The sequence below is a fragment of the Acanthochromis polyacanthus genome, chromosome 13 (genome assembly GCF_021347895.1).
Source record: "Acanthochromis polyacanthus isolate Apoly-LR-REF ecotype Palm Island chromosome 13, KAUST_Apoly_ChrSc, whole genome shotgun sequence".
Lineage (NCBI taxonomy): Eukaryota > Metazoa > Chordata > Actinopteri > Pomacentridae > Acanthochromis > Acanthochromis polyacanthus.
The window spans coordinates 12,566,757-12,807,603 of record NC_067125.1 but is presented as its reverse complement, the minus strand read 5'-3'; the positions used below and the strand labels follow the sequence as shown (position 1 = coordinate 12,807,603).

Genomic DNA, 240,847 nt, shown 5'->3' with positions numbered 1-240,847 from the left:
AAAAAAAAAAATTGGAATGCACTTTTTCCACTTTGTATTTAAATCCCGATGCAAAATATTTGCATCAGTTCTAGAGGCCTTTATGTTTATATCAATAAGTAATGCACTAAATCTAAATAGCTGTTCCTTTGAGATATCAAACAGTTTTGTTTGATATCTTTTAGCTAATGTTTGAAAGGCTTGCTAATAGAATATCTTCATTTAAAGTCAAAACTGTTTATAGTTTTGTGTATAGTATTGATGTCATGATTTATCTTAGGTCCTCACTTGTCTTTCTTATCTCCAGGTATGTTATCGGTATTGGCCTTTGTAAGCAGAAAGTTATTGGTTATCAGTATCGGTTTAAAACAAAATTATTGTGCATCCCTTGCAGTTTTAACTGAAACAAGCAGCAGCCAGTGCTATTATCAAATAGGATGTGTTATTACATGTGAGACTATAATCAGGTTGAGGCTAACATCAGTCATGTATGTTTCATGCTTGTAGATGTGTTTGAGAGTATCGAGGAGGCTGGAGAGAGAGAAAAGGAAGGGCCAAGTGAGGGAAATGCAGATGAGTTGTTGTCAGAGGACCCAGGACTATGGCCAGAGAAGCTAACTGCTCAGCAGAGAGAGACCATAGTTTGCAGACTGGCTGGTGAAAGTGTAGACCTGACCAAAGTGGCACCCAAAGACAAGGAAGGCAAAGCATTCCCTAACTATCTTCAATATGTTAAGTCAGCCAATGGGCGTGAGAAGATTAGGAGGGACTGGCTGATTCACAGTGACAGCACAAAGGCTCTGTTCTGCATCCCATGCCTTCTGTTCTCACTACTGTACTATGGCAGGCTCTATTGATAAGATGACATTGGTTTCTGCTTTTTACAAAGGCCTGTCACAATTTTTTTTTATTCACATTGAAGCTTAATATTTTTCTGTACAGTATCTTATTTGATTCATGTTCAAGAATAAATGTTTTTAAATCAAAATTTGAGTGTAATGTAATGGATTAAAACATTAGTACACAAACCAGATGTAGCCTAATGTTTATAAGTATTTGAGCACAAGTAGGCCAAATGCATCAATTCAGGTGGTGAATTAAAGAACCATTCTCAATATAATCTGATCTGATTGTAGCTTAAAACCCTATTTATGCTTGTTTATTTATAAATCTTTTTTTTTTTTTTTTTTTTTTTTTTTTTGCTTGTGGGCTTCATGCACTGGCATGAATGGGGGCCTGCTGACATGAAGAGTGTACAGGGCCCAGAATCTGGTGCTACGCCACTTGACATATGTAGAGACATAGTACATAGAGACAGCCAACCAAGTGTGGCGTGGCGAGGGGGAGCTCTACGGGAAGGGGAATGGAGAATGGGGAGAAATGGCTAGGATTCACATAAATATTGCGACAACGCCACCCAGGGGAATTTCACCCCCGGGACATTCAATTCAACATGATCAACCAAGGACCATTTAAACACTGAAGGCACACAGGTTCATAATCACTTGGGCTGAGACGTGTTTCCAAAAATACAACAATTTCTTTATTAATTATGGCATTAAATATAAAAAGCAAGCCACCAGTTTAAAAGAGAGAATCAGGAGTACTAAACTTAAACAATAAAGGGAGCAGGCTGGCTTACCATGGCGGCAGGCAAACAAATAACCAAAAGGAAGAAAAAGGGGGTCCAAATAATCACACCTGTGACAACACACCAACGAAAAGGGATCCGTGAACCACCACCAGGGATTAAACTGCCGCCGAGGCTCACCAAACCTGCACAAAAGAAACAAATAATTAGTACTCCTGATTTAGCAGTGCTAGTGACCAGACCAATATACACAGTAAAAACACACACGCACACTCACTCATTCCACACAATAACCTTTAAAACACAGGTGACATATGAGGCATGATAATCCTCATAGCCTGAGGTTTTTTACAGAAAAAGTACAATGCAGTAACTCTACACACGTTGGCGGTAAACCTAATGGAAAATACACACCAACACAGTCAAACACAGCAAGTTGTCGGCACCAATCACAGAGCCGGCAAACAGACCGAGAACAAGAGCCGCAACCAAGAGCCGGCGAAAAGAAAGAAAAAAACCGAAACAGCCGAGACAGCCGAGACAGCCGAAACAGCCGAGACAGCCGAGACAGCCGAAACAGCAGCCAGTCCAGGGAACGATGACGTCCAATGAACCACACGTCTAGCTGCAACCCGGTTAGCTGTGGCGCAGCGTAGAAGCAATGCAGGAGGAGGAGATCCAACGACAGCAGCAAATAAACTGCAGCAACCACACAAAATCAGGGACCAGTTGACACATCAGATCACATAATGTGGACCGCATAGCTTACCCTGTCGTCACAGAAGCACCCACGGCACGCTGAACGGAGCGACCCGTCTCCCAGCGTCACTAAACAAAGTAAAGCAGGCTGTCACTAAATGCGCTGCACATCACAAAAGGGAAGGGGGAAAAGCCCATTACCTGTACCGATGATATGATGTGCGTCCCGATTGATCACGCCAGATCCAGCCCGCTTGGCTGCAGTTACCACCACGGGGAGAGCTCAAGAGAAAGCATGAGACTGAGGTGAAACCACACGTCTAGCTGCAACCCGGTTAGCTGTGGCGCAGCGTAGAAGCAATGCAGGAGGAGGAGATCCAACGACAGCAGCAAATAAACCTGTCGTTACAGAAGCACCCACGGCACGCTGAACGGAGCGACCCGTCTCCCAGCGTCACTGTACCGATGATATGATGTGCGTCCCGATTGATCACGCCAGATCCAGCCCGCTTGGCTGCAGTTACCACCACGGGGAGAGCTCAAGAGAAAGCATGAGACTGAGGTGAAACCACCCACCTGTGTATATATATATGCAGCGGCGCCGGATACCACCCCGCTGTCACAGCGATGATTGAAATAGCACAGTGCCACACAGTGGCTAGGAGGGAGAAACCATCCGGCCAACCAAGCACACTCATATTCACATCTATGGACAATGTACAATCACCAATTAACCTCAACACGTGTTTGGACTCTGGGAGGAAGCACCCAGTGGCTGCCTAGCAGTTAATCAGTTTAGTGGAAATGTAAATTATCTCCAGGCTGACAATGAATTTCAAATGAACAACAAATAAGGAAATGCATTCATTGATTCCAGTGATAGCACTGATTCAACATAAGTATTGATCTCACTCTCTAAAGCAAAATTCAAAAGCATTTCATAAATTTCTTTTAATATCAATGTGTTCTTTGAGATGCATCAGAGCTATCTAAAGGATTAGTTAGAAGTTTGTAGTTGTTAGAAGTGTGGATTTTAAGGCGAATGAATGCAGCAGTTTAAACCAACATAACCATCTTGCTTCAAATGTACTTGAACAAAAAATGTCCCAACGCGCTTTCCTGACTCGCACATGTGCAGTACTTACAAGGTTACAAGGACCGCAGGAGGGAAAGACGCCATTTTCATTTCACCTGCTGGGATGTGTGCGTATGCAAATTTCTCCTCATCCCTTTCCATCCATCGCCATTCATCTGTTTGATAAGTATGAAGCTTCATATAGCAATATATATTATAAAATGTTACATATGACAGCTGTGTATGATATTTTTAGCTCTTAGTGCTCAGCCATGTACTTTGATAGCATTGTAGCGCTAGCTTAGGTTTTCATCAACTAAAACTAATCCTAATACTAATTAAACTAAACTTGATGAAATCAGAATAATCCATGTGGTTTATGCTTTTATTATCGTTAGAATAGAAATAGTAACTTAAAACATGTTAAAAATTAATTAATGTAAACATATGAATACAATCAAAGATGCATGGAAATATACACATTTAATAAAAAACAAACAATAGGAGAAGTTAAACTAAATTATGTGGTCCTCGCATTCTTGCTGGTCAGCGAATCCAAGTATGTCCACCAGGTGGCACTGCAACTGAATTTCAGCTAATGGATGTGATGAGGGCCAAACTCTGATCACATATGTAAAGTTTCAGGCAGATTGGAGCATGTACAGGCTAATTTTGCAGCACTTCCTGTCCATCCACGACATCCCCAGCAACAGCCAGGAGATACTACCACCTTACTTCCAGAGTATCATCTCTCCTTCATCTCGCCTTGCATGTCTTTTTGAGCTCACTTTCTGTTCAATACACCTAAAAGTTCAGATTGAAACTGATGTTTCCCTGTCCTCTTATACGTAGCATACAAGTTTTGTGTGTCTTTATATTCACCAATTCTCACCCAAGCAGTTAATCCATTTAGTGGGAATGTAAATTATCTCCAGGCGGAGAATTTCAAATGAACAACTGATAAGGAAAGTTGTTCACAGATTCCAGAGCTGCTATTCATTACCAACTTGCACAAACAATTACTTCTTTTGAACAGAAGTAGACTGTACTCATCTGCTGTTTTACAATGCGGAATGGTTATTTTTATTGTGAGTCGAAAAATATCATGATGACAGGAAAACTATCACTACAGTTTTGACATTTAAATACAGTTAATAGTCTAATGGATCAATTTCATTCAGGGACAGGGAAAGGAAAAAGCTGCTTCAATAACGATTCCCACTTGCAGTGACGTTTTTTATGTACAAGTTCGGTATGATCAGTGTGACACAGCAAAAACAAACAGACAAGACTTTGGACTTCAAGAAATGTTTAATAAGCAGAGAAAGTTATCTTAAGGGCAGTAGCCAAATCAGTGTCAAATCTAAGTTGCTGGCCACACAAACACAATTGCTCAAGAGTTAAGTATCAGGTGATCATTCTGTTCTTCCATTTCAGCTGGTAAAGAACTCTTGGTCCCCTCTATCTTTTGGGTCAGTGAGTTTTCAATATCAGGCTGGCACAGGCGATGAAAACGCTGTGAAATAGAAGGAAATATTCACCAACAGTTCCCATCAAAAGGACACAGCAGTAGTTCTATGGCTGCTGAAAGAAAACTTGTCGTCTATCATCTCGAAATCACCATACTCTGGTGACATGGAGACTAACAATAATCCCAAAAGCTGCAACTAATCTAGTGGGAACATGAGTTTAGATTTGATTTTCATTTCATAAAGTAACAGTGGACATCATGTCTACTCATGTCAAAGTGTCCGAGGATCTATGAAGCCTTTTTATTTGAAAGTTTGTGTTTAAAATTACAAAGGCATTTACTTTTCATTGTAAAGACACCCACAGCTTGTCTTCCCCTTTCATTTGTTACCATTATAATCAGTTACACGGTTGTCCCACCTGTTTGAGAGTTCCAGTCCCAGTGATCAGCTTAAACAGTGCACATCCAGGCACAAGCAGGATTGAGGAGAGGGCCAGTAGCCAACCCAACACATGCGCCCAGTCTGGGTACATGTACCAGCGATTAAAGGTCAGAGGCTGGTACTCAACTAAAGAATATATGAAAGAGCCCTAAAATGAGGAAAAATAGATGGTTTAGTCGTTGGATTGTCAGTGTAAAGTAAGTATGGATATGTTGTCTACTACAGGTAATGTCTCGAGCTGTTTGGGATTCTGATCTAAAGATTCCATCCTGACACTAAAACACTGAAAGTCCAGCTCACCAGTGAGACTATTGGTGTGAGGTAGAGCCAGCAGATTTTGAAAAATGGGTTGGCCTTCACCCCTGTCATGTCCTTTATGATGTCATACAACCGATCTGCCCCTTGATAGGAGATATGAGATTAGTTAAACAATATGTTTGTGAATCATTTGATGGGAGTTAAAGGAGGACTTTGCTTTTTTCTTCACAATGACAGCTCGTTATTAGACAGACACCTCAGCCTGTGAAAACAGTTACAATGTGTGGCATGGTCACATCTGGGAAAATAACCAGGTAATGCCATGGCAATGATGCCATCAGATTTATGGGTAACCACTGGAGAATCTGCAAAACTTGTGATTGCTTACTCCTTGAAAAATGGCATACATACCGAATATCCATCCCAGTGCCAGTGTTTCAAACACACAGAGAAAGAGGATGCAGGCTCCATTGCAAGCGTAGTAGTCAAACATCTGGAACACATACATCCCTCCCTCGGGACAACAACAGGGACATTTATTTAATACACATTCATTTTCCCTCCTCAAATATATGGAGGTCTATTTGCTAAAATATTCTTTTAGATGTTGCAATAAAAAAGATATTATTATTATAAATGTTAATAAAACATTAAATACTGACTTCAGTGATCATGACAAGCTGAGAGAAGAAGCATATTAAGCAGAAGAGGATGAGGAACCTCTCCCGTCGGCCTGCCCTGCGCATAACTTTGGGAAACAGGTCAATGACAGACGTCATCACCACCTCCATGCCGACAAACTGCACAATGAACGGACAAAACAGAAGAAATCAGTTTTCATAATGTAAATGCATTTCCAAGTATAAATGCAATATTCCAAAAAAGAATGCTCTGACAAATGCATTTTACTTGTGTGTCCAAACCCAAGAGAAGGAGCATGACAAAGAAACAGATGGACCACAGTTGAGGCAGAGGCATCATGGCTACAGCCTGAGGATAAGCAATGAATGCCAAGCCTGGACCTGGAAAACAACATCAGAAGGATTCTAGATAGCACCATTTAAATATTGCAGACAAAAGAGAGGGAGCTGATTTTACCATTTTGAAATAGTGCCAAGTGGCTTCATTTGTTGTGTAACATTTCATTGTATTTTTAGATAAGATTCTGGGCAGAACTGGAGAGCCCAGAAAACTGTTTCCTAACTGCTCGTCTTCACTCTCCGTATGAGAGATTTTCAACAAAACACTGCCTCTTGAAAACAACCACAGTCCAACAAAATAAAGGGAGCTTCAACAGGTATGGAGACATACAAGCCCCTTTTTTGTCTAATCATTTAACATCTTGAGTGCAGCCATCCACTTAGCTGCTTTAAAACTGATGCAGCATTTATTCATCCTGTCTGCTCTGAGCACACCACACCAGCCTTTACAGCTCAGTAAATCAATTCCCCTTACTCCCCAGCCTCCTTCTTTCAAAGGTTCCTGATCATGCCTCTTTAACAGAATACCACCGACTGGTCAGTTACCATATTATGTGAGACTATCCACTCACAATGGACAAAGAATACATTCTAATATTCCTCTCTTCAGAGATCTCTCAACTAGGTTATGAAACTCAATGTTTTGGGACTTGTTTTTCCATTCTGACGCTGATTGTGTCTGAGCATCCTTGATACTACAGTGAGCCAGTTTTTTCTATTGCATTTCTAGTAAATGATTACATTATTAGGAGCTACAATACAAGTACCAGCTATAATAGGCCATTACTGCAAAATGAGGCCTGTGTAAACACAAAGGTCATACTCACCCAACACTAATACCATCAGTTTAGCTGAAGAGTTAATTATTGATGTTCAAAGGTCCACTAATCATCCAGTCGTCTCTGTTCATACTGTAACATTGTGTTGTATTCATAGTATTGCTCCACGAACTAGTCTCTATCCTACAAAACAACTTAAAACAAACACTTTATCTTTAACCACAAAACTTTGTCTGAATGAAATCTTTCTTTATTTCACAACTGTAACAGTCACCAACTATAACAAGTTACCAGATGTTCTATAACACAGTCCAGAAAGATAAGTTGGTATGTTTCTGAATATCTCTGAATCTATACCTGACTCTGCCACCTCTGCAATGGGAACACCCTGCTCATGAGCCATGAATCCAAGCACTGAGAAGACTGCAAACCCAGCTACGAAACTGGTCCCACTGTTCAGCAAACACAGCCACAGACAGTCCCTGTAAAATATGGAAACACAGAGAGTACTCTTTCATTTCATAGCATGTGGTTGGTGCCGTTTTAATATTTCTCAACTTTTCTGACAGAAAAGTTGATGTTTCATTTTAGAAAGCCCTGAAATTAAACATTACTAGCAATCACACAACTACTTACTTACTTGTAGCAATTGTTGTTGTACTTGTTGTAGCTTCCCAGTACAGTTAAGATCCCCACACCGACACTGTACGAGAAGAAGATCTGAGACCCAGCCTCCATCCACACCTGTTCCCACAGCAGCAGTCAGTACATTTGTCCACCTGCTCTCTGCACTGTTAAAACCATCAGACATTTACCTGAGGGTCTGTGAGTCGTGAGGGTTCAGGCAGAAGATAAAACTTCACTCCTTGTAGTGCACCAGGGAGAGTGAGTCCACGAATCAGGAGAATCAGCAGCATCACATAGGGGAAGGTAGCAGTGAAATACACCGCCTTGAAAAGAAAACAAAAAAAATTTAAATTACACTATGTAATCATTCAAACTAGTTTTTATTGTCTCTATAAATACCTTCCCTGTAGACTTGACACCTTTCCAGATACAAAAGTAACAGATGATCCACATAGCAATTACACACAACAGCACCTCCCACCTGATGCTGCCGATCTCCTCAATGCCCCCTGAGATAGCCAGCACACGTCGTCTGGAAGTAAAAAGATGAACAGCTTTGCTAGGGTTAGATTAAGGTTAAATATCAAATACCAACTTTGAATGTGTCCAGTAGTCTTGAGCTTTCATTTATTCATCTATGCAGACATACTCCCAGAATTCTGTGGCTGCAGAGGTTGAATTGGTCTGATTTGTCCACCGTACACTGGCATTTTTTGTTGAATAATCTACACAGTCATCTAGAAGGATGGAGGGAAGAAATCGGAAAAAATAACACTTGTCAGAGTTTTTATTGACATTTTTGCCATGTTGGTGACCGTGCTGTAAAACCTGTATGTTTTTATGCAGATATTTTGCAAGAATCAACCATTGGACTGGAGGCATTATGTTCTGTTAAGTTCTATACTCAACAAAAATATAAACACAGCACTTTTGTTTTTGCTCCCATTTTTTATGAGATGAACTCAAAGATCTAAAACTTTTTCCACATACACAACATCACCATTTCTCTCAAATATTTCTCCTTTGCTGAGATAATCCATCCCACCTCACAGGTGTGCCATATCAAGATGCTGATTAGACACCATGATTAGTGCACAGGTGTGCCTTAGACTGCCCACAAAAAAAGGCCACTCTGAGGCCCCATCCACACGAAGACAAAACGCTTAACAGTTTCAAAAACGATAGCCATAAAGACGAAGGCGTCTCAGAAAATGTGTGCGTCTACATGAATGCACTCGATATGCATGGAAACGCTGTAAAACACATGCCAGACCTCTCGGGGCGCTGTAACGATATGACGGAAACGCGCAAACAGAAGAAAAAACAGTGAGTCCTTTTCTGGGGTGTATCCATAAAGTGCCGTAATGTGTCCTCGATAATTGTCTGTGGTGATTGAGAAGAAGGAGATTTTGCTGCAACAGGGATGGTAGGGTCACTCGCTTCATCAGCACATTTGCTACACTGTACGCCGCCATTATCGTTGTCGTCGCTGCGTGTGGCGCATGCGTGTCAATGAAGTTATGAAACTGCGCATGCGTGTAAATGAAGATACGAAACTATGATGCAAGCGTATCTGAAAAGTAGCGGAGAGCCAGTAAACACGGAGCTGCGTATACGGCATTTCAAAATCTTTCCACTCTGGAACCTGGTTTCAAAAATGATCGTTTACAGACCCCCAAAACGCTGTCTTCGTGTGGATGATATGCAGATGCATTTTGACCTCAGTTTGTCTTCGTGTGGATGGGGCCTGAGATGTGCAGTTTTGTTTTATTGGGGGGGGACTCAGAAAACTAGTCAGTATCTGTTGTGACCACCATTTGCCTCATGCAGTGCAACACATCTCCTTCGCATAGAGTTGATCAGGTTGTCGATTGTGGAGTGGACCAACACAAGCCACAATCAACAACCTGATCAACTCTATGCGAAGGAGATGTGTTGCACTGCATGAGGCAAATGGTGGTCACACCAGATACTGACTGGTTTTCTAAGTCCCCAGACCCCCCCGCCCCGCCCCTCAATAAAACAAAACTGCACCTTTCAGAGTGTCCTTTTATTGTGGGCAGTCTAAGGCACACCTGTGCACTAATCATGGTGTCTAATCAGCATCTTGATATGGCACACCTGTGAGGTGGGATGGATTATCTCAGCAAAGGAGAAGTGCTCACTATCACAGATTTAGACAGATTTGTGAACAATATTTGAGAGAAATGGTGATATTGTGTATGTGGAAAAAGTTTTAGATCTTTGAGTTCATCTCATAAAAAGTGGGAGCAAAAACAAAAGGGTTGCATTTAGATTTTTGTTGAGTGTACATTTATTTTAACTTGAATTTAACCTCAATGCATCAGACAGTGAAACAATCTTTGCATTTACCTGTGTTCCAGTAGTTGTTGCAGCTGGCCCAGGGGAGCTGGGAGCTGAAGGAGAACACGAGGTAGAGCAACGCCCAGGCCAGAATAATAATGTAAGTCATACAGCTGTAGAGGATGATCAGCTGCCCTCCATAGCCAATACCTGTGGGGCCAGATTTGATATTTTCTGTTATAGAGAAACCTCCATTTATCCATTCCATGAACTGTTTGTTTTTTAGAACCACAGGAATCTGACTGACCAGATCGACTACTCGATCTGCTTTGTCGCTTTCATGAGTACAAGTCTAAAGTTTCAATTAAACGTACATGCAGTAAATCATATTGTTTTCTATATTATGCTATCGTAAAGTCCTGGACAGTGCACTGTACCTTCTGCCAGTGGACATAACTTCCTCCAGCAGGTGATGCCGCCCTCCTGAGTGTACTGGCCTATGGTCGTCTCCAGCAGGAACAGGGGTACCCCACAGGTCACCACAAATACCAGATATGGCACCAAGAATGCACCTGGATTCACAACAAACTCAGTAGCTCAGATACACTTATGTTTAAACAACAAACTAAACCAAGTTGGGGAAATTAGAAATGACAATCCAAGATATTTCAAATTTTGATATTTTCACATTTTTTTAATTGTCTGAAATTGTCCAGGCATGTAAAGATAGAGGACTTGAAAAGCTGAATTTAGATTGAAGGAAAATGTAATGATCAATCCAGTTTCATTAACTTACTTTGACTAGTATTTAATTTTAAATCAACGACACATCAACTGCTGAAATTTAAATTTAAATTACACACAATGATGACATTACGAATACTATTATGTCTACTGAAACCATCAAACTATTGTTGCAACTTAAAAGATCACTGAATTTGATCATTTATGTTGAACCATGCCTTTAATGTAACTGCACCTTGTAGTTACGTTGCACTTGTTAATTTAGCGGCACCATCTCAGTTTACAGAGAGAATTATCATTTTAGACTGAGTCTCAGAGACACTTGATTTAAATGAAGCTGATCAGTCTGTTATCTGAAAGTCTTAAGTTTCTTAAGCTCCCTCTTTTTTCCCAGACTCCTGTGCAAGAGCACAAAAGTGCACAGCACACACGACAATGGCACTGTATGACACAATCCAAGCTGCTTTTTTGGTTTTCCACTGCCAGAGCCAAACCTGTGAACGAACACTTTCTCAGCGAACAAAATGGACAGGGAGCTGACTTTGAGGAGACAATTACTGAATGTGCCGAGAAGTTATTGGATAAGAATTGCATACTACACTTTTAAGGAAAGAAAGTTTAAAGGAAGGAAGTTCAAAGCTTGACTGATTTTTATTTGTTCAATATAGAGACAGTTTGTGGCTGTTAAACTGAAACCTGCATTATGTAAATTCACCAAAACTTGAATTATTTAAACATAAGCATGTTGTGAGCATCTTTTATGCTTACCCCCTCCATTTTTGTAGCAGAGGTAAGGAAACCTCCACACATTGCCCAGGCCAACGACTTCCCTCCAACAGCCAGGAGAAACTCCACCTTATGTCCCCAGTGTCCTCTCTCCTCCACCTGCATATCTTTTTGTGCACACTTTCTGTTCAATATACCCAAAAGTTTAGACTGAAATGATGTTTCTCTGTCCTCTCAGGCTTTGCATAAATATTTTCTCTGCCCTATATTCTCTACTAATTCTGTGTCCTGTAATGAGTAACTGTTAGAGCAGTTATCCAGTTGGAAATGTTAATTATCTCTGGGCTGATGACAAATTTTAAATGAGCAAAGTTGAAAAGTTGTTCGCTGGTACTGATTAAAAATACACAAGATATAATGTACAAGATATTTTCTTAGAAAATTAAAGTGAAATATTTTCAGCTGTGGTTGCCAGTATTTAAACGGTATATATATATTTTTTTATTGTACCTGCTTTTTAAATATCGGTCTTATCTTTAGACATAGACCTCAAAGTTGATCATTGGTAAACCTGAACTCTGAGGAATCACAATATTCCACCAGCAACACTCACATATATCATTACTTCCAGGCTTGCTGAATCTAAACATCAGTAAACAGAACCTGTCTGGCATTGTGAAGTAGCTGAAGGTTTTCAAAAACCAGCACATGATGCCACGTTCTAAAGAGGTTCAAGAACGGTTGTGAAAAAAGTAATTGACATTTATTAGTCTGAAGGGCTCCAAAGCCATTGCTAAAGCTCTGGGACTCCAGAGAACCACCGTGAGAGACAATATCCACAAGTGGAGAAACATGGAACAGTGGTGAAGCTTCCCAGGAAGGATCGGTTCACCAAGAGTGCATCAGTATCTAATCCAAGCATCACATAAGAACCCAGATGAACATCAAAAGATCTGTAGGCCTCACTGGCCTCAGTTGAAGTCCATCTACATGATTCTACAATAAGGAAGACACTGGACAAAAATGGCTTCCATTGAAGAGTTGCAAGGTGCAATCCACTCCTGACCAAAAAGAACAATACTGTGATCCGCAAGACGAACCTGATACCAACAGTGAAACATGGTAGTGGTAGTGTGATGGTTTGAGGCTGCTTTGCTTGATGAAGCCATGAATTCTGCTCTCTAGCAGAAAATCCCCCTGGACAATATCCACCCATCAATTCATGACCTAAAGCTGTTGAAGTAGAAGTAAAATATTACACAGCAGTGACTCAGCAGTGCAGCTGTAATGATCAGCTTGATTATCTGAGTGGTGGACCACACAGTGACACGGCAGAATTCGGTGAGAATGATCAGTTTGATTATTTGGGTGTCAGAGGGCAGTCTGCCAATGCACCTGGTGTTTACTGACAAAAGTGGTTAAAAACTGGTTTGGGCTGGCTGAAGCTGTGTGGTACTTTGGTTGTTATCTGTGAAATGTAACAAAATGTATCTGCAGAGATGTCCTGAGGTAAATACAGGCTCTGATTGGTTGGGCATGGAACCAAGGAGGAGTGAATTGGCACCTCCTGGTGCAGCTGCCCAACTATTATTAGTTTTTGGGAAAAACAAGGGTGCAGACACCATGAGAATAAATGATCTAATGGTTTCAAGGTCAAGGTCATTGACACTAGTCACAAACAAAGAAGGATGAACCTGGGGCGTGGAACCCCAGAGTCAAAAGTATAAATGCCAGGGCATCGGAGGGCACAGACAGATTTACCCCGGGGTATCTCTCAGAGTGTTTTGACCTGTGCTGCAGGAAATAAACACTTTATCTTTGGATCTGAAGATTGCTCCAAGACTCTTCACTGTTTTTCTTTGGTGAGACTGCTGCAACTATTATTTTTGACTGAGTATATTTTTAACTAATTTGGAACCTAGAAGGGCTGCATAGTGGTGGAAGTGGTTAGCACTTTGCCTTGCAGCAAGAAGATCCCTGGTTCGAATCCCGGGGTGGGCCTGGGATCTTTCTGGATGGAGTTTGCATGTTCTCCCTGGGCATGCGTGGGTTTTCTCCGGGTACTCCGGCTTCTTCCCACAGTCAAAAATATGCTGAGGTTAACTGATAACTCTAAATTGCCCGTAGGTATGAATGTGAGTGTGATTGTTTGTCTGTGTATGTAGCCCTGTGACAGACTGGCGACCTGTCCAGGGTGTCCCCTGCCTTCGCCCAAGTCAGCTGGGATAGGCTCCAGCACCCCCCGCGACCCTAGTGAGGGTAAAGCGGTGTATAGAGGATGGATGGATGGAACCTAGAATTAAGAAAATAGACTTAATTTGTGAAGACATTGTATACACTACAAAGCTCAACACAAATGGTTTATGCAGCATGGCAATGACCCAACCACACAAGCAAGCCCAACTCTTGAGTGGCACAAGAAGAAAAACATTAAGGTTCTGGAATGGCTTGAATCCAATTCACATGCTGTGGCAAGACCTTAAAAGGCAAATTCAATGATCAAAAACCGTCTATTGTGGCCAAATTAAAAGAGAAGAGAAGGCCACGTACCCTCCATGGTGATGTAAACACTGGTCACAAAATATTGCAAACATTTAATTGCATTTGATGCTGCCAATGGTGGCCTAACCAGTTATTAGTTTAGGGGACAGTTACATTTTCACAGGGTGACATAGATATTCAGTAAATCTTCAACAAATAATGATTTTAAAAAATGCATTTTGTGTCGTGTGTGTTATCTCTGTATAATATATTTAAGTGTAAAGAATATGCAAAACAGAAGACATCAGGCAAATGCTTTTCCACAGCACTGTAGACAAAGCATAGAAGTTGCAAATGCAAAAAAAAAAAAAAAAAAAAAAAACACAAAAAAGATCACTAATTCCTTTATTCTGTGGACTTGAAGAATTACAGTAGCAAATGTAGGCATCGTCAGCATTAACTGCATTTCTTTTCATATAATGCAGTTAACAATTTAAACTTTTATCCTCCAAAACAGGACAAACTTTGCATTGTATTTGATTAATTCCTTGTCTGGAATCCAGTGTGGAATCCAAGCATTTTGACCAGCAAAACATTTGTAATCACATTGACCTAAAGCAGGGGAGACCACAGAAGACCTAACAACAAGAAAAAGACAACTGAAGGCATTATCCGTCCAGTTCCACTGGATTCTGTGTCTCTTAGCTGCTTCTGTTGACCCAGATGTAGATGGCAGCGTTTCATGTTTCCAGCTGTGTCCCACACCAGCATCTCTGCCTGAGCAGAACAGCAGCTGGATTGTACCTCGCCCACAATGGCTGAGATGAACTCAGAAACCATTCCAGAAACATTCAAAGGGGGTCTCCTCTCTCTAACGTGGCCTGTGGTGGTGATGATGTAGGCCTGTGCTGGTTGTCTTGTCCCCGTGTAACTGTTTCTGGTCAGGGCCAGACTGGGCCTCTCCAAGGGCGTCTTCTGTGGGTGGTGGCTGTGGAATAAAGTCAGAATAACCTTCACCCTTCTGCAGCTGGAGGGCAGCAAGGCCTGAGCGACCGTTGTCTGACACAACTAGAGACACGCTCCAGCTAGACTCATTGCAAATGGAAGGACAGTTAGACTGGACTCGTGCAGCAGAGCAGGACGGCGGCGATGTGTCAGAATCCTACAGGAAACAGAGACAAAGATACACTTTGATTAGGCACGAAATCAAAATTTGAAACACTTACGGTAAGAGCAAACAGTAAAGGTCGCTTCAAAAAGAGAACATCTTTGCAACATTTAATTTACTAACCAGGGGGACCACAGTCAAGTAGGCCACTGCATAATTGGAGTCTGGAGAGTCGAGAGCATGCACGGTAAGCGTAAGGGTGACAGTCGCTCCTGCCTGAGCTTTGGCAGGGGTATGGAGGTCCACCTGACCACGGAAAAACCCCCTTTCTGCAATAAGGAACCTAAAAGACAAGAACTCAAATTTTTAAAAATAAAAAAATCTCAAAAAATATTTACTTCTTTCGAGGTATTGTACATGACTGAAAGATGAAGGACACACACACACAAACACACAAATTTTGTTAAGTATTCAGGTTCTTATTTAGCTGTACTTGTGTGGTCCTCTTGTGTGAAGATAACCACAGCTGTCATCTGCAGTCAAACTAAAGAGCCGTCTGGACCGTGGTTCAGGATGTCAAAGTCCACTGCTGTGCTGTGACCAGGGACAAGGCGGGGGACGGAAACACCTGAGGAATCAAGACACACAAACTGTTCTTTGGACTGAAAACTGTGGAATTAGTCGTATTTGATATTTTGAGTACAAAGGTTTGTAATTTCTAGCTGACAATAGAAGGCAGACAGCAGTTTTCCAGTTTTGGTATTAAGGAGGCAGCAGCATTATTTAGGAAAAACAAGATTTAAACGCAACACTGACATTCGTGATGTATTTATACATCCAGCTGCTAACGAGCAACATTTTGTATCATTTTCAGGTTTTATCTATGGCTTCTCCTTCTTTATTTTCCATTTTTACCTGCACTTGGGTTGTCCTTTCTGAGTTTTTTTGTGCTCCACTGCATTAATTTTTCTGCCTGCCATTTGGAGCTGTACCGGTAGGGTGCAGTAGGTTTATCTGTATGTTTTTTTTTTCTGAAAACAGCTGCCTGCTGTGCATTTAAATAACTGAATGTAAACATACTGTGGGCCAAAATGTCAAAACAAAGAACTGAAAAAACATTAAAATTCTCCACGCGAGGAAGAGCACGGAATCGGGTGATAATTTTCTGTAATATTTTTTAAACACGAGACACCTTTGACATTTTCAAATGTTTTTTAAAATACTGATAAATGCAGCTTTAACCACCTAAGACCTGGTGTCCACATATGTGGACTTTTTTTTTTTTCAAAAGAGCGTATATTCATATAACAATAATAACAACAACAAAAACACTAATAATAATAATATACCATAAATGTAAATAAAATCTAATAAATATATAATCAGATATTAGATATATCTGATTGTTGTATTTATTGGTTACTCCTTATCCTAAAATAACTAGAAGAAACCAAAGCTCGGGTCTAAAGAGGCTATATTTATGTACAACCACCTAAGAGCACCAAATGTTGAGATAAAACATATTTCACAACTGAGTTCAGTTCTGTTACTCAGTAAGAAGAAGAATATGATGAAGGCATCTTGTTTAGCATTGCGATTACTGATTACCTGTATCTGAACATGAGTGGGATGTACCATCTCTGTGGAAACTCTCTCCAGCTGTTTCCTTTTCTGTCTTGGCCTGTAAGTCGAACACAGAAGGAACTCTGGAACAGGATCCACCAAGCCCACCAGCTCCTCCACAGAGTAGACTAATGATGCTGAGGAGGAGGAGTTCAGCTTCACATGCTGGAGATTCTCCCCTTCAGCTCCCAGCAGGGTGGCATGGACTGAAAAGATGCCTCCTCATCTGAAGCCAGGCCTGTTACAGCCAGCACCAGAAAGGCAGGGACACACCTGAAAAAAAGAAAAGAACAACAGTTTTGCTCAATGGCAGACATTTTACCAAGAGTGAAACTTGCTGCATGCTGTCACTGATTTATCATTATGATATGAATAGAAATCTTCATCCCTCACCTGCTACAGGACTTCCCTCCATTTCTGGCCAGACCCGGGTGTGTCTCATTGGTTACAGTGCAAAGTAGTACAAGAAATCTACACTGCTGTCACCTGGTGGTGCAGATCAAAAGACAAAATCACTCTTTGTCTCATTACACATGGAAGGAAAGTTATATTGAAGAGTGGTTTTCTACAGTATGTTACAGGTCAGAGCTTTGTGTGCATGCAGTCAGTTGAGCTTATGTCACTCTTGCTTGAAATTCCTTCTCTGAAGTTCAGGCGTTTTCTTACGAGACTTATTATGTCACCATGTAAAACATTTGCCCAGCATTGCTAGCAGAACACCTTCAGACTAAGAATGATCAACTGCCAGCAATCCTAGAGTTGCTGCTGTGAGAGCCAAATCCGTATTATTGACTGCATATGAATGGTGAACCCTCTATGAAGTCTTACATGTTTTCCTTAAGGGCAGTCATGAAGCTCAGTGTGGTGACTGTGCAGTGCTGTCAACATTCACCAGTGTCTTACTCGTCTTAATTCCCATCCATCCATCCATCCATTCTCTATACAACGCTTTATCCTCATTATGGGCGCGGGGGTGCTGGAGGCCTATCACCAGCTGACCTCGGCGAAGGCGGGGGACACCCTGGACAGGTCGCCAGTCTGTCGCAAGGGTACATATACAGACACACAATCACACCTACGGGCAATTTAGAGTTATCAATTAACCTCAGCATATTTTGGACAGCGGGAGGAAGCCGGAGTGCCCGGAGAGAACCCGCGCATGCACAGTAGAGAACATGCAAACTCCATCCAGAAAGATCCCAGGCTCACCCCAGGATTTGAACCGGGGATCTTCTTGCTGCTAGGTGAAAGTTTGCTAACTACTACTCCACTGTGCAGCCTTCTTAATTCCCAATTAATCCTAAATTGAGCAAAGAGGTGGAGCCTGAGTGCAGCTGAAGTGGGCCATTCAAGTGTCTGTGGGCCATGACAGTACCCACCCACCTGTCACTCAAAGCACTCATGTCTTCAATTATGCATAATGTCACAGTTCTGCCTTGGTTCCCTGTCTGCCTTCCCTTTTCCCCTCATGTCCTCTCTCTCCCTCCTTTTCTCCTCACTTCCTCTTCTTCATCTTCTTTCCTTGCTCTCTTCTCCCGTCTCCTGCCCTGTCTCTCGGCTCCGCCCCCTCTGTGCTGCACCTCTGGCTGTGCTGGTGATCCAGACTTATTGCACCAGCTGCAGTGGGTGCACAGCTGGGCCAGATAAATAATCAGGGACAGATAAAGCCTGACTTGCCCCGTCACTCTCCGCCAGTTCATTGTTGCTGCTGACTCCCATTCAGCCATCCTGCCTTGGCTCTGGCCTGCTTCTCCCCTCACTCGGACTCACGTTTGTAAGTCGAGTTGTCTTTTGTTTAATAAATTCTTGTTCGAACACCAGTCTGCTTCCTGTGGTGCCTGCATTTTGGATCAACCTTCCCCATTCCTGACACATAATTTAATCCTTAAGTACAATTTAAACAGGTGAATATAGAAACATTTCTTCACACTTGTCAATGAACTTAAAAGTTAGTATAGAGATGACAATATTTTTTGTATCAAGCTATAAACATGTTTACTTCTGCTGCAAAGTTGGACATTTTAGATTGGGGGACAATGGGGACTGACTGATGTTTGGAAGCAGCCTCAAGAGTCCCGTTGGAGTAGCTGCAGTTTTTTTTGACACTTCCATATGGGTTTAATTTTCAGCCCCAGCCCCTCTATACTCAGAAAGCTGTGGTTATCAGTTGACCAATTAACGAAGACTGAATTTTCAGCGTAGGCGTAAAAGAGGATGCAAAGTGGTGCTGCAGAGATATACAGTATGAGAAAAATGACTTTTTGAACAGAAAAGCTTTTACATATATTCTAGCAGATCCCAAAAAATAAAATTATTAAATGTTATATATTTTACCTATTACATTAAAAGTGAGGTGTCCGTCACCTCTTGGCCTGGAGTTTCCACTGTCCAGGCTGTATAGGAGGAAGAAGGCTGATGCGGTACAGACCCTGAAAGTGCTCCAGCTCGGCGAGAGGGCCTTGCTCGTTCAACAGAGACTGACTTTGATCTAAGAGGAAGAAGGAAAAAAAAAACAGCTGGGCTTTTCTCTTTATCATCAGATGCAGAAAAGAAAAGTGGTTACATAAGACTGTATGGGATCTTTAGAGAATACTGAATGCAAGCAAGCAACTGCAATTTTAAACGTACTCAGTGAAGTTCTCAAAAACTAGCTCTGAAAAGCAATGTTTCCTGGGTATAGCTACTATTAATAGTTGAACAACTTGCATTCGTTGTTGCATAAATGGAATTATCTGGAAACGCTTATTGTGCCTGATGTAGCAGTTACCTGACGGACTGGTAAGGACACACTCCATCATAGTGCCAGTGACATGTAGGGTGACGTTCTTTACGGAGTTGTCAACTCTAAAGGAATGGGCGGACATCATGTCGTGGTCACTTTCCACATGGAGGAGGGTCACCTGGCGAGGAAGGAGAGAAAAAACGTGCTTGGATTATCTGAACAATGAATACAAATGCTAGCCCTTCAAAGAGATTTAAAGCAAGGAGCACAGAGTTAAAAGATTTCTAGATATGCAACTTTAAGCCACAAAGAGGAGGTTTTTAGACAACCAGAGAGAGACTCTCAGGACTTGTTTGATGTGATTGTGTGTAACTTGTTGACAACCATGTTATACCTTGTCAGCAGTTGTGTTATCCTCCACTATGGAAGACACTCTGTGTATGTCGGAGTTGGTGGTGAATATCGTCAGTCCTCCTGACAGAGAGGACAGGGACGTGTAGAGAGAGAAACGATCAGGGGACAAAGGTTCCTTACTCCTCCTCTTCCTGCTCCGACTCCCTCTGCTTCCTGTCATATACTTGGGGTCTTCAGTCAGGAGAAATGTCACCTGTGGGAAATTAAGAAGTTAAGTTGATCTGAAAGACGCACGCCAATATGCAATTTGCTTGATTGCAACACCTTTGTCATCACAGTTTCTTTTGTGCAAGAGGTGCACAGACTGTAAGAAAAGGCACACAATAGTTATACTTCTGAAGGTTCATTTTCTTAAGAATGTCCAAGCATTTTTGTTAAGATTAAATATGTTTAATTTAGCCATCTAAGAAATTAAAAAACATATCAAAAGGAAGACCAAACTCAGTGAGTTCAGAGCGCTGACTGTATGTAGAGATAGATGAACCCCCCGTAACATCACCTATAGGTTTTCTGAAAAGCGTTTTGAAGTGTAGTGTGGTGGCTATGTAAATCGTCGGCCATAGACGCATGATATGTCCTTGAACTAGCCGACTGACAATCAGTTGTCATTCGAAGTAGCCATGCCCTTAATTATGCATATGTTTAAGGCTTATTACAATTGCAGTGGTTAAGCTATAAGAAAATTCTTCTCCTCTTGAGTTCTCAATAACAGAGAAATTAGCTGTAGAGACCAAAACTAGGCTGCAGCCATGTTTCTACTATAAAAGTGGGCATTTTAACAGGGGGTCTGTGAGGGTTGCCTTTCTTCTGGGGCCAGGCTCAAGTGGCCGTTTGATAAATTGCACTTTTTGGCATTGGCCACTGCTTGGTTCAGAGCAGTTCCTGACTTGCCTGTAGAACATCTTTATCACAGATTTTAAAATTAAATGATGACAATGCAGCTTTTATTGGAGAGGAAATCTCATTAAAGTTACCTTGCTCTGTTTCTCGAGGGCAAGAGCCTTTACTGCATCAAACAAATGGGCGTCTTTAGGGGAAGCATCAGTGAATACAAAGATCTCTGACAGCGGTGGACTGTGAGTGAGAGCCAGCTGAAAAACACAACAAGAAAGCAAGCTAGCAGTTGCAAATACATCCAACAATACTGTATATGAACAGACACAAACATCACTTATTTTTACTATATGATCAGCATTGCAATTTACCTGAATGGCAGAAAAGCACATTTCTGGTTCATCTCCTCCTCCCAGGGCCATCAGGCTCTGAATGTGGTACATAAACTGGTTTGGGTCCTCAGTCTCATACACTGGTCCTACTTCTGCAATATAGAAATTTTAGTCACTCTGTCGTCATTGACTGAACCCCTTAAAAATAATTTCTGTGTATCTTAGTGACAAATTTAGAAATTTGTTTTTCCTTTCCATGAAAATAATCACACTCCATATGGACATGATAACAAAGTAAATAAACTTGAGGGGACATTTTAGAGGATGAGCAATAGCTTTTTGAAACTTGAAATGTGTCATAATGTTTGGGACAAATTTCAAAAGGCCTTACAGCCTATTTAAAGGAATAGTTCCACATTCTGGGAAATAATCAGTCATTTTCCTGCAAAGTGTTACAAAAGACTGACTCTGCTCTTACTTCTCTAACCAAAATTTGAAGCATTCTCTACAATTATTATTTGACTCAGAATGATTTGACTCAGTAGTAAAATGCATGACAAAATAGAGAAAAAAATATTAGTGTTATTATAATTATCTCAAGTAAACAATAAAAAATGAGTTTTCTGAAAATGGAGTTACTTGTTTTTGCAAATGAACTCTTCATATCTCTGTTCATTGACTTTTAACTCAATCCTACAGTTGCTTTCATTTTTTATTCTTATTGTGGTCTTATTGTCTTTATTTATTTTAATATCTTTTAAACTGGTCCTGTCCATGTGTTTTTTAATGCGTTTTGCTATTTTGGTTGCACTTGATTGGTCAATTGTTATTGCTTTCAAAGGTGCTTTATGAGTAAGTTTTATATGAAATGCAACAATTCATCGATTAATCAGTTTGTCAGCTATTAAATTAATCACCAACTATTTTGAAATAATCAATAGGTGTGAATAATCTTTAGTATTTTAAAAAAAAGTCTGATTCTAATTTCTTAAATCTGAATATTTTCTGGTTTCTTTCCTCCTCTATGACAGTAAATATATTTAGGATGTGGACAAATCAAGACATTTGAGGATGCCATCTTGGGATTTGGGAAACACTGACATTTTATAAGAAAGTAATTGACATGCTAATCAACAATGCACATTATGTTTAGGTGCAGCGTTACATAATTTTTTAAAATAGCATGTATATGTTTATTTATAAACTGTTTCCATTTTTCCAATGGAACACTCTTCAGGAATGTCATGCTTGTAATAAGAACTGAAAAACCCTTTTCCACAGAATGAAAAGCTACTCCAGTCCAAAACTACATAAAAGTACAGTACACTGTGCTGTACACAACTTTTTTTTTGTTCCAGTTACATACATAACTAGTAGAGTAGAAAGTATAAATGGTGGTGGGTAAGTGGACAAGATCAGGACATGACAGCAAGTCAATAAAAGGGAGTTTTACTGCTTAGCTTCACATGACATTTTTTGTGATAAGCTCTCACCCGGGTCATGGAAGGGAACAAGCAGAAAGGTTCCAGGCTGCTCAGGGCTGTTGGCTCGGCTCTGGATGATGGAGTGAGCCCGGAGGCGAGCGGCTGTGATCTCCTCAAACATGCTGCCGGTGGTGTCCATGACGAATACTAATGCAGGAACCTGCTTCACACTGAAGAGCCTGTTCAGAAGGAAATGCAGTCAACACCTGAATTTATTAACATGAAGTTTTTCATTCTGGCTATTCCAGCAGTGGTTGAAACTTACCTGAGAAATGTTTTGTGGCCCACCGTGTCTCTGAGGTCTCTCAGGACATTTAGAGTGGCCTCAGTAGCCATAGTGGCAGCTTTCACATGGAGGTAATGGTGAGGGAGAAGAAAGGTGAGGTGCTGTCCTTGTTGATGCCCCCTTTGGCCCCCAGGTGGCGACTGCTGTCCATAATACCTCCATGACTACATTTGCCTGAAAAATAAATTTTTAAATGTTTGTGGACTGAATTTGAAAAGTAAAAGTCTTAAAAATAATAGATACAAAATGTTGTTTATTTGAATTCACATATTCCTTTTCTTTTTTGACAGCATCACAGTGTGACTGAAGTTGTACTGACATACCTCGAGGTTTTGGAGGGAAAGTGCTGAAGTAGCCAGTGGTGAGCAGCTGAGAGTCTTCCTGTGTGTTTGTCAGTCTTGGTAGAAGGTTATTTCGACAGGTATTACTGAAGCACTCCATACAGGTAGGAGTGTCCTCTGTGGAGAAGACGGATCAGCCTTAAACCTCCAGATCAGTGCTTTTTAAATGATTACCAAAAATAATTCTTTATTTGAAATTATATTTTTTTCCTCCGTGGAGTTTATTTTGTGAGATTTTGATACACATTACTATGCAGCTGATAATCGAACAAATCATAAATCACATGCCCACATTTTCAGATACTGAGATTAAGCGAAACTATGTGAAGACCAACAAAGTCAGCAACAGAGGTAGGATGTGGTGACTTTATGGGTTAAAGAGAGGGTTTTCATTCAGGAGAGTGGTGTTTGAATAAAGTGTGAAGCACCAAGTGAAGGTTGACTTTTGGCTTGAGAACCTTTGTATGTTGGAAATGTGAGTATTTGCCCGTGCTCAAGAGCAAGGCTGTATTTTCAATTCTGACAATTTGTTGTCATTGTTGATGTTCTTTTCCAGATTTCTCCATACTGATGCTTTAAACTCAGAGGCAGATCTGGATTAACTTAAGGATGCACTGTGCAGCTATAAATGCTAACAAACATCATCTGTGTTGATTCTGACAATTGTAACACGTCAATAGATTTAAAAAAAAACTGCACTACATCACAGTGTAATGGCCTCCCAAGAAAGAGAATCTACCAACCAAATGAAATGTACAACTCCAAATGTGACACCATAAAGCATTACTTTTTGGCACAAACTGATGTAAAATATGAAAAAAAAAAAACCCCACAAGACTAAAAGTTCAGTTCATTATTTTGTGAATAGATCCTATATAAAGATTGTTTTTCCAATGCAATACTACTGAATTATCTCCCAGCCTTTAGATCACTTATTCATGTATGTGACTGATAAGCCTATCATCACAGGTGTGATTTACCTTTAGCTACAGGGATGGCAGGCTCATCTGGATACAGCAGGTGAAGGTAAATGAAGCGCTGGCCCATCTCCACCCAGTTACTGTGGCTGTAGAAGTCCTGATGCACAGAAACAGATGTTAAAGTGACACATTATTAATGTTTCTGCCATCACAGTGATCTAATTATCATGTAAATATACACATTCATATCCATGCAAGCAGTGTGGCAGATGGTAAATGCCCACACATGATGATGTCTTTAAACATACTTTGGAAACCCAGGCTAAATTCCTGCATCAAAATGTTACCCCAGTTCAAATGAAAATCTCCTTGTGTACCTGCAGTGAATGAAATAGCTGACCCAAGCTGCGACGCGCACTTTGGTACTGTTTGGTTCGTACTGAGAGCACAGTCTGACTCCAGAACCGCCGTAACATCACAATGCTGCTGTCGACTTGCTCTGAATCAAAGTGGTAGACTGGGTCCGACATGGTGGAGCTGAGGAAGTCCATGGCTGCATTGGACTTCACCACCTCTCCCACGGCTCTCCAGAAGCCTCGGCCCAGTTTGGTCTGCGAGGGAATGAAAAGCACCAGAACTTTGCTCAAATATCTCAGAGTAATACAAACAGAAAAAAAAGAGCAATTCACTCAATGTTGCACACTATGAAAACTGTTCCACTTTCAGCATTTTAAGGTTGTCATTTAACCTTCGTGAGCCACTGATGCTGATTCACTTCTGCACTGACAGTAAGCATGTCCTGACTGCAAACATGAGCTCACCTCCTGGTCTGCATGGTTCCCCTGGTGTTTTCTGGCGGCCCTCAGAGTCTCCAGGGTGACATTGATGATGGCTCGCTCTGTAATATACTGGTGTGTGTGTGAATCCCAGGACAGAGTTAGCACTCGAGACCAAAAGTTAGGGAGGAAGCCCATGCATGGTAAAGCCAGGAGGAGGAGGTACGAGAGAATAAACCAGCGCACCAGCTTTATACCTCCTACCCAGAATCCTCTGCCCTGTGACATCATGCTCTGGAGAAAAAGTGAGGAGGTCACATCCTACCTGTATGAAATGAAAGCATGTCAGTTGAAGTACACTGAAGTGGTAAAGCTTTTAAGAGCAACAGGACAAGGTATCTACATAAATAGATGCAACAGTGCAGTGTAGAGCTCGGCAGTGTCACCATGAACAACATCTGTCACATATACAGTCAAATGCAAACACAGGACTTCTGGGAAAATTCCGTATCATCTGGCACCAGGACTTAGCCATAAAGCCTTTGTGTTCTGTGAGTTGAGTGGTGCTGCCGCCATTTTATCAGGCTTGTTCTGTGTCATCAGTAGATGGTCAACTAGAGTTTGGAGACCGTGCTTCTTGTAGTGTTTTCATTGTGTAACAGATCGTCCTACTGGGGGAGGCTGCTTGCACTGGAGAGTGCAGTTGCCAAACTGTTGTTGGTCTCGAAAAATGTTTAGTTGGGTGTCAAGATGACATCCACATGAATGCCAGGCCCACAGCTTCCCAGCAGAATACTGCATTGTAATAACATTGTACACTTCACCTGTCTGTGGTTTGAATGTTGTGGCTGATTGGTGCATATGAGCTGTGAAGCCTTGTTTTGTTCGAGGGCTATGTTGAAAATAAAGCCTGATCAAAAATTCAGATGTTTGGCTGAGCAGCTGAGCATTTATCACTGCCCAAATAGCTCAATGCTTCATGATTTTCTCCTGTAAAAAAAGAGCACTTTCCGTTTGCCAAATGAATAGATGTTAATTGACCCGACCCCTATTGTTCTGTAATGCTTTGTACTAATTCGATCATGTTGCACCAGCCATCCATGTGTCCTTTTCTGTCATCACCCACTCCTTGCCAGTACCCCCAATACCTCCTCTCACATTCTTCTCAGCCCTGTCTGTACAGAAGCTCCTATTGTTCTTTGTAATCTTTATTCAGATACAATACTTTGGGTCTGTTCTCAGTCTGTGCTTTCACAAGGGGCAGATTGAAACAAAGCATGAGGCCTTTAACTGTTGCCTTTCTTTTGCCAGAATTCATTCAGCAACTCAGTATCAAGTCCTCCTTTAACTCATTCTGAAGCAGGATGCAAAATCTAATAATCATTCATTGTTCCACTTGTTACTGATTGCATTTTAATTTTTAACATTTTCCATTATTGTTCACTTTAAGCAACTGTTCCTAATTCTTTGCTTACTTTGCCCATGAACTAATATGTTACCCCAAGCTTAGCCTCACACTCAGCTTCTTTCATCATCACTGTGCAAACACACATTTTGTTCACCCCAAATCATCATTGTACAAACAAGTCCCTGCCACATTAATACCTTCATTGTACTGCTTAACGGTTTGTATATTACAAAGCAAAGTTGTAGTTACAATTAAAGAATTTTAGAAAAATGTTCTCACCTCATTTCATCCTGTCTAGACAGCTCAGCCTCACTCGCAGACAAAACACCACAAATGCGTGCTTTCATATGACCACATACACTTTGTCTGCCACCTGTCAGCAGAGGAGCCGCTCCTCAGTGTCGCAACATTTTTCTGCCTGTGCAACAAAACTGTTGAGTCTTCACATCGGTGTGTCCTTGGGCTCTTGCCTCTGGCTGGCTCTGCAGTGAGAAAAAGAAGAACCAAAATATAAATGGGAGACGCACTTTGTTGAGCTTGGATGAGTCTGGTTGACAGTGCATGGTCTTGGTTGTGTTTCTTTGCTTGAGGGGCAACAGCATGAGGCAGAAGACATCTCGCTACGACTCCCCTAAAGCCTCCTGCCCCCCCTTACCCCCCATTAATGCACGGTGCATTGATTCACCACAATAGGGCCGCATATATTACCAGCCAGTGTGTTCAACTTAGGCCTGGCCCAACCCCCCTGCCCTCAATCCATCATTCTCTCTTTTCTTCATAAAGCCAAAAAAACCACACTGCTTTTTTACAACTTCAAACACCAAAACCTCTTCTTCCCTTGCAGAATTCTCATGGCATTGCAAGGAATCATCAGCTGAATCAGTTGAGAGCCAACTCCAGCTGTACTGCTGAACTTCTTCAGTTTGTGCTCTTTCAGGAATTTGGCTGTAACTTTGGCTGCAGTTCCAGGGGTTGTTTGATCAAATGGGTTTGATCCTGTTTTAGCTAAAAATTTAAAGGGAAAGAAACACAAAGTTCCTTGATGAACCAGAAAAACACCCACACAGAGGTTTCTGTAAAGATCAAGGCTTCAGAAAGTGAAAGTAGGTAAGTGAGTGGTTAAACAATCAGATAGGAATTGGTGAAAACATTTGGGTATTGTATGTGACTACATGCACGTTGAGAGAGGACTATTTTGTGAAAACCTCAGAGTTTACTGGAAGCCAGTTTCCTGTTTGACAGCGGTAGATTGTTTCGGTGCTGACACTTTTTCATCTGGCTTTGCACTCAACACAGTTTTAAACACAACTGCAATGTGTCTATCACATCAACCACATAAATACTGCAACAGACACTCTTGATACTGTACGACACGCTCAGACAGAAAGGAGTTCTGTTTGTTTGCATATGGGTGAAATCTACCTAATTTAGCCATAACAGGCGAAGGAAGAGAGAACACTCTGAATAGAACTAATAATGAAGACACTAATTTGCGTAGTTATGCATTGTAAATGGCTGTCTTTCCGCTGTGATGGATATAAACACCATAGACCTGTAAATTGCAGGATGATGAAGTTACATATTGTAATGTTCTGAGTTAACCTTGTTCAGTGCCTTTAAGACAGAGTGCATGCTGATTGGTGGGCTGTCAGTCACATGGGACTTCTAGGCAAGTTTAAGGAAGTTAAGGTGTTGTGTTCGGCCTCTTTTTTCGGCTGAGGGCTGAAGCTGGTAACGTTGTGCTGGCGTGGGTTACGGCCAGGACAGTAACCCGTTCTGCGATTGTGTTCAGCGAATAAACGTGAGAGCCAAGCTACTGAAGAGTGATTATTTCTCATCAGTAGAATATTACAATATTTTAACAGTTGTAGATGTGCCTCCTGTTTTCCTGCTAGTCCTTCTAGTTGATACCTTTCCTTTATGTTTTCTGTGCCTTTCTTTCCAGTCCCCGCCTCTCGCCATACCTGTCTCCAGTCTGACTGTCCACCTGTTCCTGGTTCCCCGTTAGCCACTGAGCCTGCTGCCACAAAGGCTGGTCGCCGAAGGTGCGGCTCAAGAAGACAACGTAGCTCCCCAATTCCTGTTCCTGAGGAGTGCTGCGCCACCTCACCTGCGGCGCTGGAGGGGCCCTGTGCCACTTCGCCCGCAACAGGGATAGACACTCTGAATCAATTTCCAATGATAAAGAACCTCTCTCTTAAACTTAATGCAGCCACTCCCTCCAGTGCCCCAGTAGAAGCCTGGGAAACCTGATCCTCTCTCCAAAGAGGAACAGGCTGTCAGACCACAAGTTTGAGAAACTTCTCCTCTTGAGGTACAATCACTGGTTTGAGGGCTACTGGGCTAGCAAAGTTGATGAGCACTGATATGATGATGGCAGGTGTTTCTCCCAAGAGTGCTCCACAAGGTCAAGCAGGTTAAAAGTTCAAGTGGAATTTCCAAGTGTGTAACTTAGACTACTATAGCACTTTATTGACCATTATTGATTTCATCAGTTGTTTTATTTATCTAAACAGCCAGACTGGAGGAAATATTATTTTTGTTAAACAGTAACTATGTTTGTGAGGCTGAAAATACTTTTAAGTTTGACCATCATTACTGAAGATGAGGTCGCCATTTGGTGGAGTTTAGCTGTTTTGGGTTAAGTTTACAAAGAATGTATAAACCTCACTGTGTTTATGTTGAAAAAAATCTATTGAATCAGTTTTGCACTATTATTGATTCCTACAGCTGCTAAATAGTCTCAGGCACAGTTTAATTTTTGCACTGCCAAAAGTATTCTTTCTATCTGTATCAATGGCTACAATAAATATGCCTATCAAAAGTTTCAACATATCGTATGTTGTGTTTTGTTGATCCACTGCTTCATTGTAGTGATACTGGGTACAATGATCAAATTTTACAGTTGTTTTATCGAGCACTATGCCACATCAACCCCAAATCCCAGTCTTTCTAAAGATCTAAGCGTTCCCTCTCTGAGAGGGGTGCATTACAAGGAGCATAAAATTAAAAAATGTCTCATATCCATTTGAGGCCGGAAAAATGGCAGGAAATGTTATTGTCTGAAATAAATCACCTGCAGTCTCAAAAAATGTATCATGATGCATTTCAATTTTGTAATCAATCTCTTCATGAGCACGGGACTGAAAGAAATGTTGATTGATGGGATAATGGAGACTGCAGAGTTTAGTGTTTGAAGGAGAACGTTCAGCTCAGGGTCATGCTGAAGTTAGGACAAGCGGAACAGATAAGCTAAGCTAAGGTAAGCTAAGATAATCTTTTATTGCTCCCCATGCCAGGGGAAATTCACATTGTTACAGCAGCAAGCATATTTACACCAGGAAATAAACATAATAATTACAATATGTACAAGGATGAAAAATAAAAACTAATAAATACTTGAAAATAAATTCAGAAGTGCAAAAATGCCACTGTGCAAGAATGCTGTGCAAATTTTATGGTTTGATATGATATCAGTCTGGTTTATGTTAACATCAGCCAATGATGCTGATGTTATAAAGTCTTACAGCACATTATCCAAAATACTATAATAGAAACCCTGCAGAATTTGTAGTATAGTTTTTTGTTTTTATCTCAGTGCAAATTAGTACATTCTGTTAATACTAATCATGCAGCATCTATGTATTTAGCAAATTTACTGTCTCGTGCATTTACTCCAAGTAATCACACAACCATCAGTATGTTCAAATGCTGTGCAGTTTTAAGATGGAGTCCAGGTGTTTGTGAGAAACCAGTGGTTTGAAACCATGTTTTTTAGATGAATGAAGTTTGCTAGCCATAAAACATGCTCTCCAATAATAAGTCTAAAAGGAAGAGTGCATTAGGTTACATTTTTAAACAAACATACAGTTCTATTGTGTTGTTTTGTTTTTATTTGAGGATCTCTCTTTTTGCAGTATGATCAGATCAAGCACATGGTACCAGTGTGGAGGAAAAAAAACTTCCTGTTGTTAGGAAGTTAAAAAAAAAAACTCCATTTGGGGTGAGGAAAAAAAAAACCTCTGGTTGTGTTGAGGGGTAGAGTGGAAGGTAAGAAGATGAATAGTTTGGAGGTTGCTGAGGCCGATAACAGCAGATCAGAAACATGCAGCTCCAGATCCAGACAAACCTGCAGAGGACAAAACACAAAGTCAGTGACATACAAAGGTGGCGTCTGACTGTATGAAGACACAAAGAGGAGAGGAGAGGAATACATCATGGGAAATCCTCCAGCAGCCTGGGTTGGAATATTAACATTTTGAGAAAAACTGAGTCTAACAATAAGCTGAATGCAGCTGAAGCTGTCATTCCCAGCATCTGCATGGACACTGAAGTCGCCTGTTATAATGACTCTGTCTGTACTGAGAGTAAATCAGTGAAGAACTCTGAAAATTCAGATAGAGTAGCATAACTGCATTTTGTCAGACTGTGATATGATACATACTCAATCCCTGTGTCACCATGCAGTGTCTGTTGGGTCGTTCTTTTTCAAGCACATTTCAATTACCAGTGCGTCCAGTAAAGTCTCGATAAAGTTGTTCTTTCTTCTCCTCACCGGCTGGTCGTCGTCTCTGGCTTCATCTCTGTTGGGGCTCGGTCACTCATCTTCAAGTCGTCTTTTGGGGTCGTCCTTGTCTTGGTCTTGGGTCCCGGGATCATCGGTCTGAAAGAAATTAAAAAGACAAACGTAGCAGAATCTTGTCGAGGTGCGTTATTGCTGAGATTTCAAAATATTAGATGGATGAATGCAAAATCAAAATCCCAAACTCACCTTTTCATGCAGCAGCATTCACAGGGATCCTTATGTGCCTGTTCTTCTGGAAACTTCCCTCTGGCAGCGAGGCCTTCACCCTCACACTACATTTACTATCTTAAATAACACATTTAACCACCCCCATTAATCCCGCTGTGACTCTCCTGAACTGTGATCTTGTCACTGTGGACTCCACTGTGGGTCCAGGGTGGGATACAGACACACACATGTCGCTTCTCTGTGACGTGCCGTCTGCATCCTGTTCACCTTCTGACAGAGCGGAGCTTCACTGTAAGAGGAGGGGGACCACAGGAGGTTTCCCACAATCCCCCCCAGATCCGCCCACACCTCTGACAGGCACCCTGACCAGAGTCCCACCGACAAGAACCGAGCTCAAAGAATCACACAAAATACAATGGAAGAAAATTCATTCAAGTAAAGTTGGAATAGATCTGATCAGACATAATCACAAGAAATCCAAATAAAATCTGACCAGATCACATCCAGAAAATCACACGTAGCTAAAATGTTTAAAATGAAACGGGGTAAATCTAATGGAATGGAAGGTTTGCGAACCTTCTTCCCTGGAGGTTGGCTGGCAGGAGGCTTCTGGGGAGAGAAACTCACACAATGATTAGTAAAAATTGTTAAGAGGGGACCTCCTGCATGATAGACTAGACTGAGCCTGTACGTTTGTCAGGAGGTCCTTCAACAGAAAAACTTGGATAGGAAGAAGAGTGGTGGCAGCCTCCGATATCCTGCAACTCCAGCGCCCGGTCAGAATAAGGAAGAGAGGAGGAGATAGGAGAGAGAGGTGGAGGGAAGGGAGAAAAAGAAGAGTGCGAAAGGGAGGTGGGGGAGGAGATAGGTGAGAATCATAGAGTCTAGTCTAGAGTGTATGGGTGAAGATAAGGGGGAGAGTCAGAGCGAGGGAGGAGAGAAAGAACAGTGTCAGGGAAAAAGAGAGAGAAGAATGTGAGGATGTGAGGAGGGGGAGAAGAAGAGCGAGAGGGGGAGGAGATAGAAGAGGAGGGGGGAAGAGGAGGAGGAGAAGGAGGAGGAGAGGGAGGAGGGGAGAAGGAGACAGGGATAGGGTTGGGACAGGTGTAGGAAGTGGAGAGGAAAGTGTGGGGGGGAGAGGGAGGGACAGGGAGAGTGTAAAAGGACCAAGGGCGGAAGGGAGGAGGGGGGGAAGAACAGCGACGACGCTTGAAAGGAGGGGGGGAGGAAGGAGGAGTGGAGGTCCTGTACCTAGAAGAGGAAGGGGAGGAGACAGGAGAGGAGGGGGGAAGAGGAGGGGGAGAAGGAGAGATGGAGGTAGGAGGAGGAGGAGAGACGGAAGGAAGAAGAGAGATGGAGTGAGGGAGGGGAGAAAAAGCAGAGCGAGAGGGGCAGGAGGAGATAGGAAAGGAGGGGGAGGGAGGGGAGCAAAAGGATAGTGAGAGAGGGAGGAGGCAGGAGGATGGAGAGGTAAGGGGTAAGGGAGGTACCTGGAGGAGTCCGGCCAGGAGATGAAGTCCAGCGTCCTCTGGAAGCAGAAACAAAAACAACATTTCAACACAGACTCTCAGGAAACTGGAGCAAAGAGTATTGAAATAAAAATAATACTAAAATAATCCTAATAATAATTATTGTATTGTGTTTTGTATTTTCTTTAATATTACTGTTACTACTGCTAGACAACAATTAACAATTAGTATTATTAGTGTTATTAATATTGCATTTCTAATTATTTTTAAAAATATAAATACAGATATTTGCTGTTATTATTCACTTGGACAATACACTATTCCACTATTTTTAACAATGCTAATAATACAGTAAACCACTGTGAATATGGATTAAAAATAATGGAAACGACAGGAAATATCTGTGATGTAATTAAATAAAAATAATATTCAAATAACCATAATAATAATTATTGTATTATGTTTTAGGTTTTCTGTAATACTACTACTAGATAGCAAAATAACAATTATTATTATTATTATTTAATGCTATGTTGTTGTATTTTATTTAATTTTTAAAAAATACAGATATTTAGTGTTATTTTCACTTGATCAATGCAGTATTCTACTATTTTTAAGCAACAATCTAGTAAAACACTGAAATAACAAGAAAAATACAGTCTGTTGATTTCGGCATTAGTTATTTTTTTCTTTTCTTTTACAGGCAATATGTACATGAACATTATTTTACTAGATGCTTTATGTATTTTACAGCAAATATTTGTAAACTAACTGTATTTTGCTGATTTAAATACAGTGAAAATAGCATACATTTAGTGCCAATTGTGGTAAAATATAAAGAACAATGATTGCTGTTTATAAATGCGTATTTTTGATGTGGATATGATTTACAGGTTTGTTTGTATTTTAAAGACAACCTCATCCCTTTACACCTGCACGTTCTGACGTCATGACGTCTCTCACCCCTGCGCTTCTTCTAATACTTCCATCGTCTCCAAAAAAAAAAAACTTCCATCGTCTCCATGGTTACCAAAGATACACATTTTATGAAAAACGTTCCAATCGCCAATATTGATTTTTAAGCTTTTGACGGCAAATTATGCAGAAATAATGAACATTTTATTTCACTCAACATACACTAAAAAAATGAAATATTTCTTGAAAGAAAAAGTCTAATTTTACAGTCAAACATTGTAAAAGAACACACAACCATTTATAAAATACAGATCTTTGACGTTTTTTCAATTAGCTAACACAAAAATCATTCATTTTGCTGCTCTCGGCACATGTAAATGAATATCCACAATAAAATAAACAGAATTTTGCTTTGGAAAGTTTAAAAAGAGGCTCTGAGGACCTTCAGTGATTCACATACGTGGGATAATATTTGGATAATTTTATAAAACTTGGCTCAGTTACCATCTTGTTTGTTAAACTTTTGACACCAATTTATTCAGAAATAATTTACCCATTTTAGCCCTTAATGTGCCCCAAAAATAGTCCAATTTTCGAACATTGTAAAATGACAAATAACAATGAATAAACAGTTTTATCAACACATTTCCCTGTACGGTTATACAGCAAAACGCAGCGCTCAGAGAAAATCAGCTGATGAGAAAAAGCAGGAACTGAATTTTCTTACCTTCATGCTGACGGTGAGCTTCTTCTTAACAAGGTCCTTGGGATGTCCAACGAAGTGTTCACAGTGTTTTCCAAAAGGCTTTCCAAAAATTGCTAGCTTTGCAGCAGGCTGGTCAATTTGCACCCGTTCAAGTAAATGTCCAAATGCAAAAGAGAACGTTTTTGAAAGTCAACCGGCCTTTTATAGGTGCGCGTCACCTTCTGTTGCCATGACACCAAATGATGCACGAACGCGCCTGTGCTCGACCAGTTCTGATCTGGAGCTAAATCAATCATCCATATTGTCCACTTGTGCGTTTCGTTTTTCCACGAGTTTCCATCACCTGTCAGAAATGTGCGGAGCCTCAAAGCTACCTGAACCTTTTCTGACAAGATCAGCCTCTGATTGAAGCATCTCAGTGAGAGCAAAGATCGCGAAAAGCCAATTATTGGACTAAAATCCTCTTATAGTCCTTCTAAAGTGCTGCGTAATTTTGTGCGTAGTGGTCGCTTACCGTCATAAAAGTCGCCTGGCAGCTCTGGTGGAACTCAGGATTCATCCACAGAAGATTTAATACATATAATTAAACCCTAAACCCAGAATCTGTGCGGAACAGGGGCTGAATATCTGAATATTATTGATATTCACATCTTAGCCCTACTCTAAATTACCCGTAAGTGTGAATGTGAGTGTGATTGTGTGTCTGTATATGTAGCCCTACGACAGACTGGCAACCTGTCCAGGGTGTCCCCTGCCTTCGCCCGAGTCAGCTGGGATTGGCTCCAGCACCCCCCGCAAGTGAGGATAAAGCGGTGTAGGGTCAAACAGGACGAATTTTGCCTTTTTGAAAGATCTAGTTTTGTATAGGACAGAAATATCAGTCAATGGAGTGCCAATAATTTTGCTGCACATTTTGACAATACCTTGGAGTCTGAATGTGCAGACTGAAACCTCAAACTGTCAGCAGACGTTTCTGGATGCCAATAAAAGCAAATTAAACAGTTTATAGCAATTTTTTTTGTCTTATCTTTTATCTCTTTTTGTTGGTTGATTTTGTTTTGCTTGTGTCATTAGTCCCTGCAAAATGTTCACCAAAGCCTTTTCCAAAGCAAATAACCCTCAGTGGAGCTAAAGTATAGTAAAAAAAATTTCATCACAATCATTCTGACAGGTATTATGATATGAGTCACAATTTTGGTTGAAACTGGAATTATATTTTTGTTTTCATAAATAATCAGTAAACGTAAAATAATGATGAGGTTTGAGGTCAGAGTTCATCTGTAGCACTTCAAAGCACAACACTTCATTTAAAATGGTGTTTTGTGACTCATCTTTATCAGAAAACTGCTGCTCCTACAGTATGGATTGTTCAATATAGCCCTCCATCTGAGCCAAATCTTAAGAATGTATTGCTACTTTGATGTTCTCCACAAAGTCTTCATTCCTTGTATTTCCCACGAGATAGTGATGATGTGCAGATTTGACAACAAATACTTGTATTTTATTTAAAAAAAAAAAATCATATTTACACTGTCAGTGAGGTGAACTTTTGTTTGGAAAATTAGATGTTGAGTCTCTAAAGGAAAAAAAAACTTAAATATGACCTGAATATTATTTTTTCTGGAATGTTTTTAGATTTCAAATGTATTTTTTGTTGCTGCAAAATGCATGACTTGTATGCTAAAGCAGTTTGAATGCTGTTTAATGGAACAAATGTGGGAAAACAAAAAAAAAATCCAAAATATGACAGAAAAAAAATAGTGTCAAACTGAGCAGTTGTTGGGACTCAAACTGCAACCTACAGCTCCGCCCACCCGGTGTTCCTTCATAAACACATCGAGCGCACCAAGTGGACGTGACTTTCACGTCTGCAGAAACCAACTCTTCCTGCTTTATAAACAGGACTGTCATACTTTAGAGCAGCAACTGCAGTGAAACTGTCCTGTTCACATAAACTTCTATCTTCAGAGGTAAGTTTCTTCTATTATGCGTTTATTTAAGATGACGCAGCAGTTAACACGTTACCGACATGAAAACATTAAAACATCTGGATACTGTTGTTGTCACACTGAGTCTGAATATTGTGCTCTACTGTGATGAGATTTCTGCTTCTGTGAGACATATGTGCTGTTTTTATTCCTTAAGTAAACAAGTCGTTTATGAAAAAACTCAACTACAAAACAGGATTAAAGACAATATGTTGAGAGATGAAATGCAGTAGAAGAGCTGATAAAATCTGATCATCAGTTAAATTTTGTTAAATTAACCAGAAGAGTTCGAACATTAATAAACAACATTCAGGAGGAAAATATTTCTGACAGCAATAAAGTGTTTTATTGAATCATGTCCATTGCTGCTCATTGTACAGTATCTGTCATTACTATTCATTACTACAAACTTGTTCCACAGGTGAACTGATGATGAACCGCTGTGGTCTGATAACTGTCCAGAAGGAACCAGGTACAGAGCTACTAGAAAACAAAGTGACAACAGTCTGTTTTATATTCCTGTGGTATTAATATGTAAAGCTGTTAAATGTGTTCCTCCATTAGTTCCTCTGAAGAGCATTGAGGTGGAGCTGGAGGTGAGGGACCATGTGGCCACAGTGGTCTCCACTCTCAACTACCAGAACAAAGAGGACAAAGCAGTAGAGGCTGTGTTTGTCTTCCCTCTGCCTGGAGATGCTGCTGTCTGTCATTTCAGTGCTGTGATTGGACAGAAAGAGATTGTAGCTGAGGTGAAGGAGAAACAGGAGGTGAGCTGGACGGTAAATATTCAAAGAGGAAGTAAAAACACTGTAAAGTGAACGTTAGTGACGTGTGTCACCTTCACTCCAGGCTCGTGAGGAGTATGATGATGCATTGAGCTCCGGTCAGCAGGCCTTCCTGTTGGAGGAGAGTGAGCAGAGTCCAGATATATTCTCTATGAAGGTGGGCGGTCTGGCTCCAGGAGAGAGCGCCTCCATCAGGCTGGAGTACGTGACTGAGCTGGCTGTGCAGGCTGATGACGGGCTGAGGTTCTGTCTGCCTGCTGTGCTCAACCCTCGCTACCAACCTCAGGGTAGGAACACCAGCCAACACCTTCTACCTGAATGCAAACCACACATGTTTGGCATTTGTTGTGACAGTATACTGGTGGAAGTCAAAGACTACTATTCAATAATTGTGGTAACATGTTTAAGTCCCCTCTGAAGCCATGAGCTTCACAAAGGGTCCAAAGTGAAAGAAAAGCAGGAGATTCCCAGTTGTCTGTCATGTTGTTTCCAGGTAGTGAAGGTGCCAGTGTCCAGGTGTTCTCTGTTCCAGCCTCTCTGGTTCCCTACACTCTGTGTTTTTGTGGCCGACTCTTCTCTCCTCGTCCAATATGTAAAGTGGAGTCCAGCTGCTCCCTGGACCCTCTGCAGTACCTCAACACTGATCAAACTCAGGCCACGGTAGGTAGAGTGCTGATGTGTGTGCTGTGTGTGGTTGGTCCTCTTGAGTGAGAAGAAAATGTGAATTTGTTGTTGAACTGCAGGTGAAGTTGGCTGCAGGACACAAGTTTGACAAAGATGTTGAAGTTGTGATTTATTACAAAGACGCCCACCAGCCCACTGCTGTGGTAGAGGCAGGACAGACCTCTGCAGAGACTGGTGAGTGAAAAATAACTTTGTAACATTACACCTGTGAATTAAAATTATTGAAGTTGCGTGTTCTGGAAATAATGTAAAAGTGATTTTTCTGTTCCTGTCATGCTTCAGGCACTCTGATGGGTGATCCAGTGGTGATGGTTAGTCTGTATCCTGAGTTCCCCCAGTCTGTGATGTCTTCAGTGGACTCATGTGGAGAGTTTGTGTTCTTGATGGATCGATCTGGAAGTATGGGAGCACCTTTGAACAACAAGGAGAGGCATCAGACCCGCATCAGCAGTGCCAGGGTATTCATGATATGTTGGTGTGTTTCTCATGATGGTGGCTCAGGTGGTAGAACGGATTGTTCACTGATCATTAGGTTGGCGTTTCAGTACCTGGCACCTCCACATACCAGATTGTCCTTGGGCAAGACCCTGAACTCTAAGTAATGTAGAAAAGTGCTCTATCAGTGTAGACTCTTTACCATTTCTCATGCACTGACGTTCATTATTTCTACGTTTTTCTCTTGAGGATACTCTGCTGCTCCTGTTGAAGAGTTTACCAATGGGCTGCTACTTCAACATCTACAGTTTTGGGTCCAGCTTTCAACACATTTTCCCGTAAGTCTCTTTGTGATATCTATCAGTCCAACAAATGTGTTCTCTTGGTATGAAGTATGTGCATGTGTGTATTGGTGCATGTGTTTGTGTGACGGCAGTCAGAGTGTGGAGTACAGCCAGAAGACCATGGAGGAGGCTCTGAAGAAAGTTGAGGAGATGAAGGCTAATCTGGGAGGAACAGAGATCCTGGAGCCTCTAAAACATATTTACAGCCACCGCTGTATTCCTAATCACCCTCGACAGGTAGTACACACACATACACACACACACACTCCCTCACACACACACACACACTCACTCACACACACACATAGGTTTAAACGGTTGACTCGGTTGTTACACACTTCACAAGTGGTGCTACATGTGTCTAGGTTTGGTGTTAGTCTACTTATGTGGTGCTGATGCTCATCTTTGCTTCTTCAAATAAGACTGCAAATCATCTCAATATGCACAAAACCAAGAAAATTGTCTCCTCTAAGAAAAAGTCTTTAAAACCTTTGTGTTTAGTCCGAGGGAACATTTTATTCAAGTTGTTTCAGTAGCTCCTATTGTTCTGCAAACAGCCTTCTTAGTAAGATGTTGAACAAACTGGTTTGATGACCTTTCATACTTTCCATACATTTCTGTGTCCAACACAAGCCTCTCATTGAGTTGTGTTTGTTAGAAATGACTTTCAGCACATGTGTGGGTGTGGTGTGTGACTTATGTGTAATCTCTCCTCAGCTGTTTGTCTTTACTGATGGAGAGGTGGGAAACACCAAACAAGTTCTAGATCTGGTGAAGAAGAATTCAGGTTCCCACAGGTGAAACCACAAAACCACAAACACATGATGTGTTCAGTGTTCTAGTGTTGTGTGTGTTTAAATGAAACTGCTGTATTGTAGGTGTTTCTCTTTTGGGATTGGGGAAGGAGCCAGCTCTGCTCTGATCAATGGGTTGGCCAAAGAAGGAGGAGGACACGCTCAGTTCATCACAGGGACTGACAGGATGCAACCAAAAGTAAGACATGAAACACTATGAAGCTGTAATGTTCAATAAAGTAGCAGCAAATATGTTTTTCAGTTTGTTGCTCCAGTAAATAAAAGTATGATTTTGTATGCTTTGTGCTATTTTTCAGGTGATGCAGTCACTGAGATTCGCTCTGCAGCCGGCTGTGGAAGACATCTCAGTCACATGGGATTTACCAACGGGAGTGTCTGTCACTGTCCTGTCTCCACCAATCACATCCATTTTCCAGGGTCAGAGGTCACTGATTTATGGCCAGCTCACTGGAAAGGTAGCAGCAGCATCTTCTCACAGTGAAATATGTCTCTGGTTGTATTTGTCAGATGTATAAACATGAGTAAGAGTGATCTTTATGTGAAGATGAGACTGTTTTCCAACACTGTGCTGCCTCCTCAGAGTTCAGAGGCCACAGAGGGCAGTGTGACGGTGAAGTACAGCCTGGCAGGTCGTCCCTCTCAGAGCCAGCTGCACTTTAGTCTGAAACCTGCAGAGGACACTGGGTAAAAGAGCTGTTGGTCCCACAGCAGAAATAGACACTGACTTTGTCATAATGACTGTGTTTTGGTTATATATGTGAAATAAAATTTCAGTTTGTCATTGTGAGCATGTTAGCATCCTTCTGTTAGCATGTAGCTCAAAGCTCCATGATGCTAAATTACTCATTGTCTTTTTGGTGCATAAACAATGTTCATTCACTTTTGATTTCATTAAATTAAATCATTTTCATGTCCTTATTGACCTTTCATAGGATTGAACAAACCAGATCTCTGTTTTCCATTGATAGAAATGTAAATGAAGCTCCTCCTGTTCTTCCTTCTCTCTCCTGTCTGCAGATTAACTGTCCACAGGTTGGCTGCTCGGACTCTGATTCGCTCCCTGGAGATGGAGGACAGAGAGCTCAGAGGACGGCAAGATGGAGGAATGAAGGAGAAGGTGGTGCAGCTCAGTGTCCAATCAGGAGTGAGCAGTTGTTTCACTGCCTTCATTGCTGTCAATAAAACTGATGGCAAAGTGATTCAGGGACCTCTTGTGCGCAGAAATGTTCCAAGACCTAGTGAGTATTTGTCTGAAAGCAAATTGAAACTAATTTTCTGTCACCTCCACTCTGAAGACAACACATCAGGGCACTCCTCAAAACCAAGTTAGTGAAATCAAAATCCAACACGTATGAGCAAGAAAAAATCATCAAACTAATATTTAGTAGTCCTGTCATTAGCACACAGTAGAGCTCTAATACTGGCTGACATGTTCCCCACAAGCCTTCCACACTGTTGAGGGGTAATCTTGTCCTATTCTTCTTAAATCACTGCCTTTAACTTTCCTAAATTCTTTGGTTTACATTTTGAAGCAGACCTTTTGACAATCCACCAAAGATTTTCAATGAGGCTCATGTCTGGCGATTTAGTTGACCTCTCTAAGACCTGGATACTGTTCTGCTGCAGCTAAGTTCTACTGGTCCTGGATGTGTTCAAGGGGCATTATCTTGTTGTGACATCCAGTTTTGACCTCAACGAAACAGTGCACGTGCAGAAGGGAGCATGTGGGTTAGGAGAATGGCACAATATTGCAGAGTTCAATGTGCTGTCACAGAGAGTGAGATGACCAACACCAGCAGCACTCATGGATCCCCAAACCATGATACTGCCTCCACCATGCTTGAAAGTATGTCCTGTATATGCTGGAGATAAAGCTTCGCCTGGCCTTCTGCGTACCCTCACATTGGCAGGAGGAAGATAATGCTGGAAACTGGACTCATCTGACCACAGAATCTTCTTCCTGTTCCTTGCTGTCCAGTTTTTGTGTTCTTGGGTCCAGCGATGCCGGACTAACCTCTGTCTCTCATTGATCAGGGGCTTCTTGACAGCCTTGTAGGACCTTAAGTGACCACGTGATCTCCTCCCAGGCAGATATGCTTGGAAAAAATCCCAGGATGCATCTGAACTAAATGTCCAAACCATCTCAACTGGCTGTCTGTTTCTCCCTTAGAGCCACCTGAACCAGGTCTTGTTTATCTATGGCATCATAATTGAGTCAAAAGTCGCACGCGCCTAACACTCTCTCTCGTGCGCGAAACACGTACCCCGCGCGAGCGGAAAAAAAGTCTCCACGGGCGCAAAAAACACTCTGCGCCCGCGTGGCAATGTCTCCGCGCGCGAGGAGCGTCTGGAGACATTGCTACGCGTCCGTGTATGGTGCCGCAATTATCCGTGGAGCTCTGATCTACGCGCGCGGGGAGAAGACTTTTGACCCTTTGTGAGCGGATACCAGTGCTCGCCACAACCTCCCTATGATTGGCTGTCTGCGACAGCAAGAACTCACCCCCCACGTGGGATGCCACTGTATACAAGAGAGGAAATGACACAGTCCACTGGAGCCCCTTTGATGCTGCTGCCGCTGTTCTGCAGCTCCGCCGAACACACACAGAACCGAGCCCGGATCTCCAACTGCCGGTGGGTGAGTGTCTCCACGTATTTCTGGCTCTAAACGGGAGGTCTCAGTGCTCCATTGCGGGACTGTCAGCCTTTAGTACAGCGATTAGACGTTAGTTAGCTCCATTGCTAACGGCAGTTACCCAGGTGGACTGACCGGAATCGGCCCAGAAGCCCAGCGTGTCTACTTCAGCGATTCCAGTGATTCTTAAACTCCCTGTCAGAACCCTGATAGGGTTGATGTTGTCTCTCCAGTTTCAGTCTCCACCAGCATCAAGTCCTGTGACCTACCAGAGTTGTCTGATATTTCCCAAGCTTCAGAGACTTGTAGAGGGGCGGTACTGTCAGGACCCCAGCCCCCTCTCCCCCTCTCCCTCTCCATCACCTCTTTCCCATCCTCTCGCTCTCCTTCTCACTTGGCTTCACTCGCTCTCTTTCTCCTTTAATTTTCGGTTGTGCGTGTGGTGTGTGAGTGATTATTGCAGGGACACTGGAGAATTAGAATGTCTTGACATCACCTCTTTTCTGATTTGGTTTAGAGCTTCGTGGTGGAGGAGGTATGTCAAGAATGGCCATGGTCTGTGCTGCTCCTGCAAGTTTTGGGAGTAAGTAAAAAGTCACATGACACAGGAACACACATCTGTGTTTCCTATTAAAACAGCAAATAGATTTGAATACTGAACAAACTTAACATTTTTAACCTATTTAACTTGTTTGCAGGATTAATGAGATACAAAATGTAAAGTTCTGTTTGTTCTGGTTCCCTTTGATTGTCATTAATAAAGGCTAAACCCAAAAGCAGTTAAGTGAAGAAGGTTCAGTTATGTTAGTTGTCTGATAATTTACTAATTTTATGTTTTGAGCTTGTGCTTTGTTTTTTTTCAGTGGACCTGAATCAAACTTGTGTCAGAAAGGCCGTGGCTCCAAATAAAAAGAAGAAGAGTCTGCCGTCCTGCAGTCCTTTTAAAGGAGGTAGGTATAACATTTACAGGCTGTGAATCAAACATCATCACAGTACCAATCAAAATATTGGACACACACTCTCACAATATTTATTATTTTCTACAGTATAGAAGAATACTGAAGACATCCATCAGCACCATGAGTCAATACAAGTGTTATTAGGTGGTGGAAAAAAAAACGCAAATCAAAACAATCCAGTTGGAGACATGCAAGTCCTGAGGACAAACTTAGATTATTGAGGGAAAACAAGGGTTTAACTATTTGTCTATAGTCGAACAGTGAATTCTGCTGCTGACTGAAATGCACTGATAAGTTACACAGTGATATTTTCTTGTGACTGAGGGTCAATACTGTGAAAAAACAGTCTGACAGAGACTTAAGTGGAGTTTTAAGAATTAAATATAAATACTTTTTAATGTGTCTTTTAAAATAGACAAGATTTAGTATAAAATCTATTTCATAGGTGGATTTCTTTGAGACAATTGTGCATAATCTTTATTATTATTTATAAGTAAGTGTAGATTTCCTGCATAGAATTGTGGAATTAACGTTAATTCAAACAATGAGTGAGAACACAGAGTGGCTCTATCAGGGCAGTCATACTTTAAATTAGGACTCAACACAAATGGTTTATGCAGCATGACAGTGATCCAAAGCACACAAGCAAGTTCAAATCTGAGTGACTCAAAATAACAAAGTTAAGGCTTTAGAGTGGCCGAGTCAAAGTCCGGACTTGAATCAAATTGAGATGCTGACCTTGAGTTCTTGCTGTAAAACCATTTCATATAACACAATTAAAACTGTTCTGCAGAGAAAAGTTGGTCCAAATTTCTCCATTTTAAAGATTGATCACAAGATACCACAAACATTTAACTGCAAAGAGACCCAGCAGTTATTAGGTTTAGGTGGCGATTACCTTTTGACAGGAGTGTGATATATGATCAGAGTCCTGCCCTGATCACATCCATATGATGAAATACACCCCCTGTCAAAAGTTGTAGGACAGGTTCTACTTTATTTGAATGAGACAGTGTCCTAAAACTTCTGACAGGGGGTGTAGGTTTCAATAAATCTTCTATACATTTATTTATTTCATTTTAAAAAACGGTATTTTGTGCTTTGTGGGTTCTCTTGATTCAATCTTAGAATTAGTTTGATGATCTGGATCATTTAATGTGAGAACTATGCAAAAAAAATTGAAGACATCTGTCAGAGGCAAATACTTTTTTACAGAACTGTAGTTACCTTAGAGGACAGGATCGGTGAAAAATCCCTCACGGTGAAAAGTGTATTTATGCAGGGTTTGTTGTGAGGTGCTGAATTTTGCATGTTGTAATGTATTTTACTGTCAAGTCTGTCAACAAGACTCAATATGTCAGTTATTCAGCATTTATTTTAATTATTCAGGTTCATTTCCTCTCAGAAGTTCTCCAAAGCAGCTCACCAGAGACCCTTTTATGCAGCTGGTCTCCCTCCAAAAGGCATCTGGCTGCTGGACTCTGGATCCACATCTGGCTGCTGCACTGGGAAAGACCAGAGAGGAGGTGGAAGAGTCAAAGCCTGCAACGGTGGGTTGTTGTGAAAAACAATCACAGAAATGATTAACTGCAGTTATTTGGAAACAGATTTGATAGCACAGTTTGCAGGAAGACACATGACACAGTACAGTCTGTTTGATTTGGTGAATTAGGTCAACAGTGAGGTGTGGGCCACCATCCTGGCTCTGATCTGGCTTCATGGTTTCAAGATGGATGCAAAGGAAGAGTGGGAGCTTCTGGCTAAGAAGGCTGCATCGTGGCTCCATTCTCAGAATGGTAGAAACCTCATTAGTAAGTGCTGAACTGCTGTTTTTAACATTGATTCTTACATTGTTTTGTGGTTTGTTTCTTCAGCTCCATGTGTTCCAGAGTGTGTGGATGCTGGAAATGCACTGCTGGGATGCAGCGTGCAGAAAGATGCTCTGATGCTCTGAGTCTTCACCTTCAGGATCACGACACAGAAGCAGATCTTCTCTACCCAGAGGTCTTTACTTCTTGAATATTCCACTACTATTGTTATAATCAAAGTATGCTGTTTTTTTTCAGTTGGTCTTAGAAATTTTTATCTTTTCAGGATTATCAGTCTAAAAGTCCAGAATTTTCAAACCTGTGCTAAAACGTTAACGGAAGAAAACTAAAGTAATTGTGCCTTTTCTGTCACTTTGTGCCTGTAACAACTGAATATTAGACTTATATTCTACTTGTTGATTTGAATAAAATGATCTTCCGTGGCTTTATCATGGACTTCACACCTGCTCTGTTCACTGTTCAGGACAAACTGTGTGACATCAGTTTATACATGCACACCTCAAGCTGTCAGCAGAAATTTCTGGATGCCAATAAAAGCAAATTAAACATTTTTAGCTGTTTTTTTTTCCTTGTCTGTTTATTTCTTTTGTTTGTTTTGCTTGTGACATTAGTCACTGCAAAATGTTCAGATTTTATTTTGATTTTCACAAATAAAAAAATCAATAAATGTAAAATAATGATGAGGTTATTGGCCAGAGTTCATCTGTAGCACTTCAATGCACAATGCTTCATTTAAAATGGTGTTTGGTGACTCATATTTATCAGAAAACTGCTGTTCCTACAGTATGGATCGTTCATTATAGCCCTCCATCTGAGCCAAATCTGACCATTATATTGTTGCTTCAATGTTCTTTATGAAAGATTTCCCAGAAAGTCTTCATTCCTTGTATTTCCCACTAGATGGTGATGATGTGCAGATTTGACAACAACTACTTGGATAAATATATATATATATATATATATTTCAAATATGCACTGCCAGTTAGTTAAACTTTTGTCTGGATAATGAGATGCCGAGTATCTAAAGAAAGAAACTTAACTATGACCTGAAGTGACCTGCATATTTAGAATGTTTCTATAGTTCCAATGTGTTTTCTGTTGCGGCAAAATGCATGACTTGTATGCTAAAGCAATTTGAATGCTGTTTGATGGAAGGAATATGGAAAAACAAAAAAAAATCCAAAATACGAGAGAAAAATAGAAATGAACGTAAAACAGCTGTTGGGACTCAAACTGCAACGTACAGCTCCGCCCACCTGGTGTTCCTTCATAACCAAATTGAGCGCACCAAGTAAACGGACTTTCCCGTCTCTTTCTGTAGAAATAAACTCTTCCTGCTTATAAACAGGACTGTCATACTTCCGAGCAGCACCTGCAGTGAAACTGTCCTGTTCACATAAACTTCTATCTTCAGAGGTGAGTTAAATTTATTTAAGATGACGCAGTAGTTAACACGTCACTGATATGAAAACATTAAAACATCTGGATACTGTTGTTGTCACACTGAGTCTGAATATTGTGCTCTACTGTGATGAGATTTCTGCTTATATGAGACATCTGTGCTGTTTTTATTCCCCAAGTAAACAAATCGTTAATTTAAAAACAACTACCAAACATGATTAAAGACAATATGTTGAGAGATAAAATAAATACATTTATTTATTTTTTAAATTGCACGTTTTTAGAACCAAACATAAAATACGAACAACTTCCTGTCTCCCATGGAGGTCACGTGTTTCCTGTCACCCGTGGAGGTTGGAGGTCTGCAGCCAGGTACTCTTGGCTGCAAGTCATAATTCATAACATATGGTGCGAAATATCTGCTATGCTTGGGCAGAAAATTGTAATAAACTCTTTAATCGTAAAAAATATATACTACCTTGATAGCAGTAAATAAGCATGGGGAAAAAAATTATTGTTTGCTATTTTGGTGCGGCCCTGTTCCTTCAGCTGCAGACAGACCTCAAGATCAGCTGTCAACTGTCAACGAATTTGCAGACAACTCCTAATCGTTTTTTTTTTTTTGGTGAAGATTAGAAGATGGCCTGTATTTTTGAAAGGGTTTATGGGAAAGACTGTGGTGGGCATACAGTTTCACTTTCTTCATGTGTTGCTGACACCTCCAGACACCTGTTCACTTTGAAGATCTGTTTGTTAGTGGATGTCTAACTCTCACTACTTGATATATACATATATATGTTTTGCACTGAATTCATCTTCCTTGGATATGGAAAACATAACCATGTTGTCATGTACACTTAGTGATTACAGAACATGCAGTATCTTTCTTCTCAATTTCTTTGTTCATGCTGCTATAGTACAGGACTACCATGACATAGATGGCATATGTATGTATACATGTGGATATATAATGATATATGATATATAATATATATAATAACTTCTATATATTTATATAGATATTGACAAAATTTGATAAATATAAGATTTTCATTGGAATTTATTCAAACGAGGCTGTTTCATTGGAATATCATTGACTTCAAAACTCAAGTTTTCAAACGTATGTGCCATGAAAATATTAAATTTAGAAAATCAAAAAAATTTTCTCTGTCCCAACATCCTTGGGAAAATACCCTTTTTCTGTGAACAATATCAGTACTGTTAGTGGTTTGAACTGAGATATTTGAAATAAAGGTGACCACATTGGAAATATATTGTCTCATATTTGTTGCTATTTTCCATGATTTGCAATATTGGGAGATATCATATTTTTGGCATGGTGCCAAGTATTCCATGTAGTAGTATATCCAAGCAAACTTTACCTTTTTTCAGTCGGGGAGGGACTAAATTTCCACAATATTGCCAGATATCATGCTTGCAAATACAACATACAGCTTTTCTAGGAGTTGGAAAAAAGTACAATTTTTGCCCCAGAAAGCATGTTTTTTTTGCTGATCTCAGCTCAAAATCACCCTATCTTCTAAAGTCTGTAAAAGAAAATATAAAAGAGATATGACATTTCTGATTGCAGCTGTGATGGTTTAGGGGTTGGACCTCTGCATGTGCCAAATTATTAAAAAAATCTGAGTTGGTCATGTGTACAGCCCTGCATGATTCTCTCTGAGACAGCTAGTTAAAACATCTGGATACTGTTGTTGTCACACTGAGTCTGAATATTGTGCTCTACTGTGATGAGATTTCTGCTTATATGAGAGGTCCGTGCTGTTTTTATGCCCCAAGTAAACAAATCGTTAATTTAAAAACAACTACCAAACATGATTAAAGACAATATGTTGAGAGATAAAATGCAGTAGAAGAGCTGATAAAATCTGATCATCAGTTATATTTGTCAAATTAACCAGAGGAATTAGAACATCATTAAATAACATTCAGGTGGAAAATATTTCTAAACTGACAGCAATAAATAAAGTGTTTTATTGAATCATGTCCATTGCTGCTCACTGTACAGTATCTGTCATTACTATTCATTACTACAAACTTGTTCCACAGGTGAACTGATGATGAACCGCTGTGGTCTGATAACTGTCCAGAAGGAACCAGGTACAGAGCTGCTAGAAAACAAAGTGACAGCAATCTCTGACTTCCTCTACAACTGTTTTACATTCCTGTTGTATTTAAATGTAAAGCTGTTAAATGTGTTCTTCCATCAGTTCCTTTGAAGAGCATTGAGGTGGAGCTGGAGGTGAGGGACCATGTGGCCACAGTGGTCTCTACTCTCAACTACCAGAACAAAGAGGACAAAGCAGTAGAGGCTGTGTTTGTCTTCCCTCTGCCTGGAGATGCTGCTGTCTGTCATTTCAGTGCTGTGATTGGACAGAAAGAGATTGTGGCTGAGGTGAAGGAGAAACAGGAGGTGAGCTGGACGGTAAATATTCAAAGAGGAAGTAAAAACACTGTAAAGTGAACGTTAGTGACGTGTGTCACCTTCACTCCAGGCTCGTGAGGAGTATGATGATGCACTGAGCTCCGGTCAGCAGGCCTTCCTGTTGGAGGAGAGTGAGCAGAGTCCAGATATATTCTCTATGAAGGTGGGCGGTCTGGCTCCAGGAGAGAGCGCCTCCATCAGGCTGGAGTACGTGACTGAGCTGGCTGTGCAGGGTGATGACGGGCTGAGGTTCTGTCTGCCTGCTGTTCTCAACCCTCGCTACCAATCTCAGGGTAGGAACACCAGCCAACACCTTCTACCTGAGTGCAAACCACACATGTTTGGCGTTTGTTGTGACAGTATGCTGGTGGAAGTCAAAGACTACTGTTGAATAATTGTGGTAACATGTTTAAGTCCCCTCTGAAGCCATGAGATTCACAAAGGGTCCAAAGTGAAAGAAAAGCAGGAGACTCCCAGTTGTCTGTCATGTTGTTTCCAGGTAGTGAAGGTGCCAGTGTCCAGGTGTTCTCTGTTCCAGCCTCTCTGGTTCCCTACACTCTGTGTTTTTGTGGCCGACTCTTCTCTCCTCGTCCAATATGTAAAGTGGAGTCCAGCTGCTCCCTGGACCCTCTGCAGTACCTCAACACTGATCAAACCCAGGCCACGGTAGGTAGAGTGCTGATGTGTGTGCTGTGTGTGGTTGGTCCTCTTGAGTGAGAAGAAAATGTGAGTTTGTTGTTGAACTGCAGGTGAAGTTGGCTGCAGGACACAAGTTTGACAGAGATGTTGAAGTTGTGATTTATTACAAAGACGCCCACCAGCCCACTGCTGTGGTAGAGGCAGGACAGACCTCTGCCAAGACTGGTGAGTACAAAATAGTGGGTTTCTTATTTGTGATTTGGGATCAAGAGCAAAACGTGATTTTTCTGTTCCTGTCATGTTTGAGGCACTCTGATGGGTGATCCAGTGGTGATGGTCAGTCTGTATCCTGAGTTCCCCCAGTCTGTGATGTCTTCAGTGGTTTCATGTGGAGAGTTTGTGTTCTTACTGGATCGATCTGGAAGTATGGACTGTTCTACCAGTAGCAGCAGGGAGCAAGAAACTCGCATCAGCAGTGCCAGGGTATTCAGCAAATGTTAACTTTATAATATAATCATTCATGTCTGTCTCAGACGGTGTTGACTCTCTTTTAATCCTTCCAACAAGGATACTCTGCTGCTCCTGTTGAAGAGCTTACCAATGGGCTGCTACTTCAACATCTACAGTTTTGGGTCCAGCTTTGAACACATTTTCCCGTAAGGCTCTTTGTGATATCTATTAGTCCAACAAAAGTCTTCTTTTGTATGAAGTATGTGCATGTCTGTATTGGTGCATGTGTTTGTGTGATTGCAGTCAGAGTGTGGAGTATAACCAGAAGACCATGAAACAGGCTCTGACGAAAGTTGAGAGGATGGAGGCTGATTTGGGAGGAACAGAGATCCTGGAGTCTCTTAAACATATTTACAGCCAGCACTGTATTCCTAATCAGCCTCGACAGGTAGTACACACACGCACACACAGGTTCAGCTGGTTGAATCAGTTGTTACACAGCTCACAGCTGATGCTACATGTGTCTAAGTTTAATGTTAGGCTGCTTATGTTGTGGTGATGCTCGTCTGTGCTTCTTCCAGTTAAACTGCAAATCATCTCAGTACGCTCAAAACCAAGCTGTCTCTGAAAAAACAGCCTTCAAATCATTTGTGTTTAGTCCCAGGGAATGTGTTATGCAGCTCATTTCAGTAGCTCCTACTGTTCTACTAACAGCTTATTTCGTAAAATGTTGAACAAACCGGTTTGATAACCTTTCATACTTTGCATACATTTCTTTGTCTTTTGTACCTGTTGAAACCACATATTGCCAAAACAACACAAACACAAGCCTCTCATTGAGTTGTGTTTGTTAGAAATGACTTTCAGCACGTGTGGGTGTGGTGTGTGACTTATGTGTAATCTCTTCTCCTCAGCTGTTTGTCTTTACTGATGGAGAGGTGGGAAACACCAAACAAGTTCTAGATCTGGTGAAGAAGAATTCAGGCTCCCACAGGTAAAACTACAAAACCACAAACACATGATGTGTTGTGTGTGTTTAAATGAAACTGCTGTATTGTAGGTGTTTCTCTTTTGGGATTGGGGAAGGAGCCAGCTCTGCTCTGATCAATGGGTTGGCCAAAGAAGGAGGAGGACACGCTCAGTTCATCACAGGGACTGACAGGATGCAACCAAAAGTAAGACATGAAACACTATGAAGCTGTAATGTTTAATAAAGTAGCAGCAAATATGTTTTTCAGTTTGTTGCTCCAGTACATAAAAGTATGATTTTGTATGCTTTGTGCTATTTTTCAGGTGATGCAGTCACTGAGATTCGCTCTACAGCCGGCTGTGGAAGATATCTCAGTCACATGGGATTTACCAAAGGGAGTGTCTGTCACTGTCCTGTCTCCACCAATCACATCCATTTTCCAGGGTCAGAGGTCACTGATTTATGGCCAGCTCACTGGACAGGTAGCAGCAGCATCTTGTCACAGTGAAATATGTCTCTGGTTGTATTTGTCAGATGTATAAACATGAGTAAGAGTGATCTTTATGTAAAAATGAGACTGTTTTCCAACACTGTGCTGCCTCCTCAGAGTTCAGAGGCCACAGAGGGCAGTGTGACGGTGAAGTACAGCCTGGCAGGTCGTCCCTCTCAGAACCAGCTGCACTTCAGTCTGAAACCTGCAGAGGACACTGGGTAAAAGAGCTGTTGGTCCCACAGCAAAAATAGACACTGACTTTGTCATAATGACTGTGTTTTGGTTATATATGTGAAATAAAATTTCAGTTTGTCATTTTGAGCATGTTAGCATCCTTCTATTAGCATGTAGCTCAAAGCTCCATGATGCTAAATTTCTCATTGTCTTTTTGGCACATAAACAATGTTCATTTCACTTCCGATTTCATTTAATGAAATCATTTTCATGTCTTTGTTGATGTTTAATTGGATGAAACAAACCAGATCTCTGTTTTCCATTGATAGAAATGTAAATGAAGCTCCTCCTGTTCTTCCTTCTCTCTCCTGTCTGCAGATTAACTGTCCACAGGTTGGCTGCTCGGACTCTGATTCGCTCCCTGGAGATGGAGGACAGAGATGAAATGGGAGAGAATGATGGAGGAATGAAGGAGAAGGTGGTGCAGCTCAGTGTCCAATCAGGAGTGAGCAGTTCTTTCACTGCCTTCATTGCTGTCAACAAAACTGATGGCAAAGTGATTCAGGGACCTCTTGTGCACAGAAATGTTCCAACAGCCAGTGAGTATTTGTCTGAAAGCAAATTGAAACTTATTTTCTGTCACCGTCAGTTTGGACAATTTAGCTGAGCTTAAGAGACATTAATATAAATATACTGTTCAAAGGCAGAGCGTCAGTCCACTGCTCAAAACACACATTCGTGAAATCAAAATCCAACATGTGCGAGCAACAAGATGTGACAATCTTACCAAGCAGATAAACAAACCAGAGGAAACGGGCAGAGACAGACAGAGAAACTCAGGTCAGGTGACTCGACTGGAAGAAAAAAGTGAATGTGGTCTCATTCTGAAATGACAGGATTCAGCTGTGATCACACTGCAAGCCTCAGTGTTTAACAATCCTTTATCAGACTGGTCCATATGTTGTCATTTCATATGTTGAACCTGCAGAATAATGGACTTCGGTGTGCTGATGAGTTTCAAAAACACAGATTCACATTTTCAGGCTTTCATACGCAACAGTGTCAACAAACTAATGCTGTCAATATTGACCAGAGATGGAGATGGGCTCGTGTGATTGAGCTGCAATGAATCAGAAGGTGGAGGTAAAAAAAAAAAAAAGAAAAAGATATAGAAGAGCTCACTGTAAAGGAAGTTTCAAAGACATTTTAAGGTGGGAAGACAATTTTGTTGAAAACAAAAACTTGAAGTATGTGGCTTTGATACACATAAATGAGTTTTGAGGGGTTTGTTCAATCACCTTTAGTGACTTTAATACATGGATAAACCATTCTTATGACAGAAAAACAGCCAAGACAGACCTTCTGAAAATATGTCAACATCAGCCTGGTCAAGATATCAGCAGTGCTAATGTCTGTTTAAATGTTTTCAACTCAACTTGATGCTTTTGGTTCCCATCCACAAGCTTCTGGTTGTGTCTTGGACTACTTTTCTTGACAGAGTTGGTACAGTTGAACTAAATTTATGTAAATTGTTGGCATTTTGACACAGACTTGTTTCTTCATTCCAGTCCAGAGGTTCTTGATTGGATTGAAGTCAAGATTTTTGGGATACCTGTCTAAAACCTTAATTCTAGCCTGATTTAGCAATTTCTTTACTTTGATCTCTGTTTGGGGTCATTTTCTAGTATGTCTTGAATGCATTTGGGGTGGAACACCCAAAAACATTTAGGACCCAAGCTTCATGCTACAATTTTAGGCTTTTCTGAAGAACATAGCAGTAATATCTAGCAGTAATATCTGGACATCAACCTCAGTCTGTGTCTCTCCCTCTGTCTCCCTATCACTTGGGTTCTCTTTCTGTCTTTCCTGTCACTCTGGTGTGTGCAGTATGTGGGTGACTAATTACAAAGATTGGAGACATCTTTCTAAGAATCAGCTCATCTGTTCCATCACCCAGACCCATAAAGACTTGGCTCATTCCTTCACTCCCTCTCAGATCATAGACACTGACTCCTCAGTTATTTCTCAGCTGGTCTTAGAACCACTGATGCCTGATTGCCCCGCATTGGCAACCCACATGCCATCTTGGGCCACCCCTGCCGTCACTTTTGTCATGAATGCGGGTGGTGTGAACCCATGCAGCAGGCGACAGACAGGCAGGATAAATTAATAAGAATTTATTAAACAAAGAAGCACTCTATAAGGGAGGCACAGGGGAATTAACAGGAAGAGGGAAAAACGAAACCAAGTTAAACTAAGGGTGACGGTGCAGGACCGTGATGTAGGGTTAACTGAACTAAAAACGGGGAGAGGCAACTCATGAATGTCCAGGGGGGTCTGGAGGCTGGGCGAAGGCAGAGCAGATGATCCAGTGGCGGGGATGTGGTGCGTACAACGTGGCAGACAGACTGAGAACAGATGCCGGAGGTTTCTGAACAGAGGAAGGGTGACGAACAGGTGAAGTAATCCGAAAACCAGTGAGCGGGGCGCTCGCGGCGGAGCGGCAGGTAGCGTGCAGGGTGTAGAGGGTACGAGGGATTCCGGGGTGAAGAGTGAGGATGGAACCGGCAAGGTGTTTCACTGAGAGCAGAGTCTATACAATGGAATGCGTATGACGAGGAGTAGTATGCAGTGGGGTGGCAGATGAGGCGATCCATTAATCCAGGGAGCAGAGTGCTCGCGGCAGGGTGTAGCATGTCTCTGGCAGGAACATGATGCAGGAGGTATGTGGTAATGATGCAGCAGGGAATTGAGGGAAGCGCCAGGCTTTATACTGAGCTGATTGTTCTTGATTATTCATCGCGCTCAGCTGTGCTTCTCCCCAGCTGCTCCTAATTAGCTGAGTCAGCGCACTGGCACAGGAGAGGGTGTGACAACTTTCAGCTCACCTTCTGCTCCGCTCTGTCACAGAGGACAACACATTATCCAGCTGCACTCCATCAACCTCACTCGCTGCCCTGAGCCTCCCTGCAGCCCACCTGTGCCGGCCCCTGGACCTGCTCTGGTGTTTCCCCAGCCAGCTCCGGCTCGTCTTGCCTCGTTGGCCCCTGATCCCCTAGAACTTATAGTTTACTTCATGTTGAGTTAGCGTTGGTTGGTTTGTTTGTGTTGTGTTAGGTTTCCACATTTCCCCATTCCCCCTTTCAGGTTTTTGTAGTTTCACCAAAATTAACCAAATTAACCAAATTAGGTTTTGCTTACCCACTTCCTTTTCCTTCCCCCACTTAGTTGTCTTGTCCAACTGGTTATTGTGATAGTTTTCTGTTAATCACTCTTTGTTTATTCACTGCCTGTCTCAGCCTGCTTTCATGTCTTCACCTGGGGTCCAATACCTGCCATGACAGTATGATCTGGCAATTATGAACCCAGCAGACATGGATCCCAGCTCAGGCTCGAAGCCAACCCCCCTGCAGATCCATCAGGCTGTAGTCAGCCAGTGGATGTTATTTGATTACTTGGCCACCATGACCAGGCCCTAAGAATTTTTTCTGATAAGAATCAAACCATTCATCCATCCATCTATTTTGTTCCGCTTCTCTGGGATCGGGTCACAGAGGCAGCAAACAAAGCAGTTCATTCCAGATGTCTCTCCTCCTAGCTGTGCTTTCCAGTTCTTCCTAAGGAATCCTGAGAGTTCAGATTAGACATATAATCCCTTCAGCAGGTTTTAGATGCACCACATGGTCTCCTCCCTGGCACCCTTTGCTACCAGTCTCCAGAGGGGTCCCGTATTGGATCGTTGGCCTCCTGCCTCGCTCTATCTCTGCGGTCCTGCCTGTGTAACCAGCCAGCAGGCCAACCTCCAGACTGTGTCTTCCTGTTTTTAACTCCTCATTTGGTTTTGACCCACCTCATGGCCGCCCTCCAGACTGTGTTTGAACTCCTTTGGTTGCTTTTTTTTTTTTTTTTTTTTTTTTTTTGTCTGCATTTATTCTCATTGTTTAACTCCATGAAAGGGGTGTCAACACTTTATGAGATTAATGCATATTTTAGTCTTGCAGCCAAATATCTTATTATTTGGTGCATGCGTGTGACCATCACCAGCCCTCCCTGAAAGCTAAGCTGACACTTTTTATTACATTACCCTGTTTAAGAGCCAGGGAGGGCAGTGCTACACCTCAGTGGTGATGTGAGGGGAAACAAAGGGGTGGACAGGACGAGAGGGGATGGACAGGGACAGGGTCTAGCAAGCAATGCTATTACATCTGAAGAATATCAGGTGTTGTGCTATTCCCAACTAATAATTACCCATCAATAAGACAAAAAAGCAAACACATACACAAGAGAACAGAAAACCAAACAAACAATAAATAAATAAATAAATGAAAGAATAATTAGCCAGACAGTACTAAACACCATAGTTGTGGGTGTCATGTTAGTATAGAGTGGAATAGGCCAGATGATACTAGAGGAAGATACTAGAGAAAAGGAGAGAGGGTTTAGTTTGAGATTAGACTCTGGAGAGAGTCTCAGCACATTCCGGCGGGTCCCATCACTGCTCAACAGCGGAACTCGACAGGAGCTGGTGGGACCTGAGCAAACATGCACATGCAAGTGTGAAAGACCCCGAAGCCCAGAACAGCCATCACAGCAGTGCAGTGCCAAGCCGACAGGGCACCCCCCCACAGGCCGAGGAGCCACGGGGCAGCGCCCCCAGAGAGCAACCGGGGCCACCATGTACCACACGGACCCCGAAGACAAGAGGGCGAAGCTACCAACACCCCCAGCACGCCGGAACCGGCCCAGGCAGCCCGGGGCAAGCGGACCCACCCGCCACCCTAACCCCAACCCCGCCCGCCCCAGCCCCCACCAAACCCCCACACCCCACCACCCCACCCACCCACACCCCACCCACCCCCCACCCCCAAGGGGGGCCGACGGCCCCAAGCAGCCGGGAAGCCAGACACAGGGGCAGAGCGCCCCGCCGAAGGGACGGCAACCAGCCCAACACCGGGGCAGGCCGCCACCGGAGGCCGGCCGGAGGGAACCGGAGCCGGGACCCAATGCGAGTCCAGAGGGCAAAAATGGACAGAGCAGTGGGGCCCGGCAACGCCAATGGGGGGGGCACCCCGCATACCCACCCGCACCAGCCCCCGGGCGAGCACAGCACACCCAAGGCCCCCACATCCCGCGACACGAACCAACCCCCCACCAGGATAGAGGCACCACACACAACCAGCCCGCGCCAAAGCCACAGCACCCACCAGGACAGCCAGTCCAGATCCCGCAGCCCAACAAGGGTCACCGCACCAGCCGGGACCAGCAGGACACGCAGGAGAACCCCCACAGGCCCCGGACCCCCGGCCCCGGGGACCCCCAGCCACAGCGACACGGATGATGGTGCACCCCGCCGCCCCATAGCCGTAAAGCCATATGGGGGCCAGATCCCACCAGAGAGGCCATAACGGTGAAACCCACCCGTTATTCTCCTATTAATATGTCTCCCGATCCCTAACGGGAAACATTATCCCAGCACCGTGGTAGTGTAACCCTGGGTGTCATGTGGTGCATTAAAAGTGGGAAGGCTGGGGGGGCGTTAGCCAACCCAGACCTAGCCCCAAGGTGAGTGTGTGTGGTGCATTAAAAAAAAAAGATTGGAGAGCAGGGGAGGCAGGCAAGAGGGTGATGAGGGGGAGACAGGGCCGTATAGCCCTGCCACCCGCCCCACCACAGTGCCCATCGATCCCACCCCCACCTGCCCTCGGGGCCCTAAATGTTGTGTCCCTATATGTGCCTAAAGGTTGCTATTTACAGTGAGGTGTGAAAAATGTGAGGTGCACAATCAGAGGCATTCTGGTGTGGATCTGGCCCAAGAGGACAAAGCAGTGGGGGAGGCAGGTAGCAAGACCACCGGTACTGACGCAGAGGGCCCCCAGAGCCAAGAGGCAAGGGACCGGGGAGGGCCCACACGAACCAACTGGCCCAGCCGGCACAAGAACCCCCCGGGAGCTGCAGATCAGAGCAGCGCCCCGGCAGGCACCGTAGCCCCAACACAGGTCAGCCACATGCGGCGCCCCACCCCGAAGGGGGGACCAGGCCGCGCCACAAGGAAGCGAGGGCCACAAGCCGCCACACCCACCCAGGAGCCGGCACGACAAGGACGCAGGGCGCCCACCCCGCAGCGCCCCCGAGACCCCACCCACCCCACCACACCCCAGGACAGCACCAGGCCCGGACGGAGGCCCCCAGCCAGCAGAAACTGGACTCCAGTGGGGGCACACAGGCCAGGATGAAGGCCTGTGCCCAGGTGGGCCAGAGCCACCCCCCCAGAGAGAACACCCAGCCCCCGCGCCAGACCACCCGCCCGCAGAGGGCCACCGGCCCCCCACGGGAGAGGGAGAGGGGCGAGGAGGGGCGGGCAGGCAGGAGAGGAGGGAGGAGGAGGGTAGCGGAGCAGGAAGGGACAGGGGAGCAACGGAGGGGCCGACTCACCCGAAGCCCCCCGGACCAGCCAGGCGCCCAGGAGAGATCAGCCGCCGACACCCCAAGGTCCAGGGAGAGCGTGCAGACCCAGCAGACCTAGAGCTCAATGGGGGAGACACCCGAGACATCCAACACCAGGGAGAGGGGCACAAGCCACCCCGACCCCGCAGAGCCAGAGAGCAACCCCGGGAACCCTAGAGGAAGGTCACCACCAGTGCATGCATACGGTCTTGAAGTCCATGGTGCTATCAATCTTTGAGAGTTGTAGTGTTAATAAACTGAAATAAAACAGAGGAAAGTTAGACCATATGCACAGACAGAACAGGTATTACAGATTTTTTTTTTTTTTTTTTAGCGTTGGTTGGTTTGTTTGTGTTGTGTTAGGTTTCCACATTTCCCCATTCCCCCTTTCAGGTTTTTGTAGTTTCACCAAAATTAACCAAATTAACCAAATTAGGTTTTGCTTACCCACTTCCTTTTCCTTCCCCCACTTAGTTGTCTTGTCCAACTGGTTATTGTGATAGTTTTCTGTTAATCACTCTTTGTTTATTCACTGCCTGTCTCAGCCTGCTTTCATGTCTTCACCTGGGGTCCAATACCTGCCATGACAGTATGATCTGGCAATTATGAACCCAGCAGACATGGATCCCAGCTCAGGCTCGAAGCCAACCCCCCTGCAGATCCATCAGGCTGTAGTCAGCCAGTGGATGTTATTTGATTACTTGGCCACCATGACCAGGCCCTAAGAATTTTTTCTGATAAGAATCAAACCATTCATCCATCCATCTATTTTGTTCCGCTTCTCTGGGATCGGGTCACAGAGGCAGCAAACAAAGCAGTTCATTCCAGATGTCTCTCCTCCTAGCTGTGCTTTCCAGTTCTTCCTAAGGAATCCTGAGAGTTCAGATTAGACATATAATCCCTTCAGCAGGTTTTAGATGCACCACATGGTCTCCTCCCTGGCACCCTTTGCTACCAGTCTCCAGAGGGGTCCCGTATTGGATCGTTGGCCTCCTGCCTCGCTCTATCTCTGCGGTCCTGCCTGTGTAACCAGCCAGCAGGCCAACCTCCAGACTGTGTCTTCCTGTTTTTAACTCCTCATTTGGTTTTGACCCACCTCATGGCCGCCCTCCAGACTGTGTTTGAACTCCTTTGGTTGCTTTTGACCTTCCTCCAGACCCCCTCAGTCCACTCGGCTTGTTTTGAACTTTCCTGTTGTGGTTTTTGAATCCATCCTTCATCAGAACTTCCACCACTGGCACCCTAACCAGCTTTGTCTGACACCAGGAGACACTTGTAGAGGGGCGGTACTGTCAGGACCCCAGCCTCCACCTCAGCCTCTTCCTAGCCCCCTCTCCCTCTCTCCCTCTCCATCACCCTCTTTCCCATCCTCTCACTCTCCTTCTCACTTGGCTTCACTTGCTCTCTTTCTCCTTTCATTTCTGGTTGTGTGTGTGGTGTGTGAGTGATTATTGCAGGGATTGGAAACACTGGAGAATTATAATGTCTTGACATCACCTCTTTTCTGATTTGGTTTAGTGCTTTATGGTAGAGCTATGTCAAGAATGGCCATGGCCTGTGCTGCTCCAGCAAGTTTTGGGAGTAAGTAAAAAGCCACATGACACATGAACACACATCTGTGTTTCCTGTTAAAACAGCAAATAGATTTGAATACTGAACAAACTTAACATTTTTAGACGTATTTAACTTGTTTGCAGGATTAATGAGATACAAAATGTAAAGTTCTGTTTGTTCTGGTTTACTTTGATAGTCATTAATAAAGGCTGTTGCCTAAAGCAGTTAAGTGAAGAAGGTTCAGTTATGTTAGTTGTCTGATAATTTAATAATTTTATGTTTTGAGCTCGTGCTTTGTTTTTTTTCAGTGGACCTGAATCAAACTTGTGTCAGAAAGGCCGTGGCTCCAAATAAAAAGAAGAAGGGTCTGCCATCCTACAGTCCTTTTAGAGGAGGTAGGTATAACATTTACAGGCTGTGAATCAAACATCATCACAGTACCAATCAAAATATTGCACTCAGCTACTCACACAACATTTATTATTTTCTACAAGACAAGACATCCATCAGCACCACGAGTCAATACAAGTGTTATTAGGTAGTGGAAAAAACGCAAATCAAAACAATCCAGTTGGAAACATGCAAATACTGAAGACAAACTTAGATTATTGGGGAAAAGAGTTTAACTATTTAATTTAAGTCTACAGTCGAACAGTGAATTCTGCTGCTGACTGAAACACACTGATAAGTTAAACAGTGATATTTTCTTGTGACTGAGGGTCAATAGTGTGAAAAAGAACAGACAGAGACTTAAATGGGGTTTTAAAAGTTTTCTGAAAAATGAAATCTAAATATTTTTGAAAATGTCTTTTAATATAGACAAGATTTAGTATAAAATCAATTTCGTAGGTGGATTTCTTTGAGACAATTGTGTATAATCTTTAATATCAGTAATAACTATATAGATATAGATAGATTTCCTGCATAGAATTATGGAATTAATGTTAATTCGAACAATGAGTGAGAACACAGAGTGGCTCTATCAGGGCATTCATACTTTAAATTGGGACTCCTTACTCTTCAGGAACTTTGTGAAGCCGTTTAATGAACGGTGTGGAAATGTTAGTCAAACAGTCATTTGAACTTCACGCCTTCATAACCATCTGTTAGTTGTATCAGTGATCATTACTGGTTGCCTGAACAATGTTCACTTCAGTAACTCAGAGCTAAACTCACATCAGCCAGTTTCCTTCAGTTCACTAGTCTTTTTACTAATACAACATGGTGCTGTGAAAAAGTATTTCCCCCCGACAGATAACTTCTATTTTGGCATATTTATTACCCCTCACATGAAACAAATTTTAACATCAGACAACGATAACCCAAGAAAACACAAATTGGAGCTTTTCAATGATGATTTTATAGATTTTTATTTATAGAAGGATAAACACGATCCAGTTCCATCTTTCCATATGTGAAAAAGTAATTACCCCCTTAGCTACCAATCTACCAAATGACCAAATTAATTTAGTAATTCACCAGCCACACTCACATATGATTACCTCCAGGCTTGTTGAATCTAAACCTCAGTAAACAGAACCTGTCTGGCATTGTGAAGTAGCTGAAGGTTCTCAAAAAGCAGCACATGATGCCACATTCTGCAGAGATTCAAGAACAGTTGTGAAATGAAGTCATTGATATTTGTTAGTCTGGAAGGCTCCAAAGCCATTGCTAAAGCTCTGGGACTCCAGAGAACCACAGTCAGAGACATTATCCACAAATGGAGAAACATGGAACAGAGGTGAACCTTCCCAGGAAGGATTGGCTCCCCAAAATTTCTACAAGAGTGCATCAGTATCTAATCCAAGAATTCACAAAAGAACCCAGATGAACATCAAATGATCTGCAGGCCTCACTGGCTTCAGTTAAAGTCCATCTACATGATTCTACAATAAGGAAGACACTGGACAAAAATGGCCTCCATGGTAGAGTTGTGAAGTGCTGACCAAGAAGAACATAAAGGTTCATCAGAACTTTGCAAAAAATATCTGGATGAGCGCCAAGAATTTTGGGATAAAATCCTGTGGACTGATGAGTCAAAGGTGGAACTTTTTAGAGGACATGGGTCCCATTACATGTGGAGTAAAGCTAATACTGCATTCCACAAGAAGAACATCATACCATCAGTGAAACATGGTGGTGATAGTTTGAAGCTTTGAGGCTGCTTTGCTTCCACAGGACCTGGACGACTTGTCATACACACGTGGACAAAATTGTTGGTACCCCTCAGTTAAAGAAGGAAAAACCCACAATTCTCACTGAAATCACTTGAAACTCACAAAAGTAACAATAAATAAAAATTTATTGAAAATTAAATAATCAAAATCAGCCATCACTTTTGAATTGTTGATTAACATAATTATATAAAAAAAAAAACTAATGAAATAGGGCTGGACAAAAATGATCGTACCCATAACTTAATATTTTGTTGCACAACCTTTTGAGGCAATCACTGCAATTAAACGATTTCTTTATTTGTCAATGAGCGTTCTGCAGCTGTCAACAGGTATTTTGGCCCACTCCTCATGAGCAAACGGCTCCAGTTGTCTCAGGTTTGATGGGTGTCTTCTCCAAATGGCATGTTTCAGCTCCTTCCACATATGTTCAATGGGATTCAGATCTGGGCTCATAGAAGGCCACTTTAGAATAGTCCAACGCTTTTCTCTCAGCCATTCTTGGGTGTTTTTGGCTGTGTGTTTTGGATCGTTGTCCTGTTGGAAGACCCATGACTTGCGACTGAGACCAAGCTTTCTGACACTAGGCAGCACATTTCTCTCCAGAATGCCTTGATAGTCTTCAGATTTCATCGTACCTTGCACACTTTCAAGACACCCTGTGCCAGATGCAGCAAAGCAGCCCCAAAACATTACTGAGCCTCCTCCATGTTTCACCGTAGGGACAGTGTTCTTTCTTCGTATGCTTGGTTTTTGAGTCTATGAACATAGAGTTGATGTGCCTTACCAAAAAGCTCCAGTTTGGTCTCATCTGTCCAAAGGACATTCTCCCAGAAGCTTTGTGGCTTGTCAACATGCATTTTTGCGAATTCCAGTCTCGCCTTTTTATGAGTTTTTTTCAGCAGTGGTGTCCTCCTTGGTCGTCTCCCATGAAGTCCACTTTGGCTCAAACAATGACGAATGGTGCGATCTGACACTGATGTACCTTGGCCTTGGAGTTCACCTTTAATTTCTTTGGAGGTTGCTCTGGGCTCTTTGGATACAATTCCAACGATCCGTCTCTTCAATTTGTCATCAATTTTCCTCTTGCGGCCACGTCCAGGGAGGTTGGCTACTGTCCCGTGGGTCTTGAACTTCTGAATAATATGAGCCACTGTTGTCACAGGAACTTCAAGCTGTTTAGAGATGGTCTTATAGCCTTTACCTTTAAGATGTTTGGCTATAATTTTTTTTCGGATGTCCTGGGACAATTCTCTCCTTCGCTTTCTGTTGTCCATGTTCAGTGTGGTACACACCTTTTCACCAAACAGCAGGGTGACGACTTGTCTCCCTTTAAATAGGCAGACTGACTGATTATGAGTTTGGAAACACCTGTGATGTCAATTAAATGACACACCTGAGTTAATCATGTCACTCTGGTCAAATAGTTTTCAATCTTTTATAGAAGTACCATCATTTTTGTCCAGGCCTGTTTCATTAGTTTTTTTTTTTAAATAATTATGTTAATCAACAATTCAAAAGTAATGGCTGTTTTTGATTATTTAATTTTCAATAAATTTTTATTTATTGTTACTTTTGTGAGTTTCAAGTGACTTCAGTGAGAATTGTGGGTTTTTCCTTCTTTAACTGAGGGGTACCAACAATTTTGTCCACGTGTGTAAGTGATGGAACCATGAATTCTGCTCTATCACAAAATCCTCCTGGACAATATCCACCATTAGTTCATGACCTAAAGCTCAGCACGAATGGTTTATGCAGCATGGCAATGACCCAAAGCACACAAGCAAGTTCAAAACTGAGTGGCACAAAAAGAATAAAATGAAAGTTTTGGAGTGGCCAAGTCAAAGTCCAGACTTGAATCGAATTCAGATGCTGTGGCAAGACCTTCAAAGGGCAGTTCATGATCACAAACTACCAATGTGACTGAATTAAAACTATTCTCTAGAGAAGGGTGGATCAAAATTCCTCCATTTTAAAGACTATTACAAAATATCACCAACGTTTAAGTGCAGTTGTTGCTGCAAAGGGACCAACCAGTTGTTGGACTTAGGGGGACAATTACCTTTTCACAGGTACATTTATTTGTTTCATTTAAAAATGGTATTTTGTGTTTTGTGGGTTATCTCGATTTAACCTTAAAATTAGTTGGATGATCTGGAACATTTAAGTGTGAGAACTATAGAAAAATTGAAGATTTTTGTAGGACGGTACTGGTTCACAGCACTGTAGTTACATTAGACTCTAAAATAACTACAGTGTCGTTGTTAGGTTCAAAAGTAGTGTAACACCCTTAGTTAGCCATAAATCTTTCTCACGTTTAGGAGCGTGATGTTGGTGATCATGGAGCAGAGTCATCGATGTCATCAGTCACCGTACAAACAGAGGCAGGTCGCAAGGCTGCTTTCTTAGCAGCCAGATCAGCAAAAGATAACTACAGTGTTGTGAAAAAGTACCGCCCTGTGGAAAATCACAAATGGTGAAAAGTGTATGTATGCAGGTTTTGTTGAGGTGCTGAATTTTGCATGTTGCAATGTGTTTTTACAGTGAAGTCTGTCAACATGACACAATATGTCAATTATTTATCATTTACTATAAATGTTCAGATTCATTTCCTCTACCAAGTTCTACTTGTACAGCCAATGTCCCCATCCTGCTTAAGAGATATGTGCTATTTTAAATGATCAGGTTGTGATTCTGAAAGTTTTAACTTCCTGCTGTGTGTTACGGGTATTGTAGAAATTATATGTGATTCAGCTGCGTTTTATATCAGAAACCACAGACAGGCAAAAATGGTAAAAACATCTAACTTTGCAGGGGCATTGTGTTGATCATTTTCATGTTATTATGTTGTTGTTTGCTTTCAGGTAACCTTTTGGGGATGTTTAGAAGCAAACAAGAGACCCAAAAAGAGGCTACAACACCAAAGCAGACCCCCAGAGACCCTTTTATGCAGCTGGTCTCCCTCCAAAAGGCATCTGGCTGCTGGACTCTGGATCCACATCTGGCTGCTGCACTGGGAAAGACCAGAGAGGAGGTGGAAGAGTCAAAGCCTGCAACGGTGGGTTGTTGTGAAAAACAATAACAGAAATGATTAACTGCAGTTATTTGGAAACAGATTTGATAGCACAGTTTGCAGGAAGACACATGACACAGTACAGTTTGTTTGATTTGGTGAATTAGGTCAACAGTGAGGTGTGGGCCACCATCCTGGCTCTGATCTGGCTTCATGGTTTCAAGATGGATGCAAAGGAAGAGTGGGAGCTTCTGGCTATGAAGGCTGCATCGTGGCTCCGTGCTCAGAATGGTAGAAACCTCATTAATAAGTGCTGAACTGCTGATTTCAATATTGATTCTTACATTGTTTTGTGGTTTGTTTCTTCAGCTCCATGTGTTCCAGAGTGTGTGGATGCTGGAAATGCACTGCTGGGATGCAGCGTGCAGAAAGATGCTCTGATGCTCTGAGTCTTCACCTTCAGGATCACGACACAGAAGCAGATCTTCTCTACCCAGAGGCCTTTACTTCTTGAATATTGCACTTTTATTGTAATAATTAAAGTCTGTTTTTTTTATTCTGTGTTTTTTTTAAATTAGTCTGACAAATTTTTATCTTTTCAGGATTATCAGTCTAGAAATACAGACTTTTCAGATCTGTGCTAAAACATTAACTAAAGATAACTAAATTAATTGTGCCTTTTATGTCACTTTATGCCTGGAACAACTGAATATTAGACTTGTATTCTACTTGTTGCTTTGAATAGAATGATCTTCAGTGGCTTTATCATGGACTTCACACCTGCTCTGTTCACTGTTCAGGACAAACTGTGTGATATAGCACACCTTAAGCTATCAGCAGAGGTTTCTGGATGCCAATAAAAGCAAATGAAACAGTTTTTAGCAGTTTTTTTGTCTTGTCTTTTATCTGTTTTTGTTTGTTGATTTTGTTTTGCTTGTGACATTAATCACTGTAAAATGTTCACCACAGACATTTCCAAAGCAAACAACCCTCAGTGGACCGAAAGCATAAAAAACAATTTATGTCACAATCATTCTGACATGAGTCATGACTTTAGTTGGAGCCGATTTTTTTCATTTTTGCAAATAAAAAAAAAATCAATAAATGTAAAATAATGATGAGGTTTTAGGCCAGGGTTCATCTGTAGCACTTCAATGCACAATACTTCATTTAAAATGGTGTTTGGTGACTCATATTTATCAGAAAACTGCTGTTCCTACAGTGTGGATCGTTCATTATAGCCCTCCATCTGAGCCAAATCTGACCAATATGTTGTTGCTTTGATGTTCTTTATGAAAGATTTCCCAGAAAGTCTTCATTCCTCATATTTCCCACTAGATGGTGATGATGTGCACATTTGACAACAAATGCTTGGATAAAAAAATATATATTTCAAATATACACTGCCAGTTCGTTAAACTTTTGTCTGGATAATGAGATGCGGAGTATCTAAAGAAAGAAACTTAACTATGACCTGAAGTGACCTGCATATTTAGAATGTTTCTGTAGTTCCAATGTGTTTTCTGTTGCAGCAAAATGCATGACTTGTATGCTGAAGCAGTTTGAATGCTGTTTGATGGAAGAAATATGGAAAAACAAAAAAAATCCAAAATATAAGAGAAAAATAGAAATGAATGTAAAACAGCTGTTGGGACTCAAACTGCAACGTACAGCTCCGCCCACCTGGTGTTCCTTCATAACCAAATCGAGCGCACCAAGCAGGCGTGACTTTCCCGTCTCTTTCTGTAGAAACAGGACTGTCATACTTTAGAGCAGCACCTGAGTGAAACTGTCCTGTCCACATAAACGTCTATCTTCAGAGGTAAGTTTCTTCTATTGTGCATTTATTTAAGATGGCGCAGCAGTTAACACGTTACTGACATGAAAACATTAAAGCATCTACTGTTGTCACACTGAGTCGGAATGTTGTGCTCTACTGTGATGAGATTTCTGCTTATATGAGACGTGTGTGCAGTTGGGTAAAGTTGGAAAGATATTCACAGATTCGGACTTGCGGCATCAATAACTCATGAGATATACGTTGTCAAAACATAAACGATGCCTCTTTCAAGTCGTTGTAAGCTAGACAACGTGCGACAAGGCCAATTTTATCAAAAGTCGCTGTCTTTCAAGCTGCAGAAATAACATTGACGTCGATGCGCAGCTGGCGGTGCGACGAGTGAACAGGGACCGTCTGCAAATAGCAAAACCGCTGCAACAGCGAAAAGAGACACGACACAAATATTCAATAACTTCACTCTTATACACTGTAGAGCCACCAAAATCACTGGAGCCATCAATGGGTTCCTGCTGGTCATACTACAACTCTTGCTTTGGTGCTAAATGAAAAATAAGAATTTTAAGGAATTTTTTATCATTAGTAATAAAATTCAATAACTTCACTATTACACACTGTACAATCACCAAAGTCTCTGGAGCCATCAATGGGCTCCTGCTGGTCATACTACAACTCTTGCTTTGGTGCTAAATGAAAAATAAGAATTTTAAGGAATTTTTATTATTATTTTATGAGTATTAAAATTCAATAACTTCACTCTTGTGCACTTGCTTGTCCAAACACATAATTCTGGATAGTAATGGAATTTACAATCCTTACCAAAGAGAGTATCAGATAACACCAATATACCAAACAAACTGTTTAGACTGTCACCTCAAGTACTGATGATTGAGAAGAAAGACGATAAGACACCTTCTTGCAAAGTTTCAGTGTTAATTGATTCATTCATACCATAATGTTAAACTGAGAGTAACCTTTTTCAAGTTAAGGACTGCACAGACAATACTTGGACGTAAAAAGCCTGACGGTCTGATCAGCATGGGTCCTGCTGATTGTAAATTCCATTACAATACAGAATTATGTGTTTGGACAAACAAGTGCCTGTGTGTTATATAAAATATACCACATACATCAAGAAAAGTGGCATCAAAGCTAGTTTACTCAATCCTTAAACTTCACATACTTCACACACACTAAATATTGTACACAACATCATATGGCAATAAACAACCCAAATGTAATAAATCTGAGTCCCAGTGGGAATCATTTTTATCTGTTAAAAAAAATCTGTCACAACAAAACAAATTCAAAACAATGGACAGTTTTTATGGAATTATTTTTGAAACAGTTTTGGATCCTTACCCCAGACCAAAACCGGAAGTCCGAATCTGTGAATACCTTTCCAACTTTACCCAACTCATGTGTGCTGTTTTTATTCCTCAAGTAAACTAGTTGTTTCTGAAAGAACACAACTACGAAACAACATTAAAGACAATATGTTGAGAGATGAAATGCAGCAGAAGAGCTGATAAAATCTGATCATCAGTTATATTTGTGATATTAACCAGAGGAATTAGAACATTATTAAAAAACATTCAGGTGGAAAATATTTCTGACAGCAATAAAGTGTTTTATTGAATCATGTCCATTGCTGCTCACTGTACAGTATCTGTCATTACTATTCATTACTACAAACTTGTTCCACAGGTGAACTGATGATGAACCGCTGTGGTCTGATAACTGTCCAGAAGGAACCAGGTACAGAGCTGCTAGAAAACAAAGTGACAACAGTCTGTTTTACATTCCTGTGGTATTAATATGTAAAGCTGTTAAATGTGTTCCTCCATCAGTTCCTCTGAAGAGCATTGAGGTGGAGCTGGAGGTGAGGGACCATGTGGCCACAGTGGTCTCCACTCTCAACTACCAGAACAAAGAGGACAAAGCAGTAGAGGCTGTGTTTGTCTTCCCTCTGCCTGGAGATGCTGCTGTCTGTCATTTCAGTGCTGTGGTTGGACAGAAAGAGATTGTAGCTGAGGTGAAGGAGAAACAGGAGGTGAGCTGGACGGTAAATATTCAAAGAGGAAGTAAAAACACTGTAAAGTGAACGTTAGTGACGTGTGTCACCTTCACTCCAGGCTCGTGAGGAGTATGATGATGCACTGAGCTCCGGTCAGCAGGCCTTCCTGTTGGAGGAGAGTGAGCAGAGTCCAGATATATTCTCTATGAAGGTGGGCAGTCTGGCTCCAGGAGAGAGCGCCTCCATCAGGCTGGAGTACGTGACTGAGCTGGCTGTGCAGGCTGATGACGGGCTGAGGTTCTGTCTGCCTGCTGTGCTCAACCCTCGCTACCAACCTCAGGGTAGGAACACCAGCCAACACCTTCTACCTGAATGCAAACCACACATGTTTGGCGTTTGTTGTGACAGTATGCTGGTGGAAGTCAAAGACTACTATTCAATAATTGTGGTAACATGTTTAAGTCCCCTCTGAAGCCACGAGCTTCACAAAGGGTCCAAAGTGAAAGAAGAGCAGGAGACTCCCAGTTGTCTGTCATGTTGTTTCCAGGTAGTGAAGGTGCCAGTGTCCAGGTGTTCTCTGTTCCAGCCTCTCTGGTTCCCTACACTCTGTGTTTTTGTGGCCGACTCTTCTCTCCTCGTCCAATATGTAAAGTGGAGTCCAGCTGCTCCCTGGACCCTCTGCAGTACCTCAACACTGATCAAACTCAGGCCACGGTAGGTAGAGTGCTGATGTGTGTGCTGTGTGTGGTTGGTCCTCTTGAGTGAGAAGAAAATGTGAGTTTGTTGTTGAACTGCAGGTGAAGTTGGCTGCAGGACACAAGTTTGACAGAGATGTTGAAGTTGTGATTTATTACAAAGACGCCCACCAGCCCACTGCTGTGGTGGAGGCAGGACAGACCTCTGCCAAGACTGGTGAGTGAAAAATACCTTTGTAACATTACACCTGTGAATGAAAATTATTGAAGTTATTTGTTGTGTGTTCTGGAAATAATGTAAAAGTGATTTTTCTGTTCCTGTCATGCTTCAGGCTCTCTGATGGGTGATCCAGTGGTGATGGTGAGTCTGTATCCTGAGTTCCCCCCGTCTGTGATGTCTTCAGTGGACTCGTGTGGAGAGTTTGTGTTCTTGATGGATCGATCTGGAAGTATGGGAGCACCTTTGAACAACAAGGAGAGGCATCAGACCCGCATCAGCAGTGCCAGGGTATTCATGATATGTTGGTGTGTTTCTCATGATGGTGGCTCAGGTGGTAGAACGGATTGTTCACTGATCATTAGGTTGGCGTTTCAGTACCTGGCACCTCCACATACCAGATTGTCTTTGGGCAAGACGCTGAACTCTAAGTAATGTAGAAAAGTGCTCTATCAGTGTAGACTCTTTACCATTTCTCATGCAGTGACATTCATTATCTCTACGTTTTTCTCTTGAGGATACTCTGCTGCTCCTGTTGAAGAGTTTACCAATGGGCTGCTACTTCAACATCTACAGTTTTGGGTCCAGCTTTCAACACATTTTCCCGTAAGTCTCTTTGTGATATCTATCAGTCCAACAGATGTGTTCTCTTGGTATGAAGTATGTGCATGTGTGTATTGGTGCATGTGTTTGTGTGACGGCAGTCAGAGTGTGGAGTACAGCCAGAAGACCATAGAGGAGGCTCTGAAGAAAGTTGAGGAAATGGAGGCTAATCTGGGAGGAACAGAGATCCTGGAGCCTCTAAAACATATTTACAGCCAGCGCTGTATTCCTAATCAGCCTCGACAGGTATACACACACACACACACACACACACACACACACACACACACACACACACATAGGTTTAACCGGTTGACTCAGTTGTTACACACTTCACAAGTGATGCTACATGTGTCTAGGTTTGATGTTAGGCTACTTATGTGGTGCTGATGCTCATCTTTGCTTCTTCAAATTAGACAGCAAATCATCTGGGCGGCATGGCTCAGTGGGTAGAGTGGCCGTCTTGTAGCTGGAAGGTTGCCGGTTCGATCCTCGGCCCGTCGTGCTCATGTCGAGGTGTCCCTGAGCAAGACACCTAACCCCTAATTGCTCCTGATGGGTTGTGGTTAGCACCTTGCATGGTAGCTCCCGCCATCAGTGTGTGAATGTGTGTGTGAATGGGTAAATGTGACATATTATCATGTAAAGCGCTTTGGATAAAAGCGCTATATAAATACAACCATTTACCATATCTCAATATGCACAAAACCAACAAGGTTGTCTCATCTAAGAAAAAGTCTTTAAAACCTTTGTGTTTAGTCCTAGGGAATGTTTTATTCAAGTTGTTTCAGTAGCTCCTACTGTTCTGCAAACAGCCTTCTTAGTAAGATGTTGAACAAACTGGTTTGATGACCTTTCATACATTCCATACATTTCTGTGTCCAACACAAGCCTCTCATTGAGTTGTGTTTGTTAGAAATGACTTTCAGCACGTGTGTGGGTGTGGTGTGTGACTTATGTGTAATCTCTCCTCCTCAGCTGTTTGTCTTTACTGATGGAGAGGTGGGAAACACCAAAGAAGTTCTAGATCTGGTGAAGAAGAATTCAGGTTCCCACAGGTAAAACTACAAAACCACAAACACACGATGTGTTCAGTGTTCTAGTGTTGTGTGTGTTTAAATGAAACTGCTGTATTGTAGGTGTTTCTCTTTTGGGATTGGGGAAGGAGCCAGCTCTGCTCTGATCAATGGGTTGGCCAAAGAAGGAGGAGGACACGCTCAGTTCATCACAGGGACTGACAGGATGCAACCAAAAGTAAGACATGAAACACTATGAAGCTGTAATGTTCAATAAAGTAGCAGCAAATATGTTTTTCATTTTGTTGCTCCAGTACATAAAAGTATGATTTTGTATGCTTTGTGCTATTTTTCAGGTGATGCAGTCACTGAGATTCGCTCTGCAGCCGGCTGTGGAAGACATCTCAGTCACATGGGATTTACCAAAGGGAGTGTCTGTCACTGTCCTGTCTCCACCAATCACATCCATTTTCCAGGGTCAGAGGTCACTGATTTATGGCCAGCTCACTGGACAGGTAGCAGCAGCATCTTGTCACAGTGAAATATGTCTCTGGTTGTATTTGTCAGATGTGTAAACATGAGTAAGAGTGATCTTTACGTAAAAATGAGATTGTTTTCCAATACTGTGCTGCCTCCTCAGACTTCAGAGGCCACAGAGGGCAGTGTGACGGTGAAGTACAGCCTGGCAGGTCGTCCCTCTCAGAACCAGCTGCACTTCAGTCTGAAACCTGCAGAGGACACTGGGTAAAGGAGCTGTTGGTCCCACAACAGAAATAGACACTGACTTTGTCATAATGACTGTGTTTTGGTTATATATGTTAAATTAATTTTCAATTTGTCATTGTGAGCATGTTAGCATCCTTCTATTAGCATGTAGCTCAAAGCTCCATGATGCTAAATTTCTCATTGTCTTTTTGGTGCATAAACAATGTTCATTTCACTTTTGATTTCATTAAATGAAATCATTTTCATGTCCTTATTGATGTTTCATAGGATTGAACAAACCAGATCTCTGTTTTCCATTGATAGAAATGTAAATGAAGCTCCTCCTGTTCTTCCTTCTCTCTCCTGTCTGCAGATTAACTGTCCACAGGTTGGCTGCTCGGACTCTGATTCGCTCCCTGGAGATGGAGGACAGAGAGCTCAGAGGACGGCAAGATGGAGGAATGAAGGAGAAGGTGGTGCAGCTCAGTGTCCAATCAGGAGTGAGCAGTTGTTTCACTGCCTTCATCGCTGTCAACAAAACTGATGGCAAAGTGATTCAGGGACCTCTTGTGCGCAGAAATGTTCCAAGACCTCGTGAGTATTTGTCTGAAAGCAAATTCCAACTAATTTTCTGTCACCTTCACTCTGAAGACAACACGTCAGGGCACTCCTCAAAACCAAGCTAGTGAAATCAAAATCCAACACGTATGAGCAAGAAAGAAATCATCAAACTAGAAAAGCACTCAGAGAGCGCAGACCTCCGCCAAGGATAAAGAGGAAAACAGGAAACCCATGCAGTAAAGAATCATGAGCTGGAATTGAACCTGCATCTCTGACACAGTTCTGTTTATGAATCACCTTCTTCACCAGTTGAGCTATCTGAACACTTTGTTCCAATTTTTGGACGATATACTAACCTATGATGTTTTTGTCATATTTTGGACCACATACTAAAAAATTCAAAGTGATCCAGAATCCAGGATCCTTTCTGGATTGCCACCAAAATTAAATCAGCTCTTCCTCTTAGCATAGTCTACATCCCCTCAAAATTTCATCTGAATCTGCCCAGGCGTTTTTTAGTTTGTTGTTTATCTTGCTGACAGACAGACAGACAGACACACAAACGCCAGGTGTCACATAACCTCCTTGGCGGAGGTAACTAATATTTAGTAGTCCTGTCATTAGCACACAGTAGAGCTCTAATACTGGCTGACATGTTCCCCACAAGCCTTCCACACTGTTGATGGGTAATCTTGTCCTATTCTTCTTAAATCACTGCCTTTAATTTTCCTAAATTCTTTGGTTTACATTTTGAAACAGACCTTTTGACAATCCACCAAAGATTTTCAATGAGGCTCATGTCTGGCGATTTAGTTGGCCTCTCTTAGACCCGAATACTGTTCACCTGCAGCTAAGTTCTACTGGTCCTGGATGTGTTCAAGGAACATTATCTTGTTGTAACATCCAGTTTTGACCTCAACTAAACAGTGCATGTGCAGAAGGGAGCATGTGGGTTTTGAGAATGGCACAATACTTGCAGAGTTCAATGTGCTATCACAGAGAGTGAGATGACCAACACCAGCAGCACTCATGGATCCCCTAACCATGATACTGCCTCCACCATGCTTGAAAGTATGTCCTGTACATGCTGGAGATAAAGCTTCGCCTGGCCTTCTGCGTACCCTCACATTGGCAGGAGGAAGATAAAGCTGGAAACTGGACTCATCTGACCACAGAATCTTCTTCCTGTTCCTTGCTGTCCAATTGTTGTGTTCTTGGGCCCAGCGATGCCGGACTAACCTCTGTCTCTCATTGATCAGGGGCTTCTTAACGACCTTGTAGGACCTTAAGTGACCACATGACCTCCTCCCAGGCAGATATGCTTGGAAAAAAATCCCAGGATGCATCTGAACTAAATGTCCAAACCATCTCAACTGGCTGTCTGTTTCTCCCTTGGAGCCACCTGATCCAGGTCATGTTTTTCCCCCTGTAGACATTTTATTTGAAGACAATGAGTGTGATTATTTGGATTCTTTGATTTGTCTGTCTAGTAACTAGAAACTCATTATGACTCATTATCAGAGCTTATTTTTGACTTCCTTGAAACACCTATTTCCTAGCATGTGCACCCCATGCCAGCTACAGTCAACCAGCCACCGGCCTGCAGATTCCTGTCAGCTTCAGAACCAACCAGCTTCCAGTTCCCCCATCAGCATGTCGTCTAGTGCTCTGTCATCCTTCTTGTTGGACAGAGCTCTTAGATTAGACAATCACCACACTGCCCCAACTAGTATTCTGCCTATTCCAGCTCCCCAAGATTCCAAGGAACCACCTTCTGGAAGACCTTCTTGAAGGAAGTGTGATGCCAGACCTCACCACTCCCCAGCTCCATGGAGCTCCTACTGCCGAGTGCTATGGAGGTCGCTCTGCTGAACGTCATAGAGATCCCAGTCAACCAGTCCTGCATCCTGGCCACCTCTAAGGACACTGACACCATCTCACCTGTATGTGTCCCTGATAGGGTTGATGTTGTCTCTCCAGTTTCAGTCTCCACCAGCATCAAGTCCTGGGACCGCCAGAGTCATCTGATATTTCCCAAGCTTCAGAGATTTTACCACAGCCTGTATTAGCTTCCCCTGCACCTGTGTCTCCATCTTTGCTGTTCCCCAGCCAGGCCTTCAGAGGGACTCCGCCTATGCGACCAGCCTCCAGGCTGCCCTCCAGACTGTGTCTTCCTGTTTTTGAACTCCTCGTTTGGTTTTGACCCACCTCATGACCGACCCCCAGACTTAGTTTGAACTCCTTTGGTTGCTTTTGACCTTCCTCCAGACCCCCTCAGTCCACCCGGCTTGTTTTGAACTTTCCCGTTGTGGTTTTTGGATCTATCCTTCATCAGAACTTCCACCACCGGCACCCTAACCAGCTTTGTCTGACAACAGGAGACACCTGTAGAGGGGCGATACTGTCAGGACCCCAGCCTCCACCTCAGCCTCTTCCTAGCCCCCTCTCCCTCTCTCCCTCTCCATCACCCTCTTTCCCATCCTCTCACTCTCCTTCTCACTTGGCTTCACTCGCTCTCTTTCTCCTGTCATTTCTGGTTGTGTGTGTGGTGTGTGAGTGATTAATGCAGAGACACTAGAGAATTAGAATGTCTTGACATCACCTCTTTTCTGATTTGGTTTAGGGCTTCGTGCTGGAGGAGGTATGTCAAGAATGGCCATGGTCGGTGCTGCTCCAGCAAGTTTTGGGAGTAAGTAAAAAGCCACATGACACATGAACAAATAGCAAATAGCTGTAAATACTGAACAAACTTAACATTTTTAACCTATTTAACTTGTTTGCAGAATTAATGAGATACAAAATGTGAAGTTCTGTTTGTTCTGGTTCACTTTGACTGTCAATAATAAAGGCTGTTGCCTAAAGCAGTAAGTGAAGAAGGTTCAGTTATGTTAGTTGTTTACTAATTTTATGTTTTGACCTTGTATTTCTTTTCTTTCTTTTTTAAGTGAAAAGAATGTTGAAGGGAAAGGGCAGGTCTCCGAAGACAAGGAGTCACTGCCTTCTGACTGATGGTCCCATCAGTCAGAAGGCAGTTCCACAAGGTGGGTGGTTTGAACTGAAAAGACCGTTCATCAAACATCATTAGAGTGTCAGTCAAAATATTGGACACACAATGTTTGCTATTTTCTACAGTATAGAACAGTACTGAAGGCATCAGCAAGTGAAGAAGGTTCAGTTATGTTAGTTGTTGGATAATTTACTAATTTTGATGTTTGTCTTTTGTGAGCAGTTGCAGTTCATGAAGGAGGTATGAAATTTGAAAACCGTACATCAAACATCATCACAGTTCCAGTCAAAATATTGGACACACACTCTCACAATATTTATTATTTTCTACAGTATAGAACATTACTGAAGACATCCATCAGCACCATGAGTCAATACAAGTGTTATTAGGTGGTGGGGAAAAAACCGCAAATCAAAACAATCCAGTTGGAGACATGCAAATACTGAGGGCTAACTTAGATTGTTGAGGGAAAACAAGGGTTTAACTAGTTAAGTCTACAGTCGAACAGTGAAATCTGCTGTTGACTGAAACACACTGATAAGTTAAACAGTGATATTTTCTTGTGACTGAGGGTCAATAGTGTGAAAAAACAGTCTGACAGAGACTTAAGTGGAGTTTTAAGAATTAAATATAAATACTTTTTAATATGTCTTTTAAAATAGACAAGATTTAGTATAAAATCTATTTCATAGGTGGATTTCTTTGAGACAATTGTGCATAAAGTTTCCTTCAGTTCACTAGTCTTTTTACTAATACAACATGGTGCTGTGAAAAAGTATTCCCCCCCTACAGATAACTTCTATTTTGGCATATTTATCACCTCTCACATCAAACAAATTTTTTATATAAGACAACCATAACCCAAGAAAACACAAATTGCAGCTTTTCATGTCAGGACTCTGTCCTATTGCTGCCTCTTTGTTCCTTTTTCCACCTTTAGTTTGAATTTAACCTTTTTGATTCTGTTGTTTGTTGCTTTAATCTACGTCTGTTGGTTCCCTCAGTGCTGTTGCCCTTTAGTGTGTGTTTTTGGCTTGTCTCTCTGTCTCCCTCTGGCTGTGTTTTCACCTTCTGTCTCTCTTCCACTCGCTCGTCCCCTGGCTCTGTCATCTCATTAGCTCATCACCCTCACCTGTTGCAATCAGTTCAATGCAATCCACCTGCTTTCCTTCCCTGTTATTTAAGCTCTGCCATTCCCCTCAGTCTTCACTGGTGCATAGTTGGATATCCATACAGTTCTAGCTTCACTTCCCACTTACCCTCCACCGCTGAATTATATCAGTTGTTGGACTTTGTCATTTTTCACCCTCTTCTGGACTCGACTTGTTTGGACCCTCGTTTGCTCTTGTGTTTGTCGTTCATTCTCCTTGTGTAAGTACCTTTTAGTCTAGCCGTTTTTGCCTTTGTCTAAGTTTAGTTTTTTGTCACCTTTTAGTTTTGCCGTTTAGCTGCTGTCAAGTTTTGTTTTGTCCACTTCAGTCTCGTTTTCTGTTGTAATAGGTTTTTGATTTTGTTAATAAATTCTTTTAATAATGCCTAGTGTTTTGTCAGTGACGTCTGGGTTCTCCACATCCACCATTCCTAACATTTCAGTGATGACTTTATTTATTGAAGGAAAAATGCATCCAGTTCCATCTCTTCATATGTGAAAAAATAATTGTCCCCTTAGCTACCAATCTACCAAATGACCACATTAATTTGGTAATTCACCAGCCACGCTCACATATGATTACCTCCAGGCTTGTTGAATCGAAACAGAACCTGTCTGGCATTGTGAAGTAGCTGAAGGTTCTCAAAAAGCAGCACATGATGCCATGTTCTAGAGAGATTCAAGAACAGTTGTGAAACAGAGTAATTGACACTTATTAATCTGGAGGGTTCCAAAGCCGTTGCAAAGGATTTGGGACTCCAGAGAACCACAGTCAGAGACATTATTCGCAAATTGAGAAACATGGAACAGAGGTGAACCTTCCCAGGACTGAGCAGCCGACCAACATTTCTACAGGAGTGTGTTGATATTTAATCCAGGTCACCAAAGAACCCAGACTAACATCAAAAGGTCTGTAGGCCTCACTGGCCTCAGTTGAAGTCCATCTACATGATTCTACAATAAGGAAGACACTGGACAAAAATGGCCTCCGTGGTAGAGTTGCGGGGCACAAACCACTCCAGATCAAAAAGAACATAAAGGCTCATCAAAGCTTTGCAAAAAATATCAGAATGAGCTCCAAGACTTTTGGGATAAAATCCTGTGGACTGATGAGTCAAAGGTGGAACTTTATAGAGGACGTAAGTTCCATTATATCTGGAGTAAAGCTAATGCTGCATTCCACATCAGTTCATGACATAAAGCTCAACACAAATGGTTTATGCAGCATGACAGTGATCCAAAGCACACAAGCAAGTTCAAATCTGAGTGACTCAAAATAACAAAGTTAAGGCTTTAGAGTGGCCGAGTCAAAGTCCGGACTTGAATCAAATTGAGATGCTGACCTTGAGTTCTTGCTGTAAAACCATTTCATATAACAGAATTAAAACTGTTCTGCAGAGAAGAGTTGGTCAAAATTCCTCCATTTTAAAGATTGATCACAAGATATCACAAACATTTAACTGCAAAGAGACCAACCAGTTATTAGGTTTAGGGGGCGATTAACTTTTGACAGGAGTGTGATATATGATCAGAGTCCTGCCCTGATCACATCCATATGATGAAATACACCCCCTGTCAAAAGTTGTAGGGCAGGTTCTACTTTATTTGAATGAGACAGTGTCCTAAAACTTCTGACAGGAGTGTGATATAGGTTTCAATAAATCTTCTATACATTTATTTATTTCATTTAAAAACGATATTTTGTGCTTTGTGGGTTCTCTTGATTCAATCTTAGAATTAGTTTGATGATCTGGATCATTTAAGTGTGATAAAAATACAAAAAAATTGAAGACATCTGTCAGAGGCAAATACTTTTTCACAGCACTGCAGTTACCTTAGAGGAAAGGATCGGTGAAAATCCCGAATGGTGAAAAATGTATTTATGCAGGGTTTGTTGTGAGGTGCTGAATTTTGCATGTTATAATGTGTTTTACTGTAAAGTCTGTCAACAGGACACAATATATCAGTTATTCAGCATTTATTTTAATTATCCAGGTTTATTTTCTCTCAGAAGTTCTACTTGTACAGCCAATGTCCCCATCCTGCTTAAGAGAGGTGTACTATTATAAATATTGTACAACTTGTAGAAATAATCGGTGCCATGTTGATAACGAGTGAATTAAATCATGTTTTGTTTGTAACCAACTGCAGTATTTTATGCAGCAGATTTATTTCATCTTCTCATCAAGCAACATAATCCATTCAAGTTAATTATTGCTCAGTTCCTGCCTTTATGACCCAGAACCTGCAGAACTACTGACATCATCTTGAGACTCAGCTGTGTTTTATATCATAAACCACAGACAGGCAAAAGTAGCAAACAAAAAGAATGATGAAAATGTATTTTTCTCCAAAACCAATGTGGTCATTTCAGCTTGCTCTTCAGACTTGATCAAGGGTGAAGTGGCCACTGCACCAAAGAGAGTCAATAGAGACCCTTTTATGCAGCTGGTCTCCCTCCAAAAGGCATCTGGCTGCTGGACTCTGGATCCAGATCTGGCTGCTGCACTGGGAAAGAGCAGAGAGGAGGTGGAAAAGTCAAAGCCTGCAACGGTGGGTTGTTGTGAAAAACAATAACAGAAATGATTAACTGCAGTTATTTGGAAACGGATTTGATAGCACAGTTTGCAGGAAGACACATGACACCGTACAGTCTGTTTGATTTGGTGAATTAGGTCAACAGTGAGGTGTGGGCCACCATCCTGGCTCTGATCTGGCTTCATGGTTTCAAGATGGATGCAAAGGAAGAGTGGGAGCTTCTGGCTATGAAGGCTGCATCGTGGCTCCGTGCTCAGAATGGTAGAAACCTCATTAATAAGTGCTGAACTGCTGTTTTTACCATTGATTCTTACATTGTTTTGTGGTTTGTTTCTTCAGCTCCATGTGTTCCAGAGTGTGTGGATGCTGGAAATGCACTGCTGGGATGCAGCGTGCAGAAAGATGCTCTGATGCTCTGAGTCTTCACCTTCAGGATCACGACACAGAAGCAGATCTTCTCTACCCAGAGGCCTTTACTTCTTGAATATTCCACTACTATTGTTATAATCAAAGTATGTTGTTTTTTTCAATTGGTCTTAGAAATGTTTCTTTTCAGGATTATCAGTCTGAAAGTACAGAATTTTCAAACTTGTGCTAAAGTAAATTACTAAAGTAATTGTACGTTTTCTGTCACTTTGTGCCTGTAACAACTGAATATTAGACTTATATTCTACTTGTTGATTTCAATAAAAATGATCTTCAGTGGCTTTATCATGGACTTCACACCTGCTCTGTTCACTGTTCAGGACAAACTGTGTGACATCAGTTTATACATGCACTCCTCAAGCTGTCAGCAGAAAATATTCTGGGATACCAGTAAAAGCAAATCAAGCAGTTCTTATTATTTTTCTTGTCGTTTTATTTCTTTTTGTTTTGTTTTGCTTGTGACATTAGCCACTGCAAAATGTTCAGATTTTATTTTGATTTTCACAAATGAAGAATCAATCAATAAATGTAAAATAATGATGAGGTTATTGGCCAGAGTTCATCTGTAGCACTTCTGTGCACAATGCTTCATTTATAATGGTGCTTAGTAAACTACGCAGCGGTTGAGAGAAAGCTACGTCTGTAGAGCCAGAGGCTGAACGGAGAGGGCTGCACCCTTCTGGTCGCACATTTGGAGCATTTTTTTTTAAAGTTACCACAATAGATGATCACTAAAGTGGACAGGTTAAGATTTCCCCTGGTGATCCACGTGACTCAGCGCTTTGTGAAGAGCAGGTGTGAACTAACCGTGACGTCACCCGTTGGTTTCAACGCCGAGAAAATGAAGCCCGGATTTTGCTACTTCCTGGTCGCCATTTTGGATTTTTTTGGAGCCAGTGACGTAAAAAGCATCATCAAACAGGCTGGACCGAAGAGCAACTAGAGGCAAGACCAGTCTATGGGCGGGCCAGACTGAGAGCTGAAGACTCTCTTATCCTGCCCACATTTTACCCTATGTGAAAGCCTCGCCCTAAAGGATCTGTCAATCATTCCAGACAAGACTGTCTATCAAGCATAGCCACGCCCCCTGGCTCCGCCAACTTTAACGATTTATTTAAAGTTCAGTATTGATTTATTTTAAGATCGGCCACCTGATCTCTCATTTAGACCATGAAAACTAACAGGAAAAAAATCCTGAGCTGTAGAAAATCAGTCGATCAAATTTTATTTTTTCCGGTCATGAATTGGGGTCCATGGAGAAAAGCTTTTTGGAGCCAACCCTAGCGGACGGCGTGATATTACAAGTTTTTGACACTTCCGGTGGGCTTCATTTTTGGAGCCAGATGCTACGTCCATCTTTATATACAGTCTATGGTGAAGAGTCACAAAGCGCACATAAGTTTATACAACATTAAATAAAAGTCAAATACACAAACACACAAAGTTAAATTAGCTCTATGACTCCTTGACATGAATAAATACAAATGTTTACAACGTTAAACAAATAAAACGTTGAAAACAAACAGCCCTCTCCGTGCAGCCTCCCGGCTCTACAGACACATACTGACTCAAACTGCAACATACAGCTCCGCCCACCCGGTGTTCCTTTACAACCAAATCAAGCGCACCAAGTAGGCGTGACTTTCCCGTCTCTCTCCAGAAATAAACTCTTCCTGCTTTATAAACAGGACTGTCATATTTCCGAGCAGCACCTGCAGTGAAACTGTCCTGTTCACATCAACTTCTATCTTCAGAGGTAAGTTGAATTTATTGTAGATGACGCAGCAGTTACCACGTCACTGATATGAAAACATTAAAACATCTGGATACTGTTGTTGTCAAACACTGAGTCTGAATATTGTGCTCTACTGTGATGAGATTTCTGCTTATATGAGACATCTATGCCGTTTCTATTCCTCAAGTAAACAAATCGTTAATTTAACCCATAAGAACTCAGACCCATCCATCCATCCATCCATTCTCTACACACCACTTTATCCTCATTAGGGTCGCGGGGGGTGCTGGAGTCTATCCCAGCTGACTCGGGCGAAGGCAGGGGACACCCTGGACAGGTCTCCAGTCTGTAGCAGGGCTACATATACAGACAAACAATCACACTCACATTCACACCTACGGGCAATTGAGAGTTATCAGTTAACCTCAGCATATGTTTGGACTGTGGGAGGAAGCCGGAGTACCCGGAGAAAACCCACGCATGCACAGGGAGAACATGCAAACTCCATGCAGAAAGATCCCGTGCCCAGGCTGGGATTTGAACCGGAGATCTTTTTGCTGCAAGGCGAAAGTGCTAACCACTACTCCACTGTGCAGCCCCGAACCCAGACCCATTTTTCCTTAAAGGACTTAATGAGTTAAGGTCAGACATAAAACTTTACAAGGAAGAGACTGGGGCACTCAAAGTGCTTGTTATACTGGTGTCACCATGAGTTCTTATGGGTTAAAAACAACTACAAAACATGATTAAAGACAATATATTGAGAGATAAAATACAATAGAAGAGCTGATAAAATCTGATCATCAATTTAGTTTGTTAAATTAACCAGAAGAATAATAGCCCTGGACACACCTCATAGAGGTTTAAAAGCTGAGGCAACATCAACCACCACCAGAACTGAAGAAGCCTCTTGGATGAGAGGTGAAACGTCTTCAAGGAACTTTCCAGTGGATTGATTTAAACAACTTTGGAAACATTATTAAATAACAACTGACAGCAATAAAGTGTTTTATTGAATCATGTCCATTGCTGCTCACTGTACAGTATCTGTCATTACTATTCATTACTACAAACTTGTTCCACAGGTGAACTGATGATGAACCGCTGTGGTCTGATAACTGTCCAGAAGGAACCAGGTACAGAGCTGCCAGAAAACAAAGTGACAACAGTCTGTTTTACATTCCTGTGGTATTAATATGTAAAGCTGTTAAATGTGTTCCTCCATCAGTTCCTCTGAAGAGCATTGAGGTGGAGCTGGAGGTGAGGGACCATGTGGCCACAGTGGTCTCTACTCTCAACTACCAGAACAAAGAGGACAAAGCAGTAGAGGCTGTGTTTGTCTTCCCTCTGCCTGGAGATGCTGCTGTCTGTCATTTCAGTGCTGTGGTTGGACAGAAAGAGATTGTAGCTGAGGTGAAGGAGAAACAGGAGGTGAGCTGGACGGTAAATATTCAAAGAGGAAGTAAAAACACTGTAAAGTGAATGTTAGTGACGTGTGTCACCTTCACTCCAGGCTCGTGAGGAGTATGATGATGCATTGAGCTCCGGTCAGCAGGCCTTCCTGTTGGAGGAGAGTGAGCAGAGTCCAGATATATTCTCTATGAAGGTGGGCGGTCTGGCTCCAGGAGAGAGCGCCTCCATCAGGCTGGAGTACGTGACTGAGCTGGCTGTGCAGGCTGATGACGGGCTGAGGTTCTGTCTGCCTGCTGTGCTCAACCCTCGCTACCAACCTCAGGGTAGGAACACCAGCCAACATCTTCTACCTGAGTGCAAACCACACATGTTTGGCGTTTGTTGTGACAGTATGCTGGTGGAAGTCAAAGACTACTATTCAATAATTGTGGTAACATGTTTAAGTCCCCTCTGAAGCCATGAGCTTCACAAAGGGTCCAAAGTGAAAGAAGAGCAGGAGACTCCCAGTTGTCTGTCATGTTTGTTCCAGGTAGTGAAGGTGCCAGTGTCCAGGTGTTCTCTGTTCCAGCCTCTCTGGTTCCCTACGCTCTGTGTTTTTGTGGCCGACTCTTCTCTCCTCGTCCAATATGTAAAGTGGAGTCCAGCTGCTCCCTGGACCCTCTGCAGTACCTCAACACTGATCAAACTCAGGCCACGGTAGGTAGAGTGCTGATGTGTGTGCTGTGTGTGGTTGGTCCTCTTGAGTGAGAAGAAAATGTGAGTTTGTTGTTGAACTGCAGGTGAAGTTGGCTGCAGGACACAAGTTTGACAGAGATGTTGAAGTTGTGATTTATTACAAAGACGCCCACCAGCCCACTGCTGTGGTGGAGGCAGGACAGACCTCTGCCAAGACTGGTGAGTACAAAATAGTGGGTTTCTTATATGTGATTTGGGATCAAGAGCAAAACGTGATTTTTCTGTTCCTGTCATGTTTGAGGCTCTCTGATGGGTGATCCAGTGGTGATGGTCAGTCTGTATCCTGAGTTCCCCCAGTCTGTGATGTCTTCAGTGGCCTCATGTGGAGAGTTTGTGTTCTTACTGGATCGATCTGGAAGTATGGACTGTTCTACCAGTAGCAGCAGGGAGCAAGAAACTCGCATCAGCAGTGCCAGGGTATTCAGCAAGTGTTAACTTTATAATATATCATTCATGTCTGTCTCAGACAGTGTTGACTCTCTTTTAATCCTTCCAACAAGGATACTCTGCTGCTCCTGTTGAAGAGTTTACCAATGGGCTGCTACTTCAACATCTACAGTTTCGGTTCCAGCTTTGAACACATTTTCCCGTGAGTGACACAGTGCACAATAGTGTTTTTCAGTCAGTGATGTTACTTGTGTGCATGTGCAATAGTACAGGGTGACCCAAAAGTTTGGAAACAAACTTTAACTGCAGTGTCTCTTTGAGTTGGGGATGCATGAATTCACTCTTATTTTACCCATTTTTGTTATAGCATAGTAAAATAACTTAAAAGCATGGTATTTGCCAAGTGCAATCACTCAGAAGAAAATTAATAGAACCATAATGTACAGGTATGCTGGAGCATAACTTCAAAATGCAGGCCATCAGTGTCAGATTTCAAAACTCTTGATGGTAAAGTATCTGACAGTTTTAATTTTTTTAAACATCCAAAAGTACTATGAGGCAACATTTACTGGCCAGTTTGAGGAACCTTCATAAGCATGAATGAAGATACATTCCAGAAGATACCAGTGTAACCAGGTGGTGGAAACGTTCACAACTTTGTATAAGAAACAAACATGAACAAGTCAAAATATGTTTGTTTTACAATAATCTGTTACTCTTCTGAATATATCTTTGGTACTGATTTATTGAAATAACATTATATTATTTGGATTATAGACTTTTCATTTGTTTCCAAACTTTTGGGTCACCCTGTAGATCAGCTAAAGCGTTGGACAGAAAGTTGTTGTTGGGTGATTCTGCAAAGCTGCAAATTATGCACGTCATTTGTAGTATTTTAAAGTGAATGATTCCTACAATGTTTTATGTTTAGGGAAGCTCTTGTTGTATTGTTAAATGTTTGTCTGATAGTGCATGTAAATTCTGCATCGCTGTTCTGAGTTACACTCCTCAGTTTTTGTGTTTCTGATGGCAGTCAGAGTGTGGAGTACAGTGAGAAGAGCATGGAGGAGGCTCTGAAGAAAGTGAAAGAGATGAAGGCCGATCTTGGAGGAACAGAGATTCTTGAACCCCTCAAACATATTTACAGCCAGCGCTGCCTTCCCAGTCAGCCTAGACAGGTAATACACACACAACAACCTCATCTTTTTGATCATTTCTCAAAGCTGCTGCTCATAGATGAGGGTAATGTAGATCAGCCACTTTAAAGAGAGCTTTGCCTTCAGACTGAGCTCCTCTCTCCCTCCCTGCTGATACAGAACCAGTCCACCTTTCAGTCTTAGGGTCGGGTTGTGAATCATTCCCTCCCTTGGGCAGGGACAGAGCTCCTCACCTTTCTGAGGAATGTGTTATCCATAAAGCTGAGCCTGACTGTATGTACAGCAGAAGGTTTAACATTACCTGGTACATTCCACCAGAAACCTCTCGGTTGGTCTGCTCAATAGCCTCCACTGTTGTGTTCACACCCGAGTGAGTAGATTCTTGAACAAACTGGTTTGTTTGACACTCACATTTAGCATGCCTTTTTCTGTTCTTTATGCCTGTTAAAACTACTATTGTAGCAGAAACGGCTCACTTACACACCTTTCATTGAGTTGTGTGGAAACCTTCAGCACATGTGTGGGTGTGGTGTGTAACTTATGTGTAATCTCTCCTCCTCAGCTGTTTGTCTTTACTGATGGAGAGGTGGAAAACACCAAAAAAGTTCTAGATCTGGTGAAGAAGAATTCAGGCTCCCACAGGTGAAACCACAAAACCACAAACACAGGATGTGTTCAGTGTTCTGGTGTTGTGTGTGTTTAAATGAAACTGCTGTATTGTAGGTGTTTCTCTTTTGGGATTGGGGAAGGAGCCAGCTCTGCTCTGATCAATGGGTTGGCCAAAGAAGGAGGAGGACACGCTCAGTTCATCACAGGGACTGACAGGATGCAACCAAAAGTAAGACATGAAACACTATGAAGCTGTAATGTTCAATAAAGTAGCAGCAAATATAGATTTAAAGGACAAGATAACATTTTACTTCATTGATCCCCGGAAGGATATACTGAAATTGACATAGCATCCATCCATCCTCTATAAACCACTTTATCCTCATTAGGGTCACGGGGGGTGCTGGAGCCTATCTCAGCTGACTCGGGAGAAGGCAGGGGACACCCTGGACAGGTCGCCAGTCTGTCACAGGGCTACATATACAGACAAACAATCACACTCGCATTCACACCTACGGGCAATTTAGAGTAATCAATTAACCTCAGCACATTTTTTGGACTGTGGGAGGAAACTGGAGTACCCGGAGAAAACCCACGCATGTACAGGGAGAACATGCAAACTCCATGCAGAAAGATCCCAGGCTTAGGCTGGGATTTGAACCGGGGAACTTCTTGCTGCAAGACAAAAGTGCTAACTACTACACCACTGTGCAGCCTTTACACAGCAGCATTAGCAAATTTACATATTTAAGTAAAAAAAATTGAATAAATAGGACTAGTAAAGGCAATAAAACAGATTTGTGTGGCAGGATGCAACGACTGACAGGATGCAACCAAAAGTAAGACATTACACACAATAATTCAACAATTCTGCAGCAAACAGATTTCACAGGTAACCTGAAGGGTAAGTTCAGATTGGCACAGCAGCACAAGCTTTTCTTTTGTGTGTAAATAACAAAATAGAACAAATATGAATAGTAAAGGCAGCAAAACAGATCTGTGTGAGGAGGGACTGACATGTTGCAACCAAAAGTAAGACATTGAACACTATGAAGCTGTCAATTTCAATAAAGTAGCAGCAAAAATGGATTCAAGAAATAAGATAAAAATGTACCTTCAGTGATCCCCCACTATAGAAACTATTATTTACACAGCAGCACAAGAAAACCTCTGTTTGTATAAAATAGTATAAATAGGAATAGTAAAGACAATCAGGTCTGTTTGATCATCTTTGTGTGAGGAGGACATGCTCAGGTCATCCAGTTCAGCAAAAAGACTGACAGGATGGAGGCCAAAGTTACACAACACATAAAGATTCTAATTTCAAAATCACAACAATATTTCTTTAGAATTTTGCCAGGAGATGTGATTACAAGTTTAAATAAATATGTCTGTTTTTTTTTCCAACTTATCAGGTGATGCAGTCACTGAGATTCGCTCTGCAGCCGGCTGTGGAAGACATCTCAGTCACATGGGATTTACCAAAGGGAGTGTCTGTCACTGTCCTGTCTCCACCAATCACATCCATTTTCCAGGGTCAGAGGTCACTGATTTATGGCCAGCTCACTGGACAGGTAGCAGCAGCATCTTGTCACAGAGAAATATGTCTCTGGTTGTATTTGTCAGATGTATAAACATGAGTAAGAGTGATCTTTATGTAAAAATGAGCTTGTTTTCCAACACTGTGCTGCCTCCTCAGAGTTTAGAGGCCACAGAGGGCAGTGTGACGGTGAAGTACAGCCTGGCAGGTCGTCCCTCTCAGAACCAGCTGCACTTCAGTCTGAAACCTGCAGAGGACACTGGGTAAAAGAGCTGTTGGTCCCACAGCAGAAATAGACACTGACTTAAAGTTTGTCATCCTGAGTGCGTTAAGTTCAGTTACTTCAAAGCACCGTGATGCCAGTTTTCTTGACGTCATTTTTAACACAAACAATTTTCATTTCACTTCTGATTTGATTTAGTTAAATCTGTTTTATAGAATTATTGACCTTTAACAGGATTAACTAAACCAGATCTCTGTTTTCCATTGATAGAAATGTAAATGAAGCTCCTCCTGTTCTTCCTTCTCTCTCCTGTCTGCAGATTAACTGTCCACAGGTTGGCTGCTCGGACTCTGATTCGCACCCTGGAGATGGAGGACAGAGATGAAATGGGAGAGAATGATGGAGGAATGAAGGAGAAGGTGGTGCAGCTCAGTGTCCAATCAGGAGTGAGCAGTTCTTTCACTGCCTTCATTGCTGTCAACAAAGACAACAATGAGACAATTCAAGGGCCTCTGGTGCGCAGAGATATTCCAGTACCCAGTGAGTGTCATTGTTCCAAGTTTCTACTAAAAATCTGAAAAGCACAATGTGATTGTTATATGTTATGAACACAGAAAATCTCCAGCTCTGTTCTGACCGGTGTGGAAGAGAGACACGGTGACAGAAGCTGGGCTGGTCTTTCTCTGTTTGATGTAATATTGTCTAATGACTTGGCAGTGTGCTTAATGTGTTTAGGAAGTGAGGAAATTAGTATTTGAGACAGAAACAGCCCAGTGTTCCCAGTTGAACTGTGTGGTCTGATTATTCACAATGTGCTTTGAGCTCAACGTGACATATTTAGAGGCATTTATTGAAGGCCACAAAAGCAAGTAATTACTGCTAATTATGCTAAGTACAGGAAAATACATGTGTTTTATTGTATTGCACATCGTCACATATGCTGTATTGTCATGTTGATCAGCTGGGAATGTGCCATGACACAAACAATATGTAAAATATGGCAATCTGATGTTTGATGAAGGCTTTTATGTGAACCAATTGCACTCTGTGACAGTAAATATTAATTATCAGTTTGTTTGATATTTTTGCTGCAACTAGTGACCTTTATTTATTAACCTGTTCTCTTTTCTCAGGGTATTGTATGATGATGCCTGCTGCTGCTTTTCTTTACCGTTGTGATGATGATTATGATTTCGGTGATCTGGGTGAGTATAAGGTTCAATGAATTTGGGCAAAAATATGTGAAATCATTTCTTGTTTCCTTTTCAGTCACCTGCTTAGTTTAAAACTACTTTAATGTGAATGGCAACAGTCTACTAAAAAAGACAGTTATTTTGCAAAACTTAGTTAAACCAGTTGTGTTTTTTAGCTCCTAAAGCTCATAGTACTTACAGAATAATGACACCTGAGAAACACTGGCTCTGCTAAACTTTTCAGTTGTTTCTTTTGATCCTAAAATATTGCATGAAGGTAGATGAGTATGTCTCTACCTGCTGTGGTTCTGCCTGATTTGAATCTTGCATGTGTGAGTGCAAATATGTTTCTCTCGGTATTATCCAACTTATACCAGACTAGAGCACGACCTAGACAGTGGTGGATTTACTGCTGCGGCCATTCGTGCCATTTTTCACACACTCAAGTATATCGGTGCGCCTTCTAGTGACTCTTACAAATAATAACGACGCCTTACAGCAGGCAGAGAATCGTGCTGTAACCCACAATACATAACAAAATAGTAGCAGCAAAATAACAACAAAAGAAAGCCAAGGATCTTACATTGCATTGCTTGTATTCTTTTCGGTGGTTCAGTTCAACAACAGACTGCACTGTAAATGTAACACTGAGGTCGAGGTCATTGAGCCGTGATCGATTTATTGTGGCATTCTTGACAAGAATTTGCAGAAAAATGCCCTTTCAAGTCAAAATCAAAACAAACAAAGTTATGTCAGGTAATTAAAACCATGAAATGTAAAATAAGTGATTGCATTCGTCTTCACCCCCTTTAAACTAAATTACCTAATTCAACACAGGTGCAACAAACTGCTGCTAAAAGTCACTCAGTTAATATAATGAAGATTATATGAGTCCAGAGAATGTGTCCAAAGTAAATGTAGTATCGAGACATCTGTTTCTGAAAGGTCCAGTTATTAGTGAATCAGTGCTCCTGCCCAGCGGGCATCTGATGTCAGTGCAACATCAAGTTGATGTCATTCATTGAATAATGACATCAACTTGATGTTGCATTGACATCAGATGCCCGCTGGGTGGTTTTAGCGACACAGTGAAGACAAAAAGACACTCCAAGCAATCCTGTGAACAGTTTACTGAAGAGCGTGAGTGAGGGGGTGAAAAGAAGAAAATGTCCAAGTCATTGAATATCTCACAGTTCAGTTCAATCCATCATTAGGGAATGGAAGGAATATGGCTTATGTGTAAATTTGCCGAGAGCAAAAAACTATGCGACCGGGAGAGACAGAGACTAGTGGCCAATTTAATATGCAATACATGTAAAGACACTGACTGATTTTGACTAGCATTATTTGATAATTTGGTATGCCTTTACTGTTGTAACAATGCAATTCATTTCATTAAGCAGAGTGTTCTGCCTGTTGTGAAGCAGAGGAATGTTGTGACGATCAGGAACTTGACAGCAGTGATGAAGGTATCTGTTCTGTATTACTGCTGCATAGACTTAATAGATGTGTACTGATTATTTTCAACAGTAATGTTACACTTGCTAGTTTGATCGTTGTTGTTTTAGTGTGTGTAAGTTATTTAACCTGATGCCACTGTTTGCATTTTGGTTGCTGTGCACCTCTTTAGCACTGGTTCTGTGATTGCAAGCATATCCAAATATAAATTAAAAAAATAACAAATCTAGCTGTACATGCTACTGTAAGCATTATCTTGAAACCGCTCATGTCAAGATTTCTTTTTTTAAATGATAAATGCTCTGTTAATTTTCTAAATCAGTTAATTAAAAGCAACATGTAATATATGCAATGTGTAACCACAGCTTTGATTTTGATAAATTCAGTGCGTCACACATGGATGCTCTCCATCAGGATCATGCAAAAATATTTGTTGAATTTCTTTACCTCAGAAATGTGTGCAGAAGAGGTTGAAGCGCCCCAGCAGGCCCCCATAGACCCTTTACTGCAGCTGGTCTCCCTCCAAAAGGCATGTGGCTACTGGACTCTGGATCCACATCTGGCTGCTGCACTGGGAAAGAGCAGAGAGGAGGTGGAAAAGTCAAAGCCTGCAACGGTGGGTGTTTGTCAAAGATAATGAGACAGATTACCAGTGACATGGTTTAGAATGATGGCCTCTATTCAAAAAATGATGAACTCCTTTGAAAGTATATGTCTTTGTTACTTTGCTTACTGTTTAATATTGCTACTGCTGATTTGGTGAATTAGGTCAACAGTGAGGTGTGGGCCACCATCCTGGCTCTGATCTGGCTTCATGGTTTCAAGATGGATGCAAAGGAAGAGTGGGAGCTTCTGGCTATGAAGGCTGCATCGTGGCTCCGTGCTCAGAATGGTAGAAACCTCATTAATAAGTGCTGAACTGCTGTTTTTAACATTGATTCTTACATTGTTTTGTGGTTTGTTTCTTCAGCTCCATGTGTTCCAGAGTGTGTGGATGCTGGAAATGCACTGCTGGGATGCAGCGTGCAGAAAGATGCTCTGATGCTCTGAATCTTCACCTTCAGGATCACGACACAGAAGCAGATCTTCTCTACCCAGAGGCCTTTACTTCTTGAATATTGCACTGTTACTGTAATAGTCCGTTATTTTTTGTCTTCTGTGTTTTTTTTTCAGTTGGTCTTAGAAATGTATACCTTTTAGAGATTATCAGTCTGAAAATACAGAATTATCAGATCTGTGCTAAAACATTAACAAAAGAAAACTAAAGTAATTGTGCCTTTTATGTCACTTTATGCCTGTAACAACTGAATATTAGACTTGTATTGTACTTGTTTGCTTTGAATAAAATGAGCTTCAGTATCTTTATCATGGACTTCACACCTGCTCTGTTCACTGTTCAGGACAAACTGTGTGACATCAGTTTATACATGCACACCTCAAGCTGTCAGAAGAGGTTTCTGGATGCCAATAAAAGCAAATAAAACTGTTTTTTGCTGTTCTTTTCTTGTCTTTTAATTTCTTTTTGTTTGTTTTGTTTTGCTTGTGACATTAGTCACTACAACATGTTCACCAGAGCCTTTTCTATAGCAAATAACCCTGAGTGGAGCTAAAGTATAGTAAACAAATAGTCTAGCAATTATTAACAGGCCACAACTTTAGTTGGAACAGATTTCTTTTTCATTTTCATAAAAGAAAAATCAATAAATCTAAATAATGATGAGGTTTTAGGCCAGAGTTAATCTAGCATGGAGCCATCAGGCAACTGAGAATTTGGTTCAGACAACAGAGTTTAGTGTTTTAGCAATTGAGAAAAACTGTAATGTCTTGCAGGGCCACCTTCACTGCATTCTGGGCTCAGTGTCGCCAAGACAATTCTGATTGGTTTAAAGAAATACCAACAAGTCAACACTTGGGTCCCTTTTCGTGATATGATAACGGGTGCCGACATTTAGCATTTTATACTTTTGATCAGAAACTCAACATTTGCAATCTCCCACTCAGTTTAACTGTTAACAGACTTTCTCCACTTCTACCGATGACTCTGGATGTCCCATCAATAACACCTTGGATGGGATCTTGACCATCGCTATGCGGCGTTTCTTGAGTCGTAAATGCCGATTATGTGGTGGTACACAGATGCTGCACTTATCAAGACAATTTTTATATGTTTTGTCAATTTGAATTTAGTAATGCAGAAATTTCACTTTAAATTACACACAATATTCAACTGGTGGAATGACCAAAATTATTCTATCAATCCCACCCATCAAAATATCATCTACATTTTGGCAACAAGAAAGCTCCTTTCATTTTAGACAGAAACTGATAGGATAAAAATATCCCTTAGAAATAGTTTCAGTTGTGAATGACTTTCTTGGAATTATGCAAAAAATGTATGAATTATGCAGTAAAATCATACAAGAAAGAATTTCTGTGCATGTTGACTGTAAAAAAGAAAAGAAAAAAGAAATTAAAAAAGCCAAAACTGTACATATTGTCTACATCAAAAATCAATCTTTTATTTCTTCAAATAAGGGAGATTAAGCATAAAATTATTTTGTTTTTTCAACAGAGCTTAATCCATTAATAATAATATTATTTTACAGATATTTGCTGTTATTTTCACTGTTACATTTTTTTTAAACTTAACATCGTTTTCATGGTATCTGTTTTATTATTTATTTTTACAGTGTTTCTTTGGTTTATTCTGTGCATTGCTGGGTACGTTGGTTTTATTATATGATGTCTGTAGTTGTCCAGAGCTGTAAAATTTACACTACTGCTCCAGGCCAATTTGCTTTACGTGGCAATAAAGTATATCTTATCTTATCCTTCTGTCTTCCAAGCAGAAACAAATAAATGAGGGACCAGAATAAATACAGAGAGAAAGCTAAAAACCCCGCCCACTCGGATGTGCCTGTGTACGAATCGAGCCTCTCCCAGCAGCTGTTGTGGCTGTGGATCAACAGCTGATTACGGTTCCTGCCTAGAGGTTTTCTCCTTTTATTTACAAAAAGGAACGAACTGAGAAACGTCTCCCCGTCAATTCACAAGTCTCTCTATCAAAGGTTGGTGTTTGATTCTGGTTCATTAAGGCGCAGTGTGAGTTTTTAAGACAAACATCTTTTCACCGTTAGCGTTTCTTTTCTTGTACGTGATGCTGATGGATGAAGGAGTGAGGAAGACTGTGGTCTCCTCCTTCCAGCAGTAATCTGTTGTTCCAGTTCAAAATGATGAGCTAGAGACAGCGAGATTACCTCTGCTTTATGCTTTATAGATGTTTGTGTTTTTAATTTAGAAATACATTTCTACTGCTGTAATTAACTTTTCTATTTTTATTTTTTATTTTTTTTTTGCCACTACAGCAGAAAAGCAGGAAGGATGTCAGACTGCTATGGTCTTCTCACTCCTGACAGGAAAGCAGGTATTTTGTAAATTCTTTTTTTTCTTTCCTTTTTAACATGCTGTCGTGTAAAGAGGAGTCGATGCTGATTTATCTATTTAATTTGCATTTCTATGAGCAACAGTAAACTGCGAATGTAGCTACTGGTGTGCGTTTGGACATGCAGTTTCTGTGCTTTCAAAGTTAAGGACCTTAATTCATTGTATAAAGTGCACCCCTCAGTCAAACAGTGAAGATTCTTCTTGGTACCATCAAGCATATTTTTTCAGTATTCTCTGCACTTTTGGTTCCTCTGTGCTGTGGATTTGTACTTAGTTTTTCTATTTCTCCATGTAATCCCAGAATCAGTATCAACATTTGGCATCTATTGAAGCTGTATTATCTGTAGGAGGTCTGCTTGTTCTTCTTGTGGATGGAGATAGTTCTTTGGTTCTCAGTATGTTTATTGTTGATTATTGGACTGATCACATGCCGCCCTGATGGTACTGTGTGATGAAAAAAAAATGTAAGTATAAAAAGTGCTTAAAGAGAAGTCCTGTATTTGACCATGTGACGTGTGTTTGATCATCAGTGAATCACAAATGAGCTATTCTAATCTAATAACCTGGCAGTAACAATCAGCTGTTCCTCCATCAGTTCCTCTGAAGAGCATTGAGGTGGAGCTGGAGGTGAGGGACCATGTGGCCACAGTGGTCTCTACTCTCAACTACCAGAACAAAGAGGACAAAGCAGTAGAGGCTGTGTTTGTCTTCACTCTGCCTGGAGATGCTGCTGTCTGTCATTTCAGTGCTGTGGTTGGACAGAAAGAGATTGTGGCTGAGGTGAAGGAGAAACAGGAGGTGAGCTGGACGGTAAATATTCAAAGAGGAAGTAAAAACACTGTAAAGTGAACGTTAGTGACGTGTGTCACCTTCACTCCAGGCTCGTGAGGAGTATGATGATGCACTGAGCTCCGGTCAGCAGGCCTTCCTGTTGGAGGAGAGTGAGCAGAGTCCAGATATATTCTCTATGAAGGTGGGCGGTCTGGCTCCAGGAGAGAGCGCCTCCATCAGGCTGGAGTACGTGACTGAGCTGGCTGTGCAGGGTGATGACGGGCTGAGGTTCTGTCTGCCTGCTGTGCTCAACCCTCGCTACCAACCTCAGGGTAGGAACACCAGCCAACATCTTCTACCTGAGTGCAAACCACACATGTTTGGCGTTTGTTGTGACAGTATGCTGGTGGAAGTCAAAGACTACTGTTGAATAATTGTGGTAACATGTTTAAGTCCCCTCTGAAGCCACGAGCTTCACAAAGGGTCCAAAGTGAAAGAAAAGCAGGAGACTCCCAGTTGTCTGTCATGTTGTTTCCAGGTAGTGAAGGTGCCAGTGTCCAGGTGTTCTCTGTTCCAGCCTCTCTGGTTCCCTACACTCTGTGTTTTTGTGGCCGACTCTTCTCTCCTCGTCCAATAAGTAAAGTGGAGTCCAGCTGCTCCCTGGACCCTCTGCAGTACCTCAACACTGATCAAACTCAGGCCACGGTAGGTAGAGTGCTGATGTGTGTGCTGTGTGTGGTTGGTCCTCTTGAGTGAGAAGAAAATGTGAGTTTGTTGTTGAACTGCAGGTGAAGTTGGCTGCAGGACACAAGTTTGACAGAGATGTTGAAGTTGTGATTTATTACAAAGACGCCCACCAGCCCACTGCTGTGGTAGAGGCAGGACAGACCTCTGCCAAGACTGGTGAGTGAAAAATAGCAGTTATTAGTCTGTGCATAATTTCAAACAAATGGCAAGAATAACTTTTCTGTTCCTGTCATGTTTGAGGCACTCTGATGGGTGATCCAGTGGTGATGGTCAGTCTGTATCCTGAGTTCTCCCAGTCTGTGATGTCTTCAGTGGCTTCATGTGGAGAGTTTGTGTTCTTGATGGATCGATCTGGAAGTATGAAGAGAAAAATAAACAACAAAGAGAGGAATAAAACTCGCATCAACAGTGCCAGGGTATTCATTATGCGTTAGTTTAGTAAATTATTTTATAATGTCCTACTCATGTAGTGACGTTCATTATCTCTACGTTTTTCTCTTGAGGATACTCTGCTGCTCCTGTTGAAGAGCTTACCAATGGGCTGCTTCTTCAACATCTACAGTTTCGGGTCCAAATATCAACACATTTTCCCGTAAGTCACTCTCTGATATTTATCAATCCAACAAATGTCTTCTCTTGGTCTGAAGTATGTGCATGTGTTTGTGTGACGGCAGTCAGAGTGTGGAGTACAACCAGAAGACCATGAAACAGGCTCTGAAGAAAATTGAGAGGATGGAGGCTGATTTGGGAGGAACAGAGATCCTGAAACCTCTTAAACATATTTACAGCCAGCGCTGTATTCCTAATCAGCCGAGACAGGTATACACACACAAACAGATGTTATTTCTGCTTTCAAATTTTCATAGTCTCTATTCTTCTTTCTGTTATTCTGTTATTGTGGGCAGTCTAAGGCACACCTGTGCACTAATCATGGTGTCTAATCAGCATCTTGATATGGCACACCTGTGAGGTGGGATGGATTATCTCAGCAAAGGAGAAGTGCTCACTGTCACAGATTTAGACAGATTTGTGAACAATATTTGAGAGAAATGCTGATATTGTGTATGTGGAAAAAGTTTTAGATCTTTGAGTTCATCTCATAAAAAATGGGAGCAAAAACAAAAGTGTTGCGTTTATATTTTTGCAGAGTGTAATAATTGTTTAAAGATGCCTACTCTGCATGCACTACACAAACTGAGATCCTCACTTAACTTAATAATAATAAATACAAACAAATAGTCTATTAAATGCAAGGGCGTCAGTTTGTTTTTAAAAGTGGGGGGGGGGGATGGAGACCACAGCCATTGTCAGATGGAAATGCACACCCTGAGTGGCGTGCTGGGTAATCGGGAACACCGGGGATATCCCAGTCATAAAATAATAATAATAATAATAATGCTTTAAATCATGGGTCTCAAACTCGCGGGTCAACTGCGGCCCATGGGACGATATTTTGTGGCCCTCTACTTGAGATCAAAGTTTAGCATTGGTGCGGCCCGCCTGCTTTTCTCATATGCTTCCGTGTCGTTGGTAAGACAGCACTTTGAGAAAATGTCGAAGAACGGCGGCAAAATGCCCCTAGCTGGATTCGAACTCACAACCACCGCACCAAGGGCGGAAGCCCAACCTGTTGAGCCATCAGTACATGCAGGTAAAAGGGTCTGTGGGCCGCTATAGTACCAATTCTCCCGGGCCGAAATTTTGCCCCTGCACGCTTCTGGTCGGAGCTTCAACTTGGCACATCCCCACCGTCCCCCCCTAAACTGACGCCTATGATTAAATGCCACAGGGATCAGTTTCCCTGCAAGTTTTGTGACCTCGTAATCTAAAGCTCATCTCCTCCACAGCTGTTTGTCTTTACTGATGGTCAAGTGACTAACACAAGAGAAATCCTCAGCGTGGTGAAGAAAAACTCTGGTTCACACAGGTGAGAACACAGCAACACAAAGCAGAACAAAACCTATACAGTTGTCAGTATTTGTTCCAATATGACCTTGATGTATGCATGAAAAACTGCTGTATTGTAGGTGTTTCTCTTTTGGGATTGGGGAAGGAGCCAGCTCTGCTCTGATCAATGGGTTGGCCAAAGAAGGAGGAGGACACGCTCAGTTCATCACAGGGACTGACAGGATGCAACCAAAAGTAAGACATGAAACACTATGAAGCTGTAATGTTCAATAAAGTAGCAGCAAATATAGATTTAAAGGACAAGATAAAATGTGACTGCATTGATCCCCGGAAGAGTATACTGAAATTGAGACAGCAGGATAAGCAAATGTATATATTTAAGTAATAAAATTGAATAAATAGGACTAGTAAAGGCAATAAAACAGATTTGTGCACTGACCTGTGTAAGGAGGACATGCTGAGGCCATCAACAGGAGTGGAAAGATGTAGGCCAAAGTAACAGTGCAGTTTTAAACATTTTAATAAAAATGCAACAACTTTTATTTTATCCCTCAGGTGATTCAATCGCTGAGATTTGCTCTGCAGCCGACTGTGAAAGACATCTCAGTCATATGGGATTTACCAAAGGGAGTGTCTGTCACTGTCCTGTCTCCACCAATCACATCCATTTTCCAGGGTCAGAGGTCACTGATTTATGGCCAGCTCAGTGGACAGGTAGCAGCAGCATCTTGTCACAGTGAAATATTTTTACCTACAATATATCTGAAGCTGGATTTTTGCCCCTAATCAAAGCAAAGGATTGACTTTATGTGTGTTTTTCATCACGTGTGTGCTTAAATGACAAAACATGGTTTGTACAACTTTATCAGAGTTCAGAAGCAGCAGAGGGCAGTGTGACACTGAAGTACATCCAGGCAGGTCGTCCCTCTCAGAACCAGCTGCACTTCAGTCTGAAACCTGCAGAGGACACTGGACTGGACGCAGGTTTCCATCAGACGGCAGAGATGCCATGCACTGGGTAGTGACTTCATGTTAAATTCTGTAATGAATTCTGTGTGTTGAATGAACAGAGAACAGCGAAGAGAGTCCATTTACATGTAATTATCATCTTATGAGCAAATGCATAAACAATCTCAGATGGTGTGCATGTTGTCCATTATCTATACACCGCTTAACCCTCACTGCAGGTGGCACCTCGAGTCTATCCCAGCTGATTTAGGGTGAAGGTAGAGGACGCCCTGGACAGGTCACCCCTCTATCCAGGGCTACATATACAGACAAACAATCTCTCTCACATTCACCAGTCAACCTCAGCATGTATTTGACTGTGGGAGGAAGCCGGAGTACCTGGAGAAAACCCACGCATGCACAGGGACTCATGAAAACTCCATGCAGAAAGATCCCAGGCCCAGGCTGGAACGTGAACCATGGATCTTCTAGTTGCAAGGCAACAGTGCTAACCACTGACCCATGCAGTCTTGTGCATGATCATGACTTTGTTAATTTAGTTGAAGTGAGCTGTTGGCAGACATGCAACCAAATTTGTGTCAACTTGCATAATCTTGCTGTATTATAAGTAACAAGACACCAGTGGTTCCTTCTTGTGTCTGTCTGCAGATTAACTGTCCACAGGTTGGCTGCTTGCGCTCTGATTCGCTCCCTGGAGATGGAAAACAGGGAGCTCAGAGAACGGCAAGATGGAGAAATGAAGGAGAAAGTGGTGCAGCTCAGTGTCCATTCAGGAGTGAGCAGTTCTTTCACTGCCTTCATTGCTGTCAACAAAGCTGATGGCAAAGTGATTCAACGACCGTTGATATACCGACCTATTCCAGGAGCCAGTGAGTGTTACACTTAATGTATGAATGATCCTGAAACAGCCAGTGTTCTGTGTTTTGCTTTAAGTACCACTACATGGAGCACTGTTTCAAACTGTTTCTGTTGCATTTTTCATTTGTGTTTCACAGTTTCTGTTTTCTAATTTTGTGCTCTGTTTTTCTCTTTGTATCTCAAAGTGTATCTGCGTCAATATAACTTTGATCTTGATGTTCCAAGTGTTACACCTAATGGTACGTAAAAAAAAAATTCTTTATTTAACATAGTTTTTTATCATTTTGAAACAGCAAAACATACAGTTGTGTAAGATAAGATAAGACAGCAAAACAATTTGCATGAGTTGCATGCAGCTGCAGGTCCAAACATGTAAAACAGGGGACTGAGGTTTTGAGAAAAACAACAATAACATCACAAAGAACAAAGTGATGATTAGACTGGAGTCATTTGAGATGATCCCCCTCAACAGTTTTCAGGTTTCCTTCCTCACGTTAAAGTCAGTGTAGCCAAATAAATAATTTACTTTATGATCTTGTGAGTGAGCCATTTTAGTGAGATTTGTTATTGTGTTTTGTTACACATTTCTTTTCTGAAGTTTGAAAAATGAATGAATATGAAGGCAGGGAAGAAATGATATCATGTTAATTTGTGTCCATCAGTTTCATTTATTCTCCTTAAGGCGCTGGTCTTACTGAAACAGGTCTTTAAAGTGATTTAGCTGCTGGAGACAAGTTTTCAACATTTATTTTTTGTAATGATATCTTGAATTCATTATTACACTTTATTATTTTACAAAGAGTCTCTTGTGATTGGAATCGCTGATCAATAATGCTCGTGTATCTGTGCACATCTGTGTATGTATCATTTTAACCTTCCAAGCTTTAATGATCAAGCAGAGTCAGCTCTTACTGCTCTGTGCACCACAAAGATGAATTCTTTTATCTCTTAATAAATATGCCAGATTGAGAAAGATGCAGTGTGTGTGGTCTGGACACACTCTTTTGGATACCAGCTAAGGACGTCTTACTAATCTTCCCACTGAGTCGTTTTGCTGATGCTGAATTAAACCTACAGAACGGCATGTTTTAACTTTATGCTCTATTTAGCAGCGACTGCCTCAGTGTACTCTTCAAGAAGCTCTTTCAGGGGGAGACTAATATCAGGTAAAGAATTTCCTGTTGTTGAGTATAAAAGTGTTGGGTTTTCACACATGTACAGCCCAAAATTATTAAAAATAATTATTAAGAACAGAAATATGTCTGTCCAGAAGCAACATGTTTTTTAGAGGAGTTTTCACTGACATTATTGTAAAAGTCACATACATAAACATATTCTTGCTTCTGTAAAGCAACAGTGGAAGAAACTGATGGGCCTGTATTTTGGTTTTATAACATACAAGCCACATGTAGGAATATTTGTTTTATTAAGTACATTGTCTTTGTATTTGCTGCTTTTGCTATCATCCTTTTATTATATTGTATGTATATTCGTTATTAAATGATCTTAGTTGTTTGGATAATTAAGCGTTTATTTAAACTATCAATTTTAACTAACAATGTATATGGCTGCACATAAAAATGCAGAGTGAGATCCTGATGATTTGCTTAAACTCTCCTCCTTATCAACAGCTTTAAGAAGAATTGGCTTTAACGTCGGTCAGAGTGGCTCAGCTCATGGCCAAGGTAAGCCAATAGGTGGCGTTTTTCTCACTCTCGCCGATGCTATTAAAGTATGTACATCAAAGAATCTATGCATTTAGCCATTTGACCTTGCAAAATGAATCCGTACCTGTCTGAACTCCATAACAGCAACCTACAGTATTCCAAGGCCATTTTCTTACTGTTGTCTATTTGTCCCTATAAGTGTGGAACCAGACAGCTTTTCTTGCGGTGCATATGTCCCCACATCTACAGCCATGGAAAAAAAATGATGAGACCACCCTTGTTTTCTTCAGTTTCTTGTTCATTGTAATGCTTGGTACTAGTCAAGGTATATTACCTAAAGAATACAGTGAACATGACAAAAAAATGCAGCTGATTCCATAATACTTCATGTACTATTTGACATGCTTAAGCTTCATTGTATTCCCAGGGTATATAAGAGCCCATTTCATGTCATCAGCAGCACTGCACATGCAAAGGCCTAGAGTGGTTTCCTGCTGACAATCAAGCCATAGCACAACTCAGAAGTTGTCAGCTCTCATATAATGCCAAAAAACAAACTATTTATGTGAAGCCACAAAGGCAGCCATCTTGGCACTGCTGGAAATTGTCAGGAGTGAGAGAAAGGTAGGGAAAAAACTGAAGATCTCCAAGACAGCGGTTCATTACACCAAGAAAAAGCAAGCCCAACATGGTACTACCAAACTGCTAGCTGCTCACGGCAGGAAACGTCTTTCGACCCCATGAGATGACCGTGCACTCATTTATTCCTGTCAGGAATCATCGTCAGACCTTCAGGGACCCTAAAAAATGAGTGGACACTGTGGAGAAATGTGACTTGTTGGGCAAGGACAATTTGAGGATTGTTTCAGTATGGGTGGATCAGGGCAAATGCAATTATGTGAAGGGTGAATGAACCAGGTCATGTACAGGGCTGCTCTTGAAAACCATCTTCTTCCATCAGCTGGAAAACTCTTTCCTGCCTCCAATGACTGGATTTTCCAACAAGACAATGCCTCTTGTTACACGGCAAGGTCAGTTAAAGCCTAGATGGAGAACCAGAACACTCAAACCATGCCTTGACCTGCTCAATCACCAGATCTAAATCCAATTAAAAACCTGTACAAAATCATCAAATGCAAAATGGAGAACCACAGCCATAAAAACAAAGGTAATTAATTTGAATTTGTGCAACAGGAATGAGCTGCTGTGACAGCAGAACAATGTTAGAAGCTGGTGGAGAACACGCCAAGACACATGGCTGCAGTCATCAAAAACAATGGCTATGCAATCAAGTACTAACTCCTGTGTGTATCATGCAACTAAAACAGAGAGAAAAGAAAACATGTAATGCTTAAAAGCTGTTTTTGGCAGTACATTGCCATAGCTATTGATGTAAGAACTGAAGTGAGTTTGGTTAATATCAAGAAAACCATGGAAAATGTCTAGATATCAGCTCTTAAATTAAACTCTTATGAGCTTTTTTCTGTTATCATTATATTTGTCCAAACAAATGTATCTTTAGTTGTACCAGGCATTAAAATGAACAAGAAATTGAAGAAAACAAGGGTGGTCTCATATCTTTTTCCGGTGACTGTATGCAGCTATATACAGGTTATTTTGTGTGCATACTTCTAATTTTGCCATCTTCACATCTTGTGTGAATGTGGGAATGCAGGCATGAAGCCCAAGCAGCCACTCAGAGAGCCTTGGCTTCAGCTGGTCTCCCTGCAGGATGCCTCTGGCTGCTGGGCCCTCGACCCAGCTCTGGCTGCTGCACTGGGGAAGACCAGCGAGGAGGTGGAAAGCCCAAAACCTGACTCGGTGGGAAACTGTCACATATAAGAATAGTTATTTAAGCTGTAGGAAGGATTTAATTAAGGGCTTCACACATGACTATGAACAGTTCCATCTTGTCAGCAGCTACTCAAATCTCAGTGGAAGATCAGTGTCTGATGAGCTGTGATCTAACGTGCATTTTTGTGATTTGGTGAACTAGGTCAGTCAGGAAGTGTGGGCCACCATCCTGGCTCTGATCTGGCTTCGTGGTTTTAAGATGGATGCAAAGGAAGAGTGGGAGCTTCTGGCAACAAAGGCTGTGTCATGGCTCCGTGCTCAGAATGGTAAGAAGAATTGTAGCAATGTTTTGCTGTTTAAACCAGCTGTTTGTCTGTCCTCAGCCCTGCTTGGTTTGTATGTGTGTTTTTGTTTTGTTTCAGCGCCGTGTGTGACCGAGTGTGTCGATGCTGGAAATACACTCCTGGGTTGCAGTGTGCAGAAAGATGCCCTGGGGCTCTGAGGGTTTTATTAAAGTGGCTTCACCTGCAGGATCGCTGCACAGAAGCTTTACTGCGTCCTACTGTGTGGATTGGACTTTGTCAGCGTTGCGCTTAAGTGTTTGCACTATATGTGTCATCACATGTTTTTGGCTGTCCGTAGAGAGGAACTGACATGCAAAAATGTTCAGTCAGCTCTGTTCTGTGCCTTATAATTCTTGTGGTTTGTGATTCACTTAATTCATCCACCATGTAATGGCACAACAAAAGAATTTGTTCTTTTGCTTTCAGCGTTTGATTCTTTAATGTTGATTTCTATTTGTAACCATTGTTGGAAATGATATAGCAGTGTATTACCATGGAGACCGTTTTAGCTGTGTGTTTATGTATTTTTGACAAATATGCTGAAATATATAATTATACAAGCTAAAATGTAGTGATTGGGTGGAGAAAGAGGCAGATCCTACAGATAGCAACATTGTAGAGTTGCATTTTATTTAAGGCGTGAAGGGGACCATTTCCATGGGGGAAAAAAACTTGATACACAGAGATGAATTACTTGACAAGCCCTAAATTAGAGGAAATAGGTACCTCTTTAGAACATAAAAATGGTCTAAAAAATTTCACGTTTTTATTACAGTAATTGTTGGACATTTTTGTTGGTAATTAAAGTGATCATGTGACTTGAATCCAGTAGTTTTCTTTGAAGCACATGATGTAACAACACTGGGGTAAAGAGAAAAAAGGGCAAAATTTTCCTTTATTTATTTTTTTACTTCATGCAACACATTCAGTTTATAACATTTCAGAAATGGATAAATGGCTTGTTAATTTCACTTTTTTTTACGCTAAAGATTGTGTATGTTCCTTTCTCATGGAGCCACTTGACTTAAACTGATCGTCCAACACTTCTCAGAGATGCAGTAGGAGCTGCAGTTACCACCTTGAATTTTGGCAAACACCATACATACCTCAGATGACTCCAGTGGGAATATCTGTATAGACCGTATATGAAGATGGACGTAGCACTTGGCTCCAAAAATGAACGTGGAAGTGTCAAAAACTTGCAATCTCACGCCGTCTGCCAAGGGCTGGCTCCTTAAAACTCTGGCTCCATAGACCCCAAGTCATCATGGGAAAAACTAAAATTTGATAGACTGCTTTTCTACAGCTTTGGATTTTATCAGTTTCAACTCATCTCCTGCTCCGCTCTGTCACAGAAGACAACACATTATCCAGCCGCACTCCATCAACCTCACTCACTGCCCTGAGCCTCCCTGCAGCCCACCTGTGCCGGTTCCTGGACCTGCTCTGGTGTTTCCCCAGTCAGCTCCGACTCGTCTCGCCATCCCCCGATCCCCTGGAGCTGTTTATAGTTTTCTCCATGTTTAGTTAGTGTTGGTTGGTTAATTTGTGTTGTTAGGTTTCCACATTTCCCCATTCCTGTGTGTTAGTTTTCTTCTAGGCTTTTGTAGTTTTGTGATTTTTCTGACTCATGTTTGGTTTACCCACTTCCTTTTCCTTCCTCCACTTAGTTATCTTGTCCAATTGGTTATAGTGATCGTTTTCTGTTCCTCAATCTTTATTTATTCGTCACCTGTCTCATCTTGCTTTCTCTTTTGCACCTTGGTCCTAGTATCTGCCATGACAGTATGATCTGGCCATTATGAACCCAGCAGACACAGATCCTGACTCAGACTTGGAGCCAACCCCCCTGCAGATCCATCAGGCTGTAGTCAGCCAGTGGATGTTACTTGGCCACCGTGATCAGCCCCTAAAAAGTTTTTTCTGATAAGAATTTAAAAAAAAGCTGTTTTAAACAGTTTGTGCTAGTTAAAATCAGCTAGTTTTGCACATTTCTGATTTTCCATTTTCTTTTCTCCAGCACCATATGGGGCAGAGTGTGTGGATGCTGGAACTGCAGTGCTGGGTTGCAGCTTGCAGAAAGATGCCCTGATGCTCTGAGCTGTTCATTAAAGAGACTTCACCTTCAGGATCGGTACACAGAAGCTTGTCTACAATGTTTATTATTCAACTCAGTCTTTGCACTACTCTCACTTAATTATGCAATTGTCTGATATAATAATGTCAGACTTCAGAATAAGTGGATTTGTGCTGTTAGCTATTTCAAAAATCTATTTATTTCCAAATTGTTTCCAATTTCTTTGCACTGTTTCATTTAAAAAAGGTGCTTTTCTAAACAGCAAGATATAGCATCCATCCAGGTTTACCCCTTGTGACAATTTCGTTTCCCTAAATTGTTATTTTCTGGTTTTCTGTTTGATAATCATACTTGACAATAAATCCTGGGGTTTCAATGGAAAAATGTAGAAATGTAATTCGAGAAATTAGAGTCCTTCTACTTTCTGTAGAAAGAGTGCTGAAGCAAAGCACTCTAAGTAAAGTTTAATTGTGTGGTACATTTCATATGCAAAAGCATTCCAAGAGTAAGTGTTTTAAAAAGTGCATTTAGAATGTTTAAGAAGGAATTCATTGTAAAAACATTAAAATTTAAAAAAAGACAATCTATAAATGGTATAAGAATGTGGAGAATGCACTACACACACACACACTCATGAACACAGGATTTAAATGGGAGTTGGCTATGTGGTGACCCATTATCAGTCCTAATTTTGTCTCTAAAGTGACATATTTAAACAACTGACTTAAAAATACCTTATTGTGAAGTGTTACTGATTATCTGTGCTAAATTTCCTGCTATCAAGGAAACGGTAATGTATACCAAATTTTTTAAGCCTTGTTGTTTACAGTTTTGCTTCTTCTGCTATTCCTATAATAACGTAAAATAAGGTAGAATTTAGTTCAGTCACCTAAACATACATTCATCTTCAAGTAATCACTATAATTATTCTATAGTATATTGCATTTTCAGTCATTTTAGTACTCATACCCATCTTATGCAGGTGTAAGCAATCCTTTGCTTCGTCTCACACACCTCTACATCTGATCTTTTACTACCACCTAGTGGCCACAGTGTGTTTGACTTTGGCCAGACAGGTTGTGATTTCTGAATGTTTAATGTATTCTTCTTGTTAAACTCCTTCAGGTAAAGCTGAAAGTTTACACTTGATCATTTAATTTCTTATTGATTGTGGTGGAGTAGAGAGGTATTCTTCCTGTTCAAATACTTGGGAACCATACTTTATTGTTTCTGTCTTGCATTCCTTTCCCATTCTTTGCATATATTGGTATTGTTTTTTTTTTCTTGTGGCTGCGTAACCCTGAACATTAAAGTGTACCTTTGGCACAGTGAGCAGCTGTCCTCTCCTGCCATGACACATGGTCATGACATCTGAATGACGCAGGCATCAATCTGTGTAGATGTTACACTGGAGATCTTGAAGAGGACTCATCAGGATTCAGAGTGCACAGGGTCATTAGATCACACCTTTCACTTGCTTTCACTGACAAGATATGATATAGGGTTTTGTGATATATAGTTTAGAATAATCTCTGTCAAAGAAAATCTGGGATAAATGATCTCTTTCTACCTGTCAGTATTAGTGCATCGCAGGCTGCAGTGGAAAAATCACAAAGTATTTATCAAAGTGAAATCACTGAGAACTACCCAGAGAGAATAGGACTCTGTGAAAGCCTTGTTTTGTAATAATCAATGTGAAACAAAGGCACAGGTTTAAGATTAGGTGCTGAGTGCAGTATGGCCATGCTATAATTCCCAAAGGCCCTGCATTGTTGGGGATTTTTCAAGCATCTGCAGTTTAAAAGGAAAGAAAAAGTCTTGAAAAGACTAAAGAAAACCCAACTCAAATCATTACTGAAGTGCAGTACTTTAATAAATGTATTTAGTCACGTTATATCACTACAACAAAAATGTACACATACTGTATAATGGTATTGCTTGCATATACACTACTGGTCAAAAGTTTTAGAACACCCCAATTTTTCCAGGTTTTATTGGAAATTCAGCATGTTAATGTCTCTTTGTGCTCTTCAATGAAAGCATAGAACAAATAAACACATAAAGTTAAAAAACATCTATTCAGAAACCAAAATGTATTCTGAACTTTTGACTCATCAAATTACCACCTTTGGCAGATATAACAGCTGAAGACACTCATGGCATTCTTTCCTAAGTGAAATCAAATATTCTTCAGAAAGTTCTTTCATCTCTGTAGCAGAAGTTCCCGTAAATGTGTGCTTCTTGTAGGTTGCTTTGCTTTCACTCTTCTGTCCAGTTCATCCTAAACCAGCTCCATGGGGTTTAAGTCTGGAAGCTGTGCTGACACTCCATGTTTTCAAGCTCACCATCTTGTTTATTTTTTTCCTAAGATAGTTCTGGCATAGCTTGGACTTTTGTTTTGGCTGTTTTGCTCTAGGATGAACCATTGGCCAACTAGGAACATACCACAGGGTACTGCATGGAGCTGCAGAATGCTGTGGTAGCTGTTATGGTTCAGGGTTCCTCTCACTCTGTACAAGTCACCATCCCTGGATCCAGTAAAACAGCCCCAGACCTTCACTCTTCCTCCTCCATGTTTGACAGTTGATGTCACACACTGAGGAACCATCCTTTCTCCTACTCAACGATGAACATATATCCTGCTTGATGAACCAAATACTTCAAATTTTGATTCATCAGTCCATCATACCTTCATCCAGGCGAGCCTCTTTTTCTCATTTTGACATCTTAACAATGGCTTTCTTGCTACAACTCAACCTGTCAAACCTGCAACTCCAAGTGTTCTCTTCACAGTTGAAACTGAGACTTCTTACTACGATCACTATTAAGCTGTGCTTGAAGTTGTTGTCCTGTGAGTCGCCTGTCACCAAGCTGTTGACTCTCAAAAACCTGTCTTCTGATTCTGTTGTGGCTTTGGGTCTTCCAAACCTCTTCCTGTCAAACCTACATTTTTAAGTGTTCTGATGGTCTGTCTCTCTCTTTATTGTTAATTGCCTTTTCCTCTTCATTTTTATAGCAACACACTACTTTCTGCAGTACAATGATGTTCAAATAATGCTCTTGAGAGTATGGTGCCATGGTGTGTTCCAGCACTACTTTAATGCAGACAGAGGGAATTGTACTTAATAAAGAAAAGTTAGGACACCTGTAGGATTTGGTAGCACCAACTTTCAAGGGTTGATCAACCTCCATTGCTATAGAACAGCTTTAAGTTGGTAACTCATATCTTCTTTCCTGAAAAGGCCTTTTTGTATAACTCTGAAATCAGTTTTGGGTAACCTTACCTTTTTTAACCCCTGACCTTTGTACCATTTCAAGCTATTCATTGGACTTGAACTACTTGATTTTTAATAAAAAATTGGGAAATCTACGGCGTTCTAAAACTATTGACCGGTAGTGCATATTTTGTACTTAACATGCCCTACATACTCAGTAACATCTAGCACTGGAAAAGAATTTACCAGATATCAAAGGCACCTTCTAAAGGTTATTCAGAGACATAAAAGATATGTTTTACAAAGACGCATAAATAAATATCCTTTATTGTATGGAACTGTTCCTGATTTAGTTACATACAGACACAAGTGAACATGTGTTGCTATGGCAGCCAGTGACTTTTTTCACAGCAGCACTTAACAAAAACAACTTGAATGATCCAAATTTGGCCATTTTATGTAGAAAAACACAGAGGAACTCAGGTGCAATGTTACTGTTAAACTGTATCAGAAACTGCTCTGATTCAAATATACAGAATAAATTTGCAGATTAAATGTTTTCCTTGATATAGTATGATATTCGAAGTTAGTTTTTTCTCTGCAGACAGTGTTGGTCATTGGAAGAGCAGGCAGACTAATCTCTTTTGTCGTCTGCCAGTTTGCCCAGCTTGGAGGAGGCATCGGAGCCTGCTGGAGTCTGTTCTCGCCAACAGAAGGTCAAAGCCACAGAGTCTAGAGCAGCAACCAGTACAGTCCCAACTGATGCTTGTTAATAAACAGAATTTTTTGACATCACGGCCTAACATGGATTACGATCTGCATTTCTTGAGAAAGACAGAATTTTTATGCAAAAATAACAGACTCATGCCATAGAACTCTTTATGCAGCATGTCTGCAGAGTTGGAACAATCTGTATGTAAACAGCTAAATTAAATTCAGTGTGCGAATCTAATGCTGAATCATTCAGTGTAGTTCTACTCATAATGAGAAGTACTAGTATATGAAAACAGCATAATGATTTCTACGATGATAATCATGGTTATTTTATCTTGGATGTGGAGACTATGAACATATAAAGTGATGGCGTTTGTTTTAAAAAAGGATTGGTTTGGATTATTACCACATACTGAGGGTGTAATTAAAAATGCTGTCAAATCTGTCCCTCTACATGTTGACTGCACTTCAGTATATTCATCAGACAGAACAAACAGATAAAAGACTAGAAAATGCAAAAAAGTCTAACAAGATACTGTTCTGAATGGATAATGGAACTTCCTGTTATTCCCTCTGATGGTTTACTTACAGTATGTGCACCTACCAATCAGTCATAACACTGTGACCATTGACAGGTGAAGTGGATACCACTCATTGTCATGGCTCCTTTTAGTGGGTTGGATGTATTAGACAGCAAGTGAACATTTTGTCACTTGAGCAAACGTAAGGATTCTGTCTGACAAGGTCCAAATTGCGATGGCGAGATGACTGTGTCAGAGCATCTCCAAAACTACAGCTCTTTTGAGGTGTTCCTGGTCCACAGTGATCAACATCTATCAAAAGTGGTCCAAGGAGAGAACAGTGGTGAACCACTGACAGGATCATGGTGGGGGAGTGAGGAGTGAAGGTTGACACGTGTGGTCCGATCCAACAGAGGAGCTACTGTTGCTCAAATTGATGAAGAGGTTGATGCTGGTTCTGATAGAAAGGTGTCAGAATACACAGAACATTGCAGTTGCAAAGCTGCTGACCAGTCAGGGTGCCCACGCTGACCCCTGTGCACAACCGAAAGCACCAACAGTGGACACATGAGCATCACAACTGGACCACGAAGCAATGGAAGAAGGTGGTCTGGTCTGATGAATCGTGTTATTTATTTATTTATTTTTTTACATCACATGGATGGCTGGGTGCGTCACTTACCTGGGGAACACATGGTACCAGGATGCACTATAGGAAGAAGGCAAGTTGATAGAGACAGTGTGATGCTTTGGGCAATGCTCTGCTGGGAAACCTTGTGTCCTGACATCCATGTGGATGTTACCTTGACATGTACCACCGACCTAAGTATTGTTGCAGGCTATGTCCACCCTTTCATGGAAACGGTATTCCCTCATGACTGTGGTCTCTTTCAGCAGGATGATGCGTCGTGCCACAAAGCAAAGATGGTTCAGGAATGGTTTGAGGAGCACAACAAGTTTGAGGTGGTGACTTGGCCTCCAGATTCCCCAGATCACAATCCAATCAATCATCTGTGGGACAAACTGGACAAACAGGTCCGATCCATAGAGGCCCCACGTCGCATCTTACAGGACTTAAAGCTGCTGTCCGGAGTTTCCGTTTGTTTTCAATTTATGTATCATTTTTTAACAAAGCTTAAATGTGTTAGTCTAGTTCGATACTATAATATAAAGTTAGTATAACGCGATATGAAAATTTATTCCTGAGCTCCGCCTTCCTCTCATAGACCCCCATGTTATTCCAAAAAGCGCCGGTTGCTGCCGACCAATCAAGTTCGAGCTTCAGCTTTGTCATGCTGTCAATCAACGGTTACGCGCACAGCAAGCAAGCCCATGCAGAGGTGGGCGAGCTACGCACTACGCAACCGCGCGCACATTTGTTTGCTTGTGGAGGAGAGAGTATCAGGGCTCAGCAACTTCCAGAAAAGTTACCAATCCCACGGCTTGTCAGGCCAAGAGACTGCAGGACATTTTTTGGCTCGGGGTGCTCGCGTCGCTCCCCGACCACGGCCTCCATAGCCCGCCTGACGGCTTCGTTTAGATGCCCGACCTCTGAAGGAAGATGTTGGGGCGTCTGGGACATACTCTTCGTCAGAGGAGTCATGCAATTCTGAACTCTAGATAGAAATAAATAAACAATCTAACACATATACACGCGTAAATGCACTAAGTTTGATAAACAACGTCATCGAGAGGGATACACGAGTGTAATCACATATTGAAACTTTACTCGTTAGTCCTAGCAGATTCGTGTTATTTTTTATTAGGACAAGTTAGACTCAATACAGCATTCTAACGTAATTCCTTTATTATTTACTAAATGTACTAAATGCAGAAGAGGGGAAAACAGCAAAACAGGCGAGATGCTGCAGCACTCCGGGCACTTCTCTCATGTACTGCGCGCGTGCACAAATAAAGGGGCGAAATCAGAGGGAGGGACAGTGGGACCAACAGCGTTTTGGGAGACGCTGCGATTCAAACTCCGGACAGCAGCTTTAAAGGATCTGCTGCTAACATCTTGCTGCCAGATAACACAGCACACCTTCAGAGATCTAGTGGAGTCCATGTTTCGATGGGTCAGGGCTGTTTTGGCAGTAAAAAGGAGACCAATGCAATATTAGGCAGGTGATCATAACATTATGCCTGATTGGTGTATATACTGTGTTTGTCAACAAGTCAGGGAAAAATTGTGGCTTATTGAAAGCATCCAAAGGTGGTTCATTTACAGAGAAGATTAAATTGAAATCCTCTGGATATAATAGGATGTCCAAGCTCTAGCATGTGCCATCAGCTCACCCTGAGAGAGTCAGACATGCTGCTCGTTAGTGCAGCTCACAGAGACAGATTTAGGCCTATGGGAGGACTTGTTACTATGGCAGGCAGCCTGCTACACTGATACTCACTGCCACAAACCAACACCAGTCAGCGCTCCTCACATCTTGATCTTATTATTTCTTCTCTTATTTACACAAGTAATGAATAATTCAGGTAAAGTGAAGAATGCACCAAAAAGTTTGACCTCATGCGCTTTGTTCAGTTCAGCAGGACTGCTCTTAAGTACATCCTGTTTCCCACTGAAATGAAACAAAAGACAACAAGCAGCTTTTCTGCTTTTATTGCTAACTGCTTTCTCTTTGCAGAAATTGCACAGTGTTGGTTACAGTAGGTCATTACCGCTAATCCTATCCAAACCTTTGGCAGACCTCCAACCAACACTTTCTAAACTGGTTTCCAAGGCAACCTCAACCAGCAGGACCAATTAGAACTGACAAAGGATCCCTGAGCATTAAACTGCCTGGAGATTAGAGGAGAAGAAGACACATCCTCGCACCAAACACAACAAATGAAAGAAGGGCCCTCTGATCTGTGGGTGTGTCTACATAGATATATATATATTTTTATATGTGTGTGTGTGTGTGTGTGTGTGTGTGTGTGGTGGGGGACAGAGAGGGACAACAACTTTGCATGAGCATTCACCTGTGGGCTCACTTGTCTGCTTCAGTCTGTCCATTAGGGAGGAAATATTTAATTAAACCTGCCATCTTTCTTCCCCTCCTCTAGTCCGTTTCTTTCTCTGTAGGACCGCTGCATGTCCGTGTGTGCTGTTACAGCCGCTGGCAAGAAACCAGATCAATAAGAAATAGTTTAGAGAGGCTGATGTTTCTTTTTTCTGTTTAGGGCCATCAGTGGAACACTGTGGCCTCCGAGCAGCACATCAATCGCATGCCGTGTGTGTGTGTGTGTGTGTGTGTGTGTGTGTGTGTGTGTGTGTGTGTGTGTGTGTGTGTGTGTGTGTGTGTGTGTGTGTGTGTGTGTGTGTGTGTGTGTGTGTGGGCGGGCGTGTGTATGTGTGACTGATTCGATAGCCTTTGTACTTCAGCGGGGGATCTACTTTATTGAATAACTGACACCCATGATCCGGTTGTGTTTGTTGGGTGTTGTGTGTCTGTGTCAGTGCCTGTGTCCCTGTGAGTTAAAATGTGTGCCAGATATCAAAATCACTGACCTTTACTGTAAACCCTTTTAGCACACTCATGTGGGTTGGGAGTGTTTTTATTCACTTTATCAGTTCCCCTTAAAGCCAAACCGCAGTGAAACATCGAAGCAAGACCAGAATGGGAGGTTTTCATGTCCACTTTCGTATTTTAAAATGATTACATCATGGACATGCTAATTATTTTGTTGTATTGTTCTGTATTTGTTTTGGTCAGCCCCTTGATTTGAATTCCAAATACATAAATAAAATACTTTTAAATCAGGCATTCATGAATATAAAGATGGACGTAATGTCACATTTCTGTTAAAATAGGTGCTTCTGTTCCATGCTACCGGCATCATTTGCAACCATCTATCCAGCAGCTACTCCTATTATCCTGGGAACACCCCGGACAGATCACCAACACTCTACAGACCCAACACAAAGGAGACAGACAATGCGGGCTCAACCTCACACCTACAGCCAATTTCAAATCAACATTTCACCTATCAGGCATGTCTTTGTGGATGGAAGCTGAAGCACCCATAGTAAACCCACATAGGCACAAGGAGAACAAGCAAACTGCTGAAAACGACGGGGAAAAAATGACAAATATGGATCCTTAGCTGGCTATCTAACCTCTTATCCAACCCAAAAGTGAACAGCATGAATGTCACACAACCCAACTACTGCAATTTTAAGTATCTGTATCAGTGTATGCTGCTGGCTGAGCAGACGTTTTGCTTTTAGATGTTTTTTTCAGGAGGTTTTATGACTTTATTTGATTGTCATGGTGGAGAGAGACAGAAAATGTTCGCAATGTGACATGAGATAAGTCTGACAAACTGGGAACTGAAACAGGGACTCACTGCTCACTCGTCTATGGAGGATGGACCCTGTCCTCTCAGTCGTAACGTCATCTTCCTAAACACAAACTTACCTTATCTGTTAGTGTGATTTACTGAACAACCACCTATTTTGTGGTTTGAAACAGACAAGATTAAATCACAACAAATAAGACCGTGGACGTTCCTGTGTGCAGTTCCTGATCAGCGGCGCCTAAATTCAGCCACAAAATAGATTCTGCTGAGGATCACCAATCAGCTTCATAGTGACTTTTTACTGAAAGCTTTTGCAAACAGAAACTGAAAGCGACTGAAAACAGCTGAAACAGAAGTGAGTGGAAATGATTGAAAATAGTTTAAATTCAACAGAAAACAGTGACTGAAAATGGCAGAAAACAGCCAATAAAAATGACTAGTGGAGTTCATTCGATTTGGTGTTGTCCACGACATGGTAGATCACATTTACACATACACCCAACAAAAATATAAATGCAACACTTTTGTTTTTGCTCCCATTTTTTATGAGATGAACTCAAAGATCTAAAACTTTTTCCACATACACAATATCACCATTTCTCTCAAATATTGTTCACAAATCTGTCTAAATCTGTGATAGTGAGCACTTCTCCTTTGCTGAGATAATCCATCCCACCTCACAGGTGTGCCATATCAAGATGCTGATTAGACACCATGATTAGTGCACAGGTGTGCCTTAGACTGCCCACAATAAAAGGCCACTCTGAAAGGTGCAGTTTTATCACACAGCACAATGCCACAGATGTGGCAAGATTTGAGGGAGCGTGCAATCGGCATGCTGACAGCAGGAATGTCAACCAGAGCTGTTGCTCGTGTATTGAATGTTCATTTCTCTACCATAAGCCGTCTCCAAAGGCGTTTCAGAGAATTTGGCAGTACATCCAACCAGCCTCACAACCGCAGAACACGTGTAACCACAACAGCCCAGGACCTCCACATCCAGCATGTTCACCTCCAAGATCGTCTGAGACCAGCCACTTGGACAGCTGCTGAAACAATGGGTTTGCATAACCAAAGAATTTCTGCACAAACTGTCAGAAACCGTCTCAGGGAAGCTCATCTGCATGCTCGTCATCCCCATTGGGGTCTCCTCCTGACTCCAGTTCGTCGTCGTAACCGACTTGAGTGTGCACATGCTCACATTCGATGGCGTCTGGCACGTTGGAGAGGTGTTCTCTTCACAGATGAATCCCGGTTTACACTGTTCAGGGCAGATGGCAGACAGCATGTGTGGCGTCATGTGGGTGAGCGGTTTTCTGATGTCAATGTTGTGGATGGAGTGGCCCATGGTGGCGGTGGGGTTATGGTTTGGGCAGGTGTCTGTTATTGACGAAGAACACAGGTGCATTTTATTGATGGCATTTTGAATGCACAGAGATACCGTTACGAGATCCTGAGGCCCGTTGTTGTGCCATACATCCAAGAACATCACCTCATGTTGCAGCAGGATAATGCACGGCTCCATGTTGCAAGGATCTGTACACAATTCTTGGAAGCTGAAAACGTCCCAGTTCTTGCATGTCCAGCATACTCACCGGACATGTCACCCATTGAGCATGTTTGGGATGCTCTGGATCGGCGTATACGACAGCGTGTACCAGTTCACGCCAATATCCAGCAACTTCGCACAGCCATTGAAGAGGAGTGGACCCCCCCCCCCCCCCACACACACACACACACACACACACACACACACACACACACACCCCACATAATAAAACAAAACTGCACCTTTAAGAGTGTCCTTTTATTATTTATTATTTTATTTTGGGTCTAAGGCACACCTGTGCACTAATCATGGTGTCTAATCAGCATCTTGATATGGCACACCTGTGAGGTGGGATGGATTATCTCAGCAAAGGAGAAGTGCTCACTATCACAGATTTAGACAGATTTGTGAACAATATTTGAGAGAAATGCTGATATTATGTATGTGGAAAAAGTTTTAGATCTTTGAGTTCATCTCATAAAAATGGGAGCAAAAACAAAAGTGTTGCATTTATAGTTTTGTTGAGTGTATTTAAGGTATTAAATCATGACTTAATTTATTTTTGTAATGTCAATATACTGTTCATAATGAAAACTGTTGGCAGGCTGAGCTATGGAATAAACTATATCAAATTTATATAACATTTATTCTCTTTGAGTAATTCAAATGGACACAAAAGGTGAAAAAAACGTAATTAATTAAACGTAATGTTATTGAAACTGTGTTTTTAGCGTGCTGCACAGGTTTATTCATCCAGATTTTTTCATTGCTGCTTTCTGCCTTGCAAGGAAAAATTCGATTTTAAAATGTTGTTTCTGTCTTTGTTTGCAGCGTATCAAGTCAGACCATGTATCTGCATATGACCTGCGTCAAGGCCAGAGCGATGCGGCTGCCACTACTACTGATGAGTCAACAGTTCACCTTGCCCCGGGTCACGGTCTTCTAACTTCTCGGTGATCTCACACCTCCCTCCCACTCCTTCCTTATTAATTTCCTTTTCTGTGGCCCATCTCCCTTTGATCCTTTATTCTGTCTCCTCTGCCCTTGCCAAAGCAAACCCTGCACTTTTCTCCCTTTTTGGTCTCTTTCTCAGCCTGACTTTGTCTTTTGTCTCTCTTTACTTGGTGTTAAATGCTTTAAAGGAGTTTAGGCGTAGCCCTCTCCATGGTAACACTGTCTGCTATTCTTACTCACATTCTCTCCCTGTCTCTCATCTCATAATTCTGCCCTACCCTGCGCTTTATCGCTGTACCCTCCCCCCTATATACACTCACTCTCCCCTTACCCTCTCTCTATCTCTCTCCCTCCTTGCCTCTCTTTCTCTCACACATACACTCACCCTCTCCTGCTCTGGCAGCTGGTCTACTGCTAATGCAACACCCTCCACTGACTGCGAGATGTTCACCCCAGCTTGTAAAGGATCTGCAGGGGAGCCGAGGTAAGGCTTTCACGTTCTCTGGAGCACAAACATAGCAGAGATGTTAGTGCTGCTGTTGCTGGCTGCTGGCAACAGCTAACTGGAATCTAAATGACTGATGGGAAGAGTGTGTGTGTGTGTGTGTGTGAGTGAGTGTGTGCGTGTGAGTGTGCTGATTTGGGTGAGAACTCTCCAGCTGGAGTAGAGGGGCTTGTGTTAGCTGTAGGTTTGATCTGACACTTGTGATCTCCACACTCCAGTGAAGTCAAAATCTATTTATAGGGTTTGTTTTCTGTCTTCTCTGCATTTTTTTTTCAACTTGAGTGAAATATATCTTTTTGTGTATTTGTATTTATTTACGTTGTGTGTATATGCATGCTGAAAGAGAGCCATTGGAAGCCTTGACAGCATGTAAATTGTCTTCTCCGTACTGCTGCAACAGTGCTGTCTTATTATGGTGCTACATTCCCTGATGGTTTATGACACTACGTTGTGTTTATGTGTGCATGTGTGTGTGTTTAGGGAGGATGGTGAGTAGGGGTATGAAGTTAGGTTCCTGCATGTGTGAGTGGGTGGATAAGAAGAGCGTTTCTTAATATTTTCATAAATTCATGTCACAAGACTGTGTTCATGCCACAGGAGGAAATTCCAGGCAAGCAAAAGACACAGTGCAGCTCATGCAACTGAAAGCCAGAAGGTTTTTTGTGTTAGTACTACGAGAAGAAGAAGAAGAAGAGTATTTGCATTTGACTAACATGGGAGATGTTAGTGGTGACACTGTGTATGTTTGTGCCCATGGGTGAATGTATTCATGCACGCATGTATTTTCCTGCCGTGTGTCACTGAGGACTCATTCATGTTCATGTGCATATATAGTACATCGTGTGTGTGTGTAATATGTTTAAGCAAAAGTCCGCCTACGGAGACATGGTCTCTATTGTATGCAGCGCCAATAGAGATACGCAGAGGGAGGTTACTTGAATCACGAGTCTCTTTTATCCTGGCGAAGCACTGCATGTGTGATAATGTCAGACATGAAGCAGCTTTCAGAGATGTGTGGTGAGAGCTGGTGGTTTTTATTAAAGGCATTAGAGGAGATTTAATTTCCTATGACTTTGAACGTAGCATGCGCATGCGCACATACAACCTCTCCCTCACCCCCCTCTAACCTCCCCCCTCTTAACATTTACGAAGAAACGCCCCCCTCCAGAAACTTGCGTAGGACTCGTGAAGTTGCCTACAGCCGCAGTATAATACATTAATACATTTTACCTGTCCAGAAGGAATTTAGCAACCAAGGCATCTGTATTTAGGTCCATTTGTTGCTTGAGCTGGCGCCATCGCCCAAATGACTCGCCAATAATCACTTTTGTTTTTGCATTCTCGTGATCCAGTTGTCTTTTATTTTCTCTGACCTCAAAAAATGACTTTCTTTTACGGCTGGGTCCCCTTGGATCTTTATCTGCCATTATGTCAAAAAAGATGAGCAAAACAAGTCGCCAGCTAACTACGAAGCTATACCAAAGCAACACATACAGAAAACACGTAAGTCCAAGGCGTACGTAATCTACGTAACTAGGCCTGAGCCGGAAGATTTTTGATTGACAGGAAAGGGAGCAAAGCAAACGCTTTGGTCCAAACGCGTTGATTGGCTGATGTTTTTCAGGTCCTGCCATGTCCACAGTTATTTATTTTTTATTTTTTATTTTTTTTTAGAAACCATACATACAAGTCCACTAAAGGTCAGTATATCCATTTTATGTGAATCAGACAAATTAAACAAACAAAAAAAACATCCTCCATAATGCCTTTAAGTCCTTTATAGTTACAGGAAGGTAAAGATTGACTAGCATCATCTGACAAAATGTGATGCACTTCAATTACTCCTGCACAGGAGGCTTTCTAAAGTGCAAGACATTGAATGCCGCTCCATTGTCTTCTGTTCTGAGCAGACTTTTTCTTCAGTTCTTCTGTGCACATTTTCAATTTGCATTAAATCCTGCATGAGAATACTGGAAATTGTAAATGAAATATAGCAAAAAACCTGAGGAAAGTCTTCAAAACATGACAAATGTAAGGAACTTGTGATTTGCATGAAGACAGAAAAATATATTAGCAGTCAAGCAGTGTAGTGACTGTAATGAGACTCAGATTAATAAGCCTATTTCCTTTATTTGAGATCTGACTGCTGCCTTTTTAATCATCCTGCTGCTCCTTCTTCCTCTTTAGCAGTGATTTATTGGCACCTGGGTAACAAAGTAGCGCCGCAAGCATTTTATCTCGACAAACCAACTCCTAATATTCATATTTTTTATATTCTTGAGAGAATTTATCAGCATGCAATTAAAATTTGCTTAACATTTTGATGGCAACCCCGCTTATTTAATATTAAAGGTAATATACACTACCAAATGTTTGGGGTCACTCAGACAATTTCATGTTTTCCATGAAAACTCAGACTTTCATTCGTGTGTTAACATAATTGCTCAAGGGTTTTGTAATCATCAATGAGCCTTTCAACACCATTAGCTAACACCATGTAGCATTAGAACACAGAAGTGATGGTTGCTGGAAATGTTCCTCTGTACCCCTATGGAGATATTCCATTAAAAATCATCTGTTTCCAGCTAGAATAGTCATTTACCACATTAACAATGTCTAGACAGTATTTCTGATTTAATTAGTGCTATCTTCACTGAAAAAAACTGCTTTTCTTTCAAAAATAAGGACATTTCTAAGTGACCTCAAACTTTTGAACGGTAGTCTAAATTTCTACCTCTGCCTTTGGTTCAGAACTGTCTTACAGCAAAAAGTTCTGTTTTTGTTGTGTAGTTGTACTACATTTTAATGTTTATGCTGTAATTGTCACTCGTGGCCATGTAGCCAGGCTCAGCAAAATCTATAGTAGCTCATTTTAAGTAAAACTACTCTCTGAAACAAATATGTACACTGCACTGCCATGTGCATCAAACATGATGCACTTTGAGAGAGAATTTTCTGCCTTAAGTATCCCATCATAAGTTGTAACTAAATGATTTTGCTTCATGTTTTTGCCCGTTAGCTGCTTGTTTCCTCAGTGCCCAATGAGTAACGCTGCCTCCTCCTGTAGAAACACATTTCTGTCCCGCTAAATGGCTTTTACAATTACACTGAAGTGCAACACATTCATTGGCAACAAATGCAATGTTTCCCAATTCACTTTGAATGTTTTCTGTGCTGTGGGCTCTTAAATAGAATAATTAAAAGTTTATTAATATTCAGTCTCTGCAAGTGGATATTGTGCTGTAATGTTGGATATTTTGGCAAAAAAAAAGTGGTTTGTGTGCATAGCATAGCTGCAAATGGCCTCAAATAGCGAGTCTCTGGTTCAATTCCCGGCCAGCACTAACATTCACTGCATTTCGTTTCCCTCTCTCCACTGAAATCATTCTGTAAATGATTTAAAATAATCTAAAATGCATCTATGCTTTGCCAAATATGTTAATAGAAAAGTTGTAGCTACATTTCCTTCAAAACACATTAGCTGTTTGCTGTTCGGTTTTGCAGAAATGTAATTTCCTGGAAACAGAGTTGCATTGAGCAGCGCACAGTGTTTTTCCTCACCACAAAGACAGTTTGTCAATATATTTGTGTCATTTTTTTTCAATGATGTCATGAGCTCTGCCCTCAGCATCGCCCCTCTGAGCTCGAATGGCCTGTGATTGCTGACTTTGGAGTATTAATTTAGTCTTTTGAGCTTCTAAATTGTCACATCAACTAAACAGGCAAAAAGAGACTCTTGACACGGCAGTCCCAGACTAAAAGGCTTGACAAATCGCAGCTCTGCAGCGTCGAGTGGATGGCCGGTCCTGTCGGCAGCCCTGTGTACTATCTGCTGCTGATTCCAGCTCAAAATAGAAGGTGGCTAATCTGCACCTCTCAGGTGGAGAGAATTCAGGATTTGTCCCAGTTACTTCAGACACTTAAATATGGATGAGTATGCACATAGTGTCTTTGCATGCATTCTTATGATGATTTATGCCATCAGTGGAAAATAGACCTCGGCAGACAGGAATGTGGGATGTTTTTCTTTATTATCACTTTTTAAAACGAATTATTGCTTCATTCTTTTTTCTCCTCTGGACAGATTTTTTCATTGAGCCCGTGCTCTCTGTCTCGTCTCTTTTGCTCCCATTGTTCCTTGAGTAGTCCACTTGAGAGCTGATAGAAGTCGAATAGCACTCGATGACTAACCACAGCATCTTATCTTGTGCCCTCACAGAACTTGTCTCTCTCTCTACTCCGTCGTCTCTTCGTCATTATCCACCTTTCATTGATTCATCTATCTGTCAACACCTCTCTCTTTCCTTCTCTCACCTTCTCTCCCTCCTCCTTTCCCACTTACACTTCCACGCCTTCCTCTATGTTCCTCTGGTTATTAGGTCTCATTCCTCTGATTGTACCTCATCACATCACTGCACACACTTTTTTTTAAAACCTCTCTTTCTCCTCATTTGACTCAGTTCCTCCAACTCTTTCACTTACTGCGGTGTTGAAATCAATGCAAACTTTGATACAGTAACCTGCGTGTCAAGCTGCAGAGGGGATTTGCTTTAAACTTCTGCAGCCTGTGTTTGTATTTGTGTGTTGCCATTAAGCGGGAAATGAAACGCTGTGCGGAAATTGCAATGTTCTCCGAGTGCACCTGATTAAATAGTTTTTGTGTGGGCTGAGCGTTGGCATTGCCCCTGTGGGTGTGCCTCGTTGTCTTTACGGGATCCTGTGCCTGTGTGTTGTTCTTCACAGAGCTGCAAGCGAGCGCGTGAATTAAATGGACGTGTTTCTCAGATCAAAGTCTTCTGGAAGAGTGAACAATGGACGTGTATGTGTGCGCATGTGACAGCTTGTTAGCTTGAGTGCATGAATGTGCACACATGTGAGGGCATGTCTGTGATTGTGTACTCTCATTTCCATGTGTGTGTGTGTGTGTGTGTGTGTGTGTGTGGGTATGATCTGGTAGATTGGTTGTAGGGGTGGGTCCGCTGTCATTTTCACTACAATGCACCAACAGAGAGCAGAACTATAGGGGAAAAAGCAAGAAAATAAAAATAGAATGAAAACAAGAGGAAAGTTTAATGAACAGTGATAGATTGAGGGCTCTGAAAGAAGAGAAAGGGGGAAGATATAAGGAGGGCAGAAGGAAATTAAACCTCTAAACAAGCCAAATGAATGTGGAAAGAAAATCTATACAGGAAACAATTGTATTGACGTATTGTTGTACACTTTTTTTTACCCTATGAAGATTAACAGCTTCCATTATCACAGCTGAGGGGATTCATTTAAAAGAAGTAAATGCGTCAGCTTATTAGATGATGATTGCTTTATCATCTATTGAATAAAGTAATTTATCTGTCCTTTACATCTCTGTTAGTCAGTGTAGTACAGACCTCCACAGATGTACCATTATGGAAAAACACTCAAACCTTTCCTTTAATAATTTTCAACACCCACAAAAGTCCCATAATTTTGAGGTACTAGTGCATCAATTAAAAAAAAAATCCCCTTTAAAATTTGTTCTCCTCTACATGTATTGCACTTTTTAAACAGCTAAATTTATTTCATAGTTGTTGCTATGCAGACTAGGATTTTATATGCAAAATATATGATCCTCTTGTGTGTGTTTTTAAGCGGCCCTACAGATCAAACGGCCCAAAAATCTAATTAAACTGAGCTCCACTGTAATCTTAATTTTTATACTTTGAGGTGCATTTTCTGCATCATACTGACCTTCTACTCAAAGGTCTCCTGTGTAGTTTTCATATCATCCCATCCCATTTTTTTTTAGCTATGCCAAATAATTTCAGAGCAATTTTTGTAAAAGGATTGTATAACTTGTATTGCTAACATCCATGCTGGCATGATGGCTGTTTTCTTCTTTTGCATCCATTTGTAGATGGCAAAAATGGACGAACAGACTGAGTTTTGAGTAATAAGAGCTTAATATAGCCGTAAAAAAGTCGCAGCGCATACAGACAGCATGAGCACATCAAATGTGTCTCTATACAGTATGTGCTTTTATGTTTTTCTGTGCACTTTCATTTCCATTTCTCTATCAAATGAATATATTTTTGCATTCAGAGCAGCAGATGGGTGATAATTCCCCTATTAGTCCATGTTGTGTTCTCAGTTAAATAAACAGAAGTCTTGTCATGAATGTTTAATCACTTTTATCAATCTAATATCACAACTTTATTATATGACCTCGATGCATGGAAAGTACTTTGAAAAGAATAAAATGGCCAAGCATCTGCCGAACATATAGCATGTTTTTAAGTCAGCAGTCTGCAGGTAAAACAACAGTTGTATGCAGGTAATATTAAAAGAAATGGACAGATGCATTTGATAATAATGTCTATTAGTCAGGTTTGCTCCCCCTGAGCTCTTTGTATATGTGTATCCATGCATGTGCTATAAAAGCTGGTGATGGATGTGGATGAGACAAAAGCCATTAAAGCAGAGCATCAGCTCCGTCTCTAAATCAGCAACCCGCCTGGAAAACCTCATATGGCTAAGTAACCTATTAGAGACACAGAAGGGAAGGATGGATGGAGGTTGGGCGAGATAAATGAAGGAAAAGAGTGAGGTTTCTCACGTCTGTCTGGGTGTAGATCCCCCCCTGGGAATCCATCTAATGACTAAATACCTTATTACACGGTGGTGAGAGAGATGGAGGAGGGAGAGGCGGCGAGGAAGGAACAAAAGTAATAAAGATGGAAACGTTACGTCTCTCGTGGAGTCTCGCTGCTACTGGTTGACAGAGAAAATTATGGAGGAAGATGTGAGGGACCGAAAGGATGGAAACAAAACTAGATTGATGGGAAAAGAGAGAAAAAGTTGAGGTAGAAGAAAAGAAAGTTAACTAATGCTTTTAGAGTGGAGAAGTTTCCGAGACAGATGAGACGACGGTGCATTCACTTCACACAGAGAGCACCATTAAGCATCATACTCGTTGTACACTGTGTGCTTTTTGCATAAAACATGAAAGAACTACGAAACACTGAAGCATAACCTTTGTTTTCCAAAGACCCCTATATTTTCTGCCTTAAATGGCCATGCAAATAATTTTCGTTTTATGTGCTAAGATTTTGATACATGAAAATCATAAACTTGCAAATTTTTTGGACTCTAAGCACTGAAAATGTACATTTAAACATCAGTATGTCTTCACAGAGGTAATGCACAAAGACAGCAGCGACATTAAAGCCACCTGCCTGATATTGTGTAGTGACCCTCTGAGCCACCAAAACAGCTCTGACCTGTCGAGGCCTGGACTCCACAGGGTCTTTGAAGGTGTCTTGTAGTATCAGGCACCAAAATGTTGGCAGCAGATCTATTAAGACCTCTAAGCTGTGAGGTGAAGCCCCACAGATCAGACTTGTTATTCCTGAACATCCCGGAAATGCTCAATTAAATAGAGATTGTGGGAATGTGGAGGTCAGTTGTTGCAGTGTCATCATGCAATCGGTGCATGTCTTTGCGCTGAAGGGGTGTACATACTATGGTCTGCAACGATGTTTTGGGACGGTGCCACATGTCACGTAACATTCACATGAAAGCCAGGACTCAGTGTTTCAACATTTCCAAGAGCATCACACTGCCTCCGCTGGTCTGCCTTCGTCCCACAGTGCATCCTGCTGCCATCTCTTCCTCATTCAATTGACGCACCACCGCCCAGCTGTCCGCAAAGAAAACATGATTCATCAGACCAGGCCACCTTCTTAAATTGCTCCATGGTTCAGTTTTGTCACTCACATGCTCAACATGGTCACTCTGACTAGCCTCCGGCCATGCAGCCCAAAATGCAGCAACACTTTTCTCTCACAGCCAGGCGTGAACTAACCGTGACGTCACCCGTTGGTTTCAACGCCGAGAAAATGAAGCCCGGATTTTGCTACTTCCTGGTCGCCATTTTGGATTTTTTGGAGCCAGTGACGTAAAAAGCGTCATCAAACAGGCTGGACCCGAGAGCAACTAGGGACAGGACCAGTCTGTAGGTGGGCCAGACCGAGAGCTGAAGACTCTCTTATCCGGCCCACATTTTACCACAGAGGCTTCTGCCTCGCCCTAAAGGATCTGTCAATCATTCCAGACAAGACTGTCTATCAAGTATAGCCACGCCCCCTGGCTCCGCCAACTTTAACGATTTATTTAAAATTCAGTATTGATTTATTTTAAGATCGGCCACCTGATCTCTCATTTAGACCATGAAAACTAACGGGAAAAATATCCTGAGCTGTAGAAAATCAGTCTATCAAATTTTATTTTTTCTGGTGATGAATTGGGGTCTATGGAGCAAAAGCTTTTTGGAGCCTAGCAGACGGTGTGATATTGCAAGTTTTTGACACTTCCGGGTGGGCTTCATTTTTGGAGCCAGATGCTATGTCCATCTTTATATACAGTCTATGGTCACAGTCAACATTTAGTTTTCAGCAACTTGTGCCCCAGTGGCTCTTCTGTTGGTTTAGACCTCAAAAGCCATCATTTGTTCCTCATCAGTGAGCCTTGAGCACTCACTAGTTTATTGATTGTCCTCCACCTTTGCTAGGTAAAACCCCCGCATACCTGAAACACCCCACAAGACCTGCTATTGTGGAGATTCTATAACCCAGTCATCGAGCTGTCACAATTTCACCCTTCTGAAAGTTGCTAAAACTTTTATGCTTCATTACTTTTCCTGCTTCCCTCACATCAACTTCAAACACTGACTCTCACTGCCTGAGATACACCACTACTTGATAGGTGCCATTTTAACTGAATGATTGAATGACCAGATAGTGCTTTAATGTTGCAGCTGACCAGATTATGTGCGTTATGGTGAGCTTTCTGAATGTTTTTTGTTTTATTTTATGATGATACAGGGAATGTGAAGTATGGCGTTTTTTTTTTTTATGATTTAAGTAAGCCTAGCCTTATGCTTAACAGGATGAATGTAGAATTTTAAATCTTTAAATGAACTCTTCAGGGTTAATATGGTTAATCTTAAGTGGTAAATTCAATAACAGAATTAAGTAAGGTATAGTGCAATTTGGCCTTTCAAACTCCTACTGTATTTTTTACCTTTGTGAAGCTGAACGTGATATTTGTTAAATTAGTTTTACACACACACAATGCAGCATCTGACAGATTCAGGAAACAAGTATCAGGCCAATATATATTTTTAAAATTATGTTTAGTCATTGTTTCATTTTGCTTTGGGACAGTTTTTATTTCTGTTTCTCAACTCTCTTTCTAGCCTAAACACACAGCTGCGTAAGCACATCCCTCTTTGCATCTTGTCCCTAAAGCTTTATAGCTGCTTGTAGTTAAAGTTGTTTCATCAGCAACATGCCAACAGAAGAGCTTCAGGAAGAAAAGCATTTACTTGTGCTGACATATCATTGTGACATCTGACACTGACCAAGATGATATCTGAAATTACACTAGTACATTATTACAACCTGGTCCAGCTACGCAGTAACAACAGGCTCTAATTACATGCTAAACTGGAAACACAATGCAGCGTGCAGGCAGCATGAAAATCTGCTAGTATGTTTTGGTATCAGAGTGCATCAGCTCAGAACACTGAAAATCAAAACTTGATTTGGCTCTTGCAGTACCCAGATGTCACGAAGTTGGGAGATTAAAATGATTTCTTGTCAAATTCTGCCTCATAAAGCAGCTCTGGTATCAAATGTTACAGCTCGAAGCCACTTTATAATGCAGCCATCCAAACAAATTGACGCTGCTTCAGAGTGAAAATGCTTTTGATGGAGCGAACACTGTGGTGACCCGCTGACATCAGCCAACTGCTTGCTGTTGGGTGATGTCACCCAGCCCACTTACCAACATCTGCGCTACCAGAAAATGCGGTGGTGGCGGTGTGAAAGCAAGTTTCACATTGCAGAACAAAGTCGATGTTCTGCGCTGGAAACACCGAGGAGACGTGAGGAGAAGAGAGTGACAAATGTTCACATTTCACAGTGTTATTAAAAACTGAGTGAAAAAAAACACAACCTGCTGCAGTATTATTGCACGGAAGAGCAGAAAAGTAGCTACGGAACAATATGCATGGTATAAATGTGCGCATTAAAGTTAAATAAATGAATGCATCATGAAGTCGTATACACTAAGCAAGGAGAACATGAGTCTTTGAGGGCAAATTATCCAAGCAACTGCAAAAGAACTGCTGTATAGCTCACTGTAGACGTATACCAAGTACTTACTTTATCTCTATAGCAACACAATGCTATATTTAAAACTATATTTATACTAAGGGAAACGTGGAGTCTGCAATTCTTTGTACAGCAAGTGAGTTTGACATGCAACTAAATTGTCACCATGGTCTTTTAGGATCATGGCTGATCTTTTAGACCAAGTCCAGGGAGAAAAAAGATTTTAAGCAACATTACATTCGTAATCAATGATCAATGCGGTCAATAAATATTACTTTCTGATCCTGGGCAGCCCCAGGGTTTACTGTTGATTGATACAGACACTGTGTGAGCTGTGGAATGAGCAACAAGGATTGACAAAATAATGAAAATGGGAGAGTGAAAAGATGCTATATATTTTTTCAATTGTTTAAATATTTTTTCTCTTCCTTTCCACATAGTGAAAGTACATGTTGTTCAGAAAAAGTGCATCATGCCAGATAATTGCAGTTGTTGTCTATTTTCCCCCTAACATGATAAACTGAAGCAACCTGAGAGCCTCTAGCACTTTAGCCCTTAATATTGTGTTTACCAAAACTGTTGGAATTAGAGCTATTACAACGTCAGATTTCATTACACATTTGTTGTTGCCAAAAGAATTCACAATAACATTGTTTTTATATCTATAGACAATAAGAAAAAAGTGCTTACATCTTGAAGATTAATATAGTCTCAAGGTCTGAAAAGTAAAGCAAAGGCAGAAGTGCCTTAAACCTGCATTCTGTCTCACAACCAGCAAATGGCGACTCATCTGGTTGTAAATAGAAGTTTGTAAACATCTTCCTAATGAGTTAATGGTCTGAGATGCTAGTTGCGAGACTTTTGGAATACAACATGATGTTCATTTTGCAAATTAAGGTCCCTTTTAGAGAAAAATAAACCATAAAACAGGGTACACTTCAAGGCAGAGCTATGTTCGTTTAACATTATAATCCAACACATTATCTAATATCCATAATGGTGGATGATCTACGTTAAGAAAATGCCGTGCTATTCTATGTCAGTGCATGCAAGGCTCTTTCTCTGAAGCAAAACAAAAACCAAAAAGACTTTGAAAACACTTAACATGGAAGATGCTGCACACACTGTTTGAGGTCTGCTGCCCTCTGAAGCTTCTCACTTTCATGTGTCCTTTATCAGTCTGACTTTCATCAGTTTTCATGAATATAGAGCACTAATTTTCACACCACACTTCTAAACCACTAGAGCGACAAAGAAGGCCACACTCAGATGCTATTATCAACGTCAGGAATGTACTCTTAGATAAGACTTCCATTGTTGCTTTTTATTGAAGTGCAGTAAACACTCTATTCTGCTCTGTCATTGTCACTGTCACCTTCCATTCTTTTTCATCACTATGATACTAATTACTAAATCCTAATCAGACTGACTCTTCTGCTTGTACGTCTGTGCACAGAAAAAGAAGGCTTTTAAAATCGGATCATGCTGGTGGAGCGTTTTTTTTTTTTTTTTACTTCTAATCGGTGCAGTCTCACCGTAATGGAGATATGGACAGCAACATATCCCATCATCCACTCATATCCTCACCAACCACAAAGAAAGAGAGAGAGAAAGACTGAAAGCACATTGATAATTGAGAATTTCATTGTGAAACCATTTGACCATAATCATATTCAACAGGCATCAGAAGTGCTCGTTTAGGTTCTTGTCTAAGTACTTCTTGAAGTGATTGTCAATAAAATCAAGGCTCAATTCAAAGACAAAAGGCCACAAGAGGTCTGGTTTGTTATAAAATGAAATCTAGAACCTTAAAAGCAAGAATGCAAGTGGCTATCCACTGCCTTTGTCGAAGAGGTGTTTCAGATCATGCATGAACTACCAGCGATGCAAAGTGGGCAACTGTCACAATAGTTAATTTAGTTTACTGCAAATTCAAACCAGAATCTGTGTGATCAGGACAATGTGTCAAAACTAGAAAAATGAAAAACGAGTAGAAGAAGTGTTTGTTTTATCTAGTTTTCTGCTGGGACTGTGCTCCCTACGTCAGTACTCTCTAGGTGGTGCCATATCTGTGTAGGCGGGCAACAAAAATAGCTCGTAATGTCACTTCAGTTGAAACAGTCACAGATGAAGCAGCTTGGGGAGTGACTTCTAACTGTTGCTTAGCCCCATCTGTGGTTTAGGTTTGCTATAAGAATCTTTGCCAAGGCTGAGTTTATACTGCTATCTGTTGCTATAACTTTTGATCACAGTAATTGGGCCTATAAAGTAAACCAAGTTATTCAGAGGTCCGTCTTTCTATTCAGAGGTCTGTGAACATCACTAGCAGCCATCAGTTCATCAGTATTCCTGACTTATTTAAAACCCTTCAAAGTGACGTGTGATTTTTCCCTCTACTGAGCTGCTCATTATTTTTGCTCAGCAGCTCCCTCTTCATGAGTAGAATACAAACTTACCAGTTTGATGATCCCTCATGAATGTTGCACAAGGTTAGACAGCTCATTGAAAAAAAACAAGCTAACATTTGAAGGCTACATGACTGTGATATGCTCTAGTTCACCACCACCATAAGAAACGTTCACACAGAGGTCTGAGAAGCTCAGACACTGATTCCTTCAACCCTCTGAACCCGAAAACACGCCAGCAGCTTCGAAAGGCATTTCATCTTTTTTAAAAATCCCACATTACATCATTTATCAGAGCCAAAAACTGCAAACAGAAAGAAAAAGAAAGAGACAATATAGTCAGCCTTTTTAATTTCATCTGTAATGTTGTAGGGAAAAGTTTTCAATGGGATTTTCACTAAACATGTTCTGCAAAAACCAAGAAATTCTTATCTCCTTGGTGCAAATGTGAAGCCAATCGAGACTCAGATCACGAAACAACAATTCAGGTGCTATTCAGTTGAGCTGGGTTGAACTGCAGGCTGTGTTTACACAGAGCAAAATTGAAATAAACATGGAAGTAAATCTAAATAGAAAAATATCTATAGTATTTAAGATTTTCCCAGTATTGGTAATACATGTATGGGAACTTGGGAAAATGGAAAATGTTGTAATGTAGATTCCAGTTTTTTTTTTTTTTTTTGCACTTTTGTCAGACAAGTGAAGCAGTTCAGCTTTTGTGTTTTCCCTTTTTTTTTTTTTTTTTTTAGGATTTATGGCACTATAACTTTGTTATATTGCAAAGAGGTCATGTTTGAGTTTTCTCTATATCTACCCATAGTTGTGTTGCTACCATAGACTTGCAGAAGAAGAAGAAGGGTTAATATGATAACAAAAACAAACAAACCAAAATCATCTGTTGTAAACTATGTCGAACAATTTAGATGTTAGGTGCAGTCCTCACATTAGAGTGAAATTAATTTTATTTATTCAGGAGGTGTCACTGAGATCAAAATCTCATTCTCAAGTGCAGAAAAACATATAGTAGACATTAACAGTAACACAGTTTGTCGACTCTAGACAACACATCACACATGCACACACACAGACAGCATCACTATCCATTCTCACTAGGGTTACAGGGGGCTGAAACCTATTCCAGCTGACTTAGGGTGAAGGCAGGGGACACCCTGGACAGGTCGCCAGTCTATCACAGGGCTACAGACAAACAATCACACTTACATTCACACCTACGGACGATTTAGAATCACTAATTAACCTCAGCATGTTTTTGGACTGTGGGAGAAAGCTGGAGTACCTGGAGAAAATCCACATAGGAGGAGGGAGAACATGCAAACTCCATTCAGAGAGATCCTAGTTTATGTTCCAGGATGCGAAACGTGGATCTTCTAGCTGCAAGGCAACAGTGCTAACTGACGAGCAGCCTAACAGCATCACTATTTAAATGGAAAATAATTCATTTTCTGTACTTTTTTCATTATAAACAACAGTCGTGGCATCATGTAAACAAACTGCCATTTCAAGGGTTAAAATCCTGAACATGACTGAATATTTGGTAGTCATGATCAGAACTGATGGCGGTTAAAATAAAGTAGTCATGTAAAGTGAAAAACAATATTATTATATAACATTTTGAAGGACAATTTTGTCCTTAAGGTCCTGAGTCTAACATTCTTCTTGTTCCACTGCATAAAAAACGTTAATGTATCAGAATCAGTGCTGGTGCTAATCACTGATGCATGCCAGACTGTAATAGTCAGAAAAATAATTTCCACTTTGCCTTTATTAAATGGAAAATAAACTATTTTTTACAATTTGTTTATTTCATAGGAAAAAAACAACAATGCCATCATGTAAAACTTGAATTTAAAGGGTTAAAATTGTGAAAATGAATATATATTTGAAAATTATGATCAGGACTGATGCAGATCAAAAGAGATAAGTCACTGACAGGGAAACATCATATTGATATACAGTACAATGTTTTTTGACATTCTTTTTGATGTGCACATTTTTGTCCTCAAGGACCTCAGTATAACGTGTGTTTTTTTTAAAAATTGATGTTCCAGAGCAGAAGCCAGTGGAGCCTTAAAGTCTTTTAGTTGAATGAGTGTCTCTAACTTCAGTGTTGCATTTCATGAGGTGCATAGTGATAGAAACCAGTCAACAAGTCCACAAGCCAATTTCTCCAGTCATCTAGTTTTATTATGAAGAGTTCTAAACTCAACTGAAGACATTTGACTAATATTCTGTTTATCTTGGCAGTTTCGACAGCAGGCCCTTATAGATAAGGAGATACATGTCTGCTGATGCCTTATAGTTGCCAGAGGTGTCCAGCCAGCCTTTGCGTAGAACTCCCAGTGCTGACTGTAAGCAGTAATGAATCACAGAGTGCTGCGGTAGATGGTATCCAGCGGTTTCAGGGAGGTGGCAGCAGCATGAGCACGCAGGATATCTCTCTAATCCAATATTTGCTTCCACCAAAAAACAGCATTAAAATTTCAGTTCACCTTATTGAATTTGTGTAATTGAATTTCCAGAAAACTGCCACCCGGGAGTTTTGTCCTCACAGAATTACCTGTATATAGTGTTTTTTTGATATTGGGACCTTGCACAATAGTAAACAAAAGTTGGCATTTTATCATTTTATTGTTCCGGTGTTGGCATAAAGCAAATCTTCTTGGTACTAGTTGTTCTCTGGGTATGTGATGAAACTGCAGTGTGTAGGTCTGCTGTTTGCACTGGACTTGACGGGTGCTGGAGGTGGCAGGATGCACACACAATGTGCAGAGGGTCATAAATGGATGGTACATGGATTCAACAGCTGTTTTCCCCTCAATAGCATAATGCAGCACTCACTGAATAACTTACATGTTACAGATATTAATAGAGCAAAGTCACAAATGGGAACTTTTTTAAGCACAATAGATCCCACGAGGTTTCTTGAAACAAAGCTTTCTTCAAACAAAGTTCTTCCAATTTAAAAAAAAACTGTGTGACCATTAATTCTGAAAGTGAGACCTGTCAACTGTGGAGTAAAAAGGAAGGGTGTCAGGAAGGACACTCCCTTTGGTCACAACATGGTAGGTTTCTATGTATATGCTGCAGTGTGACTGCACTGCTGTTCACCTTCTACGTTTCCTTTTTTACACAGTATAATAACAACATTAATCCAGCATGGCTCCTCTGTTGAGCCACCGGCATAGTTTCCATTCAACCCAGACTCCTGTAATACACCTTTAGTAGATTACAAATAGAAGTGTTGCGAAATGGTGCCACGACTTTAACCTAAAGTTATGCAATCTGGATCAAAAATGCAAGACAGGCTGCAATACAGGAAGAATAGCTGGTGTCACTGTTACTCTTTCAAGCTATTTTTTATTTATTTGTGGGTGAAAATCAACACCAGGGGACGGAAAGTGCAGGCAGTGACCACATTTCCTGCATGTGGGCAGACTGCATGTGTTTGGTTGTGATGATTTTAAAAGTATCTGTAGCTCTTTTGTGTGTGTGTGTGTGTGTGTGTGTGTGCAGAGGGGGTAAATCAGATGTGAGGCTGAGGCCCCTCCTCACTTTACTCCTCCCCCTGGTGAAATGTGTATACCTGTATGTATCACTGTGTCAGATCATGTGTGTGTTTAACAGTCTGTGGAAGCCAAAGAGCGAGCAGGAAAGAAGTGGAGTGGCCAAAGTGGAGAACGCCGGCTTTGCAGAGGCAGGTGGGAAAGAAGAAGAAGAAGAGAGAAAACAAAGAAGACAAATAGAGTTGTGAGAGGGAGGGAGGTGGGGGAGACTGGGTCAAATAGAGGCAGACAAAGTGCAAGTATACAGAGCATAGAGACAGAGAGAGGGGCTGACAGCAGAGCATACATTTCCCTAAGGAGAGAGGCTGAGAGCAAGGAAAACTGCTGAGAAGTTCACACTGGCAAAATGCTGAGGAGGAGAAGAAGTGTGTCTTTTGGTGGCTTTGGATGGTATGTTGCCTTTTTTTATTGGATGCTAATGTGTGTTGTCATTATTGTACATGCTCATGATTGTGTAAATAATAGTTGTAGTGAGTTTGAATGGTAAACAGTGTGCTTTATAACCGGCTAAAAATGTGCTCTGGTGATACTGTGTGGGTGTGAGAGCTGCAGATATGTACTTTTTTTTATAAAAAGGAAGGATGGGTGGAGGACTCAGGCTGCTCCTCTGTGTCACACCTCTAACACTTTGTCCTCTGTTTGTCGGCCTCATTTGTGCGCGCGTCTCTCTATGTGTGTGTGTGTGTGTGTGTGTGTGAGAATGTGCAGTTTCACTCTGTGCTGTCGCCGCTCAGGGAGGAATTAGAATCAACAGGCTGCTTTGTCCTCTTCTAGCTGTCTGTTGTTTTTGCTGCTGTCTTGGTAGGGCACTGGAGACACAGCTCTTGCCGGTTGTGTTCTCCCACTCTGTTGGCCCAGAAGACTTCCCATGATGCAGCGCTGAAGAAGCTGCCAGGGTGCCCATTTGACGCTGAATACGCTGACACACTCGGATGGAGTGTTTTTATGCTCCCTTGCTGGTAGTTGCTCTGACACTGAAGCGCTGCTTCAGAGCACTTAACCATCCCAGCTGGGCTGAGGCAGCGTGTTGTTGCAGACGGGCTGAAATCACCTGCAGCAGGCAGCGCTGAAGGCCAGCACGCTACATGTAGTAGGGCGAATTAGCGACTGTTGTGTGTTACAGTGTTAGCACAAAACAACTGGTTCTCAGAGAGCTGGTTAAGGCAGTTCACTGGAAGAAATGCCCCTTTCAAAACAAGAAAAAAAACTTATTTCAAAGAACTTTTACCTTGAAATAAGTGAAAAAAAATCTGCCAATAGAACAAGTGAAAAATGGCTTGGTAAGAATTCTTGAAATAAGATGTGATATTTAGAATACTGAGATCTTAAAATTAGCTGGGGAAAGTTATTTTAAGCTATATTTTACCAGGACTGTCAAGCTTAGGTGTCTTAACCCTCCTGTTGTCGTCATTTACGGGCACCAAAAAATATTGTTTCCTTGTCTGAAAAAAAATCCAAAAATTCAGCAAAAAAATCCCCAAATTTATAAAAATTTGCAGAACCTTCAGGAAGAAAATGTATTTATTATAAAAAAAAATTAATAACAAATAAAAATTTTCAGAAATAATTTTCAAAAAATAAATAAAAATCATCCAAAAAAATCCTAAAAATATCTAAAGTAGCTACATACATATTAGGAAAACTTATATTTTCTTTAAGAACATTCACAAAAAAAATCAATCAAAATCCAGCAAAATTCACTGGATTTTGGTGGATTTTTTTCCTGAATGTCCTTAAAGAAACATTTTTTTAGCATTTCATTTTTTCATCAAGAAATGTTCAAAAATTTTCCCCCCAAAAAATTGAAAATGTGAAAGCTTTCACTGTGAAAATATAAATTTTTTTCTCCACATTTTCAAACTTTAGAACGAGTCAATTTGACCTGCAGGACGACACGAGGGTTAAAACAAGACCATTTCAAGATTGTTTGACTTAACGAGATATTTAGGATGCACTGTCTTAAAACAAGTCCCTCCATCTTGCTGAAATGTCACTTGTTAAGTGAATTTATCTTAAATCAAGTGGGATGAGACATTTTGACTAAAAATAAGACAAACAGACTTGGTAAGATTTTGAGTGTTTTGCAGTGTTCATGACGTTTAACAAATAGTTTGCTTTAGAAATTTGAGGTTGAATTTGGGAGAAATAGAAATTTGGAGGGAATGTGAGAAAAAAGAAAGATGCCACAGAAGAAAGTTGGAATCAAGTGGTGCTTCACATATTAAGGACTAACAGTTAGGAAGTTATGGCCTCTCATCATGAAGCTGCTGCTTCAGTTTTCACAGTTTTTGCTTAAAGCGGCCCTTTGTGAAACCAATGCTAGAATACCCCTTTAACAGATCAGCTCCTGTTTGACAAAAACTACCTAAAACATTCATAAAAAAGCTCAGTGAAAGAAGAATAAACTGATGGTATCTTTTCTCATAGTTTAAGAATGGCTACAGGCAAAAACTGCCCCACTGTGAAGATTGTCTATTAATAATGCATTTATTCTGTTATTATGTTAGAAAATCTTCTCCATGAGAAGAAAAAGATGCCAGAGGGTAAAACTGTTTCCAAAAAATACTTCAGCTCAACTCACAAAATTCTTTAAAAAGGCAAGTTATACTTAATGCATGTGGGATTATCTCCTTGGTGGATGTTTTAATGTTTTCAAAGCAGAATCTGAGATGAAAAGGCGTCTTAAGAGGGATTGTTCTCCTGCTGTATATACAGGATGCTCTGCAGGAAAATCCAATCCACATTTAACTGAAATGGCTTGTAGAGTGGATTGCTCTTTAGAATTCATGGGATTTAACAGATTATGTTTTGTATGATGCCAAAATTAGATGCATCACAGTGTAAAGGGACAATATATGATATCTCTCTTTTTCACTGACGAGCAGCTGGGTTTGATGAGGAATCCTGATGATGGTGTACTCATCCTCTAAACAGGGAAAGGATCTTGTTTTACTGATGAGCCTTCTTCATTTTCAGCATGATGAGTTTTAGTGTAATATGATCCAGATGCAAACTAAAAACATGCAATTTTTGAACAATCTCAAAATGTGAGGTGCACTGAATTTACCTTCAACCGGAGGGTCTTAATCATCGGCCTATCCTGTCTCTAATGTGAACGTGTTTTTGGTTATTGCATGTGCAAAAATAAATGAATGGAGCTCAGCTCAGCTCAGATGGCAAACAGTTTGAACACTGACTAATAGATAGAGTCAAAGTGAAGCCAGTGTAGAGCAGACGAAGTTGAAGATCACACAAACCATCTTTGATCCTCTATGGAACATCTTCATATGTTCCTATGTTCCTAATAGAAAGTCTGCTTATTCAAGGTCAGCCTTTTCTGTTAAAGCTACTAATGAATGGAATAAGCTCCCTGACAATCTAAAGAATAACGATGATTTTGTAAACTTCTCACGTGAGGTCAAAAATTGGCTTTTAGAGCATCAGTTTTGCACTCACTAAAATATGGAGCAGACAGTAGCAGTAAAGCTGTTGCACATTATTATCTTACACTTTGGCTAGTCTGCATTTTCTGTGTATTTTTGTTTTTTTATGAATTTCATGTGTATTTTTTATGAATTTTATGTGTATTTAATGTAATATTTGTATTGTATTTTATATTGTATGCCATCTTTATGACTGCAATATTTTTATCTGTCAGTGTTATGCATTTTTATTGTGCAAAGGAATGCAGATGGAAATTAGCTCTGTGCTAAATCTGGTGCAGGCATCTTTTTAATGTTACTGCACATTGTCCTTTTAAATAAACTAAACTAAACTAAACTAAGTGGCAAAGGAAACTATAGGATGTAATGCTAGTACATCTGTGGTGAACTTGCTGCTAAAATTTAATTTAGAGCTTGACCTATTTGTGGACAAGCTTTCTATTTAATATGTGGTTTACACACACACACACACACACACACACACACACACACACACACACACACACACACACACACACACACACACACACACACACACACACACACACACACACACGCAGTTGTAGTATTTCCTGCATCTCTGAAATGTGATGATTATGTGGGTGGTGAATCTTTTAAACAGCGTAGAGATAAGTTCTGTGAGAGCTTCATTATAATACCAAAGTGGGGAACTAATTTGCCTTGTTGTTTGATCAGATACTATTGTGTCAGTAAAGTGTTGCAACACTGTGTTTTCGAATTATTTTATACTCTTTCTGTTCATTGAGGTGCATTTTAGAAATACATTGAAGTGCATCATGCCAAATCTTTCAATAAATACAGTCACAGATGTTGCTGCACTAGTTATGTCTTTAGCAATAGTTAACTGTAAACTTATTTTCCTGACATTTGACTACCTGTTGTGTAACATGGTGTTTAACGTCACAGAACCTCACTTATCTCTGCTCAGCATTTGCCTCTGTCCTGTAGTGCTGCACTGTTGTTTATATCTTTCAAAAACCCTGGAAAGCATTCAAATTATATTCAAAATATCCAGGTTAGAAGATGGCGCAGTAAAAATAGCGTGTATTGTGTGTCTGTACACTGTGTTACCGCATCATGTTTCCTGGAAATATATTAGACACTGCTTTGCATGGTTCAGTGTCCAAATTAATGGGATTAATGTCAAAATGTCTTCCTCTGAGAGGCATGTGAGAACTTCATTAAACAAGCGCTGAACATCCTTACACACGCGCGAATGAGGTAAAAATAACACATTTGCCTCATATGACAGATCTTCTACCAGAAAACAGCGACTGAAATGAAATGCTGTGAATATGACATATTCCCATTTTCCATGTTTATAGTGTGAACAGTATGTAGTGAAGCATGAATAAAGCCCTTATAAACACTGAGACCTCTCATAACCGGTCTGGGCAGCTTGCGGAGAAGAAACCCTGTTAAATGAAGTTACACATGTTCTGCTCTCTGATTGAAGCCGACACTGATCTGACCTGTAGCTGTGCTTCAGGCTGAAATGCACCTTTGGAAATTACTACATTTATCATTTATGCTTGTTTGTTGTTGACCCAGTTAGCTTGGTTGTAAGTGATGCAAGTTTGTATAGATACACTACCATTCAAAAGTTTGCGGCCATCAAGGCGATTTCATGTTTTCCATCAAAACTCACACTTTTATTCATGTGCTAATTTAACTGCACAATGGTTTTCTAATCATCAATGCCTTTCAACACCATTAGCTAACACAATGTAGCAACACAGGAGTAATGGTTGCTGGAAAATGTTCCTCTGTACCCCTATGGAGATATTCCATTAAAAATCATCTGTTTCCCGCTAGAATAGTCATTTAGCACATTAACAGTGTCTAGACTGCAACTCTGATTCATTAAATATCATCTTCATTGAAAAAAAAACTGCTTTTCTTTCAAAATAAGGACATTTCTGAGTGCCCCAAACTTTTGAACTATAGTGTATATAACTGTGTGTTTAATTGTTTAGTTTGCATAGTCAATGTGATCCACATCAGTTAAGACAAGATCTGATCTGAAGCAATCACATCTTTTAAAATTCAACAGCACCCTGGGGACAATGTGGAGATTAATTTATAATCTCACTCCTCACTCGTTATCCACACGTCTTCTCATGTTTATGTCCTCGTTACTGTAAAATCCGCAAAGAATTTAATTGCTGCTGTGAGTAATTAGTGTCAGAGACATGATCAATAATATTTTTCTGTCTGCCTCTTCCCTCTGCTTCTTCTCCAGGATTGACAAGTCCACTTTGTCTGCACTGAAAGCCCGGTAAGTTGATCTTCAGATTCGGCTTTTTTTAAAATTGTAAAATGATCAGATTATCTCAAAATTAACTTGATATTCTAATCTTAGTTAAGCAGAAGTGCTTAGTGTGTGTAAACGTGCTTGTGAAAAAGAAACGAATGTGTAGGCGCTCACAAACAAATGCTTCAATTTTTTTTTTTGGCATCGTCATGTTGCCATGACTTTCACCCTGCTGGACTCTTTTTCCACTTATTTTGCAACACGCTGATTGACTCAGACTGAAGCCTCAACAATCGATTCGCTGTAGAGCTGTGGATATTTTACTTGAGCAGCACACATCTAGAAATCGATGCACACCTCCTACTCACATTGCACTCAAAGCAAGTCTGCTCCGACTCCTGGCCCTTGTGAAAGAAAACCTGAATTAATTCCATTCTTCTGCAGTTTTGATGCTATCTTGACGACTGCTTCATTACATCCCCAACTTGTACCTGCTGACAGGTGCAGAATTAACAAGAAGGAAAGTGATAAAAAATCATTTTCTATCAAGTACAGTTAAGTGAGCCTTTTCCTGTCAGTTGTAGGAAAAGACTGCAGTGGCACGGTGAGAGGTGTGAATGTTGTTTCTAAATATGAAGCAGCAACGACCACACAACTCCCTCATTTCTCATAGACCAGTTTGCTGGCTTGTGCTTGTGGCAACATGATTGTTAAGGAGTAGATGGCTGTTGAACTTCAAGCTTAATTCTTATGGTTATTGGTGAAGCTTATCGGGGTTGAGAGGAATGTTGAGGAATTTTTAGGAGGTAAATTTAATTTATTGTGTCCAATGATAAGCTGTTAAAACAGATACCTTGATTTTTTTTAAGTTCCAATGACTAGAATTTATATTTTTAAAGAAATTCAGTGCACATTCTATTTACTAATATGCTGATATCTGCTATCTCATTTTGGTCATTCTGGTATGCACATACACACACACAAAAAAAACTGTATGTAGCTGCATATAGTCATGGAAAAATGATTAGACCACCCTTGTTTTCTTCAATTTCTTGTTCATTTTAATGCCTAGTACAATTAAAGGTGTATTTATTTGGACAAATATAATGATAACAGCAAAATCAGCTCATAAGAGTTTAATTTAAGAGCTGATATCTAGATATTTTCCATGGTTTTCTTAATAATAACAAAAATCACGTAAGTTCTTACATCAATATGGATAGCATTGTACTGATAAAAACTGCTTTTAAGCTGTTTTCTTTTCTGTCTGTTTTAGTCCCATGATACACAGGAGTTAGTTGCTTTTGATGACTGCAGCCATGCATCTTGGCATGTTCTCCACCAGCTTCTGACATCGTTCTGCTGCCACAGCACTCCATTCCTGTTGCACAAATTCAAACAAATTTGCTTTGTTTTTGGGCTTGTGGTTCTCCGTTTTGCGTTGAGGATTTTCCACAGGTTTTCAACTGGATTTAGATCTGGTGATTAAGCCGGCCAAGGAATGGTTTGAATGTTCTGGTTCTCCATCCAGAGCATTGTCTTGTTCTAAAATCCAGTCATTGGAGGCAGGAAAGAGTTTTCCAGCTGATGGAAGAAGACTGCTTTCAAGAGTAGCCCTGTACATGACCTGGTTCATTCACCCTTCACACAATTGCATTTGCCCTGATCCACCCATACTGAAACAATCCTCGAACCGTCTTTGCCAAACAGATCACATTTCTCGACAGTGTCCACTCATTTTTAGGGTCCCTGGAGGTCCTGACACAGGAACGGATGAGTGCACGGTCATCTCATGGGATAGAAAGGCGTTTTCCTTCCGTGACTAGCTAGCAGTTTGGTAGTACCATGTTTGACTTGTTTTTCTTGATGTAATGAACGGCTGTCTTGGAGATCTTCAGTTTTTTCACTACTTGGCTCTCACTCCTGACAATTTCCAGCAGTGCCAAGATGGCTGGCCTTGTCACTTCACATAATTCTTTAGTTTTAGGCATTATATGAGAGCTGACAACTTCTGAGTTGTGCTACGGCTTGATTGTCAGCAGGAAATCACTCTAGGCCTTTGCATGTGCAGTGCTGCTGATGACATGAAATGGACTCTTATATACACTGGGAATACAATGAAGCTTAAACATGTCAAATAGTGCATGAAGTATTATGGAATCAGCTGCATTTTTGTTGTGTTCATTGTATTCTTCAGGTAATATACCTTTAGTGGTACCAGGCACTGAAATGAACAAGAAATTGAAGAAAACAAGGGTGGTCTAATGTTTTTTTTCTATGACTGTATAGGCACATAATTTTTCCATCTAACTGCAGAGAACATCAAGTCTCTCCTGTAATGAAATTATTATGCCTACTCTTATTGTGATGGCCCCCCTAGCAGCTGCAGACAGAAAATACAATGATTTTCAAATGTATGCACTCAAAGAGCATATTTATGTAAAGTATGTTCCATATTTATTTTTATGTAACCTGACAGGTGTTACTTGCCTGTCAATGTTGGCAAAGCTAATGTTTCATTTTAAAAGCATTTGTCGGCGGACTGAAATCAACATTATCTAGAATACACCAGTTTTCTTACAATATACAGTGGTAATTTCTAGGTAAATAGAGATTTGTGTAAGTGCGTAACATTCACATAGGTAGCTTTGGTATTCAAGAGGATTCAAAATTGCATTTTGTCTCCAATACTAAAATCTTGCTTTATGCAAAATCATCCCTGGATTTGATTTTCTGAATACTTTTATCGAGCCAACAGCTGCCACCAGATTCATTACAAGAGGGCACGGTGAGTCCGTGCTTGCCAGTATCACTGCATGAAGCCTTTGGTTGGTTCAAATCCCACCAAGGTCAACTGAACATGGTTTCTGTTTGTGTGGTTTTCTCCTAGTTAATCTGGTGTTCTCCCACAGAAATTCTCCATGGGTGTTGTGACATGGCACATCGCTGCTTCAAACTAGCAAGGATGGGTCAAATTAACCCACAGGGATTGATAAGAAATCTGCCTCAACTCACTGAAATTGCATAACAAACTTACATAACTGGTTTAATTCACAATCACCGCAGGACACTTTATTCTCAGCTGCTTTTACTGTAAAAGACGTCCAATTTCGTCCGTTATTTTGGTCTAAAAATAAATTAGCGTAGCCCCAGCTGACTGCCTGATCACTTGCTTTGTTTACGTTTGATGTGCTGGATGGATGGCATTGTTCGCTCGCACGCTGGATGCCTGAATTTTGTTAACAAGACCTGACAACATTTGGCAGATAATTGCTAGTTTCCTTTGTTTTTCACGACTGTGAAAGGAGAAGTAACAGTGGTGATGCTGACAGATGTGGATTTTGGTCTGCGCCTGGGTTTTTGCAATTTGAGAAAAACAATCTGGAATGGAAATCACACTGTGTAATGATTATTTGAGGTATACAGAGCTGCTGCTGCCTGTGGCGTGATTAACTCCGGATTGCTGCGGAGCGCAAATGTGAATATCCTTTGCTCAGTTGTGTTCCTCCTTAATGTGATGTTCTTTGAGGATATTGTGTGAGCAGCTTCTCTTTGTTGAAGCAAACCATTGGCAAGCCTTGCCAAAGAAGGTTGCTGTAGTGATGAGATGTGAAGGGCTTCGGGGGCTGTGTTTGTACGTGTGTGTGTTTTAACTCGATCTGTATCCACTCCCAAAACTCCTGTCTGTTCAAACATACACGCAATTTCACAAAACCAAAGGAAGAGCAAACTCCACTTTTCTCACTCAGTTTAGAGTCAGTCATAGTAACATTTAATTGCTGTTTAAACCTTATATGTTTCCCCACCTACTAACTTCATTACTCCGTTGTTCTTGCTGTCCAAATCACATGCATTCATGGTGGTTTACCCATAAATGTCACATTCCCAAAAGCTTTTACATTCACGTAGTTCCATATTATCTCACTACCACCTCCGTGCTTCATTATAGGGACTATGCATTCACTGTGGTTGTCCTGTCCAGATTCATGTCATGTCAACATACTGGACCCCATCAAAAGCCAAAGAAATGTGTTTTTTATCTCCAAAAAATGTGCTCCTGCAGTCACCATTCTTCTATACTTAAGATTGATCAAATAAGGAGATTTTCTTTAACGCCACTCATAGAGGTTGTGTGCTGTCCTTCATTCTGTCTAAACTGTCTCAAAAACAAATTCATTTTCACTGGTAACCCATGTGCCTAAGCATGAAATACTTGCCCATCTGTTTTTCAAAGTTAGATTGTGAAAATAATACCCTGTCTGTAGCATCATTTTAGCTGGATAACCACTGCAGCTCTGATTAGTGGTACTATGGCTTGTTCTGTAGCTCAGCTGCAACTGTGTTTTGACTGGTTTGGTCACTGACCTTCCTGTATTTGTTTCCAGACATGTTAAGTCCCATGATCACATTTTTCAGTTCCCTTGGCTATTCTGTCTGTATAGAATCAAGGGACTAAAAATATATAAAGCCTGATTTTCAGAATCAGCTTAAGGGTGTGAAAGGTTTGCACCTGTCAGAGTGATTAATATGAAAGGCTGGCCATTGAAGTTTTTACTTGTGAAAGTTACTGAAAGTCAAACTCTTTATTAATCCAGAACATGTTTAAGGACACAGTATTAAAATGCTAGACCGGGGCTCCAATTGCCACAATGATCGCACACTAAACAAGGTGGATTTGTGGTCAGATTTGTTTCACAACAACAGCTTTAGTCTATAAAATATTAAGTCAGGTAAGTGTGTAACATGCAAAATAGGACTCATCTGTCATCTGTTCACATGCACAGCACACACAAACATTCAGTGTCTCCTGCGGTCCCTGCCTGGCCAGGTGTCATTAGACCGTCTGCACCGGAGTGGCTCTGAATATGAATGAGGGAGTCGTGACTCCTGATTGAGCTGCTGCTGTGTCCTTACGCCGAACGGCTCCGACTTGTGTGTACTGTACGTGCGTGTGCATATGTGTGTGCTTCTTTGATTCACTTTTTAGATGGAAGAAAGCAGTGCGGGAACAAGCACCGTGGAGCTAATGAAGGAGAGGAACAGAGATGTCAGGTTACAGGGTTACGAAAGATAGACATGTGTCCATGCTATGCAGTGTATCGATTATTTAATTGATGCTAAAGATGCTGAGGACAGATGGAGGCATAGATGTGAGTGCATGATCCTTGTGATGATATGGATTAATTTGTGAAACTGGGCTGAAAATTATAAACGTTTGACAAATGACAATATTTCTTTATGATCTATTCAGAGCTTTTACAGACTGTTATCTGCTCAGAAATGTTAAGGAGGCTTTAGCCACTTGGAGAAAAACCAGCAGACCAAGAATCACAAACATCTGACCTTTTCTTTTCCCCTGCACTCATCATTTAGCCCCATATTAGCTGCAGTTCTCATCTCTTAGTAAACTCTCAGTCTGACATATTCCTAATTTATGACTCTAGGGTTATTCTGTTGACTCAGTAGTTTTATAATTGCTGTGAAAAGTGTATATGGTGAAACATAAAGGCGAATAAACCCATAAGGGGAGAGGAGAGGTGAGAAAAAGTAGGCTGAAAACCAGGGGTAGTGGAAGGCTAATGGAACAAAAACATCAGATGGATTCCTCACTTCAAAGTTTGCGGCAGCGGGGCAGCAGGTGTGAGGGTTTTATATAGTTCCCTTCTGCCTTTTCTGTCCTGTCTCCCCCTCAGCTCACAGTGTGCTTTTTATTCCTCTCCTGCTCCAACTAAATCCTGCCCCCCTCTCTCCCTCTGCCTCCTCTCTCCCCTGTCCTCAATGCCACCGTCCCCGTGCCTCTCCTCTGCTCACGGGTTACTACAAAGGGATCTCTGCACCTTCACCATACACACTGCACCTCATTAATAAGTGCATAATCAAGCCTTTGGGTCAGAGTAGCCCAAATGTGTGTGTGTGTGTGTGTGTCCGAGCAAACACATGCATCTGTTTTGTCTTGAAGTGGTGGTGAGGGCGAGTGAATATTACAAGCGAATGAACAGGCACAAAAGAGGAGAGAGAGGGACAGAGAGGAGGTGAGGTTGCACCTGATGAGCTTCTTAATGTTATGTGACGATGCCGCGCAAACTGTGGTGAGTAACTGCTGTCCTCTCTTGTGTTGTGTGTGTATTTTTGATCTTTTTTCGACAAAATGAGAACAGTAGGTAAACTTCTTGCAAAGCTGACAAGTTAAAGTCTAATTTCAAAGAGTCTCAGTACAAAGTAACTGGATACTTTAGCTCCTCGCTGATGAGACCTGAAGAGGCGTGGGTGAAACATCTTTAAGAATGATGTCCTGTTAATTTTTTTACCAAATTCTTAGGATTATCATCGCCTGGAGGACTGAGAATCTACACAAACAGAGTCTGATTTCGGATATTATTGCTGTGGATGCATTAATATACTAGTAATGGTTTGTCAGATGCTTAAAAAGCTACTGTCAATGTGCTTGTGTTGACCCCAGGAAGACTATTTTTCTCTTTGGTTACAGTAGCTGATGATCTAAATAAGCAACTTGTGAACAAATTTGTTTTAAAATGATGGTGAATACTTGCTAATATTGCTTTGTATGGATTAATACTGAAGCTAATGAGAACAAATTAGAATAGTTTAACTAAATTAGTGATAGCAAAGTAGTGTAGACTGAAGTAAAGCCAGACTGAAGAGAGTAAAGCACTATAGTTCAAAGTGCATTGGAACAGAGAGTAATAAAACATTGTTACTTCAGGATATTTGATGTCCCGATCATAAAGCTGCCCACGACTGCGTGTGATACAGATCAGATGATTACTTTGGTCTGAGCGTGCAGGATGTGAGGGGGGTATATAGGACGATACGATGACATCTGTCTTAAGGATTAATCAGTCTGTTTGCTATATGAAAAGCTGCTACATCTTTGTGCCACGATCCAGTTTTTCTTGTAAGAGCTTTCAGCGTCTTAATGTTGTGCATTATTTTCACAATACAAGAAGGTTTCCACAGTGTTAAAACCAAACATATTACTTTCTAAGGCTCAACCACAGATTGCTTTACCCGCTAGATTTTCAATCTGGCCAACTGTTGGCTTGGGTCCTCGTTCCTACTGTTGTTAACATGAGTGTGTGCCAGAGAGAGTCTACGGCCAGCTGCTGCTAATTAGACACTGATACTTGTCACAAATTATTTCCATCCTCCTCCTCCATCCTTTCTTCTCCTCTCCTCACCTCTGCGATTCTCAGTTCAAAGACAGCAGCTGCTTACATCTGAGAGTTTTGTCCACTCAGACAGATTTCTAACAGGATTGTGTTTTTTTCAAGAACAAGGAGTGCACATTTGTAGTCTAATGTGAGTCCTTGATGACCCTGTTTTAAGACAGTGCCAGTGTCTTCAGCTTTAAATGGAATTTCAGTCACTTTTACACATATAAGAGAAGTTTTAAATAACATTTTCATCCACTTCAGTTGGATTTTTGTACGGGCTGACGGACAGGAAGAGACCGAGACAGGCCTTGGAGAAAATGAGTTCAGAAAAAAATGAAAGTGGCGTTTTTAAAGAGAAGGTTGTGATAAGAGGAGGTGCCTTCTTCTAAAAAAAAAGTCTCCACCCCTTATCGTTGTCTAGCCTAGTTTTTTGGGGCCAGGTGTAAATGTTATCTGTCTGCCAGCATCATGGAAAAGAGCAAATGGGCAGCTGCTATTTCTGGAGCCTGGCATTTACTTTATCTCCTAGTGCACCTTCTATATTGCAGGGAACGACGGTGAGTTGTGACACCGAACAAACACGAGACCCAATGTCTGCTGGTGTCATATTTACTCAGGGTGATGGCTTGTTAAAGCTCAAGGCTTTGCTCTATAGCACAAGGAAAAGAAGCAATAATTAGTCACAGGGAGGCTGCATGGAGCCTTAATGAGCTGTCAGCTTTATTGTGTTTTCCTTATTGGAAGTGGTTGTTGATGCAGTGTACACAGTTACAGTCTGTTACCTAACCTAATACAAGCCTGCAGTCACTGGCAAAGAGAAGGGAAGGGAGCAGTAAGGGAGGACAGACGTTAAATCAGCTTAGATCTAATATACAGCTGCCCTGGGTGAGTGTGACTCAGCCGGGGTTAATTTGGGAACCAGGGTTCAATGTGAAAACAATATGCAAACATACGAAGTGATCTGGTGGGCCTGACTCACTCATAGCAGTTTCAGTTCACTCCTTTGAACAATAACACCTTAGGGCTTGCCTGTACATTTGTTTCACCCTGCCCCTACAGCGTGTGAGAAAAAGGGTAGAGAAACCAAAACCAACAACTTTGCGGAGACGTTTGTAGCAACCCAGTGTGGGAAGTGGTAGAACTCCACCATACTCAAGAGCTCAGAAGAGGATGTTGCACTTCCCCCTCATCTCACATCTCCAATTCCAATGAAGCTGCATAGCAGTAAATACTTTATGTATTTTATATACATGGCATTTAGCATTCTTTGATATCTGTTTCTAAACTTTCAGAATACTGCTGATTACAGCTGATAACCAGATCTATATTCATATCATTTTTCAGAATTTAACTTTTCCTGGTTTGCATGGATGTTAACTCTTGTCTGATTCCTGGTCATGAATATACTTAAGTGCTGTCTTCTTGCACAGAAATATGTCATGGGTGAAAAAGTTCACATCACCCATTTCACCCACTTCTTTTTTTAATCCACAAGAGGGAGCTAGCTGCATTGTGTTTGTCTCAAAGAGGGAAAATCAGTGCACTGCAATGAGAGCAGCTGAAGTGAAGCAAAGGATTCACTAGAGGGAGCAATTTCTCTACTATTCCCCTTGCTAAAAATCTATGTCAAGTGCTGTCCCACCTGTTAACATCTCTACCTGTTGAAGCTCATCTTGGGATCAGCATTAGAAGAACTGATATTCATTGTGAAGGCAGAAAATATTCAAGCTGATCCACTGATATCACACTTGAATGGCATTTGGAAGCTTTTTTGTTGTGGAAACCTTTTTCTTTAGATACCACCTGTCTATCTGCCACTTTTGAATTTATTCCTTCACACTCTCCCAGGATTAGTAAAGACAACCACAGCTCTGCAGGACGACAGCCTGCATCTAAATTGCACCTGACACACTAAACCTTAAAACCAGCGGACTCTTGTCTATAGGTTACCTCTGCAAGACAGATCACAGTGTTTTTTTCAGCCATACTTGTATGCAGCTGTCTATAGGGAGCCATGGCTGTTGCCATGGCAGCAAGAACCGATGATTACCTCAGGGATGGTCCAGTATGGTTCATTACCATGGTGACTGGCCCTGGTTGTCTTGCCTCATGGGCAGACTTCATTGCCAAGTGCATCAAAACATAACCAGCGGAAAGATAATCTGACTTGCAATGCCAGTGGTTGCCTATAGCAATAAGAGAGCTTTCTTCCCAGTGGTTCTAGTGTGTGTTTTATATGTGTGTGTGCCATCCAAAGGAACATGTGGGGACAGAATACAGCGGGACAGCACATCATGACTTGTAACATGACACCCGCAGCACTTTGAGTTCTGTGTAATGACCCAGAATTCTGCAGTGTCATCTGCAGGGAAGCTTCATTTCATTCATACACCTGCATGCTCATGTTTGAAGACATTAACAGAATACCAAGAGGTTTTCAGATATGTAAAGGAGAGACAGCTTTATTAAAGGATGGTCGTATAACTCTTGCTGGCTAAAGACCAAGCAGACAAGAGCCTCTGTTCAGTGCAAGGTTAAATCTGATTTAATTGTTGAGTGGTATCAGAGCAGAGGAGGCTGCACTCAGGTAATGTATTCAAGAGGACGATGTGGGATAAGGGATCTTATAGTTCTCAGAGGAGATTACAACTAGCTCTGGTGCTTTTATTTGTCATCATTTAAAGAGAATTAAAACAGCGGTCTACTGTGGAAAACTTCATAGGTTGTACTGGATGCAAAATGTACTAATGCTATCTTTTTTCTTTATCCAACCCCTTGTTTCTTTACTTTTTGCATTTCCTTTGCTAAAATGAGCACTCAGTCGTGTCTACCTGCTTTTTTTTTACCCAAAGTTATGGGAGATGGTATCAGTGCCATATCTTGCATCGAAGCAGGATGTCTCCACACCTAAGACTGTAAGAAGTGATGCACAGTAGGTCACTTTGAAAGCCAAATATTCTAGTAAGTCTTATTGGTTTCTCAACAAATGATTCTCAAACCTGATGGTATTGGACAGGACCACTGAGATGCTCTTCGCAGTCCTTGACTCCATTTGTTGCCAGTCAAAAAAATGCTGCAACTACCCCTAAGTAAACTAGATATTATCCCATTTTAAGTAATTTTTGTTCATTTAAAAAACAGTTACCTATTCACATATCATCACCACCAACATTAGCATGTATTTGTTTAGGGTTAGGGTTAAGGTGAATGTAAGTCTCCTTTTGCTCTGTTTTGGTCACCACTAAATTTGCTCACTCACTCATGTTGTTCTGATGTTTAGTAAAAGGCCTTCTGTTGCTTTTAAAACTTGTTTCTGGTGAAAACAGTCACCTCCAGCTGCATCTGTAAATCACATTGAGAGCAGTGAGGGTGAATAATAATGAAATATGAAAATCACTTCATAACTGTGGGGAAATGTAATTAAGCGATATAGTCTATGGATTTAACACTACATGCAACATATACATATAGTCATTAGATTTATTGTTAATTAAAAAACTATCATTTTTAAATACATTATGTATACAGTTGCTCTTAAAAACAATCAATTCTTTTTCTCTTCTACGTGCCCAGAGATTGAAATGAGCCATCTTTCTTGTAGATGCAAGAAAGAAAGTTACTACAATATACAACAAAAGTAAGTAACCTCACCTAAATGTAAAATGATGGATCACAAATTCTGAATTACTTCCAGGTAGAACAGCAGTGCATTTGTTCTAATGTGAAATTAAAAACCAACAGATTAGACTTAGTGTATTAAATACAGCTCCCACCATAGGAAGCAACAAGTTAATGCACATTTCAGTACTGAGATTCAAATATTTTTTAGTTTTAGTGTTTCATCGGTCTGACGTTTGATGGATGATAAAGGATGGAGGACATTAAAGTTCTGGAGACATGTTCTGGCATTGTTCAGAGACAATTTTTTCCTTCATTCTATGCTGAACAGGTTGTGTTGCTCTGACTTTCTTTTTAAAATATACATCAAAGGTGTTCTGTTGGATTTGCTTGGACAGATCAGAGTTTCAGAAACTCTTGTGTGACTTGTGTTATGTGTAATATTCCTCTTCTGCTAAGCTTCTGCAAACTTGGAGTCATCTTGTCAGCCAGTATTTTGGTATATCCACAGGTATTCATAGTGTCATCCATAAATATCATTTCCCGAATACTTTAGCCTCATATTATCATAGTCCTACCTGTGTACTTCACTGTGAGGACTATGCATTCACTGCGGTAGTCCTGACAGAATTTATGTCAGACATGCTTGACCCCACCGGAAAAAAACTAATTTATCGTGGTCTCATCTGACCAAAGTATTTGCTCCTAGTATTCATCAACTGAGCTTCTTTCCATGCATTTTAGCACAATTTAGTCTTGCAGTTTAGTGCAAAGAGAAAATGTGTTATGAATATAATTTCACAACTCTAATCCTACTTTTCAGATGAAAATTAGCCTGAAAGTCTGTTGGTTTGCTTCCAGCTTGTGTGTTAATCAAAGGTCACATCCCTCATAAAGAGGCATACACTCTAAATTACAGAAAACAGCATATCTCCTTCTTTCTCTCTGCCTCCAAACTGTATTGCCACTAGTGTCACTGTGTATGTGCTTTGCTTGTTAAAGCGACAGTCTTGTTGAAGTCCCCCAGACAACCAGCTGCCTCTTTGCTTTTGACAAATATTTACTTCTTGCCTTTTCCCTACACACACAGTTACACACTCAGACACACAGAGTAGCTGATAAGCGCACCATCTGGCCTGAGTGCTGGCTGTTAAGGGCTCATAAAACAGACCCTCACCTATTTAGAGGCAGTGAACTCCCTGAGCGGCAAGCTGTGGAAAACGGGTAAAGAGCACGTACACACACACATGCAAAGTCACACACATACACAGACATACACACATGCCCACCCACCCACATGCGCATTCATATCCATGGGGATGTAGGAGGTGAGAGGATCAGAGGATGTACCTGTTCTTGTTCTGACAGTCCTTCTAACTGCTGCCCTCGCTGACTTTCTTTGAGGATAAAGATACACAAAGATTGATTGTGCAAACTTCCAAACTGACCCCACAGTTACATCTGCTTCAGTACCACAAAACACACATCTGACAACTTTGTGCAGTAGGTCGGCCCTGGGTTTACTATTGAAGAAGTTCATTGCTCGTCTAAGGAAAGGGGTTAAAATTATCAGTGTTTTACCCAATTGTCGTGAAGCCTACACTGCTCAATCTATTGTTTATATGTCTCAAAAATAATGGGCACATTGTATCCAACAATAAGTAACCCTTTCTTTAACCTTTTGATGTGCAGCATGGGTCAAAAGATACCCATATTCCATTGAATGTGGGTCACTTTTGACCCATGTTGTGCATCAAAGGGTTAAAGGATGCATCTGGCAGTGTTCTTCTTCTTGTCGGTAATAGACTACATACTGCAAAGGACTTCAGATGTAGTCTACCACTTACACTTTGGATATTTTTCAAACATATCTTGAAGGAAATATTAGACACCACAAGGCCCACTGTTTTTCTTATTATATATGACAGTCTTCCCTGCCTTCACCCTAAGTAAAGGATAAGCTCCAGCCCCTCCACGACCCTAATGAGGATTATGCAGTGTATAGATAATGGATGGATAGTCTTGCAAATGAAATTCCCCTTGCTGTTTCAAATTGTGCAGCTTCTGACCTCTTTATACAACAAAATCAAAAAATTCCAATCAGGCATCATGGCTTCACCACAGATTCTGCTCGGCTTAAGCTTTCCGATGGCTTGCTGCTGTCTCTAGACTCTGGTAACTGTGGCATTTTATTTCTGTTAGACCTCAGTGTAGCTTTTGGTACAGTGGGCTGTTGCTTTCCCTTAAACCATCGCAACTATCAGGTTGGCATCTAGGTCACTGTGCTGAAGTAGTTTGCCTCCTGTTAAGCAGAAATGTCCCCAATCCATTGTGGAGTACCTCAAGAGTCCATCTTAGTGCCTATTTGATTCTCTGCATATGCTTCCCTTTGGCTCCATCTTCTACAGTCAGGTTTCCATCCACTGTTATCCTGATAAAACATAAATACATCTGCCTTTAAATCTGGACGACTTTATCTGCCTGATTACTAAAAACTGGCTAATTGACAATAAGATGAAGGCGATTGTTTCTGGTCCGTCCAGCACTGACCAGCCACTTGGGGCCATTGACCTTCAGGAATCTGGGTCTCATCTTTGACTCAGCTATGCAATTTGACAAATTAACTCTGTGCTAAAACTGTGCTACTTTTAACCAGGGGAACATTCTCAAATTGAAATCCATCTGTCTAAATGACATAACGGCTGTGACCCCTGCATTCATTTCCTCAAAGTTGCTTGACTTGACTGCTGGGACTCTCTGTATTTGTCAGTCCTTGCTGCCTTGTCCACAGCTGCTGCAAGACTTCTAACTGGCATTAAAAAAGTGGAAAGCATCACACCTGTGCTAGCATCCCTGCACTCTGTCCCTGTTCAATACTGAATTGATTTTGAGGCTCTTTTGTTTGCTCACAAAGCCACGCGTTGACTGGCACCTGGGTACTTCTCACAACTTTTCTGCACTCACTTTACCTCAGTGTCTGTTAGATCCTCAAAGCAGCTGCTTTAACCCCCTTATACGGTCGAGTTTGGCGGGGTAAAGGAGAAACGGTGCCTTTGCAGTGGCAGCTCCAAAGCGTTGGAATAATTTTTCTTTTTTTTCTCCATCAAATGTCCCCCTTCCTTTAACATTTCTAAGAAAAATCTCAAGATGTATTTCAGTAGTTTTGGGTTGCTCTTTGTGGGTTTAAAAAAAAAAAAAATATATATATATATATATATATATATTAGCATTCTATATTATTTTATTTCAGAATTTAGTCTTGCATTATATTTCTGTTGTTTTGTTTTACAAGTAGATTTTCTAAGCGTTTATCCTGTCTTGTTTAAAAATGTACTTTATGAATAAACCTGATTTGATTTTGAATAAATCACGCCAACAAGTCATACTAAATTGATTCCACTGTATAGCAGTGCCTGTATCTGTGCCATAGACCTCCACTGTCACCCAGAAAGCATTTCAAAACCATTAATTTACTGCATCATTACACCGGATTACATTTTCCTTCATTACCTTGCACACACACTGTAGTTTATTTTGATTCTGTCGGACATATATCATCCGCTGCCCCAGATACTCTCTACATCATGAATGTGTAATAACCTGCCACTGGAAATATGTATTCATTCTTTACTTAGAGTAATATTTGTTTCTATGAACTTTCGTACCTGGCTGTTAAGAGTTTAAAAAACATATTATATTTTAGGTCCACTTTCAAAAGATTTATCCCTGAACAACGAGCCAGAATTAATGGAGGGGAAATCAGTGTTGAGAGAGACATTAGTTTTTTGTTTTTTCTTTGCAACTGTGAAATAATATAGAATAACCCCAGTCTTTAAAGAGGTCAATAACATAAAGGTGTGATCGACAGCAGTATTTTAATTGAAATATTCATAATCATGGGGATTATTCCAACAGGAGAAAGAGAGGTTGATAACAAATAAAAAAAAATGATAAGGGAAGTAATTTATTGCGTGTGATGCCCATGTATTCTGATATTTAGAGCATTTGGCAACAGAAAATATGTGTTTATTTAGAAGTATGGCTGCATTTAACAATTACTGTCATTGTCTCTTAATCTGCCAATTATTTCTTAATTAATTGATTAATTTTTTGGTCTATAACACGTCGGAAAAGTTAGAAAAATGTCCATCAGTGCCAAGATGATGAACTCAAATGCCTGAAATACAAAAAGCACAACAAAATAAATTTTGAAAAAATAGACTAAATTGAAAAATCCACCATAAAGTGTCAAATGCTAACAATAACAACATACATTTACTTAGATTTACATTTAATGCACCTTTACTCTCAAACAGGAGGAAAGAAATGAGAAAATATTAAGATTTAGCTGATTAATTATCTAAATAGTTGTTGATTAATATAATAGTTAACAGCTAATTAATTAACTGATTATCCCTTGCAACTCTGCTAATAGCTTGAATATAACCTTAATGGGAAAAGCAACAACAATGACCGATATCATGAGTTTTTTCACCCTACTCCCTTGAATTCTAAAGTGATGCCTGATCCAGAAAAACTAAAATGTTGTTGTTGTTGAATATATATACTGTACTCTCTCCTTTACGTCTTGTCGATCTCCGTTGTGTCTCTGGGAGGCTGCCAAAGCTAACTATCCCTGGCAGCGTTGCCGTTGGAGACCAACTTAGGAGGATGTTTTAAGATATGCTCCGTGATCACTTCTGCTGCTGATTTGTACACAAACACTTGACATAAGCTAGCGGCAAATTACAGCCCAGCCCATCGGCGTCTCAAAGAAAGAAGAGCGATGCTGTGGTGAGCGCAGAAAATGAAAAAGAGAATGAGCGAACAGATGGAGATAGACTCTGCATGGTCAGGTGGAGTGAAAGAGGGATCAAGGGTGATATAAGGAGGCATTAATAGAGGAGGGGAGACAGATGCTTTGCTGAGATTGAACAAACAGAAAGGAGAGGAGAAAGTTTGACCTTCCTTCCTTCCTCTCCTCTTTGCCAGCTGCCCCACACCGCTGAGAAGCTCTTAACATCTAAAAAGAGCGAAGAGAGTCATGACGGGAGAGAAAAAAACAAACAAACTGAGGGATGGAAGAGGGTAGAGACAAGAAGGTTTCTCTCTTGAGAAAATGAGCTGGGGGTAGAGAAAGAGGGAGAGATGAGGATGCCGGGGTTTGTGAAAGATATTTTTTTTCTTTCTCTTTCTTGTAAAAGTGTGACCTCTGTGGATAAAAGTGTGTTTGTGCGAGAGTGTTGGAGACGTGCCTTCCCTGCGACCTTGTGAGGTCATCATCAAACATCCACATGAAAGCTGTTGACTGATAGCCCAGCGCTTGGTCACTGATGTTCATGTCCATCTTGTCGTTCAAAAGCCATTTTAGAGCTTTCCATCAATCAATCTATTGTTTTTCTCTTACCATCAGACCATCTCTTCATTTGTTGTTTCTTATTCACTCACCTTACTCTCATTCCTGCTCATAAGAGGACCTAAAAATCTGTATTAAAGCTCCCGTTGACTCCTAGCTCTGTTCATGCACACATAAACATACGCACACTTTCCCTCTCAGTGCGTCCATTTTGTACGTACATCAGAGGCAGGGAACAAGGCCCTGTCTCGCTCCAGCAGAGCTGAGCTCAAACCCAATTTTCTTTCAAAGGAATAATTCATCTCCATATGAGCAACCTGCAGATACGGCCTCAGCTTGTCCTTGCCTGTTTGGCCCCGCTCACTGTCGCTAACAGCTAATATGGTAATGGCTCGTGATGATAGATATTTGTAACTCGCCCCCGGTCGCTGCAAAATCAAATTACATATTATAATAGATGTAAATCTAAATGTATAGGGAACTATGGACCATTTTGCAAAGGAGGCAGTTTGATTGATAGAAAAAAATCAATAACAAATGGATGGTACTGTTAAAGCCATTATATCCGTCCACGAAGTCACAGCCTCCTTAGTTACTGTTGCTACGCCTATTGAGATTTATTCTCACATGTTCCATATGCTGTGTACAGTAATTATGCTCATTAATCAGCTGAAAGCTTCAGTCATTTTCGAAAGAATGGTCTCACTCCCATCTTGTCACACATGGCTGCTTTGTCAGGACTCCTTGGTGTCACATTTGAATGCATTGGGCACCTATTAGCTTAATTTTAACCTTTAGGGTGACTTAAAAGTCCTCTAAAATTCCTAGAATGTCATGAATAAATGGCATTAGTCCAAATCCAGATGTTCTCTAATGGTGCTGTTGCGCCTTTTCAGGCAATGCCACATCTGCCTTGTAATGTGTAGTTCGTCTTTGGAGAAGGTGTATTCTAACCCATGCTATGATCTTTTCTGAAACCTAACCAAGTAGTTTTGGACATAAACCTCTCTGGGGTGACTTTGGCTGCCACCACACCACCAGCCTCCTCAAGAGACTCTTTCAAACCAGAAAAACGCCTACATGTCTGCTGGCATTGAGCATTTGGAGAAGGTGGCACCAGATCAATCTTTTTAGTCTTCAGAAATGTATTTGGCTACTTTCTTCACCAGTTGATGATCAGTGTCAACTCATAAAGATGGAGAAACTGCCCTGTTTTTAGGAAAGGAAAAAGATAAACTGTCATAATATGGTTAGACATATAAATGTATCTGTTTCACAAAGCAGCTTGGCTTATCTTCAGTAAAACTAATTTGCACTGGATTTTAAGTCAAATGAATTAAAATGTATGTATTTTGTTTAGCAAAACCATATAAAAAATGACACTAAATTAGATTTTTGAGAAAACTTCAGACTAGCTAAACAGTATAGCTAAAATGTGCTTGTGAAACCAGCTCTGGACTGTTTGTTTTGTTGCTCAGCTGATGTAGTGGTTAACAGGATATTTTTATATTAAATATGCTTGTTGCTAATTGGACTTGTTTTAATGGAATTTCACACCAAAATGTATTGATCAATCTAATAATCATGTTGGGCCACAGGGCAAAAAAGTTTAAGTTTCACAAAGAAAAGGCTGTAAAATTGTGAGAGGCCTATATTATTTGGCCTCTCCTTTTCTATTGATCTGCATCCAAATGAATTTCTTCCACACTTTGCTTTTGCTTTCTTACAAACTTACTCACTAGTTGTTTTTTTTTCTCACTTTGCACATATAAAGAGCAGAAAAGTTTGCATAAGGAAGGTGGAGGCTGCACCAACCCCGGGACTTTCATTCAAGAAACCAGGCCTGGAGGCCCGTGTACATCTGTTGCTGTGTCGTGATTCAACCTGATTTCCACTGTTTTCTGTCACAAAACTAGTTGGTTAGAAAAGATCATGTTTGGGTTGAAATACACTTGTTCAAACATTAAACACTCAGCTCAGCTCAGCTCACAATTTTACTGGCTTTTCTGTTAAAAATAATACATTTTGAGCTTTGGACCACAGTAACTATCACACTTTTCTGTGAGACTCAGCTGATTGTACAGAGTGAGCTAGTTATCTGGACATGTTAAAACATGGATGTAACTCCTTCCTTTTGCTTTTAGTCTTGAGGAGTTACCTTCAAACTCTTTAAAATACACCCTGCTGCAACATGTGCCTAGTTACAGTTGCTAAGCTATGATTGGACAGCTGCTGTTTGAAGGTATAATTTAAATAAGGTCAATATTTGGCATTAAAATACAGAAATACTTGCAGAATATGGTGACAAACAGTGCTGCATACTGTTTTATACTGCTTCTTTGTCAACCCTTACTTTTCTTTCTGTCTTGGCTCTCACATTCTTCTTCTTGCGGTCTCTATATCGAATTCCCAAGGTGTATATTCAAACATGTTTGTGTGTATTCCTGTCTAAGTCTGGTGCTACCAGCTGTCTGCCAACATCCCCGTCAACCAAGCAAACGGAGAAAGCAGGAAATTGATTTAACTCTGTGATGTTACGCATGACATTAAGGTTCCAGAGGAAACAGAGAAACAGCAAGGAATAAAAGAGGGGGAGAGACACTGGCTGAACAACACAACTGAACAGGAAGTATGAGAGAGTAATTAAAAGAAAGCAGCTGTGCCATGTGATGCTGCATCTACAGAAAAAAGATTGTTTTGAACAGCAGGAGAGCGCAGCCTCATTTGTCCACTTATGTTTTCATATGTGTCAGAAAATCCATTTGCAGTCATTACGCCGATTAGTGACAGAAATGGCACACATACTGCATACACTCCACATGTATGTGTGAGAGAAGGGTGGCAAAATATCACCCAAAGCCATTATCAACACATCGCAAGCGGAGAAAAACAATCATGCCACAAATAGCCCCGAGTGTGTGAAAATAATTGTCCGATGACATTTCTGTCGCAATGAAGTGACAGCAGGGAGCAGAGAGCTTGTCGAGGCCAGTGGGATTGGTGATTAACAAAGGACTGTCTGTGATTTGACACTGTAATCAGCACTCACAAAAGGAACGGATATATCTCCTATTCATCATGGCCCTGCATTGCTCATGTCTCATTTCTGTCCTCCAACTCCTGCCTGTGGTCTCTCGCTTGCATTTGCTCTCAGCCTCCCTCTTATTTGTCTTCTTGCTCTCAGCCAATTTCCCTCCTCAATCAAAATTCCTCCCTTGTTTTCCTACTTTCTTTTCATTGTATTTATGGTTATATCATGTTTGCTGTTTTTAGTTTATATTATCCTCCTGTCTTTTGATTTCTTAGCGTCTCAATTTCAGAATCTCCCTCTGGTCCTTTATATGAAGTTTTTGGTTTGTTGAGAAATATCCTTGAGTGTTCGGAGCCAGAAGCGGTTAGCTTAGCATAAAGACAGGAAACTGGGGAAATGGCAATTCAAAAGTTTATTTTAGGTGGTTATGTGCTGAAATGTCTCTTCCAGGAAGGTACTGCCAAGACATGGCCCATAAACCATGAAAAATAAAAACAATTAACTGTTATTTTTGACCTTTTTTGGGATGAATTAAACAAACCAGATAGATAGATAGATAGATAGATACTTTATTTATCCCGAAGGAAATTCAAGATGCCAGTGAACAGTAAGTAGCTGCTTTTGACATTGTGATAGATAGGTTATTACCTACAGAACCAGGTTGTTCTCTGTTCCTGCTTTATTCCCATTTGAATTAAGTACACATTGCAAGAGAAGCATTAACCATATTTCCCAAACTATTCCTTTCCGGATGCAGGATAACCTATCAGTTAGTTGTAGGTCTTGATAAGCTGGAAGGACCTGCAGTCATGCACCAGGTCCTGGCCAAAAAAGTTGTAATCCATAAATGAAATGTGGTGCCAACCATTTCTAATAATGTGAAAAAGACATCCCTTCAGCTCGGTGTTAGACTGGTGATCTGTGCTCTGCCTCTCCCCTGATGCATGCTGGGATTGGCTCCAGCCTCTGCGACCCTGAAAGGGATAAGTGGTTGAGAAAATGGATGGATGGAAACACATCCTCTCCATCCTGCCCCAACCTCCCTCCCTCCAACTCGGTCTTAGATTTTTATAAGACCGGACAGATGCAAGCTGGTGTTTCTCTACACAGCTGTTACTGATTCACTTATGTCAAATCAGTGACTTTACCAGAAGAGATGGGCGACTGCATGATGGGGTCTGAGGTTTAGGGTCAATTTGGCATGGATTCTTTTTTTTTGTCTGCTTGTTTTCCTCAGACAAATAAAAAGGAAATAGAGAGAGGATTAACATTTCCTTTAAAGACTCATCAGAACTTTGACAAATTTCATTATCAGGACTCTACTATCTCAGTGTCATTACCAGTATTACTTCTTACCTTTCTGTTTTAGTTTTATTTTACCTTATTAATTTTCATTGTAAAATTTCAGTAGTCAGACCTACATCTCATTGCTTTTCTATTAGGCACTGCATTTGTTCTCATGTTATTATAATTTCTGCAATTTCAGGCAAAATAATTTCCTTCAGAATCAATAAAAATGCCCAAATCCTTCTCTTCTCTTCTCTTCTCTTCTCTTCTCTTCTCTTCTCTTCTCTTCTCTTCTCTTCTCTTCTCTTCTCTTCTCTTCAAAGCCAACAAGTAAATCTGAACATTAATTCTGTTTACCACTTTGACATGTCTGAAAATGCAGAAAAACAAGGAAAGCAGTCCCACAACTGTTGTCAAGTTTCGACTCAAATCTTTCTAAATCTCTGAGAAGAGCAACAAAATGAAATGAAATTTAAATCTGTCTAGAAACAACCAAAACTATTAAAATAAACTGGTGTGCTCAAGTCAGACTCCCTCACTCATGTAAGCTGATTAAGAACATTCTGTCAGTTTTCAGGGCTTTTAAAGGACAATGAAGAATATTCAGGTGGGGCAAATTTTGTGCTATTTCTGAATGTCACTTTTTTTTCTTGCCGCCGCATCATCGCCTTCATCACTCAGGGATGGCATTAAGTGAGAATGAATCCCGGATTTGCGGCTTTATCCAACATTCGTTCTGTTTTCCTTGCTGCCTGATGTCCAGCCTCGGTCTGGGTTGTCTGTGCCACAGTCTATCTGGAGACCGAACACCAATAGTCCTGCTGATGGATCATCCATCAGACACCACTTTGGATGCTCTGAGGGCAATAGGGCAGTTTGTAATAGCTGTCTGGTGTGTTGTGCCCCAGTATGAATGTGCACGTGTGGCCCTTGGAAACGCCTCTGCATCTTTGTTCTGCTCTGAATCTCACAGAACTGTTTCGGTGGTGTTCCTGCTGGTACTTCTTCACACATGACACACACACAGACACACACACACACACACACACACACACACACACACCAGGACAGATTTATCACTATTTCCTCTTTAGTTTATCACCCTTTTTCTCCCACAGCTGCGGCCCAGGGGAAGTTTACTGCTGTTCGTATGTGCATGCACTGTACGTGTTAAGTCAGCCATATTGGAGCTTAGCTTTACCCCAGCATATGTCCTGTGTTCGCCGTCATTATCACCAAAAGTCATCGGAGCTCCAGGTGAAGACGTCACTGTCAAGAAGCAGCCTCGGGCAAAGTTGTGCTGCACAGACGATCCCATCGCCGCCGGCATCGATCAAACGCTGCTCATATATTGCGGTAGTGGATGTCTGGATATCACTAGTCTAGGCGACATGTTGGCTGCGCACATAAAGGCTCAGGTGGGGAAGAAATTGCTGCTGAGTTGCTGTCATAATCTAAAATGAGAGCCATCCAATTAAAGTTCTGCGATATTAATGAGTCACAACACTTCAAATTACAACATTCAAATTAAAGTAATAACAACAATTTCATATAAATGACTTTTGCTGCAGTCTATTTCCCTCTGAAATGGGACAGCTGTGATCAATCTCACATTTAGTTGATGAAAGCTTTTACAATTATTGCTTTAAACTCCAGGTGACTGAGGCTTATTGCTTTGAAGGAGGGGAAGTTTGAGTTTCTATTGCACTTTGCTTTTAATGATATGCCAACTCGCAAACTTAGTCAAGTGTAAAAGCTGTGTTTCTTTACGATTTTCAGTAATTCCACTCTAATGTAAATTAGTCATTAAGCATTGATTCCCCCTGTGGTTTTACTGGGATAACAAGTCAAAACATCATAGTGTTGGAAACATTATACGTACGAGAGGAAATCTTTCAGAAGAGCAGTCAAAAAAACACTATGAGAGTGACCTTTTCTTACTTAAAGGTTCCATGTGCAACCTTTCAGAGCCTCTGGATGTTGCTAGAGCACCAGCATCCAAGACCAAAAGAAATGCTGTGTACTTAAGAGACAATAAAAATAATCCAGCCACAACCATTTACTCATGCTACCATTTGAAAATACATTGAATGCCCACAACAAATCTGTTGTCTTCAGTTTACCTGTCTTTCCATAAATCCGCTCATGTTTGTTCAGCTCTGACGGACTGCAGTGGTACATTGTGATCATTGAGTAGACAAAGAGTAGCAAAGGAGTAGAGAATTTTACACTAAACTAAAAGGAAATATGTGCTCATAATGTCGGTAAATCACATGAAATACTTGGGTTTTTTTTAAATTCCTTGGATTTTTGGTGCACTTGCTGATCACTAGACTGCACATTGAGTCTTCCCATGCTCTATGGGAGGTTACTCTGAGCTTGTTCACAGACTCCAGGGCTGACAGTTTCAAAGGGAGGGATTCACATGCACTTACCTGCGCTAACATGCCAAAACACAGACCAGAGAAGCTGTGATTACAACAAACAAAGTAGGTGTAGAGGCTAATCTTAGATGCGTTGGTTTCTTCATTTTCTTCATTTAACCTCTTCATTGGAATGGCACAGAGACTTCACTTTTACGCGTGACAACTTTATCCGTCGCAGCACGGTAAAAAGGCCATGTTGCTCCATCTGCCATCATTTATTTTTTTAAGTCAAGTGAAAAGAAAGATGACTTGTGGGTAATAACAGTAGAACAGGAGCATGCCCTCTACAGCAGAACTGCATACACTCATGCTTTCTTGTAAATCGATTCTAATACACAGATAAAATGTAGCATTTCCTTTTAACAAAAAAAACCAAATACATGAATATTTCAAAAAAAATTATATATAAACTGATCATTTATAAAATATGTAAACATTATAAAATTGTGCTTACAGTAGTAGAGTTACTTCATTAACTGCTGATGACACCATTACCCCACTATACCATTTTATTGTCAGTAGCTGTTTGATGCTATATTAATGCTATGGTTATGTTCAAAATCTTGCATATAGCACCTATAAAAGTCTATATGTGCTCAAAGCAAGTATGTTATAGAACCACGTTGTTCTTCCAAGTCTGAAATCAAAATTGTTTAAAAATGTTCCAAATAGCTGCACTCAAACGCTGAGGTTCAACACGCCCTGATTGCTTCCAAAGCACATCGTCCCTTCACCGTGTAAAGTAGGCTGTCCTGTTGTCAGTTTTCCAAAGTTAAACAGTTTGACAATCACTTTGTTGAAGTACACTGAGGCCTTAAAGATGATGACAACACAAATGCCATGTTTCAGGAAGTCCTTTAATGCAGACCAGTTTGGTTTCTGCTTCATTTTGTTGTCGTGGTTTTGGAGTTTAGGTTGATAGACCTTGTGCCTTCAGCAATGAATCAGTTTGCTCCAGGCTCAGACATATGAGGCACAGATTTGCCCGATGTGAAACAGCGAACAACAGCTGAGTTTTAATGATCTCATGTTCTATGTGACACTCTTTAAGGTTAGTGTGTGTGTGTGTGTGTGTGTGTGTGTGTGCTGACCGTCACGCACTCTGTCCCTCTCTTCTCCTCCTTCTCCATCTGTCGCCTCTTCACAAACACATGGTGTCTTGTTTGGTCGACTCAGCAAGGCCCCCAGCTCTGTGGGCTGCATGTATAGTCACAAACACACACATGCTCGCACTCCACCTTCTCTCATGCACTGTTGTGTGCAGCATAACGAGAGTGAAGTGGAGGGTATGGAGGGGTCTACAGTAGGTCAGAAAAGAAGACACGTGCAGCGTGGGGTGCTTAAATTAGAAGCAGGGAAAGCAAAGAAAGAGGAAAAACAGAACCCTTGGTAATGGCATCTTGCTGGCTTGAAGCTGTTAGCAGGTTCATCCTTTGTGCCCTGAAATTGTGCCAGAGTATTAACATTGTCCAGTGAGACATGGAGATAAGACAACAGAATGGAGGAAGATGGGAGACACAGTGAACAGAGGATAAGACTGACGAGAAGAGCAAAACTGGCATAAGCAGTGGTAATTATCAGCAGAAAAGGAGAAACAGTCTCAGGGCGACAGATGAGTGAGTGATTTTATATCTTTAATTATCTGGGTTTAACACACATGCAGAGTGACACGGTAAATCTTGATACAGGCTCATAATGAATGTCATATTTTAGTTCCAGTGTGTTGTCTTTCACAGGGAAAGGCTCTATTGTGTGCATGGGATGTCAAAAAGGAAAAAAGAAAAAAAAACAACTTCTTCTGTCTTCAGACACTGAAAGATTTCGGAACTGATTGATGTGTTTGAGAGTCAAAGTTTTGTCTGGGAATCTTCTTGATATTTAATCCAGAATTAAAATCAGGACACTGTTTGGGTAAGTTGCATATTAACCCCAAACCCACGATCATATTTTTAAAAAATGCCCACATACCACCCAGAAACCGTAAAAACAGAATTTTTTTTAATAGATTTCCATTTTTACAACTGTACTTGAACTAAGTGTGACACAAGACAGAAAAAAAATCTAAGCTTAAAATTGTGATCTTTCATCAAAATGACTATAGTACATGTCTTAAATATAAAAATTAAATATATTAAAATCTAAAAATTTGCCAATAATAAAATGCTACAAAACAAAAAATCGTCTATACACAAGTGACTCAGCTGTGACTAATAGTCATATAAATATTGGGACTTTTCAGCTGAACTCGGATGAACTGCAGGCCATGTTTACACAGATCAGACAGGAGAAATATGTTACCAAATTGAAAATGTAGGCGGTAAAAACACTACAGCATGTTACGTTACCAGTCATGGTAACGCCTGTGAGCTACACATGTTGATTGTTTTTACATTTTTGTAAGTATACCTTTGCTATACTACTCAAAATGCATTTTTGAGATTTTCTCTACTGCTAGCCATGGTTGTGTTGTTTCCATGGTGGTGCACAGCTTTATTGTCGGCTTCTTCTGTATAAATTAAGACCATGTTTTTTACCAATGATCAACCTAAAATACTGTGCATTGCTCAACATTACAATAATAACTGCAGTCTTGGTTTCGTTGCTTAAAGCAGATACCATCTTGTAAGTGTGTGTGCTGTAGAGACACAAACAGAATATGTCGGCAAGTGGTTTGCAGCATGTTCAGTATTAACATTTTGTGGCTTTGTATGACCTTGGTCACTTTATAATTCATTAAATGGTCAAAAATATGTGTTCTTTAAAATGTATATGACATGAAATTAGTAACCGCTAGGAGACAACATTGCAAAAACTTTGAGGAAAATGTGAAAGCAGAGCATTAAACAAGCTGTTTATCTATGCTAATGATCACATGCTTCTTTGTGAACTCCTGGTTGTTGTTAAGATGATGTAACCATGCAAGGAGGTGACAGTGATTACAGCTTTAGAGACTCAAACACACACTCACATGCCAGAGTTTGTTTGTGACAGCGTAATTGCAGTAGCTGCAGTAATGTGAGGTTGTGTGACATGTTGATGCGCATGTAGTGTAATACAGTCATCTCGCTGTCGTGCATTCTCTTGTTAGTTGGTCAGAACACTCATGCGACATCCAAGCGGCACAATGCCTGCATTATGCACACTTGACCAGTGCTTGAGCTGTGCATGTGAGCACCTGTGCACTGTCTGGTTAAGAGCTGTCACTGTGGAGGAGAAATAACACTTCATTACTGAGAACCAGAGAGAGAAGAAGGGAGAGAACAAGGAGGAACTTGCGTGAGTCTATTATTAATCAATCATTTAGCTTGTGTTCATTTGACAATGAAGTGGTCAGTGTTGCATCTTTTTGTCTCATGTCCTGCTTTCATTTATGTTCATCAGGAGTTCCGTTGTTCCACCCACAACTGAAGCTTATTTGTATCATCCATTTTTGCATGAAGCAGCATAAAAGGCTTCAAACTCTCGAAAAACACATCTATAATGGAAAACCTTTGAAAAACATACCAGAAGGAGAAATTTGAATCGACCTTTGCCTTGGTCAGCTATAGGTGCTGTAGTTGGGGGAAAAACAAGCCAATTCAGGCATCTGGGCTCTTAATAATAAAACAACCATAAGCGAAATCTAATCCTTGAAGAAATTTTAGACTTTTCAGTCCCAGGCAATTTTTTAAAAGCAAATAGTGACAATGTTGCTTTTTCATAGGGAGTTTGACATTTGAACGCGAATCCACTGATCCGAGGCATTCAGTGTCATTTTAAATGTCGGGAAATATCACATTATTAAACAAGATAAGTTCCTCACTCTTATACACCACTTTTACCATATGAATGTAGAGTTAAGCTCAAAATGTATAGTGAATTTTTATCTGACCCGTAGGTTTCTTCTAGATGGAAATGGCATAAACAAGAGACAAGAGATGTTAAACATTGTATCAGAGAATTTAATGTTTTGCTCTGTATTTTTAATAAAGGTACCATGTCAAAAATTATTCATACCTTTCTGGTAATATCTACCATGTTATAGCATTCTAATACACTCTTAACTAAGAACAGCTGATGCCATAGTTCTCTAGTGAGTTACTTTAACACAGTTATTCATCACAGTGGCCACAGTGCAAAGCATCAACATCCATCCATCCATTAATCCATTATCTATACACCGCTTAATCCTCAATAGGGTCGTGGGGGGCTGGAGTCTATCCCAGCTGATTTAGGTTGAAGGCAGATCACCAGTCTAACACAGGCCTACACATAGAGACAAACAATCACACTCACAGTCACACTTATGGACAATTTAGAATTAGCAATTAACATCAGCATGTTTTTGGACTGTGGGAGGAAGCCGGAGTACCTGGAGAAAACCCACACGTGTTCAGGGAGAACATGCAAACTCCATGCAAAAAGATCCCAGGACAGCGAGAACATGAACCAGGAATCTTCTAGCTGCAAGGTGAAAGCGCTAAACACCAATCCACTGTGCAGCCCTAAGGATCAAAGTATAGAGATCAAAAACATATATATAAAAATATTCAAACAGTAAAAAATCGAATCGTGGGTTAGAAGCCAAAAGTGACCCTTGAGCTGGAATGGTAGAAAAAGAGGCCAAGAAGAATGGAACGATTACCACCAAGGGTGTCCTGATGAATCAACATCTCAAGTAGATACTTGAGCAGACACAGAACAAAGTTGGTCTCCATGGACGCTGACCAACAAGGACTCCACTTCTCCAAGACATGCACACAAACACTCGCCTAGTGTTTGCAAAACCCCCACCTGGACAAAGAAGAAAGCCTTTGGTGATCATGAAAATTGACTTGTTTGGACACAGCAGTGTGGCTTTTGTTGTGATGAAAGAAACCATCAGAACAGCATTCCCACCGTCAGACACGGTGGTGGGAATGTAATGCTCTGTGGTTGTGTTTCGGGCAATTTGCCAGGCAACCATGAAATGTAAAGTGCCAAGAGAGAAGAGACCGACATTAAGAATCTGGAGAAAAACATCAGGCTGTCTGCAGAAAAAGTCCTGGACTCTAAAATGAGACAATAATCCGAAAAACAACAAAAACAACTGAATGGTGACATATTGGTCCAGACCCATGAAGAATCTTTGGAAGAAGCTGAAGACCAGAGTGATGGCAAGGAAGTCTTAAAAACTTAAAGAACCTGGAGATCATTGGAATGGAGTCCAGAGACATGCAAAACACTTATTATAAGAAAAATCAGATTGTTGTGGTGGCAAATAAGGGATCTGTCACAATGTCTTGCAAAATATTTTTGTTGCTTGTTTATGTAATTTCCAGCCTTTAAAAGTTCACTACCAGCTAAAACTTAGCATGCCTTGGAATCATTTTGAGCTTGAAGACAAAATGACAGTTGTTCTGAGTAAACTGCATGTTCCTTTCGTACCAAAAATGTGAATTCAAAGGTTTTGTAAAGAGTTGTTCAGACAAATACACTCAGTTGATTTAAGTACTGCACTTAACATTTTCTAAAACCAAAACTAAGGCGTTTTATATCCCTGTTTATAGTAAATTTGTCATCTGCTGCTGTCAATTGTGTTTGTGTGCACTCTTCACCACTGCGCTTCCCATGTCACTTACTGTGATATACAGTGCTGTATGTGAGTACATAATGCTATCTGTGGGTAGGGCCATGTAGTTTTATGAGTACATAAGTTGTATACTAGCAGTTTCTCTACCTCAGTCATATATGTGGAGCAATAAGTCATTTTTGTTTCCTTGCATGAGAAGAACAGACAGCATTCTGTTGTAAACTTATCTAAAAGTAATAATCCACCACCTTCTGTGGTTTGTTTTGTTGCTCTGTCGCTGATAGGGTGCTACAGTGATTCATGAAGCTTTTACATTTAAAAACAGCTGTCAAAGCTGGTCTGGGAAAATCCTTTATCACACAGTTGATGATTCATTTTATGTAGCCTGCAGAGGAAATGGGTGGTTTGCATGAGAGGCTACAGCTGGCAGACAAATAAGAGCGCCACCCAGAGACACTCAAATTTTATTAAGAGAAAACCAACACAAGAGCAACAGCTTAACTGGAGAGAGGAAGGCTGTGGGCTGAAGAGAAAAATGATGTGTGTGAGACTAAACAGCACCTTTGTTGCCTCCTTGTCTATTGTATTATGGGAGGAAAATTGCATAATGGGAAAAACAAGTGCGTTGGATGGGAAAACAATTGTCCAAATGACATCAGACGTGGTGATTTTGGGTAACATTAGGGCTGTCACTAAAACCTTTTTTTTTTTTTAAAGAAATCCATTACTCTATTAACAATTTCACTAATAAGTCAATTAAATAATTTATCTTCCACCAAAAAAATCCAAGTGAACAATTAATTTAAGTTAATTTCATTAAGTTTTGATCTTTATACAAGTGTTTGACAGCAGCATTGACAATATGCACTGCCTGTCCAAAAATAAAAGTCGGCACCTGGATTTAACTAAGCAAATAGATAAGAGCCTTCCATTGGATAATTACTGCAGAGATGAATATGTTTCAGCTGCTGCAACTTATTTAACCCTAGCTGATGCAGTGAGGAGCTTCTCATTTTTTAAGCAACCGTGTTGGAAGACATTTATCCTGTGGTCGTGGAAATGATGTTAATCTGTTTCAGAAAAGTGAGATTATTGGCCTGCATCAAGCAAAGAAAACAACTAAGGAGGTTTCTGAAACTACTAAAATCAGGTTAAGAACCGTCCAATGCATCATTAAAACCTGAAGGATAGTGGAGAACCGTCATCTTAGAGGAAGAAATGTGGTCTGATGAGTCCAGATTTACCCTGTTCCAAAGTGATGGGGGCATCAAGGTAAGAATGACTATTGCCTACCAGCCTGTGGGGGTTAGGGTTATGATCTGGGGTTGGTCAGGTTCAGCAATGTTATGTTCCCAAAGAATGAGATCAGCTGACTACCTGAATATACTGAATGACCAGGTCTTTCCATCAGTGTAGTTTTTTTTCCCCTTTTACCATATATTCTGAGGTGACAATGTCAGGATTCATGGGGCTCACATTGTGAATGAGTGGATCAGGGAGCATGAGACATCATTTTCACACATGGATTGGCCTCCACAGAGTTCAGACCTCAACCCCACTGAGAATCTTTGGGATGTTCTGAAGAAAACTTTGCGCAGCGGTCCAACTCTCCCATCATCAGTATAAGATTTTGGTGAAAAATGAATGCATCTCTGCCCAGAAATAAATGCTGTGACATTGTAGAAGCTTATTGAAATGATGCCATGGCAAATGAGTGTCATACTCTAAGCTAAAAGCAGTCCAAAAAAATATTAGTGTGCAACTTTTTTTTTTTTTTTTTGGCTGGGCAGTGTATATTTAAAAGCTGCTAATAAAGAGACAACCTGGGGCTGCACAGTGGAGTAGTGGTTAGCACTTTCGCCTTGCAGCAAGAAGATCCCTGGTTCAAGTCCTGGCTTTCCTGGAATCTTTCTGCATGGAGTTTGCTTGTTCTCCCTGTGCATGCGTGGGTTTTCTCAGGGTACTCCGGCTTCCTCCCACAGTCCAAAAATATGCCGAGATGAATTGATTACTCTAAATTGCCCGTAGGTGTGAATGTGAGTGTGATTGTTTGTCTGTATATGTAGCCCTGTTACAGACTGGAGACCTGTCCAGGGTGTCCCCTGGCTTCGCCCGAGTCAGCTGAGATGGGCTCCAGCACCCCCGTGACCCTAGTGAGGATAAAGTGGTGTATAGAGAATGGATGGATAATAAATAGACCACCTGTTCAGATGGTGGATCTTCCATAATAGCATCTCTATATTTTCCCTTCAGGTGCATTGTGCTAATGCTGCTGTTTTATGCCACTGAAAAAGAACATAATTTTGTTTTGTTATCATTTCGGTTACTGTCTTTTGATGTCTTTGGATTTTGAAAACGTCGGACTATGGTGCAGTGGAGGTAGACTCGTTCCTAAAACAGAAGTGCTGAGTGCTGCAGACCAATGGCTATAGCCAAAAACACCTGATGTCATGACACAGCATTTACACCGTGATAAGAAAGAAAAAAAATGTTTGCTACAGTGGATTGAAGAATTTTACAAAGCTTAAAACCATGCCGCATAAATTGTCAATAACAAGTCGTCAGCCCTTATCAACATGTATATAAAAAATATGAACAGAAAGGAAATTGTATTAAAAAAATGTAAATGAATAACACTGATAATATTCTACATTTCTTTTCTATGGTTAATGTCCATAAGTGCCATGAATAGACCCATAAAAATGTATTAGACAATCTGTACATATTTTCTGATGTCTGTATTTGTTAGCCTTTTCCTACTGAACCTGTTAATCTTTAAAATTAGTCACAATACATATTTTCAGGCATATATTATTACATATTTGGGACTCTAGTAAGTACTTACAGCAGCAGCATGGTGTAAATAAACTACAGCGCCCAGCTTCATCACAATAAAGGAGCATGCCACCCAGTGCAGCGGTTCATTTACGTGTTTCTAACACTTCCAGACAACTGTGGAGCTCTATGTCAAAATTTTTGGTACCAATTTATTGTTTGACCTTTCATCCAAATTGTTGACAATCACAAAAATAAAGATTACATCACCACATTAATGATTTAATGGCACTTGGTTCATCCCACCTTTCTTTTCAAGTGTTTCCTTTCTACTATAATGATACGGCATTTCACCCTGGCATCGCTAATTTTAGCTGAATGAGCAGCTACAAGAGGCTGCCACCGACCTGACTGCACACACACTTGAGTGAGTGGGAAACTACACGAGTGGAACAGAAAGAGGAACTCTATGATTACATAAATAAGTGGACTGTTTGATGGATTTATGCTTATCGTAAACACCATCATAAATCACTTGACACGACTTTCGCTTCAGGTTTGTGTGCATATGACAATACTTAGTGAGTCAGCTATGCACTTAATAGCTCCAATTCTGGTTCACGTACTGAATTGTGGAAAGAGTTGTGCATGTACTGTATAAGGGAAGTCGAGCACATAGACAGATGTGGGACTAAATGGCCAATAAACATGGATGAGCAGCTCATTCTCTAAATTGATGCCAGTAATCAGTTACAGATTACTGATTATCTGAATAGAACATTATCAGCGACAACATTCAGCAGCAATAATCACTTTTTGATTACCTGCCTCCAACATCGAGTGACTGCAGATTAGAGAGGCAGTCTTTTTTAATTTCGTGTTTGAGCGGCGTTATCAGGTGTTCTGCTATCATCAACATGTGGCCGACACATCTGTATACCTCCCTCCTGTTTCTAACCATCCAGAAGTCATTAGCGTTTTCCCAGCAGAACAGTTGCCGTCTTTTCGTAATTGCAATTTTGTAATCTATATTTATAGTTGACTTTGTAGGGCCTGTTGATAAGAGGGATGGGAGAGCGCCAGAGAAGGGGGAGGGGAAGGAGGGAGTCGCAAAGAGGAAAAAAAACAGAGGTCAATGGAAAATAACAGCGACAAGAGAGAAAGTGAGAGAGAGAGATAGTGTGGTGACAGATAGAGACAAGAGTTACATGAGGAGAAGTGGTGCTGTTACAAAGGAGAGAGGAGATCTGAATTGGCTTCAAACACGGTAGAGGCAGCATAAAGACAGCCTCTGTGCTTTAGAAAATTAATGTAAAATATGGCAGTCCAGTTCACATATAGACTTAGATTGTACAGCTCTGAGAGGATTTGAAGGACCTAGTAGTTGGTAAATGAAGTCCCCACAATACATGCAGAACAGATCCATCATTAGCTATACTCACTCATCCCTCACAGGGTCAAAAGGGCTGGAGCTAATCCCAGATGGAGGCCGGGTCCATTCAGGACAAGTCGCCTATACATGTATGGGTCAGCACATTATCTAGCATGAATATCTTTGGACTGTGGAAAGAAACCAGAGCAGCCAAAGAAAACCCATGAACATGCTAACTGCACAGAGAGTCAGCAGGTTCAAACCCAGAACACTGAAGAAAGAGTACTAACTAATGAGTCATCAGGATCAGAATGGGCCTTTGAGGACATGACAGACAGTAAGCATAAAGCAATGAGTCTGTTTCCTTAGTCTCACATAATTAGACCTAAACAGTGCTGTGTCTGCACTGGAGAATGGTCATTCTGTATAGAGGAAGAAACACTCATATTTGTTTTTGTTTCTTCAAATCAATCATAGTCATCTTAGGTGCATCGTCAGTGCTGAGCCCAGGATGCAGTGATGGTGCCCCAGCAAAACAGCATCAGGGGGATTATTTTGTGAAACATTTACACACAGGAAGGCGAGGGCCTTAATGCAAAATTCAAATATTTAGCACGTCATTTTGTTGGTTGTTTACTTGGAAGTCGTTGTTTGATAGAGGATTCTGATAATGGTAAACCACATAGAGTAAGAGTAGTAGAGTAGGTAGGAGAAAGTTGTGCGAAATGTACATCAGGCTTGTATCTACTGCCACTATCAGACTAGTGTTTCCTCATTTGACAATTATTTACTAGGTCGAAAATAGATTTTTCCTAGTTCTAAATTCTTATCAGTTTGGCACTGGTAATTTTCCTTTGGTGCTGACTAAAACCTCTTTAGAGGGTGCCAAGAACCCTGACCATGGGCTGCCCAAATCGTACATCTCGCTAAATTGACAAGGCCGGAATTCCTTTCTCCGTGTTTGTGCTGACATGGCAAATACAACCAGTTTTAGTAAAGCTACCACCTACACTTACAACAAAGTAAATCACGTTCCTCTTTGGCACTATGAGGTCACAGTCAAAAGCAATCAAAGTAGCTTAAAAAGTCCTAACTACTGTGTGCAAACACCCAGCACATGCAGCCGTGCATCATGAAAGGGTCTAACAGTCAGTGCAGAGATAGAACTGCATCCATTATCATTATGTCTGAAACATTTACAAGTGATTTTTTTGTCTCATAAGATAATTAAAGCCTGCACCGCACTTTAATCCACATTGAGCACATGTATGCTCTGTATTTCAGACTCTGACCTGATGGAGACAGTGAGAGATGCCATTTCTTTCTACTCTGTGGGCTTGTCATTTCATTTATATGACAACATGACATTTAAGAGCTAAGCTCGTGTTTGTGGCATGTTCGACATTTCCATTTGATCTTTGGTGTTTCTTCATAAATACCAGACAGATCTCTCGGTCTGGATCACTGATAGTTATTACATGGGAGAGGCGAATATGTGGAGATCTGCAGCCTATGGCATCTGGAGACACACACATGCAAGTGTCTGGATGAGCTGTGTCTTTTCTGTTTTTACATTAATGCACTGTTGAACATGGTGTACTGGAAAAGGGGATTGAACTGTAGAGGAAAGTGGGAAGAGGGAGGGAGAACATGTGTGAGTGTGTGTTGGGGGGGTGGAGTAGTTCCTCAGTGGCAGTTGTGAAGGTCATTTTGTCCAGCAGGCTTATAGTTGTGTCAAGCATTTTGTTTGCAAGAGCATGTGTTTGTGGCCTTGTGGGTGTAAAAAGAAAAAAAGCAAAGACCTATTGGAAAGGCTGCCACAATGTATTCTCTTTAACTATAAAAGACATTTTGAAGTGGGGCATGTATAGTGTGTGTGTGTGTGTGTGTGTGTGTGTGTGTGTGTGTGTGTGTGTGTGTGTGTGTGTGTGTGTGTGTGTGTGTGTGTGTGTGTGTGTTTAAGATAGAAGTACAAGCGTGTGTGTGTGTGTGTGTGTGTGTGTGTGTGTGTGTGTGTGTGTGTGTGTGTGTGTGTGTGTGTCCCGTTATAGAAGGAGCTGCAGAGACAGATGACGTTGGTAGACTGGCATTTGTCTGTTTGTGAGACACTTGAGGAGCAGCACTAAGTGACAGGAAAGGCTGTTTGACACCATGAAGAGTTACATAACTATGTGTTCAAGTCAGTGTACAATATGTATGTGAGAGAAACAGAGTTTGTAACTGTTCATGAAGATATTTACAACTGAATGTTTCACCAAGCAGGTTTTTTACGAGCACTTTTAAAACCATCATGGTCTGTTGTTTTAATATTGGGTTACCTTCAGGCCAACAAAGTACAATACAAACAAGACACCAATTCCCAAGAATGGTATTCAGAGTAACTGGCATTTTCCAGTGCAAAAAACTTATACTAGAAACTGCATTTCCTCAAATGACCACTTGAGGCCGGCTCTAAAAGCTAGTCTGTCCCAATAGACCCCCATTTTAAAATGCCTAACTTTACAAAGGACAATAAACATGATTACAGCCTCGTACAAAAAACAGTTTTGGTCTCTATAGATAGTTTTCCCTTTCATGAGAAGTGCACAGGGGCCAAATGTTTGCATAGCTCACTGGTTTACATTGTGTAAAGACTTGAAACAAATCCTAATTAAGGCCGTGGCTACTTTAGGGGACAGGTGGGTAGCATGACAGGACAATCCATGTCTCAGAGATGTTTGCATGACTCGTGTCAGTTCTTTGTTCATTTGATTAGCCATTAGCTAGGAGGAGTCGGGTGCTGCCATGGTGACAGCATGAAAGCTGGTATTCGGACTGATGCCGTGACTACACTGAAAAAGTCATATATGCGGATGTGCAGCTGAATTTGTCTTTTTAGTGGCTATACCTGCAACACCAAGATGGTGAGCCTCTATTTATGGATTGTTTACAAAGTCTGAAAAATTACTAAGCAACAATCAGCTGTTCTGGCTTTTAAAATGCCAACAAGGTGACCAAGACTCCGTATTGGAAAATTGATAGATAGAAAACAAACATTTCTTGTATGCCAGTAGATTAATTTTAAGCAATTATGGACACTTCATGACTCATTTCTGTGTAAAAAAAAAAAAACAACAACACACACACACACACACACACACACCTTGCGTAAAAATATAATTAGACGACAAGTCTATTTTTATGTTTGCAGCACATACGCACTACTTCCATGAGGCTCACACGCCTGGGGCAGCCACTTTTATTGATTATAATAGTAACACAGTGTTGCAGGACCTGCTTCGTGTACAGTTCACATATGTTACACATGCAGTGAAGCCCCGGAGCAGGCTTCAGAACAGCTCTTTGGCAAGCGTATAGGTGATACTGCTGTGGCTTCGTTGATCTGTATGGTTTAGGATTCAAAATGTGGGAAAGGTTTGAAAACACACATAGACTTTCATGTTGGAGGAGAAAAAAAATCTAGAAATAATAGCAAAAATGAAATCTGAAATCTGAATCTTTTTGGAGTCTTGTCCAAAAGTATGTAAATGGTGGCTACTGCCCACATACAACATGCTGTTTAACACTGCAGAAGGAAAAAGATGACTCAAGAAACAGGGAACAGGTCGTTATAAAATTAGTTTCATCAATGAGTTTCTGCTGAAGATGTTCGGACAAAAAAAAGTCTGATTTCATGTACCTTCACTGTTCCAGCAAATCAAATCACACCAGATCTGCTTTGAATGTGTTTTTCAAGCTCTCCATGTATCACGCAGGATCAGTGTCACACCTGTTTGTGAGTGAGTGTGCATGAGAGAAGAAGGAAGGGGGGGTTTTGTGTGTTTGTGTGTTTGAAAGTGAATAGATACGGGTGTCTCATTTCTCCCCTTGATGACGCACAATAGGGCCCTGGTGAAATGGCCATGTGTCTGTGTATGTACTGTACATGCATGGGTTTTTAGCAGTCTGTCTCCAGGGGACGTTTGATCGTCCGGTTGAGTTGTGAGCTTGTTTGTTTGCTTCCACACAGCAGTTAACAAGATTCTCTAGTGATTTTGTGCGAATATTATATGTTCGCTGATTGTGTTGATAAAACATTCCCCAATTTTTGGAAGCAAATTCAGAAAATGGAAATAGCCAAAGAACTTCCCAGTCTTCTCTTGCATTGGCGTCCAGGGGGCACAACCTTCAGGGTCCTTCCTGCAGATCTTCAAGCAGTTGTCTGGTTGCTATGGTGCTGATCACATACAGAAAAAGCATTGTTAGAGGAGAGAAAGGGGGCCTTTCCTTTATTTGTTTGATGCTGTTGCTTTCTCTGCTCAATCTATTCCCTGCCTGCTGTCAGACAATTTCTGAAGCATCTCATCTACTTAGATGTCTTTGTTTCTTGCTTGGAATAATGCATTTATCTAATCATCCTCCATACAAGGAGTGTGAGACACCCAGTTTCAGCTCACGAGCAGCATTCACCTTTTTATTATCATCACCACTCTCACCCAGACAAGCTGCACCAGATATGAATCATGTGCTTTTCTGCTGCATCAGGCCTTCATGTCTCTCGGATAGTTTTATGTGCGCGTCCTTGTCTGACTGCAAAGTTTTATCTACGCTGCCCCATGAACATCTGATAACACACTTGCCTATTTTTTCTTTTTAAAAATGTGTGTGTGTCTTTGAACATTTTTCATGGTCCAGAGGAATAGAAAAATCTCTTCAAGCATGAACTCATTTGAAGAATGAGGAAATCAATGCAGATTGTGAAGCTGCTTAATGAGGCAAGTAAAAGGTAACAAATCAGAGCTTCATTACACTTGCAATAATTCAAAAAGGTGGCACAGTTTGGAGTCGTCCTTTCATAAGTGTCCACCGCATATGCTACATAAAACATGGTGGATATGTTCATTTAGCACCAATAAAAGTGACATTTTGATAAATGTGCTTAATCCCCTTCTTGCCTATAGAGCTATATAAAACTAACACTGTAAATCTACAGCTGTCTGCATCCACATTGAAGTATGAAAAGACCTTAATTAACTCATCATATGTTTAATGTTTTACTGAGTCTCCTGCTTCCAGTCCCCTGTTTTCATTCTAGACATGAGAGCGTTAATGGTCTTCTAATCTCCACCCATCAGCCACAACATTAAACCACTGACAAGTGAAGTGAAAAACATTCATTATCTCGATACAATGCAATGTTCTGCAGGAAAACCTTCAGTTCTAGCACTCATGTGGATCTGTTTTTTAATGCTACAATCACCTAAACATTATTATAGACGAAGAACACTCGTCCAGTACCTGCAAAAAACTGTTCAAGGATGGTTTGAGAAACATGACAAAGAGAACAAGCTGCTGACCTGGCCTGCGATTGATTGGATTCACAGAGATGTTTCACAAGACCAAAAGAATCCCCCATATGTCCCAGTGCCAGACACAAGCGACCACCTCCAGAGGTCTTGTGTCCATGGCCTGTTGGGTCAGAGCTGCTTGAGCCACATTAGGTCGATCATTGTTGGGGAAGTGGTGTCTCCCAATGATTATATTCCTCTACAACTAAACTGCTTTCTCAGCTACATTTTGAAAGGAACGTATTTTCTCCTAGAAAGGTAAAAGTAGGACATAGAAGGTGGAACTACACTTTCAAAGAGTCACAAAGTCTCTGTTAGGAGGATGGAAGTCTGGTGGTGGCACAACACCGGACTTTCACTCAGAAGACGATAAGTTTCCTGTCCCATTTGAGATCATTATTTTCAGACTTTTGTTTTTACCTGTGGTTTATTAGGTTTAGGCACTAAAGTTATTGGGTTTGGTTGAGGAATTTTTGGTGGTTTGGCTTAGAATATCTGCGATAGACTGACTACTACTCCGGGGTGTCCCCTGCCTTCGCCTTAACTCAGCTTCGATAGGCTCCAGCCCCTCCGCGACCCTAATGAGGATTAAGCGGTGTATAGATAATGGATGGATGGGCGGCTTAAAATAGGTCATTTCATAATGGTAACTGGGTGCTAGAAAGAAGCCCTTCTAATATATAAATCTTTGGTTGAATAGGAGCAACTGTTGGAAAGCAGAACAATAAATGTCACTGATGAAAAGATATAAACGGACGTGTGTATGCCACAAACAAACCTAATATGGACGAAATTACATTTTCCTCAAAACATGACTGAGACTGCAGTTTAGTTGTATGGTAGTGAGCCAAACCATTTGCTTACTGAAAAAAAGCAAGAACACAACCACCAAAAGAAAGAACACAAGGGTAAGTGATGAAACAGCTCAATACATGGGGCAAAATGAGTGAAGATATGTACAAAAATGACTCGTGACATAATATAGAAACATAATGATGTCAGTCCATTCATTCATTCCCCCACAGCCAATCAGTTTGTTACCTCAGAAAGGAAGAAGAACAGGTGGCCACGGATGGAAACAGAACACTTTTGATCAATATATTCTGGGAAGACGACTGCTTTAGCTCTGTTTACTGAAGTGAGACAGCTGAAAAGGAAACTGGCTCTGGATGGAGCTGTAGAGAAACACTAGTACAGCAGAGTGAATTAGACGAACAACAAGCCCTCAAATTGGAAAAAGAAAGATATGACTGAAAAGGATAATAGGAGGCAAAGAACAAGAAATGCAGTGTGAAATACGTGCTGTGCATTTCTACATGTGTCTCTGTGGGAAAAAAATAAACATTTAAATCTGTTGAAACTGTATTTTTTCTATTAAATCTCCTTTCATTTTTTGAGGTTGCATTTCAGTTCGGATGCCCTTGGTAACAGCACAGCAGACAATGGGCTGATAAGCCTGTTTGAATTGAGATTTCACACAGGAAGATGGTGTGTGTACATGTGTGTGTGTGTGTGTGAGAGAGAGAGAGAAGGAATGGGAGGGGAGGTGTGGGTGTGCATGCCTGTGCCTAGAAATGAAATCATGAAATCAAGCATAGAGAGAACAAGGTCAGGGAGATTAATGTGAAATTATTAACAAGGTAGAAACAAGGACAGGGAGGGAATGAGGGAGGCATACAGTAGAGGAGGAGTTCGGGGAGGCGGTACCTTCCTGCCTGCAGCCTATCGGACAAGGAGGAGGGTGGTGCTTCCATGAGAGGAAGGAGGAGGCAGAGCAGCAGCAGACAGAGGGAGAAGGAGCAGAGCATGTTAGAGAAGGAGAGAGAGGTGGGAAGGTACTGTAGAGGTAGGCAGACAGAGAGATGCGGAGCCACACCGAGCCAGTTCGCAAGCCTGCAACTCTTCACACGCTCGTCAGGGATCAGGATGCGTTATGGAGCGATGATGTACCGACTCACTGCAGGAGCAGGCAACGCAGATAGGAGTTCACCTTGAGCTGGAGTCCAACAGTGACACTCTGGACCTCTGGGATTACAACAAGCCTTTATTGATCCTACACGCGAGAATTAATCAGTTCTGACTACCTGCCAAAACTAACTTTTGGATTACTGGTTCACACTTATTTCACACCAGAAGGTCTGAATAAAGGGACAATCTGCCAGTGACGAAGGCAGAATTCACAACAGGTTCTCATTTTTGGCAGACACTTGCCAGCTGTCTTCAAATCTGACAGCATCCATACCCAAGGCTGTGACATCCACCATCACACTGGAACCCCGCAAAGCCACCAGTAAGCAGGTCCTGCAGCCCAGGAGCCCTGGAGCCGGCCTGACCTTGGACCGGCTGTCACCTGAACCCCTGCTGGCACCAGCAGAAACGTCCGGCATGTCTCAGACCGGAGGACGGTTCCACAACAAAAAGGCCGGCATTCGGGCTGCCGTGATCCTAATTGGACTCCTGCACAAGTCTCGCAAAGCCAAGGAGAAGGAGAGGGAGAAAGAGGAGAGCGAAGGGTGGGTGAAGTTTGTACCACTGTGTCGTGCTGGGCAGACAAATGCTGGTGGACGAGCAGACAATCTGCAATGCAGGGCTGAGCTGGGATTGTGAGGGGAAAAAACTTTATTGGCTTGCAGTGTCTTTGTTATTCCAGAGCTCTTGATAGTTCAGTGAGTTTTGCATGTGCAGCTTTATTATAGGTCCATTTTATTAGCTTGTGCTTGTCTGAGCGCTCTGAGTGAGTGTGTGTCTCGTTGACCGCACTCCTCTGTGTAACTGGGTCAGTGGAAATGACAGACGGGTAAGAGAGGGAAAGGAATTGAGGAGTTAAGGTGAACCGAGGTGTGTTCTGAGTGCTTTCTGGAGAGTCAACAAGAGGGATTTGGTGAATGGAAGAGAGAAATGTAGGGTGTAGAGAGGGGGAGGAACATGGAAAAAAGAAGTTGTCCGCTCCTACTTCTGTTTCTGTTTTTTGTACAAGTGGGCACTTGTTGATGCAAGTATTCTTAATGTTCTGTTCCTTCAGCAGCGTGGCCACACATTTGTAGGTTGGCAAACTAGTCCAGAGTTCAGTAGGTGAGCCACAAACTACAGTAGAGAAAGGAATACATTACAGCTTTACTGCTCACTAACCTGCAGTAAACAGCTACTACACAACCCAAAACCCAACTGTGGAGGATTATATATATGCCTCTTGGTCAGATTTGTGCGATGAAAGCAACACCACCGAAATGTGCCTTTAGGAGAGTCTTCATACTTTACTTCATGCACCTGCAAAGGGATTTTCCCCACATGCTGAGCTGTAGCAGATCATCTTACTGCTCATACTACCTTTGTAGAGTGCAGTCAATAACACCTCTGAGAATATCCCACCTGGCAACAAAGAGGGAAGGAGGTTGGCAGGGTCGAGACTGCCAACACTCCCGCCCACCCGCCCCCCTCCCCCTGCGCAGACCTGTTTGACCGAGCTAACATTAGCAGCCATGCGTGTGCAGTTCAGCTGGAATCTGAGGTTGCACACTGAGTTTGCTTGTACAGTATTGTCCTGATGGGGGATGAACGGCGCCGACTGTGTTTAAAGGTGTGAGTGTGACGATGCGAGTGAACGTCAGATGTGCAGCACTGGATCCACTTTGTTCTAACAGCCTGGACCGAGATAGGCTGTATCAAAATAGACTGTAACTAGCTTTGCAAATGCTGATAAGTTTATAACATCTCTCTCTCTCTCTGTGTGCGTGTGTGGATCGGTCTCAGATAGTGTAAAATTAACCCCTGGAGGCAAGGCTGGATTAGTAGCCATGCAAATCGGGTAGCTATCCAAGACCTCCTGAGGCCCCTAAAAGCAGCAGGTTCATTGTGTAAAAGTTGGTTTGCGTTGATTTAAGTCACTAATGTTTTTTTAGGGATAATTCATCATTAAATCGAGGGTTAACTGAATTTATGAAGACCTGTAACATGCATTGATCTTGTAGTTTTGATTTGCATAAGGGACAAAACCTCTATTATTTTAGTTAAAAGCTACACTCACATCATGCACCTACCCAAATAAATGTTTCTTTAATGAAATTAGCATAAATGACTTGACTCATAGAGAGGCCAGGTGGTTCTCCAACATACAGCAAGTGGTTTTAGTTGCTTGAGGCAAACAGTACTTGACAGCAACAAGGTACATACACAGGTATTGTGAGTTCAGTGAGGATGCAACAGTTCATTTTTGCCTCGGGGGTCCTTTCATGGACTGTGCCTGGAGACTATGATTGTCTATGACTGCAACAAGGCTACGCTGGCACGCTGGAAAATGTTCACACAAATACGCTTTTTTAAAAATTTTGCTTTGACAGGCGCACCTATTTGCATTTTTTCCACGTCTCCCAGGCGATTTATGGTATGATTCTGTCTTTTATTGCCTCATGTCATATGACAACAGCACAATTATGTGTGGACTGCAGAAATAGCCTGAAGCACTGCCGCAGCACTGTTCTACTCCTGTCATTTCTGTTACTATGTCTGCGTCACAAGACGCTCCAAGAGCAATTGTTGACAATTTCAAGGTATCTTTTTCCAAATGGCAGTTATCATGTGCATGATTGCATCCTTTCAGATTGTTTTTAAATAAGAGATATTTCATACCCTTAAACCGTCATTTTTCTTACTCTGAATACAAGATAAAATGAATTCCAGACTTCGAATATCAGAGCTGAACATTTGTATCTGCATAATAACAGTAAAAATTGCAGAGAAGGCTAGAAGAGACTTACTTTACCTGACTTTTTCATGACAAATTTAAATTTCTTCTCTTTTCATCCACAGTTTTCTGACCATTTTTCAGGTTTTTGTCAATGCAGGCGACACACACAAGAGCACATGCAAACATGCTCCTTGCCTGTCTTTTGTGTTTTCGCCTCACTCTTTATCTCTGAGCTGATAGAGCCGCACCGTATATTTGCCCTCCATTAAGTTGAGCAGCATGAGCTCCGCTGCTTGTATCTGAATGTTTATGCTACTCTCCATGCATTAATGTCCTCCACAGCTCATTTATCTCCAGCTGCAGACATGTTTTGTCTGTATGTGTTTGCTTGTGTGTATCCCATCATGTGTGTAGCTACGAGTGCATGAGTTCCGTTATGAAAGCTAGTTGTTTCACATGCGGTTATGGTTACGTATCCCTGTTGGTTTGTGGTGGTGATGGTGCAACTGGTGTGTATGTGTGTGTGAGCAACAGACTCATTTATGATATCACAGTGGTCTTTCTTAAACCTAATCCATAATCACAGCATGTGGCTTCCTGTTCACACAACCCCTGAGATGAAAAGCCCTTAATAACACAGTAGACTACATACGCAATCTATGTACATGATTTGATTTGATTTGATTTGATTTTATTAAAGTGTCTTGCACATTTGTGCCCAGCCCACATGGGCTTACAAGACACTAACAAAAAATGCATAATGTGGCTGTAGACCACAACTTATAAACAAGACTGGATACAACAACCTTTGCCTTCTATCCCAGGCTTTACATAGATACTTGGCAATGGGAAACACATGATTTTCAAACAGGCAACTCAAAATAGAACTTTCTGTTTGCCAAAAAATATCTGGATCCAAGCATTCATCAAACAAAATTTTTCTTAACTCACAATAACAGGGACAATAAAGAACAAAATGTGGCTCATCTTCTACCACGTTAAGGTCCTTCTTTACATGTGCAGCAGGCATGAGACACAATTTCAGTTCAATGTAATGATAGTGTACACTAACACATTAACAAGAGAAACACCTGCCAAAGTAGTCAGGAGGTGTCTCAAAGTCCATATTTTGTTCTGACAACTGAAAACATTACCGGCTGCACTACTGGGGCTGGTAATAACTTAGAAAAAACAAAACAAAACAAAACATGCTCTTTTTTGCACTTTGCAGTGTTTAATTAGTTTTTTCATTGCTGCACTGAGCCTGTGGTACAGCACCTCATGTTGCTTAAAGGGAATTGCACAGTAACCAGCAGAGGAAAAGGTGAAAATTACATCAAGATGTTCACTGTCTGGAAGTGACTCATCGACAACCAAGGACGAAAAAAATGTCCAGATATAGAAATGAACTGCTCACCACATCTATACATGAAGCTACAGATGTACAGCAGATGCTTTGTAGTATAACTCCAAATTCTATTTGCTTGACGCTTTAAAGGTGCATGTCTGTGCATTAGCAGCATTTAAATATAAATTGGTACTGTCTTAGTTAAACCCAGCTTTCTGAGGTATTGATGGGTGATGATGAAAATCTTTAAAAGCTTTTTTGTCATCTGTAATTCAAATCTTTCAAGGATGTTCGTGAATTCTGGATATCCTTTTTAAATAATCAAAAAACAAAACATGACATACATTAGTGTATTTTATTAAGGTGTCAGCCTGACTCGTCACAGTAACCTTAGCACTTTCCTCCTTTTGTGCTTCCTTATTAACATTTCTTCTAGTTATCACTGTGAATTTTTTTTTCACCGGTGGAAAACTCAAAGTATCCCTCATAAAAGAGCCTCACTGATGCCAAGTTTCACGAACAGTTCCTGGCAGGGTCAAAAAGCAAAGACTTAAAACGAAAGTATGCTGGATCATAAGGACCAGCATGGCACACTTTAAATAAATAGAACTGAGAAAAAGAAATCCAACCCTTCCCTTCAGGCCTCTCTCCACCGCCACTCCTCCAAAACATATCAGCGTGCACTGTCTGAGTACAGCTGAAGGAAAGAGTGTTGTTGAGAAGCAGAGTGTAGCGTTGTCAAAGTATATAATGTCTCATTTCAAGTAAACCATAACCCTAAACCCACAAAACAGAACAAATCAAATCAGATAATTTCCTGTCAAACCTACAAAAAGCAACCATGATGTCACTTTTTAGACCCTCATGTTTACCTTTTGCTTTATCCAAAACCTTTATGGCTGCAGAATTTTCCACTACTGTTGTTTTACCTTGTTTCATGTAGTAGACTCTGGTGATGTTAATGGGCAAAGTGCATGCAGGTAGGCAGGTACACGATTAGACAGGCAGGTAAACCATCCATTTATTTTCTCTAGACTGGATGCAATGATCGCAGTGGCACTTTCAGGGCTGTGACTGCCACAGATAATAGATTTTTTTCCTTTTTCTATTATCAAACCACTTGATTTATTGATTGCTGTCTGGATGTGAAGAGACTTTCATCAGCTATAGCAAAATATAAAACAACTCCTGGAAGACTCTTCATACTTCAGCTTTAACGGATTTGAAGCTCCTAATTCAGTGACAGATAACTGCTCATAGGTGCTTCCACCAGCAAATGATGCACAGTGATGCACATGATTTCCTCCAATTTAAAGTTTCTGGATGCAAAGTTTAGATTTATTGTACTGTAAATAAAAGACAGAATGTGCTGGTATTCAGGTTCCATATGGAAACAGCGAAATGAGTGAGCGACAGGAGAGAAACACTAAAAAAGACGGAAAAAAACATGTCATGCCGCAGTTACTTGAATATTAGTCATCGTGTAATTAGTATTCACAATTTAAGGCTTCAAAACAGTTGAATGAACATGATTGGCTGTGATATGGAAATCTAGAAAAAAGCCACTTGGTTTCTACTTGGGTAAACGTGACTTAAATGTCACAGAATTTTTCCTCACACCTGAGATGCTGTAGCTATTAACAAGAGTCTGCACTTGAGGCGTTTAAGGAACATCGGTAAATTATAGTGTTTATCCATAGTGTTTTGTGTACAATTGTATTTATATTTTACCTCCAGAAGATGCACTGAATGTAGCACGAGATGGAACTGAGTGCAGTGCTATTCAAATGTAAAAGTGTAAACATTTGTTTTAAATATAAAATGAAATAATATTCTTAATGAAAATGTAAATCATTATCCAAGCAGTTGAACATTTAGCTGTATGTGTGAGAGAGAGTGTATATTTGCTAGCCTTATACCATAATAGAAAGGTTTGCACTCAGTTTTCTATGCATTTTTTTTAATGCTCCCCTACAAAGCCACCCCGATCCTTCTTGAGTGGTTGATTCCTTCCAAATACAGCTATTGAAATCATCTGGTAAAAATTCCTGTATTCTTTTTCATATCACAAAACATATGTCACAGAAAACCAAACTATCGCAATGCTTTTTTTTTCATAACGTGCAAGCTGTAATTATCAGTTGGTTAGTTTAACCAAGCACAAAGAGGAAAAGCAAAGGGACACATCCGGCCTTTTATTAACGAAATATAAAATGTTAATCACCAAGCTTTAGAGGTGAGATCTGTTTCTCCTCACTTTTCATCCTGCATGGCTGAATCAACAGGCTGCTGGCTCAGGCTTCATATTTACTGTACAAACATGGGAACAGTTTAATTACTCTCATCTGACTCTCGGCAAAAAGTCATGAGCATATCTTCCTTTATTATTAAAAAGGTTCAGTGAATGTACATTGACTCCAAATTTATTTAAATTGAAGAGAGTTTCAGTTTGACCCCAGTTGAACCTACATGAGATGGCAAATCATCCAGAGCACACAGGCTTTTTGAAAAACTCATTAACTACACAATAAAGACTCTATAAAAAATACATCAGTCTCTGTACAATAAGTCTGCACCTGTATGTGATGTAACTGTGTGGCCTTCAATGTGAGCCGTTCCTTTAGCCAACACAACAGAGTGACCGCCATCCTTTAAATGAAAGCTCTTTTCACATCCCCACAAGGTCTTTCTTGCCTCTCCTAATATTATTTATAATAACAAGTGTCAGAGTAATGATGAAAACAGACATGCAGTAAAATGTGCTGATGAGTCGGGTATTAGTCAGCCTTGGACCGGGTGGAATAGCACTGCCGGCCTGTGGAGGAGGACTTTGGGTCATGACGTGACAAGTCCTTCATCCTGCTAAATGTAGCAAAAACTAAGGACGAGAGTATTGATTTTAGAAAGTTGTCCTCCTCTGCTACACTCCCTGTTGCTAAGGGTGAGGAAATGGAGCCGGTGGAACAATGTTTGTGCAACATTCTGGACGAGAATTTGTTTTAAAATCAATGAAGATTCTCTCAAAGTGAAGCTGCTGCTTTTTTCATCCTAAGGAAAAACAACTATTTCATGTTTTTCCTGACTTCATTGCTGTTTTACAGAAGCAGTCTTGTCTCTATTAACTGCTGCGTGATATGGAAACCCTTACACAGCAGGCCAAGATCAGGCTTCTTAATGTGATTTTTTTTTGAGATTTGCAGGCGGCAGGTCCGTAGATTGACAGGTTGAGCTCTTTCTTTTAGACTCCTGCTACAGAATATCTGATAGAAAGAGGAAAAAGAGAGAAAAACAATCCTGAATATTGTCTTTGTGTGGATGAATGTTGACATTCTGATCACTGAATACCTTATACACATAAATACCTACTTGACCTCCCCTTGTGCTGTGATGTAGAAATTCCCATACATGTTTGCACTTTATACCATCTCAGATCTGTTAAAGAGTTGTAAATCTTTGAATTCTCTGCATTTTCTGTGTTGTTTTTTTTGTCCTGCACTTCTATGGTAACAGAAGTGCAGGACAAAACAGAAGTTACCATAAAAGCTCAACCATGGCTAGAAGGAAGGAGAGTTCACACATGGCTTTTGTGCAGTGTGACACAGTTACAGTGTTAACAAATCATAAAAAAAGAGAAATGAAGATGAATTTCTTTTTATAATGTAAGTGCCCACAGATGTTCCAAGTAATAAAAAGAGGGCTCCACACGCTAGAGATCGGCTACTTGACTGTTTTTCACTCTGGACATGCACTATACCTCAGTTTTAAAAGATGTTTCACCATGCTGAATGCATCCATGATCGCTACCTGACATCTTGCTCCCCTGCATTCTGTTGTGGAGTCATGTTGCTTTCCATTGTCAAATACCGTCTTATTTTCCTCAACCATGCCTTTTTTCCTCACCTTTTTCTTAACCATATGTCCCACATGGCACAGTAAAAGACTGCCAGAAAGTTTAAAATCCAATGATTGTTGCCATGAAAAATAGTTTGAATGGAAAATTTTGGAGATTTTATTTTTTTTAAAGGAAACATCCCATTCTAACCCAGAATAAACTGATTTAAAATATGTTTTGTTTCTGCTGTCTTGGTTGTTTTGAATCATTTGTTACGGTCTTACGGTTCCCTGTGATCGTCCCAGCTGTCTGGTTTGTTTTGTTTTAGTGTTTTAAACCCTACGCTTCATATTTCCCTACGGACTGCAAAGATTAATTTGATGTGACAGTTAAACAAGTATCCCAACAGTTATGTTCCCTCAAGAGAAAATCTCATCAAACACTAGTTAGTGGCTTGATTGTACATCTGTCTGAGGGTACTTGATATGGATTGTAGAAATGTAAATGGTTAGACACAAATTGAGTGCTCTCTCCCTTTGAAGCAGGGATGCCAACGCCTTCTTATATGGCTTAAACTTTGGCTCATGGGACAGAATAAATTACACTCACAGCTGGTCAAAGCTGAAAACCATCAGGAGTACCCTATCTGGCTTCCACACCAGCAGCAACACCAATACATACTGTCCTCTGCAGCTGTGTGAGCACAGTATGGTTTGAGATCAGACTGGCAAGCTAACATTTCTCACACAAAAATTTGATGGAGCAGCCATGGGTGGCACAAGCCTCCTCTTCTCGCCAAGAATATCTCTCTAAAATATGGTCTTTGGTTTCAAACACAGGTACAGAAAAGCAGGTTCACATTTTGACAACTAGCGAAGTTGTCACTAGCAGGTATTATCAGCTGTTGACTTGATAGCTAGTAAAAAATAATGTTCCATGACGTGGCTGACATTGCAGAATTTTTATTTTTGCTCCACCACTGAATGCAGAGTTATATGACGATGTCCGTACGTTCGTCTGTTTGTCCGTCTGCCTGTCTGTGTGGAAACATTACTCAAGAGCAGACTAACGGATTTGGATGAAATTTTCAGGGAAGGTCAGAAATGACACAAGGACCACCTGATTAGACTTTGGCAGTGACTCGTCCTATAGTCTGGATCCACGGATTTGTTACAGATTTCTGTATCATTGAGAGATAGCTGAATGGCGTCACTGTAACTATGACAACAAGTGAACATTACATCAGCTGCCTGCTGACATGATTGTGATCCTACAACAAATCCATGTATATATCAGGACTGTCAGAAATGATGCAAGGAACAGCTGATTAAATTGTAGGGGTGTTTCCGAGTCTAGTCAATTCCCAGCGCCGTTACATCTTTAGGTCACGAGATCCGGAATCCATACATAACATACTCATGCATACACATGCCTGTGCTCAGCGCAAGGTCATTTTTAAATAAAGATGTCATCCGTCAGAAATGATACAACAACTGAGCAGCTTTGGTTAGCTTAGAGTACTGCACTCTGAGTGCTTTTGTTGTATGCCATCTCTTTTTCTTTTTTCCTACTATTTGTATCCGCCAATTTTAAAACAACAACCCTATAGAAGATTCTAAATATCTGCTTGATGGCTACATTATTGTGCTGGCAATGATGATAATTGACATTATTTTTGATTAAAATTTTAATTATTCAGTGATTTTAAGGACGAAAAGATTTTCAGATTTAAATGAACAGAACTCTGCTTTCACCTCCATGATGTGTTACAGGCCTGCTCACTACATAGCTTTGCATCAAAAATACTTGACATTTCAAAATTACTTTGAGATTTATCCAGTTAAAACTAGGCGAGTTATCTTCATGGGCTATGAGTGGAGTGTTTCAAGTGAAGTATGCACTCCAAACGTCATTTTCATAGTCAGTCATGAATGTAACTGTGGGATGCCCAAAATCATGAGTGTGATTAATGTTCTGTGAGTTGTACAGCACAATTTTAAAGCATGATTTTGACAAAAAAGGCCATGGGAATAAGGAAACGATGCTGATCTTTTATCACATTGAAGAGCTCTAATGATAAGTTTCCTTCCCTTTTATTCTACATTTCCACGTACTTAGATGAGCAACACTAAGTTTCCACGTGTTTAAAGCAGTTATATGTATGCCCTGAAGGTTCTGATAAGCTAACAGAATCATCGCTGGTCTTGTAAGTCAGTGGTAGATTAGAGAGTAAGCTCATTAAATCAGGTTCACACTAGTAGAATTTCAGGCCTTTTAACCCTCTCAGGAGATGTCTGGATTTTGTGATAAGGCATTTACAGATCCATTCTTCAACGTCCTGAACTGTTACCTTGAATAATAACAGAAAATTTTGATATTTTTTGTTGTCTCAACATGCTGACCAAACATTTTCTTATCCATTTAGGCTTCTGCTTTTTTTCTGATTGCATTTTCTATACAGCAAGTTGTTGTCTCTATTTTGTTTTAATGCTTTCCCAGGAGGCTATGTTAGGTAAAGCACTGCTCTTTGATTGATCCCTCTGGCACAATAATCCTTAAAAACATCCTGTCGTGTGTGATGCACCATTATTTCTCCACCTTGTAGTGTGCCTGAGATTAGAGAGAGGAGTATCTATGAAGTGTTTCTTAATGTGCACAATGCAACCTGATTTCCAAACCTTTAGAGATTTCAACAGTCCCGTCTTGTGAGCTGAGTGTTTGTGACATTTAGCACATTTGAACAAATACCATTTAATGCTTGCCTTTCACTTTTTACCCTCTGTTGTTGGTTTTGGAAAAAATAAATCCAAACCTATGGCAATCCAAGGTATTTAATGTTGATTCTTGCTTTATTTTACCCAAGATTCAGCTCTTGAGGTATGTTACTTGCCTGGGTACGGTTGCTTTGCCAACTGCAGAAGGTAGAATATACATTTCCTGCAATGTTATTCAAGAATCAAGGTTCTTTAACTGTACTTTGGTTATTAGTTTACAGAAAGGAAAACAACTTTTTTCCAGTTGCTGTTTTTGTATGGGATATTTTAAACATTTGAACATATAGAGAGTAAACCTCATTACACACATTAACTGCAGCTGATGTTTTTAAATACAGTCTTTCATGTTGCTTTTCTTGAGCAGCTTACACAGATTTTTCCTTCTCCTCCAGTCCCGTCCCTTAAACTCGCCGTCGGACTCTCCTCTTCCTGCTTTTTAACACAACCGCTTTTATTCACTGACTCACTCGTATTTCCATTCCTCCTTCTCTCCTCTGTTTTTCCTCTCTACCCTCAATTACTCCCCATTTTCGGCTCCCTCATGTTTCTCTAGTGCGTTTCATTCTTTTTTGTGGATTACCAGCTGAGGGGACATACTTGAACACGCACACACATAAAATCAAGCACGCATTTCATTACACTTGCTGACTGTTTGTGTAGATATATATGTGTGTGTGTGTGTGTGTGTTTGACAGACAACCTTGTCTTTGCAGCGTAATGGATGAGATGGTATTGTCTCTAACAAGTGTCCAGAGACCCACCCAAGACAGCCCTATTTACCCAGCTCTGCACAGGGGATTGGGAGTGCTATTTTTAGTCTGCAGAGATTCATTTATTCTCTCCCTCCATACCTCGCTCTGCGGCCTTCTCTTCTTTCAGCGATCTGTCTGACGTCCATTCATTCTGCGCTCTCTCCCTCTGTCTTAATATCTCTCTCCTTTTCTCGGGACCTTTCTACTGTGGTGTGGTTATCGAGTAGTCTGACAGGGTGGAGACTGTTTGAGAAGAGAGGTATTCAATGTCATCTGACAGATGCTTAACTTGATTTTCTTCTTTGACTCAAGTCAGTGAGCTGGGTGAGATTGGGCAATGATAAAGAGGAAATGGGTCTCAGAAAATGAATAGGATTAGATGGGATTTATGGCATTTCCACTGATATGAACAGAAGAGAGAGTGGTGGTACCAGGAGACTATGTTTTTCACTGCAATGCCAGCTGTGTGCCAGAGGACAAAAACCTCTGGTTGCGTAAATCAAAGTTTTGAATGTTTACTGTCACGAATACAGATTAATCCGTTTTACTACCCAGTGTTAATAGTGAAATGAAATGATGAGCTTCAGTTTAAGATTCATTCCAATTACAAACTTTACCGATGCACAAAAAATGTCAAGGATGTTTTCAAGTGACAGAAAAATGAAACCGAGTGTTGCGTCTTCCTTGGGAAACATCTCTGAATGACACAAGTACCAGTGCCAGATAAATATTCTGAAAACAGAAAGTAACAGAAAGTGCATTTTCATTTTTGATCCCAAACAAACTTATGTTTATTTCAGCGGGGAGTTTTCACTATTTTCTTAAAATTGGCAGAACAATTTCTTTCCCTGCCTCCACGAAATGACATTCCTGTTCTTCATTTTCTATACAACTAAACTTGCATTCTTCAATTATCTTCTGAGGGAAATGTATTTTCTGCAGCATCCTGTTTGTTTATGACGTATCACAAATGTGTTTCTAATCTTTGCCATTTTTTTTTTTTTTTTTTTTGCTTTATTGCCACTCCTTTTCAGTGAACCAGTCACATGTAAGATGTGGCACAACCTCTCATCACAGTAACTCAGAAAATGAAGGAAAAGGTTCAAACATGTACTGAAAGGGTCATACTTTAAACCAAACTATCTTAACCTAGCCACGTAGTTTTGGTGCCTAAACTTGACTGAACTTCCAATATGTACATTTTATTTTGAAAGTGATATCCACACATGATCTCTCCCTAAATCTAACCAAACATCCATCCATCCATTCTCTTATACACCACTTTATCCTCACTAGGGTCGTGGGGGGTGCTGGAGCCTATCCCAGCTGACTCGGGCAAAGGCAGGGGACACCTTGGACAGGTCGCCAGTCTGTTGCAGGGCTACATATACAGACAAACAATCACACTCACATTCACACCTACGGGCAATTCAGAGTAACCAATTAACCTCAGCATGTTTTTGGACTGTGGGAGGAAGCCAGAGTGCCCGGAGAAAACCCATGCATGCGAACCGAGACCTTCTTGCTGCAAGGCGAAAGTGCTAACCACTACTCCACTGTGCAGCCCTTCTAGCCAAATAGCAAGGAGAAAACAGGAAGTAAACAATGAGGGAAAACAAATCTCAGTCAGATTAATGGGATTTGGGCTCTTCTTCTTGTAGTCTTTGTAGGCTTATTCAAAGTAAAAGCATGGGGAAATGTATTGCTTCAGAATTAAATGAATCAATTCTGTCACAAATGCAAATGAGAATGTAGTTTTGCCTATATAGGAGGAACAATTATGTGAAGAACTTGGTTGGATTATTAGGTGTTTACTAATTAAATGGTTGTAGACAAAACCATTGACTAACAACAATTGTGATAAACAATTGCACTTTATTAAACAGCTTCCATTGTGAACCTTTTTAATAAGGTGTATATAATTGTATAGAGTACAACCAGTGACAAAGAAAACAAACATGATTGGAACTTTAATTAGAGTCCTCTTCCGCTGCGAGGTAAATATACATAAATGTCCATCAGAGGTCTCTTGACACGCATTTGCATTGCAAGACAAAAAACAACACTGACATTTCAGAAGGAGACAAAAGCTGCAGTGTGTACACTTTTACTACGTCGTAGTGTTTTCCTCCGGTGTTTGGGTTGGTAAAATCCAGCGTCAAAGACACAATGTGTATTCACGTGTCAGAGACTCTGGTCATTTAGCCTGCGCAGTGTTTAAGTCAATAATCGTGGCTGCAACATTTGGCAGGTACACAGCAGAGCTAAATGTTACAGTCAGTCATCAGAGAACCGTCCATGCAGGCAACAAACTTACTGCTGCACAGCTAGCTTGGTTTCTGTGGGAGGAAAGAAATGACACATAGTTTCCCTGGGTGGGACTCTGTGGCCTGAGAGGGTGAGACCTTCACCAACATCACTTTCGTCTAACACTTGGGTTAATTACAGAAATAATTAAGAGAGGAGAGAACCAGAAAGAAAAGTGAAAAGAGAAACCTGAGAAGAATCTCAGAGTACAAGGAACGTAGCTTGATAAATCTGGTTGTGGTGGGTGTTGTAAACGCCTGGGGACTGCCTGATATCAAAGATACTAAACATTTCTCAGCGTTTTATAGATCAATTTTAAGATCTAGATGTTTATGGTCCTCAATTAGGCATACTATGTTTAAGCAAAATTTATATATTGTTTAGTCTATTTTTAAAATTCTTGAGTAACACATTTAGGAGCAACCCTGATTTTCATTGGAGCTGAGGCCCACACAATGTAAATGCATACACACTTAAAACAAACAGCAATAAAAGAAGAGTAGAACAACACTGCTAAAAACATCTAACTAGAGATATCGCTCTCTGGCCAACCTGTCAAGTTGCAGTTTGCATCCCTGCCTGCCTAAACTTGACTTCTGACCTTTTGGGCGTAAATGTCATCACTTTGTTGTTTATATATCAAACATTTGTGTGAAATTTTGTCTTAATAGTGCCATAAATTCTTGACTTATGACCAAAAATGTGCGTGACCTCTCCAAACATGACTTTTGACTATCTAATTCTAATTCAGTTGGAATGTTTGTGCTAATTTTGAAAATATTCCCTTAAGGCGTTCAGGAGATATCACAGCTTCAATAATGGGAGGTACGGACTGTCAGATGGAGAACATGAACACATATTGCCTCTGGTAGAGCTGTCACCAGGGCAAAGTCAAATGAAAGGCGTTTAATGATAAAACTGAAGCAGAAGTTAAACTTTTCCACGAAAATGTAAATTGAGCAAAGTCGAATGAATCTACTTAAACAGTTAATTTATGTTTGAATCCAAGTCTGCAGAGCTGTTATTTTGCATATTGGTGCGCTTGCTAATGTGGATTTCAGTCTGTCACTTAAAGAAGATGTGAGGGCGATAATGACAAAGTGTCTTCAGGTGAATGTGCCAGAGTGTCATTGCGTAATGTGTTAAAAACAGGGTCTGGAGTGTGTTTTTACCTGCAGCTCGGCCGACATACCACACAAACACGAACACGTAATTCATTTACTTCCTTCGACTCTATCAGCAGAGCAGTGAAATTAAAAGGTTATTTGCTTCCTGTTCCTTCTGCTTGCCGGCTCCGTAGATGAAGCACCCTTTTTTTTTGTATGCATTTCTGTATTCATTTAGAATGCAACAATGTCTCTTTCTCCAGAGACATGCTGCTCCCCTCCTCCTCATCAGCCCCCTACTATCTGTCTGTCTCTTCCTCTTATTCATAATGAGAGTGTTTCAGGTTTGTCTGGCTGGACGGTCTAATCTCCTGCCTGCTGTCAACTTTGTATCTATTCATATCACGGTACGAGAGAGAGGGCGAGGCCTGATGTTCCCACAGGAACAGCCGGTGACTCGGAGTGCAGTTGCCTCCGAATTTATTGCTCTCCTGACCTCTCCACATATCTGTGCGTATCTGGGATGCCTGTACTGGTGGACAGCTGACATCCATTTCTAATTTTATGTGTGGCAGGGACTTTGTAACAACGACAGACTGATGGATAGCCTGAATAGCATGAGGGGAAGTAGAGGAAGGGCAAGAAGACAAAGTGGCTGTAATTTAAACTGCTGTCTAATCCTCTGAAAATGTGGGCGTTTATTGCACCTGACACATTATGACTCCCTGTGGGCTCATGTTTCACTACAACGTAAAGTCCTGCACCTCCATGGGAACAACATGATAGACACAAGTAGAGTAAGTTTCCAAGAATGTCTTCTGTGCACTGTGACAAAGTTATTATGACATAATCATAACATTTTTTTATAAAAATAATGAATTTTGAATCTTTATTATTATAAAATTATTATGAATTATTATTTTAAAAAATCTAAACTCATATTTTTATATGTTTCTACAGGTTTGTCACTCTAACCTGTAAAAAAATTTTACATCTTGCAAATTTAATTTGTCTCCTTACTTATCTTCTAACTGTATATCTGTGTAAGCACAACCTTCAGTTCAGCCCAGTTTAGCCAAACAACCCCTGAATTTTAATCATGTGAGTGTTTAACACAGCTGAGTCACTAATGGCTTATTGGTTACAATGGGAAATGCAGAATTTTTTGTATTTTACACTATATTTTTTAGTTCAAACTGTTTCTTTTTGCCATTTTTTAAAAAATTAGACATGCGATTTTGATGAAATATTCTGATTTTTAACACAGCGGTATGTCACAGATGGTAAGTTCAGGGACCATCAGAAAGATTGAAATCTGGTTATTCCCTTTGTTTCTTCCAGCTCTGATAAATTCTGTCTTTTGCTTTTTTTAAAGACAGCAACTCCACCTAAAGACCATTAAATGTGATGTGGCGGAGCTGTGATAAAACTTTCAGAGTAAAAGATGAGCTTTCAAGCTTATTTAAATGTGTTAAATGTGTTGTACTTAGTAGACAGGGAGCAATCTGGGACACAGGAAAGGTTTACAGTCATGTCAGCAGCTCTTTGAGGCTTTACTTAGCCACTGCACTAAGAGTCAGTCACAGACACCGTTCATTAAATCCTCGCCATAAACTTCCTTAAGATGTGTTCATACTCTCCTAACTTAATTAACTTTGGCTAAATTAAGCCACAGGCATCACCTTTCCGTCATACCTCCTGTACCATCAACCACTTTATGTGATTCTCAGAGCTGTGACTGTCGGCTCTAATATATGATAGTGCGGTGGATTCTGCTGTCCAACATATTTGTTTATTGTCAGTCTGCTTTAATACACATCCGGTTTTATGGGACCTCTCCAACAACAGATGCCGCCTTATGTTTCTTGCTCTCTGCGCTCCCCGTCTCATTATGTCATTCTCCTTTTCTCTGTCTCCAATTACTCTTAGATTAACTGCATTAGAGAAACCATCAGTTGTGTAATTGACCAATCAGCATGAACATCAGGCTCCTTATCAAGTTTCATAACAAATATTAAGACCAGCTGGAAACAGGAGTACACCGTAACTGCATAGGAGACGTTTTAGACATGAGACCTGCCGTCCACCCTCTCCTTGATCTTTCTGTCTCTGTCTGCTGCTCTTTATTTTATCCTCTCTGCCCCCTCTGTCCTCATGATTTCCGGTGTTCGTCTCCTTATCTCTCCTTTCGGTGAGCGGTCCATTGTGTGGATTTATGTAGAGGTGTTGTTCCCCTTTCTTTTCGCTCTTTCTCACGAACTCAGTACCTCTCTTTGTGTCCTAGCCTTTCCCTCATGTACCGCTGTCCAAATCTTATCTAAAGGATGTAATCAATACGTGAAATAACAGAGATCTATTGTGGTCTGCCCTTCCATCTCTTTCCCTTCACTTCTAACACACACACACACACACACACACACACACACACACACACACACACACACACACACACACACACACACACACACACACACACACACACACACACACACACACACACATTACCGGCATCATTAGATAAACATGATGACTGCGTAGATGTAATTAGTGTTGAATCAACCATAATTAGCATCAGCAAAATGCAAGGAGGATTATAGACATGCTGCGTTCCAAGAAAGGTACATCTTGTACTAGTTTTGATGTAAATGTGGAGCATGATCTGTCCCATTTTCTTCCCTGTGACTTTGCACCCACTTAGTCTTCGCTCCAGGTGACAGGCTCCAGTTAAGTTACATTTTATTCATCCCGTCGGGGAACTTTAGCCAACAACAGCTATTTTCTAAACTCACTTAAAGAGCATGTTTGCTGTTGTGAATGAATGAAGCATTCAGGAGTGACTTCGCCGTTCTTGGAGGAGTCACACAAACCAGCCCTGCTGCTGCATGTACCTCCCAGCTAGTGTTTAAAATACTGTCATTGTGTGGCCTTTGGCTCACTGAGGAATTTCTACCACACATCTTTGCCAGCTTGGAGCCTGAGAAGTGAACACAGTTTGACCTTGTGATATCTCTTCACAGCTTAGGTTCTTGCTTCCTCAAAGCCCAAATTAAAGGCATCCACAGCACAGCACTAATTCACTTTTTCATCATACAAAGCAAACATTGGCTACAGAGCCTTTGAGAGCCAGCTAAATGTCCAAGAGTTTTCCTTGCCATCATATCCTTGTCCTTTGCCCTTTACTTTGCGAAACAAGAATGTTGGTATTAGATGATTTTCTGAAATCCTAAAACACATCTGCCGTCTTTAACATCCGCACATGGCAAGGCGATGTTACAGAAAGATTGTGGTGACAGCTAAAAAGACTGTGGTGAAGGCAGGGTGAATGTTTGGGAGCTAACACTAAGGAACGTTGTGGGTTGTCTTTCTAATGAATCCTGGAATCTCTGTATAGTTGTGTGTGTGCTGTTCATCTGATCCACTTCGAGCTTGGCGGGTGTGTCGCTGAAAACCCAAGGAAGTGCTCTGTCAAGCATGACGTTGTTTGGATGAGCGGTTCTCGAGAAACATAAAAAGATAAACACATATCTGGTAGTTGATGCCTACTGTAAGTCTGGGTCAACTCAGTAACATAACTTAGCAAAGTCATCGTCACAAAGGTGTGTTGCTGTGCCAAAGCATTGAACACAGGGTGCAGCTCACAAACCTCTAAATAAACTAAAAAATGGTTCATCACACCTGAACAAATGCCACACAAGCCCTTAAAGTGAAAACATCCTGAAGTGATTGACAAAATCCTGTTTACTTCTTGCTCCCATCCAAGCACGATTTAGGCTGTTAGTAAAACCAACAAGCAAAATATGATCTGTTAGTCGTATCACGAGAAGTTGATAATTCAAATGTTTCCTTCTTGCTGCCACTTACAAAGTAATTTCTTCACCACTGCTATTACGATAGCGCAACGCTACACCATCCATCATCTAATGTTGTTATTCAGCCATTTTATATGTTCTGTTTAGATTGATAAGAAGTTGGCTATTTACATTAAGATACTGGAGGTTAAACAAGTGGCCCATTTCAAGCTGACATGTTTAAAACAGACACTGCACTTTTTGTTCATTTAGCTGGTTTTGTCTCTCGTGTTTTTATCATCGCCATCACAAGACTAAGCATCTGCTCTTCCGAAAGATAAATATTCGGCAATCTTTAAAGACTCAGAAGGTTGTTTCACAAAACGTGCCTATATTCTGAAGGATTTTCCCGAAATATCAAAGACCTTTCTTTGACATTTCCATCTGCCACTTCATAAGAGCGATTTTTAAAAGATTTCTAAAGTTGCTTTATTACTCTAAAAGATAAAAACTTTAATCTCCTCTCTATCTTTGTGCAACACGCAAGAATCAGAAGCTGGAGTGCAGACATGAAACTCAATTATTAAATCATTTATGGGCAGACAGAGCTTTAGAATTATATAATATCCTTACCCACTCGTACTTCTTCAGCATTTACATTTCTCTGGGATAAACTTTTCTTACCAACAAAATTAAAGGTAAATTATCCGGTTTGATTTGTTTCACTGCAATGGGCTCTAATTAAGTTAAGCAGAAAGCTGAGATCAAACACAAGGTATATCTGTGGAAGAACAGGAAGCACAGCGAGTGTCTGTCATAACAGCATGATGTATCTGTGGAGGAAATGTCATGACACCTCTGTGCTCGACACTGTGTGTTCACAGTCTGACCCTGACCTTTTCAGATTTTTCAGAAAACGGATCCTTAGCTCTCAAATGTTAATACATGAGAGACACAATTTGGAGCTTTTCTGCAATGAGATGCAAACTTTGGTCTTCTGTAGCAAAGTCTGGCACTTGCATCGACCAACGCTGACCTCCACTGCCTCACATACTGTTCCACACTGACTAAACTGTGGTGTGTAGAAAAGCTCCCTAAGGATTCTGGGCTGCGATGTTACATGTTATACCTTGATGATCCTCTCATCCAAGTCACCTTCTATAGAGTGCTGCTCTGCACATTCTCATCTTTCCACACTTAATTGCTCTGATTCACTTTCTCCATGACCTCTTCTTCCTAAATTGTTCCTTTGCTTCCTCCCTCCTCCTATCCCAGGACTGCTCTGCCTCCCTTTTTCCCTCCCTTCCTGGGTGGGAGTCGGTGACGTAAATGTAGTTATAACGCCACAGAGACAGTCAACGCCGCAAGGATAGCAGCTCTCCGTCTTTCCCTTCCTCTCTCTGACGCACTCACAGTTTCTATCTGTAAACCGCATCTCTGTGTGCAGGTGTGTGAGTGTATAAGATAGAGAGTGTATAAGAGGTGTCATTGTTGCACCGATCGTTGCAGCTATAGAGGCACACATCGCACCAGGGACCAAGTCTGAACAAGCTTTTCCTTTTCACAGGTCAGTGGTAGAAGAGCACCAGTGTCCTTCATACCTGCACGCTGTTAAGAACAAAGAGAAAGAACCATGAACAATGTCCATCAGTCCTGTAAACCCTCTCTGTCCATCTTGGCTCATGATGCTCATTCAAACATTGTCCAATTTTGGCTACTGTGAGCTAACATGCTGCAGCATTACATGCAGAAGGACACAGCGGCGCATTGTGGGAATGCTAAACCTGTGGAAAGAACCAGTCAGCGTGGGCTTTTCATCTTCATCGGGGATTGAATGGAGCTGAGCAGGCTTAAGGTTTGCCCTAAAATGTCTAGTGGAGACATCTTTGTTTGGGTGTTTGTGAGCCTCGTAAAAACAGGGAGACAAGTGTTAATGTCAAAGTGCATTGCTGACTGGATTGAACAGAGGAAAAGTGTAGAGCTGTTTATTGTTTCTTGCCGCCTCAAGTTCACTGTTTCAGTATTTTATACTGTATGCAACTGAGTGTTTTTACTGCTCAGAACCACTTGACACAGCTGCACCGGCGAATGGAGAAGGAGAAGCTCTTATATCTCAAGCTAATGAAAGAAAAGAAGTGCCATATTAATGTCACATAAACACTCAATTAAAACTTGCCCTTTCATCGACTGAATCTAAGGTGATGAGTTACAAGTGTTCCACTCTGGTAGAAAAACAGCCTCTAGTTTGCATTCTATTGTGTGAGCAAACATTGGATTTACTAGTAAAAATGATAAACCCTACTTTGGCGTTTCTTTATAAATGCAGAATATATAAAAAAGGTTTTTATATTGTATCGGTATTTGGCAAGGTAGAAGCTGCTCAATTCATATTTAACAACCCATATCTGGTTAGTTTGGTACAAGTAGAGGCAGAAAGAAACTATGCTGCAGGCATTGCTTTTTCATTTTCTTCGTTGATCTTGATCATGCATTCAGACTGAGAGGTGTTCATCTCAAATCACAGCTGAAGTTGTTACTTAAAACTGGATTTTTATCAGAATAGATGTCAAGTTTGAGGTTGAGCTGGTCCTCTGGCTGTCTCTCAGTGACAGATCAACCTTTAACATCTGGGATTGTAAATGCACTGTCATGCTATTGAGAATGGAACAGAAAGAAAGTCGTTTAAGAGGAGAAGAATCTTCTGGCCTCAAATGACTTCTTGTAAAGTCTCCTTGTCAGCCCTTTAAACTCCAGAGACCATATTAAAAGAACAGAGAGCAACCTGATCCTTCACTGTGTAATTCCATCTCGCTCTGTTTGAAGCTTTCAATCATAGTTGCAGTAAAGGTTCAAATGCAGCTGTAGTGTTCAGCAACCTAATAGGTTTAAATGATGCTGTAGTCTGCTAGATATGCACGAGACCAACACTAAATGAAGTAGAGCAAAACTCTGTAAAAACAGCATGAAGTGTAAATAGGATGTTCTGTTAGCATAGATATTTTGAGCAAACTCCAGAGCTAAATGACAAATTTTGAATAAAATCACATTTTATTTGCCTACTTTTAGTTTTTTATTTCACTCTAAGCTCAGTTAGGTATTCCATTAGGTCAGATATTTTTCATTTTCATTTAGCAGTTATTTAGCTGCCATGTTAGCTTTCCATTTAGCCTAGCTGATGTGTTAGATTTAGCATTACAGTGTTGCTTTTCATGGTCAAAATTTGTTAGCAAATAAATTAGTTCAGGGAGCTGTGGTTTGTTTTAATTAATTAGTTTCACATATTATAATTTCACTTAACTTTGCAAAGTGTTTTCATCATTTACATAAAGTCATTATACTTGTGTGTTTCCATTTAGTGCTACTTTGTAATGACACTCCACTACAATCCAGAAGCAAATATTGTTCTTTCTATTTCACTATATTTATTTGACAGCTTTGTTTTGTTATAGAATGAAGACTTTGCGCTATAGACAACAAAAATATTATAGCCTATTAAAATACAGCACACTGTTAACAATCACGTGGTTCTCAATTTTTTTAACATAATTTCGTACAAAAAGTGTCTTGTGGCCAGAGTCACATCTCAGCTTCACTACGTGGGGCTTTTTCCCTCTAAGCGTCTGACATAGCTTGATTTCAGTTGATGTTTAAACAATCAAATGTGTCACTAAAAAAACTCAGAAAAGCTGGAAAAGGACATTTTTCTGAGTTGTGTGTCAGAACTTTGTTTTCTTCCTTCTCTTTTCATTAAACATCTGATGAACCCTCATATTTCTCTATTGTTCCCATGTATATTCATCAGAAGGACCAAAACAGGCCTTTTACTGTAGTATTTTAATTACAATGTGCTACTAATGTGTTTACTTTGGAGACATTTTTCATGCAAGACTTGTAATGTTGACATTACTGCACTGGCACTTTTACTTATGTGGAACAGCGGAACACTTCTTCTCCGTCACTCATTTTCATCTTTCCTTTCATCTCATTTTACTGCTGGATCCCCGGTTACAAAAAAATGATTTGGGCCAGTGCAAGAGCGAAACAAGATGAAATTAAAACAACACACATGCCGGATCACGTTTGATGAGGGCACAAGCGGCTTTAGCCGTAAAAAACAATGACTGGTCCAGAGGGGAAATACTGGCTACATAGTCATTTTCCTCTGAAGGAAAGGGCAGTGCATGAGCCTAATCAAACAGCCCTGCACACAGAAATGAGGATGGGTGACCTTTGCTGCAATCTGACTAATTTTGTGTTCATGGACATCAATAAATTAACTCGGTTTATTTCCCATTTTGTCTCCTTCTCTCCAGGAAACAGGAGCTGCTGAACATCTCCAACGTTCCTCTGGGAGAATGCCCCCCCTCACCGCCTCGCACTGCACCACCCAGCATGAAGGTAGGACGAACGCACACGCAAACACACACATGTCCACACTAATGCAGGGATACAGTATGTCCACACGCATTTTAATAAGATATTTATTTATTTATTGACTTTTTCAGTGACACATTTTGACCTTTACACCCATTAGAAGATCTGTTGAACCGGATTGTCCTCAATGAGAAATCCATTTTGCAAGCAAAGCAGTTCAGAGACCGTGACAAACTGCACTGAGACAAGAACTAAGCGTTTACAGCACAACCCATGTTACATAACTGCATTTAAAGCTAAAGTTTTCACAGGTGCTGGCACTGCTTCATGTCACATTGTTTACAATCTGTGGCACAGATTACTAGTCTTGCCTCATCTTCTGAAACTGCAGTTTGAAACACAACAAATATTTAGTTTGTATCTTTCTGAATGTAGATTCATGCATTAAATGAATTAAAGCACAGTAATTGTCCCGCAGGCGGAATAAAACATGTATACTCAATGACATAAAAGCAATCAAATTGAAGATATTACCTCTGTTCATGTAACTCGCCATCGTTTAATTCCAATATTACTCTCAAAAACAGTAAACATGTTCTCATTATTGTTGAAACTGCATCCTGCTCTTCCCTGTTTTGCTGTGATTGTTCCTCTAGGCGTGGACTTCTGTAATCCTTTTTTCCAATGTCTGCTTGACATTAAAACAAAGGATTACCTCTGGAGGCAGGGAGAATAAGAGCCCACAGATGCAAAGCTCGTACAGGAAGAGGACTGTGCTCTGTGCCCTAGCAATACTTAACAGATCCTCTCCAGGACAAAATATTGGAGTTTTTTTTTTTTTACATCGTTAACATGCCTATATGGTGTTTTGTTTTGTTTTGTTGTTTTTTTAAATATATGCTCAATGACATATCATGAAACAACCAGCATTAATCACAGTCAAAAACATGGATTAATACTTTTGGAGCTTCATGCAAAAAAAATACCTGGGCTGTTTTTCATTTTTCATCATCAGTGTATATTTCTGGTTTGAATGCATATGACAGAATTACTCCATATCATAGCCTGCCATTGGGTAGTGTAGAGTAGTTTTACAGTGTTTGAGCAGAGTTGTGGGTGAGCTGGTGTGCTCGAGCTGCAGGGAATAGGGAGGAGTTGGAGGAAATAGGGACGGAGGCTTATAGATATAGAATAAAATCACGTAAATAATTTTAAGGAAGTAAGGTAGCATAAGGGCACTTACAAATATGTAACTTTAAATTTTTAAATCAGTTTTTAGGGGTGAAATCAATGACTTTTAAAGTGGTGATGTCAAACATCTCCATTTGTTGTCTTGGGTGACACCTATGGTGATAAGTGATGTTTGATCTGTGCATCATCATCAGTCTTTTCATTGTTTATTCAGCCATGGTGACTTTTACTCGCAGCTTCAGTGAGAAAATAACAGCATGCTGTCTCACAGGCAGGTGAGTTGAAGGGTGAGTCTGTTGTGTGAGCGCCGCCCACCCTCGCTGGCAGACAGAAAACTGCTGGGTGATGAACACGCATTACAACTGTACAGCGCTTGTGATTTTGTGTGGGATTTTTGCTACAGACACCCAGCTTGTGATACTGTAAAGACCTTTGTAGAATCACGTCAGCGGATCATAGGCTCAGTCGTCATTGTGTTACCTCAGCTGGCTATAGATGGTAACTTAAAAGACAAAAGACAGAAAGTGAGCAAAAATCTAGGCATTCAATTTAAGGAAATATCTTTTGATTTTAGTATGCAGCCTCTTTTCAAACTTTAAAATTCTCATATGTCTTCCTCTTCTGCCTCTCCTCTTTCTATTTACCTCCTAGCTTGTGATTTGGACAACTTACCTTGGCTCTTGTAGTCTTGACTGACATGTGGAATTGTCAGTATACAGAGGCTTAAATTGGTTTTCAAGGACTTTCTCCCACTTGTTTTCGATTCTCCTTATCAACCACTTTCATTTGCAGTTCCGGTGGCTTTGGGTTGGTCTTCCTTCTGCCAATAAAAGGTGGTGTGGTGAAAAAAAAGAGCCACAATCGGATCCTCCTGTAGAGCAGATTGAATCATGACGCACTAGAGAGGAATATGTTCTGAAGTTTATTCCAGACTGATTGTATCCTGACTGCAAATTGTCAAATTCAGTCAAACTGTGCTGTGAGAGGAATTAAGCTGATAAAAATCCAAACAAAAACCAAACTGAATGTGAACAGAAATTAAACCCAACAGACTGCAGAGGATGATCTTTCTCAGGTGTTGCCACGCTGACTCAAGCTGCACATACAGAGAAGGCCATTTCCTGTTATATGAGATTGTTTGGTGTGGTCTTTTCAGACATTCATTACTCACACAATACTTCTCTTGCTGTAAAGCTGAAGAGTTTTTCATTTTTCCTCCAGCGTGATAAAAGACAGGATATGTTTTGCAGAGAAGATTAGTTGGTTGATTTATAGGAAATAGATGATGGTTCTGGGAAGACGGAGTCACTTTTTGCAGCATGATGACCTTGAAGCAAGACGTCATCTCTGAATCTGCTGAAGACAGAGGGAGATTGCATAGAGCGAAGGAGAGAGGAATTGGAGTTTGCTCATAATGAGAAAAGGATGATTGACTGAAAATATAGACCGGAATTTCTAAGAGAGTATATGATATGCAAGAGGAATATAAGTCAAGCTGGACAACATCAGTTTTCTTCTTGATGTGTGGCTGGTTTCTGGTAATTATGAGTCACAGACCCACAATTTTGCTGTGAGCTAGAGTGGTCTAACGGTAATGTAATGGTTTTCACTGCTAATGTCACACTTATATGAAAGTTAGAAAACATATAATTTTTTATAAATGCAGTTCATCAGATCCTTGGCTTTCGACAAGAGCTTGCTCAAAGAGAATTTCTTGGGTTTTTCTCTATTGTGTGGTCTTGACGTTGCAATCTGAGGTGTCCTGAGTTGGTTTATGTTATGTTGTGGTGCTAGAATAATGAAATAGACAAGAAGCAATGTAAGTGAATACGGTGCAGACAAATTTCTCATCATTCTGGGAATGGTAAGCCTTCATACATACACTGCCATTCAAAAATTTGAGGTCACCCAGTCAATTTCATGTTTTCCATGAGAACTCACACTTTTATTCATGTACTAACATAATTGCACAAGGATTTTCTAATCATCAGTGAGCCTTACAACACCATTAGCTAACACAATGTAGCATTAGAACACAGGAGTGATGGTTGCTGGAAATGTTCCTCTGTACCCCTATGTAGATATTCCATTAAAAATCAGCCAGCTAGAATAGTCATTTACCACATTAGCAAAGTCTAGACTGTATTTATCATTAATTTAATGTTAACTTCATCGAAAAAATAAACAGCTTTTATTTAAAAAAAATTATAAAGCCATTTCTAAGTGACCCCAGACTTTTGAAAGGTAGTGTACATGTTTTGGTAGCCTGGTGTGGACACTAATTTTAACTTTAAACTTTTTAATTAAGATAAGAATTCTTGTGCCTGATATTACTTACAAAAAATAAAATTACATAGCATGAGGAATGCAGTGCCTGAAAATAGAAAAACAATAAGAAGTACGATACATAAATAAAATACACTGCCTGGCCCAAAAAAAATATTACCACCTGGATCTAACTTAGCAAATAGGTAAGAGCCTTCCACTGGATAATTACTGCAGTGATGAACACGTTTCAGCTGCAACAACTTATTTAACCCTAGCTGATGCAATGAGGAGCTTCTCATTTCTTAAACAACCATGATGGAAGACATTATCCGGTGGTCATGGAAAAGATGTTAATCTGCTTCAGAAAAGTGAGATTGTTGGCCTGCATCAAGCAAAGAAAACAACTAAGGAGATTTCTGAAACTACTAAAATCAGGTTAAGAACCGTCCAATGCATCATTAAAACCAGAAGGATAGTGGAGAACCATCATCTTAGCGGAAGAAATGTGGTCTGATGAGTCCAGATTTACCCTGTTCCAAAGTGATGGGGGCATCAAGGTAAGAAGAGAGGTGGATGAAGTGATGAACTCATCATGACTAGTGCCTACCAGCCTGTGGGGGTTAGAGTTAGGATCTGGGGTCGGTCAGGTTGAGCAATGTTATGTTCTCAAAGAATGAGGTCAGCTGACTACCTGAATATACTGAATGACCAGGTCTTTCCATCAGTGGAGTTTTTCTTCTCTGATGGCATGGACGTGTTCCAAGATGACGATGCCAGGATTCATGGGGCTCACACTGAGAATGAGTGGTTCAGAGAGCATGAGACGTCATTTTCATTCATGGATTGTCCTCCACAGAGTCCAGACCTCAGTCCCATAGAGAACCTTTGGGATGTTCTGGAGAAGACTTTGCTCAGCGTTCCGACTTTCCCATCATTAATATAGGATCTTGGTGAAAAATTAATACATCTCTGGACAGAAATAAATGCTGTGACACTGCAGAAGCCTATCGAAACGATGCCACGGCAAATGAGTGTCATAATCAAAGCTAAAGGCAGTCCAACAAAATATTAGAACGTGTAACTTTTTTTTTGGCTGGGCAGTGCATAATAAGTAAGCTAAAATAAGACTAGAATAGAGCAGCAAAAAATAATGCTGGCAGTTATAATGATGTATTGCAATATTACACCTGAAAATTAGATATAAATGACAAGAAAATATTGCACATTACACTGAAAATATTGTACATGAAAGTTAAATACTGCACATGTAATCAGTATGTACCAAAATGAAAATTAAATGTTGCTTGAGATTATAAAATATAGCACCTCAGAAATGTAAATATGACATGTTCCACATTACATATTACACATGAAATGAAATGTTGCACATGATATGAAAACTGATACTGCCAAGACTACTGAGAAAAGTAGTGTTGCAAATGATGTTGAGTTTATAGTTTAGATCTAAGCATCCAATGTTTATTTTGCAAAATTAAGTTACTAATTAAGCGGCTAAGACTGTATTTTGTCAGAGGCAGCAGTGCAGAATGGTTGCTTCAAAATGCCACAGCGAGATCTCAATCTAAAGAAAACAAGCTCCAAAAGAAGACTGCATGAAAAGCACTTTATCTGTAAAGGGAAATGCTCAGTGTCTGGTTTTTATCTTCATTTATGTATTTGTTAGTATTTAAACGGGCAGTTCATGCTAATGACACACAAAGAGACTTCTCCATTAACTCATTTCGGTTGCTGGACAGCGAACTACTTCTCCGTGATCCTCTGTCGTCCTTTCCTTTTAAAGAAAATGGTTTGAGAAGCTGTTTAAGGTCAGAGATTAGGTAGCATTAGTGAGTAAACATATACAGCTCAGCAGCAGCGGTGGAAACGAGCCATGTTTTCTCAAGTGCTGTTTGGAGGTGTACTTGACTTTGTGCGTCAATATTTCCATTTCTGCTACTTTGCACTTACACTTTACTACAGCTCACGCACAAAAATAGTATGTTTTACTCTACTGACATTTATTTGATGTCTTCCTATTTGCTTGGAAGATTCAGATTGTGATGATGATGTAAAACATAATAAACTATGATATATTATCACAGTGTCAGATAAGACACAACTTAGTTGCTATACGAGGAGTATTTACACACTCCTGCCTAGCAGTTATAAAATGTCTGCACTATTAAAATGATGTGCACCTTAATACATTATAATAATAAATATGATAAAATATTTCACCTACATGAGCTATTTTGCATTAAAGCACTTCTCTCTCTTGTGCTTTGAGTATAATCTGATGCTACTATGCACATTTACTTTATTGCATGAGTTGTGCTTGTAGCAAAATGTTCCTTCACTGCTACTTCATATAAAAAACCTGAGTATTCACACCAATATATGGCAGTAGGCAAGGTTAGTCCTCGCAGTTGTCTGGTCACAGATAATGTAATGTGCATTCAAGCATTTCACTGTGTGATTTTACACTTCATTACGACACACACTGTGTGTAATGCTAAGAGTCAATGGTCTTCAAAGACACTGCAGCTGAGACAGCAAAACAAAACTCGTATTGGCCCACGCTCCACTGTACTGTGTGTGTGTGTGTGTGTGTGTGTGTGTGTGTTTGTGTGTGTGTTAGACTCGCACTCTGGAACGACCTGTTCTCCTCTGACAAATGATTCAGTTTGCTGCCCGACTTGACTTTCCTGTTTAAGCTTTGGGTGTTAAAATGGAAAGCAGTGATTAAAAGGTGAGAGGGAAGTCCTTTTCTAAAACTAGAAGAGAGGGTAAGAATAAGAGGAAGACAGACGCACAAAAGGCTCACATGTCTGGCTGCTGTCATCAAGGTAGGCCTGCACTGACTGACTCATAGTTTGTCAAATCTGATATGCAATGTTGTTAGACCATAGTGTGCAGCTTAGAGTGGAGGTTTATCTGCATACAGGGCATCTGCTTTAGATAGTAAGTGCTTGAATCCAGTTTCTCTTGAATCTTTGCTTTTCATTCATCTCTTAACTGCTCAGCAGCATGATAATTACTGTGTTAACACAACTTCAAGGCAACTGTCTAGTGAATTTTACAGTAATATGTTGATCTAAAGTGCTAAAGGAGAAGGCAAGTGAACCACTTTCTGGTTTCAAAGAGAAGTCCGGTAGCCTTCTACTTAGCAGTTTGATTAGTAGGACCTGGATGACTGAGAATCATCACAGTGCTGCTAAATTAACAGATGACCTTGTATTGCATTTAATACATTTTTATGATGTCCAATAGTAAGCATTGAATGAATCTTCTTTGCCGAGAGGGTTTAAATATCAGAAAGGCATCCAGTGTTCCTACCGCTGTACCACTGCTGTCCTTTTTTTCTTTCTTTGAGGAGGTGATTCGAAAAACGCCGGTACAATACCTGTAGAGACAGTCTGTGTTGTGATTTTGCGTTGGTGTCCTCAACAACTCTGCAGCTTTCTACAGTTTAAGTTTTATTTTTAGCAGATTTACTCCCACATGTGTAAGATTTCACAACAATATTTCATAACTCAGACAACAAGCCAAAACAGTATTGACTGAAATGTCAGATACAGATGTGTGTCAGTACAAATATCAGCTAGGTATGTGACAGGGCTGTGCTATGAGCGAAGATGTGAGGAAGGTTTTTGTGTTCTGAGGTCAGCTTCAGTGCATGTCTTCAGCTGGCCATCACTATTTGATCCGGAGAAGGAATCTATAGTTTTAAACAGAAGTAGAGGCTCAAAGTTACAAAGTAAGACCCATCCATCTCAGTTCCCATTGTACTCCTCTGCACAATACTTCAATTAGTTTTTGATGAGGAGAAATTCTGTGATGCTCCTTTAATCTTCTAGATAACAGTCAGATGTGGAGATCACTGCCCTGGTTTGTGACTTATCATCATTTCTGCCTATGTGCAGACAATGATGTTCATGACTTAACATGAAAATGTGTGAATTCCAGCAGCCAATGAGTGTCAGTCATTCAGTCTTCCTGTTTAATCGGCCTGTGGTGGCCGCTACAGGTTGCTATGGGAGATAAGCGATGCAGATGTTGCTGGGCTAGAGAGAGAGAGAGAAAGATGGAAAGAGAGAGAGTAAAGAGGGAAGAGAGGACAAATTACCATAATGACACTGAGATAAAAGAGACACAACAGCAAGGACAAGAAGAGAAAAGTGACATATAGAGATGTTTTCTGAACTGACAGCGCAGCAGAAAGACAGATAGGGGTCTGTTGTCCTTGCTCTCGTCTGGACACAGTGGGAGATATACTTGAAGACTGAGCACACCGCCTGCACTCCATGATCCTGCTCGTACACTGCTGCAACGAGCTGCATCTGCGCTCCTTTTCAGCTGTCATAGTCAACTGTCTGGCACAGTAGATTAAGAAGTCACATTCGCTCTGGTCTGTACATAGAGAGGCAAACACGCACATCAGCGTAACGTGCAGCTGGCTGAGAGCACATGTCGGTTGCCAAAGCTTCTATCAAACTCAGATAGACCGCAGTTTTTATGGCTGGTCTGGCTGTCTGGTGTTGACTCTGCAGGTCCAGTCACAGCACTGTATCAGCTTACAACACCCTTAAATAGTTAATATTAACTCGTTGATAAGAGCTGTGTGTCTGGCAGTGTGTGGGTGTAGCACTGGGAGTGGCGATGATAGATTTATAGATTTTTCACAGGTGTCCAGTGTGCAGGTGCTGTCAAAATGTTGTTGTTTAGAGATTTTACAACTAGAACTGCCATTAAACAGCAGCTGAACACCTTTCCAGACCTAGCTTGAGGAGAAGCTACGGGTCATTGGTGATGTATTTATTTTTAGTTTCTCTTTCTTCATGGTTTATGATGTTGCTGATCGTGCAGAGCCGCTACTGCTCTGATACTATAAGTCGGTGCATGACAGGTCCTTCTACAGTATTTATTTAGTAGTTACATCGGGATAAACTGAAGCAATTTAACCCTCTGAATCCCAAAAATGACTAGAAGTAGAGAGAATTTTAAAAGACTTCTATGCACTGTGGCAAAGTTATAATGGTGTAAATAATACAAAAGGAAAAAAATATGATACATTTTTTAGGTTATTAATTTAGAAAAAAATTAAGAAAAAACAAGTATGTGCAATGTTTTCTCAGGTGCTCACAGGTGTTACTGATAGTGCAAATAAGGTGGCTTTATCTACTATAGATATGTAACTATTTACATTTTTTTCGATACTTGCCTCCTATCTTCTGTCTGTAAACACAGCCTGCAGTTCAGCCATGTCAGCTAAAAAGTCTTTGAATTTGTGTTACGTTACCGTTGGTTGCAGTGAAGTCACTAATGGCTTCATAGTTGCACCAAGAAGCACAGAGTTTTTTGTATTTCATAAGATGTGGTCAGTGGGAAGATTTTATTTTTGTAGAATTTATAAATTACACTAATAAAGTGCTTTTGATGACATATATAAATTTTAAGCTTTGGTTTGTTTCCTCAGTTGAACAGTTGCTCACAGATGAGTAGTTCAAGAACCTTTCCTGTCTCTGGCTTTAAATATAATGGTGTAATTTTGGCAGTTTTTACAAAACATAGCATCCATTTCAAACCCTCGGCAGGGTTTGGAGTCCAGAGAGTTAAAGAGGAAGCTTAATGCTGCATCTAATTTCTATATCAGGCCTGCTTTTGAGACTGTCTGCCTTCAAAACAGGCTCTTTTTTGTGAGCAGGAAGTTTTATTTGGCGCCAGGGATGGACATCATCTGTGTGTGAGAGAGTGAGTGTGTCCACGTGAACGCAGCAAAATCTGAGCACAAAGACCATGTAGACCATTATCACCCTCGCAGCTTGTTTATGTGGCAAGGTGGAAGGCCCCGGGGACGAGGACGTGTGAACGCACTCAAGGATGCTTGTGTCTGTGTGTTTATGTGCGTCTATGCTGCTTTCTGAGGAAGTGGTAACTTATCAGTGTGACTGCATGTGGGTGTGCGGGGCTGTGAGGAAAAGTCTGCACCCTGCCCTGCCCTCTTGACACAGCAAAAGTTTGTTCTTTGGAGGAGAGTTGTGCAGCCCAGAACCAGTGTTGTCAGTGTAATACCTCTACATTCAGACATTTGGGTTTTGAATTAGGTGTTGAAACACTTGCACAAGGTGTAAATTAGAGTCAACTAAAGGGTGAGGACTGAGCTGCTGTAGTGGCTAAATTTGTGCCGTCACTGTTTCAACCTGTTTTACATGCTTTACATTGTAATCTGTCTCTCTTTCAGTCTGCAGAGTTCTTCGATATGCTGGAGAGGATGCAGGTATGAGATACTCTCGGAATGTTGTTTCTTTCTCTGTTGTCGCCTTTGTATCTCTTCCTTTATTCGCCCTTCTTCCTTGCTTCTCCTGCTTCTTGACTAGTACTATTGAACAATAACTGCTTATTTGCAGTGTAGACATGCAAAGACGTGTCTGTTCTCTCTTGTCTCTCTGGCCACAATCAGATTTAACATACTACAGCGAGACTGACATTGATGATTCCATCGGCGTCGGTAAGCTCACAGTGTGTTTTCTCAGATTGGATAATGGGCATGCTGGGGCCAGAGAAGAATAGCTCTGGAAAGATCTGGACTGGTGTAACTATTTCTCCTTCTCTGTGTGGCACGCATTGATTTTATTTTCCTCTTCCTTTTAATGAAGTCTGTCTCTCTCTGTGTGTGACCACTTTTTTGCCCTCCATGAGCCCCTAAGGGCAGGGGCTTTGGGTAGTCAGGACAGATGGGGGTATAAAGGTAGAGGAGGAGGAGAATGGATGTGGGTGGAGAAATGAAAGAGACAGAAAAATGCAAGAAGGAAACATGCAGACAGAGAGAAAGAGAGATAGAAGTGCTTTTAGCAGGTTTGTGATTACATCTCAGAAATGTGTGAACTGGGCACTCGTACTAGGTCTGGAAAGTGGAAATGTTCGTAGGTTAAGAATAGAATGGCCTTTACTTTAACACCACCACATTTACTTTGCATAGATATGAATCCTGTAGGTGTGAAGTGAGCAGCCACCTGAAGGAAAAGACTTGGGGAAAGTTAGTTTATGCAGCGACCCTTGAAAGCAGCACATTAATCTTGCCACAAAAAAAAAAGAAAAAGAAATGGTGGTTCTTCCTCCTCTCTCCAGCAAAACCTCTAATTTTACGATTTGATTTTGATTCAAGGATTAGTCTGCTGATATTTTCTGTTTTAATTGGCCCCGTAGAAAGACCAAAACCACCTGAACCGACGAATATTTAAGGTCTTATGCCCACTATACTATTTGTCCAAGTCAGTCTCGTCGTCCATAATCATTAAAGCACCACATGTAACTTAATCACTTTCTGTATATGAAGATGAATGAACCTTCCATGGCATCACTCGTAGGTTTTCTGTTCAGCAGTTTAAAGCTCAGCTAAACTCCGTTAAATGCAGCTCTTCTAAAAATGAGTGGATTGTATGTAGAGGTTGGTCGTGTAAAGCATCTCTGCATAGACAGAATTTCCAGTCACTCACCTGTTTCTGAAGGCCGCCACGCTTTTGATTAAGCATTATTTTACTGGAAACACAGAGAACAGCTTTCAACCAAGAATCTGTTTCAAAAGCCAGATTCTACAGAAATCAAGAAGAAAGTTTAAATTTGACAGCACATATCATTTTTTAAATAAACTGCACCATAAACATCTACCCTACATCTTTGGACTTCCATGTGCCAAATGAGTTAAATGCACGTCTTCGCATATCCTCAGTCATTTGTTCTAATTATAAGTTAACCTTCCACTTCTCCTGAATTGTTTGATTAGCAGGTGCACAGCACAAATGGTGTCTCACACTTTAATTTTAACTAAGCTACAACAAGTTTTACAAGGAATCCTACAATGAAGCAGCTAATGTATACCCCAAAAAAGATACCACCATTTCTATGGTTCTCATCACCTTCTCTAGCTCTTTGTTTCTGATGGTACCATTTATCCCAGTAGCTGAGAGGCATCTTATACAACTCTTCTGTGATTAATACAGAGGACACCATAGTAACATCACATCACATCAACAGCAACTCTTTATTTCTCTCCTTGACAGTAAATCGAACACACAGACTTTCTGTAACTATGCTGATCTAGTTTTGTTACAGATGACTAAACTAAACTTTACAACCCTTTATAGCAACACCTTTCTGTCAGTGTGGTAATGCACTGCTGCTTTTTTACACATCAGGGGAGACTCACTTCTCACAACAAACCCACGAGTTTTCGTCACTGTCCGTCTTTAACTGGATGTGCAGTCAGCCTGTGGGTGTTCTCAGCATAGTAACAATATTAATTCATGTTGTTCTTCAGTTTATTTTTAACCCTGTTAGACAGAGATGGCTGTCCATTTAGGGTAAGAAGATCCTTTCTTTAACAAATGTACTAAAACCACACAAATGTTACTTAAAGTGAAAGCCATATAAATAGGTAAATGTACTGGAGTAATAAAAGTAAAAGTACTGAATCTGTTAAGGGTAATAAGAATTGGAATCATTATCATACCAATAATACCTAACCCAAACTACAGTTGTCTTGAACAAGGTATCTATACATAGACGTCAAAACCGTTTGTTGTACCAGACTGTAAACATGATTACTTCTGCTGTAAAACTGATCATATTTACATGGAGGTTGACTCGATTTCAGAGTCTGTGCATTGTCTTTGTCTTTTCACCTCACATTCAAGGGATTGAGCTCAAAAATAATATAAAAATACAGTATCGCAACACTTTGAATCAATCTTTTGATTTATGGCAACTAAAAAAATTGTTTCCAATCAGTGACCCTTACTGAATCAGGAGACTTTGTTTTTTTCTCGACAATCAAAGGTGTTTTTACTTTTGTTACTACTTATTTCATTATTGCTGGAAGAATAGCAAGTTTTTGGGTTGATGTCTCATTACAAATTAGGGCTTTCCACAGTATTTCAAAGAAATTTTAAACTGTCAAAATCAACATAAATATGAGCGCAAAGTTTTTAGGCTGACAGCTGCTAGGCCAACCTCTGTCAGATTTTCTTCAGCAGCTTTTTCATGTTTTTGTTCATGTAGTAGCTTTAAAGAGATTAATTCATTCAACAACAACATTCTCAGGCAATTAACTTCTATTATTTATATTTTAGATTGCAGTTTTGGAACTGAACACAGGCCATATTGCCCACGGAAATTTAACCTGCAGGTCCTTTAAAACACCGTCTTAAGTGTCTGAGTCTGTCCAGGTATGCTCAGCAGGTTAAAGAGGGACTTGAAATCTTGAACTCATAGTGGAGAAAATAATTGTCAAGCCAATAATTCTGCAGTGCAACAGTTTTAAATCAAGTAACACAATGATTTGAGTTCAAATCATGCGTAATATTAAATTGATGCAATTACTAGTAATCAGCAACAAGTTAATTTACTCTTTGAAATACTGTAAATGTCCCTCTTTTTAAATTCTTACATATTAGGTGGGATTTTATAAATTTGTGGCTGCATTTAATTTGTTTTCAATAAGAAAAAATTAAGATAACACCTGTGATTTTGAAATATAATTCCCAGAGGAGATAGGACAGGTCTCAGGGCGATGGAGGAGGAGAACCTGATTGAACACATTGGTTATTTACAAGGTGTGACTAGTTGATAACAGCCAGTTAAAGCGGTGATCAAAGAGTCACACATGCACACACATAAACACTAGTATGCGGTGAAAGTGCGAGCGTCATCTGTCTTTCCTGAAACTCAGCTTGCATCAGCCAACATTTGGAACTCGGTCTTCAAAGTGTGTTTCAGGATAGCGATGATGAAGGTCACTGTTTTGATCGCCATCTCTCGTCTTTCTTCCTCTCCTTCTAATTTCACCCCTTTTCACCTGTCTCCCCCTCCTCTTCCTTTGTTTTCTCTCTACATCGCCATCTCTCCAGCTGAAAATTGAAGCCTAGTAACAAGGCTTTTGTGATCAGTCTCATATTGTTGACAAAGATTCCCTCGTGAGCGTAACAGCTGCTCCGTCAATATGCACTCAGACAGACACGAACCACTACAGACTCGACTTAAAAGTGCACGTGATCACTTGTGTGTCCATATACTGGGGTCCATGGGTCTTCACTGTTCAAATGAGTGTTGCCTCATTCTTGGTATGATTGGAAGCGATGATAGTGGGGTGTATGTTGAGAACACTGAATCCCCACACATGCTTTTATCTCCTCGCTCTTATGCTCAGTCATGTAGACGACCTGCTCCTCTGGGCCTCCATCGTAATTGGGCAATTTTCTCTGTGTCTCCCAGATTGGTTTTCATATCTCCATAGATACACAGCAGCACTAAAGACTGGAGAAGGCTTTAGAGCCGCTGTGTCCCAACAAACGATGATAACAAGTGAAGGATGGAACATTTTATGTGTGGAAGCTGGACTCAGAAGGAGCGGATGACTAAGTGTCTGCAATACCTGTGTGTATGTGTGTGTGTGTGTGTGTGTGTGTGCAAAGGAGAGTATTACAGCATGCGTGACTCACCCAGTTGTCATCTTGCAACTGAGACAGTGAGGTCTGAAAACAAGAATTTCGTCTTTCGAACCCATTTCTTAATACACATAAATGAACTGAACTTGCTTTTTGACCTTTGTTGTTTTTCCATCCTCATGCTGCGATCGGACACTAATCAGGTCCCCAAAGCTGAAGAGACCAAAAAATGGAAGGTGGTGACCAGATGCACACTTCTTCATGTCTTCTCTATGGATCTCATTAGTTTGTGTGATTATGTGGCCTCCATCTTCTCTCCTCGTTGTTGTCCATCACTGCTTCATCTCACCTCCTGATTTGCTCATTATCCTGTTTGGTTCCTCAGCTGTCTGCTTATGAGGGATGCTCAACACCCCCGAGAACATTTTTCAGATTTTTCACAGGGACTTGAGAGGACAAAATCAATAGCCTCCTGATCTGATTGATTAAAGGTTGAATGAACTCCAACTGTCAATTGATCCTCTCCGGCCTGCCAGTATCCTGACTCCTGCTGCTGCAGAATATAAATGACTGGCTGGCTGTAGCCCTGCGCTCTCAGCGGCGCAGACAGGCCTCAGCAGTATTTAGAGGTCAAACACAGGAGCTACGCTAGCAGACTGCCAAAGGCTCCTAACGGCTCTTAACCTCAGGGGCTGCTGAATCAAAACAGCTCTGACATCATCAAGGGGTGACACGCCCTCACTGATGGACGCTGATGACTTTGCATTTCACGCTGTTGCATCAGTGCCTGAAAGTCTATTTGGCATAATAAATTGTGTTACTCTTTTGTGTCTGTGTGCGTGGCTGTGTGTGCAACTTTACCATTGTGGCAGAAATCAGTGAAGTTCACTTCAGTTGAAATGGGTCTTTTTAACGGTGTGTGTGTCCTCTGTTTTTCAGGATGACTACATCCCCTATCCACGGATAGAAGATGTAAGTAGCTCACAGAATACCTTTAAAACACATATCTACAGCCTTCTCATGTGTAGCCATTTGCTTGTAGATTTTAATACAATAGTACAACAATCTAGCACATTTTTTGAGATCTATAAATATCTAATAAATAGATTTACTAACATCTTTCAACCTTGGGGTCAATTTGACTCCAGCAATTTAAACCTCCAGATAATTATTAGAATTACAATTCTTCCCTAAATTTAAATAATTTCCTACGGGATGAATAAAGTAGATCTGATGTGTCAGGTACTTTATGTCTTTTTGTTGACTACCTAAGTAGACCTTTCAGTCAAACAACCCTCCACCCACTCCCTCATACATCCAGAATACCTGTGATGCGACTGGAGAAATCTGCAGATCACATTAAAATCTCACAGACTGACCTCGGACTTGAGAGGGATATCTTTTGGTGTTTCAGTGGCTTTATATTATTTCAAAGCACACATTTTTGTTGTGTAAAACATTTGGAATGAAACAACTTCAGGGAAAAATGAACACAACTTCAAGACGTTTAGGGCCCTAAAGTTTTTGAAGATTCTACAATGTTATAGTGACCTTAATATCGTCTAAAACAACCAAAACAAAATGGTGTAAAATGTTGATATTTCTTCTCGTTCCTCATGGGGGATCCAGGCTAAAAGTCTGGGGTGAAATTGACCTCAAAGAACACTGATGAGCACAATATGTGTATATAACATTGAAAACAAATCAGCACAGTAAGTTTATATTGACCCAGTTGTCCCCATTAAATTAGGAAAAGTCATTAAAAATGAAGAAAAGTCATTTGTTTAGACAGGTTCAACTGGCCCCAAAGATATCTGGAGGGTTAACAAACACTGCATATAAAGGTCCAGTTCAGAATTTTGCACGACCCTGTTGTTTTTATTTTTGCTAAAACGTGTATTTTTTTCCTGCCTCTCGATTCTTCCTGTCCTCAGGTTCTGGAGAAAGGCGGCCCCTACCCCCAGGTCATCCTCCCGCAGTTTGGCGGTTACTGGATTGAGGATGTGGAGGCACCAGCAGGAACTCCGTCCTCATCAGAGTCCAGCTTCTGTGAGGAGGAGGATGGAGGAGAGGGCATGAGTCCTGGTGGGGGGCACAGCTATCGTCTGGAGTGTAACAGCACGGCCCGAGCTTACCGCAAACACTTCCTAGGCAAGGTTAGTGTGTGTTTTTATTAACCAATCAAGTGTGTTATAGTCTTTGGGCTAAAATCTGTCTCCCTTTCCATCTTCTCTACACTCGTCTCATACACCCAGGAGCACATGAACTACTACTGCACTGGCAGCAGCATAGGAAACCTCATCATGTCTCTGAAACACGAGGAGGCCGAGGGGCAAGAGTTTCTACGCATCATGCTCAGGTACAATGAGACAAATGCACTGTCAGTGTCTTAACTGGATGTGATTCATACGCATTGCTGTCAACTGCAGGATATTACGTTCATTTTTAACAGAGTAGCTCTCTTTGTCTGTTAGCAACCCGTGCTGTCTGATTTTTTTATATTCTTCATATCATCATATCAATGACTGTTCATAATTTAGTCTACCACAATCATAACAGGACTAAAAATCTTGATGTGATGGATCAGCATTTAAACACATAAAATAAAACATCTGAGGCTATTAGCTTTTTAATTTAATTATAATCTAAATAATTTAAAATATAGAGTGTGACAATTCAAGGTTTGTTGATAAAATTATAAATTATCCTGAGTGGAACATGAATGCCTTCACCACATTATATGTTAGTCTATCAAAGTCACAAATTTCATCCCCATAGTAGCGCTAGAAGAAAAGTCACTGTGTTACCAATTTCAGACAAATTCATCCTCTGGGGATCATGCATATCTGTGTAAAAGGTTGCAGTCCATGTAAAGGTTTTTGTGTAATCTCAGTTTGCTTCAGAATTGTGCTCAACAAACCGTCCAACCAACACTGCTATGAATTCATAAAATCAAAGTAATGATAAATCGGGCTCATCCAGATGCTGCCTCAAGCCATTACCGTGGTGTGAGTCCTACCTCACCCTCCTCTGTTGCTGCAGCTCTGTGCTTTCTTTGTCGTATTTAACTCTGACCTGATTTGCGGTGTTGTAATGGACAGCTTCCTCCGCTGTTGTCATGGTCGATGACATTTTCATTAACAGACGAGAAAAACAATGGCATAATGTTTTGTTTTTGCTCCGCCTATGTGGGCGCCGCAGAGAAGACTGCAGCCAGGTGGTGGCTAATCTCTTCAACAGTTGACAGTTCATAATATCACCAGTATGACCACATTTGGTAACAGTCGGACCAGCACTAATCTCTTCACTGCTCAGACTTGTTGAGACTAAACTCAGCATGATCAGAGCTTTCATCTAATTTCCCTCAGACAGTGGACTGCATATGAACTAGGTGTTATCTAACGCAGTCGTCAAAGTGAGATCATTAGACACCAGCGGTGGTTGTGAGATGATTTCCAGAAATCAAATCAAATCGAAACATGATTAGAAACAGCATGTCTTGGTCATATTTCTTCCAAAAGATAAATGTAGTTGTGAAACGGACATCCTCTGTGAATCTGCTGCTTCTGCATAATACATGGATGTACTCGGATTCTAGGCTGTTGTGTTCTTTTATTTGGTCATGATGCCCGTGTATTGGAAGGACTGAAAAAAATAAGAATAAAAATTGTAAATTGACTGGCTGCCAAGCAAAACTGTAGCAATAAAGCAAAATTACGAATTTCAGTACAGTGCAGATTTACATTTAATGTCTGTATTTTTAACTAATTGTCTGTACAATTACAATGCAAAACCAGAAAACTACTGGAATATGTCATCCCCCCCCTTAAAAAGACATCATTTGTATGGGGTCGGAAGTCTCTGGCATCTTTTTTGGGGTTACGAGCAGAAAAGTTTTGCAACCTCCAACAAAACTCATCAAAAGTTACAACGTCTCTTTGATGGGACAAATTCCTCACAAACCAAACCTCTTCTTTTATTCACTTTGCAGGTCGAGGACCAAAACAGTCCATGATAGAATCTCTTTAGCAGGAATCAACCAGCTGCCCAGTGTACCTCAGATCGCCAAGGTGAGACACAAGCACACAAGGTTTAAAAACAGGCATTTTTCATGAATTTTCCTACACTGTATACACACATATCGAAATATAATGGCAGCTGTAAGTGCTGGAGTTCATACATGAAGGCTGGCTCATTATAAACTGAAGGAGATGATAAGATTTCAGCAGCCATAAAACACAAGATAAAATATGACATTCAATCAATAAGGTAGACGTAACAGAACAAGACAATTTAAAGGCACAAAACAAACACATAAAACAAAAAAAGTCGTAATAAAAAGTAGGATGTATATTAACTACCCTTTATATTTCTTTATTTGAAGATGAAACCAAGCATCATACTCCTACAGTGATGGAGATTAAAGCAATATATCACCAAATTAGAAGGCAATAATATAGTTTAACTCTTAAATACATTTGTAAACAATAAATTCTGTTACCTTCAGTGTTTTGAGTCTTAGTGTTGGTTGACTTTTTGGTGAAGATGATGACATTTCTTTCACAGGATGTCAGTCAAATACGTTTTTTTCATTCTTTTTGTCTCCCAGCTTTTGTGTGATGACGCCACAGGGCTGAAGTTCAACCCGGTCCTCTACCCTCGGGTGAGTTTATCCTCGGCTCCCACACCTCAGCCTCCTCATGACCAGTTTGCCCTCAGCTCCTCCAAACGCATTCACTCAAGCTGACATGAGCTATACCTGCGTCTGCTGAGAGATAAAGAGGAGCGGCAGAGTCAGAAATGCTAATGCTACATTCAGTATTGTCTGCCACATCTTTCCAGTAACCTTCGTGAATAGCTTTTCATAAATTCTGCACATTTATAAATATTTCATGCACTCACTTAAGGGCATTTAACTGATGCGTTGTTTCCTTTAATTATTTTTGCCAGCCTCACCCACCTGACCCAGCGCATACATTAACTTTCCAACCCTTTCTCACTAGAAAACAGTAGCACCCTATATATATCATGTTTTACCCCTCATAAGCCCCCTACCTCTCTAACACCTGCCCCACTCGGCAAGCAAATTATTCAAAAGTGACAGATGAGAGGACAACTTTCTAAAATGGACGTGATGGATGCTGCTCGTCCTCCTCCTGTGAGCCTGGTGGAGGAGTGTGATGAAGCATGCTTTCAGCTTGTGCCTCAGGGAAGGAAAAAAAACCATCTGTGTCTCCGTATGCAAGAGACAGCGACGGGATCACTGCCCTCGCTGGGGGCCGCGACAGTTTGTTGCATATCAGCCTTACGTAACAAGGGCCCAATAAACCTGCCCCAGAGACGTGTCGGAGAGGAGGAAAACATGTTTTCCTAACTGCTACAGCACACAGAATGTGTTTAATAGCCATGAGGAGAGAGTATGAATTAGCTGTTTGTGTCTTTGAACAGGGCTCCCAGTTGATAGTGGCGTATGATGAACACGAGGTGAACAACACGTTCAAGTTTGGTGTCATCTACCAGAAGTTTGGACAGGTGAGCGATTTTACACTGGAAAAAATGCCCCTCTTGAAATTAGGTAGGATATTTAGAGTCTTAAGATCTCAAAATTAGCTGGGAAAACTTATTTTATGTGATATTTTACCAGGATTGTCAAGCTTAGGTGTCTTAAAATAAACCAGACATGCTCAAAAAAATAGCAGTTTTTCACTCAAAAATAGATTTTTGATTTCATGTCACCTCCTAATTTGAGATGTTTTAACCCTCCTGTTGTCCTCATTCATGGACACCAAAAAATCTTGTTTCCATGTCCGAAAAAAATCCAAAAATTCAGCGAAAAAAATTCCCAAATTTCAGAAATTTGCAAAATATTCAGGAAGAAAATTCCAATAATTCCTTAAAAGTTTTATTTTTTAAAAAAAGAAAATCCCTCAAATTCTGCAAGAAAATTCCTGTAAATATTTTCGAAAAATGAGTAAAAAATCTTTTTAAAAAAAAGAAAAAAATATGTCTAAAGCGATTGCATATATATCAGTAAAACTTCTAATATTTTCTTTAAGAACATTCACAAAAAAATAAACCAAAATCCAGCGAAACTCACTGAAAACTCACTGGATTTTGGTTGATTTTTCTGATCTGTTTTTTCCATCAAAAATGTTCAAAAATTTCCCAAAAATGTTGAAAATGTCGACATCAGAAGTTTCACTGTGAAAATACTTTTTTTCCCACATTTTCAAACTTTAAAAACGGGTCAATTTGACCCGCAGGACAATATGAGGGTTAAACTTATTTCATGTTTTCTTGTAAAATTCAACTCAAAACAAGATATTTTCAAGATTGTTTGACTTAACACGATATTTAAGATGCATTGTCTTAAAACAAGTCCCTCCATCTTGCTGTAATGTCATTTGTTAAGTGAATTTATCTCAAATCAAGTGGGATGAGACATTTTGACTAAAAATAAGACAAACAGACTTGGTAAGATTTTGAGTTTTTGCAGTGTCATGTCAGTCTGCTCCCATTTACCTCAATTACACCGTCTGATTCTATGCACCACTTCACCTCCTGTGCCTTCTCTCTGTTTTCTGTCCTCGTCTACTATTTATGTGTGCTTTCCTCCCAGACATCAGAGGAAGAGTTGTTTGGGAACAATGAGGAGACGCCTGCTTTCAAGGAGTTTCTCAGTATCTTAGGAGACAACATTGAACTCCAGGATTTTAAAGGGTAACAGCAGCAGCACAGTGAGACTCAGTGATGGAAAACAAGCAGAATGAAATGTTATAAAAGTGAATATAAAACAGCAAAGCAGAATTGAGTAACATAAAAATAAATAGAGACCAGAAAATACGGTGCACAAAGATAAAAAATAAGGATGTGTGAGTGTGTGCAGTGGAGGAAAATAGCAGGCTTTAATTACTGTAACCTTGGAGCAATTTGTCCTGCTGTTTTAGACTCAGCAGGCGACTGGGATAAACTGCTTAGTGCAACAGATCCGAGGGAAGAAAGTGCCACATAGACAAGTAATCCGAGCCTTGTATAGTCTGTTTGTTGCGTTGTAGGCTTTTTTCTTTCGTATTACACTTGTTACTTTCGCTGTTCGGGATCCTTTGAATTGTAATTGACACGTTACGGCTAAATACTTGTGGACAGCACAGGAAGCTAGTTCAAATGTGACAAAACTGATGCATGAAACACAAAGCTTATCTTGTAAATGACGGCTGGAGACCACACAGAGAGCATGACACCTGCGCTTTGATGGTGTGACAGGTTCCGCGGTGGGCTGGACGTGTCTCACGGACAGACCGGGTTTGAATCCGTCTACACCGTCTTCAGACAGAGAGAGATTATGTTCCATGTGTCAACTAAGCTTCCCTTCACCGAGGGCGACGTTCAGCAGGTATCAGGCTTTGATTCTGCATTTATTATTGTGACATTGAATGCACGATGGATTTAGGTGCCACGTAAGGATGCTTGTGCTCAAAAAGCACTTAAATTAAATCGGTTTGGTCTGGTTATTGACAGTGTGTTACGCTGTTCTAATAAAAAAACGAAATTGCTATTATGTAAGCTATGGCTAAATGTTAAATCAAACGCTTGCTCTTTGATGTGAAGCCTCTTAAATCCTCGTAAGACATAAATAAATAAAGTCTTCTTGCATTCAGTGGTTTATATGTCACAGAACCAGAAGCTTTGTGCTCCTAAAAATCTGAGGTCGACAAATAAATCTTTTCTCCTCAGCTCCAAAGGAAGAGGCACATAGGGAATGATATTGTAGCTGCAGTTTTCCAGGAAGAGGCCACACCGTTCGTTCCAGACATGATCGCCTCCAACTTTCTTCACGCTTACGTGCTGGTGCAGGCTGAAAACCCCTGTACAGAACACACCACATACAAGGTACAGACCAGAGCATTGTGCTAAAATGATGCTGCTTCTGCTCAGACAAGCTGTACAGTGCTGAAACTACAAATGGGCTTTGTTCAGCGGGCAATGGGAAGAGAATCTAATTATGTACATATAAATAACAAAGTACATGATGACTCGTTCTTCATTCATGATGCTTTCTTCCCAAGTTTCCCCCACACTGTGTTTCCTGCTCTCAGCTTGAAACCTGAGCTGTCCTGAAAAAAACACTCATAATATGTGACTGTTTTTGCTTTACGTCAACAGGTGTCTGTTACAGCGAGAGAGGATGTACCTTCTTTTGGACCCCCTCTCCCAAACCCAGCAGTCTTCAAGAAGGTGAGGGACAGAAATGATCTGTGTGTATTAAAAAAAAAAAAAAAAAAAAAAAAAAATTGGAACATAATTCACTTTTTTTACTTGAGCACAAATGATTGGTGACCTTACTTGAACTTAAGCCTTTTGATTGGAATGATTTTTGTTAATTATTGTCACCAAAGAGTTTAAATCTTCCTTTATTTTCCTGGAAACAGATGTATTTTGAATCTATCTTTTGGTAGTCAGCCACACTGTGCAAAAAGGAAAGCAAAAAATGATCTATTTTGATGTATCTAATAGATTATGTTGTCTTTAATAATAAGAGTTCTGTAGCATGTAAAACATTTGATCTACAAATGTTAAATTATAATGATTATGGCCCATGAATAACTTGCCAAGGGATACCTGTTTGTTTGCTTTTATCAGTATAGTTCAGCATTTATTGAACTATACTGTTCAGCTCTCTGGTTTGAGAGTTGTGGGAGAAATTTGACACTAGTCTGATGTCTGTGCAGTGAATCGACAGCCAGCAGCTGGGTAGCTTAGCCTAGCCTAAAAACTGGGAAGGCAAAGCCTGGCTCTGTGCAAAGGTAGCTAAACCCACCTCCCAGCAACTTCCTGCAATCTCTGCTGGTTGCCTGGCAACTGCTTCAGTCCCAGCCAAGAAGTAGTCTGAGGACATCATCGTCCTCCCCTCCTAAAACGGAGAACTGTTGTTTTAAACAAAAGAAATGTACCATGTTTAGCGAGCTTTAGAGATGCTGCTGATGGATTTTGTCAGAGCTCATTTTATTCCTTTTGGATTTCCCCCCGTTGCTTCAGTGTGCTGTAGCTTTTCTGTGCTTTTAAAAGATCTGAAAACTTACAAAGCCCAAAGTCCACACCAAAGGGAGCTTTCTCTCCCACAGTAAACATGGCTCCCTACTTCCCTGAAATGCCTCGTTTGAAGTTGAAGCCTTTTTCCTGTGACTGGTCTATGTCCCCATGTAAAGCATGTGCATAACACCTGCCTAGCAGCATGTTTTGGCCACGCCTTCCAACAAAGAATGAGCAGCTGCCATTATTTCTGTGTTAGAGCTACAGCTTCATGCTCATGGATCTGGAGGTTAAGACAAAGAAACAACTCACAGACCTGAAAAAAATCACCAAAAATCGCAGTTCTACGCTGAGCTTCATAATTACTCTTCAATAAACCTATGAGTGAGCTCACAGAGGGTTCATCCATGTTTATATACAGTTTGAGTTTTAGTAAGCATCACGTTTATTGGGCCAGCTGAACAATCGGTGCAGTCTTGGTTTATGGGGTCTTAAACACACAGGAGCTAAAATGGAGCGTTCCAGACACGTGTTGAGAAGAAGTGCTGCAGCAACGAATAATATGATATAAATAATAGTTTTGTTTAACTTTAAAGCAGAGAAACATAATATAGTAGACCCCAAAAAGAAAATTATGAACCCGTGAATGTGCATAATATGGGCCCTTTAACTTTTAACTCCCTTTACTGAAAAGGCATTGGCTTAAACAATGTTTTAATGAGTCATTTAAACAATGCTAGTTTGATTTGACTCTGTGCTCACCTTACATAAATGACTGCTGGCTATCACATTACTTTTAATGGACAGGCATAAGAATGGTATTTAATTAACCATTATCAGAATTCACAGCCAAAAAGCAAATAAATGTGTTTACATAAATGACAGTTCATTCTTTTGAATATCACTCAGTTTAGTTGAAAGAATTTGCAGTTTTTAAAAGGATTCAGTATTTCTTTTGATATGCTGCTCTATTCACAAAACAGCTGCTCCAGTGAAATATTAAAAATGCCATTATATTTGGTGGCAGACATACTAAAAAACATCTTCATCTCTCATTTGCACATTAACTAACTAAGGTGAGATACTTTATTCCAGGATATTGTTACAAAGATGAAGCTGCACTAAAAAAAAAAAGAAAAGTCTGACCTCAAGATTCAGAAGAAGATTCAATTACTCACTAAGACATGATTTGCACAATATGTGTACAAAAGAGAGGATCTGCGGCATATGGGAATTTAAATCTGTGAGGTTTATGCTTGTGATAAGACTCAGCATGCCGCAACACCGTAATCTGTACGGTGCTGATAAAGGTCGCCTTTTCCTTGGCGTTTTTAACACCCTGCACCCCTTCTTGCTCACCATCTAACTCCTTTCACCTCTCTCCTTGTTTCTCTTTCAAGGGTCCCGAGTTTCGAGACTTCCTGCTGACAAAGCTGATCAATGCTGAAAACGCCTGCTACAAATCTGACAAATTCGCCAAACTGGAGGTGACACACGCTCACACAGTTACACTCCAACACCACAGCGTGCCTTCAATCACTGTTCCGTTTCATCCGGTATCTCCTTCTCGATGCTTTCCTTCATGGGTTTCATACGTGCGTGCGTGTTACCTGATTCTAGGGACGAACACGAGCTGCGCTGCTGGACAATCTCCACGACGAGCTGCACAGACAGAGCCAGGCCACGCTGGGTCTGGGCCAGGTGGGAGAGGAGGACAAGCTGGAGAACGGGGCACACGGGGGTCTGCTGGAGTCCTTCAAGGTGAACATGAACCTCGACAAAAGTACACGCAGTCTTTTCTCAGCTCCGTGACATTTATTTAATCACCATCATTACGGCACAAGAGTGCGAGGGTTTTCCGGTTGTAGGTCGGTTAAATGTCACAGGTCTGCAAGACAACTTAAGGTGCTAAACCGGCGTTAGTGCTGCCGCTTTTCTGTGTTGCCGGTATGTTGGCATGCTAATAGAAATATGAAACACTACAGCGCTCATATATGTGATGTCTCTTTCTCTTTGTGAATCTTTCTTCTGGCCGTCCATCTCTGTCTTTCTCGTCACTCATTCTCCTCCTCCACTTCAATTCAATTCAGTTATATTTATATAGTGTCAATTACAATTCAACCCATGTGCCTGAACCCCCAGAGCAAGCCCAAAGGTGGCAGTGGCAAAAACAAACAAACAAACCAAAAAAAACCCCTCTCTTTTTAACAAGAAGAAACCTTTAGCAGAACCCGGCTCATATGGGGGGCCCATCTGCCGCTGGCCAGCCGGGTTGAGAGGGATACTTATAACACTCTTTTGTCAACAACTAAAGGCTAATTTATGCTAATAGGACCATTAGAATGTGAATTTCCGTCTGCATGTGTGTGAGATGATGAGATGTGTGACTAATGTGACAATTTGGCTCTCTTACTCTTCGCAGGCATTATGGACCGCTACTTTGCACTTTCTGCTGTCAGTCCCAGGGGGCGCTGTTCTCATTGCTGTCATAGCAGTTGCTGTGTATTACCTCTCTGTATTACTGTGAATGCGAAGAGACTGCCACATGTTAATAAAGCATAATTTTGTATGATGTTGTTTGTGTTTATGCTTTTCAAGAAATTTGACCTCATCATATATGTAGTAGAGAGGAAAAGTTCATGCTTTCCACTTGAGTATAGCTGAATTTGAATGCTACTGAGTGGAATTTATTATGAACTCAAGAAATAAGTCTTTTTGACAGTAATTATTATTAGTAAGCCAAACTATATGACTAATGAATATAAGACACATTTGATGTCTCTTCTTGTCGAACACAATTGGTTTCTTCCTTAGTGAACTGCGCCCTCTGGTGGCTGTATCCATGTACAAAAAATATTCCTGCCTTTAAAAAGTCTTTTCCACCTGCGCTCCTGATTTTTCTTTTCATACCTTTTCTGCTTTCTGTTCTTACGTGTCCCTCTTTTACCATCTGTGTTTTTGTGTCTTCTCTCTCTCATCCACTTATTCCCTGTTTCCTCTCACTCCTCCAGAGAGCCATGCGAGTCAGGAGCCACTCCATGGAGACCATGGTGGGGTCCCACCGTCACAGGAGCCCCGGGGTGGGAGGTGGGGTCCCAGCCAGCCTTAGTGGAGGAGGACTGCCGCAGAGCACCAGCGAATGCACAAAGAGCACTTTCACTGTGAGTGAAATAGTAAAAGAGAGAGAGAGATGTCAGATCAGTGCATCGTGTAATCTAGCCTTCTTTAAAGACATTCTGGTACATCTGAATCACATTAAGTAACATCAAAATCCCTGTTCTAAAATGCTGCATCTGAGTCTTTTTTGATTGACAGAGTAAAGTAAAACAGTCGACCAGCAGCAGCTAAGACACATGTTATGAATGTGTGAGACCAGAACTTTCTTCTAACCTTCTCTCACAGATGTTATTTTTAGCTCATGTATATGGTGATTTTGTGAGACAACATTGCGGTTATTAAGTAAGTAGTTGCAGAGACGCCGCTTGTAAATAGCTCTGCAGTGACTGCTGGTAAACATATTGTCTTAATGGGCTGTGTTTGAGCCATTTATTCAAATTAATTCCATTGTGACAACAGAAACTGAAAATTATGTAAATGAGAGCAGCCTTATTGAGAATTCTGCTGTATTAAAATATAGCATATGTGAGCACAGAGAGCAGTAGAACAGATGTAAGCACTGGCTGAGTTTAGGATGCACTGAAGCACAGGAAACCACATGAAAACAGAGTAGGTCGCTCAGTCCTTGTTTATTAGTTACAAATCACTCCAGTTTCCACAAAGTTCTGACCTGTGGCATAGGATCGGAGCTTATTTTATCCTCAGCCAGATTAGCTGCACAGTATGCTTACACTAAGGATTTTCCTACCTTTGTGATGATGTGGCAATCAATAATAATTGAATTGCAGAACCTCAGATGCTGTTAATGTGTGAAGACTCTTGTGTTCATTCTTGCAGCTGACAGTTTCAGGCATGACAGAAGGAAATGTCTTTGTTTCTTAATAGCTTTTACTTTAACATGTCCAAGTTTATAACAACCCTAGAACCCAATAAAAATTGATTTCAACAAATGTGACCTTTAAAAGGTCAGAACAGCATTTTTTTTTTATTCAGTTATCTTCCTAATGTGAGTGATTGGAGGCTACCTACACAAACACACTGATTTCTGCCAAAGTTTAGCAACATTCAAATCAATATCTGAAGATCATAATGATGTTATTTGCAATGTTTCCGACAAAGTCAGTCGCATCTGATCACACTACACCTGCACACAAGTCTGATGAAGCTTGAGTTACAACTCAACTGTTAATTCTCCTCTCATTTTATCTACATCCCAGTTTTCCTCTTTACAGCTGGTAGATAACACATCAGTAAGATTACTCACAAACACTCCATCCAGGGAGCAGATAACTCCAGTCGTGGGCGAATTGTACTATCCCCCCAGAATACAATTTATGATTCATTTGATTACGTTTAAATCTCTGTGGGGTCTGGCTGTGTTCCATGTCTCAGAACTATTAACCCCTTATTCTGCACTTAGACCCCTCAGATCAAAAAATCAATGCTTTTGCTGTTTTAGCCTCAGCGCTGTGGAACAAGCTCCCACTTAGAGTCAGAACAACTCAATTTGTGCCTCACTTTGTCAAGCTTTTGAAAACCCATGTGGACAAATTGGCATTTGTGTTTTATTGTCTTTTGTTCCACTGTCTGTTTACTGTCTTTTTAAATGTTTGTTGCTCTTTTTGTAAGGCACCTTGTCAAAGTTTCTCATTATTTATAATTTAGATATTTAATGGTGCTTTCAAAATCACATGTTATGAGGGGATTTAAAATACTGCAATACAAAGAAGAAACCTAATTCTGTAATCTGTCATCTCCAGCCTCCAGCCCTGTCAGCCAAGTCTCCTCTGAAGAGCCCAGTTAAACGGCGCTCCGGACTCTTCCCACGTCTCCACTCCAGCACAGAAAGTCCATCAGACAAACACACCCGCAGGTTCGTGTTCAATGTGTTTAAATGTCACAACCCTTTCTGCTTCGTATCATAATTATGTTAACACGGATGCCAGCGTTATCTATGTTTCTTCTATATGTAGGTGGTAGTTGGAGTCTAAATGGCTACACTGATTTTTACCTCCGCCAGGAGGTCATGTAATCATCGGAGTTTGTTTGTCTGTCTGTCTGTTTGTCTGTTAACAGCATAACTCAAAAAGTTATGGACGGATTTTCACCAATTTTTTACAGAATGTCTGGAAGAGCAAAAGTAACAATCGATTAGATTTTGGAGGTGATCCGGATCACTGTCTGGATCCAGGATTTTTTTGAAGGACTCTGTACAATTGAGAGATGGCCTGGCGAAGGTCTGCGCTCTCCGAGTGCTTTTCTAGTTTAATTAATGTCATGATTTTCGTCTTCAGTGACCAAAAGCATGCAGAGATCTGCCCTCTGTCCCATGAAGTCAAGTCAGAGACATCATCCAACCCCAGCTCACCTGAGATCTGCCCCAACAAAGAGAGGTGAGAGCTGATTTTGCTACCTTTAAGAGGTTAGAGGTGGCTGAAGGCAAAATTCATGTGTTTATTCCACTCTTTTCTCCTCCACAGACCCTTTATCAAGCTGAAGGAGTGCAGCAGCGGTAGGCCGAACATCTCTCGTTCTTCATCCAGCACCAGCAGCTTCAGCAGCACCACAGGAGAAACAGAAGCTCTGGAGGAACTGGAGACTGTGAGTACAAAAGTTGTTCGAACAAAATGAATGAGAAGAAAACGTACAGTTTTTTCCCCCTATTTTTTGTGTTATTATTGTTAGCTTTTCTGTAAAGAGAGGAAGCGAGTGCTATGCTGGAGGTGAAGTAACAATACTGGAAACACTCAGAGTGCGACGTTAGTAGCGTCAAAGCCTTCATGGATGGCAAAGTCTATAATTACTGAGAACTGTCTAATAATGAGTGTTGAATGTCAGCGCATCTATTATAATGATCACAGCTCGTGTCACTTGCCTTGTATCAGTTGACACTGCTTGTCGATGTTATTTCATATTATGTGAGAAATGCTGTCAGATCATCCTTACTCTCAGCATTTAACTTGAGATCGGTTTGCACAGATACAGTCTGTGTTGTTAAAACTGTCAAAGTGAAGGTTTAAAGGCTGCAGGAAGTAGTTAAAGTAGGGGTCTGATGCATGACACAGCAGTAAAGCACACCAGTGATCATCACAGGGCAAAATTTGATAGGTTCAAAGCAATCTGGTGTATTTAAGTTCTGGGGCGTCACATTACAGAAGCAGCTTTTTCAAAATGTTGCACATTTACCAGCATGAAACTTGTGTCGTAGAACCTTGTGTGGCTTCTTTCTGAACATTCAGTGACTCACTTTGCTGATAGGGAGACTTACGTCAGCAAAACACAGCTTCCTTGTTTCACAGACGCTCCTCAGTTTCTTTCCTCTTCCACCACATCCTCCATATTAACTTGACTTTTAACCTCCCTCGCCCTCAGGCCAGCCATCCATCTATGGCTTCTTCCTCTGCCTTCAGTCCTGCCCTCAGTGTCGACAGCCAGGGATCCGGTACCCCTGTCATCATGTGCCGCAGTCCAACAGGTAACTCTGCAGCGTTCAAGCCTTATTCTTTTAATAGAATGACATAGCAGAGGTTTGCACTCTAATGAGTATTACCTTTGTTTCTTTAATTTCCATTCCCCTAACCTATATTCTATAGATGGGAAAAATAAGACGTCACCGAGGTCAAACTTGAAGTTCCGCTTTGACAAAATGAGTCACTCTTCCACGACTGTAAGTTTTTAATTTGAAATCTACCTTGCTGGCTTTATTTTTCATGTCACACAGTACCAACTTTTTAAGACTCCAGAAACTTCCATGACATTTGAATTAGAAGCATTACTGCAGCATGCTGAGGGCAATGACAAAAAGTCCCCCGGTGTGTGTTTGATGCACCCTGTCCGTCTTAGAGACATCTCATTATCTCTGGATCACTGTAATGTCACTGAAACAGTAAAAGCTGGTGTTGGGTAATAAGCTGAGACTGAAAGATGCATGCTGTCAGTGAACACTCTCCTCTAACTGGCCTCTTTCTTCTCTTTCAGTCTGAGTAGCTTTGTGGAACGGAAAAAAACAGACTTGCACAACGGAGGGACAGCGTAGGCCGACGGAGCTGCAAAAATTACAAAAGAAAAGAAAAAATACCCATCGACAACCACAAAATCACTGTAGAACCACTTCCCAAGCCAAGGATAATCTGACCGGGTTACCGACTGCACCAGAGTCCCCACACACCATAAACTAACTGACTATACTGTGAGTGTTTAGTGCAGAGAAGCAGCTGAAATTTCTTTTTAACCAATGTTTAGCTTCAGAAATTTGTCAATACTTGCTGCATCTTACTTGTTAATTGTTCACGTTACATAAGGGTCTTGGCATGGCTGTTACTGTGAGTGTAGACCGAGCAAGACTTTGTCTCAAACATTTTGTCTAATCGAGAGCCATGAAGACATTGAAAAAACGATAACATGAAACTGCGGCTGAACTGTTACTCTTAACCTAGCCGACTTTTGAGTTTTCGATGGAAATATTAGTCAGACATCCGGATGTTCCCTTCTGCCTTTGCCCTTGGACGGTACGTCTGGTAACAGTTCCTCTTTTGCCTAAAAAAGTACACAGAGACACACAAATGAACATGTGCACAGACACTTAATGTACGGTAGATTTAAACCAATAAGCCACAACATTTAAACCACCTGGCTAATACTGTACAGGTGTCAGTCATGCTGCCAAAACAGCTCTGAATCGTTGGGGCGTGGAAATCAGAATGGGGATTTGGTTGTTGGCATAAGATCCTTTGGGTCCTGTGGGTTTGGGGGTTGGGACCTCTGTGGATCAGGATGTTCTGGCGCATCCCATGGATGCTCGATTGGTTTGAGATCTGGGGAGTTTGGAGGCTAGGTTAAAGCCTTGGGCTCTGGGACATGTACCTTGAGCCATTCAAGAGCAAGTCCCACAGTCCTGCTAGGGAAGACCACAGCCATCAGGGGTGTGCTTGGTTTGGAATAAGGTTTAGGTGAGTGATATATATCTAAGTATGGCAACATCCATCTAAATGCCAGGACCCAAGGTTTTCCTGCAGAAAATTGCATTTTGACAAGATGATCAGTATATACACTTCATTTGTCAGTGGTTTTAGTATTGTGGCTGATTGGTGTTCAGTAGCAAATCCTTGGAAGTGGCAGCACTGGGAGTTTTCTTCCTCCACGGTAGGAGCTGATCTTGTTCTTTGCATATATAATTGCTTTTCTAGGAAACACCTATTATTTTGGAGATGCTTTTGTAACCTTGCTAGCTGCTGCATTGTGTCGGCTGCACTGTAAACACGACATGTCTCCTCCTATGACAGCATTTCTGTATCTATAAGGGTCACTTCAAAGCCCTGAACTCAAGTGCTTGGTTAGTGCAAATTAGCTCAGTAGGGGACACTGCCAACACATTTTGCCACAAGCTTATTTTAGCCAAAGCTGCGCCTTACAATCTATCAAAAGCCCTTTTCACCACTGGTGTGTTCTTTCTCTGTTTCTCTGTCTGTCTCTCTGTGTGTCTCTCACTATGTGAGAGGATAAGAATCTCCTGGATCTGGTTACAGCACAGTTGTGGGTAGCCGATCATCACCCACATTTGCTGAAAATAGACGTTGCACTTTCAGAAAACATTTCACCTTCTGATACCTCCCATTGAAGCTTGCTAGCTCAGTGTATCGGTGTGTATGTTCGGTGGTTCTTTTGAACAGGAAGGTCTCCGGGGTTTTAAAGTTTCCCAGCATGTGAGCCGATGCAGAAGACTTGAAAAAGATGCTTCAGGTTATAATGAACCATTGAACCACCTTTGGCAAAAACACTTTGAATGTGAACTTCAAACTTTTTTTCTTTTTTTTTTGTATTTTGTATTTTACGCCTTGTTAGTTGCTATTACAAAGTCTCTTAGAAGTAAAGTGCAAAACCAGTTGCTCACAAGCACAACAGGCCCATAGGTCTGCTCTAATCCTCAACTATACCATGACATTAACCTGGAGTTGCACAAACTGGAGTCAGTAAAGAAAAGCTTAAAGACACACAGATGTGTTTCCAGTGTGACCAAACTGGTAGGTGTATGAGAGGAATGTCTATGGAACTTTAATGTGTAGGGAACCATTCCTGTAGCTGAGGATGACTTAACAGTGTCTAAAAGTTTGAAAGCTCAGTTTGCCCAAATTACAAATATCCTCTGTAATTTAGGTGACCTCTTAACTTGCCAGGAAACTATTCTCAGTTAGTGTAGACCAGTGATTACCTCGAGGAAGAGAAGCAGGGACAGAAATCCTCTGGACAGAAGCGGAAAGTTCAGATGTTGTTTAGTTCGTAGCAGGTATCGCCTAAAACGCCCTGCAGCCTTTTCTCTGTAAAAAAAAATGCTTAATTTATTAAACGATTCTTTTGCATTGATGTCATGTAAAAATGTCACTGCAGAGTACGCTAATTAATAAGGTAAAATTATTAAAGGAAATATATTAATTTAAAAGATGTCTAAACATATGTATATGTATATTTGGTTATGTAATGTGCCATTGAGAATTTATTCTAAAATAAAATGTTGTATTTTGTGTCATTTGTGTGTTTTTTCTTGCAAGCGCTCTACTCAGTACTTTCATATTTGATGTACACAGAACTTTAAAAAATTCATCAGCATTACGAACTAAATTGTTTTACTTTTTTTTCCCCTTCAACGCATTTAAATCTTTCAGCAGTACAAGCTATGAAATCAGTGAAATCATCTTACAAAACAATCCTTTTTAGCACTTCTTGGTGTTGCAACTGGTCTCCTTTATTTCTGCACCACTTGCTGTCAGTTATGCTGCTGGAACATGGGTTCTTGACTCTGCTTCACAATTAAAACAGTGTTTTTTTCCATTATTTGACTAAGAGATAGATATGTATGTCATAGATGACCGCAAAATATTGCCTTTTTTGTGTGTTTATAAAACTACAATAGGAACTTAAAGTCAGCAGTGTAAGATGAGACACTACAGACCACAACATGGTTTTCAATTTAGACATTTTGGAATATTTTGCGTCATAAAAAAAATTTCAAACTTGTAGAATGAAAATATATCAAACAGATGTTTATATTTCTACATTTTGTCTAATGGCCTTTTTATGCAAATGTTTGCATATTTAATGAGTAGTTGAACATGCAAATTAGGTACACAATTACATAATCTACATAAAATTTCTAACAACTCTTATTACAAAAAATATTTGTTTTAGTCTAAGTAATCAGATAGGAAGCTTTCTGGCATTAAATTAACTATTAAACTATTTGAAAAGTCAAAAATCACAAAAAAACACTTAACTTTTTAGACTCCTCTCCAAGAGAAAACAATGATCCTGAAGTTACATTAGTTAGTTATACTTTCATACATGGGTCGTGTGGTTGCCTGTGTTTCCTCGGGGTGCTTCAGTTTAGGCTGTAAACAGTTAAAGTGCACATCAAGTACAGTCACAGTGTCATACAGTTAGTAGGTCAGTTTTTATGCTGTCCCCTCATTGTATAATAATGTACTCATTCAGTAACTACTGACATAAGATTCTTATTTACAGGCATCATGCTAATCGTAATAATTTCCTTATATGTATCACATTTGCTTTATCAGTTTTATCATATAATGAAAAAACAAAAGAGCAACCAGAGCAATGAGGAAGTATGAGTCATATTAATAAATGAAAGTGAATTCCTACAATGCATGTCATGAATTTAAGCACATGAAGTACAACAGTGCTGACTGCAACACACAACACAAGATTATATCAGGATCAGAATAAAAGACGAACATCAAAATAAGTTTTTCTCATATTAGGAATCAGAAATTTCCACCTCAGAAACAAAACTAACAATAAATGAACTGATTTACAGCGCATTTTATTTTTAAAAATATCATAAAAGTGCTTCTTTTTCTTGCGGTTGACAATACTTTTCACATGCCTGGAATGATATAAGAAAATGAATACTGAAAAATCCCCTCTGTAAAAAAAACATCTGACAGGAAACAGAAGTTCTGAAGGTGTTTTATCCAATGTACACATTTCTATTTTGGAATATAATGCAAATAAGGGTATTTTATGCATTGAATACCTCATTTGCATATCAAAGCATGACATTCCAGAAAACTTGCAAAACAAAAACATATGCAATCAACCCAGGATGTTTCATATTGATATGTATTTGTTAAAAATGTCATCTTATTCGCCTCAACCTTGTAAGATCCACTGTCACAAACATAAAACGTCAGCTTTATTTATTTAATTCTTATTTACATATTATTTTTACTCTTTTTACAGGGTTAAGAATGTCGGAATGTCTCAGAGATTCAGTCCTACAATAAGAACCCGCATGCAGTGTTTCCTGAGGATGTCAGTGGCAAAGTCGAATCTAACAGAAAGTAACACATCATTGATCCTCAGCTTTGCTTCACTTGCAGTCAGGAAAATCTGACAGATGAGTAAACAGTCGATTGGGCAGGCTCTCTCATGGCTCCCTGCTGCTTCAGTGCATCTTGGGAAATGTCTGCATACACTACCTGTAACATTGTCAACAATAATTTTAAAAAAAAGCTAGTGAAACACATATAAGATCATAGCATGAGCGACAGTCATATTCAAGTCAGGCCAGTGGAGCCATAATGTCAAGCTGGCACTGTTAAACATGATATCTCCAAACAGGTATTCACTCACCTCAGTATTCTTCTGATGTTTGGGGCGAACTGCAAAATTTACCAAATAGACAATATGGTGAAAAGTGCAGTTCTGACAGCATCACAGTGAACATTAATCAGCGCTACATTACAGGCTGATAGCAGAAAAATGAAGATGTACCTTTGCTTGGGGTCGTCTTACGTTTCGGTGGTGCTGGACGTCGAGGTGGAGGCTGTGGAGCAGAAGCAGGCGGGTTTCTCTCTACAGCTGTGTACAGCGGTGCCGTGGGAAGCAGCTGATGATTGACCTCTGAACTCAGACAGTGAGCCAAACCCACAAAGATGGGAAAACAGAGAAAAGCACCAGCACAGATCAAAACCCTGTGCCAGAAGATCCTCTGAGAGGGGACAGCTGCATGATGGACACAAAGAATAATGGTCATAAAAGCAAATATTGGCTAAAATGCATACGCAAACATGTGCACATATATAACTGCATACCTGTGGTGATGTTCACGTTCGTCAAATGTCCCTGTTCAGTGTTGCCTGCGCCCCATATAATACTACACTTATAGGAACCTTCATCTAGTGGGTCTGCTCTCAGAAGTTTCAAAACCAGTCGAGTTTTATTGGCAGTGAGTGTCACGTTGGTTAAACGATGCCTCTCGCCTTCCTTAACTGTGCTGAATTCTTCATATGTTGAATTCTTCCACATCCAGGTTCCTGTCCAGGTGTCTCCACAGTGCTGGACTTCACAGGACAGAGACAGACTGCCCCCCGCTGGCACATTATATGTTTCACGTCTTGCCAGAATACCCTGACTGCATTCTTCATCACAGAAACCTGAAAGAAGGAAGTTTAGCTTAGCTCTGAGCGGTGCATCGAGACAGAAACAACACAGGTTATAATTTAGTGCAGCGGTGACTCAGTAATACTATCAAAAGACCATTGCAAGACACCACGTGAACATGAAGACGCTGACATTTGTTATATTATGTTCTGTGTCCTATAGCAAAGTAATCACAAGCAAATTGTCTGAAGCACATAATGCCATCATACGTTTGTTAAGTCTATGTCAAGATTTCATAAAACCGTGGTAGGCATGTGGCAGACTGTTGTTAGATTTACATAAATAAACTGCTGATGGCATAAAAAAATTGTGTCATTTCCATATGACGTGAAGAAACTGATTTTTAAAAGAACTTTTAATGTCAGAATAGAATGAAATAGAAATTAGAAAATAAATCATAACAGCTCTACAGAGCTGGTAAAACTTTACAAAGTTACTGTCAGTAGAGCTACTTCAACAAAAACAAATTGAAACAGTTTAGTGTCCTTGGCTCCTAAAACAGCATGTATTGTGTATAAGAGGCTCTCCCTGTTTAAAGCAAGGGTTTGAGTAATATTTCAGATTTGCAAGAGCTAAAACATGTTACTTACCAGTCTGCAAGATCCAGACATAGCAGATGGCAAAGAGAAGATAGTCATACATGTCTGACCGTAACAGTTTGTCCAGGTTCATCACAGGTTGGTTTCACTTCTTTGCAGATTAAGACTACATGTTAAAGCTTGTCCTTAAAAGCTGTCAGACTTGTGTTTTTTCCCCTTCAAAACGGCCCTGCTTCTTAAAGTTGCAGTCAGTCTTTAGGAGTCCATCAGCTCTCTCTGTGTGTCACTTTCTTTTCCCATTTGCAGTAATTACATGGGCTTTCCTTTTTCCTGCTGCCGCTCTGGCCCAATGGGAGGTGAAGGAAGGAAGTGACCCACTAATCCTCCTCTCTCACACTGTACACACACTCACACTCACATGTACAAGTCTAAAGATTACAGGAAAGCAATGAGTGTGAGCCCTTCCAACAGGAAAGGGGCCAGTTTCAAGGAACTATGATGTAAACAGAAAAAGTAGTAATATAGAAACTAACATTTCCTCTTGTTTGCGTGCATTTTTTTCAATATTGCGATAAATTTACAATGTCATAAAATGCTTTTCCGATGGTTGATTTGTGTGATATGACTTTTTTTTTTTCAGTTTTTACTCTTGTTGGTTGATTTCCAACAGCAGCTGCACAAGCATTTCAAATCAGTGCCGTTTTGTCGTGTCAGTGCACAACATAAGTTATCTTCTGGCACTTCACATTGTTGGGTGAAAAATTTACAATATGATTTTATAGACAGAAATCTAACAGTTCTCTTTGAGCAGCTCTTTTGCACCAGTGGGAAGAAAAAACCTCCAGCAGAACCAGGCTCAGAGAGGGGGCCTTAACTGACTAGGATGAGGGAGAGGTTAGCAGACGTATATTGGAGAGAAGCATGCACAAAGATGCGTAACACAACAATAAACACTGAGGAGGTTGGTGAGGCCTGTAACTGCACATCAGAAATGTGCAACTCCAGAGCCACAGATACATGCAAAGAGGACAAAACACACACTGGAGGAGAAAGAAAACACAAATTTAGTTTCATGCAGCGGTGGCATATACTGTACATATGCAGAAAGTAAAAGAGTGAAATGTTGAGGAGAAGTGCTCAGTGGATCATGGGAGTTTCCCCATCAGCCTATAAAAGTGAAACTAAGCCATGGCACAGTTTCACTTTAGCCAGCCCTAACTGAAACCTTTACCAAAAGGAAAGTTTTAAGCCTTAATTAATTGCAGGTGTCTGCCTTATAAACCCAAACTGTGAGCTGGTTCACTACCTGCAGTCTGAGAATAAAGCGCTCCTTTAGAATATCTAGTCTTTCAGATAAGCTGGAGCTTAGATATTAGGACTTTTTATGCCAGGAGAAGGGTTTTAAATTCTGTTCTGGATTTTACAGGAAGCCAGTGAAAAGTGAAAGAGAGGAGAAGTGCTCAGTGCATCCTGGGAAGTCCACCAGCAGCCTTGGCCTACATCAGCAAAACTCCTACCTACAAGCCCAGTGCATCATGTGAAGCCCCCCAGTATTTACACTGCAAGGTGAAGCTAAGAACTCAGCATAGCTAATATGCTTATATTATTGTTATATTGTCCAACAGTTATTACTTTCAGGTTTACCAGCCTCAAACAACAAATTAATTCTCAGTAGAATGTCAACCGTCAAAATAAAAGCTTTGCTTAGTTTTAGAAAGAAAAATATTAAGCAAATCTTAGGGTCAGTTATTAGTGATGTGTCTTATGTTTTTCCACTGAGTAATATTGAACTTTTGGGTCAAAAAATTTTGTCATGCTTTGAAAGCAAGATTTTTGTGATTACCATTTCAAATTTGACTTTAGGAGCGCTTGTTTAACCTCCTATTACCCTCACATTTTCCAACATCTTTTATCCTTGGGGTCAATTTGACTCCAGCAAATTAAACCTTCAGGAAATTATTATAATTAAAATTGTTCCCCGAGTGCAGGTACTTTATGTCTGTTTGTTGACTACCTAAGTAGACCTTTCAATAAAAACAACCCCCCAACCACTCCTGTTATACATCCAGAATACTTGTTACGTAACTATGGAGACATTTGAAGATCATGATAAAATCTCACTGACTGATGTAAAAGTGGAAGGAGATTTTAAAGTACTTGTTTTTGTTATCTATGACATTTGGAATGAAAAACATTTTCTGTTATCAAGAATAGTAACATGCATCGTGGTCGAGGTTTTATGTTTTAAACAGCTAAAAGCTTAGGCTCAAATTGGCCCCAAAGATAATAGGAGGCTAATGATGCTCCATCTAATCCCATTCACACTGATGTATAAGAATAACAAAGCGAGCTTGTCCTTAAAAGCTGTCAGACTTGTGTACCTCTTCTGTCCCTCTCAACCCCCTGGCCAGCATCAGATAAGTCCCCCCACATGAGCTGGGTTCTACTCAAGGTTTCTTCCAGTTCAAAGGGAGTTTTTAGGGCTTGCTCTGGGTGTTCAGGCATGAAGTGCCTTGAGACAATTTGAATTTAAATTCTCGCTACATAAATAAAACTGAATTGAACTGAAGTAGATACTTGGGTGCCCTTTGAGGACAGAGCATCAATACCACGCATCAATAGAAAGAAATGTCAGCTTTGGTTACTTTCACAGCAGAGGTAATTTTTTATGATGACCTTTGGTGAGAGACCCAGAGAGGCTGCAAAGGCTGCAGAGGTCAAGGAAGCTTCCAAGTCCTTTACATAAGAAAAAGTACCAATACAACAATTCAACAATGCTCTGTTACAAGTAAAAGTACAGCATGAAAAAATCTAATTTAAGTCAAAGGTAAAGACTGATATATTAATCTATATGACATTACAGATCCTGAAGCCTTAGTATGTCAGCAACATGTTGCTGTTGTTGCTGCCTATATGCAGGGGCAGCAGATAAATCTGGGAGCTTGTCACATGACACATTTGAGAAGGAAGAAAAAAATAATTTCAAATGCACACATCTGTTTTCAGTTTCGGTCTTCTATTGCTACCAGGGTGTGTCTAGTTTTATGTGTAAGCTTGAAAGCAAGAAAAAAAACGAGTCAAATTCCTTTTATGTGTACACTGTTGATTCTCTTCCTCATTTCCCTTTGAGACGTACTGTAGTGGAAGAACAAAGCAGCATTAAATATTGTCAATTTAAATTGAATTATAAGGTACAAGTACCTGAAAGTTGTAATTAAGGACAATACTTTCCAAAACTGTCAAACTTGAAATAATTGTATCAAATTTAGAACATAATCTGAGGAATAATTTGCAAATTTACACCTCTGTTGTTTTCAGACATTGTACATGTAATATATTGGTAGGCACACATAACAGCTTTTTATTTATTTATTAAAATGATTATGTGTCAGCTGCACACTGAGGGCAAAATATTGTACATTCTGCTGTCAAAGTCCTGCAGGACTGCTTTGCACAAATAAAAGTTGCACTCAATTAGCATAAAATACTTTTCAGTGCAGATAAAACCAAATACACGATCATCACCGGAACCAAAAACAGGGCATTTTGACAATGTGGCCACACAAACTTTTCAGACAGTTACAGGGGATCTGGGAACTAGGATTGATTATCAAATGCCTAGTTTCTCTTACAAGAAGAAATGTGTACTACTACAGTGTAGACAAGCACATATTGAGGAAGCTTTTCTTGTATTACTGGGTGTTACGATCTAAAAGATGTTAAGGGGAATGAAGAAAGTAACAATAATTTAAGACCCAGGTTAAATAAAGAAAATTGAGACAAGTTATGAAAAGAAAAGGTGATGAATGTTTATTTACACAACTTGACAACAACTTAAAACCACAGGGAAGCCCACGTACCACCCGGTAAAACTAAAAAGCCAAAGAACAAAGGAAACTACTGCAGGCTCTTCAGCCACTGGAGGCCTGCAAAACTCACAAACCCTCACAAACAAACAGCTCCACAAAGCCGACAGGTCACCGCTGCTCCACACAGGACTGCTGAGAGAAGAGGCCAGAGAGCGAGCAAGGGACCACAGCTCTCTCCTGCTACATGTACTCTCCTACTCAA

The 240,847-nt window shown here is 40.7% G+C and overlaps 5 protein-coding genes and 1 long non-coding RNA gene across 58 annotated transcripts; 2 read left to right on the top strand and 4 right to left on the bottom strand.

Annotated features, from left to right (window-relative positions):
- Positions 1–4,636: 4,636 nt before the first annotated feature.
- On the bottom strand, positions 4,637–11,864 carry LOC110964588 (sodium- and chloride-dependent GABA transporter 2-like). The gene is given in 15 exon segments (XM_051958186.1): positions 4,637–4,860; positions 5,235–5,405; positions 5,558–5,658; positions 5,927–6,029; positions 6,178–6,315; positions 6,425–6,537; positions 7,632–7,756; positions 7,915–8,018; positions 8,090–8,224; positions 8,301–8,433; positions 8,551–8,638; positions 10,275–10,415; positions 10,643–10,777; positions 11,718–11,777; positions 11,780–11,864. Coding segments are annotated over 15 exon segments (1,731 nt in total). The 5' UTR covers positions 11,841–11,864; the 3' UTR covers positions 4,637–4,737.
- Positions 11,865–14,547: 2,683 nt separating this feature from the next.
- Positions 14,548–27,070, bottom strand: vwa7 (von Willebrand factor A domain containing 7). Its single transcript, XM_051958185.1, is given in 25 exon segments — positions 14,548–15,036; positions 15,038–15,318; positions 15,448–15,607; positions 15,758–15,821; positions 15,824–15,892; positions 16,866–16,925; positions 16,928–16,968; positions 16,970–17,091; positions 17,094–17,160; positions 17,281–17,341; positions 17,344–17,373; positions 19,222–19,252; positions 19,254–19,375; positions 19,655–19,787; positions 20,004–20,216; positions 20,998–21,114; positions 21,229–21,341; positions 22,683–22,852; positions 22,939–23,044; positions 23,047–23,133; positions 23,283–23,417; positions 24,281–24,377; positions 24,598–24,831; positions 25,042–25,321; positions 26,684–27,070. Coding segments are annotated over 24 exon segments (3,027 nt in total). The 5' UTR covers positions 25,288–25,321; positions 26,684–27,070; the 3' UTR covers positions 14,548–14,768.
- Positions 27,071–29,670: 2,600 nt separating this feature from the next.
- On the bottom strand, positions 29,671–34,672 carry LOC127536921 (uncharacterized). 2 transcript variants are annotated; one of them, XR_007946143.1, is made up of 4 exons: positions 34,269–34,672; positions 31,176–32,685; positions 30,960–31,067; positions 29,671–30,533 (listed from the first exon to the last, which is right to left on the bottom strand). It is a non-coding gene; the product is annotated as an uncharacterized LOC127536921 (long non-coding RNA). The 2 variants fall into 2 exon arrangements; XR_007946142.1 differs by having other exon boundaries at positions 30,912–31,067; positions 34,269–34,670.
- A 1,423-nt stretch (positions 34,673–36,095) lies between these two features.
- On the top strand, positions 36,096–105,573 carry LOC110948942 (von Willebrand factor A domain-containing protein 5A-like). Of its 48 annotated transcripts, none has more exons than XM_051957616.1 (20): positions 36,097–36,217; positions 36,657–36,707; positions 36,800–37,002; positions 37,085–37,307; positions 37,514–37,680; positions 37,764–37,878; positions 37,987–38,162; positions 38,389–38,477; positions 38,576–38,720; positions 39,201–39,280; positions 39,362–39,476; positions 39,595–39,753; positions 39,879–39,982; positions 40,316–40,536; positions 42,451–42,516; positions 59,601–59,687; positions 64,331–64,500; positions 78,778–78,801; positions 90,431–90,554; positions 90,633–91,150. In XM_051957616.1, the coding sequence occupies exons 2-20, from the start codon at positions 36,665–36,667 to the stop codon at positions 90,710–90,712; spliced, it is 2,391 nt and encodes a 796-aa protein (XP_051813576.1). In that variant the 5' UTR covers positions 36,097–36,217; positions 36,657–36,664; the 3' UTR covers positions 90,713–91,150. The 48 variants fall into 48 exon arrangements, with proteins under 48 accessions (XP_051813588.1, XP_051813576.1, XP_051813579.1 ...); XM_051957619.1 differs by lacking the exons at positions 39,879–39,982; positions 40,316–40,536; positions 42,451–42,516; ... (2 more) ...; positions 90,431–90,554; positions 90,633–91,150 and adding exons at positions 51,235–51,338; positions 51,673–51,893; positions 59,257–59,319; ... (2 more) ...; positions 78,924–79,047; positions 79,126–79,497 and having other exon boundaries at positions 78,635–78,801; XM_051957613.1 differs by lacking the exons at positions 90,431–90,554; positions 90,633–91,150 and adding exons at positions 78,924–79,047; positions 79,126–79,497 and having other exon boundaries at positions 36,099–36,217.
- Positions 105,574–115,780: 10,207 nt separating this feature from the next.
- On the top strand, positions 115,781–233,304 carry rap1gap2a (RAP1 GTPase activating protein 2a). 5 transcript variants are annotated; one of them, XM_022190725.2, is made up of 24 exons: positions 115,781–115,974; positions 137,839–137,874; positions 200,673–200,757; positions 210,434–210,469; positions 214,838–214,870; positions 215,574–215,606; positions 216,569–216,790; positions 216,890–216,993; positions 218,626–218,704; positions 219,244–219,297; positions 220,083–220,166; positions 221,254–221,354; positions 221,898–222,027; positions 222,369–222,524; positions 222,798–222,869; positions 225,065–225,151; positions 225,285–225,425; positions 226,676–226,825; positions 228,542–228,654; positions 229,076–229,174; positions 229,262–229,382; positions 230,154–230,256; positions 230,375–230,448; positions 230,760–233,304. In XM_022190725.2, exons 1-24 carry the CDS (start codon positions 115,934–115,936, stop codon positions 230,766–230,768), a joined length of 2,163 nt encoding a protein of 720 aa, XP_022046417.2. In that variant the 5' UTR covers positions 115,781–115,933; the 3' UTR covers positions 230,769–233,304. The 5 variants fall into 5 exon arrangements, with proteins under 5 accessions (XP_022046417.2, XP_022046416.2, XP_051813852.1 ...); XM_022190724.2 differs by lacking the exon at positions 115,781–115,974 and adding an exon at positions 132,249–132,522; XM_051957892.1 differs by lacking the exons at positions 115,781–115,974; positions 137,839–137,874 and adding an exon at positions 143,921–143,939.
- A 1,086-nt stretch (positions 233,305–234,390) lies between these two features.
- si:dkey-52l18.4 (uncharacterized protein LOC560708 homolog) lies at positions 234,391–237,221 on the bottom strand. Its single transcript, XM_022190711.2, has 5 exons — positions 236,828–237,221; positions 235,889–236,230; positions 235,569–235,799; positions 235,428–235,456; positions 234,391–235,273 (listed from the first exon to the last, which is right to left on the bottom strand). Exons 1-5 carry the CDS (start codon positions 236,907–236,909, stop codon positions 235,175–235,177), a joined length of 783 nt encoding a protein of 260 aa, XP_022046403.1. The 5' UTR covers positions 236,910–237,221; the 3' UTR covers positions 234,391–235,174.
- Between the last annotated feature and the right edge of the window lie 3,626 nt (positions 237,222–240,847).

Coding starts and splice junctions, on each gene's coding strand:
- LOC110948942 (XM_051957593.1), top strand. CDS start 67,993: ATGATGAACCGCTGTGGTCTGATAACTGTCCAGAAGGAACCAG. Junction 70,868..85,362: donor AAGAATTCAGGTTCCCACAG/GTAAAACTACAA, acceptor GCTGTATTGTAG/GTGTTTCTCTTTTGGGATTG. Junction 85,478..97,087: donor CTGACAGGATGCAACCAAAA/GTAAGACATGAA, acceptor TTTATCCCTCAG/GTGATTCAATCGCTGAGATT.
- rap1gap2a (XM_022190721.2), top strand. CDS start 178,154: ATGTCTCAGACCGGAGGACGGTTCCACAACAAAAAGGCCGGCATTCGG. Junction 200,758..210,433: donor CTGCACCACCCAGCATGAAG/GTAGGACGAACG, acceptor TCTCTCTTTCAG/TCTGCAGAGTTCTTCGATAT. Junction 225,152..225,284: donor ACAAATTCGCCAAACTGGAG/GTGACACACGCT, acceptor ACCTGATTCTAG/GGACGAACACGAGCTGCGCT.
- si:dkey-52l18.4 (XM_022190711.2), bottom strand. CDS start 236,909: ATGAACCTGGACAAACTGTTACGGTCAGACATGTATGACTATCTTCTC. Junction 235,800..235,888: donor GAACGTGAACATCACCACAG/GTATGCAGTTAT, acceptor TCCATCATGCAG/CTGTCCCCTCTCAGAGGATC. Junction 235,274..235,427: donor AACATCAGAAGAATACTGAG/GTGAGTGAATAC, acceptor ACAATGTTACAG/GTAGTGTATGCAGACATTTC.